Here is a 229,720-nt window from a genome sequence, read left to right as displayed (position 1 = left end):
TAGATAAGTTAAATTAACTTCAATAACAAAAGCAAATTAGATGAATAAATAATATATTCAAGAGTTAATGTCATAACCCAATTAATATTACGACTTCTATATTTCAAGTAAATCATAATTCTATATATTATAAAAGATAAAATCAACTCTTTTATAATTTTTCTATTATATATTTTAATTTGAAATTGCTTTTATCGGAATGATATTTATTGATATAAAAACTTTTATTTTTTTTATTTTTTAAGTGTATATTATTCATTCAAATTTTTTTAATGAGAATGAAGTTTTATTGAAAATAAACTTTTTAACGAGGTTAAATAATAAAAAATATTCAAACTTTCAACCTAAAAAATTTTTTAATATAAAAAATAGGATTTTTGTTTTATTCTGGACGTATTTTGTAGAAGCAGCTTCTAGACAATAATACAATTCTAGACTTTAGGGGTTACAAATAGCTATATCATCACACAAAAGTACAATTTCAAGTCACATTATTGAAATATTATTAAAAATTAAAAATAAAATATTTACAATTTATAATGATTAATTATAATTGTTTTGAAGACAGTAAATTAATAAATTTTATTGGCCTATCAACTCAATAGTTAATATAAGAATGTGTAATAGGTAGAAAATTAGACATAAAGAAATGACAAAATGTAATACCAGAGGACTCTGTATGTGTTAGTTAACGAGGAGAGAGGATAATCGATGATGATTAAAAATAAAAATATGAAAAAAAAAAAACTGTTGTCATGACCGGTTGACAATTATTCTAAAAACCTTAAGGGAGAGGGAAAGTTTTTCAAAATTTTAATTAAGAAAACTTTATTAGTTTTTTAAAATATTTTTATTAAATAATAATTTAATTTTTGATAATAAAAATAAAATTTAAAAAATATAAATTTTTAATAATTAATTAAATTTGCAGCAATCCAGAGGTGGAAAATAGCCGTGTGGCCATTATAATTTTGTTGAAAATAATGAATTAATAAATTGTATTGATCTGTCAATTCAATAACTAAAAAATAGAGGAAAAAACAGAGAAAATTCTAAAGTGGAGAGCCTGACCACAGCATATGGGGCACACTTTCCGTAACGTTGCCTGGAAAAAGTTAATCTTATGACAGCAAGGAGAAGTGGCTGAGAAAATGGATGGGACATCCCAATGCAATAAATATGATAGGAGCTGAAGAAAGATACAAACAATGGTCCCGTATTTATTTTTATTTTTCACAGACCGGCCAATTCAATAATTGACTTTTGGTTCCTATTTTTGCACCCGTGCGGAGCAGAATAATGGCAGGCAGGCCCAGCAGCCCCGGGGCAGGATCATGACACTTCTCCCAATGTTATCACCGATCAGGCCACCATTAAAAATTACCCCGAGTATAAGTTATTTTATTCAGAAGCAAAACTTTAAAAAAAGAATTCATTTTCAGTATGTCGCTCGATATAATTTTAATTTTTTATGGGATATAAATAACTATATCATTATACAAAAAATATAATTTCAACACATATTGTAAAAATATTATTAAAATTTAAAAAATTATAAATAAAATATTTTCAATTTATACTAAAAACAAAAGATTAATTATAATTTTTTTAAAAATAATAAATTAACAAATTTTATTAACTGATTGTTTTAATAATTAAATAAGAAATAAGAAAATATAAAAAACAAGATTTGAGTACATCACATAGGGCGCTTTTTTTATAACTTTGCCCAGAAAAAGATAATCCCATGATAGTATGATTAATTTAGATAGACTGAGGCAACTCCGTCTTAAAATTAATTTATTTTTATATTTTATTTAAATTAATTATAAAAATAAATTTAATTATTTTGTTTAAACTTAATTTATTTAATTTGAATTTAAGGTTAAATTTTAATTACTTAAACAAAATCAACTCTAGCCAAAATCTTACGTACAATTATTGTAAATTTAATTGGTTTAATGGTTTCATATTATCAAAATAATAGTATCAATTTAGTTTGATCAAATTAAAGTGATGTTAAATATGCATTCATAAGAAGTATCAATAAAGTTATCAATGATGATTTTCATTATATAATTATATGTTATTTTATTTTTAATTTAAAATTATCTAATTATATAATAATATATCATCATTGATATGTAGATTAGTGATAAGTACACATAGTTTTTATTGTTTAAGCAAAAAAATTGATTTTACAATTTAGATAAATTAAATTAACTCTAATAACAAAAGCAAATTAGGTGAATAAATGATATGTTTAAGAGTTAACATTGTAACCCAGTTAATGTCATAAAACCTATATTTCGAGTGAATCATAATTCAATAGATTAAAAAAAATAACATCAACTCTCTTATAACTTCTCTATTATGTATCTTGGTTTTGAATTATTTTTATCGAATTGATATTTATTGATGTAAAAATTTTTATTTTTCTTTTATTTTTTAAGTGTATATTATTTATTCACCTTTTTTTAATGAGAATAATATTTCATTGAAACCTAAATAAACTTTTTTAACGGGACTAAATAATAAAAAAAATTATATGAAATAATTGATAATTTATATGACTTTGACTAAAATATATAATTGAAATAATTTATATGAAAGATGATATCCAAAACTTATAGCTTGGGGCAGAAAAAGCTTCAGTTTTTGGCTGTTTTAGATTATTATTATTGGAGAAGAAAAAGCATCCAAGGCCCCCAACTAATTGAATCGATGAATTATCCATTCACCGACACACCAAACTAGACTTGCACATGTAAGTGAAATGATGTTTCTGCCCTCTACCCCACCGACACTGCTCATCTCTTGCTTACATTTCTCAGAAATACTACACATCCATTCACCAAACAATTTACTTTAATAAAATTAAAGTAACGTTAAATATCTATTTATAAGAAGTATTGAAAATAATTTTTTATTATGTGATTTTTTATTATTTTATTTTTAATTTAAAATTATTTAACTATATAATAATATATTATTATTTATATATAAATCGGTGATAAGTACACATAATTTTTATTGTTTAAGCAAAAAAAATTAATTTTATAATTTAGATAAGTTAAATTAACTCTAATAACAAAAACAAATTGAGTGAATAAATTATATGGGTAAAAGTTAACATCATAATTCAGTTAATATTGCGATCTTTATATTTTTAGTAAATCATGATTTAATATATTATAAAAGATAACATCAACTCTCTTATAACTTTTCTATTACGTATCTTAATTTAAAATTATGTTTATTAAAATAATGTTTATTGATGTAAAAACTTTTATTTTTCCTTTATTTTTTAAGTGTATATAGTTCATTCAAATTTTCCTTTTAATGAGAATGATGTTTTATTGGAGTCAGATAAACTTTTTAACAGACTAAATAACAAAAAAGCTCAAACTTTTACTTTAAAAATTTTTTAATATAAAAAATAAAACAATATCTATATATATGTTTGTTATTGTATTGATGTATTTTGTAGAAATAAATTCAAAAAAAGAATATTGTTTCAAGCTACGTTGTTGAAATATTATTAAAAATTAAATATTAAATATTAAATTTTTTAAATCATAATGGTTAATTATAATTTTCTTGAAATAAAAATAAAATAGTAAATTTTATTGATTGCTCAATTCAATTATTGATATAAGAAAAAGAGAAAAAGAAATAAGAACTTGACAATATCACATGGAGGGCATTTGCCATAATTTTGTTTGAGAAAAGTTAACCTCGTGATAATATGTAGCATGAAACATATAAGTGAAATAATTTATATGAAAGATGATATCCAAAACTTTTAGCCCAAGGCAGAAAATGCTTCAGCTTTTGGCTGTTTTAGATAATTTATGGATGCGTCAAACTATACATGCACATATAAGTGAAATAATGTTTCTGCCCCCTACCCCACCGATACTGCCCCTCTCTTACCAACAGTCTTACGCCATCAACACTAATCCCCCGCCATTTCCCCGTTCCTGATAAATTGCCCAGTATTTCGTTTTGTAATATGAAATTAACCGAAATTTAACTGACTGATTTGCTGACAAAAAACTGAAAACTGAGAGAGATTAATGGGAATTGCCTCTTTTCGGTTTTACAGTACAGCGACTTTAATGCTTTTTTTACCTTCCGATTTCGTATTTGTCGTCTTTTCTTTTAACGTAGGGTAGGGATTTTATGTGCCAATTAGATTACCCCTTCTTTCTACAACTTATATCTTTCCTTTCTCTTTCTTTCTTTCTTCCCTTCTTGTTACAATCTTAAATCTTTCCTTTTTTCCAACTGTCGAACCATGGAAGTCGTTCTTGAGCCTGTCGTCTCCGAACTCGTTAAGGGGTTGCTTAAGATATTGGGGTCCAATGAAGTGCGAGACTTTGCCCGGCAGCTTGTTGGAGGGGTAGATTCAGAGATCAAAGAGCTGGAGAACAAGTTAATGATGGTTGAAAACCTTCTTCGCAATGCAGAAAACTGGCAGCTGGTGGATAAACGAGTCAAAGAATGGCTTGACAATCTTCAACACTGGGCTTATGATGCAGAGGACTTACTGGATGAGTTTGCCTACGAAGCTTTGCGACACAAACGCAAGGCAGAACACCAGGCTAGCTCCAGCAGAGGATTTAGCTGTCTCCCTGCTTCTTTCTCTAGTCCTTCGTTCGCTGTCCAGATGGGGTCCAAGATCAAAAAAATCAATAGTCGGTTGGAAGAACTCCGCCAACAAAGATCAGCTGAACATGAATTTCAAAAGCTTTCTGAACTGCCAGCAACTAACGTCGCTGCACCGCCAAAACCAGAGGAAACTTCTAGCGTCCGACTTGAACGAGTTGTTTATGGCAGAGATGAAGATAAAGCTGAACTACTGAAAATGGTGAAAAATGGCGCCAACTTTCAAGTAATAGCAGTTTTCGGCATGGGAGGGATCGGCAAAACAACAATTGCTCGAGAAGTGTACAATCATGAGTCGGAAGATTTCAAGTTTGAGAAAAAAGCGTGGGTGTGTGTTTCAACCACCTTTGACGTTCTCAAAATCTCAAAGGCACTTCTTGAGGAATTCTCGTCCTCTGTTCCAAATAATTTAAATGCAGTGCAAGTTAAGTTGAAAGAGGCAGTACGTGGAAAGCAATTCTTGATAGTATTAGATGACATTTGGAAGGTGGACTACAATGAATGGGAAAAGCTCAAGTCTCCTTTCGCAACTGGTGCACCTGGAAGCACAATGATCGTGACAACTCGTCATACAGATGTTGCACAAAAAATAAGTTGCTCTCATACTCATCAATTAAGTCTTTTATCCGACGAAGCTTGCTGGTCTTTGTTTAAGGAGCATGCGTTTGTGTCGGAAATATAAATTGGGCATACAAGTGTGAAGATTGAAACCCATGTTACACAAAACCAATTGGCTTATGTTAAGGTTCAATCCACAACACTTATATACCACTCATTTTACTTAAGTTTATTAGATGTGGGACTCTTCTTTATTTGAGTCTCAACACCCCCGCTTAAGTGCAAACACCTAGGCTGTTAAACCTGCCTTTCGGCTCAGCCGATTCTTGGCTGGGTGCGTTGTCACTTGTATCCAGGAACACTTAGGCTGTTAAACCCGCCGTTTGGCTTGCGCTCTGATACCATGTCGGAAATATAAATTGGGCATACAAGTGTGAAGATTGAAACCCATGTTACACAAAACCAATTGGCTTATGTTAAGGTTCAATCCACAACACTTATATACCACTCATTTTACTTAAGTTTATTAGATGTGGGACTCTTCTTTATTTGAGTCTCAACAGTTTGGGACTGGTACAGCTGCTGTTCCTAATCAAATTTCGGATTCAATTTACAAGAGAGTTGTTGAAAGGTGTGGCGGTCTACCACTGGCAGCAAAGACCCTCGGTAGTCTTCTACGCTTTGAGCGGAGCGATACATGGGAAAATATATTGGAAAGCAAAATATGGACTACATCTAATAAAAGCGATCACATTCTCCCAGCTTTAAAGCTAAGCTATCATTATCTTCCTTCGAATCTAAAAAGATGTTTTGGCTATTGCACAATTTTTCCTCAGGATTACGAATTTGAGGAGAAGGAACTTGCACTTTTGTGGATTGCAGAAGGTATTGTTCAACCATCTGAGAAGCAACTAGATGAGACAAGTGAGTGTTTTCATAAATTATGTTCATGGTCGCTTCTCCAACAATTGAGTAGTGATAGTTCTAAATATGTTATGCATGATCTTGCTCGATGGGTTTTTGAAGGAATCAGTTTTAGATCTGAACAAAATAATGTTGAACTGTTGGAAAAGGTTCGTTATTTTACTTATGAACCTGATTATTATACTGGAAAAAATAAATTTAAAGCCTTGGAAAAAGTAAAATGTTTAAGAACATTTTTGCCTGTGAGGCCTGAATTATGGTGTTATATGAGTGCTACTGTTATTTTTGATTTATTGCTAAAGTTTGAAATGTTGAGAGCATTATCTTTTGAAAATTATCAAATTTGTTATTTACCTGATTCAATTGGAGATATGATACATCTAAGGTATCTCAATTTCTCTCATATTATGATAAGAAGTTTGCCTGAGTCAACATGTCAGTTATTTAACTTGCAAACTTTGCTATTGAAAAATTGTTTTAATCTTATGGAGTTACCTTCCAATATGAGATATTTGACCAATCTATATCATCTTGATATAAGTGGTCGAAATTCATTGAGAGAGATGCCATATGGAATGAAAAAGTTGACAAATCTTCAAGTGTTATCTAATTTTATTGTGGGAGAGGATACACATTCTTATTTGGAAGATTTGAGGAGTTTAAGTTTTCTTCAAGGAGAGCTTCACATTTCAGAATTACAGAATGTGACAAATCTAAATCACATACAAGAGCAAATACTAAGCAATAAGAGCAAACTAAAAGTGTTGATACTAGAATGGAGAGATCAAGTAAACTCACAGGCAACAGATATAGAAATGAATCTACTTGACAAGCTAAAGCCTCCTATCAATTTAAGAGAACTCGCAATCAGAGGCTATGGTGGTGAAAGTTTTCCATCTTGGTTAGGAGATTTGTCATGGCTCTCTAATTTGCGTGTGTTTACTATTGAAAAATGTCCCCAACTTATTGGAGAAGTTCCTAATTATTTTTCTTCATTAGAAAGATTCGTTATTAAGGATTGTCCAAGGTTGGTGGTCTCATTATCAAATTATCCTATAGGTTGCAAATTAGAAATTAATAATTGTAAAGGAATGGTATGTAATGATGGTTCAATTGATTTTGAGAATTTGGATTCTAAATATCTTGCAAATATTTCGACAATTGAAGATAAATTAAAGAAAGGTTTTCAAAGAGTAGATCGTTTGGAGATTGTTCATAATGAAGAGATTATAGAATCATGGCAAAGTTTGAAAAACACCAATTTTCTTTCCAGTATAAATTATCTTGAGATTAGTGAGTGTCAGAATCTAAGATCTATTGGAAGGGGCATGCTACCATCATCTCTGGAAGAATTTGATATTAATTCCTGTCAGAGTCTAACATTCATTGATAGCGATGCCTTACCTTTATCTCTGAAAAGGCTTAGGATTGAAGTATGTGAAGAACTGAAATTTTTGGAGGATTTAAGTGTTTGTTCTCTTATTGAGTCCATAAATATTTTTGGGTGTAAATCTCTCAAGTGCATATCATTAGATGGTCCGTTGCCTGAGACACTCAACCATCTAGATGTTAGACGTTGCAAAGCACTGGAAACATTATCATCTCGCAGAAATGAGTACCTCCCTAAGGCACTTACATCCATCCATATTAATGAATGTGAAGAGCTAAAGTCCATTGCTGAGTCCTTTGATAATAGCACGTGTCTTAAAGATATTACTTTATGGGGTTGTGAAAATCTTGAATCCTTACCTTCAGGTCTACACCATCTTCCTTGCCTTGAGTCTATTAAAATATGGAAGTGTCCAAAATTGCCGGTGACAGAAGGTGGTTCCCACCAGTCTAATAGAAGATTTGAGCATCTCAGACCTCCCACAACTTAAATCTATCTCAGACCACACCAATCTCACCGCTCTTGAAAGGTTGGAAATCATTTCACTCCCACTGCTTGAATCCATCTCAGACCTGAACAACCTTACCTCTCTAAAATGGTTGCAAATCCACAATCTCCCACAGCTTGAAGTAATTTCAAATCTCAGCTGCCTCACCTCTCTTACAAAGTTGTACATTAAGGAATGCCAAAAGCTCAAATCAATTCCAAGTCTCAGCGGCCTCACCTCTCTTGAAAGTTTGGAAATCCGTGATCTCCCACAGCTTGAATCAATTCCAAGTCTCAGCGGCCTCAACTCTCTTGAAAGTTTGGAAATCCGTGATTTCCCACAGCTTGAATCAATTCCAAATCTCAGCGGCCTCATCTCTCTTAAAAGTTTGCAAATCATTGATCTCCCACAGCTTGAATCAATTCCAAATCTCAGCGGCCTCATCTCTCTTGAAAGTTTGCAAATCATTAATCTCCCACAGCTTGAATCAATTCCAAATCTCAGCGGCCTCATCTCTCTTGAAAGTTTGGAAATCGTTGATCTCCCACAGCTTGAATCAATCCAAGATCTGAGCAACCTCTCCTCTCTTACAGATTTCATAATTTCCAATTGCCCAAGGATCAAATTAATTCCAAGTCTGAGCAGCCACTCCTCTCATGAAAAATTCTACATTGAGGATTGCCCAAACCTCAAATCCATTCCAGATCTTGGCAACTTCAAAGATTTATCAATTATAAAATGCCCAAAACTCAAATCCCTACAAACCCTGCCATCCTCACTTCAGTCTTTATATATTACAGATTGTCCACTGCTTATAAAACGATGGAAAAGTGTTAGGGGAAAATATTCCTCAAAGATTGCTCAAATTCCTAAAGTTGTAATAGATGGCAAATTCATCTACAATTCAAAGGAGTACGAAGTTGTTTATCGGAGCTTCTTTCTCTAATTTTCCTAATGGCACAGATACATCTAATTCCATCAAAGGTTTGTAAAATATCTTGATGACACCTCTACTATTGTCCAGATATTTACTTAATCTAATATCTTTTCTATTAATTTTGAAGTTATTAATCTCATTTGAACTTTGACAGGTGATGGTCAATAAGAATCTCTCAATTATAGTTTGTTCAGGTAATTCATTTAACTTTAATCAACTTAACATAATACCTTGTATCTCTAATTCTAATCCAACATTTCTAATTTCATAAATTTATTTGGTAACTCAAGAAACTTTCAGCTTAGGAAAATTCCAGTTTTTGGAATTTTAAATAAAGTAAATTCTTCATGTTCTTGTTTCCTGAGAGGATCTTTCAACAACAGATTTTTATACCTTATTTAAGGAATCATTGTTTACTTAATGTAAACAACACAATGCAGGACTGCTATGCTTAGATTCAATGTTGTAGAAATCATCGGAAAGGCTTAAAATTTTCATTCTCTAACTTCATGTAAGCATATTAAACATTGTGTTTATATATCTAACATTGTAAAATTGCACATTTTCTACCTTACTCTTGGATTTATATATGAAGTCTGCCAATTGATGAGAACAAAATCTAGTAATGGACTTCTATATATGTTGTTGAAGCAGAGCAACCAGTAAATTTTCACCTTATGCAAGTATGTCATAAATTCTTTCTGAATTTATGTTTTCTCTTATGCAGACACTTATTCTTTCAATTTCTGTGAGGGTCATTAAATACAAGATTAGATGATATTATTGCTAAATTTGTTTGAGTTAAGAGATTTGATGCAAATTTGATAATTTTGGCTTGCATTTCTCTGCTTCTACAATTCAAGGCAACAATTCAGGGCAAAAATGTATAGAGGCCAGTGTTGAGCTATTTTCATTCTCAAATTGAATAATAGATTTATAAATTGATCTCGTTTGGTTTTAGGCTTGTCAAAACTTCTAACATCTAAATTATTCTACAATTTTTATTTCTACTTTTTGTTTTTTAGAAAATAATTTCTCTACCTCAAATTTAGACTTCGCTAACTTTTTTTTTACTTATGTCAGATATTTGACTACAACAAAATTCTGAGCTATCAACAATATTTTCAGATTGAAGTTTATTGAGGTACTTATATGTTTCATGTCAATCTCATTTCTGGTTGAATTTAAATTTTAATACGTATAATTTAATTCAGTATTTTATCATTTTTTTCCAGCAAGAAGAAAGTAGAAAATATTTCTCTAGTTTCAGAAGTAGAGGATGGCATTTTGATCTTACAAATTGAAAGTGGTTCCTCTGTTTCAAAACTTCTCTACTTTGTCATCTCATAGATTGTCTCAACTTTTTTGGTTCCAAGGTAATCAAAAGTAAGCAATCTCTGCAATTTTTTGATAAAAACATAAGCTAAAGATCCTTGCTACTTTCTTTTCCAAATCTGGGTCTACTATTTTCCTTCTGATTCATTTTTCTTCAGGTGCCACTGTCTCCAACTTAGACAAGCAACTGCTAGAACCTAATCCTGGCATGTCTAAGTTTTCTGGATCTAAACTTACTGCGTGTCTGCTTGCTGAAATTCCAATACTGAGATTGTATCTTCTAGCTGTTGCAACGGTTAGTCAAGCAGCATTTTTCCTGCTTGTGTGTATGGTATTTTTATTGTTATCTCATTGTTTTTGTCTATGGCAAAGACATATTGTGAAATGCATCATTATTAATCTATGGTTTACACTTTATAGCTTATTTAAGGAATCATTATTTACTTTCTCTTTGCAAACAACACTATGCAGGATCCCACACTTAAATTAACATTGCAGAGATTGTTGTGGGCTTAAAGTTTTCCTCCTCCAACTTCATGTAAGCATATTTAAACTTTCAACAAGATCAAAAGTTATTTCTGCTTCACACATCTAATTGCATATTGTGTACCCTACTTTTACATTTGCATAGAGAGTCCACCAGATGGTGAGAAAAACGAAGTAATGGACCTCTATATATCCTGCTAAAGCAGTACAACCAGTCAATGCTCATATAACAAAGCACATGAGATATTCTTTCTCAATCCTTTTACATAGTCTTATTCTTACATGTTCCCACCATCATTACACTTTTATTTCAGGAAAGCATGTCTCCTTAATTTGAATGTTTTAATATTCAAGGTGAATACTGAAAGAATTTCGAGATGAAATTGACACAACTTCAAGAGAGTTTCATGTCACCTTTGATAAAAGACTCGAATATGATGTTTAGCTTATGACATTTCTGCAATAGCTTGTGATCAATCAGTTTCTATGGTGGTAAGGCATTTCGAACGTTGATAACATATTCTTGTACATTTTTGAGATATTTGAAATAATGAAAAGTTCACGTGTTTTCTGTAGAAACTGTAAGAGTAAAAATTTCTAGAATCACATCTTACATACTTTGAAGATTAGGAGGTGTTCTACATATATAATTCACCATGAAAGGATTGCTAGATCTGATAAGTTCCAGTCCTTACTAGATCAACTAATCGGTCTCACATCCCTTAAGTAAGTTCATAATGGGATTGTTCTCAAAGGCACTCAATATTTATACTTGTCCTTTGTTACTCGACAACTTGTTGAAATAAAGAAAAGTAAGGACCGGACAAGGAATCTCCTGAAGCAAATAGATGAGATTAACGAACATTACCTCGCTTCAGAAATTTGTAATATTGATCTTTAGGACAACTTGTTGAAATTGTACTCTTCTATCATTTGTTTCATGTATTTCTACAATTGTGTCAATTTCATGATTCATTTTTCTTGGTTTTGCAAGTGATCTGGCTAGAGGGTTTGAAAGTTAAGTACATAAACAGCGACACGGCTACAGAAATGGAGCAATTTGCTTTCTGCTTGGATGTTCGAAGCCTTGTTTCTTGTGGATGTTGGTTCTTCCTGTCTGCATGTTAGAAGACTTTGCTGCTACATCCAGGTTTATGGCTTTCTTGGAGCAAGATGATTACTTTCCCTACTGTTCCTTCACGAATATGTCTGAATTTATTACTGCCTTTTCGCTTCTGGAGGAATTTTCCGCTGCTGAACTGGTAGTTCTTGTTGGTTTGCTCTTAGCTGGTGCCATGAATAAGCAAGATCATGTTGTTTAATTTCCTCTACAATTCTGGTCCAGCTACATTCAGTTTTCAGTTTCTTTTTCTCGCTGTGCAATATTATTTTTTGCCTTTCAGTTTGGATGGTCTCTTTTGCTGTTTTGTGTTTGAAGTTGACTGCATGGTGCCGAGGTGTCTTTCTTTTTTCATAAATTTATTGGTAACCGAAGAAACTTTTTCAGCTTAGGAATATTCCAATATTTGGGAGTCTAAATAAAGTAAATTCTTCATTTCTTGTATCATTTTTCAATTCCTGAGAGGATCTTTCAACAACTGACCAGATAATCTTATGATTTGTTTTTTTGTGAGTTTTGAATTCAGGGGAGGAACATTTAGAGGCAGAAGTTGAAATATTTTCCGTCTAATTGATTTGAAGCTTATCTTGTGCAATTTAGGTTTGTCATCTTATTTAAGAGATTTTCATAGCTTATTTAAGGAATTATTGTTTACTTTCTCAATATAGACAACATAATCCAGGACCCCTATATGCGTGGATTTAGTGTTGCAAGAATCATTGGAAAGGCTTAAAATTTTCCTTCTCTAACTTCATGTAAGCATATTCAACACTGTCTCCTTTATTGCGCTTTATCCTAGAAAAACATCTCCTTTATTTGAATGTTTTTAATATTCAAGGTGAATCTTGAAAGAATTTCGAGATGAATTCCACACAACCACAGGAGAGTCATGTGTCACTTTGAATGAAAGGCTCAAATAAGATGTTCAGCTTATGACATTTCTGTAATAACTTGTGAGTAATTAGTTTCTATGGTGGTAAGACATTTCCAACTTTGATAACAAATTCTTATACGTTTTTAAATCTTTGAAATGATGACAAATTTACATCTTTTCTGTAGAAACTACGAGAGTAAAAATCTCTAGAATCACATCTCACATACTTTAGAGATCAAGAGGTGTTTTGCTTATATAATTTATAAGATTTGATACATTCTAGTCCTCACTACATTAACTAAACAGTTTCATACCCCTTAAATAAGTTATTAATAGGATTGCTTTCAAAATCACGTTATTTTCTATTGGTTAGCCTATTTGCAACACAAATATTGATATTTATCTCTTGTTACTTGACAACTTGTTGAAATAAAGAAAAGGGAAGACAGGGCAAAAAATCTCCTAAAGCAAATTGATGAGATTAAAACACATTACATCACTTCAAATATTTGTAAGTCACAGTTGTACTCTTGTATCATTTGTCTCATGTATTTCTACAGCTGTGTCAATTTCGTATTTCATTTTTCTTGATTTTGTAGGTGATATGGCTATAGGGTTTGAAAGTTCAGCACATAAACAACAACACAACTACAAAAAAGGGAGAAAATATAGAGAGTTTTGAAAAATAAACTACTAGATCATTGCTTCACAAACTTGGGCCTCATTGTGTCGCTATGACATCCTAAACTTAATGTGATGATAAGAGGAATGTGATGTTGGTAGGGCAACAATGTTGGTAAAGGAAATCTACTGAAGTAGCATGACATCAGTACCAATCGTGGTAAGACATTTCCAAATGGATAAAAATTCTTTTAAATTTTAAGATTTTTATGATAATAACAAAACTTATATCTTTTCAACAGGATCAAAAAAAGTCAAAAAAAAAAAAAACACTCTAAAATCTCATCTCTTGAACTTGTGGAGATCAAAAAGTGTTATCCACATGTACATTTTGTCAGAGAAGGTTTATTGGATATAATAATCCCAAGTCCTTATTAGATAATTTCTTAATAAAAAGATTCTCAAAGTTGTGTTTTTTATGGTTATTTGTCTAATTTTAACTCAAATATTGATATTTGTCCTTTGTTAATTAATAGTTTGGAGAAAGAAATAAAAAGGAAGTCAAAATAGTTTCAATATGATATATGACAAGAATTTTTCTGAGTAAACTGGATAAGATTAAAAGACTTGATTCACCCACTGTTTTAATTGTGAATTGTAACTTTATCTGTTGTATTAATTTTTTTACTTTTTCTTTCAACTCTGTCATTTTCATATTTTATTTTCTTCTTTTGCAGATGTTGATCTAGGCACAAAATTGGAAAAATTAAGTTCACTAACATCAAACAGCTAGTGACTTGGAGAAAATCTGAAAACTGTTAAGGCCACAAACCACTAGATCATTGCTTCATAGACTTGGGGCTTCATCATGTGACCATGTCAAAAAATGCAGTTGCAGGGTGCTACAGACCTGGAGTTTTGCCTTGAAGCTGCTGTTCACTACTGCTCGATTAGTGGTATCAGGATGTTTGCTGGAGACTTTAATGTGTTTGGGGATGAAATACATGCTGAAGAAGTGGTGCTGGGTTGGCTCTTCCTTGCTGCTGCACTCCTCTTACTGGAGTAATACGGGAACAAGAAATCCGGAATTTATGTTCCAAAAAGAACATAAATTCCTTGATTTTGTGGTGAATGTGAGACAAATTTTTTTGTTATTGATTGCATAGTAAATTAAAGACAATTTTTCGTCCTTGATTATGTAGTAAATTGAGAACAAATTTTTTCCTTGATTGTGTTGTAAATTGAAGATAAAAAAATCAGTTTCTATTTGTATGGTAAATTTGGGAAAAAAAATTTTATATTAAATGAAAATTAATAATTATATTAATTCTTAAAGTCCAACAATTCATATGAAACATCTTTTCAACAAAGTGAAAAGACAACAAGAAATACCAAATCCTGTGTACACTCTATTGACAGCCAATCCATGCTCCAATTGCAAGTTAGGGACTGCTTTGCCTGCTACAATCATCAGTACCATAGAGTGGCACCTATGCTGCATTTACAAAATTTCACTAAAATCAGAAATATATTGGTTTTTAATTTCTCTTCAAAATGCATGACTAGTTTGAGATTTTTCTGTTTCTTTTAACTTCTTACAACCCCATCTGGAGGAAGCTTTTTCATTCAATTTAAAATATGTCAAAAGTACCAGTAATTTTTTCTCAAGCCTTCCCAGGAACTTTGTTCAGTGGAGAAGTAATTTTTAAAGTTTTTTTAAAACCCTTTTCTTTTTATTCTCTTTAAATGAACAAAGCTAAATGTATCCTGTAAAATAAGATATCTCCCAAGTATTGAGCATACCCTTGACAATATCCGCTTAAGCACGTGAGAGAAACTACATCTACAAGTTGAAGGTCCACAACAGCAGCACCAGGTTCACAATGCTGAAAAGAAACTTATCTTAGTTCAATTTAATTTTGTCAACAAGGAAGCAAATTTTTACATGTCTAGGAACTAACTGTAAGCAGTGGCCCTGTAAAAGATCCACAAGAATACTCGACCACTTTAATGTGTACAGCATCAGAAGCAATCAACTCAAGATAAAACCTGACAAATTCTGAAATATTGAATGAAATTCAATTTATTTCCAACATATTATTTACACCAAACACATTTTAACAAACTTTATATTCACCACTATATACTTCATGCATAAGATGTTGTTTTGAAAATAACTCACAATCTCAAGACCAAGTTCCATTTTTCCAGAACCCAGACGATCTGATGAAACCTGCCCAGGCAGTGTAAAAACAGATAAGGCAACACCCATTGTCCCAACCATTTGATGCACGTTTTGCTTCTTCAGAAACAGAGTGACTTAAGAAAGGGAAAGGCCAGCAGCTGCAGCTAGATCCAGCAACCTGACTTTCCAACTCCACTTGCATAATCAGAACTAAATTTAGTGTAAGAGCAGTTCAGACATATTCGAAAGGATAAAGACATAAAAAATTAAATCAACCAATACAAAGATAAATTTTCACTGGAATAAGTAATAGTAGAAAAGACCTAAAGCGTGAGCATGTAAGTGCATATGCAGGAAAGGCCCCTACATGCATATATGTAAGGAGGAAAAGGAAGAAACAGAGAACCTTGTGAACAAGAATAGGGCCTGCCAAACCACTTCATCCAGCTATGCCTTGAGGTGGAGGCACTGCACAATCATCTCCAGCAATAACAATCTGCAAATGTTTAAAGAACATATCACTACTTTCGTTTGCCATGTTGAAAGAAGTAGCTAATGACTTGTTAGAAACAGATTTCAATCAAAATAAAGAGATTACAAGCATTTATCTTAACAACAGTCTTTAAAGAACCTTAAGCAATAAGGCAGCTCGTGTGCAAAGACATTCATGCCTCAACATGGATCCAATTTCACTACCATGCCCTTCCAAAGCTTCATTGCATGCCTCAACTCCATGGAAAAGATTTGCCCCTTCATCTAAGTAATTTCCAGCAATTTCAGTTAACATCCTGCACTTTTCAAGCTATAACAGCCATGTCAGACTAGCATATGCAGACACAATGACACCTGTGATTTATTCTCATTAGTTATCAAATTACTCAAATCTAACAAACAAGGATCTCAAAGAAATAATAGGACAAGCATAGAAGTATACCCTGGCAGCAAGACCATTGAATGAAACATCAGATACTGGTGGATGCAGTTCAACCCCGTCAAGTACATCGATGAAACTCATCATTTTTTAAGCATCTCCTACAGTATATTGCCCCGAGCTGTGATGCTATATAGAAAAAGACTATCATTTGATGAAGCTTTCACCAAACCAAGAAATTGCCTAAGCATGTAGCAATAAAAAAAATTCACTCTCAAAAAAGTTCATTGATGGTAATCTATGCATCAAGCTTACGTCAAATTAGAATATAGGCGTGCATTCTCAACCTACAAAATAACAACAGAGAATCCTTTCTCATCCTACCACCCTAAATCGCATTTATGTTGATACTAAGATGTGCACATTTTTTTAAACTTCACCAAGAGAATCATAGATTTGCTTCCAAATTGATATTTTGTATTAAGACGTAATGCATCAAAGTATTTTTCCAATTCAAAATAGCCAACGAAAACAAAATAGCCAGCAAGTCTTATTAACCAACAAAAAAGAGCATACCACATTAACAAAAGTGCAAAACTGGTTTCCAAATTGATATGTTGCATTAAAACGTAATGCATAGAAGTAGTTTTTCCATTCAAATTGGCAGATTATACACAACATGACGCATAGAACTATTTTACCTAAATAACAGGAAGCAAAGTATTCATTTTTAGATAAATAGTCAAAAACTTCGAAACTGTATGATCTTCCGCAACAAATGGTGGAGCCAGTAGCGGTGGAGAGACGGCATTATCTGGCCATTCGTCTGACTGTAGTTAGGGTTTCTCTTGAGGCGTAAACGGTCACGGATCGAATGAAAGCTGAGATGTCTTGTAATGGTGTTGTTAATTGCGCCAATTCCATCGTCGGAATCGGGAGGGATAGAGGTTCGGCCCGTGGCCATTGGCGTGTAATAAAGATAAGTAGATTAGGATTAGAAATTTTCTCGAGAAATTGAAGGAAAATTAAGAAAAGAATTGATGAGAGATATGTTTGGTTAATTTACAGAATAGAACTGAAATCTTAAGTCGTTGAGCTGCGCATGTAGGCACCAATTTGCGAGTTCTTTCAATTATTTTAGAAATTTATATTAATTAATTATATATAAGAACCTTCTGAGGATGTAATTTTGAAATTAAAATTCAGTCTCCTAAAATAATAATTTTAGGACAAAAATAAAAATCATTTTTAAAATTATCAAAACAGAAATCCTAAATTTTAAGGAGATAAAATTAAAATTTCAATCTTCTAAGATTATCATTAAATAACATTCAAGACGGAATTAAAATTTTATTTCTAAAAATGTAGAATTTTGCCTTTTAAAATAATTATTTTAAAATTAAATTAAAATCATATCTAAATATTTCATCCTTAAATTTGAATATTTGTTATAATGATAACTATTGTTATATTGAATGATAAATGTACTCAAAACAATATTTGTAAATTGCTATTTGTATTGAAAAGCTTTTCCAGAATTATAATGAAAGTTCAATTGATCCGTCTTTTAGTTCCTTACGTTAGAATTAACATAGATTCAAGAAACACAAAAAACTCAGATAAGCAGATTAATCCCTACAGTTTCTGAGAGGATGGAAGTCAAGTCTTTTCCCATAGATTGCCACGCACCCTTTCCAAATTTGGTGGTCCTTGCTGCTCCACTCCTTTGCTGCCATGTGTGTTTATTGTCCCAAGCGGTACTTCCTTCTCTTGATTGTTTTGCATTTGGTGTCTTATCTTGTAGGAATTGTAAGCATAGACCCTAATTAACAATCTCCCTATCAAAAGTAACAATTTGAAGTACACAATAATATTCGATTGAGGAATAAAAAGCAGAAGAAAGAAAATCTGTAGATTTAGTGTCTAATGTTTCCTGATATGGGATAAAACTAGATCAACCCATAAGAAAATTTAAAAATATCTTTGAAGTAGATGAAGCATGCACAATATGTTTTGAGAGCATTATAACTCAACGAAGCAATACAATGCTAGTGAGTTCCCAAACAAAGGTCAAATTTATGCAGTTAAAAGTTCAAAGAGTCTCTCGTATGAATTGAGAAGAGGAAATTAGGACAACAGAATGAGACTTAACCTGACTTAGTATAACATAGCAAGTCTTAAATGCTTTTACCTGAAGGGCCCTTTTGGAGCAATATTCTTCCCCTGACAATATAAATTTCATCAAAAAGATGTAAACACATGCTACAACATGTAAAGCTACCTAAATGGCAGATGAAACATATCATGTGCTCACCAAAATTGCTTCACCACTTTCTGAAGCTCCATTTTTTAGTGACTTGCATACGTGTGACATCATAAAGACAGAGTAACTTACCCAAAAGAAACAAAAAACCAAAAAAGAGGTGGACAAGTATATATTATCTTAAAGATAGACAAGGATGTCTTCCTTCTGTGCAAGTATAAATGGTATTACAAAAGCTCCAAGATATCATGCTTGCTTGATTTTTATCTCTACTTTGACTCTGGCTTGATTTAAAAATTTTTTTTTTAAATTATTCTTACCACGAATCCTTGCTTCAAGGATGAACATTGAATTGGCGGTTATTAACTATAGTTAATGAAAGGAGTTGATTATTGGCAACCCTGCCATCCCACAGCTTTTACCAGAGGCATCCAATTTCATCAAAGGTTCGTAAAATATCCTGATGACACCTCTACTATTGTCCAGATTTTTACGTAATCCAACATCTTTTCTATTAATTTTGAAGTTATTAATCTCATTTGAACTTTGGCAGCTGATGATCAACAAGAATCTCTCAATTGTGGTTTGTCCAGGTAATTCATTTAACTTTAATCAACTTAACATAATACCTTGTGTCTCTAATTCTAATCCAACTTTTCTAATTTCATAAATTTATTGGTAACTCAAGAAACTTTTCAACTTAGGAAATTTTCAACTTTTGGAATTCTAAATAAAGTAAATTCTTCATGTTCTTGTTTCATTTTTCAATTCCTCAGAGGATCTTTCAGTAATAGATTAATTAATATTATGCTTAGTTTTTGGTGAGTTTTGAATTCAGGGGCAGAAGTTGAAATATATATCCTGCTGAAGCAGAGTAATCAGTAAACTTTTACCTTATGCAAGCATGATAATTTTTTTCTCAATCCTTTTATGTAGACACTTATTCTTTCAATTTTCGAGAGGGTCACTGATTACAGATTAGATGATATTATTGTTTAATTTGTATGAGTTTAGAGATTCGATGCAAATTTCATAATTTTGACTTCTCTTTATATACTTTTACAATTAAGGGTAAGAACGTGTAGAGATAAGTGTTGAGCTATCTTCGATATTAAATTGAACAATTGATTTAAAACTTGATCTTCTTTGGTTTTCAATCTGTCAGTACTTCTAACTACTAAACCATTATATTAGTTTTATTTCTACTTTTTGTTGTTTTAAGAATAACTTATTTGTCTCAAGTTTAAATTTCGTTAACTTTATTTTTACTTTTATCAGATCATTTTACTAGAACAAAATTTTGAGTTGTCAATAAGATTCTCATATTATAGGTTTTCAAAGTACTTGAATGTTTTGGGTCAATCTCACTTCTAGTTGAATTTAAGTTTTAGTACGTGTAATTTAATTTAGTATTTATCACTTTTTTTTTTCCAGCAAGAAGCAAGTAAAAATATTGCTCTAGTTTCAGGAGTAGAGTATGGCATTTTGATAACAGAGTATTGACAAACTGAAAGTGGTTCCTCTGTTCCAGAATTTCTCTACTTTGTCATCTCATAGATTGTCTCAACTCTTGTGGTTCCAAGGTAATCAAAAGTAAGCAATGCCTGCAAATTTTTATTAAAAAACATATGCCAAGGATCCTTGCTACTTTCTTTTCCAACTCTTGTGATTCCTTCTGATTCAGTTTTCTTCAGGTGCCACTTTCTCCAACTTAACATAAGCAACTGTTAGAATTTAACTCCTGGCTTCAGGTTTGGAGCTTTGGAAACCTTGCTGAAGATACAATACAGAGATTGTATCTTCCAGCAGTTGCAACAAAAATTAGTCTCATTTTCTGCTTGTGTATGGATATTTTTTTATTTTTATCTCATTGCTTTCGTTTTGGGCAAAGTCATATTGTGAAATGCGTCATTATTAATCCATGGTTTACTTTTTTTAGCTTATCTAAGGAATCATTATTACAATGCTATGCAGGATCCCTACACTTAAATTAACATTGCGGAAATAATTGGAGGCTTAAAGTTTTCCTTCTCCAACTTCATGTAAGCATATTTGAACTTTCAACAAGAACTAACGTCATTTCTGCTTCACACGTCTAATTGCATAGTATGTACCCTACTCTTTACTTTGCATATGGAGTCCACCAAGTGGTGAGAAAAACTAAGCAATGGACCTTTGTATCCTGCTAAAGCAGTGCAACCAGTCAATGTTCATATAACAAAGCACGTCAGATATTCTTTCTCGATCCCTTTATGTAGTCTTATTCTTGCATGTTCCCACCATCATAACACTTTTATTCTGGGAAAGAATGTCTCCTTAATTTGAATGTTTTAACATTCAAAGTGAATACTGAAATAATTTTGAAATGAAATTCACACAACTTCAAGGGAGTTATGTGTTGCCTTTGATGAAAAACTTGAATAAAAAGTTCAGTTTATGATATTTCTACAGTAACTTGTGATCAATTAGTTTCTATGATGGTAAGATATTTCCAACTTTGAAACAAATTCTTGTGTAATTTTTTAGTTCTTTAAAATAATGATAAGTTCACGTCTTTTCTATAAGAACTACAAGAGTAAAAATCTTTAGAATTACATCTCACAAACTTTAGAGATCAGGAGGTGTTCTGTTTATATAGTTTACTAAAAAAGACTTATTAGATCTAATAAGTTCCAGTCCTTATTAGGTTAATTAAATTGTCTCACATCCCTTAAGTAAGTTTTTTAATAGGATTGTTCTAAAAGTCATGTTATTTTCTAGTGGTTAGCCTATTTGTAACACAAATATTGATTTTTTTTAATTGGTAATTAACACAAATATTGAAATTGGTCCCTTATTACTTGATAGTTTGTTGAAATATAGAAAAGGGAAGACAAGACAAGGAATCTCCAGCAACAAATGGATAAGATTAAAAAAAAATTCATAGCTTCAGAAATTTATAAGTCGCCATTGTACTCTTATATCAAATGTTTCATGTATTTTTACAGTTGTATCAATTTCATTTTCTATTTTTCTTGGTTTTGCAGGTGATTTGGCTGTAGGGTTTGAAAGGTAAGCACACAAACAACAACATGGCTACAAAAATGGAGAAAATATGAAGAGTTTTGAAGAATAAATCACTTTATCATTGCTTCATTAACTTGGGCTTAATCGTGTCACTATGGCATTTTAAACTTATTGTGATGATAAGAGGAATGTGAGGCTGGCAAGGCAGAAATGTAGGCAAAGGAAATTTGCTGAGGCAGCTTGTGATTGTTTTGATAGTGATAAAAAATTTCCAAATAGATAAAAATTGTTGTAAATTTTAAGATCTTTGTGAGTTGACAAAGCTTATGTATTCTCAATAATATTAAAAGATGTCAGCAAAAAAAAAAATCTAAAATCTCATCTCTTGAACTTATGGAGATCAAGAAGTGTTCTATGTTTGTATATTTTGCCAAAAAACGCATGTTGAATATGATAATCTCAAGTTCTTATCAGATCACTAAACAGTTTTAAAATCTTAAGTAATTTCTTAATACAAATATTCTTAAAGTTGCACTTTTTATGGTTGTTTGTATCGTTTCAACTCAAATATTGATATTTGTCCTTTGTTAATTGATAGTTTAGAGAAAAAAACAAAAAGAAAGTCAAAGTAGCTTCAACAGGATACATGACAAGAATTTTTCTAAATAAATTGGATGAGATTAAAGGACTTAACTCACCCACTATTTTCTTATTCATAAAATTGTAAGTTGTAATTTTATTTGTTGTATCAATTTTTTTCGATTCGTTCTTTTAGCTCTATCAATTTCATATTTTATATCCTTTTTTTGCAGATGATCGAGGCACAGAGTCTGAAAATTTAAGTTTACTAACACCAAACAGCTCGTGACTTGGAGAAAATCTAAAAACGGTTAAGGCCACAAACCATTATATCATTGTTTCATAGACATAGGGCTTCATCATGTCACCATGTCAAAAAATGTACATACCAAAGAAGGTATTTTAGAGTATATTGTTTCATTGCAGGCTAGCATAATGCACTATAGCAATTGTCCTTGCTTTACAAAAGTCTCGCAAAAACATCAACATTACTTTGATCCATATGATCACCTAAAAAACGAAATGATGAGGCACACCTACACCATGTAAAGATGATAAAATGATTAAAAAATATTAACTAGAGCACCAGTAAATGAAATTTTCCATAACATATGTTTGATATTGCACATTTTTAGGGGCATTAAAGATTTAAACCATGTAGTAGAATAATGAAACAATGATAATCAAATACCTAATACATTTAGACATACTTATAACATGTCAAAATAATAAGTGGATATACAGGTTTTTTTAATATTAATTAATGAAAAAGAGATCAACCAAAAAGGGAAATAGCTAACTCATGAACTAAAAGTCTACGTTGAAAAATAACACCCAACTCTTGGTAAGACATAACGAAAACTCCTCATATTTATTTACTGCAACATATGATAATAATCTTCATCCAAATTGTAATTACTTTCAAATCATAGTCATCGGTGCAAGACACTTCATCCATCACACTATGCAAATATCAACAAGCCTAAATATCGAACAAATAGTCAGAGTTGTTAAAGAGATCAGGAAATAATGTTTATGATGATGGGTTTGTGTCTTATCTAACTGATTATATGACACATGGTTGGTTCATTCTTTTTTAAGCTAAGACAAGAAATATCAAATCTTGAAGCACTAAAGCAACTTACATAGAGCCTATGTTAAAATATATTTTGAATATATTATGGGTATTTTCCTTTTCTCTATTTTGAATATTTTGTTTCCGACCACAAAGTTCTGTTTCCAGCTAGTGTCAATCCTGGGTTTCCTTCTTTTTCCGACAACCAATATCTCCCGCAGTGCCTCTGTGACCTGTGCCCTTCGGTTGGAGAAATTCGTGAGAACGTACAATAGCCTTGATTTCTTTTATTTTTGGATTTGTTTACTGCATTGGAGAGATTGGTTTTCCCTTTATTTTTTGGAATTGTTTTGGGCCTTGGAGATTGGGTAGCATCGACTTTCCATTGGGTTGCTTGGATTACGTGATATGGTTTGAATTGAGTTATTTATTAACTTTTTGTAATAAACTTTTTGGATTGGGCCACTCCTTTAGCTTTGGATCATTGTCCATCATTGTGAGCTCTGCATATTGGATTATTGAATTGAGTTGGGTTTGCATTGTTGCCTTGAGTCCGACTTAAATCCATTTTGAGATGTTCAAATTAAATTTAAGTTAGTAGAAGATATCATTGGAAAGGTACTAACAAGTTGAATAAAGTTATTGATGAGATAAATAGCATTATTAACAAAACAAAATAAACAATATCGCTGAAGAAGGATTCAAAATGAACTATTGAATTAAAACTTCAATTTGAATTTGTATCTAATTACATCAAATATCAATTTGATTTGAGTTGGTTCAGTTCATATTTATCCCTAATTGGAGTAATGCTATCCTTTAACATTTATTTAAGATGTCTTAGCTTAACATTTATTACCAATGATCAATTTTTTTATAGTGTTACTTTCTACTTTTATTTAATTTTTCAATAATTGAATTCTTAATTAGGTCATGACAACATGTTTTTTTCTTCTCTGAATTCTTTTTGGATCCTCCCCTTCTCCTTTTATCCTCATTGCAGTCAAGTTTTCCCACAAGATGCCACGCACCCTCTCCAAATTTGATAATCCTTGCTACTCCACTCCTTTGCTGTCATGTGTGTTTGTTGTCCCAAGTGGTCCCTTTCTTCTCTTTATTGTTTTGCATTTGGTGTCTTATCTTGCAGGAATTGTAAGCATAGACCCTAATTAACAGTCTCCCCATCAAAAGAAATAATTTGAAATACACAATAATATTTGATTGAGGAATAAAAAGCAGAAGAAGAAAATATGCAGATTTTAAAGGATGAGATTGTAAAAATCCTTTTTACTTTTCTCTTATGTGTAATGTTTCTTGATATACGAAAAAACTAGATAAACCCATGAGAAAATTTGAAATTTTCTTTGAAACAGATGAAACATGCATGATGTGTTTTGAGAGCATAATAACTCAATAATGTAGTAACTTGGGTGAATATTCTCATAAATTTGAGGTTTCTGTATAACAATTCTCCACATTTTAAATCTCCCAAAAATATCAACATTCCTTTTATCCACATGATCACCAGAAAAAAGAACTATGTAAAGATGATAAAACATTAAAAAAAACAAAAATTAGCTATAGCAAATGTTTTCTTACGACCGACAACATATGATAATAATTTTTACCCAAATTATAATTACTTTCAAATCTTAGCCATTGGTACAAGACACTTAATCCATAAGGCCATGCAAGTATCAACAAACCTAAATATCAAACAAATTGGAATATTCGTATTTCACTATGATATTTCTTATACAGATGCATGATATAGTTCAATCAGTCAACTAGAAAAAAGGCTTAAGATGACATACACAAACAAGAAATAGTTGCAAGATGATTTGCACCTCTGTTATTGTTAGTGATTGGAATAAATAAAAGAAAGAGTATTCAAGAAGAGCACTAATAAACTTTTGAAAAGAAAAATTAACATTGTCATTGAATTTACCATATTAGGAAACAAGTGAAAATGAAGAGAAAATAAAAATAATGAGAGTAATTGAAAAGACTAAAAAATAATATTTAAGATGATTAAATTGTCTCTTATCTAATAGATTATATAATACATGATTGGATCATTTTTTTTTTAAACTAAGATAACAAATATCAAATCTTGAAGCATTTATACAGATACCATATGTTAAAATATATTTTGAATATATACAGGATATTTTCCTATATTTAGAATATTTTTCTATTGTTGGTTTTTTTCATTCTCTAGTTACGAAAACATTTATTCCTACGCCGTCAATGATACTGCATTCCGTTAACAAAAAGGGCAATTTAGTCAATTGAGTTGGCTTGTTTAATCTGAAATAACGCATAAAAAATTCGTTTATATAAATGAAATTCTCAGACGGACTAAATGTAGGCGGCTGAGGATTTATCGCAACAATAAAATTATATGTATTTATTTTAAATACATAAATATATATATACTTATATATGTTATTATATGATTGGATGATTTTGAATTAAGAATAAAATAATAACTAATTATATGATGATATGTATAAATATGTATATATTTGTGTACTTAAAATAAGTACACATAATATTACTCTTAACGCAATCACCTTGGCGCTGACACGTGGAACATTTGAAAAATGAACGTCGTCATTTTTGTCTCGTTTCGGCAAATTAAGTGACCATTTTTTAATTCTTCCTGGCGTGGCATCATGGCTGATGGACATGCGTCGTGCAGTGGAAAAGCAGCTGAGTAAAAAACAAACTTGGTGGCTCTTTTGCGGCCTTTGTGTCAGAGTAATAAATGCACATAATTAAATTGTAATCAATGGGTGAAATAATTTTTCCAGCAATCAACGGCTATGGACTTGTTTACAATGAAACAGCCAATAGAAATTCGACACATGGAGGAACGTTACGTAATTTTATGTGTACTTAATAAAAATTTGCATTTAAAATAAGAATTTTTTTCGTTTGAGGGCGAATCAGTGTGCAGCACGTGCCCACCAAGTTTGAAACGCAATATGAAGAAAAGCAATCAGAGTCTCTTCATTTTTGCCTCTCCATTGGCCTCTGATCTGAGCGAGTATCCTCTGCAAATTTGAGTGAGTCGACTGTAAAAATCGGCGAACGGTTAACGGTGACGGTGAAAATGACGATGGCAGCACCTCATTGAACGTTTTAAACGGTAAAGCGAAGTCGTTGTAACCCCAAAGACAACGACATAAGCGATACTCTTCCCGCTAAATCTAGAAGGTTTTTTACCTCTGTTTCTAACTAAAAATTTGGCCGGCAGTTTGGCCATGGAAATCTAGAAAGTTAAAATTTTTCACCTCCTATGGGCGTGAATTTACGATTGGGCTAAAATTTGGGTAGGAAAAGTGCTTTTCCCTTTTGGAAGGGAATGTGCTTCCAAAAAAGACCTTACAGTTTTATAGGAATGAATTATTTCAAAAACGCCTCAAAGTTATAATTTCTTTTAAATCTCGCCTTGTTTCACTCATCTCCTACTTGACGCCCTGGGTCTGGCTGTGCCGCAGTTGAAAGCTTGTCATCAGTTGAGAGTTCGAAACCCAATTACAGACACAAAACAATAATCAGAAACAGAAGGAAAAACTGAAATTTCAAAACATTTTCGTTTTCTGAAACGAAAATGATGGCAAAATGCTCTTTTCAATCTACTGACACCACCCTCTTAAAGAGCCTCGATGGGCTTCGCCACCTCGCAGAAACGCGCCGTTTCAAGGTAAACCCACTTCCCAATTGAATTTCTTGGGGAAACTTTTAATTATCCTCCTTCCCAATGAATGGATGTAATAGTTTATGCAGTTTTTTTTTTTTAATTTTTTGTGTGAAATATTTGATAAATTGGCTGCTTAAACATTACAGTTATAATTTTTTCGAAGTTTCTGATATATATATCAAGAAGCAAGCTTTGGCTTTTAACTGGAAAATGTAGTTAGAATTAAGCTAAATTTCAGAGGGTGTTGGACGCAATTTTTGAAATAAGTTGTTGTTTTCAATAATTGATGTAAATATCATTGTTTTCATTGGCGTGTGGGTACTTGTGTTGTTTGTGGTGTTGTTTGTGCAGGCGTGGTTCTTGGATCAATTTGGGGTCCTTCATGATGGCAAACAACCTTATCCTGGTTCAATTCCTACATGTATGTATTCGCATGTGAGTTTTAGCATTTGAGTGTTCTTGTTTTTGGCTGATATATATTAGAAAGAGTAATGCCACTGCATATATAAATAGATGTGATGATCATGCAGTAGTGACATATCAATGTGTATTAGCTCCATTGTTATGTTTCATCCGATCACATCACACCACATCACATTAGTTTTAATAAATTACTTTGATCCTGATGTTTGTATTTTTGGCACTATGGATGGTGAAGAGTAATGCTACTTATAGACCTTTTGTAAAAACTTGTCCATTCACGTGGATGAACAATCATGCAGTAGGGGCACATTGAACTTGTTAAGCCTTTTTTTTAAGCCAAGCATGTTATTTCACATCAATTTGTAGTAGAGCTGGTATATATAGTTATATTTTGTATGGATGTTGATAATAGTTCAATAGTTTAAGTTCTTGGGTTGTGTTTTATTAGGTGGTGATAGTGATAGAGCTTAATTGCTTCTGGTTATGTGTTTGGTAATAAGCTTTGGATGAGTATGTGACGTGGTAATGTTTAGCTTAAGATTTTTTGGTTAGATATCTTGACTATATAATGATATGACAATGTATTGTTTTTGAATTTCTCTTTTTGGGTGACAGTAGAAAAGATAGCAACCACTGGTGCAAAAATAGTGATCATAAGTAACTCTTCAAGGCGTGCTTCAACCACGATGGAAAAGATGAAGAATCTTGGATTTGATACTTCTCTTTTTGCAGGCGCTATCACTAGTGGAGAATTAACACATCAGTACTTACAAAGGTTGAGTATTGTATCTTCTAACATTAAAGATTAAGAAATCATTTACTCTCAAAATAAATTAATAGTTTGTACTGTTTAACTCTTGTTCTGAATTCAATACCCATATTCTTTCAACATGTGTATTGTTTTTGTGTCAACTCTTAATTCATTGTATTCATTTCATTTCTCTTAGCATGTACTTTTAATCAACCTCCCTGATGGTTCAATTGTCGTGCTGTTTTGAATGGTGAAACTATAGTTAGTGATTCATCTATTCCATGACCAGCGCTTTTCAAAAGACCATATTTCTTCTCTTAACTTTTCACACAGATTCTACCATCTTATCTTGTTGCCCTTTATGTGCTTCTAATTATTATTTTTTTCATTTCTCACTAAAGTGTTATATCAACATATTGTTTGTTTTTTATACATTGTTTAGAGTTATATGGTACATCTTATTTTTTTCATGGATTATACTATAAATAGGAGAGATGATGTTTGGTTTGCAGCACTTGGAAGGTCTTGCATTCACATGACTTGGAGTGACCGGGGTGCTATATCCCTTGAGGTATGTTGAATATTAAAGTTCAATAGCTATTTGTTTGTTCTAATTCTCTTGGTGCTTCAGTTAAATCCAACAACATGTTACTACCTAGGATTTTCTCTTTCTTTGTTTAATCGATGTAAGGTACCTGAAAATTAAAAAAAAAAAAAAGCCTAAGAAGCATTTATTTTAAGAAAGGTTCTTACCAGAAATCTTTGTCTCAAAAATGAACCATTTTCAAATTGTTTTAATTGTCAGTCATCAGAGGCTTGAAACTCTCACTCTTGAGGGCAAAATAAAAACATTCCCTTTTGGGAAATGGGTAAAGTCGCGACCTAGTTGTCAAGAATGTGCTTCAAATTTTGAGTGTCTAAATATATTTAGATGCTTTACTCATTTATCATAAAAAAAAATCACTGTCGCATTGTAATAAGGACTCTCCTGTTTTATTAAGTTCATTCAAAGTGAGCAAGATTTCTGACTTTTGGGTTGCTGAGGTTTTTTGTATAACCACTTAATAGTCAATTTGATATTCTCATACATATCTTAAGCATTTCTTGCTGTAGGGGCTCGGCCTTCAAGTCGTAGAGAATGTAGAAGAAGCTGAATTTATTTTGGCCCATGGTACTGAAGCTTTGGGGCTCCCTTCTGGAGAGGCACGTCCTACTAGTCTTGAGGATCTCGAAAAAATATTGGTGCTTTGTGCTGCTAAGAAAATTCCAATGATTGTAGCTAATCCAGATTATGTGACTGTTGAGGCTAGGGCTCTGCGTGTTATGCCCGGTAAATTCCATTCTCTTTAGTACACAACAACATTGTGAAAGGAAAATACCTTGCTCTGTGATGGCAGCTTTGATTCTGTTGTAACATTTTTATACTAGTTGCTGGTGATTCTGTTCATGCTCTGGCCTGTTGCACAGAATCTGGAATTTCTCTATATATGAATTGCAGATTTTGGAATTTTGTTGCTATACCATTTTACATGTAAATTTTGTTGATCCTTCCAGGTACTTTGGCATCAAAATATGAAAAGCTAGGAGGTGAAGTGAGATGGATGGGCAAACCAGATAAGGTCACTTGATCTCTTTGTCTTGTTCTAATTAGTAAAATTGTTTAGTTACTTATCTTTTTTATGTATATCATCGTACATGTGGAGTTGACTTTGCTTTTACACCTTTCCAATAATTCATCAGATAATATATATATCGGCGATGAACATGGTTGGCGTTGATGCTAGCAACTCCATTGCTGTGGGCGATTCCCTTCATCATGATATTAAGGGAGCCAATGCAGCTGGAATCCAGTCAGTATTTACCACTGGAGGAATCCATGCAAATGAACTTGGACTAAGCAGTTTCGGAGAAGTTGCAAATTTATCTTCTGTCCAAACTCTTTCATCAAAATATGATGCATATCCATCATACATGTTACCAGCATTCATATGGTAAAATCTTATGAAGGTAAGTACAGTCCTAGTCACCATGTTTCTGATCTTTCTTGTCAGTAGTAAATATCAATTGATGTCAACCATAATTTCTAGGTTTTGTCGACTCTTGAAGTCTTATTTTCATGTTTGACTTTACCTATTCAACTTTGAGACAATGGTTAAAATCGTTGCAATATCTCAATCGTTATTTGTGTTCAGGTATGCATGACCAAATTCTTGTTCCAACGATGTAAAATTTTCTGCAATCAAAGAGTACTGGTACTTGAAAGCATTGTGAGAGAAAAACTCTGAATGGAGTTCAAGATCACTGGTATTCCAGCCAACCTTTCTTTTACCTTTAAATGGTAACATCTTGATTCAGTTTCCATAACCCAGATAATATTTTGGTGCACTCTTCATGGCTTTCCTTCAATATTGGATGACAAGAAACCAAATGTTTAAACATGAATAGTACTAGGGTTGATAACAATAAAAAAGACAGAATTTGATTTAAATTAAGCTCGAACAAAAGTTAATTTGATATCGGCTCGAATTTATAAAGTGACAAGTTGAATTTTCTTAATTTGACTCAATTTGATTTGTAAAATTCAAGTTTAAACTTGGTTTAGATGCAATTTAACTTTGAATTTGATTTTTCTTCATTTGAAGTCAAATATTTGAATTCAATTTGTTTATGAAAATTAGAACAATCCTTGACTCAATCTCTAATCAAGCTCAATCTATTTAAGTGATAACTTTGCTCATTTGATGCGAACTACAAGTTGAAATTGAGTCAATTGAGATCGCATCCATTTTTAATAGTAATCTTTTTAAAGTATTATTTAAATAATAAAAATAATTTATAATAGCAATGTTGAGATATATCTAATTATCTATTTTTTTAAATTAAAGAGGTCAAATTTTTTATTAGAGAAATTAAACTTTCAATATTATTAAAGGGACTAAATTTTTATTATTCCTTAAAAGTATCAAACAAATCATATTATTTTCAAAATAAAACAAAATATACTAAGTTAATTATATTTATTTAATATCTTTAATAAAAAATATTAAAAATTAGATTTACTTTATAAGAAAATTTAAAAATTCAATTCTTTCAATATGAAAATCTAAAAATATAAATTTTACAATATAAAAAAATAAAATATGTTACCTTTCATAGCAAAAATAATAATTCAAATTTTCTAGTAATGTTTTTAGAATTAGATTGAATATTGATTTAGTGAAAGGGGTGATTTAATTCAATTGATAATTAGATCAGTTAATTAGTGATCAAATCGGTTAATTGTCAAAAAATAATAAAAAAAATTTTTGTACAATTTATTATTAAATATATAATTTAATATTAAAATAAATTTAGTTTAATATTATATATTCAAATATAATAAATAAGGTTTTGGTTTAAGTTTTTATAATGAAATGTTAAAAAAAAAAATCAAATTTTTATATTGACCAAATAAAACCCGATTTTATATATAGTCCAATAGGTTTAGTTAACAATTGATGGTTTAATCAATTTGATGAAACGATCTAATTCGGTTTTTTAAACTGTACTAAACTAAATAGATAATTAGATAAATATTTATTAATTTATCATATTATAAATTTTAATGACATATTAACAAGTCCATTCGTACTGTTTTAATATTTCAGATAAATTTTATTGTTAGTTGAGAAAAAAACCCTAATTAATTTGATATTTCATTCATTTTATTTTCAATTCTATGAATATATTCTCGAATTTTAATGTGCTGGACATAATTTTTTTTCTTATAAAATCTTAAATAATTATATAAGCAAAAGTTTAAAAAATAATTTATACTACGTAAATTATTGTTATTTATTTTAAATTTTAATTAATATATGAAAAATATGATATCCATGCATTCATAAAAACTCTCTCAACTTACCTCTGTTAGTATGAGTAGACTCAAATTAAATTTACTCATTTAACCTAGTAGTTTGATTTGAATAATCTAAATTTGAATTAAAACAATTTTAGTTTATCAAATTTGAAATTGACATCATTGAATCTTTTTATTTTTTTGATATTATTGTTCATTTTTTTTTATATTACCATTTGTTAGTTCAAATAAATTGAATTTGAACTAATTATTTTAAATTCAATAAAAGAATAGTATATATTTTTAATATATAATTTAAATAGATAAATAATTAAATAATTTTAAATTAAAAATAAAATAATATCTTATTATATAATAATATATTAATTATATATTAAAAATATATGTATATAATATTATTCTTTTAAATTTGAGTTAATCTTTGTTTAATCTCCTATTTGTAGGCATGGCTCACAACAAGGAGGAGAGGGACAAAACGCAGCGTTTTGCTCTAGGAGCATTAATTATTATTTAAGATAAACGAGATACCCATACATCTCCCCTGACTCGAAAAAACACAAAATTCACATAACCGAAAACAAAAACAACGTCGAAATGGAGGGAGGAGGTACCGCGGCCCAAAAGGCCGACACGGAGATGGAAGAGGCGCCATCAGACCCTCAGCAGCCACCGACGGCTCCTCAGGCGGCGGGGATCGAGAACATCCCAGCGACGTTGAGTCATGGGGGACGATTTATTCAGCACAACATATTTGGGAACATATTTGAAGTGACGGCGAAGTATAGGCCGCCTATTATGCCCATCGGGAAGGGTGCATACGACATCGTTTGGTACTCTCTCACTAATTCCCTTGTCTCAGTCAGTCTCAGTGTTGTTAAAGAGTCTTTTTTTAGCGCGTGGGTTTGTTTTGTTTGGATGTGTTTTGATTCATGTGTGTGAGTTTTATGTGGATTTTGATGATTTGTGAAGGTCCTGTTGTGGGGTTTTTATTTGGTAGTGAAATCTTATATTTTCATGTTGGTGGGTGTAGATTTTTTATTAAGGTATTTGGAGATGTTACATGCTGAAGATAAGTTAAATGTGTGGCTATTTGCTTCAATATAAGCTAAGATGAAGAAAAAGAATATTTTTAAAAGGTAAAATGTTGTCAAAACTGAACTTTTATGTAGCAGCTTATTAAAACAAGTAGTTTGATGGATTTTTTCTTTTTTTTGGGTAAGTAGTTTGATGGAAGTTAAGCTTCTGTGTAGGGGAATTTGTGGCCATTTCGTCAAAGAGAAATGAAAAAGGCTATGAAGATTGAATTTGTAGAGTAGATAAAGGAGTTCAGCTAGTTAGAATGGATAATATTTTGGTGAAAGGGCTGTTTTTTAGTGTGTCTGCGTGCATTTATTTTTGTTTATGGATTGTATGTTTTCTGAGTTTTATATGTGATGAGGGAGTTTGGAGTGTTTTCCTTCTCTTTTTTCTTTTCATTGGGAAATGTATTGAGTAATTTCTATTGGGTGTTTATTAGTTCGGCGTTGAATTCGGAGACAAATGAACATGTGGCAATAAAGAAGATAGCAAATGCATTCAATAATAAGATTGATGCAAAGAGGACTCTTCGTGAGATCAAGTTGCTTCGACACATGGATCATGAAAACGTCAGTGAGTGATAATTGCTGATTCATATATATATATATTTTGGGGCTTCACTTATAAGAAGCAACATATTGGATGAATGGTATTTTGATTTTATTTTTCTGTTAAGAAGTTAAATGCCAGTCAACTTGTTTTTGTTTTAAGATTACAATATTGCAAAGCTTGTGTGGTTGAGATGGCTAGCTGTTTTGTAGGTTGCATGGACATGTGCTTATATTTTTATTTTCCCAATATGTGAAATTGATAATATTTGTGGTTATTTTTCTTATTAAAAATGAAAGGATAATATTTGCATGATCACATGTACGTATAGCTAATTGTACAGGAATTTATTGAATTTCTGATAGCCATCAATTTTGGAAAAAATATTTAACTGGTTGGATTATGTTGTTAAGTGGTCATGGAGATTTGTTAATTGTTAGGAACTATGTGATTAAAACGTTGTGTGGGCAGAAGAGATTGAACATCTAGTTTTGTTAGAAGCACTCCAGGTTTAATTTATGGAGGAGCATTACTGGTGGGTAGGAGGCTTTTGTAGATGAGATATCTTTTATGATGAAAGATGGGAGAAGATTTATTTGCTATGGTATCTTTTGAGAAGAGAAGTCATTGACAGCTAATTTTGCATATTTGTGCTCCTTGTTGATGGTCGTTAAAGCTTCTTAGTTGTTTATATTTATGTATTGTTTGCGGAAATGGGAATGATCATGTACTACTGTGTGATTATTGAGTGCTGATTAGGGTTGAACTTATTTTTGAAAGTGTGCAAAATATCAAGAGGGTTGTGGCATCTTTAATTCTGTCATTGTGATAGGTAAGTTACGTGTGATTGGGTTGGTTGTTACATTGACTGATGTTCTATATCAGTGCAATATTGTACCTTCATGGGTGTTAATCTTACACTGTTGTATTAGTCAGAAGCAGAATGTGATTGCTAGATCCATTATGGAAGCTGATTACCATGCTATGGCTTAAAAGGGTCTTGCAGTTGCTACAAGGTTTTGCTATAATAAAATGCTTGAATTCTAAGAGGCATTGAACATAGAATGAAATCATGGTAGACATTTTTAGTGTCCCTTGGAAATTATGGATTAGATTCGTGAATATAGAGGATGTATTAGTGCTAAGTTTGTTTGTAAGGGTTTCACTTGCTTCTTAGGGGCTATTTTATCAATATAGAAGGTCTTAAATTTGGGCTTATGACCAAGAGTTTCAATCTCCTTTTTCTTTTCCTCTTTTTTTTCAAAAAATTTTTTCCTCCATGCATCACTACCTTGGATCATACTTGTCTAGTGCTATTCGTGCACTATTAATGGGAAAAAGTTTGGTCATTTGCTTTTTTAGGCATATGGCATATTGACATATATGATTTTAAATTTTCTCCTTCATAGAATATTGAAGAGTTCTTTTAGTAGTTGGATAGGAAATGTTTTTGAGTAAATAGATAGGCTAGTCGTTTTTTATTGGCGCTTTCTTGCTTGATGTGGACTTCACAGTGGACCAGAATAAAATGGCTAGTGAAGGAGAAAGTCATCCACTCATTATATCAAGATTCACGTAAGAAGTTCAGCTTATGATATTTTTGCATTAGCTTGTCATCAATAACTTTCTATGGTGGTAAGACATTTCCTAACTTTGATAATAAATTCTTGTACATTTTTTAGATCTTTGGAATAATGACAAGTTCATGTATTTTCTATAGAAATTGTGAGAGTAAAAATCTCCTAAATCACATCTCACAAACTTTGGAGATGAGGAGGTATTCTGCCAAAATAATTTACCATGAAAGGCTTGCTAGATCTAATAAGTTCTAATCCTTACCAAATTAATTAAATGGTCTCACATCCCTTAAGTAAGTTCTTAATTGGATTGCTCTCAGAGTCACATTATTTTCTATTGGATTGTCTATTTGTAACACAAATATTGATAATTGTCCTTTTTTACTGAACAACTTATTGAAATAAAGAAAAGGGAAGATAGGACAAGAAATCTCTTGAAAAAAATAGATGAGATTAAAGAACATTACATTGCTTTAGAAATTTGTAAGTCGCAATTGTACTTTTGTATCATTTGTTTCATGTATTTCTACAGTTATGTTAATTTCATGTTTTATTTTTCTTGTTTTTGTAGGTGATCTGGCTACGAAGTTTGAAAGTTAAGTACACAAGCAGCAACACGGCTATAGAAATGGAGAAAATATTAAGAATTTGAAGAATAAACTATTAGATCATCTGCTTCACAACCTTGGGTCTCATCATGCCGCTATGGCATCATAAACTTGTTGTAATGATAAGAGGAATGTGAAGCTGGCAGGGCAGCAATGTAAGCAAAGGAAATCTACTGAAGCAGCATGTGATCAGTTCTGAAAGTGGTAAGACATTTCCAAATGGATAAAAATTCTTGTAAATATTAAGATCTTTGTGATGATGACAAAGCTTATGTCTTTTCAACAGGATTAAAAAAAGCCAAAAAAAAAAAAAAAACCTCAAAAAATTTAAGTTCACTAACACGAAACAGCTAGTGACTTGGAGAAAATCTAAAAACGGTTAATGCCACAAACCACTGGATCATTGCTTCACAGATTTGGGGCTTCATCATGTCACCATGTCAAAAAATGCAGTGGCAGGGTGTTACAGACCTGGATTTCTGTTTTGAAGCTGCTCTTCACTGCTGCTGGATTAGTGGTATCATGATGTTTGCTTGAGATTTTAATGTGTTTGGGGATGAAATAGATGCTGAAGATGTGGTGCTGCGTTGGCTCTTCCTTGCTGCTGCACTCCTGTTACTGGACTAGTACTGGAAAAGAAATCTGGAATTTATGTATTATAGCTACTGTTGTATTGAATGATAAATGTACTTAAATATCTTAACAATATTTGTAAACTGGTACTTATATTGAAAAGATTTTCCAGAATTACAATAAAAGTTCAATTGGTCCATCTTGCCTTTATTTACATTGGAATTAACATAAATTCAAGAAACACCAAAAACTTAAATAAACAGACTAATCCTCTAGCTTTCAAGAGACTGGAACTCTCTCTCTTCTTTCCTTTCAACAGTTTTCTTTTCTGAATTCTTTTTGGATCATTTCCTTTTTCTTTTATCCTCATTACAGTCAAGTCTTCTGATAGATTGTCATGTTCCCTCCCCAAATTTGGGGGTCCTTTACTGTCATGTGTGTTTGTTGACCCAAGTAATCCTTCCTCCTCTTGATTGTATTGCATTTGGTGTCTAATCTTGCAAAAATTGTAAACATAGGCCCTAACAGTCTCCCTATCAAAGGAAAATTGAAAATTTCTTTGAAGTAGATGAAACATGCATGATGTGTTTAGAGAGCATAATAACTCAACAAAGTAATAACCTAGGTGAAAATACTCTCACTTTTGCAACTCATACATATATAGCATATTTTTGTTGAACCTCTCCAAACTGCTTATGTATAGATTATATAACACATAGTTGATAGTGACTTTCTAATAGAGAGGTAATTGCAAGAGAAAATTCGCTAAACCTAAAAAACCTCTCTAAACCATTTTGTTTATTCAATTTGGTAAATAAGCACCCTCAATTTTTTTTTATTTTAATTTTTATTTAAGAATTTCATTAGACTATTTCAAACTGAGTTAGAGGTTGATTTTTAAATAACTATCTAGGATTTTCTTAATATTAGGGATTGATTCATTAGTGTTAAAATGTTAATTATTCTAATATAATATATATATCAAGATTATTTAATGTTATGTGATAGAGTTTGTGTTTGAGTTTGGCTTTTTTTTGTTTTTATTGTTTAAGATTCGAACTCATTCTAATCCATGGGCCTATAATTAAAAGTAAGGATAAATTTCCCATAATATAAAACCATATTTTTTAAATTTTAATCCCCTTATAGTTGTTGGATTTACAATTTTGTGTGCATTAATTATCTTTAAAAAAAATACAGGATATTTGAATGATCCTGAGGCTCTAAAAATAGCTTTAAACAACAAAATATTCCCAATTTTGAAAATAAACCTAAATAATTTTAAACTATGCTTGAGGCTCTCCTTATAAATCATTCATGTATTGGTAGAGGAATAGTTTTGTTGATTCAAGTAATGATGTAGTTCTTTTTGAATTTATTACTTGAATGGGTGACTCAAATTTCTATTTATAGTTCAAGTTCATTATTCATTTATAATCAATATTGTTTTATTTATTATTATCATTTTATCAATAAATCATAAATTTAAAACATGAATTTTAATTATAAATTCAAGTTACTGATTTGAACTTGAATTAAACATTTTTTATTTGAATCAAATTTAAACTATCCTTAACTATATTTGGGTCTTTTTGTCATAGATTTAAGTGTTTTGACAACTTTTGATGGCCTAAACAAAGTTGATGATATAACTAACAACAACAAACACAATTTAAACTGACTTCAAGTTATCTTTTTTTCTCCATTTTCTCTTTTGTTTTGATGATTTACAATCACACTTTTTGTTCGGTTATATTTTACAGGTAATTAATAGGCTGTATTAATAAGTTATTACATATAATTATGGGGGTCAATCAAAATTGATTATACTATTTTTTAATACAATAAAATTATATGTACCTATTTTAGATACATAAATATATACACATTTATATGTGTCATCATGTGATTGGATGATTTTTAATTAAGAATAAAACAATAACCAATTATATGATGACACATATAAGTGTATATACATTTGTGTATCCAAAGTGGGTACACATAGTATTGCTCTTTTTAATATTCTGTTCAACTTTGATGTAATGACTATAATACCCTTGTACATAAGCTTCCCTTCTAATTTCTAGAACAATAAAATTACGGGGACTTAAAATGAGAACCAAATTGGGTATAAATGGTGATATGTTATTATGTTAATTTTATGATTTTAAACTAAAAATAAAATAACACTTAATCACATATTAATATATCATTATTAGATATTAAACATTATTCTTTCTAGAATTAGTTCAATATAACATGTTTAGGTACTTTATAATTCTAATTTTGATTTCCGTAACTTATTTATATAAATTAATGTAATAATATATTATTAAATAATTTTAAAATGAGAAAAAAAAAGTAAACAATCGCATTACATCAACATGCTTAGAGAAAATTTGGTTGGAAAGGGAAAATTATAGATTTTATAAATAATTTTATTCTAAAATTTTTGAATAATGAAAAAATACAAATATTGATGGATTGATATTAATTATTATATATTTAAATAATTTTTAATTTAAAAAAAAAAAAGCACTCTTATGCCAGTTTAATTTGAATCGACTCCTCCTTGTAGCCATAGTCCATGGATCTCTGCTCACCTGAAAAACATAAAATTCACATAAGCAAAAACAAAAAGAAAAAACAATAGCAACATCGAAATGGCGGGAGGAGGTGGTGCTGCGGCTCAGCAGGCAGACACGGAGATGGCAGAGGCGCCATCGGACCCTCAGCAGCCACTGGCGGCTGCTCAGGCGGCGGGGATCGAGAACATCCCCGCTACGTTGAGCCATGGGGGATAATTTATTCAATACAACATATTTGGGAAGATATTTGAAGTGACGGCAAAGTATAAGCCACCTTTTCTGCCCATCGGAAAGGGTGCATACGACATCGTTTGGTACTCTCGCACTGACTCACTTGTCTCAGTCCGTCTCAGTGTTGCTAAAGAGTCTTTTTTTAGCACCTGGGTTTTTTTTGTTCGGATGTGTTTTGATTTATGAATGTGAGTTTTATGTGGATTTTGATGGTTTGTGAAGGTTGTGTTGTGGGGTTTTTATTATGCGGTGAAATTTTATATTTTTATGTTGGTGGGTGTGGATTTCTTATTAAGGTATTTGGAGCTGTTACATGTTGAACATAAGTTAAATGTGTGGCTATTTTCTTCAATATAAACTAAGAAGAAGAAAGATTATTTTAAAAGGTAAAAAATTATCAAAACTGATTTTTTTTGTGTATTAGCTTTTAGAAACAAGTAGTTCGATGGAAGTTACACTTCTGTCTATAGGAATTTGTAGCCATTTCTTTGAAGAGAAATGAGCAATATGAAGATTGAATTTCTGAAGTGGGTAAAGGAGTGCTGCTAGTTGGAATTGCAAACCTTTCAGTGAAAGCTAGGCTGTTTTAAGTGAGTGAGTGTGCATGTAGTTCTGTTTGTGGATGGCATGTTTTCTGGTTCTTTATGGATTTGAGTTTTATATGTAATGAGGTTGTTTGGAGTGTTTCCTTTTCTTTTTTCTTTTCGTTGGGAAATATATTGAGTAATTTCTATTGGCTATTTATTAGTTCAGCGTTGAATTCAGAGACAAATGAGCATGTAGCAATAAAGAAGATAGCAAGTGCATTTGATAATAAGATTGATGCAAAGAGGACTCTTCGTGAGATCAAGTTGCTTCGACACATAGAGCTTGTGTAGTTGAGTTGGTTATGGAGTCAAATGCCAGTGGACTTGTTTTTTTTTGGCTGATTCCTTTTTTTTTTTTGGTGGCTTCAGTTATAAGAAGTGACATAGTGGATGATCGGTGTTTTGATTTATTTTTTTGTTATGGAGTCAAATGCCAGTGGACTTGTTTTTGTTTCAACATTACAATATTGTAAAGCTTGTGTAGTTGAGTTGGTTAGCTGTTTTGTAGGTCGCATGGACATGTGCTTATATTTTTATTTGCCCAAGATGTGAAATTGACAATATTTGTGGTTAATTTTTTTTTTTTTAATAAAAAATGAAACGATAGTATTTGCATGATCATATGTACATATGGCTAATTGTATAGGAATATGGTGAACATCTGTAAGCCATCAATTTGAGAAAAGTATTTAACTAGTTGGATTCTGTTGGTAAGTGATTATGGAGATCTGTTCTTGAGAGAGAACATTTTCAGGAATTATGTATTTAAAAATATAGTGTAGGCATAAGAGATTAGACTTATAGTTTTGTTAGAAACACTCAAGGGTTAGTTTACAGAGTGGAATTACTGGTGGTTAGGAGGCTTTTGTAGAAGAGATATCTTTTATTATGAAACACGGGAGAAGGTTGATTTGCCATGTTATCTTTTGAGAATAGAAGTCTTTGACTTCTAATTTTGCATATTTGTGCACATTGTTGATGGTCGTTTGAGCTTCTTAGTTGTTTATATTTATGTTTTGTTTAAATATTGAAAATTAAAAAAAAGTTAGGTCCAATGGCATTATTTCAAAAATGACCTCATAGTTATAATTTTTTAAACCCCACCTTGTTTCACTCCTCATATACTTGACTCTCTGTCTCTGGCAGTTGGAGGCTGCACTGCAGTCAATGAGTTGTTATCAATTCAGAGCTCGAAACCCAACTACAGTTAAAAAAAATCAGAAATAGAAGAAAAAAACAGAAATTTCAAAAACACTCAAAACATTTTCATTTTTTGAAACGAAAATGATTGCAAAATGCTCTTTTCAGTCTCCTAACACCCCCCTCTTAAAGAGTCTTGATGGGCTTCGCCACCTTGCAGAAATGCACCATTTCAAGGTAAACTCACTTCGCCAATTCAATTTCTTGGGGAAATTTGGGGTCCTTCATGATGGAAAACAACCTTATCCTGGTGCAATTTCTACATGTATGTATTCATATGTGAGTTTTAGCATTTGAGTGTTCTTGTTTTAGGTTGTTATCGATATTATAAAGTTTAATGCTTTTACATATATAAATAGATGTGATGATCATGCAGTATTGGCATGTTAAAGGGTATTAACTTCATTGTTATGCTTCATCCGATCGCATAGGGCAAAATAAAAACGTTCCCTTTAGGAAATAAGTAAAGCCACGACTTGGTTGTTAAGAATGTGCTTCAAAGTTTGAGTGTCTAAGCCTATTTAGGTGTTGTACTCATTTATCATAAAAAATTATCATTGTAGCATAGTAATATGGTCTCCCCTGTTTCTTTCGTTGTCCATTCAAAATAAGCGAAATATCTGAATTACGTTTTCTGTGATTTTTTGTATAACTACGTAATAGTCATTTTGATATACTCATAAAAATCTCAAACATATCTTGCTGTAAGGGCTCGGCCTTCAAGTCATAGAGAATGTAGAAGAAGCTGATTTTATTCTGGCCCACGGTACTAAAGCATTGGGGCTCCCTTCTGGAGAGGCGCATCCTGCTAGTCTTGAGGATTTTGAAAAAATATTGGAGCTTTGTGCAGCTAAGAAAATTCCAATGATCGTAGCCAATCCAGATTATGTGACTGTTGAGCCTAGGGCTCTGCGTGTTATGCCCAGTAAATTCCATTCTCTTTAGTATGCCACAACATTGTGAAAGGAAAATAGCTTACTTTGTGCTGGAAGCTTTCACTCTACTGTTACATTTTTATACCTGTTGCTGGTGTTTCCATTCACATTCTGGTTACTGCACAGAACCTGGAATTTCTCTATATTTAAATTGCAGATTTTGGAATTTTGTTGTTCCACCTTTTGAAATTTAAATTTTGTCGATCCTTCTAGGTACTTTGGCATCAAAATATGAAAAGCTTGGAGGTGAAGTGGCATGGATGGACAAACTTGATAAGGTCACTCGATCTCTTAGTCTTATTCTAATTAGTAAAAATGTTCACTTACATTTTTTTATGTATATCATCGTACATGTGCAGTTGACTTTGCTTTTACTCCTTTCTAATATTTCATAAGATAATTTATAAATCAGTGATGAACATGGTCGGTGTTGCTACTAGTGACTCCATTGCTGTGGGTGATTCCTTCACCATGATACTAAGGGAGCCAATGCAGCTGGAATCCAGTCAGTATTTACCATTGGAGGAATCCATGCAAATGAACTTGGACTAAGCAGTTTCGAAGGATTTGCAGATTTATCTTCTATCCAAAACTCTTTTATCAAAATATGATGCGTATCCATCATGTGTTACCAGCATTCATATGGTAAAATCTGATCAAGGTAAGTACGGATTTAGTCACTATGTTTCCGAACTTGCTTGTCAGTAGTAAATATTAGTTGATATGGATCTATATCTAAAACTCAATAATTAAGGATAGAATCTAAAACATTTCCAACGTGTCTGCCATATGAGGAAGATTTATAAAAGTTGGTTCACATGTCTGCCAACATCTTATTTACATGCTGATAAATGGCTCTAGTTTAAGAAAGAAGCAATTAGGAATCCACACCAATAAATTATTTCTTGATACGCTGTCTTTAACCGTAGCTTCATGAGGTACCCTTTTTGGAAAGAGGTCTCTCATATTGGCTGAATTCAGATTGATCAACAAACAACCCACAAACAAACTGTCTTATTTGTCTCCTTATCAAAAGAAACAATTTGAAGTACACAATAATATTGGATTGAGGAGTAAAAAGCAGAAGAAAATCTGTAGATTTTAAAGAATGAGGTTGCAAAAACCCTTTTAACTTTTCTCTTATGTGTCTAATGTTTTTTGATATATGAAAAATGGCCACAAAAAGCACTTCTCTTGAGTTGACCCAGTTGTATTCAAGTCTTTTCGCCATATTTAAGAACTTTTAATGATTTTCGATGGATAAAACAAAGTTGATGATCAAACCAACAATTACAATTAGAGCTAAAACAGACTTGGAGTTATCTCTTTTCTCCGTTTTCTTCTTTGTTTTGATTTTTTGTAGTCACTCTTTCATTTTAGTTATATTTTACCGGCAATCGATGGGTAGTATTAAAGTTATTTTTTATAATTTCGGGGGTTAATAAAATTAATCAAACTATTTTGTAATATTCTATTCAACTTTAGTGCCCTTTGTATATAGGCCAAACTATAGGTGTTTAAAATAAGAACTACATTGGATTGGTAATTTTGAATTAAAAATAAAACAATACATACTTATATAATGACACATTATGATTAGGTAATAAGCATTGCACTTTTCAGAATTGGTTTAACATAACATGTTCAGATATTTGTAATTCTACCTGTGATTTTATAATTTATGACACTGTTATGTAACTTATTCATATAAATTGACATGATAATGTATGATTAAATGATTAAATGATTTTAAAGTAATAAAAATAGTTAACAATAGTTTTAACCAATCATATATTACTAGATTAATTTGTATAGATAAATTGGTAAAAATATGCTTATATATTTAGTTGCACTTTCATACTATAATTTCGTTTGTAGTATTGTATATTTTTTTTATTAATAAGGTAAATAAATGCAATCTAAACACCCTTTTAAAATTAATAGGTGTTTTTTTAAATTTCTTTTCACTTAATTCTCCTGTCCAAGAATTTAAAAAACTGTTTTATTTTTTAAATTATAAAATAATTAAAAAAAGTTATCCAGATATTTAATGATCTTCTTGACCCAACAAATAACAATCTTTATTAAAATTGCCCCAGCCTACGCTAGAACTATAAGGGATGATGACAATTTTATACCTTAAATTTGACTTCGTAACAACTTTATACTGATAGGATTTTTAATAACATTTTAATCCATACTACAATTGCAAACTTACGATGTCATTCATAAAGATGAAACCATATAATATATAAATAATATACATAATTTTATATACAAATAATAATATATCATCATATGATTGTATATTTTTTATTTTTAATTTAAAATTATTAAGTTACATGATAATAATTCATTATTAATGTATAAAATTATATAGAAAATACTATTTTATAAAAATTACCCTATAATAAGGGAAGTTATGAGAAAATTTTATTATTATTATTTATATATTTCTGATTAATTGAGGATTTTACTTTTGAAATTATCTGATTTTTATAATTTTAACCATTTATAAGTAAGAATTTAAATTTTCAATAGTTATGGGTATCAACTAAAATCCAAAAACCTAGGGTGAAAATAAGTGATTTGGCCTTAAAAAACATATGAAAAAGTGGAACAAGACCCAAGGCCACTTGCAGTTGTTAAACAACACAATCGCGATCCCCACCCTCTGAGTGCCACGTGGCATTTCTTGCTTATAATATCCCTCATTTGTCAAGAACTATCTTTCCCTCCCAAAAAAAATGATGCAATTTGGTGCCATAGTGCTTAGCCGCCATTGTTGTCTAGTGCTATAAAAATACAAAACACACCTAAAATGAAAAGAAAAAATCATAAAGTGTATGCTATTATTACAATGAGGTGTCCCACTTTCGTAGAATGATTTTAAAAAAGAAAAGCAGCCATCAATGGTGCGTTGTCTTTATCTCCACCAAGCCCCATGTCCTCATATATGTTTTCGATGGATAACTACGAGCACATGAAAAAAAAATAATGCAATATCCTATTTCTATCACATTAAGTAATAAATAAGAAAAAATTATTGAATATAAATTAGTACTTAAACAATAAAACTAAAAAAGGCTAATCCTGTGCCACTAGGGATTTAATTATTAAAATAAAAAAATATATCAATTAATGGTTAAAGGGTTGAGTAGAGAGAATTCTTAATTTGTTCTATATAAAAATATGAAGAATGATTCTCTATTATTCGATTTTCATTTTTAAAGCCATGAGCTGGAATCAACACTTGAAAACAATATGACAGAGTTGGCCTTGGCATCACAATTAGACAACTCAACGTTGATTTTTACGAAAGCCAAAAGACTATTTCCTCCCCCACCCAAGGTTTAGTGAAAAGGCAAAAATACTCAGTCATTAATTTTACAAAAATTCAAATATTTATTTATTTATTAAAATTTATTGTTAAAAGTAAGAATAGAATTATTATTCAACTAAAAATATTATTAGTTAAATAATAATTTTATTTTTAAAATTAACTATTTTTATTAATTTTCATAGTTTATGAGAATTAGTTTTGGTGTTTAATAGTTAATGAAAGAGAGATTAGGTTTACATTAAACCTTAGGTGGGAAATAAACATTTGGTCAAAGAAAAAATCACAAAGCATATGTTATTATCATGATGAGGTGTCCCACTTTCATAACACAATTTTAAAAAACTATTTCAAAAAACAAAAGCAATCATCAATGATGGCTACCTTTATCCTTGCCGACCCTCGTGCCCACATGAAAATGAAGACACGTGTCCCACTTTCATAACACGATTTTGAAAAACGATTTCAAAAAACAAAAGCACTCATCAATGGTGGCTACCTTTATCCTTGTCGACCCTCGTGCCCACATGAAAATGAAGACGCGTGTCCCACTTTCATAACACGATTTTGAAAAACGATTTCAAAAAACAAAAGCACTCATCAATGGTGGCTACCTTTATCCTTGCCGACTCTCGTGCCCACATGAAAATGAAGACACGAGATTCAATTTCTATCTCATCAAATAATAAATAAAAGCCAATTATTCAGTATAAATTAATATTTATACGGTAAAAATAAGGATAATAATACAAGAGGTATGATTTTTTTTTAATTAAATGAATGGAATTTTGTTTATTGAAAAAATTGAACTTTTAAAGTTTTTTTATTAAGAAAATTAAACTTTTAGATTTTCTAATAAAGGAACCAATTTTTTAATATTTATTATTGAAGGTACCAAATAAATATAATTATAATTGTTTTATTTCGAAAGCAAGGTAATTAGTTTGACTCTTTCAATAAAAAATTGTGTAAGTTCATTTTTTTCTAATGAAGGGTTTAAAGGTTTTTTTTTTCTTATTAAAAGAATAACTCTCTTTTATTTTCATTTTGATGAAATGAAACCTCTATTTTATTGCATAAATGTGGGTTAACTTCTAACATCATTAAAAATTAATAATATAAATTTTTTTGTATTAATTCATAAATAACGATTGAGATAATTTGGGCTAATGAATACAATTTTTGGATTAATTATAATTTTTGGATTCATAATATCATTAATTCATAAAAATTAATGATATTATTAAAATTTAAAAAATTATAAATAAAATATTTTGAATTCATAGTGAAAACAAATAATTAATTATAATTCTTGTTTGAAAACAATAAATTAGTAAATTTTATTGACCAATCAATTTAATAATTGATATAAGAATGCATGATGGGGAGAAAAAAAACCAAAAAGAAATGACAAAATGCAATAATGGAAGACTTGACTACCTCCCATGGTGTGCACAAAGAATTTGGTAGGAGCTGAGGAAAGATACAAAGAAAGAAAGAATGATTCTCCATTTATTCATTTTTCTTTTTTAAAGACATGAGTTGTAACCCACACTTGAAACCAATATAATATAAAATATTCCTTTATTTTGAGCCTCTTCTTATAAACAAAATTAACAAGTTTTTCTTTCTTTCTCACATTCTCTTTCTGTTACAATTTTAAATGATTAAAGGGACCTAACTAAAAGATTGGTATCAAATTATACCAATCTTTATATAAAATAGTTTGATATAAAATTTTTTTTCTCTTTTGAAAAAATATTGGCACACTAGACATTTAGAGCATGAAATATATAATTGAAATAATTTCTATTAAAGACGATATCCAAAACTTTTAGCCCAAGGTAACAAAAAGCTTCAGCTTTTGGTTGTTTTAGATTATTATTATTATAGGAGAAGAAAAAGCATCCAAGACCCCTAATTAATTGAATCGATGAATCATCCATCCACCGACACGTCAAACTATACATGCACATGCAAATGAAATGATGTTTCTGTCCTCTGCCCTATCAACACTGCTCCTCTCTTACCTACCTTTGTAAGAAGTACTATACATCCATTCATCGATCAATTTATTTTTACCAAATTAAAGGGATGGTAAATGCCTATTTATAAGAAGTATTAATAATAATTTATTATTATATAATTTTGTGTTGTTTAATTTTTAATTTAAAATTATTTAGTTATATAATAATACATCATTATTTATATATAAATTGGTGATAAGTATACATAGTTTTTATTGTTTGAGCAAAAAAAATGATTTTATAATTTAAATAAGTTAAATTAACTTTAATAACAAAAACAAATTAGGTGAATAAATTATATGGTTAAAAATTAATGTCATAATTCAGTTAATATTACGATCTCTATATTTCTAGTAAATCATGATTTGATAGATTATAAAAGATAATATCAACTCTCTTATAACTTTTCTATTATGTATCTCAGTTTAAAATTATTTTTATCAAAATAATGTTTATTGATATAAAAACTTTTATTTTTCCTTTATTTTTTTAGTATATATGGTTCATTTAATTTTTTTTTAATAAGAATGATATTTGATTGGAACTAGATAAATTTTTTAATAGACTAAATAGTAAAAAAAAATTTAAACTTTCATCTTAAAAAAATTTTTAACATTAAAAATAAAACAATATATATATATATATATATATATATATATATATATATATATATATATATATATATATATATATATAAAATTCTGAATGTATTTGGTAGAAATAAATTCTATTAAAAATTAAAAAGTAAATATTTTAAAATAATAATAGTTAATTATAATTTACTTGAAACCAATAAAATAATAAATTTTATTAATCGGTCAATTTAATAATTGATGTAGGAAATAGAGAAAAAGAATTAAAGACTTGATAACATCACATGGGTGCATTTTTCAAAACTTTGTTTGAAAAAAATTAACCTTGTGATTATATGTTCAATTAAACCATGACAATTTCAAGAGGAGGTGACCAGGAAAAATAGTAAATGACTTAATTATTAAAAATAAATAAATATATTAGTAGTTAAAGGTTGTATAAAGAGAATAGGTGGGACATCCTAATACAAAGAATTATTTAATAATTATATCAACATACGAAAGGCCATAATTTCAAGCCATATTATTGAAATATAACTAAAATTTAAAAAGTTAAAAATAAAATATTTTTAATTTATACAGAAAACAAATAGTTAATTATAAATTTATTAAAAATAATGAATTATTAAATTTTATTGATCGGTCAGTTTAATAATTTATATAAGAACGTGTGAAGGAGGGAAAATTTGACAAAATGCAAAAGTGGATGACTTTCTGACCACATCACATGGGCACATTTTCTATAACATTTCCTGGAAAACATTAACCCTATGATAATACAGAGGAGGAGTTGGAAAAATAATGATTCTATATTCATTTTTCTTTTTTATTAATTGGTCACCTCAATAATTGACTGTTATCAAGCGTAGCAGAATAATGAGCAGGGGGCCAGGAGCCGCTGCAGCGGGGGCAAGGTCATGACCCTCCTTCCAATGTTGCCATCAATGAGGCCACCATTAAAAGTTATCCCAAGTTGTTTTATTCTGAAGCAAAACTTTAAATGAAAGATGCAACTGTAACATGTTGTTCAACGTAATTTTAGCTTTTTTTTGGGTATAAATAATTATATCAGCATACAAAAAGTATAATTTTAAGGCACGTTGTGGAAAATATTATTAAAATTTTAAAAATTAAAAATAAAATAATTTCAATTCATACTGAAAACAAAGGGTTAATTATAATTTTTTGAAAACAATGAATTAGTAAAATTTACTAACCGGTCACTTTCATAATTAATATACAAAAGTGGAGAACTTGACTACATCACATGGGGTACGCTTTTCATAACTTTGCCTGGAAAAAGATAATCTAGTGACAATAGAATTAATTTAGATAAGCAGAGGTAATTTTGTCTTAAAATTAATTTAATTTTAATTCTATTTGAATTAATTTAAATTTAAATTATTTATAAAAACAAGTTTAGTCATTTTATTCGAATTTGATTTATTTAATTTGAGCTTAAATTTGAGTTCAAACTACTAAAATCAAATTCAACCTATCCAAATCTCATATATAATTATTATAAATTCAATTGGTTTAATGATTTCATACTATCAAAATAATAGTATCAAATTAGTTTGATCAAATTAAAGTGATGTTAAGTATGTATTCATAAAAAGTATCAATAAATGTATTAATTATAATTTATTATTATATTATTATATGTTATTTTTTTAAATTCAAAATCAACTAATTATATAATAATATCTCATTATTAATATATAAATCTGTGATAAGTACATATAATTTTTAAATATAAAAATAAAAATATGATAAATTTTAATTTTTAAAATATTTTTATTAAATAATAATTTTATTCTTTATAATAAAAATAAAATTTAAGAAAAGTATAGGTTTTTAAATTTTTAATAATAACTAAATAATTAAATTTGCAGCAATCCAGAGGTGGAAAACAGTCGTTTGGCCATTTTAATTTTGTTGAAAACAATGAATTAATAAATTGTATTGATCTGTCAATTCAATAACTAATATAAGAATGCGTGATCGGAGAAAAATAGAGGAAAAAAAAGAGAAAATTCCAAAAGTGAGGACCTGACTACATCACATGGGGCACATGGCTACAATAAATATGTTAGGAGCTGAGGAAAGATAAAACAATGGTTCTCTATTTATTTTTATTTTTCACAGACCGGTCACTTCAATAATTGACTTTTGGTGGGCAGAATAATGGCCGGCAGGCCGAGCAGCCGCTGCAGCGGGGCAGGATCATGACACCCCTCCCAAGTTGCCATTGATGAGGCCACCATTAAAAGGTACCCTATGTGATGTTTGGTTTTAGATGTTAAAAATTATTTTAATAATTTATTTTTTATTATTAATATTGATATAATAAATAATTTAATTATTATTTTTATTTTAATTATCAAAAAATTATTAAGATAATCTTAATTTTATTATTATTTATTAATTTTATGAGATGAAAATAAATTTATTTTTAATTAATATAATAAATAATATAAAAATATTTAAAAATAATTATATTCAAGGGTATTTAAATAAAATAATTTACTAGTGTTATTTTATTATTTTTAATCAAACATAATAATTATTTATACTTATCAAATTTTATTATATAGTAATTGTCTAAGTAATTTATCTTCAAAATAATTTATCTATTTTAGTAATAAAATATTACTCAAACCAAACACCCCTTGAGTGTAAGTTGCTTTATTTTGAAGCAAAACTTCAGAAGGATTCAACTGTGACATATCACTCAGTATAATTTTAGGTTTTTTTGGGATACAAATAACTCTATCAATAGAAAAAGTATAATTTTAAAACATGTTGTGAAAATATTATTAAAATTTAAAAAATTATAAATAAAACATTTTCAATTTATACTAAAAATAAAGGGTTAATTATAATTTTTTTTGAAAACAATAAATTAGTAAATTTTATTGACGGACCATTTTAATAATTGATATAAGAAATGAGAAAATACAAAAGTGAAGGACTTGACTACATTACATGGGGCTCTTTTTTCATAACTTTGCCCAGAAAAAGATAATCCCGTGATAGTACAACTAATTTAGATAGCGGAGGCAACTCTGTGTTAAAATTAATTTAATTTTAGATTTTATTCAAATTAATTTAAATTTAAATTATTTATAAAAATAAATTTCATTGTTTTGTTTAAATTTGATTTATTTAATTTGAATTTAAGGTTAAATTTGAATTACTTAAACAAAATCAACTCTATCCAAAATCTTATCTACAATTGTTGTAAATTCAATTGGTTTAATGGTTTCATATTATTAAAATAACAGTATCAATTTAGTTTGATCAAATTAAAGTGATGTTAAGTATGCACTTATAAGAATTTCTAATAAGGGAGCTAATAATGATTTATTATTATATAATTGTATGTTATTTTATTTTTAATTTAAAATTATTCAATTATATAATAATACATCATCATTGATATGTAGATTGGTAATAAGTACACATAGTTTTTATTGTTAGAGCGAAAAATTGATTTTATAATTTAGATAAATTAAATTAACTTTAATAACAAAAGCAAATTAGATGAATAAATGATATATTTAAGAGTTAATATTGTAACCCAGTTAATGTTATAAAACCTATATTTTGAGTGAATCATGACTCAATAGATTAAGAAAAATAACATCAATTCTCTTATGTATCTTGGTTTTGAATTATTTTTATTGAAGTGATATTTATTGATGTAAAAATTTTTATTTTTTAAATGTAAATTATTTATTCACAATTTTTTAATGAGAATAATATTTCATTGAAACCTAAATAAACTTTTTTTGACGGGACTAAATAATAAAAAAATATTCCAACTCTCAACTTAAAAATCTTTTAAATGTAAAAGACAAAACAACATAATTTTTTATTTTATTTTAACTGTATTTTGTAGAAATAAATTTTAGAAAAAAATATAATTTCAGACTTTTGAGGTTTTTGGGTTTACCAATAGCTATATCATCACATAAAAAGGTATAATTTTAAGTCACGTTGTTAAATTATTATTAAAAATAAAATATTTTTAATTTATAATAAAAATAAATGATTAATTATAATATTTTTGAGAATAATAAATTAATAAATTTTATTGACCTGTCAATCTAATAATTGATATAAGATTGGGGAGAAAAATAGCCAAAAGGAAATGACAAAATCCAAAAGTAGAGCAGTTGAGTTCTGACTACATCACATGGGCAGCAATTTTTTATAACTCTGCCTGGAAAAAAAAAGAACCCGTGACAGTATGGAGGGGGAGCTGGGGAAATAAAAGTGGGACATCGGGCTACAATGAATATGGTAGGAGCTGAGGCATGAGCTATAAACAATACTTGAAAACAATTTGATATAAAATATTCTTTTATTTTGATTTATTATAGTTTTATATAAATATTGTCATATGACAATCACAATTTTTTTATTAGATTAGATTATATTAATATTAAATCATACCTATTCTTTCATAAGATAATTTGATATAAATTTTTTTTTCCAGTTTTAGAAAAATCTTGACAGATTAGGTGTTTAGAGCACGAAATATATAATTGAAATAATTTATATGAAAGATGATATCCAAAACTTTTAACCCAAGACAGTAAAAACTTCAGCTTTTGGCTGTTTTAGATTATTACTATTATGGGAGGAGGAAAAACATCCAAGGTCCCGTAATTAATTGAATCGATGAATCATCTATTCATCAACACATCAAACTATATATGCACATGTAAGTGAAATGATGCTTCTGTCCTTTACCCCATCGACACTGCTCCTCTCTTACCTAATGTCTTACACTATTAACATTAATCACCATTAGATCGAATCATCCTGTGTCTTTCCAAATTCAAATGCAATTTAACATGCTAATTGAAAGAGTGGGGCTATTTTTGGTTGGCTGAGAGAGCCACATCAAATAATGGCCCATCTGTTAAAAAAAAAAAAGGCATACTAATTGAGGACAGATTCACACAATGATTCTCCAGTATTCATTTTTATTTTCAAAAGGCATGAGCTGTAAACCACACTTAAAACAATATGACACAGTTGGTTATAGCGGCAGTTTAAAACAATATGGCCCATCTGTTTAATGCCATTTTACTAAGGTTATAACGGCAGTTTACATCTATAGTTTAAAATTTTAATAAAATTATATGTTTATATTTTTTATACATAATTTTTATATATAAATGATCATTATGATATGACTAAATAATTTTGAATTAAAGATAAAGTAATACCTTATCACATGATGATATATCATTTGTGTATTTAAATTGTATATAAAAAATATATACTTATAATATTATTCTTAAATTTTATTTTTTAATATTGTAAAGCATCTTGAGAGGGGCGTTCACATTGTGACAAGAAATTAAAAAAAAAAAGGCAAAAAGTTGACTTGCAAAGACTTGTATTATGGGTAAAGACGACCCCAAGTCAAGAATGATGATGAACATTAAATAAAAAGCTAGGGAAATTGCTGCGTAATTTCACAATTTGAATGCATTAATTAAACAAGGAATTGGAAGACACAAGAAATTGATGTTAATTATAAGTCATAAAGCAAGTAGCATTTAGTCTTTGTGATAATGAATGTGAATTGGAGTATCATACATTTCAAAGGCAACGTAAGCATTACGTCTAGACTTAGAAGTGAATCAGAACTTAGTTTGAACAAAGATTAATTTAAATTTAGTTTGAATTTAAAATAATAAGCTCGAGTTTGGGTACAAGCCAGTTCATATGATGAACAATAACATCAAAAAAAAAAATTTTTAACTAAAAAAATTTTTTATAATAAAAAATAAAATAATATATTTTCATTGGATTTTATTTTATTCTAAATATATTTTGTGAAAATAAAATCGAAGAAAGAGTGTAATTTTAGGCTTTTGGGAGTCTGAAATATTTATATTTGCATATAAAAGAGTATAATTTTAAACAACGTCATTGAAATAGTATTAAAATTTAAAAAATAAAAAATAAAATATTGTCAAGTTATATTGAAAACAAATGATTAATTATAATTATTAAAATAAAAAAAATATTAATTAGTGGTTAAAGGGTCAAGAAGAAGAAGTAGGTGGGACATTCCAATTATCATTCTCTACCTCTTAATTTGTTTTGTATAAAGATATGAATAATAATTCGAAGAATAATTCTCTATTTTTCATTTGTCATTTTTAAAGCATGAGTTGTAATCAACACTTGAAAACAATATGACGGAGTTGGCCTTAGCATGACAATCAAACAACCCAAAGTTGATTTTTATGAAGGCCAAAAGACTATTTCCTTTCCCACACAAGGTTTAGTGGAACGACAAATCCTCTGTCATTAATTTTACAAAAATTCAAATATTTTTTTATTTGTTAAAATTTATTATTAAGATTAAAAATAAAATTATTATTTAACTAAAAATATAATTAGTTAAATAATAATTTTATTTTTTAAATTAACTATTTTTATTAATTTTAACAATTTATGGATATGAATTTAGGTTTTTAATAGTTAATGAATAAAATATTGGGAAATAGACTTTTGGCCAAAGAAAAAATCATAAGTATATGCTATTATTATGGTGAGTGTCCCACTTACGATTTTAAAAAACAATTTCAAAAAACAAAAGCAATCATCAATGGTGGTTGCTTTTATCTCTATTGACCCTCATGTCCACATGAAAATGAAGACACAAGATTCTATTTCTATCCCATCAAATAATAAATAAAAATCAATTATTGAGTATAAATTAATATTTATAAAGTAAAAATAAGATAACAATACGAGAGGTGTGAATTTTTTTTAATTAAATGAATTGAATTTTTTTTATTGAAAAAATTGAACTTTCAAATATTTTTATTAAGAAAATTAAACTTTTAGATTTTCTGATAAATGAACCAAACTTTTAATATTTCTTATTGAAGGTACCAAATAAATACAATTATAATTGTTTTGTTTTAAAAGCAAGGTAATTAGTTTGACACCTAGTAATTAGTTTGAATCCTTCAATAAAAAATTGTGTAAGTTCATTTTTTTCTAATGAAGGGATTGAAGTTTTTTTTTCTTATTAAAAGAATAACTTTATTTTATTTTCATTTTGATTAAACTAAACTTCCGTTTATCGCACAAATTAAAAATTAACCTCTAACATTATTAAAAAATAATGATATAAATTTTTTGTGTTAATTCATAAATAACGACTGAGATAATTTTGGCTAATGAAGACAATTTTTGGTGAATCAAACTTGGTTGTTTTCTTTTTAACGGATTAAATTTTCAAATTATTTATTAAAAGACTAAACTTGTAATGTGTTATTAAAAAATAATTTTAACCTCTAGATATGAATTATGTCTTTCTTATAATTTTTCTATTATGTATCTTTATTTGAAATTATTTTAATGAAAATGATATTTATTGATGTAAATCCCTTTATTTTTCTTTTATTTTTTAAATGTATTTTGTTTATTTTAAATTTATTAATAAGAATGATGTTTTATTAATACCCAAATAAACTTTTTAACGAGACTAAATGATAAAGAAAGTTCAAACTTTTAACTTAAAATTTTTTTTTTATTATAAACAACATATTTTGGTTAGATTTTGTTTATTCTAATATATTTTGTGAAAATAAATTTGAAAAAAAGACTATAATTTCATGCCACATTGTTGAAATATTATTAAAATTTTAAAAATTATAAATAAAATATTTTGAATTCATAGTGAAAATAAATGATTAATTATAATTTTTTTGAAAACAATAATTTAGTAAATTTTATTGACCAATCAATCCAATAATTGATATAAGAATGCATGATGGGGATAAAATAGCCAAAAGGAAATGACAAAATGCAATAATGGAAGACTTGACTACATCACATGGCGCGTACAAAGAATCTGGTAGGAGCTAAGGAAAGATACAAAGAAACAAAGAAATAATGCAATAATTGATTGAACTATATTATATTGATATTAAATTATATCGATTTTTGTATAAAATAGTTCGATAAAAAATTTTATTTTTCTTGACAGACTAGGCGTTTAGAGCATGAAATATATAATTGAAATAATTTCTATTAAAGATGATATCCAAACTTTTAGCCCAAGGCAGAAAAAGCTTCAACTTTCGGCTATTTTTTATTATTATTATGGGAGAAGGAAAAGCATCCAAGGCCCCCTAATTAATTGAATCGATGAATCATCCATCCACCAACACATCAAACCATACATATATATGTAAGTGAAATGACGTTTCTACCCTCTACCCCATCGACACTGCTCCTCTGTTACCTGCATTTATAAGAAGTACTGTACATCCATTCACCAACCAATGTTAAATGTCTATTTATAAAAAATATTAATAATAATCTGTTATTTCGTGATTTTATGTTATTTAATTTAAAATTATTTAGTTATATGATAATATATCATTGTTTATATGTAAATTAATAATAAATATACATAACTTTTTATTGTTTGAGCAAAAAAATTGATTTTATAATTTAGATAAATTAAATTAACTCTAATAAGAAAAGCAACTTAGGTGAATGAATTATACGGTTAAGTGATAACGTCATAATTCAATTAATGTTACGATTTTTATATTTCGAGTAAATCATAATTCGATAGATTATAAAAGATAATATCAACTCTTTTATACTTTTTTTATTATGTATCTTAGTTTAAAATTATTTTTATCAAAATGATGTTTATTAATGTAAAAACTTTTATTTTTCCTTTATTTTTTAAGTGTATATGGTTCATTCAATTTTTTTTTTCTAATTAGAATGATGTTTTATTGGAACTAGATAAATTTTTTAACAGGCTAAATAGTAAAAAAATTCAAACTTTCATCGTAAAAAAATTTTTAATATAAAAAACAAAACAATATATATATATATATATTATTTTGAATGTATTTGGTAGAAATAAATTCTAGAAAAAGATATAATTTCAAGCCACATTGTTGAAATATTATTAAAAATTAAAAATTAAAAATTTTAAAATAATAATAATTAATTATAATTTTCTTGAAAATAATAAAATAATAAATTTTATAGGTTGGTCAATTTAATAATTGATGTAAGAAATAAAGGAAAAGAAATGGGGACTTGACAAAATTATGTGGGCGCATTTTCCAAAATTTTGTCTGGAAAACATTAACCCTATGATCATATGTACAATTAACCCATAACAATTCCGAGGAAGTGCTGAGGGAGAGTAGTAAATAATTTAATTATTAAAAAAATATAAATATGTTAGTGGTTAAGGGTTGTGTAAAGGGAATAGTTGAGACATCTCAATACAAAGAATTTTCTAATAATTATATCAATATATGAAAGGCTACAATTTCAAGCCACGTTATTGAAATATAAATAAAATTAAAAATCAAATATTTTCAATTTTTACCGAAAACAAATGGTTAATTATAAATTTATTAAAAATAATAAATTATTAAATTTTATTGACTAGTCAGTTTAATAATTGATATAAGAATGTGTGATGGAGAGAAAAATAGACAAAATACAAAAGTGGAGGATTTAAGTTCTGACTATATCACATGGGCACATTTTCCTTAACATTTCCTGGAAAACGTTACCCATGATAATACAGAGGAAGAGTCGAGGAAATAATGATTATGTATTCATTTTTATTTTTTACTGATCGATCACTTTAATAATTGATTTTTGTCAAGTGAAGTAGAATAATGGGCAGAGGGACGAGGAGTTGCTGCATGGGCCTCATCCGAATGTTGTCATCAATGAGGTCACCATTAAAAGTTGCTCCAAATTGTTTTATTCTGAAGCAAAACTTCAGAAGAAGAATTCAACTATCATTTGTTGCTCGATATAATTTTAGCTTTTTATAAGGTACGAATAACTATATCAACACATAAAGAGTATAATTTCAAGACACATCGTGGAAATATTATTAAAATTTAAAAAATTAAAAACAAAATATTTTCAATTCACACTGAAAACAAAGGGTTAATTATAATTTTTTTGAAAACAATAAATTAGTAAATTTTACTAACCAATCACTTCAATAATTAATATAAGAAATGAGAATATACAAAAATTGAGAACTTGACTACATCACATAGGGTGCATTTTTCATAACTTTGCCTGGAAAGAGATAATCTCGTGACAGTATAATTAATTTAGATAAGCAAAAGTAACTTTGTCTTAAAATTAATTTAATTTTAGATTTTATTTGAATCAATTTAGATTTGAATTATTTATAAAAACAAGTTTAGTCATTTTATTCAAATTCGATTTATTTAATTTGAGTTTAAACTACTAAAATCAAATTCAATTTTATCCAAAACCTCTTATACAATTATTATAAATTTAACCGGTTTAATGGTTTCATATTATCAAAATAATAATATCAAATTAGTTTGATCAAATTAAAATAATGTTAAGTATGCATTCATAAAATGTACCAATAAAGATATTAATAATGATTTATTGTTATATTATTGTATATTATTTTATTTTTAATTTAAAATCAATCAATTATATAATAATATCTTATCATTGATATATAAATCGATAATAAATACACATAATTTTGAAAGATGAAAATAAAAATACGATAAATTTTTTATTTTTAAAATATTTTTATTAAATAATAATTTTATTATTTATAATAAAAATAAAATTTTAAAAAAGTATGGGTATTTAAATTTTTAATAATAAATAAATAAATAATTAAATTTGCGGCAATCCAGAGGTGGAAAACAGTCGTTCAGCCATTATAATTTTGTTGAAAACAATGAATTGGTAAATTGTATTGATCTGTCAATTCAATAACTATTATAAGAACGCGTGATGGGAGAAAAATAGGGGGAAAAAAAGAGAAAATTCAAAAGTGGAGGGCCTGACCAGAGCACGTGGGGCACACTTTCCATAACTTTGCCCGAGAAAATGCAAAGTTAATCTTATGACAACAAGTTTATCATATAGTGAAATGACATTTCTACCCTTTATCCCACCGACACTGCTCCTCTCTTATCTATTGTCTTACACCATTAACATTAATCACCACTGGATCGAATCATCCCGTATCTTTTCAAATTCATATGCAGTTTAACATACTAATCGAAAGAGTGGGGCTGTCAGTAGTTTTGGTTGGTAGAGAGAGCCACATCAAACAATGGCCCATCTGTTAAAAAACAAGCACACTAATTGAGGAAAGATCCAAAGAAAGAAAGGATGAATGATTCCCCATTACTCATTTTTCTTTTTTAAGGGCATGAGCTGTAAACGACACTTGAAAATAATAGGGAAATTTTAAAAATTAGGTAAAATTAAAGGGGTCTAAGCGAAATTGCCCAAAAAATTCAGGTTTAAGCAAAAATGCCCAGGTTTTGTGAAATGACGAAAATGCCCCCATATATAAACACAGCAAATTTTCACTGTGCAATTCAAAGAAAATTCGAATTTTTAACGCATCCCACGGCAATCCCACGGGGAACGTCATTTTCGCCGATTTGCTTGCTTTCCGGCAACCGAAAATGGAAAATAATGTTATCACATCTCCCGTAATCTTGTTTGGATCAAGTTATTGCTCATATTATTGAGATTTGATTGAGATATTTCGATTTGAAATTTTAGGGTTTACGGTTTGAACAATGCTTAAAATGTTTTGATTCTTGGTTGTTTTTGTGGAATTAATTGAGGGGTTTTGTGTTATACAACGTGTAGATTCGATTTATGTAAAAATCGGTGGCTAAAACGACCAAAATTTGGCCGGAAATGACTGCCGAAGCGATCGGCAGTCGACTGGGAACAGTGTTTCCCACGTCAAAATCAATAATCCCACGTTCAGCCTAATTTCGGGGGGGGGGGGGGGGGGGGGGGAACTTAGCTTTTTAAAACAATTGGGGCGACGTGGGAAACCCTTAGCCCACGTGGGGTTTTTTTGAAATTTATCACGTCAACGTGAGTTTTGCAAAATTACGAAAATGTCCATATATATAACACAGAAAAAATTGCAATTTCCCACGTTAATATCAGCGAAATTACTGTGCATTTCTCTCAAATTTCAAAGCATTTTCACGTCACCACGTTCATCCCACGGGGGATCTGATTTCCGTCGATTTTCTTGATTTCCGGCACCCACAAATGGCAAAGAAGGTTAGTATATCTCCCTTAATCTTGTTTGGATCAAATTATTGCTCATATTATTGAGATTTGATTGAGATTTTTCGGTTTGAAATTTTAGGGTTTACGGTTTGAATAATGCTTAAAATGTTTTGATTCTTGGTTGTTTTTGTTAAATTGATTGAGGGGTTTTGTGTTAGACAACTTGTAGATTTGATTTATGTGAAAATCGGAGGCTGAAACCACCAAAATTTGGCCGAAAATGACTGCCGAAGAGATCGGCAGTCCGACGTGGGAACAGTGTTTCCCACGTGAAAATCGTCCACTCCACGTTCAGCCAAGATTGACTGTTTTTGGGGGGGAAAAGTAGCTTTTTTAAAATATTGGGAAGATAGGGAAATTCCTTAGAACACAGTGGACCTTTTAGATTTTCAGTTTTCATGAGGGGGTAAATTGAGATTTTTCCTATCTAGGGTTTTTGAATGTGTACTTTTCGAATTTTATATCCGTTTTTTCTGTTCTAGGGTTTTTCAACTTTTAGAATTCGAATTTCAATTCCGTTATTTCGAATTTCATCGTTTTACGTGATATGGACTCGTATTTTAAGATTTTCGAAGGATTTTTCGATTGTTCCCATTCTAGGATTTTTCAACTTTTAGAATTCGAATTTCAATTCCGTTTTTTCGGATTTCATCGTTTTACGAGATATGGACTCGTATTTTTCAGATTTTCGAAGGATTTTTTGATTGTTTCCATTCTAGGGTTTTTCAACTTTTAGAATTCGAATTTTAATTCCGTTTTTTCGAATTTTATCGTTTTACGAGATATGGACTCGTATTTTTCAGATTTCCGAAGGATTTTTCGATTGTTCCCATTCTAGGGTTTTCCAATTTTTAGAATTCGAATTTCAATTCTGTTTTTTCGGATTTCATCGTTTTACGAGATATGGACTCGTATTTTTCAAATTTCTGAAGGATTTTTCGATTGTTCCCATTCTATGGTTTTTCAACTTTTAGAATTCGAATTTCAATTCCGTTTTTTCGTATTTCACCGTTTTACGAGATATGGACTCTTATCTTTCAGATTTTCGAAGGATTTTTCGATTGTTCCCATTCTAGGGTTTTTCAACTTTTAGAATTCGAATTTCAATTCCGTTTTTTCGGATTTCACCGTTTTACGAGAGATGGACTCTTATCTTTCAGATTTCTGAAAGATTTTTCGATTGTTCCCATTCTAGGGTTTTTCAACTTTTAGAATTCGAATTTCAAATCCGTTTTTTCGGATTTCACCGTTTTACGAGATATGCACTCTTATCTTTCAGATTTCTGAAGGATTTTTCGATTGTTCCCATTCTAGGGTTTTTCAACTTTTAGAATTCGAATTTCAATTCCGTTTTTTCGGATTTCACCGTTTTACGAGATATGGACTCTTATCTTTCAGATTTCTGAAGGATTTTTCGATTGTTTCTATTCTAGAGTTTTTCAACTTTTAGAATCCGAATTTCAATTCCGTTTTTTCGGATTTCACCGTTTTACGAGATATGGACTCTTATCTTTCAGATTTCTGAAGGATTTTTCGATTGTTCCCATTCTAGGGTTTTTCAACTTTTAGAATTCGAATTTCAATTCCGTTTTTTCGGATTTCATCGTTTTACGAGATATGGACTCTTATCTTTCAGATTTTTGAAGGATTTTTCGATTGTTCCCATTCTAGGGTTTTTCAACTTTTAGAATTCGAATTTCAATTCCGTTTTTTCAGATTTCACCGTTTTACGAGATATGGACTCTTATCTTTCAGATTTTCGAAGGATTATTCGATTGTTTTCATTCTAGGGTATTTCAATTTTTAGAATTCGAATTTCAATTCCGTTTTTTCAGATTTCATCGTTTTACGAGATATGAACTCGTATTTTTCAGATTTCAGAAGGATTTTTCGATTGTTCCCATTCTAGGGTATTTCAACTTTTAGAATTCGAATTTCAATTCCGTTATTAGGCAGTTAAATCTTGTTTTTTAAGTTTTGTTATTTCCTTTTTTATTATTTGGTATTTTCCATCTTTTATATTTTTTCCACGTATACATTTGTTTACATATTTGTTTTTACTCATGTCTAACAAATTTTTTACATTGTCTCAGGATATTTCTCGTAAAAGAAGACGGGTTGACAACGAGCTGTGAGTCCCCGATGAGACCAGACACTTCCGGGCAGAGGCGATATGTCGTGCACAGCGTGCCGCATTATCGCGGATTACTGCTACATTGACCCCAGATCAGCTACGACTATTTGGGAGGACATGTTTCGGGTATCTCCTTCGTTTACCCAAAACCAAATTCTCGGGGATGTTGGTTCATGCGTTTCTACTCCGACAGCTACATCGACCCTCTGCCAGAGACGAGTTTTGGTTCAGGGTTAGTGGGGTTGATGTGAGATTTAGTCCGTTCGAGTTTGCACTAGTGACAGGTCTATCGTTTAGTCGACAGACTGATGTCTCTTCATATATACCTCGCTCTTCCGGACATAGGATCAGAGATACTTACTTTCGAGGATTTTCGACGGTGCAGTATCACGACTTAGAGCGTATTTTCTTGTCGAGGCCATGGGGGGATGACGATATTGACGCTGTCAAGATGGCCTTATTGTATATTCTTCACCTTGTTTTGTTGGGGAATGATCGACGAAAGAAGGTGTCCACGGATTACTTCCAGTTAGTTGATCATTTGGACGGGTTTAATTCCTACCCGTGGGGCGTTGTTGTGTGGCAGATGACATACGATTCTATGTCACAGGCGAGTGAGAGAGTCTGTTCTGGACGGATGCCGAAAATCCGTAAATACGACCTTTACGGATTTCCGTTCGCATTTCAGGTAAGTTTTATATTATCATTTATATATATTAATTGACAAAAATATAAATTGATTTATTTACATCGTAAATGATTATATTACAGTTTTGGATATACGAGACTCTAGAGACGTTACATGATTGGATTGACCTTGTCGATCTGTATTCGTCCCCCCGGATGTTGAGGTGGCGTATGCGAGACGTCCCTAGTTGGACTCATATAGGGCGTATTTTCACTGGTGATCCGGTATGTACTAGTTAATTAATAAGTCGATTAATTCATTATATGTTACAATTATTTTGACTTAAATATCTTCATCATTAGGAGGATGTCACATTCCCTCTTGAGCCATCATCGATCGAGGAGGGTTTACCGTGGTACGCTGAGATTCGTGAGTACACCGGTTTACCCGATGCTGATTCTTCCTCATCTTCTTCGATTCCGATCGCTACTAGAGACGAGGCTTCTCCATCCTCATGCCCTTCAGATGTACCCGTCGAGACTTCTGAGACACATGAGGAGCCCATTCAGCATCCTGTTATGGATCAGTCGATATGTTCCCCTGTTGTTCAGAGCCCACGGACAGACCATCCTGCAGTGGAGGACCACCCTGGACTGGAGGACGATTCTACCCATCATGCCACCGAGCAGCGTCCCCCATTCGTATCACCCAGTTTTTCTACAGTAGATGCTACATTAGCGCACTGGGGTGCTACGATTTTACGTGAGATATCGAGTTTTCGTGACGATATCTCTTCCCAGATGACCCGATTACGTGACGATGTCTCTTCCCAGATGACTCAATTAGAGGATCGTATGACTCGTTTGGAGGACATCGTCACGCGTACATATCCAGCCTCCGTCGCTCAGGTTGTAAAACCACTTTTAATTTATTACTTATATAAAATGTCTACAGTGTTATTATTCTGACAACTATTATTACATTTGCATAGGAGAGGGCCGAGGATATCCCATCGACATCCCCTGTTGATACCGCAATACCATCCCGTCACTCACACGAGGTCCGTATGATATTTCAAATTTATATTTATTGTTAAATGACATTATTATATTATAGTATTGATATATATGAAATGTTACTAATTAAGTTATTATTACTAATATCTTAGGGTAGTGCCCCGGAGGATGCACCGGTTAGTCCTTCTGTTGCATCGATCGAGGGTTCTCCCCGAACACCTTCCCCGGAAGTTCAGGTTAACTTTATTTTTAAATTGTCATTGATTGATCTATCTTTTCAATTATATTATTTATTTAATGATGTTTTGACTGTTTTTCAGGACGAGCGATTATGGTTACTTGCTGATATCCCGAGCTCGACCAAAAAAATAATGGATATTGGTTCACAGGAGGAGGACTTCCAGGAAGACGATTTTGAGGCCATCCTTATTGAGGTATATCAATCATACTTAGTATATAAATAGTTGTATATATTGGTCATTGAGATGTTCAAAATTTGTATTTTCTAGTCTACCGAGGGAGCACGCGTGGTGGACTTGACCGTGCTTCAAGATTCTCCAGCTAAACCTCCTCCTGCATACGACAATGGCATGCTTGCACGGAATACGTGAAAGCTGAAACTTTCTACACGTGCATGACATGTCACCAAAATCCACAATACCCATGAATCCACCAAATCCAACAACCTGATACCGAGTAGGCGTAATCGGTCGAACATCCAGACTTGCAGACTTTGAAAGACGATTACTGATCTTATCTTCCGCCCAAGGGGTGAGGAAGTTATGACATTCACCTGTAATCCAGAAAAAAAAATTAAGAACACATTTGGTAATATGATTAACAAAGTGGAAAAAAGTATATGAGACAACTTTTAATTAATATCGATTTGATACTTACTTGCATGGGTTCTCCTCTCGTAAAACCATCATTGCATTGTACCACGAATAAACTCCAAGAGCATGGTTATAGGTAGGCCCCGTGCATGTCTGACAAGGGCATTAAATGACTCAGCAATATTTGTGGTCATGATATTGTATCGATGCCTTGGAAAGTACGCTCTACTCCAACGGTGAAAGCCGACATCCCGTAGATAAGCTCCAGCTTGGGGGTTCATTGAGTCAATGGATTGCATCATCTGCCCAAATTCAGACTCTGTGTATGATTTAGCGGCTTTCCAATATGCACCCGCGACCTGTAAAAGGGAAAAAAATATGAAAACTCATTGTAAGCAAAATGTTTGAAAATGATAAACTGTTATAAATTTAATTACTTGTTTACAATATACCTTGGAGTCCCGTTTATACTTTGCCCGCATGTTACACAGAAGGTGATGACAACAACATCCATGGTGGACATCTGGAAAAACTTCAGCCATTGCCGAGTAGATAACATGATGTCGATCGGAGATTATTGCAAGCTCAGAGAGGTCAGGGATGCATTCTTTAATTCTCATAAGAAACCAACACCACGTGTCATGATCTTCTTTTTTGCCGACACCGAAACCAATAGGGTATATTTGATTATTACCATCAAGAGCCACCGCAATAAATAAATGCCCCAAATATCGACCTTTAAGGAAAGCAGCGTCAATGCAAATAACGGGGCGAAGATATTGACTAAACGCACGAACGGAACATCCCAACGCCATGAAAAAATTTGTAAATCGATATTCATCGTCTGTTTCAATAGCAGTAACGGTGCCCGGATTAGTACGTTGTAAATTATAGCAATAATCTGGTAACAGCATAAAAGATTCCTCCGGTGAACCCCTCAATGAATTGATAGCCCAATTTCTTGCCCGCCAAGCCTGTGAGTAGGAAATATCAATTTTATATCGGTCGACGATGTCTACAATTATTTCTTTAGGCCGATAAATTCGATCAATCATCACAAACTTTGATCTCATTAATTGACCTAAAGCTCGGGCCCCAGCTTGTCTGTGATGTGGCATGATTTGATCAACTAAACATGTGTGGGGGATCAACTCTATGAATCCTACCCCATTCTCCTCTCGGATTGATCTGGAACCACTTGATGATGCTGATGGTTGTGGAGGAAAATCAGGAAGCCACCTAAATGGATCAGTGGGGACATTGTCAAAAAATGGCCCAGAATAATTTCCACCACCTGAAGTAGGATCTTCAAGCCGTAAACTATCTATACCCTCGGTTACTGATGCCATATACTCAGGCTCTACATCGTCTGAAGGAATGTCGGGCATATCATTTCCATCGAAGTCACCCCAATAGGGAACTATCTCTTTTTCTCCATGAGCCCATGAGTTTGCAATATATAATGGGTCATTACTTAAATCAATCAACTTTTCCAAATTGTATTCTTTTTTGACCCAACTGCTTTCTTTTTCATCTTCATCTTCATCTTCATCCTCATCTTCTTCCTTCTGCCCTTCAATTGGGGTACATGTAACAAAAACAGGAATACATTCCTGAAAGTACTGGGACGTATCAAGAAGGCCTTGCACATCTTCATCATTTTGGATCTGGATGGGACAATCGAGCTCAATTTTTCTTGGCTTCATTGATACTTGAATGTAGTTTTTGATTGGATCAATACTGTAATACTCCGTCAAAAGCTCAATAAATCCCTCGAATGTTGTTCCATAAGGGATTTTAATCAATTGTTTGGCTCCTCCAACATATTTCATTGTGTTGTTGCGACCTTGAATCCATTCTCCTTGGTAACGAACCGATGCATAACCCTCCATTTTAAATATCAATCCTGCAATGACAAGTTTTTGAAGATAATTATTCAGGTATAAAAAAAAAAAATAATAACTATGTAAATCAGCCGTACAATTATTAATAATTTAAAAAAACTCCTAATATTTTTCTAATATGTTATTTATCCCGCTATAATTATTTAACAATTTATATAACACTTTCGTATGTTATCTTATATCAAAATGCATCTATCTGTTTGTAACGTTCTATTTAAAATGTTTTTATAATATCTATACTTTGAAATAGATATTCAAATTCTATACTTTGAATTACTTTAAAATGTTAATAATAAAAAATTTCTGCAGAAATCTGAAAAATACTAGTAGATATATCCTAAAACGATAAAATTAAAAAAAAACTGAGCTTAAATTCGAATTCTAAAAATTGAAATACCCTAGAATGGTAATAATCGAACAATTCTAAAAAAACTGAAAAATACGAGTTGATATATGTTAAAACGGTGAAATTCAAAAAAACAAAACTGAAATTTGAATCCTAAAAGTTGAAATACCATAGAATGACAACAATCGAAAAATTCTTCAGAAATAAGAAAAATGTGCATTGATATATCCTAAAGCGGTGAAACTCGAAAAAACCTATAATTTTAATTATAATGCGCCTACAATGTTTAATATAAAAATACGCCCTAATTTTAATAACATTTCATTTGACACCCTTGTATGTCGTCTTGTATCAAAGCAATCCCTATATATTTTTAACATGTTATATAAATCCTGTATATATTGTAAAATATCTAAAACCCCCATAACAATGTAAAATATCTAAAAACCCCCTATCTTTATCCTAAATTACATTTAACCCCCCATACTTGTCAAATATTATATTTAACCCCCATATTACGACATAAAAACTATACTTAACAAATAAAATGAAGTTTTAGGGTAAGATTGACATAAATACCTTTTTTTGATGAATAGTATTTTTTTGAATCGAATTCAGAAATACGAACTTCCTTCGTCCGAACGAATCCCTACTAATTGATGTTAACAAAAAAAATGAAAGTGAGAGTGAGTGTTTGAGTGATATGAGAAATGTGTGGAAATAAAATGAGTGAGGAGGGTTTATATAGATGAGGGGAAGGGTAATTTTGACATTTTAGAAAAATTAATGAAATAAATAAATAAATATGAAAATGTCTTTATAATGTAAAATATCCAAAAACCCCACATATTTATACTAAATTATTTTAACCCCCCATACTTGTCAAATATTACATTTAACCTCCCATATTGCGACATAAAAACTAGAGTTAACAAATGAAATGAAGTTTTACGATAAGATTGGCATAAATACCTTTTTTTGATGAATAGTAATTTTTCGAGTCGAATTCAAAAATACGAACTTCCTTCGTCCGAACGAATCCCTACTAATTGATGTTGGAAAAAAAATGAAAGTGAGAGTGAATGTTTGAGTGATATGAGAAGTGTGTGGAAATAAAATGAGTGAGGAGGGTTTATATAGATGAGGGGAAGGGTAATTTTGACATTTTTGAAAAAGTAATGAAATAAATAAATAAATATGAAAATGTCTTTATAATGTAAAATATCCAAAACCCCCCCATATTTATCCTAAATTACATTTAACCCCCATACTTATCAAATATTGCATTTAACCCCTATATTACGACATAAAAACTATACTTAACAAATAAAATGAAGTTTTAGGATAAGATTGACATAAATACCTTTTTTTGATGAATAGTATTTTTTCGAGTCGAATTCAGACATACGAACTTCCTTCGTCCGAACGAATCCCTACTAATTGATGTTGGAAAAAAAATGAAAGTGAGAGTGAATGTTTGAGTGATATGAGAAGTGTGTGGAAATAAAATGAGTGAGGAGGGTTTATATAGATGAGGGGAAGGGTAATTTTGACATTTTTGAAAAAGAAATGAAATAAATAAATAAATATGAAAATGTCTTTATAATGTAAAATATCCAAAACCCCCCCATATTTATCCTAAATTCCATTTAACCCCCATACTTGTCAAATATTACATTTAACCCCTATATTACGACATAAAAACTATACTTAACAAATAAAATGAAGTTTTAGGATAAGATTGGTATAAATACCTTTTTTTGATGAATAGTATTTTTTCGAGTCGAATTCAGATATACGAACTTCCTTCGTCCGAATGAATCCCTACTAATTGATGTTGGAAAAAAAATGAAAGTGAGAGTGAATGTTTGAGTGATATGAGAAGTGTGTGGAAATAAAATGAGTGAGGATGGTTTATATAAATGAGGGGAAGGGTAATTTTGACATTTTTGAAAAAGAAATGAAATAAATAAATAAATATGAAAATGTCTTTATAATGTAAAATATCCAAAAACCCCCTATATTTATCCTAAATTACATTTAACCCTATAGTGAGTGAGGAGAGTTATATAAATGAAGGGAGGGGTAATTTTGTCATTTTAAAAAAAGTTTTAAATAAATAAATAAATATCAAAATGCTTTTATAGTGTAAAATATCCAAAAACCCTTCATATTTATCTAAAATTCCATTAAAACCCCTATAGTGAGTGGGAGAGTTATATAAATATGAGGGAAGGGTAATTTTGGTATTTAAAAAAAGTTATGGGCTTTTTTTTTTTTGAAACAGTGATTTTGGGCATTTTGGCTTGAAAATAGTGATTTTGGGCATTTTGGCTTAATGGGAGGGCATTTTGGTTATTTTTTAAAATTTCCCAAAATAAATATGACACAGTTGGCATCACAATCAAACATCCGAAAATTGATTTTTATCACTTTGACGAAAATATCCTCTTGTTTTGAGCACTCTTCTTATAAACAAAATTAACAACTCTCTCTTTCTTTCTCACATTCTTCCCTTCTTCTTACAATCTTGTATCTTTCCTTATTTCCAACTATCGAACCATGGAAGTCGTTCTTCAGCCTGTCGTCTCCGAACTCGTTAACAGGTTGTTTAAGATATTGGGGTCCAATGAAGTGCAGGACTTTGCCCGGCAACTTGTTGGAGGGGTAGATTCAGAGATCAAAGATCTGAAGGACAAGTTAAGACTCATTGGAAATCTTCTTGGCAAAATGGAAGACATGCAACTGTCAGATGATAGCGTAAAGATCTGGTTTGACAATCTTCAACATTGGGCTTATGATGCGGAGGACTTACTGGATGAGTTTGCCTACGAAGCTTTGCGACGCAAATGCAAAGCAGAACACCAGGCTAGCTCCAGCGGAAGATTTAGCTTTCTCCCTGCTTCTTTACCTAGTCCTTTGTTCGCTGTCCAGATGCGGACCAAGATCAAAAAAATCAATAGCCGGTTCGAACAACACTACCAGCAAATATTAAAAGAACGTCAGTTGCTGGAGCTTCCTGGACTGCCATCAAATAACGTCGCTGCACTGCAAAAACCAGGGGAAACTTCATGCGTCCCGCCTCAGCAAAAGGTTTATGGCAGAAATGAAGATGAAGCCGAACTATTGAAAATGGTGAAAAGCGGTGCCAACTTTCAAGTAATAGCAGTTGTCGGCATGGCAGGGATCGGCAAAACAACAATTGCTCGAGAAGTGTACAATCACAAGGAGTTGGAAGATTTCAAGTTTGAGAAAAAAGCGTGGGTGTGTGTTTCAACCACAACCACCTTTGACGTTCTCGAAATCTCAAAGGCACTTCTTGTTGAATTCAAGTCCTCCGTTCCAAATAATTTAAATGCAGTGCAAGTTAGGCTAAAAGAAAAAGTAAGTGGAAAAAAATTCTTGATAGTATTAGACGATATTTGGAAGGTGAGGGACATCGAATGGGAAACGCTTACGTCTCCTTTCGAAGCTGGTGCACCTGGAAGCACAATGATCGTGACAACACGCGATACAGGTGTTCCACAAACAATAAGATGCCCTCATACTTATCCATTAAAGTTTTTATCCAACGAAGCTTGTGAGTCCTTGTTTAAGGAGCATGCATTTGGGACTGGTGCAGCTGCTGTTCCTAATCAAATTTCGGATTCAATTTACAAGAAAGTTGTTGAAAGGTGCGAAGGCCTACCACTGGCAGCAAAGACCCTCGGTGGTCTTCTACGCTTTGAGCAGAGCGGCACATGGGAAAATATATTGGAAAGCAATATATGGAGTACATTTGATGAAAGGAATCACATTCTCCCATCATTAAAGCTAAGCTATCATTATCTTCCTCCGAATCTAAAAAGATGTTTTGGCTATTGCGCAATTTTTCCTCAGGATTACAAATTTGAGGAGAAGGAACTTGCACTTTTATGGATTGCAGAAGGTATTGTTCAACCATCAAATAAGCAACTGGATGAGGCAAGTGAGTGTTTTCACAAATTATGTTCAAGGTCGCTTTTCCAACAATTCAGTAGTGATAGTTCTAAATATGTTATGCATGATTGTGTTCATGAACTTGCTCAATTGGTTTTTAAAAGAATCAGTTTTAGATCTAAGCAAAATATTATTGAGTTGCCGGAGAAGGTTCGTTATTTTACTTATGAACCTGGTTATTATAATGGAAAAAATAAATTTGAAGCCTTGGAAAAAGCAAAAAGTCTAAGAACATTTTTATCTGTGAGGCCTTTGTCAAAGTGTTATATAAGTGCTACTGTTATTTTTGATTTATTGCCAAAGTTTGAAATGTTGAGAACACTATCTTTTGAAGGATATCAAATCATTTATTTACCTGATTCAATTGGAGATATGATACATCTAAGGTATCTCAACTTCTCCCATACTAAGATAAGAAGTTTGCCTGAGTCAATATGTCAGTTATTTAACTTGCAAACTTTGCTATTGAAAGATTGTTTTGATCTTATGGAGTTACCTTCCAACATGAGATATTTGACCAATCTATGTCATCTTGATATAAGTGGTCAAAATTCATTGAGAGAGATGCCATATGGAATGAAAGAGTTGAAAAATCTTCAAGTGTTGTCTAATTTTATTGTGGGAGAGGATAAACGTTCTTATTTGGAAGATTTGAGGAGCTTAAGTTTTCTTCAAGGAGAGCTTCACATTTCAGGATTACAGAATGTGACAGGTTCAAATCAAATACCAGGGCAAATGTTAAGCAATATGAGCAAACTGAAAGTGTTGTTACTAGAATGGGGGCATCAAGTAAACTCACAGGCAACAAATGTAGAAATGAATCTACTTGACAAGCTAAAACCTCCTATCAATTTAAGAGAACTCACAATCAGAGGCTATGGTGGTAAAAGTTTTCCATCTTGGTTAGGAGACTGGTCATGGCTCTCTAATTTGGTGGCCCTTAAATTAGAAGAATGTAAGAGTTGCACGTCTTTGCCTTCACTTGAAATGTTGAGCTCACTTGAAGACTTAACCATTAAAAAGATGGCAAGTCTAAAAAGAATAGATTTTCGAACACCTTTCAAGTCATTAAAATTTCTTCATTTTAAGGATTTGGAAGAATGGGAGCATTGGGACGACTGGAGAGGAAATGAAGATACTGAAATTTATCCTAAGCTGCGTGTGCTTTCTATTGTAAGATGTCCCCAACTTATTGGAAAAGTATCTAATCGTCTTTCTTCATTAGAAAGATTTGTTATTAAGGATTGTCCAAAGTTGGTGGTCTCATTCTCAAATTATCCCATTCATTGCAAATTAGAAATTGATGGTTGTGAAGGAACGGTGTGTAATGATGGTTCAATTGATTTTGAGAATTTGTATTCTGAATATTTTGCAAATATTTTGACAGTTGAAGATAAATTAAAGGAAGGTTCTCAAAGAGTATATCGTTTGAGGATTTCTCGCAATGAAGAAATTATGAAATCATGGCAAAGTTTGGGAAACACCAATTTTCTTTCCAATATAAATTCTCTTGAGATTTGTGCCTGTCATAATCTAAGATCTATTGAAAGGGGCATGCTACCATCATCTCTGAAAGAATTTCATATTAATTTCTGGCAGCGTCTAACATTCATTGATAGCGATGCCTTACCTTTATCTCTAAAAAGGCTTAGGATTGACATATGTGAAGAATTGAAATTTTTGAAGAATTTAAGTGTTTGTTCTCTTATTGAGTCCATAGATGTTTCTTGGTGTAAATCTCTCAAGTGGATATCATTAGATGGTCCGTTGCCTGAGACACTCAACCAGCTATATGTTAGAGATTGCAAAGCACTGGAAACATTATCATCTCGTAGAAATGAGTACCTCCCTAAGGCACTTACATCTATCGACATCAGGGATTGTAAAGAGCTAAAGTCAATTGGTGAGTCCTTTGATAATAGCACGTGTCTTAACAATATTACTTTATGGGGTTGTGAAAATCTTGAATCCTTACCTTCAGGTCTACACCATCTTCCTTGCCTCGAGTCTATTGTAATATGGGAGTGTCCAAAATTGTCGGCGAGAGAAGGTGTTCCCACCAGCCTTAGACAACTCTTAATTAATGAATGTGAAGATGGCAAGGGAATGGGAATGCTCGCCTCTCTAAAAGAGTTGAGCATCTGGGACCTCCCACAACTTAAATCTATCTCAGACCTCACCAATCTCACCTCTCTAAAACACTTGAATATCTGGGAACTCCCTCAGCTTGAACTAATTCCAAATCTCAGCGGCCTCACCTCTCTTCAAAAGTTGAAGATCGATGGTCTCCCACAGCTTGAATCAATCCAAGATCTGAGCAACCTCACCTCTCTTGAAGATTTAGAAATTTCCGAATGCCCAAGGATCAAATCAATTCCAAGTCTCAGCGGCCTCACCTCTCTTCCAAAGTTGAAGATCGCTGATCTGCCACAGCTTGAATCAATCCAAGATCTGAGCAACCTCACCTCTCTTACAGATTTCAGAATTTCTGAATGCCCAAGGATCAAATCAATTCCAAATCTCAGCGGCCTCACCTGTCTTCAAAACTTGGAGATCGCTGATCTGCCACAGCTTGAATCAATCCAAGATCTGAGCAACCTCACCTCTCTTGAAGATTTACAAATTTCCAAATGCCCAAGGATCAAATCAATTCCAAGTCTCAGCTGCCTCACCTCTCTTCAAAAGTTGACGATCTTTGATCTGCCACAGCTTGAATCAATCCAAGATCTGAGCAACCTCACCTCTCTTGAACATTTACAAATTTCCAAATGCCCAAGTCTTATATCAATTCCACATCTCAGCAGCCTCACCTCACTTCAGTCTTTACATGTTACAGATTGTCCACTGCTTATAAAACGATGGAAAAGTGTTGCAGGAAAATATTCCTCAAAGATTGCTCAAATTCCTGAAGTTGTAATAGATGGCAAATTCATCTACAATTCAAAGGAGTACGAAGTTGATCGTTGGAGCGGATTTTTCTAATTTTCCCGATAGCACAGATACGCCTAATTCCATCAAAGGTTTGTAAAATATCTTGATGACACCTCTACTATTGTCCTGATTTTTACTTAATCCAACATCTTTTCTATTAATTTTGAAGTTGTTAATCTCATTTGAACTTTCGCAGCTGATGATCAACAAGAATCTCTCAATGGTGGTTTGTCCAGGTAATTCATTTAACTTTAATCAACTTAACATAACATCTTGTATCTCAGATTCTAATCCAACTTTTCTAATTCCATAAATTTATTGGTAACTCAAGAAACTTTTCAACTTAGGAAAATTCCAACTTAAGGAATTCTAAATGAAGTAAATTCTTCATGTTCTTGTTTCATTTTTCAATTCCTCAGAGGATCTTTCAGTAACAGATTAATTAATATTATGCTTAGTTTTTGGTGAGTTTTGAATTTAGGGAAGGAACATTTAGAGGCAGAAGTTGAAATATATTCCATTGAATTGATTTGAAGCTTATCTATTTCAATTAGGTTTGTCATCTTCTAACATATGGACCATCCTAAAATTTTACTTCTACTTAGTTGTTTTTTTGATAATAACTTCTCTGCCTCAAGTTTATTTAATAGATTTTCATAGCTTATTTAAGGAATCATTGTTTACTTAATGTAAACAACGCAATGCAGGACTGCTATGCTTAGATTCAATGTTACAGAAATCACTGGAAAGGCGTAAAATGATCCCAAATCATTTCTGTTCCGCACATCTAATTACACATTTTCTACCTTACTATTGGGTTTATATATGGAGTCTACCAATTGATGAGAGCAAAACCAAGTAATGGATTTCTATATATCTTGCTGAAGCAGAGCAACTGGTAAATTTCCACCTTATGCAAGCATGTGATAAATTCTTTCTGAATTTTTGTTTCCTCTTATGTAGACACTTATTCTTTTAATTTTTTAGAGGGTCATTGAATACATATTAGATGATATTATTGTTTAATTTGTATGAGTTTAGAGATTTGATGCAAATTTCATAATTTTGGCTTCTATTTCTATGCTTCTACAATTAAGGGCAGGAACGTGTGGAGGCAAGTGTTGAGCTATCTTCATTCTCAAATTGAACAATTGATTTAAAATTTGATCTCCTTCCGTTTTAGGTATATCAGTATTTCTAACTTCTAAACCATTATATTATTTATATTTCTACTTTTTGTTGTTTTGAGAATAACTCCTCTATCTCAAGTTTAAACTCCACTAACTTTATTTTTTCTTTTATTAGATTGATTAATTAGAACAAAATTTTGAGTTGCCAACAAGATTCTTGGATTGGAGTTTTATAAGGTACTTGTAATGTTTTGTGTTAATCTCATTTATGGTTGAATTTAAATTTTAGTACACGTAATTTAATTTAGTATTTTATCTTTTTCTTTTTCCAGCAAGAAGCAAGTAAATAATTGAAAGTGGTTCCTCTGTTCCAAAACTTCTCTACTTTGTCATCTCATGGATTGTCTCAACTCTTGTGGTTCCAAGGTAATCAAAAGTAAGCAATACCTGCAATTTTTGATAAAATCATAAGCTAAAGATCCTTGTTACTTTCTCTTCCAAATCTGGGTTCTACTATTTTCCTTCTGATTCATTTTTCTTCAGGTGTCACTGTCCCCAACTTAACACAAGAACTGTTAGAACCCAAATCCCGGCATGTCTAAGTTTTCGAGATCTGAACTTACTGGTGTGTCTGCTTGCTGAAATTACAATACTGAGATTGTATCTTCTAGCTGTTGCAACGGTTGTCAAGCAGCATTTTTTCTGTTTGTGTGTATGGCATTTTTATTTTTATCTCATTGTTTTCATTTTGGGCAAAGATATATTGTGAAATGAATCATTATTAATCCATGATTTACTTTTTATGGCTTATTTAAGGAATCATTATTTACTTTCTCTATGCAAACAACACTATGCTGGATTCCCACAGTTAAATAACATTGCAGAAATCGTTGGGGGGCTTAGAGGTTTCCTTCTCCAACTTCATGTAAGTATATTTAAAACTTTCAACAAGATCAAAAGTTTTTTCTGCTTCACACACCTAATTGTGTACCCTACTCTTTGATTTGCATATGGAGTCCACCAAATGGTGAGAAAAACTAATAGATGGACCTCTATATATTCTGCTAAAGCAGTACAACCAGTCAATGTTCAACAAAGAAGCATGTGAGATATTCTTTCTCAATCCTTTCACATTTTCCCACCATCATTGCACTTTTATTCCAAAATAGCATGTCTCCTTAATTTGAATGTTTTAATATTTAAGGTAAATACTGAAAGAATTTCGAGATGAAATCCACACAATTTCAAGGGAGTTAGGTGTCACCTTGGATGAAAGACATGAATTAGAAGTTTAGTTTATAACAATTCTATAGTAGCTTTTGAGCAATCAATTCTATGGTGGTAAAACATTTCTAACTTTGATAACAAATTCTTGTACATCTTTGAAATAATGACATGTTCACGTCTTTTCTGTAGAATTACATCTCACAAACGTTGGAGATCAAGAGGTGTTTTGTTTATATAATTTGCTACAAAAAGCGTGTTAGATTTGATGATTTCTAGTCTTTATTAGATCAACTAAACAGTCTCACATCTTTTAAGTAAGTTTTTAATAGGATTGCTCTCAAAGTCTTGATATTTTCTGTTGGTTTGCCTATTTGCAACACAAACATTGATATTTGTCCTTTCTTATTGGACAACTTGTTGAAATAAGAAATGGGAAGATAGGGTAAGAAATCTCTTGAAGCAAATGAATGAAATTAAAAAAAATTACAATGCTTCAGAAATTTGTATGTTGCAGTTGTGCTCTTGTATCACTTTGTTTCATGTATTTCTATAGCTATGTCAATTTCTTGCTTTATTTTTCTTGGTTTTGTAGGTGATCTGGCTACAGGGTTTAAAAGTTAAGTACATTAATAGCAACACGACTATTGAAATGGAGAAGCAATGAGGAGTTTCGAAGAACAAACCACTAGATTATTGCTTCACAAAGTGGGCCTCATCGTGTTATCATGGCATTGTAAACTCATTGTGATGATAAGAGGAATGTGAAACAGGTAGGGTAGCAATGTAAGCAAAGAAAATCTACTAAAGCAGCATGTTATTAGTTCCGACAATTGTAAGAGAAATATAAATGGATAAAAATTCTTATAAATTTTAATATCTTTGTGTTGTTGACAAATCTTATGTATTCTCAACAGGATCAAAGAATGCCAAAAAAAAAAAACTCCAAAATGTCATCTCTTTAACTTATGGAGGTTAAGAGGTGGTCTCCATTTGTATATTTTGCCAGAGAAGATTAGTCAGATATGATAATCTTAGGTCCTTACCAAATCAATTGAACAGTCTCAAAACCTTAAGTAATTTCTTAATACAAATGTTCTCAAAGTTGTGTTATTTTATGTTTGTTTGTCTAGTTGATAATAATATTTGTCCTTTGTTAATTAATAGTTTGGGAAAGAAACAAAAGGAAAGTCAAAGTAGCTTCAATAAGATACATGACAAGAATTTTTTTGAATAAACTGGATGAGATTAAAAACTTGACTTGCTCCTTATTTTCCTTTTCATAAAATTGTAAGTTGTAACTTTATCTATCACATCAATTTTTTTACTTATTCTTTCAGCTTTATCGATTTCATATTTTATTTCTTTGTTTTGCAGGTGATCCAGCTACATGGTCAGAAAATTTCAGTTCACTAAAACCAAATGGCTAGTGACTTGGAGAAAGTCTGAAGAAGGTTAAGGCCACAGACCCCTAGATCATTTCTTCACAGACTTGGGGCTTCATCATGTCACCATGTCAAAAATTGCAGTGGTAGGGTGTTACAGACCTGGAGTTCTGCCTTGAAGCTGCTGATGGAGTTTTGCCTGGAAGCTACTCTTCACTGCTGCTGGATTAGTGGTATCAGGATGTTTGTTGGAGATTGTAATGTGTTTGGGGATGAAATAGATGCTGAAGATGTGCTGCTGGGTTGGCTCTTCCTCGCCGCTGCAGTCTTGTTACTAGAATAATACTGGAACAAGAAATCTGGAATTTATGTATTGAATGATAAATGTACTCAAATATCATAACAATATTTGTAAATTGATGCTTGTATTGAAAAGATTTTTCAGAATTACAATAAAAGTTCTATTGATCCATCTTGCTGTTCTTTACATTGGAATTAACATAGATTCAAGATACACAGAAGACTTAAACAAGCAGACTAATCCCTCCAGTTTCAGGGAGGCTGGAACTCTTCCTCTTCTTTTTTCTCAACAATTTTCTTCTTTGAATTCTTTTTGGCTCCTCCCCCTTTCCTTTTATCCTCATAACAGTCAAGCCCTCCCATGGATTGCCCCATTCCCTCTCCAAATTCGGTGGTCCTCGCTGCTGTGAAACTGTCATCTGCTCCACTCCTTTGCCTTGCCACATGTGTTTGTTGTCCCAAGTGGTCCCTCCTCCTCTTGATTGTTTTGCATTTGGTGTCTCATCTTGAGGGAATTGTAAGAATAGGCACTAACACAGGGCAGCAACTTGGGAACTGAGATTGAATATTTTCAACATCACTTGTACGGTTACATATAGGCTGATGAATGATGTGACTGTTTTATATGTTCATGCTTTCATCTAGATATGTGACTGGGAATGAAAACAGGTTTTATAACCTATGTGTACCAGCTCTGATACCATATGTCAAAATAATATGAATTAACCAAAAGAATTTGTCAACTTTGATGGTTGGAAGATGGTTTGCACCTCTGTTAGTATTAGTGACTGGGAACAAACAAAAGAAAAAACATTCAAAAACAGCACCAATCAATTCCTAAAAAGAAAAATTTATAGTATCATTGATTGTACCATATTAGAGAAACAACTGAAAACAAAGAAGAATAAGAGTAGTTGAAAAGATGATATGTAGTGTCTTATCTAACAGATTATATGACTCATGGTTGGATAATTTTTCTCTAAGTTAAGACAAGAAATATCAAATTTTGCTGCAATTATATACAGCATAATTTTTTCTTTTTAGCCTTGGTAGAGCGTGCAGTGAATCGTATGCCTAACAATTGATAACCCAAATACAAAGATACCTCGCTGAGGAACGTTATGCCTGCCTTCTTGTGGACCCAATATGCAGAGACTCGTTTTGATGCCATAATTCTCAAGAAAATCATCTGAATTTTGATGGTGACTATCATCCAATGGGGAGGGCAACTGCAAAAAGAATATTTGCTAGTGCTGGAAGAACCTCTCCCAACCACTTCACTGATTTTGTGAGAGATATAAGCTGCATAAAAAACCTCAATCAGTTTTATAATATTTTATGCTATTCCAAATCATCATCAAAAGACAGCTTTTGACATACATGATGACCCAGCTGCATTAGGGTCCTTTCACCTTAAATTTAAGAGCTTCAACTACTTTTGATAATCAAACTAACAACAAGAAGTAAAGCCTAAATTGACTTCAAGTCATCTCTTTTTTTCATTTTCTCCTTTGTTTTCATGCTTTGCAATCACTTTTTCGGTTAAATTATATTTTATTAGTAATTAGGGATGTACAAAATTGGTTAACCAGATTTATAAATTAAACTAAAATTCGATTTAATCAAAATTTAAATCTAAAACCAAATCGATTTATGTATTAATTGATTTATAATCGAATCGAAATTATCAGATTAGGTACCCAAAAATTTGATTACCTAATTTTGAACCAAATTTTATAACTAATACTATAATTATGTTCTATCATTCAATAATCTTAATTAATTGTATTTTTATTTTAGTAATTTTCATATTCACTAATTTTCTTAATTAAATTAATTTAAAACGAAAATTAAGTAAATTTTAAATGACAATATATTTGATATAAATACAAACAAATGTGACTTAACCAATGATTAAATTATTTTAAAATTTATTAAAAATTGGTCACAAACTTTACAAGATTTTGTAATGGCTGAGGAGAGGAAACCTAAGCTTTTAACATCCCTACCGATAATTGGCGGGGCATATAAATAAGTTATTATTTATAATTATGGGGTCAATTAAAATTAACCATACTATTTTTCAATATTCTATTTAACTTTGGTGTAATGACTATAATACCCTTTTACATAATCCTCCCTCCCATTGTTTAGAACAAGAAAATTAGGGGTACTTAAAATAAGAAATAAATTAGGAATAAATAATAATGTGTCATTATATAATTTCATAATTTTAAATTAAAGATAAAATAATATTAAATTACATATTAACACATCATCATGGGAAACTAAGCATTGCTCTTTCTAGAATTCATTCAACATAGTATGTTTAGATACTTGTAACTTTACTCTTGATCTAAACAATTTATTTATATAAATTGATGTAACAACATATAATGATATAATTTTAAAATGAGAAGAAAAGTAAACAATCACATTATCCAATTATATGTTATCACATTAATTAATATAAAATAAGTTAGTAAAAAAATATTGGGCCAAATGACTATTTTTCACCCAAGGTTTGGTGCAAACTCAACTTTTTATATGGTAATTTTCGAAAATCTAAATATCTACCTTTATGTTAAATTTAGTTGTTATTGTCAGGGATAAAATTGTTATTTAATAAAAATATTTAAAAAATTATAAATTCATCGCATGTTTCCCTTAGGTTCCAAAACTAACAATTTTCCCCTTACCTTCCTCTCACCCAAAGTTTGAAAAATCACTATTTTCCCCCTACGTTTTGCATTTTCCCTTACTGCTTCTCCAATGATAGGAGCCGACCAACCTCCTCCCTCCCATCTCCTGAACAAAAATGAATCGTTGGCTGACAAAATGTTGACCGATGATTTATCCATAAGGATCTGTGCGACGCACAAATTAGTTGAACGAAGGCTTAAACTCTTCATCTGGCTAATTTGTGTTTTGGTTGACGCATAGATCAATTGACACGATTTGTGTGACACACGGATCAACGAATTGTTGGCCAATGATTCATCTTTGTTCAGGAGATGAAAGGGTGGAGGTTGGCCAATTCTAATCATCCGAGAAGCGATAAGAGAAAAATGCAAACCCTAAGGGAAAATAGTGATTTTTCGAACATTGGGTGAGAGAAAGGTGGAGAGAAATTATTAGCTTTTAAACTTAAAGAAAAAATGTGATAAATTTATTTAATAACGATTTTACCTCTAACACTAATAGTGGAATTTAATAGAAAAATGAATATTTACATCTTCAAAAATTATCGAATAAAAAATTGAATTTACACCAAACCTTAGAAGAAAAATAGCCATTTGGCCAAAATTATTTGTATATATAATTGCACTCATGTACTATAATTCTTGATGTAACTCAAGTTTGACGGTATGATTTTGTACCATCTACAGGAAAATTTTCTAAACCCCCTTTTAATATATATTGGCATTAAAATGTACTTTTATAATTGCGGGTATATCTAACATGCTTAGAGGAAATTTGGTGGAAAAGGGAAAATTATGTATTCTATATTAAACGTAAGTGGGTATAAAAGTAATTAATTGTACTTTAAAATTCATGTATAATGAAAAAAATACAGACATTGGTTAATTGACATATAATTATTTTATAATTGAATAATTTTTAAATAAGAAATAAAAATAGAAAATGAGTTAAACCTTATACAATTGAAGTTGTTGAAAAACTTATTTTAATCCAAACCTTACCTTAATATACTTTTGTTTAAACTTTCTAAAAAAGAAATCATCTTAAATTTGCATAAACATCAACCCTTATTGAATGAAAAGTTTAAGCATATATTATTTTCGAGTTCGAACTCTATTTTAATAACTTTTTATATCTTTGTTCGATTATATTTTTTATTTTGTTGATCATATTGTTTATCTTTTTGTTAATATTATTTATTATGTAGGTTGCTCTTTTATGATATTATATTGTATATTAGCTCAACGAAATTCGAGTTAACAACAGTATAACTTCAATCCGCGCTGAACCTCAAATCAAATCGAATATGTTTCCAAAAAATTCTTGAAAGTTATTTTGAAATTAATTATTTAAAAAAAAGACCTCAAAGTTATAATTCCCTTCAAACCCCACCTTGTTTCACTCGTCTCTTGCTTGACCCTCTGGTTCTGGCTGCTGGAGGCTGAACTGCAGTCGGAGGATCAGTTCAGAGTTCGAAACCCAATTACAGAAACGGAAGGAAAAAGCTGAAATTTCAAAGGCAATCAAAACGTTTTCATTTTCTGAAACGAAAATGATGGCAAAATGCTCTCTTCAATCTACTGACATCCCCCTCTTAAGGAGCCTCAATGGGCTTCGCCACCTTGCAGAAACGTGTCGTTTCAAGGTAAACCCACTTCACCAATTCAATTTCTTGGGGAAATTTTTAAATATTTTTGTTTCAAACGAATGGATGTAATAGTTTACGCAAATTTTTTTCTTAATTTTTTGTGTGAAATGTTTGATAAAATGTTTGCTTAAACTTTTCAGTTATAAGTTTTGAGAAGTTTCTGATAAATTTCAAGAGGCAAGCTTTGGTTTTTAACTGAAGAATGTAGTTAGAATTAAGCCAACTTTCAGAGGGTGTTGGATACAATTTTTGAAAAAGTTGTTGTATTGAGTAATTGATGTAAATATCATTGTTTTTCACTGGTGTGTGCGTACTTGTGTTGTTTGTGCAGGCGTGGTTCTTGGATCAATTTGGGGTCCTTCATGATGGCAAACAACCTTATCCTGGTTCAATTTCTACACATATGTATCCATATGTGAGTTTTAGCATTTGAGTGTTCTTGTTTTTGGCTGATATCGATATTAGAAAGAGTAGTGCTACTAAATAGATGTGATGATCATGCAGTAATGACATATCAAAGTGTATTAGCTTCATTGTTATGCTTCATCCAATCGCATCACATCACATAACATTAGTTTTTATGAATTATTTTGATCCTGATGTTTGTATTTTTGGCACTATGGATGGTGAAGAGTAATGCTACTTATAGACTTTTTGTACAAACTTGTTCATTCACGCAGATGAGCAATCATGCAGTAGTGGCACATCAAACTTTTTAAGCTTTATTTTTAAGCCAAACATGTTATTTCACATCAATTTGTAGTAGAGCTTGTATATATAATTATATTTTGTGTGGATACTGATAATAGTTTGACAACTTAAATTCTTGGTTTGTGTTTTGTTAGGTGGTGATAGTGATAGAACTTACTTGTATCTGTTTGTATTTTTGGTAATAAGCTTTGGATGAGTATGTGATGGGGAATGTCAATTCATTTTATATATCGGTCCTTGTAATGTTTAGCTTAAGATTTTTGGGCTAGATATATTGACTATATAAATGATATGATAGTGTATTGTTTTTGAATTTCTCTTTTTGTGTGACAGTAGAAAAGATAGCAACCACTGGTTCAAAAATGGTGATCATAAGTAACTCTTCAAGGCATGCTTCAACCACGATGGAAAAAATGTAGAGTCTTGGATTTGATACTTCTCTCTTTACAGGAGCTATCACAAGTGGAGAATTAACACATCAATACTTGCAAAGGTTGGGTATTGCATCTTCTAAGATTAAAGAATTACAAATCATTTACTCTCAAAATGAATTAATATTCTATACTGTTTAACTCTTGTTCTGAATTCAATGTTTGCTCTTAGTTTATACGACCCCATATTCTTTCAACATGTTTATTGTTTTTGTGTCAACTCTTAATTCATTGTATTCATTTCATTTGTCTTAACATGTACTTTAAATCAGTCTCCCTAGTGGTTCAATTGACCTGTTATTTTTTAATGATAAAACTATAGTCAGTGATTCATCTATTCCATGACCGATGCTTATCGAAAGACCATTTTTCTTCTCTCAACTTTTCACATAGATTCTGCTCTCTTATCTTGTTGTCCTTATGTGTTCTTGATTGTTATTTTTTTCATTTCTCACTAAAGTGTTATATCGGCATATTGTTTTTCAGTCATATGTCTTGTTTCTTTTTTATACATTGTTTAGAGTTGTATAGTACATCTCATTTTTTTCCATATATTATACTATAAATAGCAGAGATGATGCTTGGTTTGCAGCACTTGGAAGGTCTTGCATTCACATGACTTGGAGTGATCGGGGTGCTATATCCCTTGAGGTATTCTGAGTATTAAAGTTCAATAGCTATTTGTTTCTTCTAATTCTCTTGGCGCTTCAATTAAATCCAATAACATGTAACTACCTAGGATTCTCTCTTTCTTGTTTGATTGATGTAAGTTACCTGAAAATTTAAAGAAAACCGAGAAGCATTAATTTTAAGAAAAGGTTCTTACCAGAAATCCTTGTCTCAAGAATGAACCATTTTCAGCTTGTTTTAATTGACAGTCATGAGAGGCTTGAAACTCTCACTCCTGAGAGCAAAATAAAAACATTCCCTTTGGGAAATGGGTAAAGCTGCAACCTAGTTGTCAAGAATGTGCTTCAAATTTTTAGTGTCTAAACATATCTAGATGCTCTACTCATATATCATGATAAATAATCATTGTAGCATTGTAATAAGGACTCTCCTATTTTATTTAGTTTATTCAAAATGAGCATGATTTTTGACTTTTGGGTTGCTGAGATTTTTGTATAACCACTTAATAGTCAATTCGATAGACTTATATGTATCTTAAGCATTTCTTACTGTAGGGGCTTGACCTTCAAGTTGTAGAGAATGTGGAAGAAGCTGAGTTTATTTTGGCCCATGGTACTGAAGCTTTGGGGCTCCCTTCTAGAGAGGCATGTCCTACTAATCTTGAGGATCTCGAAAAAATATTGGCACTTTGTGCAGCTAAGAAAATTCCAATGATTGTAGCCAATCCAGATTATGTGACTGTAGAGGCTAGGGCTCTGCGTGTTATGCCCGGTAAATTCCATTCTCCTAAGTACGCCACAACATTGTGAAAGGAAAATACATTGCTCTGTGATGGTAGCTCGGACTCTGTTCTCAGATTTTGTATACATTTACCAGTGATTTTGTTCACATTCTGGCCTTTTGCATAGGACCCAGAATTTCTCTATATATAAATTGCAGAGTCTGGAATTTTGTTGTTCTACTATGTGAGATGTAAATTTGGTTGACCTCTATAGGTACTTTGGCATCCAAATATGAAAAGCTTGGAGGTGAAGTGAGATGGATGGGCAAGCCTGATAAGGTCACTCGATCGTTGAGTCTTGTTCTAATCGGTAAAATTGTTCAGTTATTTTTTTTTTTTTATGGATATCATCCCATGTGTGCAGTTGACTTTGCTTTTACACATTTCTAATATTTCATCAGATAATATATGAATCAGCAATGAACATGGTTGGTGTTGATGCTAGCGACTCCGTTGCTGTGGGCGATTCCCTTCACGATGATATTGAGGGATCCAATGTAGCTGGAATCCAGTCCGTATTTACCACTGGAGGAATCCATGCAAATGAACTTGGACTAAGCGGTTTCGGAGAAGTTGCAGATTTATCTTCTGTCCAAACTCTTTCATCAAAATATGATGCGTATCCATCATACGTGTTACCAGCATTCATATGGTAAAATCTTATCAAGGTAAGTACAGTCTTAGTCACCCTGTTTCTGAACTTGCTTGTCAATAGTAAAATATCAGTTGATATCAACCATAATTTCCAGGTTTTGTCGACTCTTGAAGTCTTATGTTCATGTTTAACTTTACCTATTCAACTTTGAGACAATGGTTAAAATCGTTGCTATAACTCAATTGTTATTTGTGTTCAGGTATGCATGACCAAATTCTTGTTCCAACGGTGTAAAATTTTCTGCAATCAAAGGGTACTGGTACTTGAAAGCATTGTGAGACAAAAACTCTGAATGGGGTTCAAGATCACTGGTATTCTGGCCAACCTTTCTTTTACCTTTAAATGGTAACATCTTGATTCAGTTTCCATAACCCAGATAATATTTTGCTGTACTCTTCAGGTCTTTCCTTCAATATTGGATGACAAGAGACCGAATGGTTACATTTATAGTGCATTTGAGGTGTCTTGTTGGCTCATGATATTCTTCCGGAGTGATGTGGAATGTTCATATACCAAATATGTCTCTCGTAGTTTATTGATATGAGGTTTATCTAAAGGTGTTATAATAACCATTGTATCTTCACTCGTGAAGTCAAACACACAAATTGGATAGAAGCATTTTCATAAAGAATAAATCTATTCCAAAATTGGATGCTTTAAATAAAAAGAAGTTTGTGAATAATGATTTTGGGTGAGCTGTTAAGATTTCAAAGTCAATAATGTTCTGTGTAAAGGCTCCCTATATTTTACTTGAATAGTACTAGGGCCGATAACAATAAAAAAGATTAAATTTCATTTAAATTGAGTTCGTACAAGAGTTAATTTGATATTGACTCAAATCTATAAAAGGACAAGTTGAATTTTCTTTAATTTGATTTGTAAAATTCAAGTTCAAACTTGGTTCTGATGCAATTTAACTTTAAATTTGATTTTATTCATTTGAACTTAAATATTTGAATTAGTTTGAACTCAATTTATTTATGAAAATTAAAACAATCTCTAATTAACCTTGATGCGAACTCCAAGTTGAAATTGAGTCAATTCTCATTGCATTCACCTCTAACAATAATCCTTTTTAAGTATTATTTAAATAATAAAAATTATTTACAATAATAATGTTGAGATATATCTAATTATCAATTTTTTTAATCGAAGGGGTCAAATTTTTTATTAGAGGGACAAAACTTTCAATATTATTTCAGGGATTAAATTTTTATTATTTCCTAAAAGTATCAAACTAATAATATTATTTTCAAAACAAAACAAAAGATACAATGTTAATTGTATTTGTTTAATATCCTCAATTAAAAATACTAAAAATTTGATTTACTTTATGAGAAAATTTAAAAATTCGATTCTTTTTATAAGAAAATCTAAAAGTATAGATTTTACAATATAAAAAAATAAAATATGATACCTTTCACAAAAAAAAAAAAATTCTAAGTTTCTAGTAATGTTTTTAAAATTAAATTAGATATCGATCTAGTGAAGGGGGTGATCTGGTCCAATTGATAATCAAATTGGTGATCAGACCGGTTAATTATTAAAAAATAATATTAAAATATTTTTGTATAATTTATAATTAAATATATAATTTACCTAATTTAACATTAAAATAATCTTAACTTAATGGTATATATTCAAATATGATAAATAAGGTTTTGATTTAAGCTTTTATAAAAAAAAAAAAAAAAATCAAATTTTTATATTGACCAAATCAAACTCAATTTTATATATCATCTGATAGGTTTAGTTAGCGCTTGATGATTTACTTTGTTGGACGAAACAATCCGATTTGATTTTTTAAACTATACTAAATTGAATGAATAATTAGATAAATATTTATTAATTTATCATATTGTAAATTTTAATGACATATTAACAAGTTTATTCCTATTGTTTCAATATTTCGGATAAATTTTATTATTGGTTGAGAAAAAAACCCTAATTAATTTGATACTTCATTCACTTTATTTTCAATTCTATGAATATATTCTCGAAATTTAATGTGCTGGATATAATTTTTTTCTTCTAAAATCTCAAATAATTATATAAGTAAAAGTTTAAAAAATAATTTATTTGGTAAATTATTGTTATTTAATATAAATTTTAATTAATAAATGAAAAATGTGATATCCATGCATTCATAAAAACTCTCTCAACTTACCTCTGTTAGTATGAGTAGATTTGAATTAAATTTACTCATTTAACTTTGTAGTTTGATTTGAATAAACTAAATTTGAATTAAAAAAATTTTAGTTTATCAAATTTGAAATTGACATCATTGAATCTTTGTATTTTTTAATAAATCTTTTATTTTTATTAGTTCAAATAAATTAAATTTGATCTAATTATTTTAAATTTAATAAAAGAATAGTATATACTTTTAGTATATAATTTAAATAGATAAATAATTAAATAATTTTAAATTAAAAATAAAATAATATCTATCATATAATAATACATTATCTATATATTAAAATTATATACACATAATATTACCCTTACAAATTTGAGTTGGTCTTTGTTTAATCTCCTATTTGTAGGCATGGCTCACAACAAGGAGGAGAGGGACAAAACGCAGCGTTTTGTTCTAGGAGCATTAATTATTATTTAACATAAACGAGATAGCCATACATCTCCCCTGACCCGAAAAAACACAAAATACGCATAAACGAAAACAAAGACAACGTCGAAATGGAGGGAGGAGGTGCTGCGGCCCAGCAGGCAGACACGGAGATGGAAGAGGCGCCATTAGACCCTCAACAGCCACCGGCGGCGGGGATCGAGAACATCCCGCCCACGTTGAGTCATGGGGGACGATTTATTCAGTACAACATATTTGGGAACATATTTGAAGTGACGGCGAAGTATAGGCCGCATATTATGCCCATCGGGAAGGGCGCATATGGCATCATTTGGTACTCTCTCACTGACTCACTTGTCTCAGTCAGTCTCAGTGTTGTTAAAAGAGTCTTTGTTCTAGCGCGTGGATTTGTTTTGTTTGGATGTGTTTTGATTCATGTGTGTGAGTTTTATGTGGATTTTGATGATTTGTGAAGGTTGTGTTGTGGAGTTTTTATTTGATAGTGAAATCTTATATTTTCATGTTGCTGGGTGTAGATTTTTTATTAAGGTATTTGGAGCTGTTACATGTTGAAGATAAGTTAAATGTGTGGCTATTTGCTTCAATATAAGCTAAGATGAAGAAAAAAAAATATTTTTAAAAGGTAAAATGTTATCAAAACTGAACTTTTATGTAGCAGCTTTTTAAAACAAGTAGTTTGATGGAATTTTTTTTTTTTTTTGGGTAAGTAGTTTGATGGAAGTTACTCTTCTGTGTAGGGGAATTTGTGGCCATTTCGTCAAAGAGAAATGAAAAAGGCTATGAAGATTGAATTTGTAGAGTAGGTCAAGGAGTTCAGCTAGTTAGAATGGATAATATTTTGGTGAAAGGGCTGTCTTTTAGTGTGTCTGCGTGCATTTATTTTTGTTTATGGATGGTATGTTTTCTGATTTTTATATGTGATGAGGGAGTTTGGAGTGTTTTCCTTCTCTTTTTTCTTTTCATTGGGAAATGTATTGAGTAATTTCTATTGGGTGTTTATTAGTTCGGCGTTGAATTCGGAGACAAATGAGCATGTGGCAATAAAGAAGATAGCAAATGCATTCGATAATAAGATTGATGCAAAGAGGACTCTTCATGAGATCAAGTTGATTCGACACATGGATCATGAAAACGTAAGTGAGTGATAATTGCTGATTCATATATATATATATATATATATATTTTGTGGCTTCACTTATAAGAAGCAACATATTGGATGAATGGTATTTTGATTTCATTTTTCTGTTAAGAAGTTAAATGCCAGTCAACTTGTTTTTGTTTTAAGATTACAATATTGCAAAGCTTCTGTAGTTGAGATGGCTAGCTGTTTTGTAGGTTGCATGGACATGTGCTTATATTTTTATTTTCCCAATATGTGAAATTGATAATATTTGTGGTTCTTTTTCTTATTAAAAATGAAAGATAATATTTGCATGATCACATGTACGTATAGCTAATTGTACAGGAATTTATTGAACTTCTGTTAGCCATCAATTTTGGAAAAAGTATTTAACTGGTTGGATTATGTTGTTAAGTGGTCATGGAGATCTGTTAATTGTTAGGAACTATGTGATTAAAAACATTGTGTGGGCAGAAGAGATTGAACATTTAGTTTTGTTAGAAGCACTCCAAGTTTAATTTATGGAGGAGCATTACTGGTGGGTAGGAGGCTTTTGTAGATGAGATATCTTTTATGATGAAAGATGGGAGAAGATTTATTTGCTATGGTATCTTTTGAGAAGAGAAGTCTTTGACGGCTAATATTGCATATTTGTGCTCCTTGTTGATGGTCGATAGAGCTTCTTAGTTGTTTATATTTATGTATTGTTTGCGGAAATGGGAATGATCATGTACTACTGTATAATTATTGAGTGCTGATTAGGGTTGAACTTATGTTTGAAAGTGTGCAAAATATAAAGTGGGTTGTGGCATCTTTAACTCTCTCATTGTGATAGGTAAGTTACATGTGATTGGGTTGGTTGTTACATTGACTGATGTTCTATATCAGTGCAATATTGTACCTTCATGGGTGTTAATCTTACACTGTTGTATTAGTCAGAAGCAGAATGTGATTGCTAGATCCATTATGGAAGCAGATTACCATGCTATGGCTTAAAAGGGTCTTGCAGTTGCTACAAGGTTTTGCTCAAGTTTTGCTATAATAAAATCCTTGAATTCTAAGAGGCATTGAACATAGAATTTGAGATCATGGTAGACATTTTTAGTATCCCTTGGAAATTATGGATTAGATTGGTGAATATGGAGGATGTATTAGTGCTAAATTTGTTTGTAAGGGTTTCACTTGCTTCTTAGGAGCTATTTTATCAATATAGAAGGTCTTAAATTTGGGCTTATGACCAAGAGTTTCAATCTCCTGTTTCTTTTCCTCTTTTTTTTCAAAAAAGTTTTTCCTCCATGCATCACTACCTTGGATCATTCTTGTCTAGTGCTATTCGTGCACTATTAATGGGAAAAAGTTTGGTCATTTGCTTTTTTAGGCATATGGCATATTGACATATATGATTTTAAATTTTCTCCTTCATAGAATATTGAACAATTCTTTTAGTAGTTGGATAGGAAATGTTTTTGAGTAAATAGATAGGCTAGTTGTTTTTTATTAGCTCTTTCTTGCTTGATGTGGACTTCACAGTGGACCAGAATAAAATGGCTAGTGAAGGAGAAAGTCATTGTTAGGATCTCAAGTGCAAGGTATGAGACATGGATCCCACATTGGAAAGTATGGACAACTAGTGTGGGGTTTATATGGTCTTGGGCTCTCCCATCTCAATAACTAGCTTTTAAGGTGTGGTTTTCCTAAGGTTCGTATCATTTGGTATCAGAGCCATCACCATGTCTCCCAATTGCAATCGTGCAGCGCTGTTGGTGATGCCGACATTGCAGTGTTCGCCCGAGGCTAGTAGGGAGCTAGCGCACAGCCAGCCTGCTTGGGCTTTGGGGCTGCGGAGCGTGGTGGTATGTTAGGATCTCAAGTGCAAGGTATGAGACTTGGATCTCACATTAGAAAGTATGGACAACTAGTGTAGGGTTTATATAGTCTTGGGCTCTCCCATCTCAATAGCTAGCTTTTGAGGTATGGTTCTCCTAAGGTTCGTATCAGTCATCCATTTATTATATCAAGATTCACGTAAGAAGTTCAGCTTATGACATTTTTGCATTAGCTTGTCATCAATAACTTTCCATGGTGGTGAGACATTTCCTAACTTTGATACTAAATTCTTGAACATTTTTTAGATCTTTGGAATAATGACAAGTTCATGTATTTTCTATAGAAATTGTGAGAGTAAAAATCTGCTATATCACATTTCACAAACTTTGGAGATCAGGAGGTATTCTGCCAAAATAATTTACCGAAAAAGGCTTGCTAGATCTAATAAGTTCTAGTCCTTACCAAATTAACTAAATAGTCTCACATCCCTTAAGTAAGTTCTTAATTGGATTGCTCTTAGAGTCACATTATTTTCTATTGGTTTGCCTATTTGTAACACAAATATTAGCAATTGTCCTTTTTTACTGAACAACTTGTTGAAATAAAGAAAAGGGAAGATAGGACAAGAAATCTCCTAAAAAAAATGGATGAGATTAAAGAACACTACATTGCTTTAGAAATTTGTAAGTCGCAATTGTACTTTTGTATCATTTGTTTCATATATTTCTACAGTTGTGTCAATTTTATGTTTTATTCTTCTTGGTTTCGTAGGTGATCTGGTTGCAGAGTTTGAAAGTTAAGTACACAAACAGCCACACGGCTATAGAAATGGAGAAAATATTAAGAATTTTGAAGAATAAACTATTAGATCATTTGCTTTACAATCTTAGGCCTCATCATGCTGCTATGGCATCATAAACTTATTGTAATGATAAGAGGAATGTGAAGCTGGCAGGGCAGCAATGTAAGCAAAGGAAATCTACTGAAGCAGCATGTGATCAGTTCTGAAAGTGGTAAGACATTTCCAAATGGATAAAAATTCTTGTAAATATTAAGATCTTTGTGATGATAACAAAACTTATGTCTTTTCAACAGGATTAAAGAAAGCCAAAAAAAAAAAAACCTCAAAAAATTTAGGTTCACTAACACGAAACAGCTAGTGACTTGGAGAAAATCTAAAAACGGTTAATGCCACAAACCACTAGATCATTGCTTCACGGATTTGGGGCTTCATCATGTCACCATGTCAAAAAATGCAGTGGCAGGGTGATACAGACCTGGATTTCTGTTTTGAAGCTGCTCTTCACTGCTGCTGGATTAGTGGTATCATGATGTTTGCTTGAGATTTTAATGTGTTTAGGGATGAAATAGATGCTGAAGATGTGGTGCTGCGTTGGCTCTTCCTTGCTGCTGCACTCCTGTTACTGGACTAGTACTGGAAAAGAAATCTGGAATTTACGTATTATAGCTACTGTTGTATTGAATGATAAATGTACTTAAATATCATAACAATATTTGTAAACTGATACTTGTATTGAAAAGATTTTCCAGAATTACAATAGAAGTTCAATTGATCCATCTTGCCATTATTTACATTGGAATTAACATAAGTTCAAGAAACACCAAAAACTTAAATAAACAGACTAATCCTATAGCTTTCAAGAGACTGAAACTCTCCTCTTCTTCCTTCTCAACAGTTTTCTTCTCTGAATTCTTTTGGGATCCTTCCCTTCTCATTTTATCCTCATTACAGTCAAGCCTTCTCATAGATTGTCACGTTCCCTCTCCAAATTTGGGGGTCCTTAATTTTAACCTAACTATATTTTGTTTTTTTTTTTTTATAAATTTAAGTGTTTTAACTACTTTTGATGGCATAAACAAAGTTGATGATAAAACCAACAACAACAGGTACAATTTAAACTAACTTCAAGTCATCATTTTTCTTCATTTTCTCCTTCGTTTTGATGATCCACAATCACACTTTTTGTTTGGTTATATTTTACAGATAATTAATAGACAGTATTAATAAGTTATTACATATAATTATGCGGGTCAATCAAAATTGACTATACTATTTTTTAATATTCTATTCAACTATGATGTAATGACTATAATACCCTTGTACATAGGCTTCCCTTCCAATTTCTAGAACAATTAAATTACGAGGACTTAAAATGAGAACCAAATTGGGTATAAACGGTGATATTTTATTATGTTAATGTTATAATTTTAAATTAAAAATAAAATAACATTTAATCACATATTGACATATCATTATTAAATATTAAGCATTGATCTATTTAGAATTGGTTCAATAGAATATGTTTAAATACTTTGTAATTCTAATTTTGATCTACGTAATTTATCTATATAAATTAATATAATAATATATGATTAAATAATTTTAAAATGAGGAAAAAAAAATAAACAATGGCATTACATCAAGGTGCTTAGAGAAAATTTGGTGGGAAAGGGAAATTATAGATTTTATATTAATGGCAAGAGATAGAGGGTATATAAATAATTTTATTCTAAAATTTTTGAATAATGAAAAAATACAAATATTGATGGATTGATATTAATTATTATATATTTAAATAATTTTAAATTTAAAAAAAAAAAACACTCTTATACCATTTTAATTTGAATTGACTCCTACTTGTAGCTATAGACCTGAAAAACACAAAATTCACATAAGCGAAAACAAAAAGAAAAAACAATAGCAACGTCGAAATGGTGGGAGGAGGAGGTGCTGCAGCCCAGCAGACAGACACAGAGATGGCAGAGGCGCCATCGGACCTTCAGCAGCCACCGGCGGTTGCTCAGGCGGCGGGGATCGAGAACATCCCGGCTACGTTGAGCCATGGGGGATGGTATATTCAGGACAACATATTTGGGAACATATTTGAAGTGACGGCGAAGTATAGGCCACCTATTCTGTCGCGCATACGGCATCGTTTGGTACTCTCTCACTGACTCACTTGTCTCAGTTAGTCTCAGTGTTGTCAAAGAGTCTTTTCTAGCACCTGGTTTTTTTTGTTCCGATGTGTTTTGATTTATGAATGTTAGTTATATGTGGATTTTGATGGTTTGTGAAGGTTGTGTTGTGGGGTTTTTATTATGTAGTGAAATTTTATATTTTTACGTTGTTGGGTGTAGATTTTTTATTAAGGTATTTGGAGCCATTACATGTTGAAGATAATTTAAATGTGTGGCTATTTTCTTCAATATAAGCTAAGAAGAAGAAGGAGATTATTTTAAAAGGTAAAAAATTATCAAAACTGATTTTTTTGTGTATTAGCTTTTAGAATCAAGTAGTTCGATGGAAGTTACACTTCTGTTTATAGGAATTTGTAGCCATTTCTTTGAAGAGAAATGAGCAATATGACGACTGAATTTGTAGAGTGGGTAAAGGAGTGCTGCTAGTTGGAATTGCAAATCTTTCGGTGAAAGTTAGGCTGTTTTAAGTGAGTGAGTGTGCATGTAGTTCTGTTTGTGGAAGGCATGTTTTCTAGTTCTTTATGGATTTGAGTTTTATATGTAATGAGGTTGTTTGGAGAGTTTCCTTTTCTTTTTTTTTTTCGTTGGGAAATGTATTGAGTAATTTCTATTAGCTGTTTATTAGTTCAGCGTTGAATTCGGAGACAAATGAGCATGTAGCAATAAAGAAGATAGCAAGTGCATTTGATAATAGATTGATGCAAAGAGGACTCTTCGTGAGATCAAGTTGCTTCGGCACATAGATCATGAAAATGTCATTGAGTGATAGTTGCTGATTCCTTTTTCTTGGGGGGGCGGGCGGGGGGGCGCTGGGGGTGGTGTGGTTTCAGTCATGAGAAGCAACATATTGGATGAATGGTGTTTTGATTTTATTTTTCTGTTATGGAGTCAAATGCCAGTGGACTTGTTTTTGTTTCAACATTACAATATTGTAAAGCTTGTGTAGTTGAGTTGGTTAGTTGTTTCGTAGGTCTCATGGACATGTGCTTATATTTTTATCCGCCCAAGATGTGAAATTGATAATATTTGTGGTTAATTTTTTTTTTTTTATAAAAAATGAAACGATAGTATTTGCATGATCATATGTACATATAGCTAATTGTATAGGAATTTGGTGAACTTCTGTAAGCCATCAATTTGAGAAAAGTATTTAATTGGTTGGATTCTGTTGGTAAGTGGTTGTGCAGATCTGTTCTTGAGAGAGAGCATTTTCAGGAACTATGCATTTAAAAATACAGTGTAGGCAGAAGAGATTGGACTTATAGTTTTGTTAGAAGCACTCAAGGGTTAGTTTATGGAGTGGAATTACTGGTGGTCAGGAGGCTTTTGTAGAATAAGATATCTTTTATTATGAAACATGGGAGAAGGTTGATTTGCCATGGTATCTTTTGAGAATAGAAATCTAATTCTCTTGCTGCTTCAATTAAATCCTATAACTGGTAACTACCTAGGATTCTCTCTTTTGTTGTTTGATTGATATAAGGTACTGGAAAATAAAGAAACTGAGGAGCATGAATCTTTTTTAAATAATGAACCATTTTCAACTTCTTTAAATTGGCAATTATCAGAGGCTTGAAACTCCCGCTTCCTAGGGCAAAATAAAAATGTTCCCTTTAGGAAATAAGTAAAGCCACGACTTGGTTGTTAAGAATGTGTTTCAAAGTTTGAGTGTTAAACCTATTTAGGTGTTGTACTCATTTATCATAAGAAATTATCATTGTAGCATAGTAATATGGTCTCCCCTGTTTTTTTCGTTGTCCATTCAAAATAAGCGAAATATCTGAATTATGTTTTCTGTGATTTTTTGTATAACTATGTAATAGTCATTTTGGTATACTCATGAAAATCTCAAACATTTCTTGCTGTAGGGGCTCGGCCTTCAAGTCATAGAAAATGTAGAAGAAGCTGATTTTATTCTGGTCCATGGTACTAAAGCATTGGGGCTCCCTTCTGGAGAGGCACATCCTGCTAGTCTTGAGGATTTCGAAAAAATATTGGAGCTTTGTGCAGCTAAGAAAATTCCAATGATTTTAGCCAATCCAGATTATGTGACTGTTGAGCCTAGGGCTCTGCGTGTTATGCCCAGCAAATTCCATTCTCTTTGGTATGCCACAACATTGTGAAAGGAAAATAGCTTACTCTGTGCTGGAAGCTTTCACTCTACTGTTACATTTTTATACCTGTTGCTGGTGTTTCCATTCACATTCTGGTTACTGCACAGAACCTGGAATTTCTCTATATTTAAATTGCAGATTTTGGAATTTTGTTGTTCTACCTTTTGAAATTTAAGTTTTGTCGATCCTTCTAGGTACTTTGGCGTCAAAATATGAAAAGCTTGGAGGTGAAGTGACATGGATGGACAAACTTCATAAGGTCACTCGATCTCTTGGTCTTGTTCTAATTAGTAAAATTGTTCACTTATATTTTTTTATGTACATCATCACTACTTGTGCAGTTGACTTTGCTTTTACACCTTTCTAATATTTCATAAGATAATATATAAATCAGTGATGAACATGGTCGGTGTTGCTGTTAGTGACTCCATTGCTGTGGGCAGGGCTGGATTTGAGCTGAACTCGGCTCGGTTTATATATAGTAGAGCTCGAGTTCAAGCTTGTGGAAGCCAAACTCAAAATCGGTTTGGCTCATTTCGAGCTTGAGTTTTTAACTATTTTGTTATTAAAACGACGTTGTTTTAATACATATTAGTCAAAACGACATCGTTTTGTATCAAAATTTTTAATTGAAAAATTTGGCTCGAACTCGATTAAGCTCGTATAGAGCTGACTCGTTTCGAGCTCGTTCGAGTTCAACCCTAATTGTAGGTGATTCCCTTCACCAAGATATTAAGGGGGCCGATGCAGCTGGAATCCAGTCAGTATTTACCATTGGAGGAATCCATGCAAATGAACTTGGGCTAAGCAGTTTTGGAGGAGTTGCAGATTTATCTGCTATCCAAAACTCTTTTATCAAAATATGATGCATATCCATCATGTGTTACCATACTACGTTCGATGGACAAAACAAAGTTGATGATCAAACCAACAGTTACAATTAGAGCCAAAACAGACTTCAAGTCATCTCTTTTCTCCATTTTCTTCTTTGTTTTGTTGTTTTGTAGTCACTCTTTTAGTTTAGTTATATTTTGCGAGCAATTGATGGGTGGTATTAAAGTTATTATTTATAATTCTGGGGGTTAATAAAATTAACCATACTATTTTGTGTTATTTTATTCAACTTTGGTGTCCCTTATACATAGACCGAACTATAGGTGTTTAAAATAAGAACCGTATTGGATTTATGATTTTAAATTAAAAATGAAATAATACATAATCATATAGTAACACATTATGATTAGATAATACGTATTGCTTTTTTTAGAATTGGTTTAACATAATATGTTCAGATACTTGTAAATTTACTCTTGATTTTATAATTTATGATACTATTACATAACTTATTTGTACAAATTGATGTGATAACATGTGATTGAATGATTTTTAAGTGAGAAAAATAATTAACAATTACCTTATTCAATCATATGTAACTAAATTAATTTGCATGGATAAATTAATAAAAAATATGTTTGTATATGTAGTTGCACTTTGATAGCTTGCAGTATGCTAAATTAATTTCGTTTGTAGTATTGTATTATTTTGTTATTAATAAGATAAATTAATGCAATTTTAATACCCTTTTAAAATTAATAGGTGTTTTTTTTTTCTCTTCTTTTTCACTTAATTCTCCTGTCCAAGCATTTAAAAAACCATTTTATTTTTTAAATTATAAAATAGTTTTAAAAAATTATCCAGATATTTAACGATTTCCTTGACCTAACAGGCAACTATCTTTATTAAAACTGTCTTTGATTTCTCTTGAACTAGAAGGGATGATGACAATTTCATACCTTATATTTGACTTTACAACAACTTTATACTGATGAGATTTTTAATAACATTTTAATCTATACTACCATTGCAAACTTACACGGTGGGAAGAATACAATGTCATTCATAAAGATAAAACCATATAATGTATAAATAATATACATAATTTTATACATAAATAATGATATATCATTATATAATTATTTATTATTTTAGTCTAATTTAAAATTATTAAATTACATGATAATAATTCTTTGTTTATATATAAAATTATGTATATAATACTATTTTATGAAAATCACTTTGAAAAATTAAAACCTTAAAAGAAAAAACACAATTTTTTAAGTTAATAAGGGAGGCTATGAGAAATTTTTATTATTATTTTATATATTATTGATTAATTAAAGATTTTACTTTTGAAAATATCTGATTTTTATAATTTTGATAATTTATAGGTGAGACTTTGAATTTTCAATAATTATGGGTATCAACTTGTTATTCAAAAACCTTGGGTGAAAAGAAGTGATTTGGCGTTAAAAAACATATGAAAAAGGGGAGTCGGTGTGGTGTGGCATTTAACTGAACAAGACCCAAGGCGACGAGCAGTTGTTAAACAACACAATGGCGGCCCCCACCTCTAAGTAACTACGTGGCATTTCTTGCTTATAATATCCCTCATGTGTCAACAATTATCTTCCCCCCTTTTTCCCTATTTGACATTCTCTACACCCCCACACGCCCTATCATCTTCTATCTTACAGTTTAGTTTCCCTCAGCTGAGCGCATGCAGCAGCGCTGCCCAAGAGGGAAAGTGTTGACGTCACCAATATTTAAATTATGAATTCATTATTAAATGTAAGGGATGGAGGGTATATAGGTAATTGTGTTATAAAATTATTATATAATAAAAAAATTATAGATATTCATCAATGATGTACAATTATTATATAATTAAATTATTTTAAATTAAAAATAAATGTTAAAGTCAAATATAAATTACACATTTAATAATTGAAGTTATGGAAAAGCTTATTTCAATGGAAACCTTTTCTCAATATAATTTTATTTAAAATTTCTAAATAAAAAATCATCTTAAAATTGAATAAGTATTAACTTTTATTTATAAGTTTAAGGTTGTAGAGATTGCGTTCGAGTTTAAGTTCAACTTTGATAACTCGATTTGTTTTTTCAATATTGTTTATCTTACTGGTCATAATATTTACTCATTTGATAATACTATTCATTTTATTGATCACCTTCTAATGATATTATATATTAACGCAAATGAATTCAAATTAGACATCATGACTTCAATTTGAGCTAAGCTTCATTTCAAATGTGCTTCTAGTCAAAGATAAAAATTTGAATCCTTGGTCATTACATAGACAGTCAAAAATAAGGTTGAATTCGAAGTGAACTAGTTACACCACACCCAAAACTTACCAATTATGATACTAACTATTTGTTTTAAGAGCAATTACTGGTTAGACAATGATTATATAGGCTCGTCTCCTAGCCTGGAATGGTCTAGCCAATCAAATGCCATCCCGAATCTAATTCAAGTACCTAGGCCTATGTTCCACCATTGCAAAGCCCCCACTTGGGCTATAAGCTCAAGTTACCAAGCTTAGCAATTAAGCCTAGTCTTTCAAAATATAATATACTAGTTGAGGTGCTCTTCAATATTTGATGTGGGATCTGTAAATAAATATCTATGGTAAAGTTTAGATATTTCAGATACCAAATAACATTTTGCCCAAATTTAATAATTCTCTCAAACACTTGACCTCTCAAATAATAGGTTTTCTAGTCGAATCACATCAACAATATCTCAATGCACTTTTCTAAAAGAGCTTGCATTAAAAATAAATTGTTTTATAGGTCAAATTCCAAGGCAACTAAGCCAACTTCAACATATTAGCAAGTTCAATGTTGTTAGCTATGATGATTTGAATTCAGGAATAGACATTCTAGATGAAGAATCAAGAGTTCTAATATTAGAACAAGTGTTCTAGATGTCATAGCAAGTTAGAACAAAGTTGTTCCACTAACTGTTATTGGTCGTTCAACGAAAACTGAAAACTTCGTTCAGAATGTGCATCATAATCGGTTATGCTTTTTCTGTAGTTTCTATCCTAATTGCTTTCAAATCATATTTGGATATCTTTGAATGGATCAATTGCTCCATCCAGAATGGAAGTGTTGTCACAAGCATAAATTTATACTTTTCACATATTTTAAACTTTAAGGAGAGACTTAATCGAGTGGTTAGGGTTCTACCGTTTCTACACTTGATATTCAAAAGTGTTATCAATCCTTTGTATTTTCCTTATAATTAAACTTCAATGTGCTTGTGATTTTTCCCGGGTTCACACGTAAACTCTTTGTGTTCTTTCTCTTTTATATTATTTATGGTTTGTTTGCTTTCATTATGAATTCCCTAGGTTTTCGTATAACATAAACATCATGAAGCAAAACATTTTGTGTAATCTACTCAACATGATTAGAAAGCCAAATACATTGAACCAATTATACTTATAGAGTCGGGTTTGAAAAAATTGAAATCAGGATGTTCAAACTTCTTCATGCGGCTCCCCATGAAAAGATCATAAGACAGGTAAAGATTCTTCACAACAATAATATTTGAACTTGGCTCTATTGTCAAAGACATAATCAAACTTGTCTTCCCCACCATGTTAGATTCTTTTAGAGCTCCATGAATAAAGTGCTTTAATATGTGTGATTGGTTAATATGATTGTTTACTTTTTTTTTTCGCATATATGATTGTCGAACAATTTTATGTGCACCCATGTTTATTGTAAATTTTGTTTGATTCCACAACTAAAGTTGGATTCGATTTAGGGCAAGCTTGAATAAAATCTAACTCAAAATCAAACTGAATCCAAATGAGTCAACTCGAGATTAACTCAAAATCAATAAGCAAAAGTTTGAATTCGATTAAAAATAACTTTGGATTCTATTCGAGTTAATCTAAACTCAAATTGCTTATGAAAATGAATTTAATATTTTTGTTCAAACTCAACTAATTTGATTTGTGCTTAAATTTAAGCACAAACTTTTCAGATCGAATTCAACTCTATCCAAAACTTTTTATACAATTGTTGTATATTCAACTGGTTTAATAGTTTCATACTATCAAAATAATAGTATCAATTTAGTTTAATCAAATTAAAGTTATGTTAATTGTGCATTTATAATAAGTACCAATAATGGTATCAATTTGTAGAGTCACTACACTCTGTGTATAAATTTAATCATGAATCAATATACAATACGCATAAATTTATGCAATTCAATTATTTACACAGTAACGGAGCCAATCTGCAATCTATTTGTTTAAACCTGTCTTTTCTGGCCCAAAACAAGGTTTAATATTTTTCTAGCAGCTGCCCTATCCTTGTGAGACCCTGCATTCTCACCCCCACATAAAAGGACATAGACCTTTCATTTTTGGATTTGTTTACTGCCTTGGAGAGATTGGTTTTCTTTTCCTTTTGTTTTTTGGAATTGTTTTTCGCCTTGGAGATTGGGTTGCATTGACTTTCCATTTGATTGCTTGGATTACGTGATTTGGTTTGAATGGGGTGATTTATTCACATTTTTAGATAAACTTTTTGGATTGGGCCACTCCTTCAGCTTTGGATCATTGTCTATTATTTTGAGCTTTGCATTATTGGATTGTCGTGGAATATTTTGGGCTTTTTATTGGACTATGTTGGATTGTTTTGGCTTGCTGTTGTATATTGGATTATTAAATTGTGTTGAGCTTGCATTACTATTATATCTTGGTAATGTTGCGGTTAGCGCACAAGTTGACATTATTTGGAGTAACTTATTTTATGGAAAAGGTAGAAATCTCACATTCTATTAGTAACATCTTTATGGGTGTGATGCACTAGCCATATAGTTTAGTTTAATTGAGGTATGCATAATAAAATATTGTGGTATATTAGTTAATTTCTTACGTGATCAGTGAGATACATCATATACAAACCCTTAATAAAGGCCACCTTAGAGTGATAATATAGATAATTGTCTTCTAGCTAGATGTATATGATAAGGAAGAGATTGCAATCAATTTTCTTAAGTAATCAATGTATCATAGCCAGTTACCTCAATAGTCTAGCTATCATTTATATAAGATATAATAGTTAGTAGACATATAAGATTTCAATTACTTTAATTAATGTATTAGATATGTTGAGATTAGTTTAGATCTTAGTATACTATATGAGATAACTTATGTAGTTAAGACATGAAGGTGTCGAGAATAGATGGATGGGCAAAGGAAAGTGTTAGAAAACATTTGTTTTAACCATGTAGAGGTTTAGTGATAAAATTGTTTTTTATACAATTCCAACTTCAATAAAACAAAATTGTCATTTTTATTTTCATATCAATCAAAATCCCTAGTGAGATAAGAGTCTCTTCATTATCATATCATCTTCATGGCACATTCACTAACCACAACACCACCCACAATCACAACAATAACACCCATCTCTTACATATCCAAGAGGCCTTTTTTGCACATTCATTGTTAAGGTATCAAGGGATTTGGGCTTGCTATCAACATTCTAAACAAGTTTTGGATGACCACAAACCCATTCATAGAACGTTTGTGAGTTAGGGTTTATTATGTGTTTACTTTTATGGCTTCATTGTGTAATAATGTGTGCATGAACAAGTTTAAAATATATATATAACTAGGTTTGCAATGTGGGTATGATAAGCACTTTTATATAGTAATCAGATGCATTTTGAAAAGAGCACAAACTAATTACGGATAATGTATTGATTTTCAATATGTTATATGTTATCAATAGGAGACCTTATAGTATTGAAAAAATGATGGAAGGAATAGTTAAGTTATTGGAGTTAGCGTTGAATTTGAATCAAATCAAGTCCAAATATGAGTTGACTTAAGTTTAACTTGAATTTATTATAAAAAGTTTGAATTAAATTCAAGTCGATTGAAGATGTCGTTGGAAAGTCACCAACAAGTTGAATAATGCTATTGACGAGATAAATAGTGTTATTGACAAAATAAAATAAACAATATCAGTGAAGGAGGATCAAGATGAGCTATCAAACTAAATCTTCAGCTAGAATTTGGATCTAATCAGGCCAAATATCAATTCGATTCGAATTAGCTCATTTTGAATTCATCCATAATTGGAGCAATGTTATTCTTTAACATTTGTTTGAGATGTCTTCTATTATAGATTATGCATTTTTTTATATTGTTACTTTCTACTTTTATTTAATCTTTCAATCATCAAATACAAAGGAAAGAAAGGTCATGACTATTGTTGCATATTGTGATATAGCCTTAATTTTTCTATGTTGTAGGGGTGTGGCATTAGGCTTGGCTACAGTAGCTTGGTTGAGTACCGATGGCAGGAATGTGCCTGCTGCTGGCCAAAGGCTACCATCGCCTTCGAAGGAGGAGAAGAAAGACCCTAATGTGAGTGGTGTTCAAGCAAAAGTACTGGCTCGCAAGAAGTGGAAGGAGGGCATGAAACAAGCTGTTGCCAAACTAGGAGAGAAAGGACAGGTTCTAAATAAGCTTGAAAAAGAAAATGATAAACATGCCTGTGAAGGAGATTGTAAATGAGCCTTCTGAATAGTTTCTCTTTTAAACTTAGAATTGAGTTGTCATCTCATAAATTTTTCATCCATTTCACACTAAATTTTGTAAGTGTTTAAAAGTGAATTTGAGTTAAGTTGAAATCAAATAAACACTAACAAATTTGAGTTTGATTCGAATATAAAATTGTTAACTTGAATTTGGGTTTTGTTCATTTAAGATGATAAATAGTAATGTGAGAAAAAGTGAATAACGATATTAGAAATAGAGAAAAACCATTAAAATAAAAAAAATAATTATAATAAGAGAAACTCATCCATCAATATTAATTTTGAGTCAAATTTGAGTTAAAAACTATTTGAATTAAAATTGCTTCAAATTAAGTTTAACATATTTGATCTAAATATAAAATTAAAACTAAATTAATTTGATCAAATTTATCCTTATTTGTAATAATATCTTGAATAAATTATTATTTCTTAATGAAGATTTGAAAAAACCAAAAATTTTTATCCTATGAATTCTTAAAATATAAGCTTTCACACAAATTGTAACTTTGATAGAGAAACTAATGATAGAAAGATACAAAAGTTATTTCAATTTCCTGATATTAATAAATAAAGGCCAAAGATATTTTCCCACTCAATGTCTGATGCAATCCTAAACTCTCTCACCTTCTAACTATGAAAACTCAAACATCAGCTTGGCGGAAATTTAGTCAATTAAGTTGGTTTGTTTAATCGAAAATAACGCATAAAAAATTCGTTTGCAGACGGAATAAATGTAGGCGGCTGAGGATTTAACGCAATCACCTTGGCGCTGGCACGTGGAACATTTGAAAAACGAACGTCGTCATTTTTGTCTCGTTTAGGAAAATTAAGTGACCATTTTTTAATTCTTCATGGCGTGGCATCATGGCTAATGGAAATGTGTCGTGAAGTGGAAAGGCAGGGCTGGCTTTTGTGTCAGAGTAATAAATGCACCATAATTAAATTGTAATCAATGGGTGAAATAATTTTTCCAGCAATCAACGGCTATGGACTTGTTTAGAATGAATCAACCAATAGAAATTCGACACATGGAGGGCGTTAAGTATTTTGACGCGTACTTTATAATAATTTGCATTTAAAATAAGAATTTTTTTCGTCTGATGACGAATCAAAGTGCAGCACGTGTCCACCAACTTTGAAACCCAATATGAAGAAAAGAAATCAAAGTCTCTTCATTTTCTTCTCTCCTTTGGCCTTTGATCTGAGCGCGCATCCTCTGCAAATTTGAGTGAATCGAATGTAAAAATCAGCAAACGGTTAACGGTGACGGTGACGGTGAAAATGACTATGGCAGCACCTCATTGAACGTTTTAAACAGTAAGCGAAGTTGTTGTAACCCTAAAGACGACGATATAAACGGATCTCTTCTGTTAAATCTGGAAGGTTTTTTTTTTATACACGTGTGAGACTCATTTTTGGTCTGAGAATTGAAGTTGTTAAAGGAACGTATAATTCGATTTAAATTATAAAATTGAATTAAATTATTTAAAAATTATAATTTAATTTAATTTGAGTTAAAATTTTTTAAATTATTTTTTTTAGTTTAAATTGTAGTTTAAACAATTTTTAAACTGTCAAATTGTAAACTCCATATATATATATATATATATATATATATATAATATTATTAGTTCACGTCATTAGAAAGTCTGGCATTTTCGTCCTAAAGCACTGCATCCCAGCTATGATACACACAGCACACATCTGTTCTTTATAGGAGGGTAAATATGGTATTTTCATTCAAATGGATTGTTAAATGGTTGGTTATTTCAGTTTTTTATGTATTTTCCAACTGGAAGAGATTGAACTATATTTGTATATCTTAAAGTTGTGCTTGAAAATGTTTGATGCGATATTGTTTCTGTCTTGGTCTTTGATTTCTCGAGTCATAAAGATAATATGTATAATTTTTATCTGTATCGTATCATATTGTATGATACAATATGTATCATATGTTATAGAATACTGATAAATATAATTCAAATCGTAATCTAAACCAAATCAAATCGTATTTTTTCAGTTTGGTTTAGTTTGGTTTGAAACTTAAAATGGTTTGCTTTGGTTTAAAAATTTTTCAAATTGCCTTTTTTTCTAATTTGGTTTGAAAATCTCTCAAATCGTATCAAACCAGATTGTGCACACCTCTAGAAGTTGTTGAATTCAAAAAAAATTTAATTCAATTGTTGAATTTGAAAAAAGTGAGTTGTTCACTCTTTCTTATAAACCAAAAATTACCAGATCCACTAAATTTGGAATCCATGAAAATTAGCTAAATTATAAACATAGAATTCAAAAACAATAATATTAACAAATCCAATTAAACAGTTGCAAACACATACTAAAATTTGCTCTTTATATAATAAAGGGTAAAATAATTATTTTATTTATTAAAAATAAAATCGTTATCTCATATTTATATTAACAGAAGATATCAATAGAATTCCTTTATGAATGGGGATTTAGGTTTTCTATCATTAAAGGATAAGGGTTAAAATTTCATTAAAAAAATGTTTGAAGGCGGCAGGGTAGGGCTCAATGGCACTTAGCCTTTTGCGATTAGCCTAAGTCACGTCCCAAAAGGTAAAATATAGCTAAATTCAACTCAAATCAATTTAGTGTAATTTAATAAAATTGCATTTTGACTATAGTGGTTCAATTAAGTTTAGCCAAATCACGAACAACCATTCCAAGGGTTAAAATAAAAAAATGAAAAAAGTTAGGGTTGAAATGTAATTTACTTGTCCGACATCATAAGCACCTTTCCGTCACAAAATTACATTTTGGATTACAGATTAAGATTTCAAAGGGTGACACTTAATTTCTCCGAACGCTGGGTGGGACAAGGAATTTACGCTAATATCTTGAAATGAATAATTTCAAAAGGCCTCAAAGTTATGATTTCTGTAGATCCCCTCCTTGTTTCACTCCTCTGTCCTCTCCTACTTGACCCTTTGGCTCTGACAGCTGGAGGCTGCAGATTGTTATCGGCTCAGAGTTTGAAAACCAATTACCATTACGAAAAAATCATCAGTAACAGAAGAAAAAACAGAAATTTCCAAAACACTGAAAACATTTTCTTTTTCTGAAACGAAAATGATGGCAAAATGTTCTTTTCAATCTACTAACGCCCCTCTATTAAAGAGCCTAGATGGGCTTCGCCACCTTGCAGAAATGCACCGTTTCAAGGTAAACTCACTTCGTCAATTCAATTTCTCAGGAAAATTTCTAATTATTTTCCTTCCAAACGAATGGATGTAATAGTTTATGCGAAATTTTTTCTTAATTTTTTGTGTGAAATATTTGATAAAGTGGTTGCTTTAATTTTACAGTTATAATTTTTGACAATTTTCTGATAAATCTCTAGAAGCAAACTTTGGTTTTTAACTGAAGAGTGTAGTTAGAATTAAGCCAAATTATAGAGGGATTTGAATGCAATTTTTGAAAGTTGTTGAATTTAATATATGATGTAGTCATCATTGTTCTTCATTGCTGTGTGCGTACTTGTGTTGTTTGTGGTGTTTGTTTGTGCAGGCGTGGTTTTTGGATCAATTTGGGGTCCTTCATGATGGAAAATAACTTTATCCCGGTGCAATTTCTGCATGAATGTATTCATATGTGAGTTTTAGCATTTGAGTATTCTTGCTTTAGGCTGATATCAATATTCGGAAGAGTAATGCTACTCTCTCTCTCTCTCTCTCTCTCTATATATATATATATAAATGATTATCATGCAGTAGAGAGAAGTTTATTAGCTTCATTTTTATGCTTCATCTGATCACATCACATCACATTAGTTTTTATAAATTACTTTGAACCTATTGTTTGTATTTTTGGCACTATGGATAGTGAAGAGTAATGCTATGTGTAGACTTTTTGTACAAACTTGTTCGTTCATACAGCTAAGCAATCATACAATAGTGATGCATCAAAATTTTTCTAAGCTTTATTGTTACGCACAAGCATGTTATTTCACATCAATTTGTAGGAGAGCTTTTATATATGGCTACATTTTGTTTGGATATTGATGATGGTCTGACAACTTAAATTCTTGGGTTGTGTATTGTTAGGTGTTGATAGTGATAGAGCTTGATTATTTCTGGTTGTATGTTTGGTAATAAGCTTTGGATGTGTATGTGATAAGGAATGTCAACTTATTTTATATATCAGTCCTTCGAATGTTTCGCTTAAGATTTTTGGGTTGATATCTTGACTATATAAATGATATGATAGTGCATTATTTTGAATTTCCCTTTTTGGGTGATAGTAGAAAAGATAGCAACCACTGGTGCATAAATGGTGATCATAAGTAACTCTTCATAGCATGCTTCAACCACGATGGAAAAGATAATGAGCCTTGGATTTAATACTACTGTTTTTGTAGAAGCTATCACTAGTGGAGAATTAACACATTAGTATTTGCAAAGGTTGGGTATTGCACCTTCTAAAATTAAAGATTAAGAAATCATATATTCTCAATATGAATTAATATTTTACATAGTTCAACTCTTATGCTGAATTCAATGTTTGCTCTTACTTTATACGACTCCATATTCTTTCAACATGTATTTTGTTTTTGTGTCAACTCTTATTTGGGTGTATTCATTTCATTTCTCTTAGCATGCACTTTAAATCAACCTTCTTGGTGGTTCAATTGACGCGTAATTTTTTAATGGGGAACAATAATCAATGATTCATCTATTCCATGATCAATGCTTGTCAAAAGACCATTTTTGTTCTCTCAACTTTTCACATTGATAGCTTAGCCAAAAAAAAAAAAGCCTTTTCACGTTGATTCTACTTTCTTAACTTGTTCTCCTTATGTATTTTTTATTATTATTTTTTTTCATTTCTCACTAAAATTTTATTTCAGGGTATTGTTTTTCAGTCATATTTCGTCCTCCAGATGACATGTGTCTTGTTTGCTTTTTATACATTGTTTAGAGTTGTATAATACATCTCATTTTTTTTCATAAATTATACTATAGATAGGAGAGATGATGTTTGGTTTGCAACACTCAGAAGGTCTTGCAGTCACATGACTTGGAGTGATCATGGTGCTATTTGCCTTGAGGTATGTTACGTATTAAAGTTTTATAGCTATTTTTCTTCTAATTCTCTTGGTGCTTCAATTAATTCCAATATCATGTAACTACCTAGGATTCTCTCTTTCCTTGTTTGATCAATGTAAGGTACCTGAAAATAAAGAAATAAAAGAGCATTAATTTAAAAAAGGTTCTTACTATAAATCCTTGTTTCAAGAATGAACCATTTTCAACTTGTTTAAATTGAAAATTATCAGAGGGCTGAAACTCTCACTCCCAAGGGCCAAAAAAAAAAGAGTGACCTTCTGGGAAATAGGTAAAGTCGTGACCTGGTTGTTAAGAATGTGCTTCCAATTTTGAGTGTCTAAACATATTTAGGTGCTCTACTCATTCATCACAAAGATAATCATTGTAGCATTGTAAGATGGTCACCCTGTTTTATTTAGTTCATTCAAAATGAGCAAAATTTCTTTATTTGGGTTTTTGTGATTGTTTGTATAACGACTTAATAGTCAATGCAATATGCTTATACATATCTCAAGCATTTCTTGCTATAGGGGCTTGGCCTTCAAGTCGTAGAGAATGTAGAAGAAGCTGAGTTTATTTTGCCCCATGGTACTAGAGCTTTGGGGCTCCCTTCGGGAGAGGCACGTCCTACTAGTCTTGATGGTCTTGAAAAAATATTGGAGCTTTGTGCAGCTAAGAAAATTTCAATGATTGTAGCCAATCCAGATTATGTGACTGTCGAGGCAAGGTCTCTGCATGTTATGCCCAATAAATTCCATTTTTTTTAGTACGCCATAACATTGTTTAGGGAATATAGCTTGCTCTGAGATGACACCGTTGACTGTGTTATGACATTTTTATACCTGTTGCCAGTGATTCTGTTCACATGCTGGCCTGTTGCATCGAACCCGGAATTTCTCTATATATAAATTGCAGATTTTGGAATTTTGTTATCCTACCAATTGAGATGTAAATTTTGTCGATCCTTCTAGGTACATTGGCATCCAAATATGAAAAGCTTGGAGGTGAAGTGGGATGGATGGGCAAGCCAAATAAGGTCACTCCATCTCTTAGTCTTGATCTAATTAGCAAGATTGTTCAGTTATTTATGTTTTTTATGCAAATCATTGTACGTGTGCAGTTGACTTTGCTTTAACACTTCTGTAATAATTCATCAGATAATATATAAATCAGCGATGAACATGGTCGGTGTTGACGCTAAAGACTCTATTGCTGTGGACGATTGCCTTCAGCATGATATTATGGGAGCCAATGCAGCTGGAATCCAGTCAGTATTTACTACTGGAGGAATCCATGCAAATGAACTTGGACTAAGCAGTTTCGAAGAAGTTGCAGATTTATCTTCTGTCCAAACTCTTTCATCAAAATATGATGCACATCCATCATATGTGTTACCAGCGTTCATATGATAAAATCTTATCAAGGTAAGTACTGGGTAAAATAATCTCAAGTCCTTAACAAATTAATTGAACAGTCTTACATCCCTAAGTAATTTCTAACACATTTCATACTTTTTCTTTGTAGCCACTTAGTTGGAAAGTGAAATTCGTTAAGACCGACATGGTAGAGATTTGAAGAAAATCTGAAGATGATCAACGCCACAAACCAATAGATCATTGCTTCTTCCTAAAGTTGGGGCTTCATCATGTCGCCATGGTACCATGAACTAATTGTGATGACGAGGAATATTTGCAGTGGCAGGGAGACAATGCAGGCTTCTCTGTTTATAATGTTGTTTGACTCATGAATGGTGTTTGGAAATTATGAGGACCTGTTAAATAATTGAGAAAAAACTACAGAAGAAAAAGAAAATTTCATATTTTGGAACTTGTGTGTACATAATGTGAGAGAGTGATAAGGGTGTACCACAGTTTTGGGTTTGGGTAAGGGTTTAATGTGAGTGTATTAGACTTTATATTATTATTTCCATTTTTGTCATTTAACTCATCTCCCATGGATGTAGGCACAAATTTTCCGAACCACATAAATTAGGGGTTCTTGTGTGTGTGATTGTCTTATGGCTTTCTTTCACTAATCTTATATACTTGTTGTAACCAATAAAACCTCAGGCTAATTAGGCAGAAAAAGGTTTGATAGTAAACATGTTAAAGCCCTGCCTGTTTGTTATTGAGTCATCACCATTTCAATGATGCTGAAGCTTTGGGTAGTGACAAGCCTTAATTGCAAACATTCATTAACCTCTAATAAGTTAACCCTTTTGTTAAAATTGGAAACAAGCCTATATGGCACAGCCAGAAATGACCTAATTGAGAAAGGGAAAATTCTCAGTGAAATCTTATAAACAGAGAGCGAGCAGAGTATCTCCTTTGCTTTGTACATTTTAAAAGCAGAGGACTGGTATATAAGAAGACTGTCCTTTCCACTTATAATATATACAGAGTGAATTATGAAGAATGATCAAGGATGAAGAAACCAAAATGGCTGAGGAAAGACGCAAAGAATGATTCTCTATTCCTCTTTCTTTTTTAAAGGCATGAGCTGTAAACAACATTTGAAAGATTCCTTTCCTTTCTTTATCTCAAGAATAAGTAAGGTATTTATCTAAGAATGACTTGTGACTCAAAACATTCTTTTATTTTGAGCACTCTCCTTATAAACAAAATTAACAACTTTCTCTTTCTTTCTCACTTTCTTCCCTTCTTGTTACAATCTTAAATCTTTCCTTATTTCCAACAATCGAACCATGGAAGTCGTTCTGGAGCCTGTCGTCTCCGAACTCGTTATGGGGTTGTTTAAGATATTGGGGTCCAATGAAGTGCGGGACTTTGCCCAGCAACTTGTCGGAGGGGTAGATTCAGAGATCAAAGAGCTGGAGAACAAGTTGCAGATGGTTGAAGACCTTCTTCGCAATGCAGAAGACAGGCAGCTGATGGGTAAACAAGTCAAAGAGTGGCTTGACAATCTTCAACATTGGGCTCATGATGCGGAGGACTTACTGGATGAGTTTGCCTACGAAGCTTTGCGACACAAACGCAAGGCAGAACACCAGGCTAGCTCCAGCAGAGGATTTAGCTGTCTCCCAGCTTCTTTCTCTAGTCCTTTGTTCGCTGTCCAGATGGGGTGCAAGATCAAAAGAATCAATAGCCGGTTGGAACAACTCTGTGGGAAAAGATCAGAAGAACTTAAGTTGCTGGAGCTTTCTGGACTGCCACCAACTAACGTCTCTGCACCGCAAAAACCAGAGGAAACTTCAAGCGTCCCACCTGAACAAGTTGTTTATGGCAGAAGTGAAGATGAAGCCGAACTATTGAAAATGGTGAAAAGCGGTACCAACTTTCAAGTGATAGCAGTTGTCGGCATGGGAGGGATCGGCAAAACGACAATTGCTCGGGTTGTGTACAACCACACGGAGTCGGAAGATTTCAAGTTTGAGAAAAAAGCGTGGGTGTGCGTTTCAACCACAACCACCTTTGACGTTCTCAAAATCTCAAAGGAACTTCTTCAGCAAGTCTCATCCTTTGATCCAAATAATTATAATTTGAATGAAGTGCAAGTTAAGCTGAAAGAGGTAGTAAGTGGAAAGCAATTCTTGATAGTATTAGACGATATTTGGAAGGTGGAGTATAAGAATTGGGAACAGCTCATGTCTCCTTTCACAGCTGGTGCACCTGGAAGCATGATGATCGTGACAACACGCGATATACATGTTGCACAAGAAATAAGATGCTCTCATACTCATCGATTAAGGCTTTTATCTGACGAAGCTTGTAAGTCCTTGTTTGAGGAGCATGCATTTGGGACTGGTGCATTTGCTGTTCCTAATCAAATTTCGGATTCAATTTACAAGAGAGTTGTTGAAAGGTGTGGCGGTCTACCACTGGCAGCAAAGACCCTCGGTGGTCTTCTACGCTTTAAGCAGAGCGATAAATGGGAAAATATATTGGAAAGCAAAATATGGAGTACACCTAATGAAAGTGATCACGTTCTCCCAGCATTAAAGCTAAGCTATTATTATCTTCCTTCCAATCTAAAAAGATGTTTTGGCTATTGCTCAATTTTTCCTCAGGATTACGAATTTGAGGAGAAGGAACTTGCACTTTTATGGATTGCTGAAGGTATTGTTCAGCCATCTGAGAAGCAACTAGATGAGGCAAGTGAGTGTTTTCATAAATTATGTTTATGGTCGCTTTTCCAACAATTAAGTAGCGATAGTTCTGAATATGTTATGCATGATCTTGTTCATGATCTTGCTCGATGGGCTTTTGAAGGAATCGATTTTAGATCTGAGCAAAATATTGTTGAGCCATCAAAATATTTTGAAAAAGTTCGTCATTTTACTTATGAACCTGATCGTTGCACTAAAATAAATAAATTTAAAGCTTTGGAAAAAGCAAAAAGTCTAAGAACATTTTTGCACGTGAGACATGTATGGTGTGGTTTTATAAGTGCTATAGTTATTTCTGATTTGTTGCCAAAGTTAAAAATGTTGAGAGTACTATCTTTTGAAGGATATCAAATAATTTATTTACCTGATTTAATTGGAGATATGATACATTTAAGGTATCTCAACTTTTCTAATACTAAGATAAGAAGTTTGCCTGAGTCAACATGTCAATTATTTAACTTGCAAACTTTGCTATTGAAAGACTGTTTTGATCTCGTGAAATTACCTTCCAAAATGAGATATTTGACTAATCTTTGTCATCTTGATATAAGTGGTGAAAATTCATTGAAAGAGATGCCATTCGAAATAGAAAAGTTGAAAAATCTTCAAATATTGTCTAATTTTATTGTGGGCAAGGATAAAGGTTCTCATTTGGAAGATTTGAGGAGTTTAAGTTTTCTTCGAGAGCTTCACATTTCAGAATTACAGAATGTGACAGATCTAAATCACATACAAGAGCAAATACTAAGCAATAAGAGCAAACTAAAAGTGTTGATACTAGAATGGAGAGATCAAGTAAACTCACAGGCAATAGATGTAGAAATGAATCTACTTGACAAGCTAAAGCCTCCTATCAATTTAAGAGAACTCACAATCAGAGGCTATAGTGGTGAAAGTTTTCCATCTTGGTTAGGAGATTCGTCACGACTCTCTAATTTGCGTGTGTTTACTATTGAAAAATGTCCCCAACTTATTGGAGAAGTTCCTAATTATTTTTCTTCATTAGAAAGATTTATTATTAAGGATTGTCCAAAGTTGGTGGTCTCGTTATCAAATTATCCTATAGGTTGCAAATTAGAAATTAATAATTGTAAAGGAATGGTATGTAATGATGGTTCAATTGATTTTGAGAATTTGGATTCTAAATATCTTGCAAATATTTCGACTGTTGAAGATAAATTAAATAAAGGTTCTCAAAGAGTATATCATTTGAGGATTGCTCATAATGAAGAGATTATGAAATCATGGCAAAGTTTGGAAAACACCAATTTTCTTTCCAATATAAATTCTCTTGAGATTAGTGAGTGTCAGAATCTAAGATCTATTGGAAGGGGCATGCTACCATCATCTCTGGAAGAATTTCATATTAATTCCTGTCAGACTCTAACATTCATTGATAGCGATGTCTTACCTTTATCTGTAAAAAGGCTTAGGATTGAAGAATGTAGAGAACTGAAATTTTTGAAGGATTTAAGTGTTTGTTCTCTTATTGAGTCCATAAGTGTTTTATGGTGTAAATCTCTCAAGTGCATATCATTAGATGGTCCGTTGCCTGAGACACTCAACCAACTAGATGTTGGTTATTGCAGTGCGCTGGAAACATTATCATCTCGTAGAAATGAGTACCTCCCTAAGGCACTTACATCCATCTATATTGTTGTTTGTGAAGAGCTAAAGTCAATTGCTGAGTCCTTTGATAATAGCACGTGTCTTAAAAATATTACTTTAGCGTATTGTGAAAATCTTGAATCCTTACCTTCAGGTCTACACCATCTTCCATTGCCTTGAGTCTATTAAAATAGATGGATGTCCAAAATTGTCGGTGAGAGAAGGTGTTCCCACCAGCCTTAGACAACTCTTATTTAATGAATGTGAAGATGACAAGGGAATGGGAATGGGAATAAGAAAACTCACCTCTCCAAAAAAGTTGCAAATTGGAGAACTCCCACAGCTTAAATCCATCTCAGACCTGACCAACCTCACCGCTCTTGAAGGGTTGGGTATCAATTCACTCCCACTGCTTGAATCCATCTCAGACCTGAACAACCTCAAATCTCTAAAAGAGTTACGAATCAACAATCTCCCACAGCTTGAACTAATTTCAAATCTCAGCGGCCTCACCTCTCTTACAGAGTTGTACATTGCGAAATGCCAAAAGCTCAAATCAATTCCAAGTCTCAGCGGCCTCACCTCTCTTGAAAGTTTGGAAATCCATGATCTCCCACAGCTTGAATCAATTCCAAGTCTCAGCGGCCTCATCTCTCTTGAAAGTTTGCAAATCTTTGCTCTCCCACAGCTTGAATCAATTCCAAGTCTCAGCGGCCTCACCTCTCTTGAAAGGTTGAACATCGCTAATCTCCCACAGCTTGAATCAATCCAAGATCTGAGCAACCTCACCTCTCTTACAGATTTCATAATTTCCAATTGCCCAAGGATCAAATTAATTCCAAGTCTGAGCAGCCATACCTCTCATGAACAATTGGTGATTGCGGATTGCCCAAACCTTAGATCCATTCCCGATCTTGGCAACTTCAAAGATTTATCAATTATAAAATGCCCAAAACTCAAATCCCTGCAAACCCTGCCATCCTCACTTCAGTCTGTATGGATTACAGATTGTCCACTGCTTATAAAACGATGGAAAAATGTTAGGGGAAAATATTCCTCAAAGATTGCTCAAATTCCTAAAGTTGTAATAGATGGCAAATTCATCTACAATTCAAAGGAGTACGAAGTTGATCTTTCGCGCTTCTTTCTCTAATTTTCCAAATGGCACAGATACATCTAATTCCATCAAAGGTTTGTAAAATATCTTGATGACACCTCTACTGTTGTCCAGATTTTTGCTTAATCCAATATCTTTTCTATTAATTTTGAAGTTATTAATCTCATTTGAACTTTGACAGGTGATGGTCAACAAGAATCTCTCAATTATAGTTTGTCCAGGTAATTCATTTAACTTTAATCAACTTAACATGATACCTTGTATCTCAAATTCTAGTCCAAAATTTCTAATGTCAAAAATTTATTGGTGACTCAAGAAACTTTCAGCTTAGGAAAATTCCAGTTTTTGGAATTCTAAATAAAGTAAATTCTTCATGTTCTTGTTTCCTGAGAGGATCTTTCAACAACAGATTTTTATAGCTTATTTAAGGAATAATTGTTTACTTACTCAATGTAAACAACACAATGCAGGACTGCTATGCTTAGATTCAATGTTGCAGAAATCATCGGAAAGGCTTAAAGTTTTCAATGTCTAACTTCATGTAAGCATATTAAACATTGTGTTTATATATCTAACATTGTAAAATTACGCATTTTCTACCTTACTCTTGGATTTATATATGGAGTCCGCCAATTGATGAGAGCAAAACCTAGTAACGGACTTCTATATATCTTGCTGAAGCAGAGCAACCAGTAAATTTTCACCTTATGCAAGTATGTGATAAATTCTTTCTGAATTTTTGTTTCCTCTTATGCAGACACTTATTCTTTCAATTTCTGAGAGGGTCATTGAATACAAGATTAGATGAGATTATTGCTTAATTTGTATGAGTTAAGAGATTTGATGCAAATTTGATAATTTTGGCTTTTATTTCTGTGCTTCTACAATTCAAGGCAAAAATGTGTAGAGGTCAGTGTTGAGCTATTTTCATTCTCAAACTGAATAATAGATTTATAAATTGATCTTGTTTAGTTTTGGGCTTGTCAAAACTTCAAACATTTGAACCATTCTACAATTTTTATTTCTACTTTGTGTTGTTTAGAAAATAATTCCTCTACCTTAAGTTTAAACTTCGCTAACTTTTTTTTACTTATGTCAGAAATTTGACTACAACAAAATTCTGAGCTATCAACAATATTCTCAGATTGAAGTTTACAAAGGTACTTATATGTTTCATGTCAATCTCATTTTTGGTTGAATTTAAATTTTAATACGTATAATTTAATTCAGTATTTTATCATTTTTTTCCAGCAAGAAGCAAGTTAAAAAAATTTCTCTAGTTTCAGAAGTAGAGGATGGCATTTTAATCTTATAAATTGAAAGTGGTTCCTCTGTTTCAAAACTTCTTTACTTTGTCATCTCATAGATTGTCTCAACTTTTTGTGGTTCCAAGGTAATCAAAAGTAAGCAATCTCTGCAATTTTTTGATAAAAACATAAGCTAAAGATCCTTGCTACTTTCTTTTGCAAATCTGGGTCTACTATTTTCCTTCTGATTTATTTTTCTTCAGGTGCCACTGTCTCCAACTTAGACAAGCAACTGTTAGAACCTAATCCTGGCATGTCTAAATTTTCCGGATCTAAACTTACTGCGTGTCTGCTTGCTGAAATTCCAATACTGAGATTGTATCTTCTAGCTGTTGCAACGATTAATCAAGCAGCATTTTTCCTGCTTGTGTGTATGGTATTTTTATTGTTATCTCATTGTTTTTGTTTATGCAAAGACATATTGTGAAATGCATCATTATTAATCTATGGTTTACACTTTATAGCTTATTTAAGGAATCATTATTTACTTTCTCTTTGCAAACAACACTATGCAGGATCCAACTTTGATAACAAATTCTTGTACATTTTTAGATCTTTGAAATGATGACAAGTTTATGTCTTTTCTGCAGAAACTGCAAGAGTAAAAATCTCTAGAATCACATCTCATATACTTTGGAGATCAAGAGGTGTTATGCTTATATAACTTACAAGATTTGATACGTTCTAGTCCTCACTAAATTAACTAAACAGTTTCATATTCTTTAAGTAAGTTATTAAAAGGATTGCTCTCAAAGTCACGCTATTTTCTGTCGGTTAGCCTGTTTGCAACACAAATATTGATATTTGTCTCTTGTTACTTGACAACTTGTTGAAATAAAGAAAAGGCAAGGCAAGGCAAGGTAAGGCAAGAAATCTCCTAAAGCAAATTGATGAGATTAAAACATATTACATCGCTTCAAATATTTGTAAGTCACAATTGTACTCTTGTATCATTTGTCTCATGCATTTCTATAGCTATGTCAATTTCGTGTTTCATTTTTCTTGGTTTTATAGGTGATATGGTTACAGGGTTTGAAAGTTAAGCACACAAACAACAATACGGCTGCAAAAAAGGGAGAAAATATGAAGAGTTTTGAAGAATAAACCATTAGATCATTGCTTCACAATCTTGGGCCTTATCGTGTTCCTATAACATTGTAAACTTAATGTGATGATAAGAGGAATGTGATGCTGGTAGGGCAACAATGTAGGTAGAGGAAATCTACTAAAGCAGCATGACATCAATTCCAATCGTGGTAAGACATTTCCAAATGAATAAAAATTCTTGTAAATTTTACGATTTTTATGATGATGACAAAGCTTATATCTTTTCAACAGGATCAAAGAAAGCCAAAACAAAAAAAAAAACACTTTAAAATCTCGTCTCTTGAACTTGTGGAGATTAAAAAGTGTTATCCACTTGTACATTTTGTTAGAGAAGGTTTGTTGGATATGATAATCTCAAGTCCTTACTAGATAATTTCTTAATATAAAAGTTCTCAAAGTTGTGTTTTTTATGATTGTTTGTCTAATTTCAACTTAAATATTGATATTTGTCATTTATTAATTAATAGTTTGGAGAAAGAAATAAAAGGGAAGTCAAAGTAGCTTTAACAGAATACATGACAAGAATTTTTCTGGGTAAACTGGATAAGATTAAAAGACTAGATTCACCCACTATTTTAATTGTAAGTTGTAACTTTATCTATTGTATCAATTTTTTTACTTTTTCTTTCAGCTCTGTCATTTTCATATTTTATTTCCTTCTTTTGCAGATGGTGATCTAGGCACACAATTGGAAACATTAAGTTCACTAACATCAAACAGCTAGTGACTTGGAGAAAATCTAAAAACTTTTAAGGCCACAAACCACTAGATCATTGCTTCACAGACTCAGGGCTTCATCATGTCAAAAAATGCAGTTGCAGGGTGCTACAGACCTGGAGTTTTGCCTTGAAGCTGCTGTTCACTGCTGCTGGATTAGTGGTATCAGGATGTTTGCTGGAGATTTTAATGTGTTTGGGGATGAAATACATGCTGAAGATGTAGTCCTGGGTAGGCTCTTCCTTGCTGCTGCACTCCTGTTGCTGGACTAATACTGGAACAAGAAATCTGGAATTTATGTGGAATTTATGTTCCATTGTGTGCTGAATGTGAGACAAATTTTTTTGTTCTTGATTGCACAGTGAATTGAAGACAAAATTTTTTGTCCTTAATTATGTAGTAAATTGAGAACAAATTTTTTTCCTTGATTGTGTTGTGAATTGAAGATTAAAAAAATCAGTTTCCATTTCTATGGTAAATTTGGGAAAAAAAAATTTATATTAAATGAAAATTAATAATTATATCAATTCTTGAAGTCCAACAATTCATATGAAACATCTTTTCAACAAAGTGAAAAGACAACCAAAAAATAGCCATAGAGTGGAACATCTTGACAGCCAATCCATGCTCCAATTGCAAGTTAGGGACTGCTTTGCCTGCTACAATCATCAGTACCATAGAGTGGCAGCTATTCTGCATTTACAAAATTTAACTAAAATCAGAAATATATTGGTTTGTAATTTCTCTTCAAAATGCATGACTAGTTTGAGATTTTTCTGTTTCTTTTAACTTCTTACAACCCCATCAGGAAGAAGCTTTTTCATTCAATTTAGCTGAGTAAGCACATGTTGCAGAGAAAATATGTCAAAAGTACCAGTAATTTTTTCTCAAGCCTTCCCAGGAACTTTGTTCAGTGGAGAAATACTTTTTAAAGTTTTTTTAAAACCCTTTTCTTTTTTTCTCTTTAAATGAACAAAGCTAAATGTATCCTGTAAAATAAGATATCTCCCAGGTATTGAGCATACCCTTGACAATATCTGCTTAAGCACAAAAGAGACACTACAACTACAAGTTGAAGGTCCACAACAACAGCACCAGATTCACAATGCTGAAAAGAAACTTATCTTAGTTCAATTTAATTTTGTCAACAAGGAAGCAAATTTTTACGAGTCTAGGAACTAACTGTAAGCAGTGGCCCTGTAAAAGATCCACAAGAATACTTGACCACTTTAATGTGCACAGCATCAGAAGCAACCAACTCAAGATAAAAACTGACAAATTCTGAAATATTGAATGAAATTCAATTTATTTCCAACATATTATTTACACCAAACACATTTTAATAAACTTTATATTCACTACTATATACTTCATGCATAAGATGTCGTTTTGAAAATAACTCACAATCTCAAGACCAAGTTCCATTTTTCCAGAACCCAGACAACATGATGAAACCTGCCCAGGCAGTGTACAAACAGATAAGGCAACACCCATTTTCCCAACCATTTCAGATGCACGATTTGCTTCTGCAGTAACAGAGTAACTTAAGAAAGGGAAAGGCCAGCAGCAGCAGCTAGCTCCAGCAACCTGACTTTCCAACTCCACATGCATAATCAGAACTAAAAATTTAGTGTAAGAGCATTTCAGACATATACGAAAGGATAAAGACATAAAAAATTAAATCAACCAATACAAATATAAATTGTTACAGGAATAAGTAATAGTAGAAAGGGCCTAAAGCGTGAGTATGTAAATGCATATGCAAGAAAGGCCCGTACATGCATATATGTAAGGAGGAAAATGAAGAAACAGAGAACCTTGTAAACAAGAATAGGGCCTGCCAAACCTCTTTGTCCAGCTATGCCTTGAGGCGGAGGCAATGCAGAATCATCTCCAACAATAGCAGTCTGCAAATGTTTAAAGAACATATCATTACTTTTGTTTGCCATATTGAAAGAAGTAGCTAATGACTAGTCAGAAACAGATTTCAATCAAAATAAAGAGATTACAAGCATTTTATCTTAACAACAGTCTTTAAAGAACCTTAAGCAATAAGGCAGCTCGTGTGCAAAGACATTCATGCCTCAACATGGATCCAATTTCACTCACGCCTCAACTCCATGGAAAGGATTTGCCCCTTCATCTAAGTAATTTCCAGCAATTTCAGTTAACATCCCACACTTTTCAAGCATATGCATAGACACAATGACACCCATGATTTATTCCCATTAGTTATCAAATTACTCAAATCTAACAAACAACGATCTCAAAGAAATAATAGGACAAGCATAGAAGTATACCCTGGCAGCAAGACCATCGCATGAAACATCAGATATTGGTGGATGCAGTTCAACCCCGTCAAGTACATGCATGAAACTCATATTTTTTAACCATCTGCTACAGTATATTGCCACGAGCTGTGATGCTATATAGAAAAAGACTATCATTTGATGAAGCTTTCACCAAACCAAGAAATCGCCTCAGCATGTAGCAATGAAAAAAATTCACTCTCAAAAAAGTTCATTTGTGGAAATCTATGCATCAAGCTTATGTCAAATTCGAATATAGGCGTGCATTCTCAACCTACAAAATAAGAACAGAGAATCCTTTCTCATCCTACCACCCTAAATCACATTTATGTTGATACTAAGGTGTGCACATTTTTTTAAACTTCACCAAGAGAACCATAGATTTGCTTCCAAATTGATATTTTGTATTAAATCATAATGCATCGAAGTATTTTTCCAATTCAAAAAAGCCAACGAAAACAAAATAGCCAGCAAGTCTTATCAACCAACCAAAAAAAGTATACCACATTAACAAAAGTGCAAAACTGGTTTTCAAATTGATATGTTGTATTAAAACGTAATGCACAGAAGTAGTTTTCCATTCAAATTGGCAGATTATACACAACATGACGCATAGAACTATTTTACCTAAATAACAGGAAGCAGAGTTTTCTTTTTGGATAAATAGTCAAAAATTTCAAAACTGTATGATATTCCGCAACAAATGGTGGAGCCAGTTGCGGTGGAGAGCCGGCTTTATCTGGCTCTTCGACTGACTGTAGTTAGGGTTTCTCTTGAAGCGTAAACGGTCACGGATGGAATGAAAGCTGAGAAGTCTTGTAATGGTGTCGTTAATTGCGCCAATTTCATCGTCCGAATAGGGAGGGATGGAGGTTCGGCCCGTGGCCATCGGCGTGTAATAAAGATAAGTAGATTAGGATTAGAAATTTTCTCGAGAAATTGAAGGAAAATTATGAAAAGAAAAGAAAAGAATTGGTTAGAGATATGTTTGGTTAATGGATAGATTAGAGGGAGAAGGACTATTTCCCACCCAACTTTTGATGCGTTCTTAAAATGATACCCACGCCAGATGAAAATCCAGTTTTCCCACCCATGACCAAACTGCCGTCCATTTTTTCAGTTAGGGACAGGGGCAAAATCGTCATTTACTTTTAAAACATTAAAACATAAAAATTTTCGCGTTTCCCCCTCCAGGTTTTAAACAGTACCGAACCCATCCTCAAAGTTTGAAAAGTTTAATTTCACCCCCTAGGGTTTGCTTCCTTCTCCGGCCACCACCGACGGCCGCTGCAATCGATCGATGGGAGATCTCCGACTACAAAGGACGACGAAGGACGACCCTTCGTCGCCCAGATCTGGACGACGAAGAGTCGTCCAGATCTGGAAGAACAAACGAAAGACGACGCTTCGTCGTCCTTCGTCGTAGCGTTTGGACGACGCGTCGAGCGACGAAGGACGACGAAGAGTTGTCCTTCGTCGTCTGGGTGGAGTGACGAAAAGAGACCTCTTCGTCGCACGGTGGTGCGACGAAGAGATCTCTGTCTCTTCGTCGCATTGTGCGACGAAGAGATCTCCGTCTCTTCGTCGCACCGTGCACCAGGAGAAGGAGATCTCCGTCTCTTCCTTCTTCGGCCACCACCGCCGTCGCACCAGGAGAAGGAGGAGGCAGGTGACTACGCCGGAGACGACGTCGGGAGATGGAGTTGAAGAATGGGGGTGAAACTGCTAGTTTTGAAAGTTATGGGGGGCGGCTGTTTTTTGAAAAATTTGGAAACCCTAGGTTTGGGGGTGAAAATGTTAGTTTTCAAAGTTTAAAAACTTTAGGTAAGGTGAAATGTTAGTTTCTAAACCTAAGGGGGGTGAAGATAAACCCTCACATCAATTTTGGGATGAATTTTGCAGAGGGGTATTTTTGTCATTTCATCTAACAAGGGTAAAATGGACATTTTACCCTTATGCAAACAGAAACCATCCACATTAACGGCTCATGGGTGGAAAAACTAAATTTTCATCTGACGTGGGTATCATTTTGAGAATGCATCAAAAGTTGCGTGGGAAATAGTCCTTCTCCCTAGATTAGAAGTGAAACCTTGAGTTGGCGAGCTGTGCACGTAGGCACCAATTTGGGAGGATTTCTTTTAATTATTTTAGAAATTTATATTAATTAATTATATATAAGAACCTTCTTAGGATGTGTTGCATAAAAAGCGAAAATTGGAGATAAAAGGATGTAATTTTGAAATTAAAATTCAGTCTCCTAAAATAATTATTTTAGGACAAAAATAAAAAAACATTTTTCAAAATTATCAAAACAGAAATCCTAAATGTTAGGGAGATAAAATTAAAATTTCAGTCTCCTAAGATTATTATTAAATAACATTCAAGACGGAACTAAAATTTTGTTTCTAAAAATAAAGAACTTTGCCTTTTAAAATAATTATTTTAAAATAAAATTAAAATTATCTCTAAATATTTCATTCCTAAATTGAATATTGATAACTATTGTTATATTAAATTATGAATGTACTCAAATATCAAAACAATATTTGTAAACTGATACTTGTATTGAAAAGCTTTTCCAGAATTACAATAAAAGTTCAATTAATCCACTTTGCAGTTCTTTACATTAAAATTAACATAGATTCAAGAAACACAAAAAACTTAAATAAGCAGATTAATCCCTATAGTTTTTGAGAGGGTGGAACTCTCTCTCTTCTTCCTTCTCAACAATTTTCTTTTTGGAATTCTTTTTAGATCCTTCCCATCTCCATTTATCCTCATTACAGTCAAGTCTTCCCATAGATTGTCATGCAACCTCTCCAAATTTGGTGGTCCTTGCTACTCCACTCCTTTGCTGTCATGTGTTTTTGTTGTCCCAAGCGGTACTTCCTTTTCTTAATTGTTTTGCATTTGGTGTCTCATCTTGTAGGAATTGTAGGCATAGACCCTAATTAACAGTTTTCATGTCAAAAGAAACAATTTGAAGTACACAATAATATTTGATTGAGGAATAAAAAGCAGAAGAAAGAAAATCTGCAGATTTTAAACAATGAGATTGCAAAAACCTTTTTTACTTTTCTCTTGTATGTCTAATGCTTCTTGATATAGGAAAAAACTGGATCAACCCATAAGAAAATTTAAAAATATCTTTGAAGTAGATGAAGTATGCACGATGTGTTTTGAGAGCATTATAACTCAACAAAGCAGTACAAGCCAGTGAGTTCCCAAACAAAGTTCAGATTTATGCAGTTAAAAGTCTTAAATGCTTTTACTTTAAGGTCCCTTCTCAAGCAATATTCTCTCCCTAACAATATGAACTCCATCAAGAAGATGTAAACACGTGCTACATGAAGTGAAGCTGCCAAAATGGCAGATGAAACAAATCATGTGCTCACCAAAATTGCTTCACCACTTTCTAACAGAACATCAGCCTTAGACAGACTTAATAAAGAAACACTAGAACTCATATCCTTGCGGTAGTCAAGCAAACAATGAACATAGCAGTAGCAAACATAATAAAAAGAGACGTGCATGCAACATTATAAACAATAAACATGCTGACATGAAAATCAAATCAATCTTGAAATAAAAATTATTTCAGCACACACATACGTACCTTGTGGTGATAGAACTTTTCTTAATTTTCTCTTTCTGAAGCTCAACTGTTGAGTTACATGCATATGTGCATCAAATATGAATCAACTAATTTCAGTATACACATTTGCTAAGATAAAATTGGAAAAAGAAAAGAGAGAGATTGAAAGTATTTTTACCAGTAATCGTTTCATTATGTTTAGGAGAAAGCTTGCATATCCCCAAGTTCCACTATTAAAATAAAATGCAGAATCCTAAAGACAAAATAACTTACCCAAAAGAAACAAAAAACAAAAAGAGAGATAGACAAGTATATGTTACCCTCAAGATCAACAAGAAAGTCTTCCTTTTGTACAAGTATGAATGGTATTTCAAAGGCTTCAAGATGCAATCCAAAAACTCTCAACCCCTCTTCTAAATGAGCAGGACCATTAGAAAATAATCATGAAATCTTATAGTGTTGAAGATATTATAGCTAGTTAGACAATTTTTAATGTATTATATAGAAACTTTTAACTTATATTACAAATTTATTTGCATTTTAAAGTTTATAACTCCTATACTATTAATTAGTAACACTTATAATAGTTTCAATATGTGACTCCTATAAAAATTTCAATTTGTAACTCCTATAATAATTTCAAGGTTTTCCAATCTTTTAAAAACTCCAACAACTGTTATTATTGCTACTAACATTACAGATTGAAAGCCACCAATATACAAACTCATTTATGGATTTCAATATTATTTACACATATTCGGTTTACATTTCATAAACGAAAATTTTAGTGCATGGGACAAAACACAACAAAGACAATACAAGTATATGATGTATTGCCAAATATTATTGGACGTGTTTAAATTGTCTAGTGAAACATTTACTGAGTGAAACAAAGTGTGATTTTCATGATAACTGCTATACACACTTAAATCCATTCAAGATTGATAATAATCAGGCAAACAAAGAATGAATTTAAAAGAAACCACACATTTAAGGATTTATAATGGTTAAGTGTTTATATGAAAGCTATGTCCACTCCACTGCTATGAAATTTCCCTAGGAGGAAATATTACAAGGCACTTAAGCCTCTCTAATCCTAAGGAAGGAAGTACCCTGAGCTTCGGCTAGGCTTATCTACGGTCAATTTAAAAAATGCAAGGCCAGGCATATGAAAAAGCTCTACTTTTTATTTCACTTGGGCCTAAAAGAACTTTCCACTTTGAAGAAATAAAAGATTTTCAAACTTACAAAACAAGAAATCAGAATTCTAATTGTACTCGCCCCAGGGCTCAACTTGTTACCCTACAGTTTACCTCTGTTTACAATCTTGTAGCGATACAGGGATAATTGGAATTGAATATAACTCATATGTTCCATGTATAAAAAAAAAAAAAAATTCCTACCACCATACATAATATAGAATCAATTAATTCATGTCAAGAATTAAAAGTTTATAAACCGAAGGCCCAAACCAGTGTTTATAAAATGAAGGCCCAAGAAGACTGCAGATATTTTCCATTTAAAGAAGGGCAGTGAAACGTTTCCGATTTTTACAGAATGCAGATTTTTTCTCTCTCATCTTTTCTTCCTCACTCTAAATGAAGAATAAACGCGTTACTCCAGGAACCATTGAATCATGGAGTTGTTACTATTACAGGATTTTGTCAATTCAATGATCAGAAATGAAGAATAACAGAGCAAGATCTGTGGATCCATATGTGCCTAGCTACTTCTATTACTTCTATATAATTTGATTTTCTGATAGGAAGAGTAGATTCCAATGGGAGAAGTTAGGGTTTATCGTATCAAAAGAAATTCATGGTGAAATAAAAATAAAATAGAAAGTAGACAAAGTGTTTGATAAAAATATACCGTGATTTCTAACGAAAACACTGAAATAAGCTAGCTAGAATTTGAGATCTGACAATGGCTATCACTATCTGCTGTGGAGGTTTTTTTTTTTTCAAAGACAACGCAGAAAAAAAAAATGAAAACAGAAACGCGAGAAGCGATAGGCTGTAGAAGATCTTCAATGCTCAAGACACAATAAGGGTCTCCAATTGTGACATTCTTCACAACACAAAATTTTGAGAATTATGTAAATATAAGGAAGATTATTTAACAGTCATTTAGTCGTTCAAATTTGAGTTTACTATTAATTAATAAAAAAGATATTATTTTATTTAATAATGAATAAAACAATATTATTTTAATAATTGCCATCTTTTGAGTTAAAATCTCCATCTCACAAACCTAAAAGAGTGCACATAATACAGCATAATACAAAATTCTGATATCAAAACATTCAAACATCTTATAATTTCACTTCAAAATGCTTATTTTCTGTGGCAAATGGAACCCAGAAATCAGAATGGTTGCTAACCTAATCAATTGGATCCTGGATAGAAGGCAGAAAGTGAATGCCACCATGGAAACAGGCTAACAGCTCAGAGATTTAACTTTAGACTAAAGTAATCTCTGAATTCTGGAGGGTTCGTCTGATTGACCATTAATTCTTTGCAAATAAAATTGATGAAGTATGCCTGCAGGGGCCTAATAAAATTAAAAAGACAAAGTTCAAAAAGCCAATCAAGTACATACTGAAGCGATGATATTGTGTAATTCTTCAACACCCTCTAAATTAAATCAATAAAGCTTGGCGTAGAGAGCTGGACATCTACAAAGTTGTTTCAGCTCCAAAAACATCTTGATGTGAAATCACAAAATGTCTTATTTTTCAACTTTGCAATAGCAGTTTGATAGGGACTGTTAAGGAGATAGTGGTGAGTTTTCTGCAAATGTTTAACGATCATACATATCCCGCCACTATAGCAACTTTTAATTTCTTTGTGTTGATCCTGACATGACTGACTCGAATGAAAGCACTAATTTGGTTGGATTGGAACTAAATCAAATTCAACCTCACCTAAGCCTGAACTTCGTTTAATTTGAATGAAGTCAAGCTTGAGCTTGTCAAACATATCTTAAAGTTGTTTGAACTCAAGTTAAGCTCAAGCTCAAGTTCAATCATCTTTTGTAGGGTTAGATTCGAACCGAGTCGGCCTAACCCAAGCTCGAGCTGCTTGTCAGATTTTCTAATTAAAATTTTTGATATAAAACGACATCGTTTTGACCAATATGTATTAAAACGACGTCGTTTTGATAACAAAAAAAAAGCCGAGCCGAATTCGAGCTTTGCTTTCATGAGCACGAACTCAAACTCGAACTCGAGCCAACTATATATGAACCGAGCCGAGCTCACTCGAATCCAACCTTAATCTTTCGGCTTGCAAAAAGGATCTAGTTGAATTATCTTTACTTTAATTTTGACTCGATTTTAAAAATAAACTGACTATCTCAATTTAAACTCAACTTAAATTCAAATTGAGTCCATTTTTAACACCAAATTAACTCAATTTAAATTCAGGCATACCAATAACAATGGATTTTTAAGTTTTTTAATGAGAAATTTAAAACTTCATTAACAAGAGTATAAATAATTAGTTATTAAAATAATAAAAAAATACTTATAATGATGGGATATATCCCACATTAATTGTTACTCACTAAAGAATCTTTTATTTTTTTTTGTAGTGGTTCTTGCCACGAATCCTTGTTTCAAGAATGAACATTGAATTGGCTATTATCAACCGGAGTTGATGAAAGGAGTTGATCATTGGTAACCCTGCCATCCCACAGCTCTTACCAAAGGTATCTAATTTCATCAAAGGTTTGTAAAATATCTTGATGACGCCTCTACTATTGTCGAGAGTTTTACTTAATCCAACATCTTTTCTATTAATTTTGAAGTTATTAATCTCATTTGAACTTTGGCAACTGATGATCAACAAGAATCTCTCAATTGTGGTTTGTCCAGGTAATTCATTTAACTTTAATCAACTTAACATAATACCTTGTATCTCTAATTCTAATCCAACTTTTCTAATTTCATAAATTTATTTGGTAACTCAAGAAACTTCTCAACTTAGGAAAATTCCAACTTTTGGAATTCTAAATAAAGTAAATTCTTCATGTTCTTGTTTCATTTTTCAATTCCTCAGAGGGTCTTTCGGTAACAGATTAATTAATATTAAGCTTAGTTTTTGGTGAGTTTTGAATTCAGGTAAGGAACATTTAGAGGCAACAGTTGATATATATATCCTGCTGAAGCAGAGCAACCAATAGATTTCCACCTTATGCAAGTATGATAAATTTTTTTCTCAATCCTCTTATGTAAACACTTATTCTTTCAATTTCTGAGAGGGTCATTGAATATAGATTAGATGATATTATTGTTTAATTTGTATGATTTTAGAGATTTGAAGCAAATTTCATAATTTTGACTTCTATTTATATACTTCTACAATTAAGGGTAGGAACATATGAAGGCAAGTGTTGAGCTATCTTTATTCTCAAATTGAATAATTGATTTAAAACTTTATCTTCTTTGGTTTTAGGTTTGTCACTACTTCTAACTTATAAACCATTATATTATTTTTATTTCTACTTTTTATTGTTTTGAAAATAACTCCTTCGCCTCAAGTTTAAACTTTACTAACCTTATTTTTATTTTTATCAGATCGTTTGACTAGAACAAAATTTTGAGCTGTCAACAAAATTCTCAGATTGTAGGTTTTCAAGGTACTTGAATGTTTTAGGTCAATCTCATTTTTGGTTGAATTTAAGTTTTAGTACATGTAATTTAATTTAATATTTATCTTTTTTTTTTCCCAGCAAGAAGCAAGTAAAAATATTGCTCTAGTTTCAGGAGTATGGCATTTTGATAACAGAGTACTTAAAAATTGAAAGTGGTTCCTCTGTTAAAAAACATCTCCACTTGGTCATCTCATAGATTGTCTCAACTCTTGTGGTTCCAAGGCAATCAAAAGTAAGCTATAATTGCAATTTTTTATAAAAAAACATATGCCAAAGATCCTTGCTACTTGCTTTTCCAACTCTTGTGATTCCTTCTGATTCATTTTTCTTCAGGTGCCACTGTCTCCAACTTAACATAAAGCAACTGTTAGAACCTAACTCCTGGCTTCAGATTTGGAGCTTTGGAAACCTTGCTGAAATTACAATACAGAGATTGTATCTTCTAGCTGTTGCAACAAGAATTAATCTTATTTTTCTGTTTGTGTGTATGTAGTCTTATTCTAACATGTTCCCACCATCATAACACTTTTATTCTAGGAAAGAATGTCTCCTTAATTTGAATGTTTTAATATTCAAGGTGAATACTGGAAGAATTTTGAAATGAAATCCACACAACTTCAAGGGAGTTATGTGTCACCTTTGATGAAAAACTTGAATAAAAAGTTTAGCTTATGACATTTCTGTAGTAGTTTGTGATCAATCAGTTTCTATGGTGGTAAGATATTTCCAACTTTGTCACAAATTCTTGTGTAATTTTTTAGTTCTTTAAAATAATGACAAATTCACGTCTTTTCTGTAGGAACTATCAAGCAAAAATATCTATAATCACATCTCACAAACTTTGGAGATCAGGAGGTGTTCTACTTAAATAGTTTACTTAAAAAGGCTTTTTAGATCTAATAAGTTCCAATCTTTACCAGATTAACTAAACAGTCTCACATCCTTTAAGTAAGTTCTTAATAAGATTGCTCTGAAAGTCATGTTATTTTCGGGTGGTTAGCCTATTTACAACACAAATATTGATTTTTTTATTGATAATTAACACAAATATTGATATTTGTCCTTTATTACTTGAAAATTTGTTGAAACATAGAAAAAGGAAGACAAGACAGGGCATCTCGTGAAACAAATGGATAAGATTAAAAAAATTTCATCGCTTCAGGAATTTATAAGTCACCATTGTACCCTTATATCAAATGTTTCATGTATTTTTACAGTTGTGTCAATTTCATATTTGATTTTTCTTGGTTTTGCAAGTGATTTGGTTATAGAGTTTGAAAGTTAAGCACACAAATAGTAACGCGGCTACAAAATGGAGAAAATATGAAGAATTTTGAAGAATAAACCACTTGATTATTGCTTCATTAACTTGGGCTTAATCATGACACTATGGCATTTTAAACTTATTGTGATGATAAGAGGAATGTGAAGCTGGTAAGGCAGAAGTGTAGGCAAAGGAAATCTACTGAGGTAGCTTGTGATTTGTTTAACGGTGGTAAAACATTTCCAAATAGATAAAAATTGTTGTAAATTTTAAGATCTTTGTGATGTTGATAAAACTTATGTATTTTCAACAAGATTAAAAGATGCCCAAAAAGAAAACACTCTAAAATCTCATCTCTTAAACTTGTGGAGATCAAGAAGTGTTCTATGCTTCCATATTTTACCAAAAAACGCATGTTGGATATGGTAATCTCAAGTTCTTACCAGATCACTGAACAGTTTTAAAACCTTAAGTAATTTCTTAATACAAATGTTCTTAAAGTTGCACTTTTTATGGTTGTTTGTATCGTTTCAACTCAAATATTGATATTTGTCTTTTGTTAATTGATAGTTTGGAGAAAGAAATCAAAAGGAAGTCAAAGTAGCTTCAACAAGATATATGACAAGAATTTTTCTGAATAAACTAGATGAGATTAAAAGACTTGACTCACCCATTATTTTCTTGTTCATAAAATTGTAAATTGTAACTTTATATATTGTATCAACTTTTTTTGACTCGTTCTTTCAGCTCTATCAATTTCATATTTTATTTTCTTGTTTTGCAAATGATCTAGGCACAACGTCGGAAAATTTAAGTTCACTAACACCAAACAGCTAGTGATTTGGAGAAAATCTAAAAGCGGTCAAGGCCACAAACCACTATATCATTGCTTCACAAACTTAGGGCTTCTATCATATCACCATGTCAAAAAATGTACATACCAAAGAAGGTATTTTAGAGCATATTGTTTCATTGCAGGCTAGCATAATGCACTATAGCAATTGTCCTTGTTTTACAAAAGTCTTGCAAAAATATCAACATTACTTTGATCCATATGATCACTTGAAAAACGAAATAGCCAGGCACACCTATACCATGTAAAGATGATAAAATGATTAAAAAATATTAACTAGAGCACCAGTAAATGAAATTTTCCATAACATGTGTTTGATATTGCACATTTTTAGGGGCATTTAAGATTTAAACCATGTATTAGAATAATGAAACAATGATAATCAAATACCTAATACATGAAGACATACTTATAACATGCCAAGATAATAAGTGGATATACAAGTTTTTTTAATAGTAATTGATGAAAAAGAAATCAACCAAAAAGTGAAATAGCTAACTTATGAACTAAAAGTCTACGTTGAAAAATAACACTAGCTCTTGGTAAGACATAACGAAAACTCCTCATGTTTATTTATTGCAACATATGATAATAATCTTTACCCAAATTGTAATTACTTTCAAATCATAGTCATCGATGCAAGACACTCCATCCATCACACAATGCAAATATCAACAAGCCTAAATATCAAACAAATAGTTAGAGTGGTTAAAGAGACTAGGAAATAATGTTTATGATGATGAGGTTGTGTCTTATCTAACCGATTATATGACACATGGTTGGGTCATTTTTCTTTAAGCTAAGACAAGAAATATCAAATCTTGAATCACTAAAGCAACTTACATATAGCCTATGTTAAAATATATTTTGAATATATTATGGATATTTTCCTTTTCTCTATTTTGAATATTTTGTCTCAGACTGCAAAGTTCTGTTTCCAGCCAGAGTCAATCCTAGGTTTCCTTTCTTTTCCGACAACCAATCTCTCCCGCAGTGCCTTTGTCCTCGTGATCACCAGAAAAATGAACCATATAAAGATGTTAAAACATTTAAAAAAAAAAATTAGCTACAGAAAATGTCAATGAAAAGTTCTAGTACATATGCTTGATATTGCATACTTTTATGGACATTAAAGATTTAAACCAAGTAGGTAGAATAATGAAACAATGAGGATCAAATACCTAATACATGAAGACATACTTATAACATGCCAAGCTGACACTTGGATATTCAAGTTTTCTAACATTATTTGACGAATAGTTCTCCACTAATTGATGAAAAATAAATCAATTGATTTAATAGGGTTAACTCCAACTCATAAATATTAAATCAACCATATAAAGCGAAATAGCTAACTCATGAACTAAAACTTTATGTTAAAAAATAACAACTACTCTTGGTAAAACTTTAAAAGAATCAAGTGAAAATGAAAACTCCTAATGTTTGTTTATGATACATATGATAATAATTTTTACCCAAATTGTAATTACTTCCAAATCTTAGTCATTAGCACAAGACACTCCATCTATCACGCCATGCAAGTATCAACAAATGTAAATATCAAATAAATTGGAATATCCGTATTTTACCATGATATTTCTCACATAGATGTATGATATAGTTCAATTGGTTAACTAGAAAAAAAGCTTAAGATTACATACACAAACAATTTGTCAAAATTGAAAGTTGGAAGATGGTTTGCACCTCTACTAGTGTTAGTGACTGGGAAGAAACAGAAGAAAGAGCATTCAAGAAAAACGTCAATCAATTCTTGAAAAGAAAATTTTACACAGTCATTAAATGTACCGTATTAGAGAAACGAAAAAAAAAACAAAATAATGAGAGTAGTTGAAAAAAAAAAGAAATAATGTATAAGATAATAAGATGGTGTCTTATCTGATAGATTATATAACACATGGTTAGAACATTCTTCTTTAAACTAAGACACGAAATATTGGAAAAACACTTTTGCAACTTATATATGGCATATGTTAAAATACATTTGGAATATATTTAAGATATTTTCCTTTTTACTGTTATTAGTTGCAATTCAATTATTCACAGGTATCAGAGCAACATTTCTTTCTGCAACCAATTTTTTGAACCTGCCTTTTCTGTCCCCAAACCAAGGTTTAATTTTTTTCAGCAGCCACCCTATACTTTTGAGAGCTTCCATGGTAACCCCACATCAAATAACAACGACCTTTCATTTTTCCTCCCTCTCCCCCACTCCAACCACCCCACACCCCCCACATCCCCCCCTTAGTGGATTTCCGGCAAGGTTCTCTCTCTTTTCTGGCAACAGACGTGTCCGTTCGTGAGTTCTTTATTACCGATCTCCTTTTCCGGCGTTGCTTCCTTATTTTCTGATCACCCACTCGCACTTCCTCGGATGTTCTCTCCTTTTTGGGGTCATAGGCCGGTATCTTTGTGGTTTCTTTATCAACATAGCTTTGTCTCCGACCACAAAGTTCTATTTCCGGCCAGAGTCAATCCTGGTTTCCCTTTCTCTTTTTTAGGCAACCAATATCTCCCGCAGTGCCACTGTGACTTGTGTCCTTCGGTTGGAGAAGTCCGTGAGTACTTCCAATCCTTGATTTCTTTTATTTTTGGATTTGTTTACTGCCTTGGAGAGATTGGTTTTGCTTTTATTTTTTGGAATTGTTTTTCGCCTTGGAAGATTGGCTTGCATTGACTTTCCATTTGGTTAATTGGATTACGTCATTTGGTCTGAATTGAGTGATTTATTTACTTTTTGAGAAAAATTTTTTGGATTGGGCCACTCCTTTAGCTTTGGATCATTGTCTATTATTCTGCGTTTTGCATTATTGGATCGTTGTGAAATATTTTGGGCTTTTTATTGGACTATGTTAGATTGTTCCGGCTTGCTGCTGTTTATTGGCTTATTAAATTGTGCTGTGCTTGCATTTCCATGATGCCTTGGTAGTGTTGGAATTAAAAAAAAAAAGTTTGTCAATAATAATTTTGTGTGAACGGTTAACATTTAAAAGTAAATAATATTCAATAGGATGATTATCAAAGGCTTACTGTATTATGTTTGAACTGTTAGAAGAGTTAATATAAAATAATCAGGACTGAATTTGATATAAATTGAGTTCGAACAAAAGTTAGTTTGATATCAATTCAAACCTAAAAGGAGACGAGTTGAAATATTTTTAACTCGAGTTCAATTTGATTTGTAAAATCAAGGTTCAAACTCGGTTTGGATGCAATTTGATTTTGGATTTGATTAGAGTAGTTTGAAATTTAAATATTTTAATTAGTTCATACTCAATTGTTTAGAAAAATGAGAATAAGATTTTTGATTAAACTCAATCTATTCAAGCTAAAACTTGACTCATTTATTCTGAATTACGAGCTAAACTTGAGTAATTTCAAATCAAATGGTATCTAGTTTTAACATTAATCCTTTCAAAGTATTATTTAAATATTTTCTCAAAATTTAATGGTTATGCTAGAGAGCAAGTCATGGATTTCTCAGATGAAGAGGATCAACTTCCTCCATCAGGCTACCGATATCATCAACTTGTGGCAGAATGGCAGTGACAATTTGTAGAAAGTTTTGGTTAGTTTGTGTTTGTCTGATAAATCCTGAAGGTCAGCTTTAGTTTTTACGAGATATTAGGAATTTTTGGGATTTCTGTTTTTCTCATTTTGTGTCATAATTACAAATGAAAATCTCAATTAATATGCATAATCACCCCTTTGAAGGATAAACTGTGAATTGGCTGATCTAAGAGGCTGGAAGTTTTGGGGGATGAGCATACTGAACAAAGCATTAAAAATGACAGCTTCAAATTGCCTATCTCTTTATTTCCAATCATTAGTCTAGGTGTACAACTACAATAACAAAATAAACTAAATAATGAAGTAACAGAGCCAACTATGAACTCTGGCTATGCACAAATTGAATTTTAATAGCACTTAAAACTAAACAGCTTTCAGATATTCTGAGTTCGTATAGTCCTCATTGAAAATTGCTTCCAGCCTGTGCTTGAATGTTGTTCATGTAATTGCTTTCTAAAATTCAAGCTGTATGCGTTTGCCATCCTATTTCTCCTCTGCATAGCTTTTACCATAGGATAATTCTGAGTTTATGCTGAATCCAGTTTTGGAGCCAGGGAAGTCCATGTGCTACATTTTGTCGAAATCCAATCTATCACAAGAACCTTCATCTTCCTTTATAACTGCAAATTTGTCCCTTTGAAGATTAGGCGTCTAGTGACAAGTAAGATTCAGAACCAGTTGCTTGTCGATGACTGAAACCACCACCATCATTATCTGTATCATTGTCCTGTGATTCAGACCTTAAGAGTTCAGTAGCAGTCCTTGCTGCCATAGCTGCGTAAGTAGCTGATTCAAAAGCATCTTGAGTAGTTGTAGCCACATTTCTGTATTTCTTTCTTGTTTTCACAGATTCAGATAACGTTTGGTCTGCTTTCAAATCTGCAAACAAACTTTGTGTATCAACACTGAGCTTATCATTATCAAAGGTAGCTGATCTATTAGGCTCTTGTAGCTTTTGTTCCTATAAACATAGAAAATAATTATCCAGCAATGAAACATTAACAAGCTGTTTAGAATGTTCAAGTATGCAAGTTTACAAACATCTTCCTCCAAATGAAGAGTGACACAAATTTCAGTAGAAGTCTCCTTGAGCACTTTCAATCTCCTCTTCAAGCTAGGCTGTTTCAGTCGACAACTTCTGCACAATCTGTAAAAATCCAAAGAACAACCACGAACATCAGAAAGTTTATTGCCTTAGGAATGACTTCACAGTTGTTTCGCATTTAACAGCACGAGCAGCATATTCTTTCCCAAACCTTATCTTCAACATCTCACGAATTTTCACAGTTGTCAATCTTAAGTGAGATTAGCAGACTCGATTAATTTTGCAGGAAATGATAACTCTTATGCAGAAACTATGTGACAATTGTTCATATTACCAACTAAAGTAAAGCAAACATCAAGTAATTTCATACATGCATTTCATCAAACACCTTGCAACACAACAATTTAAAATATAATATTATGATATGATACAACCCAATACATACAAGTTTTCTCTCCTTGATTAAACCTTCAATCAGAGTACATATGACATCAATACCCAACAAAACATCAGATAGATAAAAAGATAACTCTCACATACCTTCTTACATAAACGAGAATTATCCATAAAAACAAATGAAAATATTTTAGAATCTTTAATTTTCTTTTGCTTTCTCACGTTTTCTTTATATCCAAACAAATAATAACCGTAAACGAAAACAATGTGAAAGATTGGTGTTACCGTGAATGCAACTGGTTTCAAAGCTTCTGTTAAATGGAAGATGGTAGTGGTGCTAATAGAGGGAAGCCGACAGTAATGGTAGTAGACGAAAACCAACAGTGGTGGAAGAGGAAGACAGAGAAATTTCAATGGCGGTGTTTCAATCTAGGAAAGAAAGAGAATATTGATTGATTGGATGTTTTCTGATGTTTAGACTGACGTGGCATTCTGATGATGTGGCAGATGAAAAGGCACCTGCCACATCAGTCGGTGTACCGTGTTCCTATATTCTGCCGGTCCGTAGAGCATTACTCAATTATCAAGGGCTCACTATATAATATTTGAATTGTTACTAGCGTTAATAACAATTATTAAGATTGAATTTGATATAAATTGAATTCAAAATTAGAGTTAATTTGATATCGGTTCGAATCTAAAGGAGACGAGTAGAAATATCTTTAATTTGAATTTAATTTAATTTTTAAAATTAAAGTTTAAATTTAATTTGAATGCAATCTAATTTTGAATTTGATTCAAATCATTTAAACTTTGAATATTTTAATTATTTAAAACTCATTGTTTAAGAAAATAAGAATTGTTTATCAAACTTTATCTATTTAAGCTAAAACTTGGTTTATTTAATTCAAACTACACATTGAACTTAAGATAGTTCAAATCAAATGATATCTAACCCTACCATTAATCATTTTAAAGTATTATTTAATTATTTTCTCGTAATTTAATGTCATGGGCTTCATTTTTTTTCTCTTATCAAATCTCAAATAATTATTTAATTAAAAGTTTTTGAAACAATTCATTATACCTAAATTATTTTTCATTTATTATAAATTTTAATTAATATATGAATGATGAGATAAGTGTATCTTATATATTTTAAGTAAAGATAAATTCAAATTAAGTTTGATATTCAATTTGAATAAGTCAATTTTAAATTAAAATAATTTCAACTTATCGAGGTTAAGATTAATGTCTTTGAATTTTTTTTTCCCTTAAAGATTCTTCTTTTTTTCTAGTAATTTTTGTTCTTTATTTACGGTTATCCTTTTTTTATATTACCATTTTGTTCTTTGATATCATTGTTTGTCAATTCTAGCAAGTTAAGTTTGAGTTAATTATTATATATTCGAGTCAGGCTTAAATTGATTTTAGTTAATTCAACTTTGCTTCGAATTCACTCTTACTTGTAAGAATGACCCACAATGAGGAAGAAACATTTTGAAAAGATCATAAACTCTATACATACATACATACATACATATATATACATACATATATATATATATATATATATATATATATATATATTATCATGCAGTAGAGACATGTCGAAGTGTATTAACTTCATTGCTATGTTTCATCTGATCACATCATATTACATTAGTTTGTATTTTTGTCACTATGGATAGTGAAGAGCAATGCTATGTGTAGATTTTTTGTACAAACTTGTTCATTCATGCAGTAGTGATGCATTGAAATTTTTCTAAGTTTTATTGTTACGCGCAAACATGTTATTTCACATCAATTTGTAGAAGAGCTTGTATGTATGGCTACATTTTGTATGGATACTGATGATGGTCCGACAACTTAAATTCTTGGGTTGTGTATTGTTAGGTGATGATAGTGATAGAGTTTGATTGTCTCTGGTTGTATGTTTGGTGATCAGCTTTGGATGTTTACGTGATAAGGAATGTCTACTTATTTTATATACCAATTCTTGGAATGTTTCCCTTAGGATTTTTGGGTTGATATCTTGACTATATAAATGATGTGATAGTGTATTGTTTTGAATTTCTCTATTTGGGTGACAGTAGAAAAGATAGCAACCACTAGTACAAAAATGGTGACTGTTCACTATGTGTTTCAACCACAATGAAAAAGATGAAAAACCTTGGATTTAATACTTCTCTCTTTGTAGGAGCTATCACTAATGGAGAATTAACATATCAGTACTTGCAAAAGTTAGATATTGCACCTTCTAAAATTAAAGATTAAGAAATCATTTATTCTTAACATGAATTAATATTTTGTATAGTCAACTCTCATGCCGAATTCAATGTTTGCTCTTAGTTTATATGACCTCATATTCTTTCAACATGTATTTTGTTTTTGTGTCAATTCTTAATTAAGTGTATTCATTTCGTTTCTCTTAGCACACACTTTAAATCAGTTTTTTTGGTGGTTCAATTGATGTGTGATTTTTTTGAATAGGGAAGTATAATCAGTGATTCATCTATTTCATAACTGGTGCTTAGCAAAAGACCATTTTCCTTCTCTCAACTTTTCACATAGATTCTACTCTTTTGTTCTCCGTATATGTTTTTGATTATTTTTTTTTCATTTCTCACTAAAATTTTATTTCAATGTATTGTTTTTTAATCAAATTTTATCATCCGAATGAGATGTGTCTTGTTTGTTTTTTATACATTGTTTAGAGTTGTATATTACATCTCATTTTTTTCATATATTATACTGTAAATAGGAGAGATGATGCTTGGTTTGCAGCACTCGAGAGGTCTTGCATTCACATGACTTGGAGTGATCATGGTGCTAAATGCATTGAGGTATGCCAAGTATAAAAGTTTTATAGCTATTTTTCTTCTAATTCTCTTGGTGCTTCAATTAATTCCAAAACATGTAACTACCTAGGATTCTCTTTCTCCTTGTTTGATTAATGTAAGGTACCTGAAAATAAAGAAATAGAAGAGCATTAATTTAAGAAAGGTTCTTACCATAAATTCTTGTTTCAAGAATGAACTATTTTGAACTTGTTTGCGTTGGCAATTATCAGAGGGTTGAAACTTTCACTCCCAATGGCCAAAAAAAATAAAAATGTGTCCACAACAGCAGCACCAGGTTCACCATGCTGAAAAGAAACTTATGTTACTTCAATTTAATTTGTCAACAAGGAAGAACTAAATTATAAGCAGTGGCCCTAGAAAAGATCCACAAGAATACTTGACCACTTTAATTTGCATAGCCTCAGAAGCAATCAACTCAAGATAAAACTTGACAAATTCTGAAACATTGAATGAAATTCAATTTATTCCCAACATATTATTTACACCAAACACATTTTAATAAACTTTATATTCACCACTAATTACTTCATGCAGAAGATGTCGTTTAGAAAATTACTCACAATCTCAAGACCAAGTTCCATTTTTCCAGAACCCAGACGATATGATGAAACCTGCCCAGGCAGTGTACAAACAGATAAGGCAACACCCATTGTCCCAACCATTTCACATGCGTGAAACTCATCATTTTTTAAGCATCTCCTACACTATATCGCCAGGAGCTGTGATGCTATATAGAAAAAGACTATCATTTGATGAAGCTTTCACCACACCAAGAAATTGCCTAAGCATGTAGCAAAAAAAAAAAAAAATTCACTCTCAAAAAAGTTCATTAATGGTAATCTATGCATCAAGCTTATGTCAAATTGGAATATAGACATGCATTCTCAACCTACAAAATAACAACAGAGAATCTTTTTTCATCTTGTCGCCCTAAATCGCATTTATGTTGATACTAGGGTGGGCACATTTTTTTAAACTTCACCAAGAGAATCATAGATTTGCTTCCAAATAGATATTTTCTATTAAAACGAAATGCATCAAAGTGTTTTTCCAATTCAAAATAGCCAGTGAAAACAAAATAGCCAGCAAGTCTTATTAACCAACCAATAAGAGTATACCACATTAACAAAAGTGCAAAATTGGCTTCCAAATTGATATGTTGTATTAAAATGTAAGGCATAGAAGTAGTTTTCCATACCCACAAAGTACCTTATTTGTCTCCCTATCAAAAGAAACAGCTGAAGTACACAAATATTTGACTGAGGAATGAAAATCTGCAGAAGAGAATCTGAGATTTTAAAGAATGAGATAGGGAAAACCTTTTTTCTTTCTTACTTTTGTCTCGTGTCTAATGCTTCTTGATATAGGGAAAAAATGGATAAACTCATAAGCAAATTTGAAAATTTCTTTGAAGCAGATGAAACATGCATGATGTGTTTTGAGAGCATAACAACTCAACAAATCAGTAAATTGGGTGAATATTCTCACCAATATGAGATTTCTTATGAAATTGACATGTATTCTCTAATTTATTTGTCTCTGTATTTGAGGTGATCAAAACAAAAGTGCACATAACGAAGAAGGTATTTTAGAGCATATTGTTTTGCTCCAGGCCAGCATAATGCACTATAGCATTTGTCCTCGTTTAACGTCTCCCAGGAACATTAACATTCCTCTTATCCACATGATCACCAGAAAAAAACAAAACGACGAGGCACACCTACACCATGTAAAGATGATAAAAAGATAAAATTAAAAATTAGCTACAACACAAGTAAATGAAATTTTCTATTGCATAAGTTTTCTATTGCATAGGTTTAGGTACATTAAAGAATTAAACCATGTAGGTAGAATAATGAAACTATGAGAATCAAATAAAATGTCCTACCTAATACATCAAGACATACTTATAACATGCCAAGCTAATACTTGGATATTCAGGTTTTTTAATATTATTTGGCGAATAATTCCCAACTAATTAATGAAAAAGAAATCAATCAATTTCGTGGGATAAACCCGAACTCATAAAGTTTAAATCAACCATAATATGAAATAGCTAACTTATGAACTAAAACTGTATGTTGAAAAACAACACCTTCTCTTTGTAAGACTTTAAAACATCAAGTGAAAACAGAAGCCCCTAATGTACCATATTAGAGTTTCTGAAAAGCAATCCATTCCTGAAAAGCAAAATTTATACTGTCATTGAATGTACCATATTAGAAAAACAACTAAAAATAAAGAATAAATAAAAATAATGATTGTAGTTGAAAAGACCAAGAAATAATGTCTAAGATGATAAGGTGGCGTTTTATCTAATAGATTATATTACACATGGTTGGATCATTCTTCTTTAAGCTAAGACAACAAATATCAAATCTTGAAGCACTTATGCAACTTATAGATACCATATGTTAAAATATATTTTGAATATATTTAGGATATTTTCCTATATTTAGAATATTTTTCTATTGTTGGTTTTTTTTTTCTTGTATATGATTTACTTCTTTGTAGAATCATTACACTCTGTGTATAAATTTAATCATGAATCAATATACAATACACATAAATTTATGCAATTCAATTATTTACACAGTAACAGCGCCAATATCTCTTTTCTGCAATCTATTTGTTTAAACCTGCCTTTTCTGCCTCAAACCAAGGTTTAATATTTTTTCAGCAGCTGCCCTATACTTTTGAGACCTGGCCTTCTCACCCCATATTAAAGAAAAAAGACCTTTCATTCTTCCCAGCCCTTATGGTTTTCCGGTGACATTCCCTCTCTTTTCCGACAACAGACCGGTCTCCTCTTGGAATTGTTTTGGGCCTCGGAGATTGGGTTGCATTGATTTTCCATTTGGTTGCTTGGATTACGTGATGGGGTTTGAATTGAGTGATTTATTAACTTTTTGGATTGGGCCACTGCTTTAGCTTTGGATCATTGTCTATTATTTTTAGCTTTGCATTATTGGATTGTCGTGGAATATTTTGGGCTTTTTATTGGACCGTGTTGGATTGCTTCGGCTTGCTATTGTATACTGGATTATTAAATTGTGTTAAGCTTACATTACCAATATGTCTTCGTAATTTTAAAGTTAGCGTATAAGTTGACATTATTTGAAGTTACTTATTTTACGGAAAGATAGAAATATCACACCTTACTAGTCATATAGTTTAGTTTAGTTCAGATATACATAATAAAAGATTGTGGTATATTAGTTAATTCTTTACGTGATCAGTGGGATGCATCGCATACATACTTTGGGTAAGGGCCACCTTAAAGTATTAATATAGATAATTGTCTTTTAACTAGGCATATATGGTAAGGGAGACTCTACAATCAGTTTTCTTATGTGATCAATATATCGTAGCTAGTTACTCTGATAGTTCAACTGTTATGTATGTAAGATATAATAATTAATAGACATATGAGATTTTAGTTACTTTCATTATGGTATCAGATATATCGATATCAGTTTAAACTTTAGTATTAGGGTATGAGGGTATCGAGAATAGATGGATGGACAAATAAAAGTGCTAGAAAACATTGTTTTAACCACGTAAAGGCTTAGTGATAGAATTGTTTTTTATACAATTCCAACTTCAATAAAACAAAATGGTCATTTTTATTTTTATATCAATCAAGATTCCTAGTGAGATAAGAGTCTCATCATCATATCATCTTCATGGCACATTCAATAACCACAACACCACCCACAACCACAACAATAACACCCATCTCTTACAAATCCAAGAGGCCTTTTTTGTGCATTCCATCTTTAAGGTTTCGAGGGGATTTGGGCTTGCCATCAACATTCTAAACAAGTTTTGGATGACCATAAACCCATTTATAGAAGGTTTGTATGTTAGGGTTTATTATGTGTTTACTTTTATGCCTTCATTGTGTAATAATGTGTGCATGAATTAGTTTAAAAAAATATATATATATATATATATATATATATATATATATATATATATATATATATATATATATATATATATATAGGTTTACAATGTTTGGTAAAATGAGCATTTTGAAAAGAGCACAAACTAATTATAGATAATGTATTGATTTTCAATATGTTATATGTTATCAATAGGAGACCTTTTAGTATTGAAAAAATAATGGAGGGAATAGTTAAGTTATTGGAGTTAGGGTTGTATTCAAATCAAATTAAGTCTGAATATGAGTTGATTTAAGTTCAATTTGAATCTATTATGACAAGTTCGAATTAAATTTAAGTTAGTCAAAGATGTCATTAGAAAGTCATTAACAAGTTAAATAATACTATTGACAAGTTAAATAATATTACTGACAAAACAAAATAAATAATATCACTTGAGGAGGATTCAAGATGAGTTACTAAACTAAAACTTCAGTTATAATTTGGATCTAATTGCACTAAACATCAATTTGATTTAAATTGGCTCAGTTTGAATCCATTTATAATTGGAGTAATGTTATCTTTTAATATGAATTTGAGTTAAACTGAAACCAAATAAACGCTAACAAATTTGAGTTTAATTTGAATATAAAATTGTTAACTTAAATTTGAGTTTTGCTTATTCAAAATAGTAAATAGTACTATAAAAAAAAGATGAATAACAACACTAAAAATAGGAAAAAATTACTAAATAAAAAAAAAATAATCATCAATGAGAGAAACTCATCCATCAACATTAATTTTGAGTCAAACTTGACTTTAATGAGTTAAAATTACTTCAAATTAAATTTAACGTATTCAATCTGAATAGAGAGTCAAAGTCAAACCGATTTGATCGAATCCATCCTTATTTGTGATGATATCTTGAGTAAATTATTATTTCTTAACTAAAATTTGGAAAACCAAAAATTTTTATCCTTTGAATTCTTAAACTATAAGCTTTCACACAAATTGTAACTTTGATAGAAAAACTAATGATAGAAGGGCATAAAAGTTATTTCAATTTTTTGATATTAATAAATAAAAAATGAAAAAAAAATATTTGGAGGTAGTAGGGCTGAATTGCACTCAGCCTTTTGCGATTGGCCTAAATCACATTCGAAAAAGCAAAATTTACCTAGATTTAACCTAATTGCACTTTGACTAGTGTGGTTTAATTAAGTTTAGCCAAATTGCCAACAACCATTTTAAGGGTCAGATTAAAAATGAAAAAAGTTAGGGTTAAAATGTGATTTACTTGTCCGACATCATAGAGCACCCTTCCGCCACAAAATTACATTTTGGGTTACAGATTAAGATTTCAAAGGGTGAAGATTAATTTCTCCAAGCGCTGGGTGGGACAAGGAATTTACGCTAATATCTTGAAATGATTTTGAAATGAATTATTTCCAAAAAGACCCCAACGTTATGATTTCTTTCGAACCCCACCTTGTTTGATTCCTCTGTCCTCTGCTACTTGACCCTTCGGCTCTGACAGCTGCAGAAGAAAGATTGTTATCAGTTCAGAAGTTCGAAACCCAATTACAGTTACAAAAAAACCATCAGAAACAGAATAAAAGAACAGACATTTCAAAAACACTGAAAACATTTTCGTTTTCTGAAACGAAAATGATGGCAAAATGCTCTTTTCAATCTATTGACACCCTTCCGTTAAAGAGCATCGATGGACTTCGCCACCTTGCAGAAACGCGCCGTTTCAAGGTAAACTCACTTCGCCAATTCGATTTCTAGGGGAAATTTCTAATCATTTTCCTTCCAAACGAATGGGATGTAATAGTTTATGCAAAATCTTTTCATAATTTTTTGTGTGAAATATTTGATAAAGTGGTTGCTTTAACTTTACAGTTATAATTTTTGAGAATTTTCTGATAAATCTCTAGAAGCAAGCTTTGATTTTTAACTGAAGAGTGTAGTTAGAATTGGGCCAAATTATAGAGGGTTTTGAATGCAATTTTTGAAAGTTGTTGAATTTAATTTATGATGTAGATACCATTGTTCTTCATTGGTGTGTGCGTACTTGTGTTGTTTGTGCAGGCGTGGTTCTTAGATCAATTTGGGGTCCTTCATGATGGAAAATAACCTTATGCTGGTGCAATTTCTACATGTATGTATTCGTATGTGAGTTTTAGCATTTGAGTGTTCTTGCTTTAGGCTGATATCGATATTCGGAAGAGTAATGCTACTCTCTCTCTCTCTCTCTATATATATATATATATGTAAAAGCGATTATCATGCAGTAGAGACATGTCAAAGTATATCAGCTTCATTGTTATGCTTCATCAGATCACATCACATCGCATTAGTTTTTATAAATTACTTTGAACCTATTGTTTGTATTTTTGCACTTTGGATAGTGAAGAGTAATGCTATGTGTAGACTTTTTGCACAAACTTGTTCGTTCTTGCAAATGAGCAATCATACAGTAGTGACGCATCGAAATTTTTCTAAGCTTTATTGTTACGTGCAAGCATGTTATTTCATATCAATTTGTAGGAGAGCTTTATATATAGCTACATTTTGCATGGATACTAATGATGGTCCGACAACTTAAATTCTTGGGTTGTGTATTGTTAGCTGGTGATAGTGATAGAGTTTGATTGTCTCTGGTTGTATGTTTGGTAATAAGCTTTGGATGTGTACGTGATAAGAAATGTCAACTTATTTTATATTTCAGTTCTTGGAATGTTTCACTTAAGATTTTTGGGTTGATATCTTGACTATATAAATGATGTGATAGTGTATTGTTTATTGTTTTGAATTTCTCTTTTTGGGTGATAGGAGAAAAGATAGCAACCACTGGTGTAGAAATGGAGATCATAAGTAACTCTTCACGGCATGTTTCAACCACGATGGAGAAGATGAAGAGTCTTGGATTTAATACTTCTCTCTTTGTAGGAGCTATCATTAGTAGAGAATTAACACATCAGTACTTGCAAAGGTTGGGTATTGCACCTTCTAAGATTAAAGATTAAGAAATCATTTATTCTCAATATGAATTAATATTTTGTATAGTTCAATTCTCATGCCGAATTCAATGTTTGCTCTTAGTTTATACGCCCCCCTATTCTTTCAACATGAATTTTGTTTTTGTGTTAATTCTTAATTGAGTGTGTTCAGTTCATTTCTCTTACCACACACCTTAAATCAGCTTTTCTGGTGGTTCAATTGACGCGTTATTTTTGAATGGGGAACTATAATCAATGATTCATCTATTCCATGATCGGTGCTTGTCAAAAGATCATTTTTATTCTCTCAACTTTTCACGTTGATAGCTTAGCCAAAAAAAAAAAAATTTTCACATTGATTTTACTCTCTTAACTTGTTCTTCTTATGAGTTTCTGATTATTATTTTTTTTCATTTCTCACTAAAATTTTATTTCAGGGTATTGTTTTTCAGTCATATTTCATCCTCTGGATGGCATGTGTGTTGTTGACTTTTTATACATTGTTTAAGGTTGTACAGTACATCTAATTTTTTTTTCATATATTATACTATAAATAGGAGAGATGATGCTTGGTTTGTAGCACTCGGAAGGTCTTGCATTCACATGACTTGGTGTGATCGTCGTGCTATATGCCTTGAGGCATGCTAAGTATTAAAGTTTTATAGCTATTTTTCTTCTAATTCTCTTGGTGCTTCAATTAATTCCAATGACATGTAACTACCTAGGATTCTCTCTTTCCTTGTTTGATCGATGTACGGTACTTGAAAATAAAGAAATCGAGGAGCATTAATTTAAGAAAGGTTCTGACTATAAATCCTTGTTTGAAGAATAAAACATTTTCAATTTGTTTAAATTGGCAATTATCAGAGGGTTGAAACTGTCACTCCCAAAGGCAACCAAAAAAAAAAAGTGACCTTTTGGGAAATAGGTAAAGTCGTGACTTGGTTGTTAAGAATGTGCCTCCAATTTTGAGTGTCTAAACATATTTAGGTGCTCTACTCATTTATCATAAATATAATTATTGTAGTATTGTAAGATGGTCTACCCTGTTTTATTTAGTTCATTCAAAATGAGCAAAATTTCTTTATTTGGGTTTTTGTGATTGTTTGTATAACCACTTAATAGTCAATTCAATATGCTCATACATATCTCAAGCATTTCTTGTTGTAGGGGCTTGGCCTTCAGGTTGTAGAGGATATAGAAGAAGCTGAGTTTATTTTGGACCATAGTACTAAAGCTTTGGGGCTCCCTTTAGGAGAGACACATCCTACTAGTCTTGATGATCTTGAAAAAATATTGGAGCTTTGTGCAGCTAAGAAAATTCTAATGATTGTAGCCAATCTAGATTATGTGACTGTTGAGGCAAGGGCTCTGCATGTTATGCCTGGTAAATTCTATTCTCTTTAGTACACCACGACATTGTGTAAGGAAAATAGCTTGCTCTGAGATGGCAGCTTTGACTGTGTTGTGACATTTTTATACCTGTTGCCGGTGATTTTGTTCACAATTTGGCCTGTTGTACAGAACCTGGAATTTCTCTATATATAAATTGCAGATTTTGGAATTTTGTTATCCTACCAATTGAGATGTAAATTTTGTTGATCCTTCTAGGTACGTTGGCATCCAAAAGCTTGGAGGTGCAGTGAGATGGATGGGCAAGCCTGATAAGGTCACTGGATCTCTTAGTCTTGATCTAATTAGTAAAATTGTTCAGTTATTTATGTTTTTTATGCGTATGATTGTACGTGTGCAGTTGACTTTGCTTTATCACCTTTGTAATAATTCATCAGATAATATATAAATCAGCGATGAACATAGTCGGTGTTGATGCTAAAGACTATTGCTGTGGGCGATTCCCTTCACCATGATATTAAGGGAGCCAATGCAGTTGGAATCCAATCAGTATTTACCACTGGAGGTATCCATGCAAATGAACTTGGACGAAGCAGTTTTGGAGAAGTTTCAGATTTGTCTCCTGTCCAAACTCTTTCATCGAAATATGATGCACATCCATCATATGTGTTACCAGCATTCATATGGTAAGATCAAATCAAGGTAAGTACTGGGTAAAATAATCTCAAGCCCTTAACAAATCAATTGAATAGTCTCAAGTCCTAAGTAATTTCTTTAAAGAATGTTCTCAAAGTTGCTTTTGTTGGGCCTAAAACATTTCGTACTTTTTCTTTGTTTTGCAGGTAGTGTAGCCACTTAGTTGGAAAGTGAAATTCATTAAGACTGATGTCATAGAGATTTGTAGAAAATATAAAGACGATCAACACCACAAGCCACTAGATCATTGCTTCTTCTTCATGTTGCCATGGTGCCATGGACTAATTGTGATGACGAGGAATATTTGCACTGGTGGGGAAAAATTGCAGGCTTCTCTGTTTATAATGTTGTTTGACTCATGAATGGTGTTTGGAAATTATGAGGACTTGTTTAATAGTTGAAGAAAAAGACTGCAGAAGAAAATTTCATATTTTGGAACTTGTGTGTACATAAAGTGGGAGAGAGATAAGGGTGTACAACAGTTTTGCGTTTGGGTTAGGGTTTAATGCGACTGCATTAGACTTTGTATTATTATTTCCATTTTTGTCATTTGACTCATCTCCCGTGGATGTAGGCACAAATTTTCCGAACCGCGTACATTAGGTGTTCTTGTGTGTGTGATTGTCTTATGGCTTTCTTTCACTAATCTTATATACTTCTTTTAACCAATAAAACCTCAGGCTAATTAGGCAGAAAAAGGTTTGATAATAAACATGTTATAGCATTGCCTGTTTGTTATTGAGCCACCACCATTTCAATGATGCTGAAGCTTTGGGTAGTGACAAGCCTCAATTGCAAACATTCATTAACCTCTAATAAGTTAACCCTTTTTTTAAAATTGGAAACAAGCCTATATAGCACAGCCAGAAATGGCCTAATTGAGAAAGGGAAAATTCTCAGTGAAATCTTATAAACAGAGAGCGAGCAGAGAATCTCCTTTGCTTTGTACAATTTAAAAGCAGAGGAGTGGTATATAAGAAGACTGTCCTTTCCATTTATAATATATACAGAGTGAATTATGAAGAATGATCAAGGATGAAGAAACCAAAATGGCTGAGGAAAGACACAAAGAATGATTCTCTATTCATTTTTATTTTATACAAGGCATGGCCTGTAGACGACAGGAGGAGGCAAGTAAAAGTAGAGTTGGCATCACAATCAAACAACCCAAAGTTGATGATCATGAAAGATTCCTTTCCTTCTCTATCTCAAGAATAAGTAAGGTATTTATCTAAGAATGACTTGTGACTCAAACATTCTTTTATTTTGAGCACTCTCCTTATAAACAAAATTAACAAGTTTCTCTTTCTTTCTCACATTCTTCTCTTCTTGTTACAATCTTAAATCTTTCCTTATTTCCAACAATCGAAACATGGAAGTCGTTCTTGAGCCTGTCGTCTCCGAACTCGTTAAGGGGTTGTTTAAGATATTGGGGTCCAATGAAGTGCGGGACTTTGCCCGGCAACTTGTTGGAGGGGTAGATTCAGAGATCAAAGAGCTGGAGAACAAGTTAAAGATGGTTGAAAACCTTCTTCGCAATGCAGAAAACTGGCAGCTGATGGATAAACGAGTCAAAGAGTGGCTTGACAATCTTCAACATTGGGCTTATGATGCAGAGGACTTACTGGATGAGTTTGCCTACGAAGCTTTGCGACACAAACGCAAGGCAGAACACCAGGCTAGCTCCAGCAGACGATTTATCTGTCTCCCTGCTTCTTTCTCTAGTCCTTCGTTCGCTGTCCAGATGGGGTCCAAGATCAAAAAAATCAATAGTCGGTTGGAAGAACTTCGCCAACAAAGATCAGCTGAACATGAATTTCAAAAGCTTTCGGAACTGCCAGCAACTAACGTCGCTGCACCGCCAAAACCAGAGGAAACTTCTAGCGTCCCACTCGGACAAGTTTATGGCAGAAACGAAGATGAAGTCGAATTACTGAAAATGGTGAAAAGTGGTGCCAACTTTCAACTAATAGCAGTTGTCGGCGTGGGAGGGATCGGCAAAACAACAATTGCTCGAGAAGTGTACAATCACAAGGAGTTGGAAGATATCAAGTTTGAGAAAAAAGCTTGGGTGTGTGTTTCAACCACCTTTGACGTTCTCACAATCTCAAAGAAACTTCTTCAGCAATTCTCATCCTCCGTTCCAGATAATTTAAATGATGTCCAAGTTCAGCTGAAAGAGGCAGTAAGTGGAAAAAAATTCTTGATAGCATTAGACGATATATGGAAGGTGGAGTATATCGAATGGGAAAAGCTTAAGTCTCCTTTTGCAGCTGGTGCTCTTGGAAGCACGATGATCGTGACAACACGCCATACAGATGTTGCACAAACAATAAGATGCTCTCATACTTATCAATTGAAGCTCTTATCCGACGAAGCTTGTAAATCCTTGTTTCAGGAGCATGCGTTTGGGACTGGTGCAGTTGCTAATGCTGATCAAATTTCCATTTCAATTTATGAAAGAGTTGTTAAAAGGTGCAAAGGCCTACCACTGGCAGCAAAGACCCTTGGTTGTCTTCTACACTCTAAGCCGAGCAATGCTTGGGAAGAAATATTAGAAAGCAAAATATGGAGTGCATTTGATGAAAGTGATCACATTCTCCCAGCATTAAAGCTAAGCTATCATTATCTTCCTTCAAATCTAAAAAGATGTTTCGGCTATTGTGCAATATTTCCTCAGGATTACGAATTTGAGGAGAAGGAACTTGCACTTTTATGGATTGCGGAAGGTATTGTTCAACCATCAAATAAGCAACTGGATGAGGCAGGTGAGTGTTTTCATAAATTATGTTCAAGGTCGCTTTTCCAACAATTGAGTAGTAATAGTTCTAAATATGTTATGCATGATCTTATTCATGATCTTGCTCAATCAGTTTTTAAAGGAATCAATTTTAGATATGAGAAAAATATTGTTGAACTATCAGAAAATTTGGAAAAGGTTCGTCATGTCAGTTATGATTTTGATTTTTTTTCTTGGAAAGCAAAAATTTAAAGCCTTGGAAAAAGCAAAAAGTCTAAGAACATTTTTGAACGTGGGACATAAATATGGAGGTTATATTAGTGCTACAATTATTTTTGATTTGATGCCGAAGTTAAAAATGTTGAAAGTACTATCTTTTAAAGGATACAACATCATCTATTTACTTGATTCAATTGGAGATATGATGCATCTAAGGTATCTCAATTTATCTAATACTTGGATAAGAAGTTTGCCTGAGTCAATAAGTCAATTATTTAACTTACAAACTTTGCTATTGAAAGATTGTTTTGATCTTATGAAGTTACCTTCCAACATGAGATATTTGACCAATCTATGTCATCTTGATATAAGCGGCCGAAATTCATTAAGAGAGATGCCATATGAAATGAAAGAGTTGAAAAATCTTCAAATATTGTCAAATTTTGTTGTGGGCAAGGACACGGGTTCTAATTTGGAAGATTTGAAGAGCTTAAGTTTTCTTCAAGGAGAGCTTCACATTTCAAAATTAAAGAATGTGATAGATCCAAATCAAATACAAGGGCAAATACTAAGTAGTAAGAACAACCTAAAAGTGTTGTTACTAGAATGGGGATATGAAGAAAACTCAATGAAAGCAAATGTAGAAATGAACCTACTTGACAAGCTAAAACCTCCTAGCAATTTAAAAGAACTCACAATCAGAGGCTATGGTGGTGAAAGTTTTCCATCTTGGTTAGGAGATTGGTCATGGCTCTCTAATTTGGTGGTTCTTAAATTAGAAGAATGCAAGAGGTGCACGTCTTTGCTTTCACTTAAAATGTTGATCTCACTTGAAGACTTAACCATTAAAAAGGTGGCACGTCTAAAAAGAATAGATTTTCGAACACCTTTCAAGTCATTAGAAATTCTTCATTTTGAGGATTTGGAAGAGTGGGAGCATTGGGAATGCTGGAGAGGAAATGAAATTTTCCCTAAGTTGCATTTGCTTTCTATTAAAAAATGTCCCCAACTTACTAGAAAAGTACCTGATCATCTTTCTTTATTGAAAAGATTTGTCATTAAGGATTGTCCAAAGTTGGTGGTCTCATTCTCAAATTATCCAATACATTGCAAATTAGAAATCTATTATTGTGAAGGAATGGTATGTAATGATGGTTCGATTGATTTTAAGTTGTTGAGTTCTAAATATCTTGCAAATATTCCGATGGTTGAAGATAAATTAAAGAAAGGTTCTCAAAGAGTAGATCGTTTGACGATTAATGATAATGAGGAGATTATGGAATCATGGCGAAGTTTGGAAAACATCAATTTTCTTTCTAATATAAATTCTCTTGTGATTAGTAGGTGTCATAATCTAAGATCTATTGAAAGGGGCATGCTACCTTCATCTCTAAAAGAATTTGAGATTAATTTCTGTGAGAGTCTAACATTTGTTGGTAGCGATGTCTTACCTTTATCTCTAAAAAAGCTTAGGATTGAATATTGTGGAGAATTCAAAATTTTGAAGGATTTAAGTGTTGCTCTTCTCCAAGACTTGAGGATTGTTTCGTGTAAATCTCTCAAGTGCATATCATTAGATGGTCTGTTGCCTGAAACACTCAACCAACTAGAAGTTTTGAATTGCAGTGCATTGGAAACATTATCATCTCGTAGAAATGAGTACCTCCCTAAGGCACTTACATCCATCTTTATTATTGTTTGTGAAGAGCTAAAGTCAATTGTTGAGTCCTTTGATAATAGCACGTGACTTCGAGAAATACGTTTAATTGATTGTAAAAAAACTTGAATCCTTACCTTCAGGTCTACACCATCTTCCTTGCCTTGAGTCTATTGAAATAAGAAAATGTCCAAAATTGTCGGTGAGAGAAGGTGTTCCCACCAGCCTTAGACAACTCTTAATTAATGAATGTGAAGATGACACGGAAATGGGAATGAGAATGCTCACCTCTCCAAAAAAGTTGCACATTGGAGGACTCCCACAGCTTAAATCCATCTCAGACCTCACCAACCTTACCACTCTTGAAGTGTTGGATATCATTTCACTCCCACTGCTTGAATCCATCTCAGACCTGAACAACCTCAACTCTCTAAAAGAGTTACAAATCTCATCCCTCCCACAGCTTAAATCCATCTCAGACTTCACCAACCTCACCTCTCTAAAATGGTTGCGAATCCACAATCTCCCACAGCTTGAACTAATTTCAAATCTCAGCGGCCTCACCTCTCTTACAAAGTTGTACATTGAGGAATGCCAAAAGCTCAAATCAATTCCAAGTCTCAGCGGCCTCACCTCTCTTGAAAGTTTGGAAATCCGTGATCTCCCACAGCTTGAATCAATTCCAAGTCTCAGCGGCCTCACCTCTCTTCAAGAGTTGACGATCGCTAATCTCCCACAGCTTGAATCAATCCAAGATCTGAGCAACCTCACCTCTCTTACACATTTCATAATTTCCAAATGCCCAAAGATCAAATTAATTTCAAGTCTGAGCAACCTCACCTCTCTTACAGATCTCATAATTTCCAATTGCCCAAGGATCAAATTAATTCCAAGTCTGAGCAGCCACACCTCTTATGAAAAATTGAGGATTGTGGATTGCCCAAACCTCAAATCCATTCCCGATCTTGGCAACTTTAAATATTTATCAATTGTGGATTGCCCAAAGCTCAATTCCCTGCAAACCCTGCCATCCTCACTTCAGTCTTTAGAAATTATACAGTGCCCACTGCTTAAAAGACGATGGAAAAGTGTTACGGGAAAATATTCCTCAAAGATTGCTCAAATTCCTAAAGTTGTAATAGATGGCAAATTCATCTACAATTCATCTACAAGTTGATGACACGAGCTTCTTTCTCTAATTTTCCTAATGGCACAGATACAGGTGATGATCAACAAGAATCTCTCAATTATAGTTTGTCCAGGTAATTTATTTAACTTTAATCAACTTAACATAATACCTTGTATCTCTAATTCTAATCCAACATTTCTAATTTCAAAAATTTATTGGTAACTCAAGAAACTTTTAGCTTAGGAAAATTCCAGTTTTTGGAATTTTAAATAAAGTAAATTCTTCATGTTCTTGTTTCCTGAGAGGATCTTTCAACAATAGATTTTTATAGCTTATTTAAGGAATCATTGTTTACTTAATGTAAACAACACGATGCAGGACTGCTATGCTTAGATTCAATGTTGTAGAAATCATTGGAAAGGCTTAAAATTTTCATTCTCTAACTTCATGTAAGCATATTAAACATTGTAAAATTACACATTTTCTACCTTACTCTTGGATTTATATATGAAATCCGCCAATTGATGAGAGCAAAACCAAGTAATGGACTTCTATATATCTTGCTGAGGCAGAACAACCAGTTAATTTTTACCTTATGCAAGTATGTTATAAATTCTTTCTGAATTTCTGTTTCCTCTTATGCAGACACTTATTCTTTCAATTTCTGTGAGGGTCATTGAATACAAGATTAGATGATATTATTGCTAAATTTGTATGAGTTAGGAGATTTGATGCAAATTTGATAATTGAATAATAGAGGCAAAAATGTGTAGAGGTTAGTGTTGAGCTATTTTCATTCTTAAATTGAATAAGAGATTTATAAATTGATCTTGTTTGGTTTTAGGCTTGTCAAAACTTCTAACATTTGAACCATTCTACAATTTTTATTTCTATTTTTTGTTGTTTAGAAAATAATTCATGCGCCTTAAATTTAAACTTCGCTAACTTTTTTTTTACTTTTGTCAGATATTTGACTATAACAAAATTCTGAGCTATCAACAATATTCTCATATTGAAGTTTACTAAGGTACTTATTGTTTCATGTCAATCTCATTTCTGGTTGAATTTAAATTTTAATACGTATAATTTAATTCAGTATTTTATCATTTTTTTCCAGCAAGAAGCAAGTTAAAAATATTTCTCTATTTTCAGAAGTAGAGGATGGCATTTTGATCTTATAAATTGAAAGTGGTTCCTCTGTTTCAAAACTTCTCTACTTTGTCATCTCATAGATTGTCTCAACTTTTGTGGTTCCAAGGTAATCAAAAGTAGGCAATCTCTGCAATTTTTTGATAAAAACATAAGCTAAAGATCCTTGCTACTTTCTTTTCCAAATCTAGGTATACTATTTTTCTCTGATTCATTTTTCTTCAGGTGCCACTGTCTCCAACTTAGACAAGCAACCGTTAGAACCTAATTCTGGCATGTCTAAGTTTTCCGGATCTAAACTTACTGCGTGTCTGCTTGCTGAAATTCGAATACTGAGATTGTATCTTCTAGCTGTTGCAACGGTTAATCAAGCAGCATTTTTCCTGCTTATGTGTATGGTATTTGTATTGTTATCTCATTGTTTTTGTTTACGGCAAAGACATATTGTGAAATGCATCATTATTAATCTATGGTTTACATTTTATAGCTTATTTAAGGAATCATTATTTACTTTCTCTTTGCAAACAACACTATGCAGGATCCCACACTTAAATTAACATTGCAGAGATCGTTGTAGGGCTTAAAGTTTTCCTCCTCCAACTTCATGTAAGCATATTTAAACTTTCAACAAGATCAAAAGTTATTTCCGCTTCACACATCTAATTGCATATTATATACCCTTCTCTTGCATTTGCATAGAGTCCACCAAATGATGAGAAAAACGAAGTAATGGACCTCTATATATCTGACTAAAGCAGTACAATCAATCAACGCTCATATAACAAAACACATGAGATATTGTTTCTTGATCCTTTTACATAGTCTTATTCTTACATGTTCCCACCATCATTACACTTTTATTTTAGGAAAGCATGTCTCCTTAATTTGAAAGTTTTAATATTCAAGGTGAATACTGAATGAATTTCGAGATGAAATCAACACAACTTCAAGAGAGTTCCATGTCACCTTTGATAAAAGACTTGAATAAGAAGTTCAGCTTATGACATTTTTCCAGTAGCTTGTGATCAATCAGTTTCTATGATGGTAAGGCATTTCGAACGTTGATAACATATTCTTGTACATTTTTTAGATATTTGAAATAATGAAAAATTCATGTCTTTTCTGTAGAAACTGTGAGAGTAAAAATTTCTAGAATCACATCTTACAAACTTTGAAGATTTGGAGGTGTTCTGTATATATAATTCACCATAAAAGGATTGCTAAATCTAATAAGTTCCAGTCCTTACTAGATCAACTAAACGGTCTCACATCTCTTAAGTAAGTTCATAATAGGATTGCTCTCAAAGGCACGCAATATTTATACTTGTTCATTGTTACTCGACAACTTGTTAAGCAAGATGATGTTGCTTAATTTCCTCTACAATTCTGGTCCAGCTACAATCAGTTTGCAGTTTCTTTTTCTCGCTGTGCAATATTATTTTTTGCCTTTCAGTTTGGATGGTCTCTTTTGCTGTTTTGTGTTTGAAGTTGACTGCTTGGGCCGAGGTGTCTTTCTATTTTCATAAATTTATTGGTAACCGAAGAAACTTTTTCAGCTTAGGAATATTCCAATATTTGGGATTCTAAATAAAGTAAATTCTTCATTTCTTGTTTCATTTTTCAATTCCTGAGATGATCTTTCGACAACCGATTAGATAATCTTATGATTTGTTTTTTTGTGAGTTTTGAATTCAGGGGAGAAACATTTAGAGGTAGGAGTTGAAATATTTTCCATCTAACCTATTTGAAGCTTATCTTGTGCAATTTAGGTTTACTTACTCAATATAGACAACACAATGCAGGACCCCTATATGTGTGTATTCAGTGTTGCAAGAATCATTGGTAAGGCTTAAAATTTTCCTTCCCTAACTTCATGTAAGCATATTCAACACTGTATCCTTTATTGCGCTTTTATTCTGGAAAAACATGTCTCCTTTATTTGAATGTTTTAATATTCAAGGTGAATCTTGAAAGAATTTCGAGATGAATTCCACACAACTACAGGAGAGTTACGTGTCACTTTGAATGAAAGGCTCAAATAAGATGTTCAGCTTATGACATTTCTGTAATAACTTGTGAGTAATCAGTTTCTATGGTGGTAAGACATTTCTAACTTTGATAACAAATTCTTGTACATTTATAGGTCTTTGAAATGATGACAAGTTTACGTATTTTCTGCAGAAATTGCAGGAGTGAAAATTTCTAGAATCACATCTCACATACTTTGGAGATCAAAAGGTGTTCTACTTATATAGTTTAGAAGATTTGATAAGTTCTAGTCCTTACTAGTTTAACTAAACAATCCCATATCTCTTAAGTAAGTTACTAAAAAGATTGCTCTCAAAGTCATGTTATTTTCTATTGGTTAGCCTATTTGCAACACAAATATTGATATTTGTCTCTTGTTCCTTGACAACTTATTGAAATAAAGAAAAGGGAAGACAGGGCAAAAAATCTCCTGAAGCAAATTGATGAGATTAAACACATTACATCGCTTCAAATATTTGTAAGCCACAATTGTACTCTTGTATCATTTGTCTCATGTATTTCTACAGTTGTGTCAATTTCGTGTTTCATTTTTCTTAGTTTTGTAGGTGATATGGTTACAGGGTTTGAAAGTTAAGCACACAAACAACAACACAGCTGCAAAAAAGGGGGAAAATATAAAGAGTTTTGAAGAATAAACCACTAGATCATTGCTTTACAAACTTGGGGCTCATCGTGTCCCTATGACATTGTAAACTTAATGTGATGATAAGAGGAATGTGATGCTGGTAGGGCAACAATGTAGGTAAAGGAAATATACTGAAGCAACATGACATCGGTTTCAATCGTGGTAAGACATTTCCAAATGGCTAAACATTCTTGTAAATTTTAATATTTTTGTGATGATGACAAAACTTATATCTTTTCAATAGGATCGAAGAAAGCCAAAAAAAAGAAAAAAGAAAACACTCTAAAATCTCATCTCTTGAACTTGTGGAGATCAAAAAGTGTTATCCACTTGTACATTATAATAATCCCAAATCTTTACTAGATAATTTCTTAATACAAAGGTTCTCAAAGTCGTGTTTTTTATGGTTGTTTGTCTAATTTCAACTCAAATATTGATATTTGTCCTTTGTTAATTAATAGTTTGGAGAAAGAAATAAAAGGGAAGTCAAAGTAGCTTCAACAGGATACATGGCAAGAATTTTTCTAGGTAAACTGGATAAGATTAAAAGACTTGATTCGCCCATTATTTTAATTGTAAGTTGTAACTCTATCTGTTGTATCAATTTTTTTACTTTTTCTTTTAGCTCTGTCATTTTCATATTTTATTTCCTTCTTTTGCTGATGATGATCTAGGCACACAATTGGAAAAATTAAGTTCACTAACATCAAACAGCTATTGACTTGGAGAAAATCTAAAAACTGTTAAGGCCACAAAATGCAGTTGCAGGGTGCTACAGACCTGGAGTTTTGCCTTGCAGCTGCTGTTCACTGCTGCTGGATTAGTGGTATCAGGATGTCTGCTGGAGATTTTAATGTGTTTGGGGATGAAATACATGCTGAAGATGTGGTGCTGGGTTGGCTCTTCCTCGCTGCTGCACTCCTGTTACCGGACTAATACTGGAACAAGAAATCTGGAATTTATGTTCCACTGTGTGGTGAATGTGAGACAAATTTTTTTGTTCCTGATTGCATAGTGAATTGAAGACAAAATTTTTTGTCCTTAATTATGTAGTAAATTGAGAACAAATTTTTTTCCTTGATTGTGTTGCGAATTGAAGATAAAAAAATCAGTTTCTATTTCTATGGTAAATTTGCGAAAAAAATTTTTATATTAAATGAAAATTAATAATTATATTAGTTCTTGAAGTCCAACAATTCATATGAAACATCTTTTCAACAAAGTGAAAAGACAACAAAAAATAGCAAATCCTGTGTACACTCTATTGACAGCCAATCCATGCTCCAATTGCAAGTTAGGGACTGCTTTGCCAGCTACAATCATCAGTACCATAGAGTGGCACCTATGCTGCATTTACAAAATTTAACCAAAATCAGAAATATATTGGTTTGTAATTTCTCTTCAAAATGCATGACTAGTTTGAGATTTTTCTGTTTCTTTTAACTTCATGCAACCCCATCAGGAAGAAGCTTTTTCATTAAATTTAGCTTAGTAAGCACATGTTGCAGAGAAAATATGTCAAAAGTACGAGTAATTTTTCTCAAGCCTTCCCAGGAACTTTGTTCAGTGGAGAAATAATTTTTTAAGTTTTTCATTCTCTTTAAATGATCAAAGCTAAATGTATCCTGTAAAATAAGATATCTCCCAGGTATTGAGCATACCCTTGACAATATCCACTTAAGCACGAGAGACAACTACATCTACAAGTTGAAGGTCCCCAACAGCGGCACCAGGTTCACAATGCTGAAAAGAAACTTATCTTAGTTCAATTTAATTTTGTCAACAAGGAAGCAAATTTTTACATGTCTAGGAACTAACTGTAAGCAGTGGCCCTGTAAAAGATCCACAAGAATACTTGACCACTTTAATGTGCACGGCATCAGAAGCAATCAACTCAAGATAAAACCTGACAAATTCTGAAATATTGAATGAAATTCAATTTATTCCCCACATATTATTTACACCAAACACATTTTAATGAACTTTATATTCACCACTAATTACTTCATGCATAAGATGTCGTTTTGAAAATAACTCACAATCTGAAGACCAAGTTCCATTTTTCCAGAACCCAGACAACTTGATGAAACCTGCCCAGGCAGTGTACAAACAGATAAGGCAACACCCATCGTCCCGACCATTTCAGATGCACGTTTTGCTTCTGCAGCAACAGAGTAACTTAAGAAAGGGAAAGGCCAGCAGCAGCAGCTAGCTCCAGCAACCTGACTTTCCAACTCCACATGCATAATCAGAACTAAATTTAGTGTAAGAACAGTTCAGACATATATGAAAGGATAAAGACATAAAAAATTAAATCAACCAATACAAAGATAAATTTTCACTGGAATAAGTAATAGCAGAAAAGGCCTAAAGCGTGAGCATGTAAGTGCATATGCAAGAAAGGCCCCTACATGCATATATGTAAGGAGGAAAAGGAAGAAACAGAGAACCTTGTGAACAAGAATAGGGCCTGCCAAACCTCTTCATCCAGCTATGCCTTGAGGTGGAGGCAATGCACAATCATCTCCAACAATAACAATCAGCAAATGTTTAAAGAACATATCATTACTTTTATTTGCCATGTTAAAAGAAGTAGCTAATGACTTGTTAGAAACAAATTTCAATCAAAATAAAGAGATTACAAGCATTTATCTTAACAACAGTTTTTAAAGAACCTTAAGCAATAAGGCAGCAAGTATGCAAAGAGGCTCATGCCTCATCATGGATCCAATTTCACTACCATGCCCTTCCAAAACTTCATTGCACACCTCAACTCCATGGAAAGGATTTGCCCCTTCATCTAAGTAATTTCCAGCAATTTCAATTAACATCCTGCACTTTTCAAGCTGTAAAAGCCATGTTAGACTAGCATATGCATAGACACAATAACATCCATGATTTATTCCCATTAGTTATCAAATTATTCAAATCTAACAAACAAGGATCTCAAAGAAATAATAGGGCAAGCATACAAGTATACCCTGGCAGCAAGACCATTGCATGCAACATCAGAAACTGGTGGATGCAGTTCAACCCCGTCAAGTACATGCATGAAACTCACCATTTTTTAAGCATTTCCTACAGTATATCGCCATGAGCTGTGATGCTATATAGAAAAAGACTATCATTTGATGAAGCTTTCACCAAACCAAGAAATCGCCTAAGCATGTAGCAATAAAAAAAATTCACACTCAAAAAAGTTCATTGATGGTAATCTATGCATCAAGCTTATGTCAAATTGGAAGACAGGCGTGCATTCTCAACCTACAAGATAACAACAGAGAGTCCTTTCTCATCCGACCACCCTAAATCGCATTTATGTTGATACTAAGACGTGCACATTTTTTTAAACTTCACCAAGAGAATCATAGATTTGCTTCCAAATTGATATTTTGTATTAAAACGTAATGCATTAAAGTATATTTCCAATTCAAAATAGCCAACGAAAACAAAATAGCCAGCAAGTCTTATTAACCAACCAAAAAGAGTATACCACATTAACAAAAGTGCAAAACTGGTTTCCAAATTGATATGTTGTATTAAAACGTAATGCATAGAAGTAGTTTTTCCATTCAAATTGGCAGATTATACACAACATGACGGATAGAACTATTTTACCTAAATAACAGGAAGAAAAGTATTCATTTTTAGATAAATAGCCAAAAACTTCAAAACTGTATGATATTCCGCAACAAATGGTGAAGCCAGTAGCGGTGGAGACACGGTTTTATTAGGCCCTTCGTCTGACTGTAGTTAGGGTTTCTCTTGAAGCGTAAACGGTCACGGATGGAATGAAAGCTGAGGAGTCTTGTAATGGTGTTGTTAATTGCGCCAATTCCATTGTCCGAATCGGGAGGGATGGAGGTTCGGCCCGTGGCCCTCGGCGTGTAATAAAGATAAGTAGAATAGGATTAGAAATTTTCTCGAGAAATTGAAGGAAAATTATGAAAAGAAAAAAAAAGAAAAGATTGATGAGAGATATGTTTGATTAATGTATAGAATAGCAGTGAAATCTTAAGTTGGTGAGCTGCATGTCGGCGCCAATTTGGGAGGATTTCTTTTAATTATTTTAGAAATTTATATTAATTAATTATATATAAGAACTTTCTTGGGATGTGATGCGCAAAATGGGAATTAAAATTAAAATTCAGGAATTATTATTTTAGAACAAAAATAAAATTCGGAGATTGAAGATAAAAGGATCTAATTTCAGAAATTAAAATTCAGTCTCCTAAAATTATTATTTTAGGACAAAAATAAAAATCATTTTTAAAATTATCAAAATAGAAATCCTAAGTTTTAAAGAGATAAAATTAAAATTTTAATCTTGTAAAATTATCATTCAAAACAAAATTAAAATTTTTTCTTTAAAAATAAAGAATTTTACCTCCTAAAATAATTATTCTAAAACGAAATTAAAATTATATCTAAATATTTCATCTTTAAATTAAATATTTATTATAATGATAACTATTATTATATCGAATGATATATGTACTCAAATATCAAAATAATATTTATAAACTAATACTTGTATTGAAGGGATTTTTCAGAATTGCAATGAAATTCAATTGATCCATCTTGCAATTCCTTACATTGGAATTAACACAGATTCCAATGTAAGTTGATTAATCCTAATAGCTTAATCCTTGTAGCTTTCGAAAGGCTGAAACTCTCTCTTTTCTTTCCTCCCAACAATTTTCTTTTCGGAATTCTTTTTAGATCCTTTCCATCTCCAGTTATCCTCATTACAGTCAAGCCTTCCCATAGATTGCCATGCACCCTTTCCAAATTTGCTGGTCCTTGCTGCTTCACTCCTTTGCTGCCATGTGTGTTTGTTGTTCCAAGTGGTACTTCCTTCTCTTGATTGTTCTGCATTTGGTGTCTTATCTTGCAAAAAGTGTAAGTATAGGCCCTAATTAAAAGTCTCCCTGTCAAAAGAAACAATTTGAAGTACACAATAATATTCGATTGAGGAATAAAAAGCAAAAGAAAGAAAATTTGAAGATTTTAAATAATGAGATTGCAAAAATCCTTTTCACTTTTCTTTTATGTGTCTAATGTTTCTAAATATAGGATAAAATAGGATCAACCCATAAGAAAATTTAAAAATGTCTTTGAAGTAGATGAAGCATGCACAATGTGTTTTGAGAGCATTATAACTCAACAAAGCAGTACAATACCAGTTAATCCCCAAACAAAATCCAAATTTATGCAATTAAAAGTGTAACAAGTCTCTCATATGAATTGAAAAAAGGAAAATAGGACAACATAGTGAGTAGGGATGGCAATGGGGAGGGGCGGGGAGGGGATATCAATCCCCGTCCCCGTCCCCGTAGGGGATATCAATCCCCGTCCCCGCCCCGTCCCCGTTGTGGGGATAAAAAAGAATCCCCGTCCCCTCCCCGCGAAGAAAAATCCCCTCCCCATCCCCTCCCCGTCCCCGCGGGGAAAAATCCTCTCCCCATACCTGTAAATATAAATTTTAATTCCTTTATACATTTCAATAAATAAAATAAATCATATTCTCTCAAAATATCACTTGCTACAAGAGCTACAAAATATTCATTATTATTTTAGTTCAAATACAAAGTTTTCATAAAATCTAACAATATGCAATAATCAATCTCTTCATTAGTAGCTCTTCATGTATGTGATTTAGGGTAATTTTATAATAACATTAAATTTAACACTTTTCATTCACTTCAATTGATTTTATCAAGTTTCTAATTTATTTATTTTTTTTGTGTAAAACCTGGTGGATTGACTAACTAAGTTTTGAAGTTAAAATAAAATTAATTTGGTGCATTTACATTTTATGATAATGAGATTCTGGGGTTTTTTTAATATATTAGATTAATAGTTCAGAAATTAGTAAAAACTGATAATTGATAATTCAAAAATTAGTAAAATTAAAGTTATAGTTTTAATAAATCATAATGTAAAAATTTCTAGAACTTAATAGTTTAGAAATTATTATATTAATATATTAGATTTAGGGGGTGGGGTGGGGTGGGGTGGGGAGGGGGAGGGGAGGGGAGGGGAGGGGCAGGCTGGGCCGGGGCGGGGCGGGGCGGGGCCGAGCGGGGCGGGGTGGGGCCGGGAGGGGAGGGGAGGGGCGGGGCGGGGCGGGGGCGGGGGCGGGGACATATGTATCCCCGTCCCCGACTCGTCTCCGATTACGGAGATTTTTTTCATCCCCATCCCCGCCCCTTTCCCCGTTTTTATCGGGGAATCCCCTCCCCGTTAGGGTCGGGGAGGGTTGGGGTCCCTAAAGTCGAGCCCAAATTGTCATCTCTAATAGTGAGGCTTAACCTGGTTTGGTATAACACAGTAAGTCTTAAATGTTTTTACCTTAAGATCCCTTCTTAAGCAATATTCTTCTCTTGACAATATGAATTCCATCAAGAAGATGTGAAAACGTGCTACAAGAAGTAAGTTGCCTTAATGACAGATGAAACATATCATGTGCTTACCAAAATTGCTTCACCACTTTGTGAAGCTCCATTTTTGAGTGACTTGCATACGTGTGGCATCTTAAAGACAAAGAAACTTACCCAAAAGAAACAGAAAACAAAAAGAGAGATAGAAAAGTATATGTTATCCTAAAAATTGACAAAAATGTCTTCTTTCTGTGTAAATATGAATGGTATTACGAAGGCTTCAAGATGCAATCAAAAAACTCTCAACCCCTCTTCTAAATGAGCAGGACCATTAGAAGATAATCATGAAATTTTAAGGTGTCGAAGTTGTAATAGCTAGTTAGACAACCTTTAATGTATTATGTATATACATATATAGAAACGTTTAACTTAAATTACAAATTTATTTGCATTTTAAATTTGTAATATAGGATGAAGGCCCAAACTAGTGTTTGTAAACTTAAGGCCCAAACCAGTATTTATCACTTTTTTTTTCCAGCAAGAAGCAAGTAAAAATATTGCTCTTGTTTCGTAAGTAGAGTATGGCATTTTGGTAACAGTGTACTTACAAATTGAAAGCGGTTCCTCTGTTCCAGAATTTCTCCGCTTTGTCATCTCATAGATTGTCTCAACTCTTGTGGTTCCAAGGTAATCAAAAGTAAGCAATACCTGCAATTTTTTATAAAAAAGCATTTGCCAAAGATCCTTGCTACTTTCTTTTCCAACCCGTGATTCCTTCTGATTAATTTTCTTCAGGTGCCACTGTCTCCAACTTAACATGAGAAACTGTTAGAACCAAACTCCTGGCTTCAGGTTTGGAGCTTTGGAAACCTTGCTGAAATTACAATACAGAGATTGTATCTTCTAGCTGTTGCAACAAGAATCAATCTCATTTTCTGCTTGTGTGTACGGATATTTTTTTATTTTTATCTCATTGCTTTCGTTTTGGGCAAAGTCATATTGTGAAATGCGTCATTATTAATCCATGGTTTACATTTTTTAGCTTATCTAAGGAATCATTATTTACTTTCTGTATGCAAACAATGCTATGCAGGATCCCTACACTTAAATGAACATTGCGGAAATAATTGGAGGCTTAAAGTTTTCCTTCTCCAACTTCATGTAAGCATATTTGAACTGTCAACAAGATCAAACGTCATCTCTGCTTCACACATCTAATTGCATATTATGTACCCTACTCTTTAATTTGCATATGGAGTCCAGCACGTGGTGAGAAAAACTATGCAATGGACCTCTATATATCCTGCTAAAGCAGTACAATCAGTCAATGTTCATATAACAAAACACATGAGATATCCTTTCGAGATATTCTTTCTTGATCTTTTTATGTAGTCTTATTCTTACATGTTCCCACCATCATAACACTTTTATTCTAGGAAAGAATGTCTCCTTAATTTGAATGTTTTAATATTTAAGGTGAATATTGGAAGAATTTTGAAATGAAATCCACACAACTTCAAGGGAGTTATGTGTCACCTTTGATGAAAAACTTGAATAAAAAGTTTAGCTTATGACATTTCTGCAATAGCTTGTGAACAATCAGTTTCTATGGTGGTAAGATATTTCCAACTTTGAAACAAATTCTTGTGTAATTTTTTAGTTCTTTAAAATAATGACAAGTTTATGTCTTTCCTGTAGGAACTATGAAAGTAAAAATCTCTATAATCACATCTCACAAATATCGGAGATCAGGAGGTGTTCTGCTTATATAGTTTGCTAAAAAAGGCTTGTTAGATCTAATAAGTTTCCGTCATTACCAGATTAACTAAACGGTCTCACATCCCTTAAGTAAGTTCTTAACAGGATTGCACTGAAAGTCACGTTATTTTTTTATGGTTAGTCTATTTGCAACACAAATATTGATTTTTTTATTGGTAATTAACACAAATATTGATATTTGTCCCTTATTACTTGGAAATTTGTTGAAACATAGAAAAAGGAAGACAAGACAAGACATCTCATGAAACAAATGGATAAGATTAAAAAAATTTCATCGCTTCAAAAATTTATAAATCGCCATTGTAGCCTTATATCAAATGTTTCATGTATTTTTACAACTGTGTCAATTTCATGTTCTATTTTTCTTGGTTTTGTAGGTGATTTTGTTGTAGGGTTTGAAAGTTAAGCACACAAACAAAAACACAGCTACAAAAATGGAGAAAATATGAAGAGTTTTGAAGATAAACCACTCGATCATGGCTTCATTAACTTAGCTTAATCGTGACACTATGGCATTTTAAACTTATTGTGATGATAAGAGGAATGTGAAGTTGGCAAGGCAGAAATGTAGGCAAAAGAAATTTGCTGAGGTAGCTTGTGATTGTTTTGACAGTGGTAAAACATTTCCAAATAGATAAAAATTGTTGTAAATTTTAAGATCTTTGTGAAGTTGACAAAACTTATGTATTCTTAACAGGATTAAAAGATGCCAGAACAAAAAAAAAAACTCTAAAATCTCATCTCTTGAACTTGTGGAGATCAAGAAGTGTTCTATGTTTGTATATTTTGCCAAAAAACACATGTTGGATTTGATAATCTCAAGTTCTTATCAGATCACTGAACAGTTTTAAAATCTTAAATAATTTCTTAATACAAATGTTCTTAAAGTTACACTTTTTATGGTTGTTTGTATCATTTCAACTCAAATATTGATATTTGTCCTTTGTTAATTGATAGTTTGGAGAAAGAAATAAAAAGGAAGTCAAAGTGGCTCCAACAGGATACATGACAAGAATTTTTCTAAATAAACCGGATGAGATTAAAGGACTTGACTCATCCATTATTTTCTTGTTCATAAAATTGTAAGTTGTAACTCTATCTGTTGTATCAACTTTTTTTTACTCGTTTTTTCAGCTCTATCAATTTTATATTTTATTTTCTTCTTTTGCAGATGATCTAGGCATAGAGTCAGAAAATTTAAGTTCACTAACACCAAACAACTAGTGACTTGGAGAAAATCTAAATACGGTTAAAGCCACAAACCACTATATCATTGCTTCACAGACTTGGGGCTTCATCATGTCACCATGTCAAAAAATGTACATACCAAAGAAGGTATTTTAGAGCATATTGTTTCATTGCAGGCTAGCATAATGCACTATAGCAATTGTCCTTGTTTTACAAAAGTCTTGCAAAAACATCAACATTACTTTGATCCATATGATCACCTGAAAAACGAAATGATGAGGCACACCTATACCATGTAAAGATGATAAAATGATTAAAAAATATTAACTAGGGCACCAGTAAATGAAATTTTCCATAACATATGTTTGATATTGCACACTTTTAGGGGCATTAAAGATTTAAACCATGTAGTAGAATAATGAAGCAATGATAATCAAATACCTAATACATGAAGACATACTTATAACATGCAAAGATAATAAGTGGATATACAGATTTTTTTAATATTAATTGATGAAAAAGAGATCAACCAAAAAGGGAAATAGCTAACTCATGAACTAAAAGTCTACGTTGAAAAATAACACCAGCTCTTCGTAAGACATAACGAAAACTCCTCATGTTTAGTTACTGCAACATATGATAATAATCTTTAACCAAATTGTAATTACTTACAAATCATAGTCATTGATGTAAGATACTCCATCCATCACGCTATGCAAATATCAACAAGCCTAAATATCAAACAAATAGTCAGAGTGGTTAAAGAAACCAAGAAATAATGTTTATGATGATGAGGTTTTGTCTTATCTAACCAATTATATGACATATGGTTGGGTCATTCTTCTTTAAGCTAAGACAAGAAATATTAAATCTTGAAGCACTAAATCAACTTACATAGAGCCTATGTTAAAATATATTTTGAATATATTATGGATATTGTCCTTTTCTCTATTTTGAATATTTTGTCTCAGACCACAAAGTTCTGTTTCCAGCTAGAGTCAATCCTGGGTTTCCTTTTTTTTCCGACAACCAATCTCTCCCGCAGTGCCTCTGTGACTTGTGCCCCTTCGGTTGGAGAAATTCGTGAGTACGTACAATAGCCTTGATTTCTTTTATTTTTGGATTTGTTTACTGCCTTGGAGAGATTGGCTTTCCTTTCATTTTTTGGAATTGTTTTGGGCCTGGGAGATTGGGTAGCATTGACTTTCCATTTGGTTGCTTGGATTACATTATATGGTTTGAAAGTGAGTGATTTATTAACTTTTTGTGGTAAACGTTTTGGATTGGGTCACTCCTTTAGCCTTGGATCATTGTCTATCATTGTGAGCTTTGCATTATTGGATTGTTGTGGAATGTTTTGGGCTTTTTATTGGACTGTGTTGAATTGTTTAGGCTTGTCGTTGCATATTGGATAATTAAATTGTGCTGGGTTTGTACTATGGCCTCAAATTCGGCTTAAATATATTATGAGATGTTTAAATTAAATTCGAGTTACTCAAAGATGTTATTGAAAAGCTATCAACAGGTTGAATAATACTGTTGACTAGAGAAATAATGTTATTGACAAAACAAAATAAAACAATATCACTTGAGGAGAATTCAAGATAAGCTATTGAACTAAAACTTTAATCCGAATTTGCATTTAATTATATCAAAAATCAATTCAATTTGAATTAGTTAAGTTCAAATTTATCCCTAATTAGGGTAATGCTATCCTTTAACATTTGTTTAAGATGCCTTCTATTTCAGATGATGCACTTTTTTATAGTGTTACTTTCTACATTTATTTAATCTTTCAATCATCCAATTGTGAAATTTCAAAAGAAAGAAAGGTCATGACTACATATTTTTAATTCTCTGAATTCTTTTTGGATCCTTCCCTTCTTCTTTTATCCTCGCTGTAGTCAAGTTTTCCCATAGGGTGCCACGAACCCTCTCCAAATTTGGTAGTCCTCGCTACTTCACTCCTTTGCTGCCATATGTGTTTGTTGTCCCAAGTGGTACTTCCTTCTCTTGATTGTTTTGTCTTTGGTGTCTCATCTTGTAGAATTTGTAAGCATAGACTCTAATCAACAGTTTCCATGTCAAAAGAAACAATTTGAAGTACACAATAATATTTGATTGAGGAGCAAAAAGCAGAAGAAAGAAAATTTGTAGATTTTAAAGGATGAAATTGCAAAAATCCTTTTTACTTTTCTCTTATATGTCTAATGTTTTTTTATATAGAAAAAAACTGGATAAACTCATAAGAAAATTTGAAATTTTCTTTAAAGCAGATGAAACATGCATGATGTGTTTTGAGAGTATAATAACTCAACAAAGCAATAACTTGGGTGAATATTCTCACCAATTTGAGATTTCTGTATGACAATTCTCCTTATTTTATGTCTCCCAAAAATATCAGCATTCCTTTTATCCTCGTGATCACCAGAAAAATGAACCATATAAAGATGTTAAAACATTTAAAAAAAAAAATTAGCTACAGCAAATGTCAATGAAAAGTTCTAGTACATATGCTTGATATTGCATACTTTTCTGGACATTAAAGATTTAAACCAAGTAGGTAGAATAATGAAACAATGAGAATCAAATACCTAATACATGCCAAGCTAACACTTGGATATTCAAGTTTTCTAACATTATTTGACGAATAATTCCCCACTAATTGATGAAAAGTAAATCAATTGATTTCATGACTCATAAAAATTAAATCAATTATAAAGCGAAATAGCTAACTCATGAACTAAAACTTTATGTTGAAAAATAACATCTACTCTTGGTAAAACTTTAAAAGAATCAAGTGAAAACGAAAACTCTTAATGTTTGTTTATGGTACATAAGATAATAATTTTTACCCAAATTGTAATTACTTTCAAATCTTAACCATTGGCACAAGACACTCCATCCACCACGTCATGCAAGTATCAACAAGCCTAAATATCAAATAAATTAGAATATTCGTATTTCACCATGATATTTTTTACACAGATGCATGATATAGTTCAATTAATTAACTAGAAAAAAAGCTTAAGATTACATACACAAATAATTCGTCAAAATTGAAAGTTGGAAGATGGCTTGCACCTCTATTAGTGTTAGTAACTAAGAACAAATAGAAGAAAGAGCATTCAAGAAGAGTACCAATCAATTCTTAAAAAGAAAATTTTACACTGTCATTAAATAAACCGTATTAGAGAAACGAAGAAAAATACAAAATAATAAGAGTAGTTGAAAAAAGCAGGAAATAATGTATAAGATAATAAGGTGGTGTCTTATCTGACAGATTATATAACACATGGTTAGAACATTCTTCCTTAAGCTAAGACAAGAATTATTGAATCTTAAAGCACTTATGCAACTTATATATAGCATATGTTAAAGAGCAATGCTATGTGTACCTACTTTTGGTACATAATTTATGTACACAGTGATGTGTCATCATGTAATTAGATGATTTTAAAACATGTGTCATCATATGATAAAGAAACATCCAATCACATGATAACACCTCATCTGTGTACACAAATTGTAATAAAACTATGTGTATCCACTTTGAGTACACAAATGTATACACATTTATATGTGTCATCATGTGATTGGATAGTTTTGAATTAAGAATAAAACAATAACTAATCATATGATGACATATATGAATGTGTATATATTTGTGTACCCAAAGTGAGTACACATAGTATTACTCTTTATTGTAATACAATTTGAATATATTTAAGATATTTTCCTTTTTACTGTTATTAGTTGCAATTCAATTATTTACAGGTATCAGAGCAACATTTTTTTCTGCAACCAATTTTTTGAACCTGTCTTTTCTGCCCCAAACCAAGGTTTAATTGTTTTTCCCCAGCCACCCTATACTTTTGAGACCTTACTGGTCACCCCACATCAAAGAACAAAGACCTTTCATTCTTCCCCCCCGCCGCCTTAGTGGATTTCCGGCAAGGTTCTCTCTCTTTTCTGGCAACAGACGTGTCCGTTCGTGAGTTCTTTATTACCGATCTCCTTTTCCGGCGTTGCTTCCTTATTTTCTGTTCACCCACTCGCACTTCCTCGGATGTTCTCTCCTTTTTCGGGTCATAGGCCGGTATCTTTGTGGTTTCTTTATCAACATAGCTTTGTCTCCGACCACAAAGTTCTATTTCCGGCCAGAGTCAATCCTGGGTTTCCCTTTTCTTTTTTTTTTTTTGGGCAACCAATATCTCCCGCAGTGCCTCCATGACTTGTGTCCTTCGGTTGGAGAAATCCGTGAGTACTTACAATCCTTGATTTCTTTTATTTTCGGATTTGTTTACTTCCTTGGAGAGATTGGTTTTCCTTTTATTTTTCGGAACTGTTTTTCATTTGAAGATTGGTTGCATTGACTTTCCATTTGGTTAATTGGATTACGTGACTTGGTTGGAATTGAGTGATTTATTTACGTTTTTGAGATTATTTTTTTGGATTGGGCCACTCCTTTAGCTTTGGATCATGGTCTATTATTCTCAGTTTTGCATTATTGGATCGTTGTGAAATATTTTGGGCTTTTTATTGGACTATGTTAGATTGTTTCGGCTTGCTGCTGTATGTTGGCTTATTAAATTGTGTTGCGCTTGCATTTCTATTATACCTTGGTAGTAGAATTGGATTCGAAGCGAGTTTGTTCGGGTTTGAAATGAGCCCGAGCCCAAGCTTGCCTTGAACGAGCCCGAATACAAACGTGAGTCTGAATTTTAAGCAAAAAATGAACATGAGCCCGAATCCGAACACTAATTAAGCGAGCCGTTAACTCAAATGAAAAAACATTTAACTTGAAACAAATGACACCATTTATTCCTTGAAATACGAGCCTGAAACCGAGCTGCCGAGCCTAAAATGCTAGCCCAAAGCGAACCCAAGCCTGAACACTAAAATTATGAAACTAGTCGAACACGAATATATGTTTAGCACGCTCGGCAAGCCTGAGCCCATACTTGGGCTCACTGAAAACAAGCTGGACCCTGTTCAGGCTTGACTTGGCTTGTATCCAGTCCTACTTGGTAGTGTTGGAATTAGCCAATGAGTTCAACATTATTTGGAGCTATCTATTCTATTTAAAAAAAAAAAAATCTCACACCGTATTACTACTATCCTTAACTGTATGGTATAAAAATATATGTGTTTTGATTATACTCTTAATAAAAAAAAAAAAAAGTTTGTCAATAATAATTTTGTGTGAACTGTTAACATTTAAAGGTAAATAATATTCAATGGGATAATTATCAAAGGCTTACTGGATTATATTTGAATAGATAAATTATCAATTGTTTAGAAAAATGAGAATAAGATTTTTGATTAAACTTAATCTATTCACACTAAAACTTGACTCATTTAATCTGAATTACAAGCTAAACTTGAGTCATTTCAAATCAAATGGTATCTAGTTTTAACATTAATCCTTTCAAAGTATTATTTAAATATTTTCTCAAAATTTAATTTCTTGGACAAAAAGTTTTGGAAACAATTTATTATACAGAAATTATTTTTCATTTATTATAAATTTTAATAAATATATGAATGATGTGATAAGTCAAGTTTATAGTTCAATTTGAATGAGTTAAATTTGAATTAAGGTAATTTCAGCTTATCGAGCTCGAATTACTTATGTGTTTCTAATTATAAACTGTTTCATTTCTCACCAAAATGACATTGGAGTTGCACTCGACGAAATGATACCATGGCATGAGACAGACAATCCCTTTGAGTCCCTATTACTTTTGGCCTAGGAAAGATGCCTGGGAAGAGGTCAAGGTTATGCTAGAGAGCAAGTCATGGATTTCTCAGATGAAGAGGATCAACCTCCTCCATCAGGCTACCGATATCATCAACTTGTGGCAGAATGGCAGTGACAATTTGTAGAAAGTTTTGGTTAGTTTGCGTTAGTCTGACAAATCCTGAAGGTCAGCTTTAGTTTTTACGAGATATTAGGAATTTTTGGGATTTATGTTTTTCTCATTTTGTGTCATAATTATGTAACTCGAATTGTATTGACTAATTACAAATGAAAATCTCAATTAATATACATAATCACCCTTTGAAGGGTAAACTGTGAATTGGCTGATCTAAGAGGCTGGAAGTTTTGGGGGATGAGCATGCTGAACAAATAATTAAAAATGACAGCTTAAAATTGCCCATGTCTTTATTTCCAATCATTAGTCTAGGTGTCCAACTACAATAACGTTTTGAAGTTGCAAGGTTTAAAAATTAAGTACGCTGTCAACACCATGGCTATAGAAATGGAGAAACAATGAGGAGTTTTGAAGAATAAACCACTAGATCATTGTTTCACAAACTTGGGCCACATCGTGTCGCCATGGCATTGTAAACTTATTATGATGATAAGAGGAATGTGAAGCTGGCAGGGCAGCAACATAGGCAAAGGAAATCTGTTGAAACAACATGTGATCAGTTCTGACAGTGGTAAGACATTCCCAAATAGATAAAAATTCTTATAAATATTAAGATTTTTATGATGATGACAAAGTTTATATCTTTTCAATAGGATCAAAGAAAGCCAAAAAAATTGAGTTGTTTATTAACTTTTTGTAATAAACTTTTTGGATTGGGCCACTCCTTTAGCTTTGGATCATTGTCCATCATTGTGAGCTCTGCATATTGGATTATTAAATTGAGTTGGGTTTGCATTATTGCCTTGAGTTCGACTTAAATCCATTTTGCGATGTTCAAATTAAATTCACGTTAGTCGAAGATATCATTAGAAATGTATTAATAAGTTAAATAATATTATTGACGAGATAAATAATATTATTAACAAAATAAAATAAATACTATCACCAAAGAAGGATTCAAGATGTGCTATTGAACTAAAACTTCAATTCGAATTTGCATCTAATTACATCAGACATCAATTTGATTTGAGTTGGTTCAATTCATATTTGTCCCTAATTGGAGTAATATTATCCTTTAACATTTATTTACGATGTCTTTTATTACCAGTGATCAATTTTTTTTATAGTGTTACTTTCTACTTTTATTTAATCTTTCAATAATTGAATTGTTAAATTTCAAAGGAAAGAAAGGTAATGACTACATTTTTTTTCTTCTCTGAATTCTTTTTGGATCCTCCCCTTCTCCTTTTATCCTCATTACAGTCAAACTTTCCCACAGGTTGCCACACACCCTCTCCAAATTTGGTAGTCCTTGCTACTCAACTCCTTTGTTGTCATGTGTGTTTGTTGTCCCAAGTGGTCTTTTTTTCCCTTTATTGTTTTGCATTTGGTGTCTTATCTTGCATGAATTGTAAACATAGGCCCTAATTAACAGTCTCCCCATCAAAAGAAACAATTTGAAGTACACAATAATATTTGATTAAGGAATAAAAAGTAGAAGAAGAAAATCTGCAGATTTTAAAGAATGAGATTGCAAAAATCTTTTTTACTTTTCTCTTATGTGTAATGTTTCTTGATATACGAAAAAACTAGATAAACCCATGAGAAAATTTGAAATTTTCTTTGAAGCAGATGAAGCATGCAGAATGTGTTTTGAGAGTATAATAACTCAACAAAACAGTAACTTGGGTGAATATTCTTATCAATTTCAGGTTTTTGTATAGCAATTCTCCTTGTTTTACGTCTCCCAAAAATATCAACATTCTCTTTATCCTCATGATCACTAGAAAAATGAACCATATAAAGATGTTAAAACATTCAAAAAAAATAAATTAGCTACAGCAAATGTCAATGAAAAGTTCTAGTACGTATGCTTGATATTGCATACTTTTATGGACATTAAAGATTTAAACCAAGTAGGTAGAATAATGAAACAATGAGAATCAAATACCTAATACATGAAGACATACTCATAACATGCCAAGCTGACACTTGGATATTCAAGTTTTCTAACATTATTTGATGAATAGTTGCCCACTAACTGATGAAAAATAAATCAATTGATTTCATCGGATTAACCCCAACTCATAAAAATTAAATCAACTATATAAAGCGAAATAGCTAACTCATGAACTAAAACTTTATGTTGGAAAATAACATCTACTCTTGATAAAACTTTAAAAGAATAAAGTGAAAACGAAAACTCGTAATGTTTGTTTATGGTATATATGATAATAATTTTTACTCAAATTGTAATTACTTTTAAATCTTAGCCATTAGCACAAGACACTCCATTGGTCACGCCATGCAAGTATCAACAAGCGTAAATATCAAATAAATTGGAGTATCCGTATTTCATCATGATATTTCTTACACAGATGCATGATATAGTTCAATTGGTTAACTAGAAAAAAAAATGCTTAAGATTACATATACAAACAATTCGTCAAAATTGAAAGTTGGAAGATGGTTTGCATCTCTATGAGTGTTAGTGACTGGTAACAAACAGAAGAAAAAACATTCAAGAGTACCAATCAATTCTTGAAAAGAAAATTTTACAGAGTCAATAAATGTACCGTATTAGAGAAACGAAGAAAAAATACAAAATAATGAGAGTAGTTGAAAAAAGCAAGAAATAATGTATAAGATAATAAGGTGGTGTCTTATCTAATAGATTATGTAACACATGGTTAGAACATTCTTCTTTAAGCTAAGACAAGAAATATTGAATCTTAAAGCACTTATGCAACTTATATATAGCATATGTTAAAATACATTTTGAATATATTTAGGGGGCGTTTGGTTTGGGTAATGTTTGATTACTAAAATAGAAAGATTACCTTGAAGATAGATTACTTAGAAGATTACTGGGTATAAATGATTACTATGTTTGATAAAATTTGATAGGTATAAATAATTATTGTATTTGGTTAAAGGTAATAAAAAATTACTAGTAAATTATTTTATTTAAATGCCCTTGAATATAATTATTTTTAAATATTTTTTATATTATTTGTCATATTAATTAAAAATAAATTTATTTTTATCTCAAAAAATTAATAAATAATAATTTTTCTATAATAAACTCAAGATTACCTCAGTAATCTTTAAATACCTAAGGTAAAGGTGGTAATCAGATTACCACCTATATTACCTGCCACGTCAGCAATGGTAATAGAAGATTACTGTAATCTTTTATTACTGACAAACCAAACAAGGGAATAAAAAATAGATTACCAAGGTAATCTATCTTACCGTCAACCAAACGCACCCTTAAGATATTTTCCTTTTCACTGTTAGTAGTTGCAATTCGATTATCCACAGGTATCAGAGCAATATTTCTTTTCTGCAACCAATTTTTTTGAACCTGTCTTTTCTGCCCCAAACCAAGGTTTAATTTTTTTCAGCAGCCTGCAGCCACCCTATACTTTTGAGACTTTACATTGTCACCCCACATCAAAGAACAAAGACCTTTCATTCTTCCCGCCCCTTAGTGGTTTCCAACAAGGTTCTCTCTCTTTTCTGACAATAGACGTGTATATTTGTGAGTTCTTTATTACCGATCTCCTTTCCCGGCGTTGCTTCCTTATTTTCTGTTCACCCACTCGCACTTCCTCGGATGTTCTCTCCTTTTTCGGGTCATAGGCCGGTATCTTTGTGGTTTCTTTATCAACATAGCTTTGTCTCCGACCACAAAGTTCTATTTCCGGCCAGAGTCAATCCTGGGTTTCCCTTTTTCTTTTTTAGGCAACCAATATCTCCCGCAGTGCCTCCGTGACTTGTGTCCTTCGGTTGGAGAAATCCGTGAATACTTCCAATCCTTGATTTCTTTCATTTTTGGATTTGTTTACTGCCTTGAAGAGATTGGTTTTGCTTTTATTTTTTGGAATTGTTTTTCGCCTTGGAAGATTGGGTTGCATTGACTTTCCATTTGGCTAATTGGATTACGTGATTTGGTCTGAATTGAGTGACTTATTTACTTTTTGAGAAAATTTTTTTGGATTGGGCCACTCCTTTAGCTTTGGATCATTGTCTATTATTCTCAGTTTTGCATTATTGGATCGTTGTGAAATATTTTGGGCTTTTTATTGGACTATGTTAGACTGTTTCGGCTTGCTGCTGTGTTTTGGCTTATTAAATTGTGTTGTGCTTGCATTTCTATTATACCTTTGTAGTAGGGTTGGATTCGAAGCGAGTTTGTTTGGACTAAAAACGAGCTTTGCTCGAATGAGCCCGAGCCTGAGCTTGTCTTGAACGAGCGCAAATAAGAATGCGAGCCTGAATTTTAAGCAAAAAATCAACATTAGCCTGAATTTGAACACCAATTAAGCGAGCCATTCACTCAAATGAAAAAACATTTAACTTAGAACAAATAACACCGTTTGTTTCTTGAAATACGAGCCTAAATCGAGCTGTTGAGCCTAAAATGCGAGCCCAAAACAAACCCGAGCCCGAACACTAGAATTATGAAACGAGCCGAACACGAATATATGCTTAGTGAGCTCAGCAAGACCAAGCTCGAGCTCAAGCTTGGGCTCATTGAAAACGAGCCGAAAATGAGTTGGGCCTTGTTCGAGGTTGACTCGATTCGTATCCAACCCTACTTGGTAGTGTTGGAATTAGCCAATGAGTTCGACATTATTTGGAGCTATCTATTCTATTTAAAAAAAAAAAAAATCTCACACCGTATTACTACTATCCTTAATGGTATGGTATAAAAATAGATGTATTTTGATTATACTCTTAATAAAAAAAAAAAATTTTGTCAATAATAATTTTGTGTGAACGGTTAACATTTAAAAGTAAATAATATTCAATGGGATAATTATCAAAGGCTTACTGTATTATATTTGAATCGTTAGTAGGGTTAATATAAAATAATCAGGATTGAATTTGATATAAATTGAGCTCAAATATGAGTTAATTTGATATCAATTGAAACCTAAAAGAAGATGAGTTGAAATATCTTTAACTCGAGTTCAATTTGATTTATAAAATTAGGCTTCAAACTGGGTTTAAATGTAATTTGATTTTTGATTTGATTAGAAGAGTTTGAAATTTGAATATTTTAATTAATTCAAACTCAATTGTTTAGAAAAATGAGAATAAGATTTTTGATTAAACTCAATCTATTCGAGCTAAAACTTGACTCATTTAATCTAAATTACGAGCTAAACTTAAGTGTTTTCAAATCAAATGGTATCTAGTTTTAACATTAATCCTTTTAAAGTATTATTTAAATATTTTCTCAAAATTTAATGTCATGGACATAAAGTTTTTGAAACAATTTATTATAGGTAAATTATTTTTTATTTATTATAAATTTTAATAAATATATGAATGATGTGATAAGTCAGGTTAAGTTACGTGTTTCTGATTATAAACTTTTTCATTTCTCAACAAAATGACATTGGAGTTGCACTCAACGAAAGATGCCTGGGAAGAGGTCAAGGTCATGCTAGAGAGCAAGTCATGGATTTCTCAGATGAAGAGGATCAACCTCCTCCATCAGGCTACCGATATCATCAACTTGTGGCAGAATGGCAGTGACAATTTGTAGAAAGTTTTGGTTAGTTTGCGTTAGTCTGATAAATCCTGAAGGTCAGCTTTAGTTTTTACGAGATATTAGGAATTTTTGGGGTTTATGTTTTTCTCATTTTGTGTCATGATTATGCAAATCGAATTGTATTTACTTTGGAAAAGAAACGCCTTTTAGCCTTGCAAAAAATTTCTTTGCAAGGTCTCAAATGTTATATTGACTAATTACAAATGAAAATCTAAATTAATATGCATAATCGCCCCTTTGAAGGATAATCTGTGAATTGGCTGATCTCAGAGGCTGGAAGTTTTGGGGGATGAGCATACTGAACAAAGCATTAAAAATGACAGCTTAAAATTGCCCATGTCTTTATTTCCAATCATTAGTCTAGGTGTACAACTACAATAACAAAATAAACTAAATAATGAAGTAACAGTGCCAACTATGAACTCTGGCTATGCAAAAATTGAATTTCAATAGCACTTAAAACTAAACAGCTTTCAGATATTCTGAGTTTGTATAGTCCTCATTGAAAATTGCTTCCAGCCTGTGTTTGAATGTTGTTCATGTAATTGCTTTCTAAAATTCAAGCTGTATGCGTTTGTCATCCTATTTCTCCTCTGCATAGGTTTTACCATAGGATAATTCTGAGTTTATGATGAATCCAGTTTTGGAGCCAGGGAAGTCCATGTGCTACATTTTGTCGAAATCCAATCTATCACAAGAACCTTCATCTTCCTTTATAACTGCAAATTTGTCCCTTTGAAGATTAGGCGTCTAGTGACAAGTAAGATTCAGAACCAGTTGCTTGTCGATGACTAAACCACCACCATCATTATCTGTATCATTGTCCTGTGATTCAGACCTTAAGAGTTCAGTAGCAGTCCTTGCTGCCATAGCTGCGTAAGTAGCTGATTCAAAGCATCTCGAGTAGTTGTAGCCACATTTCTGTATTTCTTTCTTGTTTTCACAGATTCAGATAACGTTTGGTCCGCTTTCAAATCTGCAAACAAACTTTGTGTATCAACACCGAGCTTATCATTATCAAAGGTAGCTGATATATTAGGCTCTTGTAGCTTTTGTTCCTATAAACATAGAAAATAATTATCCAGCAATGAAACATTAACAAGCTGTTTAGAATGTTCACGTATGCAAGTTTACAAACATCTTCCTCCAAATGAAGAGTGACACAAATTTCAGTAGAAGTCTCCTTGAGCACTTTCAATCTCCTCTTCAAGCTAGGCCGTTTGAGTCGACAACTTCTGCACAATCTGTAAAAATCCAAAGAACAACCAGGAACATCAGAAAGTTTATTGCCTTAGGAATGACTTCACAGTTGTTTCGCATTTAACAGCACGAGCAGCATATTCTTTCCCAAACCTTATCTTCAACATCTCACGAATTTTCACAGTTGTCAATCTTAAGTGAGATTAGCAGACTCGATTAATTTTGCAGGAAATGATAACTCTTATGCAGAAACTATGTGACAATTGTTCATATTACCAACTAAAGTAAAGCAAACATCAAGTAATTTCATAGAGGTATTTCATCAAACACCTTGCAACACAACAATTTAAAACATAATATTATGATATGATACAACCCAATACAAGTTTTCTCTCCTTGATTAAACCTTCAATCAGAGTACATATAACATCAATACCTAGAAAACATCAGATAGATAAAAAGATAACTCTCACAAACCTTCTTACATAAACGAGAATTACCCATAAAAACAAATGAAAATATTTTGGAATCCTTAATTTTCTTTTGCTTTCTCACGTTTTCTTTATATCCAAACAAATAATAAACGTAAACAAAAATAATGTTAAAGATTGGTGTTACCGTGAATGCAACTGCTTTCAAAGCGTCTGTTAAATGGAAGATGGTAGTGGTGCTAATAGGGGGAAGCCGACAGTAATGGTAGTAGACGAAAACCAACAGTGGTGGAAGAGGAAGACAAAGAGAAATTTCAATGGCGGTGTTTCAATCTAGGAGAGAGAGAATATTGACTGATTGATCGGTAGATTTTTTCTGATGTTTAGACTGACGTGGCATTCTGATGATGTGGCAGATGAAAAGGCAACTGCCACATCAGTCGGTGTATCGTGTTTCTATACTCTACCGATCCGTAGAGCATTACTCAATCTATAATCAAAGGCTCACTATATAATATTTGAATTGTTACTAACGTTAATAACAATTATTAAGATTGAATTTGATATAAATTGAGTTTAAAATAAGAGTTAATTTGATATCGATTCGAATCTAAAGGAGATGAGTTGAAATATCTTTAATTCGAGTTTAATTTAATTTGTAAAGTTAAAATTAAAATTCAATTCGAATGTAATCTAATTTTAAATTTGATTCAAATCATTTAAACTTTGAATATTTTAATTATTTAAAACTCAATTATTTATGAAAACAAGAATTGTTTATCAAACTTTATCTATTCAAACTAAAACTTGGTTTATTTAATTCAAACTACGCATTGAACTAGAGATAGTTCAAATCAAATGATATGTAACTTTAACATTAACCCTTTTAAAGTATTATTTAAATATTTTCTCAAAATTTAATGTCATGGGCATCATTTTTTTTTCTCTTATCAAATCTCAAACAATTATTTAATTAAAAGTTTTTGAAACAATTCATTATACCTAAATTATTTTTCATTTATTATAAATTTTAATTAATATATGAATGATGAGATAAGTCTATATTATATATTTTAAGTAAAGATAAATTCAAATTAAATTTATTTAAATTAAGTTTGATATTCGATTTGAATAAGTCAAATTTAAGTTAAAATAATTTCAACTTATCGAACTTAAGAATAATGTCTTTGAATCTTTTTTTTTTCCCTTGAGGATTCTTCTTTTTCTCTAGTAATTTTTGTTCTTCATTTACAGTTCTTTTTTTATATTTCCATTTTGTTCTCTGAGATCATTGTTTGTCAATTCTAGCAAGTTAAGTTTGAGTTAATTATTATATATTCGAGTCAAACTTAAATTGACTCTAGTTAATTCAGCTTTGCTTGGAATTCACTCTTGCTTGTAAGAATGGCCCACAATGAGGAAGAAACATTTTGAAAAGAGCATAAACTCTATAAATATATATGTATATATATTATCATGTAGTAGAGACATGTCGAAGTGTATTGACTTCATTGTTATGTTTCATCTGTTCACATCATATAACATTAGTTTTTATAAATTACTTTGAACCTTTTATTTGTATTTTTGGCACTATGGATGGTGAAGAGTAATGCTATGTGTAGATTTTTTATACAAACTTGTTCATTCATGCAGATGAGCAATGATGCAATAGTGACGCATCGATATTTTTCTAAGCTTTATTGTTATGCACAAGCATGTTATTTCACATCAATTTATAGGAGAGCTTGTATGTATGGCTACATTTTGTATGGATACTGATGATGGTCTGACAACTTAAATTCTTGGGTTGTGTATTGTTAGGTGGTGATAGCGATAGAGTTTGATTGTCTCTGGTTGTATGTTTGGTGATCAGCTTTGGATGTTTACCTGATAAGGAATGTCAACTTATTTTATACATTAGTTCTTGGAATGTTTCACTTAGGATTTTTGGGTTGATATCTTGACTATATAAATGATGTGATAGTGTATTGTTTTGAATTTCTCTATTTGGGTGATAGTAGAAAAGATAGCAACCACTGGTACAAAAATGGTGACTCTTCACGTTGTGCTTCAACCACGATGGAGAAGATGAAGAGCCTTGGATTTAATACTTCTCTCTTTGTAGGAGCTATCACTAGTGGAGAATTAACACATCAGTTCTTGTAAAGGTTGGGTATTGCACCTTCTAAGATTAAAGATTAATAAATCATTTATTCTCAACATGAATTAATATTTTGTATAGTTCAATTCTTATGCCGAATTCAATGTTTGCTCTTAGTTTATACGACCCCATATTCTTTCAACATGTATTTTGTTTTTGTGTCAATTCTTAATTGAGTGTATTCATTTCATTTCACTTAGCACACACTTTAAATCGACTTTCCTGGTGGTTCAATTGACACGTTATTTTTGAATAGGGAAATATAATCAATGATTCATCTATTCCATGATTGGTGCTTGTCAAAAGACCATTTTTCTTCTCTCAACTTTTCGCATTGATAGCTTAGCAAAAAAAAAAAAAAAACTTTTCACATTGATTCTACTCTCTTAACTTGTTCTCCTTGTGTGTTTCTGATTATTATTTTTTTTCATTTCTCAATAAAATTTTATTTCAGGGTATTGTTTTTCGTTCATATTTCATCCTCCGGATGACATGTGTCTTGTTGGCTTTTTCTACATTGTTTAGAGTTGTATAGTACATCTCATTTTTTTTCTTATATATCATACTATAATTAGGAGAGATGATGCTTGGTTTGCAGCACTCGGAAGGTCTTGCATTCACGTGACTTGGTGTGATTGTGGTGCTATATGTCGTGAGGTATGCTAAGTATTGAAGTTTTATAGCTATTTTTCTTCTAATTCTCTTGGTGCTTCAATTAATTCCAGTGACATGTAACTTCCTAAGATTCTCTTTTTCCTTGTTTAATCAGTGTAAGATACTTGAAAATAAAGAAATCGAGGAGCATTAATTTAAGAAAGGTTCTTACTATAAATCCTTGTTTGAAGAATGAACTATTTTCAACTTGTTTAAATTAGCAATTATCAGAGGGTTGAAACTCTCACTCCCAAGGGCAACCAAAAAATAAAAAATGTGACCTTTTGGGAAATAGGTAAAGTCGTGACCCGGTTGTTAAGAATGTGCCTCTAATTTTAAGTGTCTAAACATATTTAGGTGCTCTACTCATTTATCATAAATATAATCATTGTGGTATTGTAAGATGGTTTCCCCTGTTTTATTTAGTTCATTCAAAATGAGCAAAATTTCTTTATTTGGGTTTTTGTTATTGTTTGTATAACCACTTAATAGTCAATTCAATATGCTTATGCATATCTCAAGCATTTCTTGCTGTAGGGGCTCGGCCTTCAAGTTGTAGAGAATATAGAAGAAGCTGAGTTTATTTTGGCCCATAGTACTAAAGCTTTGGGTTTCCCTTCAGGAGAGACACATCCTACTAGTCTTGATGATCTTGAAAAAATATTGGAGCTTTGTGCAGCTAAGAAAATTCTAATGATTGTAGCCAATCTAGATTATGTGACTGTTGAGGCAAGGTCTCTGCGTGTTATGCCCGGTAAATTCCATTCTCTTTAGTACACCACAACATTGTGTAAGGAAAACAGCTTGCTCTGAGATGGCAGCTTTGACTGTGTTGGGACATTTTTATACCTGTTGCTGGTGATTTTGTTCACAATTTGGCCTGTTGCACGGAACCTGGAATTTCTCTATATGTAAATTGCAGATTTTGGAATTTTGTTATCGTACCAATTGAGTTTTAAATTTTGTTGATCCTTCTAGGTACATTGGCATCCAAATATGAAAAGTTTGGAGGTGAAGTGAGATGGATGGGCAAGCCTGATAAGGTCACTCGATCTCTCAGTCTTGATCTAATTAGTAAAATTGTTCATTTATTTATGTTTCTTATGCATATCATTGTACGTGTGTAGTTGACTTTGCTTTATCACCTTTGTAATAATTCATCAGATAATATATAAATCAGCGCTGAACATAGTCAGTGTTGATGCTAAAGACTCTATTGCTGTGGGCGATTCCCTTCACCATGATATTAAGGGAGCCAATGCAGCTGAAATCCAATCAGTATTTACCATTGGAGGAATCCATGCAAATGAGCTTGGACTAAGCAGTTTCGGAGAAGTTTCAGATTTATCTTCTGTCCAAACTCTTTCATTGAAATATGATACACATCCATCATATGCGTTGCTAGCATTCATATGGTAAAATCAAATCAAGCTAAGTACTGGGTAAAATAATATTAAGTCCTTAACAAATCAATGAACAATTTCACATCCCTAGGTAATTTCTTTAAAGAATGTTCTCAAAGTTGCTTTTGTTGGGCCTAACACATTTCATACTTTTTCTTTGTTTTGCAGGTAGTGTAGCCACTTAGTTGGAAAGTGAAATTCATTAAAACCGACGTCGTAGAGATTTGAAGAAAATATAAAGACGATCAATGCCACAAACCACTAGATCATTGCTTCTTCTTAAAGTTGGGGCTTCTTCATGATGCCATGGTACCGTGAACTAATTGTGATGACGAGGAATATTTGCAGTGGTGGGGAAAAATTGCAGGCTACCCTGTTTATAATGTTGTTTGACTAATGAATGGTGTTTCAAAATTATGAGGACTTGTTAAATAATTTAAAAAAAGACTGCAGAAGAAAATTTCATATTTTGGAACTTGTGTGTACATAAAGTGTGTACAACAGCTTTGCGTTTGGGTTGGGGTTTAATGCGAGTGTATTAGACTTTGTATTATTATTTCTGTTTTTGTCATTTGACTCATCTCCCGTGGATGTAGGCACAAATTTTCCGAACCGCGTAAATTAGGTGTTCTTGTGTGTGTGATTGTCTTATGGCTTTCTTTCACTAATCTTATATACTTCTTTTAACCAATAAAACCTCAGGCTAATTAGGCAGAAAAAGGTTTGATAATAAACATGTTAAAGCACTGCCTGTTTGTTATTGAGCCACCACCATTTCAATGATGCTGAAGCTTTGGGTAGTGACAAGCCTTAACTGCAAACATTCATTAACCTCTAATAAGTTAACCCTTTTGTTAAAATTTGAAACAAGTTTATATAGCGCAGCCAGAAATGGCCTAATTGAGAAAGGGAAAATTCTCAGTGAAATCTTATAAACAGAGAGCGAGCAGAGAATCTCCTTTGCTTTGTACAATTTAAAAGCAGAGGAGTGGTATATAAGAAGACTGTCTTTTCCATTTATAATATATACAGAGTGAATTATGAAGAATGATCAAGGATGAAGAAACCGAAATGGCTGAAGAAAGACACAAAGAATGATTCTCTATTCATTTTTCTTTTTAAAAGGCATGGGCTGTAGATGACAGGAGGAGGCAAGTAAAAGTAGATTTGGCATCACAATCAAACAACCCAAAGTTGATGATCATGAAGGATTCCTTTCCTTTCTTTATCTCAAGAATAAGTAATGTATTCATCTAAGAATGACTTGTGACTCAAATATTCTTTTATTTTGAGCACTTAAAACACAATAACTAACCAGTTTCTCTTTCTTTCTCACATTCTTCTCTTCTTGTTACAATCTTAAATCTTTCCTTATTTCCAACAATCGAACCATGGAAGTCGTTCTTGAGCCTGTCCTCTCCGAACTCGTTAAGGGGTTGTTTAAGATATTGAGGTCCAATGAAGTGCGGGACTTTGCCCGGCAACTTGTCGGAGGGGTAGATTCAGAGATCAAAGAGCTGGAGAACAAGTTGCAGATGGTTGAAGACCTTCTTCGCAAAGCAGAAGACAGGCAGCTGATGGGTAAACGAGTCAAACAGTGGCTTGACAATCTTCAACATTGGGCTCATGATGCGGAGGACTTACTGGATGAGTTTGCCTACGAAGCTTTGCGACACAAACGCAAGGCAGAACACCAGGCTAGCTCCAGCAGAGGATTTAGCTGTCTCCCTGCTTCTTTCTCTAGTCCTTTGTTAGCTGTCCAGATGGGGTGCAAGATCAAAAGAATCAATAGCCGGTTGGAACAACTCTGTGGGAAAAGATCAGAAGAACTTAAGTTGCTGGAGCTTTCTGGACTGCCACCAACTAACGTCTCTGCACCGCAAAAACCAGAGGAAACTTCAAGCGTCCCACCTGAACAAGTTGTTTATGGCAGAAATGAAGATGAAGCCGAACTATTGAAAATGGTGAAAAGCGGTACCAACTTTCAAGTGATAGCAGTTGTCGGCATGGGAGGGATCGGCAAAACGACAATTGCTCGGGTTGTGTACAACCACAAGGAGTTGGAAGATTTCAAGTTTGAGAAAAAAGCGTGGGTGTGTGTTTCAACCACAACCACCTTTGACGTTCTCAAAATCTCAAAGGAACTTCTTCAGCAAGTCTCATCCTTTGATCCAAATAATTATAATTTGAATGAAGTGCAAGTTAAGTTGAAAGAGGCAGTAAGTGGAAAGCAATTCTTGATAGTATTAGACGATATTTGGAAGGTGGAGTACAAGAAATGGGAACAGCTCATGTCTCCTTTCACAGCTGGTGCACCTGGAAGCACGATGATTGTGACAACACGCGATACAGATGTTGCACAAGAAATAAGATGCCCTCATTATAAATTAAGGCCTTTATCCGACGAAGCTTGTTGGTCTTTGTTTGAGGAGCATGCATTTGGGACTGGTGCAGCTGCTGTTCCTAATCAAATTTCGGATTCAATTTACAAGAGAGTTGTTGAAAGGTGTGGCGGCCTACCACTGGCAGCAAAGACCCTCGGTGGTCTTCTACGTTTTAAGCAGAGCGATTCATGGGAAAATATATTGGAAAGCAAAATATGGAGTATATCTGATGAAAGTGATCACATTCTCTCGACATTAAAGCTAAGCTATCATTATCTTCCTTCGAATCTAAAAAGATGTTTTGGCTATTGTGCAATTTTTCCTCAGGATTACGAATTTGAGGAGAAGGAACTTGCACTTTTATGGATTGCGGAAGGTATTGTTCAACCATCAAATAAGCAACTGGATGAGGCAAGTGAGTGTTTTCACAAATTATGTTCAAGGTCGCTTTTCCAACAGTTGAGTAGTGATAGCTCTAAATATGTTATGCATGATTGTGTTCATGAACTTGCTCAATGGGCTTTTGAAGGAATCAGTTTTAGATCTGAAGAAAATATTATTGAGCTACCGGAAAAGGTTCATTATTTTACTTATAAACCTGATTATTATAATGGAAAAAATAAATTTAAAGTCTTGGAAAAAGCAAAAAGTCTAAGAACATTTTTGCCTGTGAGGCCTAAGTTAGGGTGTTATATAAGTGCTACTGTTATTTTTGATTTATTGCCAAAGCTTGAAATGTTGAGAGCACTATCTTTTGAAGGGTATCAAATCTTTCATTTACCTGACTCAATTGGAGATATGATACATCTAAGGTATCTTAATTTCTCTAATACTGAAATAAGAAGTTTGTCTGAGTCAACGTGCCAATTATTTAATTTACAAACTTTGTTATTGAAAGATTGTTTTGATCTCACGGAGTTACCTTCCAACATGAGATATTTGACCAATCTATGTCATCTTGATATAAGTGGTCGAAATTCATTGAGAGAGATGCCATATGAAATGAAAAAGTTGAAAAATCTTCAAGTGTTGTCTAATTTATTGTGGGAGAGGATACACGTTCTTATTTGGAAGATTTGAGGAGTTTAAGTTTTCTTCAAGGAGAGCTTCACATTTCAGAATTACAGAATGTGACAGATCTAAATCACATACAAGAGCAAATACTAAGCAATAAGAGCAAACTAAAAGTGTTGATACTAGAATGGAGAGATCAAGTAAACTCACAGACAACAGATATAGAAATGAATCTACTTGACAAGCTAAAGCCTCCTATCAATTTAAGAGAACTCACAATCAGAGGCTATGGTGGTGAAACTTTTCCATCTTGGTTAGGAGATTTGTCATGGCTCTCTAATTTGCGTGTGTTTACTATTGAAAAATGTCCCCAACTTATTGGAGAAGTTCCTAATTATTTTTCTTCATTAGAAAGATTTGTTATTAAGAATTTTCCAAAGTTGGTGGTCTCATTATCAAATTATCCGATAGGTTGCAAATTAGAAATTAATAATTGTGAAGGAATGGTATGTAATGATGGTTCAATTGATTTTGAGAATTTGGATTCTAAATATCTTGCAAATATTTCGACAGTTGAAGATAAATTAAAGAAAGGTTCTCAAAGAGTATCTCATTTGAGGATTGCTCATAATGAAGAGATTATGAAATCATGGCAAAGTTTGGAAAACACCAATTTTCTTTCCAATATAAATTTTCTTGAGATTAATGAGTGTCAGAATCTAAGATCTATTGGAAGGGGCATGCTACCATCATCTCTGGAAGAATTTCATATTAATTCTTGTCAGAGTCTAACATTCATTGATAGCGATGTCTTACCGTTATCTCTAAAAAGGCTTACGATTTTAGGATGTAGAGAGCTGAAATTTTTGAAGGATTTAAGTGTTTATTCTCTTATTGAGTCCATACATGTTATTTGGTGTCAATCTCTCAAGTGCTTAACATTAGATGGTCCGTTGCCTGAGAGACTCAACCAACTAGATGTTTTTGGTTGCGACGCACTAGAAACATTATCATCTAGTAGAAATGAGTACCTCCCTAAGGCACTTACATCCATCAATATCTCGTTATGTCCAGAGCTAAAGTCAATTGCTGAGTCCTTTGATAATAGCACGTGTCTTCAATATATTATTGTAGATGGTTGTAAAAATCTTGAATCCTTACCTTCAGGTCTACACCATCTTCCTTGCCTTGAGTCTATTGAAATAAGAGAATGTCCAAAATTGTCGGTGAGAGAAGGTGTTCCCACCAGCCTTAGACAACTCTTAATTAATGAATGTGAAGATGACAAGGGAATGGGAATGGGAATGAGAATGCTCACCTCTCCAAAAAAGTTGCAAATTGCAAGCCTCCAACAGCTTAAATCCATCTCAGACCTGACCAACCTCACCGCTCTTGAAAGGTTGGATATCATTTCACTCCCACTGCTTGAATCCATCTCAGACCTGAACAACCTCAACTCTCTAAAAGAGTTACGAATCTCATCCCTCCCACAACTTAAATCCATCTCAGACCTGACCAACCTCACCTCTCTAGAAGGGTTGTACATCAAAAGCCTCCCACAGCTTGAACTAATTCCAGATCTCAGCGGCCTCACCTCTCTTACAGAGTTGTACATTGAGGAATGCCAAAAGCTCAAATCAATTCCAAGTCTCGGCGGCCTCACCTCTCTTGAAGAGTTGCTGATCCATGATCTCCCACAGCTTGAATCATTTCCAAGTTTCAGCGGCCTCACCTCTCTTGAACGGTTGAAGATCTATGATCTCCCACAGCTTGAATCAATTCCGAGTCTCGGCGGCCTCCCCTCTCTTCAAGAGTTGACGATCGCTGATCTGCCACAGCTTGAATCAATCCAAGATCTGAGCAACCTCACCTCCCTTGAATATTTACAAATTTCCCAATGCCCAAGGATCAAATCAATTCCAAGTCTCAGCGGCCTCATCTCTCTTGAAAGTTTGCAAATCTTTGCTCTCCCACAGCTTGAATCAATTCCAAGTCTCAGCGGCCTCACCTCTCTTGAAACGTTGAACATCACTAATCTCCCACAGCTTGAATCAATCCAAGATCTGAGCAACCTCACCTCTCTTACAGATTTCATAATTTCCAATTGCCCAAGGATCAAATTAATTCCAAGTCTGAGCAGCCACACCTCACATGAACAATTGAGGATTATGGATTGCCCAAACCTCAGATCCATTCCCGATCTTGGCAACTTCAAAGATTTATCAGTTGAGAAATGCCCAAAACTCAAATCCCTGCAAACCCTGCCATCCTCACTTCAGTCTGTATGGATTACAAATTGTCCACTGCTTATAAAACGATGGAAAAATGTTAGGGGAAAATATTCCTCAAAGATTGCTCAAATTCCTAAAGTTGTAATAGATGGCAAATTCATCTACAATTCAAAGGAGTCCCAAGTTGATTATTGGAGCTTCCTTCAAAGGCGCATCTAATTTTCCTAATGGCACAGATACATCTAATTCCATCAAAGGTTTGTAAAATATCTTGATGACACCTCTACTATTGTTCAGATTTTTACTTAATCCAATATCTTTTCTATTAATTTTGAAGTTATTAATCTCATTTGAACTTTGACAGGTGATGGTCAACAAGAATCTCTCAATTATAGTTTGTCCAGGTAATTCATTTAACTTTAATCAACTTAACATAATACCTTGTATCTCTAATTCTAATCCAACATTTCTAATTTCAAAAATTTATTGGTAACTCAAGAAACTTTCAGCTTATGAAAATTCCAGTTTTTGGAATTCTAAATAAAGTAAATGCTTCATGTTCTTGTTTCCTGAGAGGATCTTTCAACAACAGATTTTTATAGCTTATTTAAGGAATCATTGTTTACTTACTCAATGTAAACTACACAATGCAGGACTGCTATGCTTAGATTCAATGTTGTAGAAATCATCGGAAAGGCTTAAAATTTTCATTCTCTAACTTCATGTAAGCATATTAAACATTGTGTTTATATATCTAACATTGTAAAATTACACATTTTCTACCTTACTCTTGGATTTATATATGAAGTCCGCCAAATGATGAGAGCAAAACCAATTAATGGACTTCTATATATCTTGCTGAGGCAGAGCAACCAGTAAATTTTCATCTTATGCAAGTATGTGATAAATTCTTTCTGAATTTCTGTTTCCTCTTATGCAGACACTTATTCTTTCAATTTCTGTGAGGGTCATTGAATACAAGATTAGATGATATTATTGCTTAATTTGTCCGAGTTAAGAGATTTGATGCAAATTTGATAATTTTGGCTTTTATTTCTATGCTTATACAATTCAAGGCAATAATTCAAGGCAAAAATGTGTAGAGGCCAGTATTGAGCTATTTTCATTCTTAAATTAAATAATAGATTTATAAATTGATCTCGTTTGGTTTTAGGTTTGTCAAAACTTCTAACATCTAAACCATTCTACAATTTTTATTTATACTTTTTGTTGTTTAGAAAATAATTCCTATGCCTCAAGTTTAAACTTTGCTAACTTTTTTTTTTCTTTTGTCAGATATTTGACTATAACAAAATTCTATGCTATCAACAATATTCTCATATTGAAGTTTACTAAGGTACTTATATGTTTCATGTCAATCTCATTTCTGGTTGAATTTAAATTTTAATACGTATAATTTAATTCAGTATTTCATTTCATCATTTTTTTCCAGCAAGAAGCAAGTAAAAAATATTTCTCTAGTTTCAGAAGTAGAGGATGGCATTTTGATCTTATAAATTGAAAGTGGTTCCTCTGTTTCAAAACTTCTCTACTTTGTCATCTCATAGATTGTCTCAACTTTTGTGGTTCCAAGGTAATCAAAAGTAAGCAATCTCTGCAATTTTTCTTCAGGTACATAAGCTAAAGATCCTTGCTACTTTCTTTTCCAAATCTGGGTCTACTATTTCCCTTCTGATTCATTTTTCTTCAGGTGCCACTGTCTCCAACTTAGACAAGCAACTGTTAGAACCTAATCCTGGCATGTCTAAGTTTTCCGGAACTAAACTTACTGCATGTCTGCTTGCTGAAATTCCAATACTGAGATTGTATCTTCTAGCTGTTGCAACAGTTAATCAAGTAGCATTTTTCCTGCTTGTGGGTATGGTATTTTTATTGTTATGTCATTGTTTTTGTTTATGGCAAAGACATATTGTGAAATGCATAATTATTAATCTATGGTTTACACTTTATAGCTCATTTAAGGAATCATTATTTACTTTCTCTTTGCAAACAACACTATGCAGGATCCCCAAGCTTAAATTAACATTGCAGAGATCGTTGTAGGGCTTAAAGTTTTCCTCCTCCAACTTCATGTAAGCATATTTAAACTTTCAACAAGATCAAAAGTTATTTCTACTTCACACATCTAATTGCATATTATGTACCCTACTCTTGCATTTGGACATGGAGTCCACCAGATGTTGAGCAAAACGAAGTAATAGACCTCTCTATATCCTGCTAAAGCAGTACAACCAGTCAATGCTCATATAACAAAGCTCATAAGGTATTCTTTCTCAATCCTTTAATGTAGTCTTATTCTTACATGTTCCCACCATCATTACACTTTAATTTCAGGAGAGCATGTCACCTTAATTTGAATGTTTTAATATTCAAGGCGAATATTGAAAGAATTTCAAGATGAAATCAACATAACTTTAAGAGAGTTTCGTGTCACCTTTGATAAAAGACTCGAATAAGAAGTTCAGCTTGTGACATTTTTGCAGTAGCTTGTGATCAATCAATTTCTATTGTGGTAAGACATTTCCAAACTTGATAACATATTCTTATACATTTTTGAGATATTTGAAATAATGAAAGATTCATGTCTTTTCTGCAGAAACTGTGAGTAAAAATTTCTAGTATCACATACTACAAACTTTGGAGATCAGGAGGTTTTTTGCATATATAATTTACCATAAAAGAATTGCTAGATCTGATAAGTACCAGCCCTTCTTAGATCAACTAAACGGTGGTCTGACATCCCGTAAGTAAGTTCATAATAAGATTTCTCTCAAAGGCATGTGATATTGATACTTGTCCCTTGTTACTCGACAACTTGTTGAAATAAAGAAAAGGAAAGACAGGACAAGAAATCTCTTGAAGCAAATGGATGAGGTTAAAGAACATTACATCGCTTCAGAAATTTGTAATATTTATCTTCAGGACAACTTGTTGAAATTGTACTCTTGTATCATTTGTTTCATGTATTTCTACAACTCTGTCAATTTCATGATTCATTTTTCTTGGTTTGGCAGGTAATCTGGTAGCAGAGTTGAAAGTTAAGTACATAAACAGCAACACGGCTACAGAAATGGAGGAATTGCTTTCTTCTTGGAGGTTTGAAGCCTTGTTTCGTGTGGATGTTGGTTCCTCCTCTCCACAGGTTAGAAGACTTTGCTGCTACATCCAGGTTTATGGCTTTCTTGGAGCAAGATGATTACTTTCCCTACTGTTCCTTCACGAATGTGTCAGAATTTATGGCTGCCTTTTCACTTCTGGAGGAATTTTCTGCTGCTGAACTTGTAGTTCTTGTTGGTTTGCTCTTTGCTGGTGCCGTGACTAAGCAAGATGATGTTGGTTAATTTCCTCTACAATTCTGGTCCAGCTACAATCAGTTTGCAGTTTCTTTTTCTCGCTTTGCGATATTATTTTTTGCCTTTCAGTTTGGATGGTCTCTATTGCTGTTTTGTGTTTGAAGTTGACTGCTTGGTGCCGAGTTGTCTTTCTATTTTCATAAATTTTTTGGTAACCGAAGAAACTTTTTCAGCTTAGGAAAATTCCAATATTTGAGATTCTAAATAAAGTAAATTCTTCATTTCTTGTTTCATTTTTCAATTCCTGAGAGGACCTTTCAACAACTGATTAGATAATCTTATGATTTGTCTTTTTTGTGAGTTTTGAATTCAGGGGAGGAACATTTAGAGGCAGAAGTTGAAATATTTTCCATCTAATTGATTTGAAGCTTATCTTGTGCAATTTAGGTTTACTTACACAATATGGACAACACAATGTAGGACCCCTATATGCGTGGATTCAGTGTTGCAAGAATCATTGGAAAGGCTTAAAATTTTCCTTCTCTGACTTCATGTAAGCATATTCAACAATGTCTACTTTATTGCGCTTTCATTCTAGAAAAACATGTCTCCTTTATTTGAATGTTTTAATATTCAAAGTGAATCTTGAAAGAATTTCGAGATGAATTCCACACAACTACAAAAGAGTTACATGTCACTGTGAATGAAAGGCTCAAATAAGATATTCAGCTTATGACATTTCTGTAATAACTTGTGAGTAATCAGTTTCTATAGTGGTAAGACATTTCCAACTTGACTAGATCTTTGAAATAATGACAAGTTTATGTATTTTCTGCAGAAACTACTTAAGTAAAAATCTCTAGAATCACGTCTCACATACTTTGGAGATCAAGAGGTGTTCTGCTTATATAATTTACAAGATTTGATAAGTTCCGGTCCTTACTAGCTTAACTAAACAATCTCATATCCCTTAAGTAAGTTACTAATAAGATTGCTCTCAAAGTCATGTTATTTTCTATTGATTAGCCTATTTACAACACAAATATTGATATTTGTCTCTTGTTACTTGACAACTTGTTGAAATAAAGAAAAGGGAAGACAAGGCAAGAAATCTCCTGAAACAAATTGATGAGATTAAAACACATTACATCGCTTCAAATATTTGTAAGTCACAATTGCACTCTTGTATCATTTGTCTCATGTATTTTTACAGTTGTGTCAATTTCATGTTTTATTTTTCTTGGTTTTGTAGGTGATATGATTACAATGTTTGAAAGTTAAGAACTCAAACAACAACACAACTGCAAAAAAGGGAGAAAATATAAAGAATTTTGAAGAATAAACCACTAGATCATTGTTTCACAAACTTGGGGCTCATCGTGTCCCTATGACATCGTAAACTTAATGTGATGATAAGAGGAATGTGATGCTGGTAAAGCAACAATGTAGATAAAGGAAATCTACTGAAACAGCATGACATCAGTTCCAATCGTGGTAAGACATTTCCAAATGGATAAAAATTCTTGTAAATTTTAAGATTTTTGTGATAATGACAAAGCTTATATCTTTTCAACAGGATCAAAGAAACCAAAAAAAAAAAAAAAAACACTTTAAAATATTATCTCTTGAACTTGTGGAGATCACAAAGTGTTATCCACTTGTACATGGTGTCAGAGAAGGTTTGTTTGGATATGATAATCCCTAGTCTTTACTAGATAATTTCTTAATACAAAGGTTCTTAAAGTTGTGTTTTTTATGGTTGTTTGTCTAAGTTCAACTCAAATATTAATATTTATCCTTTGTTAATTAATCGTTTGGAGAAAGAAATAAAAGGAAAGTCAAAGTAGCTTCAACAAGATATATGAAAAGAATTTTTCTGAGTAAACCGGATAAGATTAAAATACTTGATTCACCCACTATTTTAATTGTAAATTGTAACTCTATCTGTTGTATCAACTTTTTTACTTTTTCTTTTAGCTTTGTCATTTTTATATTTTATTTCCTTCTTTTGCAGATGATGACCTAGGGGCAGAATTGGAAAAATTAAGTTCACTAACATCAAACAGCTAGTGACTTGGAGAAAATCTAAAAACTGTTAAGGCCACAAACCACTAGATCATTGCTTCACAAACTTGGGGCTTCATCATGTCACCATGTCAAAAAATGCAGTTGCAGGGTGATACAGACCTGGAGTTTTGCCTTGAAGCTGCTGTTCACTGCTGCTGGATTAGTGGTATCAGGATGTTTGCTGGAGATTTTAATGTGTTTGGGGATGAAATACATGCTGAAGATGTGGTGCTGGTTTGGATCTTCCTTGCTGCTGCACTCCTCTTACTGAACTAATACTGGAACAAGAAATCTGGAATTTATGTTCTTTTAACATAAATTCCTTGATTGTGTGGTGTATGTGAGACAAATTTTTTCTTTATTGATTGCATAGTAAATTGAAGACAATTTTTCATCCTTGATTATGTAGTAAATTGAGAACAAATTTTTTCCTTGATTGTGTTGTGAATTGAAGATAAAAAAATCAGTTTCTATTTGTATGGTAAATTTGAGAAAAAAAATTTTATATTAAATGAAAATTAATAATTATATCAATTCTTGAAGTCCAACAATTCATATGAAACATCTTTTCAACAAAGCGAAAAAGACAACAAAAAATAGCAAATCCTGTGTACACTCTATTGACAGCCAATCCATGCTCCAATTGCAAGTTAGGGACTGCTTTGCCTGCTACAATCAACAGTACCATAGAGTGGAACCTATGCTGCATTTACAAAATTTAACTAAAATCAGAAATATATTGGTTTGTAATTTCTCTTCAAAATGCATGACCAGTTTGAGATTTTTCTGTTTCTTTTAACTTCTTACAACCCCATCAGGAAGAAGCTTTTTCATTCAATTTAGCTGAGTAAGCACATGTTGCAGAGAAAATATGTCAAAAGTACCAGTAATTTTTTCTCAAGCCTTCCCAGGAACTTTGTTCAGTGGTGAAATAATTTTTAAAGTTTTTTTAAAACCCTTTTCTTTTTTTCTCTTTAAATGAACAAAGCTAAATGTAGCCTGTAAAATAAGATATCTCCCAGGTATTGAGCATACCCTTGACAATATCTGCTTAAGCACATGAGAGACACTACAACTGCAAGTTGAAGGTCCACAACAGCAGCACCAGGTTCGCAATGCTGAAAGAAACTTATCTTAGTTCAATTTAATTTTGTCAACAAGGAAGCAAATTTTTACGAGTCTAGGAACTAACTGTAAGCAGTGGCCCTGTAAAAGATCCACAAGAATACTTGACCACTTTGATGTGCACAGCATCAGAAGCAATCAACTCAAGATAAAACCTGACAAATTCTGAAATATTGAATGAAATTCAATTTATTTCCAACATATTATTTACACCAGACACATTTTAATAAACTTTATATTCACCACTATATACTTCATGCATAAGATGTTGTTTTGAAAATAACTCACAATCTCAAGACCAAGTTCCATTTTTCCAGAACCCAGACAATATGTTGAAACCTGCCCAGGCAGTGTAAAAACAGATAAGGCAACACCCATTGTCCCAACCATTTCAGATGCACGTTTTGCTTCTGCAGTAACAGAGTAACTTAAGAAAGGAAAAGGCCAGCAGCAGCTAGCTCCAGCAACCTGACTTTCCAACTCCACATGCATAATCAGAACTAAATTTAGTGTAAGAACAGTTCAGATATATATGAAAGGATAAAGACAAAAAATTAAATCAACCAATACAAAGATAAATTTTCACTGGAACAAGTAATAGTAGAAAAGGCCTAAAGCGCGAACATGTAAGTGCATATGCAAGAAAGGCCCCTATTTGCATATATGTAAGGAGGAAAAGGAAGAAACAGAGAACCTTGTGAACAAGAATAGGGCCTGCCAAACCTCTTCATCCAGCTATGCCTAGAGGTGGAGGCAATGCACAATCATCTCCAACTATAACAATCTGCAAATGTTTAAAGAACATATCATTACTTTTATTTTCCATGTTAAAAGAAGTAGCTAATGACTTGTTAGAAACAGATTTCAGTCAACATAAAGAGATTACAAGCATTTATCTTAACAACAGTTTTTAAAGAACCTTAAGCAATAAGGCAGCAAGTGTGCAAAGACGCTCATGCCTTATCATGGATCCAATTTCACTACCATGCTCTTCCAAAACTTCATTGCACGCCTCAACTACATGGAAAGGATTTGCCCCTTCATCTAAGTAATTTCCAGCAATTTCAATTAACATCCTGCACTTTTCAAGCTGTAAAAGCCATGTTAGACTAGCATATGCATAGACACAATAACATCCATGATTTATTCCCATTAGTTATCAAATTACTCAAATCTAACAAACATGGATCTCAAAGAAATAATAGGGCAAGTATAGAAGTATACCCTGGCAGCAAGACCATTGCATGAAACATCAGAAACTGGTGGACGCAGTTCAACCCCGTCAAGTACATGCATGAAACTCATCATTTTTTAAGCATTTCCTACAGTATATCACCACGAGCTGTGATGCTATATAGAAAAAGACTATCATTTGATGAAGCTTTCACCAAACCAAGAAATCGCCTAAGCAAGTAGCAATAAAAAAAATTCACTCTCAAAAAAGTTCTTTGATGGTAATCTATGCATCAAGCGTATGTCAAATTCGAATATAGGTGTGCATTCTCAACCTACAAAATAACATCAGAGAATCCTTTCTCATCCTACCACCCTAAATCGCATTTATGTTGATACCAACGGGTGCACATTTTTTTTAAACTTCACCAAGAGAATCATCGATTTGCTTCCAAATTGATATTTTGTATTAAAACGTAATGCATCGAAGTATTTTTCCAATTCAAAATAGCCAACGAAAACAAAATAGCCAGCAAGTCTTATTAACGAACAAAAAAGAGTATAACACATTAACAAAAGTGCAAAACTGGTTTCCAAATTGATATGTTGTATAAAACGTAATGCATAGAAGTAGTTTTTTCCATTCAAATTGGCAGATTTTACACAACATGACGCATAGAACTATTTTACCAAAATAACAAGAAGCAAAGTGATCATTTTTAGATAAATAGTCAAAAACTTCAAAACTGTATGATCTTCCGCAACAAATGGTGGAGCCAGTAGCGGTGGAAAGCCGGCTTTATCTGACCCTTCGTCTGACTGTAGTTAGGGTTTCTCTTGGAGCGTAAACGGTCACGGATGGAATGAAAGCTGAGAAGTCTTGTAATGGTGTTGTTAATTGCGCCAATTTCATCGTCCGAATCAGTAGGGATGGAGGTTCGGCCCGTGGCCATCGGCGTTTAAAAAAGATAAGTAGATTAGGATTAGAAATTTTCTCGAGAAATTGAAGGAAAATTATGAAAAGAAAAGAAAAGAATTGGTTAGAGATATGTTTGGTTAATGTATAGAATAGAAGTGAAATCTTGAGTTGGCAAGCTGCGCTTGGGAGGATTTCTTTTAATTATTTTAGAAATTTATATAAATTAATTATATAAGAACTTTCTGAGGGCGTGATCCATAAAAAGGGAAAATTGAAGATACGAGGATCTAATTTCGAAATTAAAATTCGGTCTCCTAAAATTATTATTTTAAAACAAAAATAAAAATCATTTTTAAAATTATCAAAACAAAAATCCTAAGTTTTAAGAAGACAAAATTAAAATTTTAATCTCCTAAAATTATCATTAAGCAACATTCAAGATGAAATTAAAATTTTTTCATAAAAATGAAAAATTTTACCCTCTAAAATAATTACTCTAGAACAAAATTAAAATTATATCTAAATATTTTATCCTTAAATTAAATATTTATTATAATGATAAGTGTTGTTGTAACTTGTATTGAATGATAACTGTACTCAAATATCATAACAATATTTGTAAACTGATACTTATATTTAAAAGATTTTTCAAAATTATAATGAAAATTCCATTGATCCATCTTGTAGTTTCTTACATTAGAATTAACATAGATTCAAGAAACATAAAAAACTCAAACAAATAGAATAATCCCTACAGCTTTCAAGAGGTTGGAACTCTCTCTCTTTCTCCTTCTCAACAGTTTTCTTTTTGGAATTCATTTTGGAGCCTTCCCACCTCTTTTTATTCTCATTACAATTAAGTCTTCCCACATATTGCCACGCACCCTCTTCAAAACTGGTGGTCCTTGTTGCTCCACTCCTTTGTTGCCATGTGTATTTGTTGTCCCAAGCGATACTTCTGTTGATTATTCTGCATTTGGTGTCTTATCTTGCAGGAATTGTAAGCATAGACCCTAATTAACAGTCTCCCCATTAAAAGAAAATAATTTGAAGTACACTAATATTTGATTGAGGAATAAAAAGTAGAAGAAAGAAAATTTGCAGATTTTAAAGAATGAGATTGCAAAAACCCTTTTACTTTTCTCTTATCTGTCTAATGCTTCTTAATATAAGATAAAACTGGATTAACCCATAAAAAAATTTAAAAATATCTTTGAAGTAGATGAAGCATACACGATGTGTTTTGAGAGCATTATAACTCAACAAAGCAGTACAATGTCAATGAGTTCTCAAACAAAGTTCAAATTTATGCAATTAATAGTTCAACAAGTCTCTCGTATGAATTGAGAAAAGGAAAATAGGACAACAAAATGAGGTTTAACCTGACTTGGTATAACACAGTAAGTCTTAAATGCTTTTACCTTAAGGTCTCTTCTCAAGCAACATTCTTCCTCTGATAATATGAATTTTAACAAAACAATGTAAGCACATGCTACAAAAAGAAAAATTGCCTAAATGGCAGATGAAACATATCATATGCTCACCAAAATTGTTTCACCACATTCTAAAGCTTAATTTTTAAGTGACTTGCATACATGTGGCATCCTAAAGACAAAGTAACTTATCCAAAAGAAACAAAAAACAAAAAGAAAGAGAGACAAATATATGTTATCCTAAAGATGCTTACAAGGAAGTTTTTCTTCTGTGTAAGCATGAATGGTATCACAAAGGTTTTAAGATGCAATCCAAAAACTCTCAACCCCTCTTCTAAATGAGCAGGGCCATAATCTTTAATGTATTATATAGATGTAATAGCCAACTGGACAATTTTTAATGTATTATACGGAAACTTTTAACTTATATTACAAATTTATTTGCATTTTAAATTTGTAATATAGGATGAAGGCCCAAACCAGTGTTTGTAAACTGAAGCCCCAAACCAGCGTTTATAAAATGAAGGCCCAAGAAGACTGCAGATATTTTCCACTTAAAGAAGGGCAGTGGAACGGTCCGGTTTTTAACGGAATGAAGAATTTGTTTCTCCCTCATCTTTTCTTCCTCACTCTAAATAAAGCATAACCGCGTTACTCCAGCATCCATTGAATCATGGAGTTGTTACTATTACAGGATGTTGTCAATTCAATGATCAGAAATGAAGAAGAACGGAGCTAGTTTTATTACTTCTATGTTATTTGATTTTCTGATGGGAATAGTACATTCCAATTGGAGAAGTTAGGGTTTATCATATCAAAAGAAATTTATGATGAAATAAAAATAAAATAGAAAGGAGACAAAGTGTTTGATAAAAACATACCGTGATTTCAAACAAAAACACTGAAATAATGATAGCTAGAATTTGAGATCTGGCAGTGGCGATCACTGTCTGCTGTGGAGTTTTTTTTTTTCCAGAGACAACGCAAGTAAAAAAAAAAACAGAAACGCGAGAAGCAATAGGCTGTAGAAGATCTTCAATGTTCAGGACACAATTAAAGGGTCTCTAATTGTGACATTCTTCACAACACAAAATTGTGAGAATTATGTTAACATAATGAAGATTATTTAACGGTTATTAACTCGTTCAAATTTAAGCTCACTGTTAATTATTTAATAATAAATAAAATAATATTATTTTAATAATTGTCTTTTTTTTAATCAAGTTATAAACCATATTTAAACCGAATTGAATTATCTTTTGATTAGTAAAACGGATTGAATTAAACTATTTTTATTTTGACTTTGACTCAATTTTCAAAATAAATTGGCTTTTTCAGTTTAAACTTAATTTAAATTCGAATTAAATGAATTTTCAAGATTAAACAAACTCAATTTAAGTTCAGTCATATTAATAATGATAAACTCTATAATCAAAAGTATATATCTTTTTAATTTTAACAAAAATATAAATAATTAGCCATTAAAATAATAAAAGAGTACCTCATTAATTTTTTTTCTAAGAATCTTTTCAATTTGTTGTGGTCCTTACCACGAATCCTTGTTTCAAGAATAAACATTAAATTGGTGATTATCAACCGTAGCTGATGAAAGGGGTTGATTATTGGTAATCCTGCCATCCCACAGCTTTTACCATAGGCATCTAATTGAATGAAAGGTTCGTAAAATATCTTGATGACACCTCTACCATTGTCCAGATTTTTGCTTAATCCAACATCTTTTCTATTAATTTTGAAGTTATTAATCTCATCTTTTCTATTAATGTAATGATCAACAAGAATCTCTCAATTGTGGTTTGTCCAGGTAATTCATTTAACTTTAATCAACTTAACATAACATCTTGTATCTCAAATTCTAATCCAACTTTTCTAATTTCATAAATTTACTGGTAACTCAAGAAACTTTTCAAATTAGAAAAATTTCAACTTTTGGAATTCTAAATAAAGTAAATTCTTCATGTTCTTGTTTCATTTTTCAATTCCTCAGAGGATCTTTCGGTAACAGATTAATTAATATTATGCTTAGTTTTTGGTGAGTTTTGAATTCAGGGAAGGAACATTTAGAGGCAGAAGTTGAAATATATATCTAGTTGAAGCAGAGCAACCAGTAAATTTTCACCTTATGCGAGCATATGATAAATTCTTTTTCAATCCTTTTATGTAGACACTTATTCTTTCAATTTCTGAGAGAGTCATTGAATACAGACTAGATGATATTATTGTTTAATTTGTATGAGTTTAGAGATTCGATGCAAATTTCATAATTTTAACTTCTCTTTATATGCTTCTCCAATTAAGGGTAGGAACGTATGGAGACAAGTGTGAGCTATCTTCATTCTCAAATTGAATAATTGATTTAAAATTTGATCTTCTTTGGTTTTAGGTCTGTCACTACTTTTAACTTATAAACTATTATATTATTTTTATTTCTACTTTTTATTGTTTTGAAAATAACTTTTTTGTCTCAAAACATCACTAATTTTATTTTTATTTTTATCAGATCATTTAACTAGAACAAAATTTTGAGCTGTCGACAAAATTCTTAAATTGTAGGTTTTCAAGGTATTTGAATGTTTTGGGTCAATCTCATTTTTGGTTGAATTTAAGTTTTAGTACATGTAATTTAGTTTAATATTTATCATTTTTTTTCCCAGCAAGAAGCAAGTAAAAATATTGCTCTAGTTTCAGGAGTATGGCATTTTGATAACAGAGTACTAAAAATTGAAAGTGGTTCCTCTGTTCAAAAACATCTCTACTTTGTCATCTCATATCATAGATTGTCTCAACTCTTGTGGTTCCAAGGCAATCAAAAGTAAGCAATACTTGCAATTTTTTATAAAAAAACATATGCCAAAGATCCTCGCTACTTTCTTTTCCAACTCTTGTGATTCCTTCTAATTCATTTTTCTCCAGGTGCCACAGTCTCCAACTTAACATAAGCAACTGTTGGAACCTATCTCCTGGCTTCAGGTTTGGAGCTTTGGAAACCTTGCTGAAATTACAATACAGAGATTGTATCTTCTAGCTGTTGCAACAAGAATCAATCTCATTTTCTGCTTGTGTGTACGGATATTTTTTTATTTTTATCTCATTGCTTTCGTTTTGGGCAAAGTCATATTGTGAAATGCGTCATTATTAATCCATGTTTACTTTTTTTAGCTTATCTAAGGAATCATTATTTACTTTCTGTATGCAGACAATGCTATGCAGGATCCCTACACTTAAATTAACATTGCTGCTTCTCCGTTTGATCTTGAAGGCCAACTATGCTTAAACAAGAGACAGTGATCTAAATTAATGGCTAAATTGTCTAGGAACTCAATAATTACTCATGGCTGAAATTAAGTCAACTGTAAACTCATAACAAAATTGTGTAATATTTTCATGGTGGTCGGTAATTACATGGGTAGAATAATAAACCGTGTTAAAATAAAAATATGCACACATATTTTATGTGTGTGTGCGTGCCCATACAAATCTAAGAACAAAATTGCTATAAAGAATTTTGCTACAGTTATCCAAATATTTCTTAGATTCTAAATTGGATATGAAGAATAGTGTACCATATTAGTTACACTAGTGAACACAATTGTTCTAGACTTTGTCGAGATTTTGAGACGCTAAAGAGGAGAGGAGTTCACGTTGTCAATACGCTGATCAAATCGAATAGATCATTAAAGAGCTAATGAGTCAGAGATGAGTTCGTCGAGATTTCAAGATGAGAGAGACGATCAAGAGGTTGACACTGGAGATTGTGAAGAGTTGAAATGTCAGAGACGGTAAGGAGTTAAGACGCCAGAGGTGGAGAATAATCATTGATGGCTGGGACGAAGAGGAGATGGTTAGGTTAATATGTAAATTGCAAAGTAAATTGGAAAGGATTTAAGTTCTCTTTTATTTTTAACATATGAAATGTGTTTCTTTTTCTATAAATGCTTTTCATATTTCTTTTAAATTATCAATACGGCCTGAAATGATTCGTATTGGTTTTGGGTCGTTTTGATTTCTGAAATATTTCAAAAGCACAGAGATTGTATTTTTACAGCTGTTTCATGTATTTTTACAGCTGTGTCAAATGTTTCATTGGGATTAGATTGTATTTCTGAAATATTTCAAAACCATTGTACCCTTTTATCAAATGTTTCATGTATTTTTACCGTTGTGTCAATTTCATGCTCTATTTTTCTTGGTTTTGCAAGTGATTTGGCTATAGGATTTGAAAGTTAAGCACACAAACAACAACACGGCTACAAAAATAGATAAAATATGAAGAGTTTTGAAGAATAAACCACTTGATCATTGCTTCATTAACTTGGGCTTAATTGTGACACTATGGCATTTTAAACTTATTGTGATGATAAGAGGAATGTGAAGCTAGTAAGGCAGAAATGTAGGCAAAAGAAATCTGCTGAGGCAGCTTGTGATTGTTTTGATAGTGTCAGTGATAAAACATTTTCAAATAGATAAAAATTGTTGTAAATTTTAAGATCTTTGTGATGTTGACAAAGCTTATGTATTTTCAACAAGATTAAAAGATGCCCAAAAAAAAATTTAAAATCTCATCTCTTAAACTTGTGGAGATCAAGAAGTGTTCTATGCTTGTATATTTTACCAAAAAACGCATGTTGGATATGATAATCTCAAGTTCTTACTAGATCACTAAACAGTTTTAAAACCTTAAGTAATTTCTTAATACAAATATTCTTAAAGTTGCACTTTTTATGGTTGTTTGTATCGTTTTAACTCAAATATTGATATTTGTTCTTTGCTAATTGATAGTTTGGAGAAAGAAATAAAAAGGAAGTCAAAATGGCTTCAACAGGATATATGACAAGAATTTTTCTAAATAAACTGGATGAGATTAAAGGACTTGACTCACCTACTATTTTTTTGTTCATAAAATTATAAGTTGTAACTCTATTTGTTGTATCAACTTTTTTTTACTCGTTCTTTTAACTCTATCAATTTCATATTTAATTTCCTTCTTTTGCAGATGATCTAGGCATAGAGTCGGAAAATTTAAGTTCACTAACACCAAACAACTAGTGACTTGGAGAAAATCTAAAAACAGTTAAAGCCACAAACCACTGTATCATTGCTTCACAGACTTTTCATCATGTCACCATGTCAAAAAATGTACATACCAAAGAAGGTATTTTAGAGCATATTGTTTCATTGCAAGCTAGTATAATGCACTATAGCAATTGTCCTTGTTTTACAAAAGTCTTGCAAAAACATCAACATTACTTTGATCCATATGATCACCTGAAAAATGAAATGACGAGGCACACCTATACCATGTAAGGATGATAAAATGATTAAAAAATATTAACTAGGGCACCAGTGAATGAAATTTTCCATAACATATGTTTGATATTGCACATTTTTAGGGGTATTAAAGATTTAAACCATGTAGTAGAATAACGAAACAACGATAATCAAATACCTAATACATGAAGACATATTTATAACATGCCAAGATAATAAGTGGATATACAGGTTTTTTAAATATTAATTGATGAAAAAGAAATCAACCAAAAAGGGAAATAGCTAACTCATGAATTAAAAGTCTACGTTGAAAAATAACACCAACTCTTGGTAAGGCTTAACAAAAACTCCCCATGTTTATTTACTGCAACATATGATAATAATCTTTACCCAAATTGTAATTACTTTCAAATCATAGCCATCGGTGCAAGACACTCCATCCATCAGACTATGTAAATATCAAGAAGCGTAAATATCAAACAAATAGTCAGAGTGGTTAAAAAGACTAAGAAATAATGTTTATGATGATGAGGTTATGTCTTATCTAATCGATTATATGACACATGATTAGGTCATTCTTCTTTAAGCTAAGACAAGAAATATCAAATCTTGAAGCACTAAAGTAACTTACATAGTGCCTATGTTAAAATATATTTGAATATATTATGGGTATTTTCCTTTTCTCTATTTTGAATATTTTGTTTCCGACCACAAAGTTCTGTTTCCAGCTAGAGTCAATCTTGGGTTTCCTTCTTTTTCCGACAACCAATATCTCCCGCAGTGCCTCTGTGACTTGTGCCCTTCGGTTGGAGAAATTCGTGAGTATGTACAATAGCCTTGATTTCTTTTGTTTGTTGGATTTGTTTACTGCCTTGGAGAGATTGGTTTTCCCTTTATTTTTTGGAATTGTTTTGGGCCTTGGGGATTGGGTAGCATCGACTTTCCATTGGGTTGCTTGGATTACGTGATATGGTTTGAATTGAGTTATTTATTAACTTTTTGTAATAAACTTTTTGGATTGGGCCACTCCTTTAGCTTTGGATCATTGTCCATCATTGTGAGCTCTGCATATTGGATTATTGAATTGAGTTGGGTTTGCATTGTTGCCTTGAGTCCGACTTAAATCCATTTTGAGATGTTCAAATTAAATTTAAGTTAGTAGAAGATATCATTGGAAAGGTACTAACAAGTTGAATAAAGTTATTGACAAGATAAATAGTATTATTAATAAAACAAAATAAATAATATCGCTGAAGAAGGATTCAAAATAAACTATTGAACTAAAACTTCAATTTGAATTTGCATCTAATTACATCAAATATCAATTTGATTTGAGTTGGTTCAATTCATATTTATCCCTAATTGGAGTAATGTTATCCTTTAACATTTATTTAAGATGTTTTTTATTATCAATGATCAATTTTTTTATAGTGTTACTTTCTACTTTTATTTAATTTTTCAATAATCGAATTCTTAAATTTAAAAGGAAAGAAAGGTCATGACAACATGTTTTTTTCTTCTCTGAATTCTTTTTGGATCCTCCCCTTCTTCTTTTATCCTCATTATAGTCAAGCTTTCCCACAAGATGCCACGCACCCGCTCCAAATTTGATAGTTCTTGCTACTCCACTCCTTTGCTGTCATGTGTGTTTGTTGTCCCAAGTGATCCCTTTCTTCTCTTTATTGTTTTGCATTTGGTGTCTTATATTGCAGGAATTGTAAGCATAGACCTTAATTAACAGTATCCCCATCAAAAGAAACAATTTGAAGTACACAATAATATTTGATTGAGGAATAAAAAGCAGAAGAAGAAAATATGCAGATTTTAAAGGATGAGATTGTAAAAATCCTTTTTACTTTTCTCTTATGTGTAATGTTTCTTGATATACGAAAAAACTAGATAAACCCATGAGAAAATTTGAAATTTTCTTTGAAACAGATGAAACATGCATGATGTGTTTTGAGAGCATAATAACTCAATAATGCAGTAACTTGGGCGAATATTCTCACAAATTTGAGATTTTTGTATAACAATTCTCCACATTTTAAATCTCCCAAAAATATCAACATTCCTTTTATCCACATGATCACCAGAAAAAAGAACCATGTAAAGATGATAAAACATTAAAAAAAACAAAAAATAGCTACAACAAATGTTTTCTTACGATCAACAACATATGATAATAATTTTTACCCAAATTATAATTACTTTCAAATCTTAGCCATTGGTACAATACACTCAATCCATAAGGTCATGCAAGTATCAACAAGCCTAAATATCAAACAAATTGGAATATTCGTATTTCACTATGATATTTCTTATACAAATGCATGATATAGTTCAATTGGTCAACTAGAAAAAAGGCTTAAGATGACATACACAAACAAGAAATAGTTGCAAGATGGTTTGCACCTCTGTTATTGTTAGTGATTGGAATAAACAAAAGAAAAAGTATTCAAGAAGAACACCAATAAATTTTTGAAAAGAAAAATTAACATTGTCATTGAATGTACCATATTAGAAAACAAGTGAAAATGAAGAGAAAATAAAAATAATGAGAGTAATTGAAAAGACTAAAAAATAATATTTAAGATGATTAAATTGTCTCTTATCTAATAGATTATATAATACATGATTGAATCATTCTTCTTTAAACTAAGATAACAAATATCAAATCTTGAAGTATTTATACAGATACCATATGTTAAAATATATTTTGAATATGTATAGGATATTTTCCTATATTTAGAATATTTTTCTATTGTTGGTTTTTTTCATTCTCTAGTTACGAAAACATTTTTTCCTACGCCGTCAATGATAGGGCATTCCGTTAACAAAAAGGGCAATTTAGTCAATTGAGTTGGCTTGTTTAATCTGAAATAACGCATAAAAAATTCGTTTATATAAATGAAATTCTCAGACGGACTAAATGTAGGCGGCTGAGGATTTAACGCAATCACCTTGGCGCTGACACGTGGAACATTTGAAAAACGAACGTCGTCATTTTTGTCTCGTTTCGGCAAATTAAGTGACCATTTTTTAATGCTTCATGGCGTGGCATCATGGCTAATGGACATGTGTCGTTCAGTGGAAAAGCAGCTGAGGAAAAAACAAAATTGGTGGCTCTTTTGCGGCATCAGAGTAATAAATGCACCACAATTAAATTGTAATCAACGGGTGAAATAATTTTTCCAGCAATCAACGGCTATGGACTTGTTTACAATGAAACAGCCAATAGAAATTCGACACATGGAGGGTCGTTACGTAATTTTACCCATACTTAATAAAAATTTGCATTTAAAATAAAAAATTTTTTGGTTTGAGGACGAATCAATGTGCAGCACGTGCCCACCAAGTTTGAAACGCAATATGAAGAAAGGCAATCAGAGTCTCTTCATTTTTGCCTCTCCATTGGCCTCTGATCTGAGCGAGTATCCTCTGCAAATTTGAGTCAGTCGAATGTAAAAATCGGCGAACGGTTAACGGTGACGGTGAAAATGACGATGGCAGCACCTCATTGAACGTTTTAAACGGTAAGCGAAGTCGTTGTAACCTCAAAGATAACGACATAAGCGATTCTTTTTCCGCTAAATCTAGACGGTTTTCTACCTCTCTTTCTAACTAAAAATTTGGCCGACAGTTTGGTAACGAGTGAGAGTTTAAATTTTTCATCTCCTATAGTAGGGTTAGATTCGAGCCGAGCCAGCTCAAGCTCGAGCTCGGCTCGGCTCGGCTCGGTTCGAGCCCGAAACGAGCCAGGCTCTACTCGGCTCGATCGAGCTAGAGCTGGCTCGAGTTGGCTCGGTTGATTTTTTTTTAAAATTTTTTATACAAAACGACGTCGTTTTGATTTATATATATACAAAACGATATCGTTTTGATATAAAAAACGAATCGAGCCGAGCCGTAAACGAGTTAAACTCGAGCCGAGCCGAGGTCAGCTCGAGCCGAGCTCGAGCCGATCATAAAAGAACCGAGCCGAACCTGAACTGGCTGCGAGCCGAGAATCCAGCTTATCCTATAGGTGTGCATTACACTTAGGCTAAAATTTGGGTGGCAAGAGTTGTTTCCCTTTTGGAAGGGAGTGTGTTTACAAAAAAGACCTCACAGTTTTCTAGGAATGACCTATTTAAAACCCCTCAAAGTTATAATATCTTTCAAATCTCGCCTTGTTTCACTCATCTCCTACTTGACCCCCTGGGTCTGGCTGTACCGCAGTTGAAAGCTTGTCATCAGTTGAGAGTTCGAAACCCAATTACAGACACAAAACAATAATCAGAAACAGAAGGAAAAACTGAAATTTCAAAACATTTTCGTTTTCTGAAACGAAAATGATGGCAAAATGCTATTTTCAATCTACTGACACCACCCTCTTAAAGAGCCTCGATGGGCTTCGCCACCTCGCAGAAACGCGCCGTTTCAAGGTAAACCCACTTCCCAATTGAATTTCTTGGGGAAACTTTTAATTATCTTCCTTCCCAATGACTGGATGCAATAGTTTATGCAGTTTTTTTTTAATTTTTTGTGTGAAATATTTGATAAATTGGCTGCTTAAACATTACAGTTATAATTTTTTCGAAGTTTCTGATATATATATCAAGAAGCAAGCTTTGGCTTTTAACTGGAAAATGTAGTTAGAATTAAGCCAAATTTCAGAGGGTGTTGGACGCAATTTTTGAAATAAGTTGTTGTTTTCAATAATTGATGTAAATATCATTGTTTTCATTGGCGTGTGGGTACTTGTGTTGTTTGTGGTGTTGTTTGTGCAGGCGTGGTTCTTGGATCAATTTGGGGTCCTTCATGATGGCAAACAACCTTATCCTGGTTCAATTCCTACATGTATGTATTCGTATGTGAGTTTTAGCATTTGAGTGTTCTTGTTTTTGGCTGATATATATTAGAAAGAGTAATGCCACTGCATATATAAATAGGTGTGATGATCATGCAGTAGTGACATATCAATGTGTATTAGCTTCATTGTTATGTTTCATCCGATCACATCACATTAGTTTTAATAAATTACTTTGATCCTGATGTTTGTATTTTTGGCACTATGGATGGTGAAGAGTAATGCTACTTATAGACCTTTTGTAAAAACTTGTCCATTCACGTGGATGAACAATCATGTAGTAGGGGCACATTGAACTTGTTAAGCCTTTTTTTTAAGCCAAGCATGTTATTTCACATCAATTTGTAGTAGAGCTGGTATATATAGTTATATTTTGTATGAATGTTGATAATAGTTCAATAGTTTAAATTCTTGGGTTGTATTTTATTAGGTGGTGATAGTAATAGAGCTTAATTGCTTTTGGTTGTGTGTTTGGTAATAAGCTTTGGATGAGTATGTGACGTGGTAATGGTTAGCATAAGATTTTTTGGTTAGATATCTTGACTATATAATGATATGACAATGTATTGTTTTTGAATTTCTCTTTTTGGGTGACAGTAGAAAAGATAGCAACCACTGGTGCAAAAATGGTGATCATAAGTAACTCTTCAAGGCGTGCTTCAACCACGGTGGAAAAGATGAAGAGTCTTGGATTTGATACTTCTCTTTTTGCAGGCGCTATCACTAGTGGAGAATTAACACATCAGTACTTACAAAGGTTGGGTATTGCATCTTCTAACATTAAAGATTAAGAAATCATTTACTCTCAAAATGAATTAATATTTTGTATTGTTTAACTCTTGTTCTGAATTTAATACCCATATTCTTTCAACATGTGTATTGTTTTTGTGTCAACTCTTAATTCATTGTATTCATTTCATTTCTCTTAGCATGTACTTTTAATCAGCCTCCCCGATGGTTCAATTGCCGTGCTATTTTGAATGGTGAAACTATAGTTAGTGATTCATCTATTCCATGACCAGCGCTTTTCAAAAGGCCATATTTCTTCTCTTAACTTTTCACATAGATTCTACCATGTTATCTTGTTGCCCTTTTATGTGTTTCTAATTATTATTTTTTTCATTTCTCACTAAAGTGTTATATCAACATATTGTTTTTTTTTTATACATTGTTTAGAGTTATATGGTACATCTTATTTTTTTTCATGGATTATACTATAAATAGGAGAGATGATGCTTGGTTTGCAGCACTTGGAAGGTCTTGCATTCACATGACTTGGAGTGACCGGGGTGCTATATCCCTTGAGGTATGCTGAGTAAAGTTCAATAGCTATTTGTTTGTTCTAATTCTCTTGGTGTTTCAGTTAAATCCAACAACATGTTACTATCTAGAATTTTTTCTTTCTTTGTTTGATCGATGTAAGGTACCTGAAAATTAAAAAAAAAAAAAGCCTGAGAAGCATTTTTTTTAAGAAAGTTTTTTACCAGAAATCCTTGTCTCAAGAATGAACCATTTTCAAATTGTTTTAATTGTCAGTCATCAGAGGCTTGAAACTCTCACTCTTCAGGGCAAAATAAAAACATTCCCTTTTGGGAAATGGGTAAAGTCACAACCTAGTTGTCAAGAATGTGCTTCAAATTTTGAGTGTCTAAACATATTTAGATGCTTTACTCATTTATCATAAAAAAAAATCATTGTCGCATTGTAATAAGGACTCTCCTTTTTTTATTTAGTTCATTCAAAGTGAGCAAGATTTCTGACTTTTGGGTTGCTGAGGTTTTTTGTATAACCGCTTAATAGTCAATTTGATATTCTCATACATATCTTAAGCATTTCTTGCTGCAGGGGCTCGGCCTTCAAGTCGTAGAGAATGTAGAAGAAGCTGAGTTTATTTTGGCCCATGGTACTGAAGCTTTGGGGCTCCCTTCTGGAGAGGCACGTCCTACTAGTCTTGAGGATCTCGAAAAAATATTGGTGCTTTGTGCAGCTAAGAAAATTCCAATGATTGTAGCTAATCCAGATTATGTGACTGTTGAGGCTAGGGCTCTGCGTGTTATGCCCGGTAAATTCCATTCTCTTTTGTACACAACAACATTGTGAAAGGAAAATACCTTGCTCTGTGATGGCAACTTTGACTCTGTTGTAAACATTTTTATACTAGTTGCTGGTAATTCTGTTCACGTTCTGGCCTGTTGCACAGAATCTGGAATTTCTCTATATATGAATTGCAGATTTTGGAATTTTGTTGCTATACCATTTTAGATGTAAATTTTGTTGATCCTTCCAGGTACTTTGGCATCAAAATATGAAAAGCTAGGAGGTGAAGTGAGATGGATGGGCAAGCCAGATAAGGTCACTTGATCTCTTTGTCTTGTTCTAATTAGTAAAATTGTTTAGTTACTTATCTTTTTTATGTATATCATCATACATGTGGAGTTGACTTTGCTTTTACACCTTTCCAATAATTCATCAGATAATATATATATTGGCGATGAACATGGTTGGCGTTGATGCTAGCAACTCCATTGCTGTGGGCGATTCCCTTCACCATGATATTAAGGGAGCCAATGCAGCTGGAATCCAGTCGGTATTTACCACTGGAGGAATCCATGCAAATGAACTTGGACTAAACAGTTTCGGAGAAGTTGCAGATTTATCTTCTGTCCAAACTCTTTCATCAAAATATGATGCATATCCATCATACATGTTACCAGCATTCGTATGGTAAAATCTTATGAAGGTAAGTACGGTCCTAGTCACCATGTTTCTGATCTTTCTTGTCAGTAGTAAATATCAGTTGATGTCAACCATAATTTCCAGGTTTTGTCGACTCTTGAAGTCTTATTTTCATTTTTAACTTTACCTATTCAACTTTGAGACAATGCTTAAAATCGTTGCTATATCTCAATCGTTATTTGTGTTCAGGTATGCATGACCAAATTCTTGTTCTAACGATGTAAAATTTTCTGTAATCAAAGAGTACTGGTACTTGAAAGCATTGTGAGACAAAAACTCTGAATGGAGTTCAAGATCACTGGTATTCCGGCCAACCTTTCTTTTACCTTTAAATGGTAACATCTTGATTCAGTTTCCATAACCCAGATAATATTTTGGTGTACTCTTCATGGCTTTCCTTCAATATTGGATGACAAGAAACCAAATGTTTAAACTTGAATAGTACTAGGGTTGATAACAATAAAAAAGACAGAATTTGATTTAAATTAAGCTCGAACAAGGGTTAATTTGATATCGGCTCGAATTTATAAAGGGACAAGTTGAATTTTCTTAATTTGACTCAATTTGATTTGTAAAATTCAAGTTTAAACTTGGTTTAGATGCAATTTAACTTTGAATTTGATTTTTCTTCATTTGAAGTCAAATATTTAAATTAATTTGAATTTAATTTGTTTATGAAAATTAGAGCAATCCTTGACTCAATCTCTAATCAAGCTCAATCTATTTGAGTGATAACTTTGCTCATTTGATGCGAATTACAAGTTGAAATTGAGTCAATTGAGATCGCATCCATTTCTAATAATAATCTTTTTTAAGTATTATTTAAATAATAAAAATAATTTATAATAGCAATGTCAAGATATATCTAATTATCAATTTTTTTAAAATTAAAGAGGTCAAATTTTTTATTAGAGAAATTAAACTTTCAATATTATTAAAGGGACTAAATTTTTATTATTCCTTAAAAGTATCAAACAAATCATATTATTTTCAAAATAAAACAAAATATACCATGTTAATTATATTTATTTAATATCTTTAATAAAAAATATTAAAAATTAGATTTACTTTATAAGAAAATTTAAAATTTGATTCTTTCAATAAGAAAATCTAAAAATATAAATTTTACAATATAAAAAAATAAAATATGTTACCTTTCATAGAAAAAATAATAATTCAAATTTTCTAGAAATGTTTTTAGAACTAGATTGGATATCGACCTAGTGAAAGGGGTGATTTGATTCAATTGATTATCAGATCGGTTAATCAGTGATCAAATCGGTTAATTGTCAAAAAATAATAAAAAAATTTTATGTACAATTTATTATTAAATATATAATTTAATATTAAAATAAATTTAGTTTAATAGTATATATTCAAATATAATAAATAAGGTTTTGGTTTAAGTTTTTATAATGAATGTTAAAAAAAAAAATTAAATTTTTATATTGACCAAATAAAACCCGATTTTATAGATAGTCCAATAGGTTTAGTTAACAATTGATGGTTTAATCAATTTGGTGAAACGATCTAATTCGGTTTTTTAAACTATACTAAACTAAATAGATAATTAAATAAATATTTATTAATTTATCATATTATAAATTTTAATGACATATTAACAAGTCCATTCGTACTGTTTTAATATTTTAGATAAATTTTATTGTTAGCTGAGAAAAAAACCCTAATTAATTTGATATTTCATTCATTTTATTTTCAATTCTATGAATATATTCTTGAAATTTAATGTGCTGGACATAATATTTTTTTTTATAAAATCTTAAATAATTATATAAGCAAAAGTTTAAAAAATAATTTATACTACGTAAATTATTGTTATTTATTTTAAATTTTAATTAATAAATGAAAAATGTGATATCCATGCATTCATAAAAACTCTCTCAACTTACCTCTGCTAGCATGAGTAGATTCAAATTAAATTTACTCATTTAACCTAGTAGTTTGATTTGAATAAACTAAATTTAAATTAAAACAATTTTAGTTTATCAAATTTGAAATTGATATCATTGAATCTTTTTATTTTTTAATAAATCTTTTATTTTTTTGATATTATCATTTGTTAATTCGAATAAATTGAATTTGAATTAATTATTTTAAATTCAATAAAAGAATAATATATATTTTTAGTATAAAATTTAGATAGATAAATAATTAAATAATTTTAAATTAAAAATAAAATAATATCTATCATATAATAATACATTATCTATCAATTAAAATTATATATTAAAAATATATACACCTAGTATTTCCTTTATAAATTTGAGTAAGTCTTTGTTTAATCTCCTATTTGTAGGCATGGCTCACAACAAGAAGGAAGGGACAAAACGCAGCGTTTTGTTCTAGGAGCATTAATTATTATTTAACATAAACGAGATTGCCATACATCTCCCCTGACCCGAAAAAACACAAAATTCACATAAACGAAAAAAAAAACAACGTCGAAATGGAGGGAGGAGGTGCCGCGGCCCAGCAGGACGACACGGAGATGGAAGAGGCGCCATCAGACCCTCAGCAGCCACCGACGGCTCCTCAGGCGGCGGGTATCGAGAACATCCCGGCGACGTTGAGTCATGGGGGACGATTTATTGAGGACAACATATTTGGGAACATATTTGAAGTGACGGCGAAGTATAGGCCGCCTATTATGCCCATCGGGAAGGGCGCATACGGCATCGTTTGGTACTCTCTCACTAATTCCCTTGTCTCAGTCAGTCTCAATGTTGTTAAAGAGTCTTTTTTTAGCGCGTGGGTTTGTTTTGTTTGGATGTGTTTTGATTCATGTGTGTGAGTTTTATGTGGATTTTGATGATTTGTGAAGGTCGTGTTGTGGGGTTTTTATTTGGTAGTGAAATCTTATATTTTCATGTTGGTGGGTGTAGATTTTTTATTAAGGTATTTGGAGATGTTACATGCTGAAGATAAGTTAAATGTGTGGCTATTTGCTTCAATATAAGCTAAGATGAAGAAAAAAAATATTTTTAAAAGGTAAAATGTTGTCAAAACTGAACTTTTATGTAGCAGCTTTTTAAAACAAGTAGTTTGATGGATTTTTTTTTTTTTTGGGTAAGTAGTTTGATGGAAGTTAAGCTTCTGTGTAGGGGAATTTGTGGCCATTTCGTCAAAGAGAAATGAAAAAGGCTATGAAGATTGAATTTGTAGAGTAGATCAAGGAGTTCAGCTAGTTAGAATGGATAATATTTTGGTGAAAGGGCTGTTTTTTAGTGTGTCTGCGTGCATTTATTTTTGTTTATGGATGGTATGTTTTCTGAGTTTTATATGTGATGAGGGAGTTTGGAGTGTTTTCCTTCTCTTTTTTCTTTTCATTGGGAAATGTATTGAGTAATTTCTATTGGGTGTTTATTAGTTCGGCGTTGAATTCGGAGACAAATGAACATCTGGCAATAAAGAAGATAGCAAATGCATTCAATAATAAGATTGATGCAAAGAGGACTCTTCGTGAGATCAAGTTGCTTCGACACATGGATCATGAAAACGTCAGTGAGTGATAATCGCTGATTCGTATATATATATATTTTGTGGCTTCACTTATAAGAAGCAACATATTAGATGAATGGTATTTTGATTTTATTTTTCTGTTAAGAAGTTAAATGCCAGTCAACTTGTTTTTGTTTTAAGATTACAATATTGCAAAGCTTGTGTGGTTGAGATGGCTAGCTGTTTTGTAGGTTGCATGGACATGTGCTTATATTTTTATTTTCCCAATATGTGAAATTGATAATATTTGTGGTTATTTTTCTTATTAAAAATGAAAGGATAATATTTGCATGATCACATGTACGTATAGCTAATTGTACAGGAATTTATTGAACTTCTGATAGCCATCAATTTTGGAAAAAATATTTAACTGGTTGGATTATGTTGTTAAGTGGTCATGGAGATCTGTTAATTGTTAGGAACTATGTGATTAAAACATTGTGTGGGCAGGAGATTGAACATCTAGTTTTGTTAGAAGCACTCCAGGTTTAATTTATGGAGGAGCATTACTGGTGGGTAGGAGGCTTTTGTAGATGAGATATCTTTTATGATGAAAGATGGGAGAAGATTTATTTGCTATGGTATCTTTTGAGAAGAGAAGTCTTTGTCGGCTAATTTTGCATATTTGTGCTCCTTGTTGATGGTCATTAGAGCTTCTTAGTTGTTTATATTTATGTATTGTTTGTGGAAATGGGAATGATCATGTACTACTGTGTGATTATTGAGTGCTGATTAGGGTTGAACTTATTTTTGAAAGTGTGCAAAATATCAAGAGAGTTGTGGCATCTTTAACTCTCTCATTGTGATAGGTAAGTTACATGTGATTGGGTTGGTTGTTACATTGACTGATGTTCTATATCAGTGCAATATTGTACCTTCATGGGTGTTAATCTTACACTGTTGTATTAGTCAGAAGCAGAATGTGATTGCTAGATCCATTATGGAAGCTGATTACCATGCTATGGCTTAAAAGGGTCTTGCAGTTGCTACAAGGTTTTGCTATAATAAAATCCTTGAATTCTAAGAGGCATTGAACATAGAATTTGAAATCATGGTAGACATTTTTAGTATCCCTTGGAAATTATGGATTAGATTGGTGAATATAGAGGATGTATTAGTGCTAAATTTGTTTGTAAGGGTTTCACTTGCTTCTTAGGGGCTATTTTATCAATATAGAAGGTCTTAAATTTGGGCTTATGACCAAGAGTTTCAATCTCCTTTTTCTTTTCCTCTTTTTTTTCAAAAGATTTTTTCCTCCATGCATCACTACCTTGGATCATACTTGTCTAGTGCTATTCGTGCACTATTAATGGGAAAAAGTTTGGTCATTTGCTTTTTTAGGCATATGGCATATTGACATATATGATTTTAAATTTTCTCCTTCATAGAATATTGAAGAGTTCTTTTAGTAGTTGGATCGGAAATGTTTTTGAGTAAATAGATAGGCTAGTTGTTTTTTATTGGCGCTTTCTTGCTTGATGTGGACTTCACAGTGGACCAGAATAAAATGACTAGTGAAGGAGAAAGTCATCCACTCATTATATCAAGATTCACGTAAGAAGTTCAGCTTATGACATTTTTGCATTAGCTTGTCATCAATAACTTTCTATGGTGGTAAGACATTTCCTAACTTTGATAATAAATTCTTGTACATTTTTTAGATCTTTGGAATAATGACAAGTTCATGTATTTTCTATAGAAATTGTGAGAGTAAAAATCTCCTAAATCACATCTCACAAACTTTGGAGATCAGGAGGTATTCTGTCAAAATAATTTACCAGAAAAGACTTGCTAGATCTAATAAGTTCTAGTCCTTATCAAATTAACTAAATGGTCTCACATCCTTTAAGTTCTTAATTGGACTGCTCTCAGAGTCACATTATTTTCTATTGGTTTGCCTATTTGTAACACAAATATTGATAATTGTCTCTTTTTACTGAACAACTTGTTGAAATAAAGAAAAGGAAAGATAGGACAAGAAATCTCTTGAAAAAAATAGATGAGATTAAAGAACATTACATTGCTTTAGAAATTTGTAAGTTGCAATTGTACTTTTGTATCATTTGTTTCATGTATTTTTACAGTTGTGTTAATTTCATGTTTTATTTTTCTTGTTTTTGTAGGTGATTTGGCAGCGGAGTTTGAAAGTTAAGTACACAAACAGCAACACAGCTATAGAAATGGAGAAAATATTAAGAATTTTGAAGAATAAACTATTAGATCATCTGCTTCACAACCTTGGGTCTCATCATGCCGCTATGGCATCATAAACTTATTGTAATGATAAGAGGAATGTGAAGCTGGCAGGGCAACAATGTAAGCAAAGGAAATCTACTGAAGCAGCATGTGATCAGTTCTGAAAGTGGTAAGACATTTCCAAATGGATAAAAATTCTTATAAATATTAAGATCTTTGTGATGATGACAAAGCTTATGTCTTTTCAACAGGATTAAAGAAAGCCAAAAAAAAAAAAAACCTCAAAAAATTTAAGTTCACTAACACGAAACAGCTAGTGACTTGGAGAAAATCTAAAAAGGGTTAATGCCACAAACCACTAGATCATTGCTTCACAGATTTGGGGCTTCATCATGTCACCATGTCAAAAAATGCAGTGGCAGGGTGTTACAGACCTGGATTTCTGTTTTGGAGCTGCTCTTCACTGCTGCTGGATTAGTGGTATCATGATGTTTGCTTGAGATTTTAATGTGTTTAGGGATGAAATAGATGCTGAAGATGTGGTGCTGCGTTGGCTCTTCCTTGCTGCTGCACTCCTGTTACTGGACTAGTACTGGAAAAGAAATCTGGAATTTACGTATTATAGTTACTGTTGTATTGAATGATAAATGTACTTAAATATCTTAACAATATTTGTAAACTGATACTTGTATTGAAAAGATTTTCCAGAATTACAATAAAAGTACAATTGGTCCATCTTGCCTTTATTTGCATTGGAATTAACATAAATTCAAGAAACACCAAAAACTTAAATAAACAGACTAATCCTCTAGCTTTCAAAAGATTGGAGCTCTCCCTCTTCTTCCTTCTCAACAGTTTTCTTCTTTGAATTCTTTTTGGATCCTTTCCTTCTCCTTTTATCCTCATTACAGTCAAGCCTTCTGATAGATTGTCATGTTCCCTTCCCAAATTTGGGGGTCATTTACTGTCATGTGTGTTTGTTGTCCCAAGTAATCCTTACTCCTCTTGATTGTATTGCATTTGGTGTCTAATCTTGCAGAAATTGTAAACATAGGCCCTAACAGTCTCCCTATCAAAGGAAAATTGAAAATTTCTTTGAAGTAGATGAAGCATGCATGATATGTTTAGGGAAAATAATAACTCAACAAAGCAGTAACCTAGGTGAAAATACTCTCACTTTTGCAACTCATACATATATAGCATATTTTGTTGAACCTCTCCAAACCGTTTATGTATAGATTATATAACACATGGTTGATAGTGATTTTCTAATAGAGAGGCAAGAGAAAATTCGCTAGACCTTAAAAACCTCTCTAAACCATTTTGTTGATTCAATTTGGTAAATAAACACCCTCAATTTTTTTTATTTTAATTTTTATTTAAGAATTTCATTAGACTATTTCAAATTGAGTTAGAGGTTGATTTTTAAATAACTATCTAAGATTTTCTTAATATTAGGGATTGATTCATTAGTGTTAAAATGTTAATTATTCTAATATAATATTTATATCAAGATTATTTAATGTTATGTGATAGAGTTTCCGTTTGAGTTCGGCTTTTTTTTGTTTTATTGTTTAAGATTCGAACCTATCCTAATCCATGGGCCTATAATTAAAATAAGGATGAATTTGCCATAATATAAAACCATATTTATTAAATTTTAATCCCCTTATAGTTGTTGGATTTACAATTTTGTGTGCATTAATTATCTTTAAAAAAAATACAGGATATTTGAATGATCTTGAGCCTCTAAAAATAACTTCAAACAACAAAATATTCCCAATTTTGAAAATAAACCTAAATAATTTTAAATAATTTGTGCAGATGACCCTGACTATGCTTGAGACTCTCCTTATAAATCATTCATGTATTATTAAAGAAATAGTTTTGTTGATTCAAGTAACGATGCAGTTCTTTTTTAATTTATTACTTAAATAGGTGACTCAAATTTATATTTATAGTTCGAGTTCATTATTCATTTATAAACAATATTGTTTTATTTATTATTATCATTTTATCAATAAATCATAAATTTAAATTATGAATTTTAATTATAAATTCAAGTTACTAATTTGAACTTGAATTAAACATTTTTTATTTGAATCAAATTTAAATTATCCTTAACTATATTTGGGTCTTTTTATTATAGATTTAAGTGTTTCGACAACTTTTGATGGCCTAAACAAAGTTGATGATATAACTAACAACAAGTACAATTTAAACTAACTTCAAATCATCTTTTTTTCTCCGTTTTTTCCTTTGTTTTGATGATCTACAATTACACTTTTTGTTTGGTTATATTTTACAGGTAATTAATAGGTTGTATGAATAAGTTATTACATATAATTATGGGGATCAATCATAATTGACTATACTATTTTTTAATATTTTGTTCAACTTTGATGTAATGACTATAATACCCTTGTACATAAGCTTCCCTTCCAATTTCTAGAACAATAAAATTACGAGGATTTAAAATGAGAACCAAATTGGGTATAAACAATGATATGTTATTATGTTAATTTTATGATTTTAAATTAAAAATAAAATAATATTTAATCACATATTGATATATCATTATTAGATACTAAACATTATTCTTTCTAGAATTAGTTCAATATAACATGTTTAGATACTTTATAATTTTAATTTTGATTTCCGTAACTTATTTATATAAATTAATTTAATAATATATGATTAAATAATTTTAAAATGAAAAAAAAAAAAGTAAACAATCGCATTACATCCACATGCTTAGAGAAAATTTGGTAGGAAAAGGAAAATTATAGATTTTATATTAACGGCAAGAGATAGAGGGTATATAAATAATTTTATTCTAAAATTTTTTGAATAATGAAAAAATACAAATATTAATGGATTGATATTAATTATTATATATTTAAATAATTTTTAATTTAAAAAAAAAAAGCACTTTTATACCAATTTAATTTCAATCGACTCTTACTTGTAGCCATAGTCCATGGATCTCTGCTTACTTGAAAAACACAAAATTCACATAAGCGAAAACAAAAAGAAAAAACAATAGCAACGTCGAAATGGCGGGAGGAGGAGGTGCTGCGGCCCAGCAGGCAGACACGGAGATGGCAGAGGCGCCATCGGACCCTCAGCAGCCACCGGCGGCTGCTCAGGCGGCGGGGATCGAGAACATCCCGGCTGCGTTGAGCCATGGGGGATAATTTATTCAGTACAACATATTTGGGAAGATATTTGAAGTGACGGCAAAGTATAAGCCACCTATTCTGCCCATCGGAAAGGGTGCATACGGCATCGTTTGGTACTCTCGCACTGACTCACTTGTCTCAGTCCGTCTCAGTGTTGTTAAAGAGTCTTTTTTTAGCACCTGGGTTGTTTTTGTTCCGATGTGTCTTGATTTATGAATGTGAGTTTTATGTGGATTTTGATGGTTTGTGAAGGTTGTGTTGTGGGGTTTTTATTATGCGGTGAAATTTTATATTTTTATGTTGGTGGGTGTAGATTTCTTATTAAGGTATTTGGAGCTGTTACATGTTGAACATAAGTTAAATGTGTGGCTATTTTCTTCAATATAAACTAAGAAGAAGAAAGATTATTTTAAAAGGTAAAAAATTATCAAAACTGATGTTTTTTGTGTATTAGCTTTTAGAAACAAGTAGTTCGATGGAAGTTACACTTCTGTTTATAGGAATTTGTAGCCATTTCTTTGAAGAGAACTGAGCAATATGGAGATTGAATTTGTAGAGTGGATAAAGGAGTGCTGCTTGTTGGAATTGCAAATCTTTTGGTGATAGTTAGGCTGTTTTAAGTGAGTGAGTGTGCATGTAGTTCTGTTTGTGGATGGCATGTTTTCTGGTTCTTTATGGATTTGAGTTTTATATGTAATGAGGTTGTTTGGAGTGTTTCCTTTTCTTTTTTCTTTTCGTTGGGAAATGTATTGAGTAATTTCTATTGGTTGTTTATTGGTTCGGCGTTGAATTCAGACACAAATGAGTAAGTGCATTTGATAATAAGATTGATACAAAAAGGACTCTTCGTGAGATCAAGTTGCGTCGACACATAGATCATGAAAATGTCATTGAGTGATAATTGCTGATTTCTTTTTTTTTTTTTTTTTAGTGGCTTCAGTTATAAGAGGCAACATATTGGATGAATGGTGTTTTGATTTTATTTTTCTGTTATGGAGTCAAATGCCAGTGGACTTGTTTTTGTTTCAACATTACAATATTGTAAAGCTTGTATAGTTGAGTTGGTTAGCGGTCTTGTAGGTCGCATGGACATGTGCTTATATTTTTATTTGCCCAAGATGTGAAATTGACAATATTTGTGTTTAATTTTTTTTAAATAAAAATGAAACGATAGTATTTGCATGATCATATGTACATATGGCTAATTGTATAGGAATTTGGTGAACATCTGTAAGCCACTAATTTGAGAAAAGTATTTAACTGGGTGGATTATGTTGGTAAGTGGTTATGGAGATCTGTTCTTGAGAGAGAGCATTTTTAGGAACTATGTATTTAAAAATATAGTGTAGGCAGAAGAGATTCGACTTATAGTTTTGTTAGAAGCACTCAAGGGTTAGTTTATGGAGTGAAATTACTGGTGGTTAGGAGGCTTTTGTAGAAGAGATATCTTTTATTATGAAACATGGGAGAAGGTTGATTTACCATGGTATCTTTTGAGAATAGAAGTCTTTGACTTCTAATTTTGCATATTTGTGCACATTGTTGATGGTTGTTCAAGCTTCTTAGTTGTTTATATTTTTGTTTTGTTTCAATATTGAAAATTAAAAGAAAGTTAGGTCCAATGGCATTATTTCAAAAATGACCCCAAAGTTATAATTTTTTTAAACCCCACCTTGTTTCTGATACAAACCTTAGGAACAAACCTTAAGAGAACCACACCTCAAAAGCTAATTGTTGAGATGAGAGAGGCCAAAGTCATATAAACCTCACACTGATTATCCATACTTTCCAATGTGGGATCCAAGTCTTATACCTTGCACTTAAGATCCTAACATACCACCAATGTGCCATAACATTGTGAAAGGAAAATAGCTTACTCTGTACTGGAAGCTTTCACTTCACTCTTACATTTTTATACCTGTTGCCGGTGTTTCCATTCACATTCTGGCTTACTGCACAGAACCTGGAATTTCTTTATATTTAAATTGCAGATTTTGGAATTTTGTTGTTCTACCTTTTAAAATTTAAATTTTGTCAATCCTTCCAGGTACTTTGGCATCAAAATATGAAAAGCTTGGAGGTGAAGTGACATTGATGGACAAACTTGATAAGGTCACTCGATCTCTTAGTCTTATTCTAATTAGTAAAATTGTTCACTTATATTTTTTTTATGTATATCATCAGTACATGTGCAGTTGACTTTGCTTTTACACCTTTCTAATATTTCATAAGATAATATATAAATCAGTGATAAACACGGTCGGTGTTGCTACTAGCAACTCCATTGCTGTGGGTGATTCCCTTTACCATGATATTAAGGGAGCCAATGCAGCTGGAATCCAGTCAGTATTTACCATTGGAGGAATCCATGCAAATGAACTTGGACTAGGCAGTCTCAGAGGAGTTGCGGATTTATCTTCTATCCAAAACTCTTTTATCAAAATATGATGCGTATCCATCATGTGTTGCCGACATTCATATGGTAAAATCTTATCAAGGTAAGTACGGATTTAGTCACTATATTTCCGAACTTGCTTGTCTGTAGTAAATATAGTTGATATGGACCTATATCTAAAACTCAGTAATGAAGGATAGAATCTGAAACATTTCCAACGTGTCTGCCATATGAGGAAGATTTATAGAAGTTGTTTAACTGGTCTGCCAACATCGTATTGACATGCTGATAAATGTCTCTAATATAAGAAAGAAGCAATTAGGAACCCACACCAATAAATTATTTCTTGATACGCTGTCTTTAACCTTAGCTTCATGAGGTCCCCTTTCTGGAAAAAGGTCTCTCATATTGGTTGAATTCAGATTGATCAACAAACCCACAAACAAATTGCCTTATTTGTCTCCCTATCAAAAGAAACAATTTGAAGAAGTACACGACAATACTTGATTGAGAAATAAAAGGCAGAAGAAAATCTGCAAATTTTAAAGAATGAGATTGCAAAAACCCTTTTTACTTTTCTCTTATGTGTCTAATGCTTCTTGATATATGAAAAATGACCATAGAAAGCACTTTTCTTGAGTTGACCTAGTTGTATTCGGGTCTTTTTGCCATATTTAAGAACTTTAACTACTTTCAATGAATAAAACAAAGTTGATGATCAAACCAACAACTACAATTAGAGTTAAAACAGAATTCAAGTCATTTCATTTCTCCATTTTCTTTTTTATTTTGATATTTTGTAGTCACTCTTTCAGTTTAGTTATATTTTACGAGCAATCAACGGGTGGTATTAAAGTTATTATTTATAATTCTAGGGATTAATAAAGTTAACCATACTATTTTGTAATATTCTATTCAACTTTGGTGTCCCTTATGCATAGACTAAACTATAGGTGTTTAAAATAAGAACAAAATTGGATCGATGATTTTAAATTAAAAATAAAATAATAAATAATCATATAGTGACACATTATGATTAGGTAGTAAGCATTGTTCTTTTCATAATTGGTTTAACTTAATATATTCAGATACTTGTAATTTTACCCTTGATTTTATAATTTATGATATTATTACGTAACTTATTCATACAAATTGATGTGATAAAATGTGATTGAATGATTTTAAAGTAAAAAAAATAATTAATTTGCATGAATAAATTAGTAAAAAATATGTTTGTATATGTAATCGCACATTGATACCTTGTAGTATGCTAAATTAATTTCGTTTGTAGTATTGTATTATTTTTTTATTAATAAGATAAATTAATGCAATTTTAGTACCCTTTTAAAATTAATAGGTGTTTTTTTTGGCCACGTGGCATTTCTTGCTTATAATATACCTCATTTGTCAACAACCATCTTCCCCTTGCATAAAAATGATGTAATTTGGTGCCCATGATGCTTAGCCGCGGTTGTTGTCTAGTGTTGTAAAGTACAAAACACACCTAAAATGAAAAGAAAAAATTACAAAGTATGTGCTATTATTATAGTGAGGTGTCCCACTTTGGTAGAATGACTTTAGAATAGAAAAGTAGTCAATCAATGGTGGGCTGCCTTTATCTCCACCAAGTCCCATGTCCTCTAGAATAACTACAAGCACATGAAAAAAAAAATGCAAGATTCTATTTCTATCACATCAAATAATAAATAAGAAAAAATTATTGAATATAAATTAGTATTTAGACAATAAAACTAAAAAAGGCTAACCCCGTGCCACTAGGGATTTAATTATTAAAATAAAAAATATATATCAATTAATGGTTACAGGATTGAGTAGAGAGAATTCTTAATTTGTTTTATATAAAAATATGAAGAATGATTCTTTATTATTCAATTTTCATTTTTAAAGGCATGATCTGGAATCAACACTTGAAAACAATATGACAGAGTTGGCCTTGGCATCATAATTAAACAGCCCAACGTTGACTTTTACGAAAGCCAAAAGACTATTTCCTTCCCCACCCAAGGTTTAGTGGAAAGACAAAAATGCTTAGTCATTAATTTTACAAAAATTTAAATATTTATTTATTTATTAAAATTTATTGTTAAAAATAAGAATACAATTATTATTTAACTAAAAATATTATTAGTTAAATAATAATTTTATTTTTAAAATTAATTATTTTTATTAATTTTAATAGTTTATGAGAATAAGTTTTGGTGTTTAATAGTTAATGAATGAGAGATTAGGTTTACATTAAACCTTAGGTGGGAAATAAACATTTGGCCAAAGGAAAAATCACAAAGCATATGCTATTATCATGATAAGGTGTCCCACTTTTATAACACGATTTTAAAAAACGATTTCAAAAAACAAAAGTAGTCATTAATGGTGGTTGTCTTTATTCTTGCCGACCACCCTCATGCCCACATGAAAATGAAGACATGTGTCCCACTTTCATAACACGATTTTAAAAAATGATTTCAAAAAACGAAAACAGTCATCAATGGTGGCTACCTTTATCCTTGTCGACCCTCGTGCCCACATGAAAATGCAGACATGAGATTTCATTTCTATCTCATCAAATAATAAATAAAAGCCAATTATTCAGTATAAATTAATATTTATATGGTAAAAATAAGGATAATAATACGAGAGGTATGAATTTTTTTTAATTAAATGAATGGAATTTGGTTTATTGAAAAAATTGAACTTTCAAAGTTTTTTATTAAAAAAATTAAACTTTTAGATTTCTAATAAAGGGAACCAAATTTTTAATATTTCTCATTAAAGGCACCAAATAAATATAATTATAATTGTTTTGTTTCGAAAGCAAGATAATTTGTTTAACTTGTGGTAATTAGTTTGACTCTTTCAATAGAAAATTATGTAAGTTCATTTTTTTCTAATGAAGGGTTTAAAGGTTTTTTTTTCTTATTAAAAGAATAACTCTCTTTTATTTTCATTTTGATGAAATGAAACCTCTATTTTATTGCATAAATGTGGGTTAACTTCTAACATCATTAAAAATTAATAATATAAATTTTTTTGTATTAATTCATAAATAACGATTGAGATAATTTGGGCTAATGAATACAATTTTTGGATTAATTATAATTTTTGGATTCATAATATCATTAATTCATAAAAATTAATGATATTATTAAAATTTAAAAAATTATAAATAAAATATTTTGAATTCATAGTGAAAACAAATAATTAATTATAATTCTTTTTTGAAAACAATAAATTAGTAAATTTTATTGACCAATCAATTTAATAATTGATATAAGAATGCATGATGGGGAGAAAAATAACCAAAAAGAAATGACAAAATGCAATAATGGAAGACTTGACTACCTCACATGGTGTGCACAAAGAATTTGGTAGGAGCTGAGGATTCTCCATTTATTCATTTTTCTTTTTTAAAGACATGAGCTGTAAACCACACTTGAAACCAATATAATATAAAATATTCTTTTATTTTGAGCCTCTTCTTATAAACAAAATTAACAAGTTTTTCTTTCTTTCTCACATTCTCTTTCTGTTACAATTTTAAATTATTAAAGGGATCTAACTAAAAAATTGGTATCAAATTATACCAATCTTTATATAAAATAGTTTGATATAAAATTTTTTTTCTCTTTTGAAAAAATATTGGCACACTAGACATTTAGAGCACGAAATATATAATTGAAATAATTTTTATTAAAGACGATATCCAAAACTTTTAGCCCAAGGCAACAAAAAGCTTCAGCTTTTGGTTGTTTTAGATTATTATTATTACGGGAGAAGGAAAAACATCCAAGACCCCTAATTAATTGAATCGATGAATCATCCATCCACCGACACATCAAACTATACATGCACATGCAAATGAAATGATGTTTCTGTCCTCTGCCTTATCGACACTGCTCCTCTCTTACCTACCTTTGTAAGAAGTATTATACATCCACTCACCGATCAATTTACTTTTACCAAATTAAAGGGATGGTAAATGTCTATTTATAAGAAGTATTAATAATAATTTATTATTATATAATTTTGTGTTATTTAATTTTTAATTTAAAATTATTTAGTTATATAATAATACATCATTATTTATATATAAATTGGTGATAAGTATACATAATTTTTATTGTTTGAGCAAAAAAATTGATTTTATAATTTAAATAAGTTAAATTAACTTTAATAACAAAAACAAATTAGGTGAATAAATTATATGGTTAAAAGTTAACGTCATAATTCAGTTAATATTACGTCCTCTATATTTCAAGTAAATCATGATTCGATAGATTATAAAAGATAATATCAACTCTCTTATAACTTTTCTATTATATATCTCAGTTTAGAATTATTTTTATCAAAATAATGTTTATTGATGTAAAAACTTTTATTTTTCCTTTATTTTTTAAGTATATATGGTTCATTCAATTTTTTTTTTTAATAAGAATGATATTTGATTGGAACTAGATAAATTTTTTAATAGACTAAATAGTAAAAAAAAATTTAAACTTTCATCTTAAAAAATTTTTTAACATTAAAAATAAAACAATATATATATATATATATATATATATATATTATTCTGAATGTATTTGGTAGAAATAAATTCTATTAAAAATTAAAAATTAAAAATTTTAAAATAATAATAGTTAATTATAATTTACTTGAAACCAATAAAATAATAAATTTTATTAATCAGTCAATTTAATAATTGATGTAAGAGATAGAGAAAAAGAATTAAAGACTTGATAACATCACATGGGTGCATTTTTCAAAACTTTGTTTGAAAAAAATTAACCTTGTGATAATATGTTCAATTAAACCATGGCAATTTCAAGAGGGAGGTGACCAGGAAAAATATTAAATGACTTAATTATTAAAAATAAATAAATATATTAGTGGTTAAAGGTTGTATAAAGAGAATAGGTGGGACATCCTAATACAAAGAATTATTTAATAATTATATCAACATATGAAAGGCCACAATTTCAAGCCATATTATTGAAATATAACTAAAATTTAAAAAATTAAAAATAAAATATTTTCAATTTATACAGAAAACAAATAGTTAATTATAAATTTATTAAAAATAATGAATTATTAAATTTTATTGATCGGTCAGTTTAATAATTGATATAAGAATGTGAGAAGGAGGGAAAAATTGACAAAATACAAAAGTGGATGACTTTCTGACCACATCACATGGGCACATTTTCTATGACATTTCTTGGAAAACAATAACCCTATGATCGTACATAGGAGAAGTTGGAAAAATAATGATTCTATATTCATTTTTATTTTTTATTAATTGGTTCCCTCAATAATTTACTTTTATCAAGCGTAGCAAAATAATGAGTAGGGGCCCAGGAGCCATTGCAGTGGGGGCAAGGTCATGACCCTCCTCCCAATGTTGTCATCAATGAGGCCACCATTAAAAGTTATCTCAAGTTGCTTTATTTTGAAGCAAAATTTCAAAAGAAATATGC

General features: G+C 31.8%; 17 protein-coding genes, 4 long non-coding RNA genes and 2 pseudogenes across 96 annotated transcripts; 18 read left to right on the top strand and 5 right to left on the bottom strand.

Moving 5' to 3' along the window:
- The first annotated feature begins 4,020 nt into the window (after positions 1-4,020).
- LOC123220814 (putative disease resistance protein At3g14460) lies at positions 4,021-14,469 on the top strand. The gene is made up of 8 exons (XM_044643395.1): positions 4,021-5,335; positions 5,793-7,967; positions 8,305-8,907; positions 8,994-9,014; positions 9,122-9,161; positions 10,461-10,597; positions 11,823-12,101; positions 14,296-14,469. The coding sequence occupies exons 1-8, from the start codon at positions 4,301-4,303 to the stop codon at positions 14,467-14,469; spliced, it is 4,464 nt and encodes a 1,487-aa protein (XP_044499330.1). The 5' UTR covers positions 4,021-4,300.
- A 215-nt stretch (positions 14,470-14,684) lies between these two features.
- On the bottom strand, positions 14,685-17,167 carry LOC123220659 (protein ALTERED SEED GERMINATION 2-like). The gene is made up of 4 exons (XM_044643224.1): positions 16,523-17,167; positions 16,220-16,390; positions 15,586-16,084; positions 14,685-14,898 (listed from the first exon to the last, which is right to left on the bottom strand). Exons 1-3 carry the CDS (start codon positions 16,604-16,606, stop codon positions 16,028-16,030), a joined length of 312 nt encoding a protein of 103 aa, XP_044499159.1. The 5' UTR covers positions 16,607-17,167; the 3' UTR covers positions 14,685-14,898; positions 15,586-16,027.
- A 9,175-nt stretch (positions 17,168-26,342) lies between these two features.
- Positions 26,343-30,648, top strand: LOC123220634. 3 transcript variants are annotated; one of them, XM_044643179.1, is made up of 9 exons: positions 26,344-26,536; positions 26,889-27,094; positions 27,443-27,512; positions 28,130-28,289; positions 28,755-28,836; positions 29,379-29,595; positions 29,820-29,884; positions 30,006-30,272; positions 30,458-30,648. In XM_044643179.1, the coding sequence occupies exons 2-8, from the start codon at positions 27,002-27,004 to the stop codon at positions 30,258-30,260; spliced, it is 942 nt and encodes a 313-aa protein (XP_044499114.1). In that variant the 5' UTR covers positions 26,344-26,536; positions 26,889-27,001; the 3' UTR covers positions 30,261-30,272; positions 30,458-30,648. The 3 variants fall into 3 exon arrangements, with proteins under 3 accessions (XP_044499115.1, XP_044499114.1, XP_044499113.1); XM_044643180.1 differs by having other exon boundaries at positions 26,343-27,094; positions 28,247-28,289; XM_044643178.1 differs by having other exon boundaries at positions 26,344-27,094.
- Positions 30,649-32,625: 1,977 nt separating this feature from the next.
- On the top strand, positions 32,626-92,660 carry LOC123220644 (mitogen-activated protein kinase homolog D5-like). Of its 2 annotated transcripts, none has more exons than XM_044643201.1 (4): positions 32,626-32,954; positions 89,139-89,268; positions 91,854-92,095; positions 92,178-92,660. In XM_044643201.1, the coding sequence occupies exons 1-3, from the start codon at positions 32,719-32,721 to the stop codon at positions 91,998-92,000; spliced, it is 513 nt and encodes a 170-aa protein (XP_044499136.1). In that variant the 5' UTR covers positions 32,626-32,718; the 3' UTR covers positions 92,001-92,095; positions 92,178-92,660. The 2 variants fall into 2 exon arrangements, with proteins under 2 accessions (XP_044499136.1, XP_044499138.1); XM_044643203.1 differs by lacking the exon at positions 32,626-32,954 and adding an exon at positions 88,067-88,448.
- LOC123220679 lies at positions 39,064-42,891 on the top strand. Of its 2 annotated transcripts, XR_006503122.1 has the most exons (3): positions 39,064-39,410; positions 40,076-42,327; positions 42,462-42,891. It is a non-coding gene; the product is annotated as an uncharacterized LOC123220679 (long non-coding RNA). The 2 variants fall into 2 exon arrangements; XR_006503121.1 differs by lacking the exon at positions 39,064-39,410 and having other exon boundaries at positions 39,421-42,327.
- Positions 69,440-129,598, top strand: LOC123220598 (putative disease resistance protein At3g14460). 40 transcript variants are annotated; one of them, XM_044642923.1, is made up of 11 exons: positions 69,440-74,018; positions 74,126-74,165; positions 74,637-74,827; positions 75,027-75,112; positions 75,235-75,296; positions 75,392-75,485; positions 75,603-75,684; positions 75,876-75,984; positions 76,076-76,163; positions 76,879-77,056; positions 77,661-78,140. In XM_044642923.1, the coding sequence occupies exon 1, from the start codon at positions 69,583-69,585 to the stop codon at positions 73,978-73,980; it is 4,398 nt and encodes a 1,465-aa protein (XP_044498858.1). In that variant the 5' UTR covers positions 69,440-69,582; the 3' UTR covers positions 73,981-74,018; positions 74,126-74,165; positions 74,637-74,827; positions 75,027-75,112; positions 75,235-75,296; positions 75,392-75,485; positions 75,603-75,684; positions 75,876-75,984; positions 76,076-76,163; positions 76,879-77,056; positions 77,661-78,140. The 40 variants fall into 40 exon arrangements, with proteins under 40 accessions (XP_044498858.1, XP_044498857.1, XP_044498855.1 ...); XM_044642922.1 differs by having other exon boundaries at positions 75,392-75,495; XM_044642920.1 differs by having other exon boundaries at positions 75,392-75,495; positions 75,603-75,741.
- LOC123220670 lies at positions 81,976-85,955 on the top strand (annotated as a pseudogene).
- LOC123220640 lies at positions 93,755-96,599 on the top strand. 2 transcript variants are annotated; one of them, XM_044643193.1, is made up of 3 exons: positions 93,755-94,043; positions 95,951-96,167; positions 96,391-96,599. In XM_044643193.1, exons 1-3 carry the CDS (start codon positions 93,816-93,818, stop codon positions 96,561-96,563), a joined length of 618 nt encoding a protein of 205 aa, XP_044499128.1. In that variant the 5' UTR covers positions 93,755-93,815; the 3' UTR covers positions 96,564-96,599. The 2 variants fall into 2 exon arrangements, with proteins under 2 accessions (XP_044499128.1, XP_044499130.1); XM_044643195.1 differs by having other exon boundaries at positions 95,951-96,186.
- On the top strand, positions 103,294-110,109 carry LOC123220813. The gene is made up of 4 exons (XM_044643394.1): positions 103,294-103,600; positions 108,617-108,702; positions 109,231-109,422; positions 109,858-110,109. Exons 1-4 carry the CDS (start codon positions 103,294-103,296, stop codon positions 110,107-110,109), a joined length of 837 nt encoding a protein of 278 aa, XP_044499329.1.
- Positions 111,290-195,901, top strand: LOC123220617 (putative disease resistance RPP13-like protein 1). Of its 22 annotated transcripts, none has more exons than XM_044643101.1 (15): positions 111,290-115,625; positions 115,733-115,772; positions 154,317-154,387; positions 154,905-154,965; positions 191,488-191,666; positions 191,746-191,913; positions 192,059-192,127; positions 192,233-192,318; positions 192,390-192,567; positions 192,652-192,656; positions 193,070-193,901; positions 194,187-194,322; positions 194,437-194,512; positions 194,601-194,842; positions 195,363-195,901. In XM_044643101.1, exon 1 carries the CDS (start codon positions 111,405-111,407, stop codon positions 114,612-114,614), a length of 3,210 nt encoding a protein of 1,069 aa, XP_044499036.1. In that variant the 5' UTR covers positions 111,290-111,404; the 3' UTR covers positions 114,615-115,625; positions 115,733-115,772; positions 154,317-154,387; positions 154,905-154,965; positions 191,488-191,666; positions 191,746-191,913; positions 192,059-192,127; positions 192,233-192,318; positions 192,390-192,567; positions 192,652-192,656; positions 193,070-193,901; positions 194,187-194,322; positions 194,437-194,512; positions 194,601-194,842; positions 195,363-195,901. The 22 variants fall into 22 exon arrangements, with proteins under 22 accessions (XP_044499036.1, XP_044499034.1, XP_044499033.1 ...); XM_044643099.1 differs by having other exon boundaries at positions 192,652-192,798; XM_044643098.1 differs by having other exon boundaries at positions 192,652-192,929.
- LOC123220639 (putative 3,4-dihydroxy-2-butanone kinase) lies at positions 119,162-161,760 on the bottom strand. Of its 3 annotated transcripts, XM_044643190.1 has the most exons (6): positions 161,380-161,760; positions 120,983-121,161; positions 120,500-120,589; positions 120,087-120,281; positions 119,866-119,963; positions 119,735-119,790 (listed from the first exon to the last, which is right to left on the bottom strand). In XM_044643190.1, exons 2-6 carry the CDS (start codon positions 121,127-121,129, stop codon positions 119,748-119,750), a joined length of 573 nt encoding a protein of 190 aa, XP_044499125.1. In that variant the 5' UTR covers positions 121,130-121,161; positions 161,380-161,760; the 3' UTR covers positions 119,735-119,747. The 3 variants fall into 3 exon arrangements, with proteins under 3 accessions (XP_044499126.1, XP_044499127.1, XP_044499125.1); XM_044643191.1 differs by lacking the exons at positions 119,735-119,790; positions 119,866-119,963; positions 161,380-161,760 and adding exons at positions 119,162-119,375; positions 121,619-121,993 and having other exon boundaries at positions 120,983-121,107; XM_044643192.1 differs by lacking the exons at positions 119,735-119,790; positions 119,866-119,963; positions 120,983-121,161; positions 161,380-161,760 and adding exons at positions 119,162-119,375; positions 120,726-120,825; positions 121,619-121,993.
- Positions 144,808-148,343, top strand: LOC123220812. The gene is made up of 5 exons (XM_044643393.1): positions 144,808-144,900; positions 147,315-147,517; positions 147,756-147,885; positions 147,981-148,183; positions 148,340-148,343. Exons 1-5 carry the CDS (start codon positions 144,808-144,810, stop codon positions 148,341-148,343), a joined length of 633 nt encoding a protein of 210 aa, XP_044499328.1.
- LOC123220811 (putative disease resistance RPP13-like protein 1) lies at positions 149,566-152,899 on the top strand. The gene is made up of 3 exons (XM_044643391.1): positions 149,566-150,961; positions 151,067-151,131; positions 151,475-152,899. Exons 1-3 carry the CDS (start codon positions 149,566-149,568, stop codon positions 152,897-152,899), a joined length of 2,886 nt encoding a protein of 961 aa, XP_044499326.1.
- On the bottom strand, positions 159,732-160,732 carry LOC123220664 (protein ALTERED SEED GERMINATION 2-like). Its single transcript, XM_044643232.1, has 2 exons — positions 160,437-160,732; positions 159,732-160,301 (listed from the first exon to the last, which is right to left on the bottom strand). The coding sequence occupies exons 1-2, from the start codon at positions 160,668-160,670 to the stop codon at positions 160,245-160,247; spliced, it is 291 nt and encodes a 96-aa protein (XP_044499167.1). The 5' UTR covers positions 160,671-160,732; the 3' UTR covers positions 159,732-160,244.
- Positions 178,874-180,524, bottom strand: LOC123220681. The gene is made up of 2 exons (XR_006503124.1): positions 180,375-180,524; positions 178,874-179,800 (listed from the first exon to the last, which is right to left on the bottom strand). It is a non-coding gene; the product is annotated as an uncharacterized LOC123220681 (long non-coding RNA).
- Positions 181,941-184,432, top strand: LOC123220810 (annotated as a pseudogene).
- On the top strand, positions 185,797-187,591 carry LOC123220809 (putative disease resistance RPP13-like protein 1). The gene is made up of 2 exons (XM_044643390.1): positions 185,797-187,365; positions 187,550-187,591. Exons 1-2 carry the CDS (start codon positions 185,797-185,799, stop codon positions 187,589-187,591), a joined length of 1,611 nt encoding a protein of 536 aa, XP_044499325.1.
- Positions 188,017-202,271, top strand: LOC123220624 (putative disease resistance protein At3g14460). Of its 2 annotated transcripts, none has more exons than XM_044643144.1 (4): positions 188,017-190,291; positions 190,399-190,438; positions 190,688-190,758; positions 202,248-202,271. In XM_044643144.1, exon 1 carries the CDS (start codon positions 188,031-188,033, stop codon positions 190,251-190,253), a length of 2,223 nt encoding a protein of 740 aa, XP_044499079.1. In that variant the 5' UTR covers positions 188,017-188,030; the 3' UTR covers positions 190,254-190,291; positions 190,399-190,438; positions 190,688-190,758; positions 202,248-202,271. The 2 variants fall into 2 exon arrangements, with proteins under 2 accessions (XP_044499079.1, XP_044499078.1); XM_044643143.1 differs by lacking the exon at positions 202,248-202,271 and adding an exon at positions 190,843-191,391.
- On the bottom strand, positions 195,907-198,812 carry LOC123220658 (protein ALTERED SEED GERMINATION 2-like). Of its 5 annotated transcripts, none has more exons than XR_006503090.1 (7): positions 197,765-198,812; positions 197,460-197,630; positions 197,235-197,324; positions 196,829-197,020; positions 196,608-196,705; positions 196,451-196,533; positions 195,907-196,118 (listed from the first exon to the last, which is right to left on the bottom strand). XR_006503090.1 is itself a non-coding variant. In XM_044643223.1 (4 exons), exons 1-3 carry the CDS (start codon positions 197,846-197,848, stop codon positions 197,268-197,270), a joined length of 312 nt encoding a protein of 103 aa, XP_044499158.1. In that variant the 5' UTR covers positions 197,849-198,812; the 3' UTR covers positions 196,157-196,705; positions 196,829-197,267. The 5 variants fall into 5 exon arrangements, 1 of the variants encoding a protein (XP_044499158.1); XR_006503092.1 differs by having other exon boundaries at positions 196,829-197,012; XR_006503091.1 differs by having other exon boundaries at positions 196,829-197,008.
- A 6,491-nt stretch (positions 202,272-208,762) lies between the features above and the next one.
- On the top strand, positions 208,763-213,425 carry LOC123220633. 4 transcript variants are annotated; one of them, XM_044643175.1, is made up of 8 exons: positions 208,763-208,884; positions 209,570-209,775; positions 210,121-210,190; positions 210,798-210,957; positions 211,425-211,506; positions 212,046-212,262; positions 212,488-212,552; positions 212,674-213,124. In XM_044643175.1, exons 2-8 carry the CDS (start codon positions 209,683-209,685, stop codon positions 212,926-212,928), a joined length of 942 nt encoding a protein of 313 aa, XP_044499110.1. In that variant the 5' UTR covers positions 208,763-208,884; positions 209,570-209,682; the 3' UTR covers positions 212,929-213,124. The 4 variants fall into 4 exon arrangements, with proteins under 4 accessions (XP_044499110.1, XP_044499109.1, XP_044499108.1 ...); XM_044643174.1 differs by lacking the exon at positions 208,763-208,884 and adding an exon at positions 213,126-213,425 and having other exon boundaries at positions 209,469-209,775; positions 212,674-212,940; XM_044643173.1 differs by lacking the exon at positions 208,763-208,884 and having other exon boundaries at positions 209,469-209,775.
- A 1,909-nt stretch (positions 213,426-215,334) lies between these two features.
- Positions 215,335-219,386, top strand: LOC123220654 (mitogen-activated protein kinase homolog D5-like). Its single transcript, XM_044643216.1, has 3 exons — positions 215,335-215,639; positions 216,325-216,458; positions 218,579-219,386. The coding sequence occupies exons 1-3, from the start codon at positions 215,404-215,406 to the stop codon at positions 218,605-218,607; spliced, it is 399 nt and encodes a 132-aa protein (XP_044499151.1). The 5' UTR covers positions 215,335-215,403; the 3' UTR covers positions 218,608-219,386.
- LOC123220686 lies at positions 215,647-216,268 on the top strand. Its single transcript, XR_006503129.1, has 2 exons — positions 215,647-215,945; positions 216,059-216,268. It is a non-coding gene; the product is annotated as an uncharacterized LOC123220686 (long non-coding RNA).
- A 2,214-nt stretch (positions 219,387-221,600) lies between the features above and the next one.
- Positions 221,601-224,439, top strand: LOC123220677. The gene is made up of 2 exons (XR_006503119.1): positions 221,601-221,946; positions 223,881-224,439. It is a non-coding gene; the product is annotated as an uncharacterized LOC123220677 (long non-coding RNA).
- Positions 224,440-229,720: the final 5,281 nt, after the last annotated feature.

The sequence above is a fragment of the Mangifera indica genome, chromosome 7 (assembly GCF_011075055.1).
Source record: "Mangifera indica cultivar Alphonso chromosome 7, CATAS_Mindica_2.1, whole genome shotgun sequence".
Lineage (NCBI taxonomy): Eukaryota > Viridiplantae > Streptophyta > Magnoliopsida > Sapindales > Anacardiaceae > Mangifera > Mangifera indica.
This window is presented reverse-complemented; position numbering and strand designations above follow the sequence as displayed.

Bases quoted from the DNA above. Each gene is read 5' to 3' on its own strand.
- LOC123220814 (XM_044643395.1), top strand. From the start codon at position 4,301: ATGGAAGTCGTTCTTGAGCCTGTCGTCTCCGAACTCGTTAAGGGGTTG. The intron at 7,968-8,304 runs GTGACAGAAGGT...GATCTCCCACAG, and splicing joins GGAAGTGTCCAAAATTGCCG to CTTGAATCAATTCCAAGTCT. The intron at 9,015-9,121 runs GTTTGTAAAATA...GAACTTTGACAG, and splicing joins TACATCTAATTCCATCAAAG to GTGATGGTCAATAAGAATCT.
- LOC123220659 (XM_044643224.1), bottom strand. From the start codon at position 16,606: ATGATGAGTTTCATCGATGTACTTGACGGGGTTGAACTGCATCCACCA. The intron at 16,391-16,522 runs GTATACTTCTAT...TGGCTGTTATAG, and splicing joins TCAATGGTCTTGCTGCCAGG to CTTGAAAAGTGCAGGATGTT. The intron at 16,085-16,219 runs GTTCTTTAAAGA...AAACATTTGCAG, and splicing joins GAGCTGCCTTATTGCTTAAG to ATTGTTATTGCTGGAGATGA.
- LOC123220634 (XM_044643179.1), top strand. From the start codon at position 27,002: ATGATGGCAAAATGCTCTTTTCAATCTACTGACACCACCCTCTTAAAG. The intron at 29,596-29,819 runs GTAAATTCCATT...TGATCCTTCCAG, and splicing joins GGCTCTGCGTGTTATGCCCG to GTACTTTGGCATCAAAATAT. The intron at 29,885-30,005 runs GTCACTTGATCT...ATAATTCATCAG, and splicing joins GGATGGGCAAACCAGATAAG to ATAATATATATATCGGCGAT.
- LOC123220644 (XM_044643201.1), top strand. From the start codon at position 32,719: ATGGAGGGAGGAGGTACCGCGGCCCAAAAGGCCGACACGGAGATGGAA. The intron at 32,955-89,138 runs GTACTCTCTCAC...GGTGTTTATTAG, and splicing joins GGTGCATACGACATCGTTTG to TTCGGCGTTGAATTCGGAGA. The intron at 89,269-91,853 runs GTAAGTGAGTGA...TTGGTTTCGTAG, and splicing joins GACACATGGATCATGAAAAC to GTGATCTGGTTGCAGAGTTT.
- LOC123220598 (XM_044642923.1), top strand. From the start codon at position 69,583: ATGGAAGTCGTTCTTCAGCCTGTCGTCTCCGAACTCGTTAACAGGTTG.
- LOC123220640 (XM_044643193.1), top strand. From the start codon at position 93,816: ATGGTGGGAGGAGGAGGTGCTGCAGCCCAGCAGACAGACACAGAGATG. The intron at 94,044-95,950 runs GTACTCTCTCAC...TTCTTGCTGTAG, and splicing joins CGCGCATACGGCATCGTTTG to GGGCTCGGCCTTCAAGTCAT. The intron at 96,168-96,390 runs GCAAATTCCATT...CGATCCTTCTAG, and splicing joins GGCTCTGCGTGTTATGCCCA to GTACTTTGGCGTCAAAATAT.
- LOC123220813 (XM_044643394.1), top strand. From the start codon at position 103,294: ATGACTATTGTTGCATATTGTGATATAGCCTTAATTTTTCTATGTTGT. The intron at 108,703-109,230 runs GTATGTTACGTA...TTCTTGCTATAG, and splicing joins ATGGTGCTATTTGCCTTGAG to GGGCTTGGCCTTCAAGTCGT. The intron at 109,423-109,857 runs GCAAGGTCTCTG...ATAATTCATCAG, and splicing joins CAGATTATGTGACTGTCGAG to ATAATATATAAATCAGCGAT.
- LOC123220617 (XM_044643100.1), top strand. From the start codon at position 111,405: ATGGAAGTCGTTCTGGAGCCTGTCGTCTCCGAACTCGTTATGGGGTTG.
- LOC123220639 (XM_044643190.1), bottom strand. From the start codon at position 121,129: ATGATAGTCTTTTTCTATATAGCATCACAGCTCGTGGCAATATACTGT. The intron at 120,282-120,499 runs GTTCTCTGTTTC...ATGCATGTGGAG, and splicing joins GCCCTATTCTTGTTTACAAG to TTGGAAAGTCAGGTTGCTGG. The intron at 119,791-119,865 runs GTTAGTTCCTAG...GTTTCTTTTCAG, and splicing joins TTACAGGGCCACTGCTTACA to CATTGTGAATCTGGTGCTGT.
- LOC123220812 (XM_044643393.1), top strand. From the start codon at position 144,808: ATGATGGCAAAATGCTCTTTTCAATCTATTGACACCCTTCCGTTAAAG. The intron at 144,901-147,314 runs GTAAACTCACTT...TTCTTGTTGTAG, and splicing joins CAGAAACGCGCCGTTTCAAG to GGGCTTGGCCTTCAGGTTGT. The intron at 147,886-147,980 runs GTACGTGTGCAG...TTGATGCTAAAG, and splicing joins TGTTTTTTATGCGTATGATT to ACTATTGCTGTGGGCGATTC.
- LOC123220811 (XM_044643391.1), top strand. From the start codon at position 149,566: ATGGAAGTCGTTCTTGAGCCTGTCGTCTCCGAACTCGTTAAGGGGTTG. The intron at 150,962-151,066 runs GTGAGTGTTTTC...TTGCTCAATCAG, and splicing joins TAAGCAACTGGATGAGGCAG to TTTTTAAAGGAATCAATTTT. The intron at 151,132-151,474 runs GTTCGTCATGTC...GATCTTATGAAG, and splicing joins TATCAGAAAATTTGGAAAAG to TTACCTTCCAACATGAGATA.
- LOC123220664 (XM_044643232.1), bottom strand. From the start codon at position 160,670: ATGGGAATAAATCATGGATGTTATTGTGTCTATGCATATGCTAGTCTA. The intron at 160,302-160,436 runs GTTCTTTAAAAA...AAACATTTGCTG, and splicing joins TTGCTGCCTTATTGCTTAAG to ATTGTTATTGTTGGAGATGA.
- LOC123220809 (XM_044643390.1), top strand. From the start codon at position 185,797: ATGGAAGTCGTTCTTGAGCCTGTCCTCTCCGAACTCGTTAAGGGGTTG. The intron at 187,366-187,549 runs GTTCATTATTTT...TATCTTTTGAAG, and splicing joins TTATTGAGCTACCGGAAAAG to GGTATCAAATCTTTCATTTA.
- LOC123220624 (XM_044643144.1), top strand. From the start codon at position 188,031: ATGAATCTACTTGACAAGCTAAAGCCTCCTATCAATTTAAGAGAACTC.
- LOC123220658 (XM_044643223.1), bottom strand. From the start codon at position 197,848: ATGATGAGTTTCATGCATGTACTTGACGGGGTTGAACTGCGTCCACCA. The intron at 197,631-197,764 runs GTATACTTCTAT...TGGCTTTTACAG, and splicing joins GCAATGGTCTTGCTGCCAGG to CTTGAAAAGTGCAGGATGTT. The intron at 197,325-197,459 runs GTTCTTTAAAAA...AAACATTTGCAG, and splicing joins TTGCTGCCTTATTGCTTAAG to ATTGTTATAGTTGGAGATGA.
- LOC123220633 (XM_044643174.1), top strand. From the start codon at position 209,683: ATGATGGCAAAATGCTATTTTCAATCTACTGACACCACCCTCTTAAAG. The intron at 211,507-212,045 runs GTATGCTGAGTA...TTCTTGCTGCAG, and splicing joins GGGGTGCTATATCCCTTGAG to GGGCTCGGCCTTCAAGTCGT. The intron at 212,263-212,487 runs GTAAATTCCATT...TGATCCTTCCAG, and splicing joins GGCTCTGCGTGTTATGCCCG to GTACTTTGGCATCAAAATAT.
- LOC123220654 (XM_044643216.1), top strand. From the start codon at position 215,404: ATGGAGGGAGGAGGTGCCGCGGCCCAGCAGGACGACACGGAGATGGAA. The intron at 215,640-216,324 runs GTACTCTCTCAC...GGTGTTTATTAG, and splicing joins GGCGCATACGGCATCGTTTG to TTCGGCGTTGAATTCGGAGA. The intron at 216,459-218,578 runs GTGAGTGATAAT...TTGTTTTTGTAG, and splicing joins CATGGATCATGAAAACGTCA to GTGATTTGGCAGCGGAGTTT.